Raw genomic sequence first — 260445 nt, 5'->3', positions numbered from 1 at the left:
AACCCCACCTGGCTACAATGTCCCTTCAGGTAGTTGTAGACAGCAATGAGGTCACCCCTGAGCCTCCTCTGCTCCAGGCTAAACACCCCCAGCTCCCTCAGCCTCTCCTCACAGGGCTGTGTTCCAGGCCCCTCACCAGCTTTGTCGCCCTTCTCTGGACACCTTCCAGCACCTCAACATCTTTCTTGAATTGAGGCGCCCAGAACTGGACACAGCACTCAAGGTGTGGCCTGACCAGTGCTGAGTACAGGGGCAGAATAACCTCCCTTGTCCTACTGGCCACACTGCTCCTGATCCATGCCAGGATGCCATTGGCTCTCTTGGCCACCTGGGCACACTGCTGGCTCATCTTCAGCACCCCCAGGTCCCTCTCTGCCTGGCAGCTCTCCAGCCACTCTGTCCCCAGTTAGTTCAGACAAGTGGTTGGATGAATGGAGGCTGTTCCCTACCATCAGCCTGTGGTATTCAAGTCAGGCAGGGCTGGAGGTCTAGAATACCAGGATGGAAGTGATCTCAAGGATCATCCAGTCCAACCTTTCAGGGTAAGAATATAGCTTAAATGAAGTACCCCAGCAGCCTGTCAAGCTGGGCCTTGAAACTGTCCAATGGAGAGGGATCCACCACCTGCCTTGGGAGTTTGTTCCAGTGTTTCATAGTCTGATTGGTGAAAAAAGAATTCTGGCACCCAGTCTGAATCTCTCCAGTAGCAACTTGTGCACTTTACCCCTTGTCTCTACCATGTGAGTCCTTGTAAAGAAGGACTCTTCCTCCTCATGACAGCTGCCATGTAGTTGTGTGTGGTTATGAGGTCTGCCCTAAGCCTTCTCCTCTCAAGGCTGAGCAAACCCAGTTCTCTCAGCCTGCCTTCACATGGCAGGTCTGCCAGTCCTCTGGTCATTCCTGTGACCCTTCTCTGGACCCCTCCAGCCTGTCTGCACCCTTCTTGTATAGCAGGGACTAAAACTGCACACAGTGCTCAAGGTGAGGCCTGACCAGCACTGACTAGAGTGGGAGAATGACATCTTTTTCCCTACTTGTGACACCCTTGTTAATGCAGCTCAGCATCCTGTTGGCTTGAAATCCCAAGCTGCAAAGGACAGCTGCCTGGATACATGTCATGAACCATGATTTGATGGCTATGGGTTAGGAATTCTAGTGACTGAGTTTTGGAGATGTGCTAGTTTGAAGCTAGCTAGAATGTTTTGGTGAGAAGAACCAGATTACAGGCTATGAAAGGGAAACAAGGGTGATGTCTGCTTCACTCATAGGCTTGCTGAGGTGTATAAGAGCAAGAATCCAAACATAGATAAGGGAGACACCCTCTGTCTGGGCTGTGAGCTGCATTTCTCTCTAACCACACCTGCCATCTCTCTGATTAATCCACCTGCTTCCTAACCCCCCTGGCCAACCCTCCATTCTTCCTTTGGGCACAAGGCAATGTCTGGGGTAAGGTAGAGAGGGGTGGGGAGAAGGTGGAAGGGCAGTTGGGAGCCCCTCCTGGGGACTCAGGTTTCTGGGAGGGCTGTTGTGTTTCTGTATTACCTTTTACCTTGTCTATTTCTGTCTATAACTGTATATATACTGTAAATATCTGCTTGTACATTGTGCTAGCTGTAAATATAAGCTTCATTCAATTTGAAGCTGAGTCTAGTCTGGGTGATTTCCAAAGTTGGGGGAGTAACACCCAAACCACCACAGGAAGGTACCTCAAAGCTCATTCTCCAGGAAAGACATGTGGGGTGCCCAGATCACAGAACTTACCAACCACTATGGCCTTGCAGTTTTTACCAGTCTTAGTGCCATGGTCTGGTTGATTGGCTAGGGCTGGGTGCTAGGTTGGACTGCATGATCTTCACTGAGAGAGTCATTCTTCACTGAGAGAGTCATTGGACACTGGAATGGGCTGCCCGGGGAGGTGGTGGAGTCGCTGTCCCTGGGGCTGTTCAAGGCAGGATTGGACGCGGCACTTGGTGCCATGGACTAGCCTTGAGCTCTGTGGTAAAGGGTTGGACTTGATGATCTGGGAGGTCTCTTCCAACCTTGGTGATACTGTGATACTGTGATCTTGGAGGTGTCTTCCAACCTGGTTGATTCTATGACATACCTGCAGTAAGTGGCTCTCCAAGCCATACTGTTGTGTTAAGCAGACTCCTGCTCTGCTTGAACCTGGCAGCTCCTCTGCAACTGCAGTCACAGTCACAGAATGGTTTGGGTCGGAAGGGACCTTAAAGCTCATCCAGTTACAGCCTCCCTGCCACAGAGCATCTCTGAGCGCTGCTAACCACAGGTTAAATAAGCCTGGACTGATATGTTTATTCTTTTATCAGCTTTATCAGCTCATAGTTGCTGCTTTTGTGCTCCATTTTATTGTGGTTTTCTTTTTCTCTAATTAAGCAAATTTTTTTCTTTATAGTGGGTGGTTCTGTTCTTTGCTTTGTTGTGGCTTTTCTTTTTCTTTAAATCAAGCTTTTTTTTTTTTTCCCCTTTCTAGTTAGTGGGTTTGTGCTTAGTTTTGTTGCTTGGGTTTGTATTGAGTGTATTTTTTTCTTTAAATCAAGCAACTTTTGTTTTTGTTGGCATTTTTGTGCCTCGTTTTGTTGTTTTGTTTGTTTGTTTGTTTTTTCCTTTAAATCAAGTAACTTTTTTTCTTTTTAATTGGCATTTTGTGCTTTGTTTTTTTTTTTTTCCTTTTAATCAAGCTACTTTTTTTCTTTTTAATTGGCATTTTTGTGCTTTGTTTTGTTGCTTTGGTTTGTTTTGTGTTTGGGGTTTTTTCCCTTTAAATCAAGCAACTTTTTTTTCCTTTTAATTAGTGTTTTTTGTGCTTTGTTTTGTTGATTTGGTTTGTTTTGTTTTGTTTTTCCCTTTAAATCAAGCAACTTTTTTTCTTTTTAATTGGTGTTTTTTGTGTTTTGTTTTGTTGTTTCATTTTTTTCTTTTCTTTAAATCAAGCAACTTTTTTTTCTTTTTAATTGGCATTTTTGTGCTTTGTTTTGTTGATTTGGTTTGTTTAGTATTTGGGGTTTTTTTCCCTTTTAATCAATCAACTTTTTTTCTTTTTAATTGTTGTTTTTTGTGCTTTGTTTTGTTGATTTGGTTTGTGTAGTATTTGGGGTTTTTTTTCCTTTTAATCAATCAACTTTTTTTCTTCTTAATTGGTGGGTTTTGTGCTTTGTTTTGTTGCTTTGTTTTGTTTTTCCCTTTAAATCAAGCAACTTTTTTCTTTTTAATTGGCATTTTTGTGCTTTGTTTTGTTGATTTGGTTTGGTTTGTGTTTGGTTTTTTTTTCCCTTTTAATCAAGCAACTTTTTTTTCTTTTTAATCGGTGTCTTAAGTGCTTTGTTTTGTTCTTTTGTTTTGTTTGTTTCTTTCCTTTAAATCAAGCAACTTTTTTTCTTTTTAATTGGAATTTTTGTGTTTTGTTTTGTTGCTTTGTTTTGTTGCTTTGTTTTGTTGCTTTGTTTTGTTGCTTTGTTTTGGTTTGTTTTTTTCCTTTCAATCAAGCAACTTTTTTTCTTTTTAATTGGCATTTTTGTGTTTTGTTTTGTTGCTTTGTTTTCTTTTAAATCAAGCAACTTTTTTTCTTTTTAATTGGTGGTTTTTGTGCTTTGTTTTGTTGCTTTGGTTTGTTTTGGTTTGTTTTTCCCTTTAAATCAAGCAACTTCTTTTCCTTTTTAATTGGTGTTTTCTGTGCTTTGTTTTGTATGTTTTGTTTTGTTTGTTTCTTTTCCTTATATCAAGTAACTTTTTTTCTTTTTAATTGGCATTTTTGTGCTTTGTTTTGTTTTCTTTGCTTTTCTTTAAATCAAGCAACTTTTTCTTTTTGTGCTTTGTTTCATTTGTTTTCCTTTATATCAAGCAACTTTTTTCTTTTTATTTGGTGATTTTGTGCTTTGTTTTCATGTTCTGTTTTATTCTGTTTTCCTTTAAATCAAGCAACTTCTTTTCTTTTTACTTGGTGATTTTGTGCTTTGCTTTGTTGTTCTGTTTTGTTTTTCTTGGAATCAGGCAATTTATTTTCTTTTTAGTTGGTGGTTTTGTACTCTGGGTTTTTTGGTTGTTTTTGTTGTTGTTCAGATTTGCTTGTTTGGGGTTCTTGTTGGTTGTTTTGGTGGTGGTGGTGGTGGTTGGTTGGTTAATCAAGCAAGCATTTTTTCTTCCCCTGTACTCAGCACTGGTCAGGTCACACCTTGAGTGCTGTGTCCAGTTCTGGGCTCCTCAATTCAAGAGAGATGTTGAGGTGCTGGAACATGTCCAGAGAAGGGCAACAAAGCTGGTGAGGGGCCTGGAACACAAACCCTATGAGGAGAGGCTGAGGGAGCTGGGGGTGTGTAGCCTGCAGAAGAGGAGGCTCAGGGCAGACCTCATTGCTGTCTGCAACTACCTGAAGGGAGGTTGTAGCCAGGTGGGGTTGGTCTCTTCTCCCAGACAACCTGCAACAGAACAAGTGGACACAGTCTCAAGTTGTGGTGGGGAAGATCTAGGCTGGATGTTAGGAGGAAGTTGTTGTCAGAGAGAGTGATTGGCATTGGAATGGGCTGCCCAGGGAAGTGGTGGATTTGCCATCCCTGGAGGTGTTGAAGCAAAGCCTGGATGAGGCACTTAGTGCCATGGTCTGGTTGACTGGCTAGGGCTGGGTGCTAGGTTGGAGTGGATGATCTTGGAGGTCTCTTCCAACCTGGTTGATTCTATGATTCTTTTGGACCTGGTAGAGAAGTCTCCCTGAAGTTTCCATAGGGAGCTTGCTTGATGCCCCTGGTGTCTGGTAGGCAGCACAGCAAGCAACACAGAGGCTCATGACTCTGTGCTGTGATCCTAACTCTAAGGAATGTGAAGTAGGTTTATAGCTGCAGCTATCACATCTGCTAAAGAACCTCAGTGAAGGGCCTTAAGCAAATCTTAATCCTGAAGGAGGTTTCCAGCTACACACGGCCTGTGTTCTACAGTAGAGCTCTCCTCTGTCTGTAGTACTCTATTCCTCAACAAAAAGCTGGACTTTCTGATGTTCTGCAAGGCCTGGTGCTAATATACAGCTGTCCTTGCCTTCCTCTCCACCCTGTTCCCATCCTTTCTCTATGCCTGAGCTCCTCTTCGATGCCTCCCACTCACTGCTTGTCTCCAACCCTATTGCTCTGTTTCCACCTGCTCCCTCTGGCTGCAGCTGGCAGTCTGCCCAGCTCGCTGTCTGCCTTCTCTCTCTGCTTGCCTTCATGCCTGGGTGTGTGTGGATACTTCTCTGCTCTGAAATCTTGAGTCCTGTGTTCAGCCCTGGGTGCCTCAGTTTAAGAAAGATGTTGAGGTGCTTGAATGTGTCCAGAGAAGGGCATCAAGGCTGGTGAGGGGGCTGGAGCACAGCCCTGTGAGGAGAGGCTGAGAGAGCTGAGGGTGTGCAGCCTGCAGAAGAGGAGGCTCAGGGCAGATCTCATTGCTGTCTACGGCTACCTGAAAGAAGGTTTTAGCCAGGTGGGGTTGGTCTCCTCTCTCAGGCACTCATGCACAGAACAAGAGGACACAGCCTCAAGCTGTGCTAGGCCAGGTTTAGGATGGAGACTAGGAAGTTCTTCATAGTAAGAGGGATTGGCATTGGGAAGGGCTGCCCAGAGAAAGGCTGAAGTCCCTGTTCCTGGAGATGTTTAAAAGGAGACTGGATGAGGCACCTGGTGCCATGGTGTAGTTGATTAGAAGGTATTAGGTGATAGGTCAGACTCAGTGATCTCAAAGGTCTTTTCCAACATGGTTAATCCTGTGATTCTGTGACATCCACTGAAAACACCCTTCTGAACAGAAAAGGACAGAGATAGAGCCTGCCAGCAGAAATGTTCCCCTCCCTGGTTCCATCTGTCGATACTCTCAAGTCAGCAAACTGACCAACAACTGCAGCTTTAGAGGTGAGGCTCCAAGTGCTGAGTGAGCACCTTAGAGGGTCAGCATAGCACCACTGTCCCATGCTGGGCAGGTCTAGGGTAAAGCCACAGAGAGAACCTGGCCCTTGCAATAGCATCGGCTTTATGGATTTGATCATTGTCTCCAAGGAGCTCTTGAATCTCACTTCTCTTTGGGGTTTGTGTTTAGCATGCCTAAACTGGGGGAGAAAATGAGGGAAAATCCCAGAGAGACAACTGCACAAAACTGAGACTAATGTAAATGCTTTGGGGTAAGACCCCAGCACAGAGAGACTTGTAACTCTGCACCAAAACACTTTTCAGAAAGCTGGTCTCTTGAAGGTAATTAAGAAGGCACAACTAAGGCACCATAATATCTCTGCTCTTTGCCAGAGGACAAAGCCTTCTGGCTTTTGCAGCTGGAGATGAAGGAAGAGTTGACTGGAGAGGAATGTATTCCAGTCTCTCTTTTTTGCACTGTAATATTTGGAGGAGAGGTGGAGATTTAACTCCAGGTGCTGGGCAGCTGGGTTAACCTGAGATTAAGCAACTCTCACTCTTCATCTGTCATTTCTCTCTTTCATAATGCAGCCAGTTTTAGTGGGTGGTGGGCAAAAAAAAAAAAAAAAGGTTTCTTAATGATGGCTACTCCAGATTACCTGAGACCAGGCACAGACACACAGAATCACAGAAACATTCAAGTTGGAAAAGCCCCTCAGGATCATCAAGTCCAAACACTATCCCTACTCTACAAGGTGCACCCTAAACTGTATCCCCAAGCACCACATCCCAATGACTTTTAAACACCTCCAGGGTTGGTGACTCCACCAACTCCCTGGGCAGCCCATTCCAATGTCTGGCCACTCTTGCTGGGAAAAAATGTTCCCTAATGTCCAATCTAAACCTACCCAGTGGCAGCTTGAGGCCACTCCCTCTTGTTCTATCACTATTGGAATGGGCTGCCCAGGGAGGTGGTGGAGTCATCATCCCTGGAGGTGTTGAAGAAAGCCTGGCTGAGGCACTTAGTGCCATGGTCTAGTTGACTGGCTAGGGCTGGGTGATAGGTTGGACTGGATGATCTTAGAGGTCTCTTCCAACCTGGTTGATTCTATGACTCTATTTACCTGTGAGAAGAGACCAGCACCAACCTCTCCACAACCTCCTTCCAGGTAGCTGTAGACATCAATGAAGTCAGCCCTCAGCCTCCTCTTCTTCAAACTCAGTCGCTCCTTCAGTCACTCTTCATCAGATTTATTCTCCAGGCCCTTCACAGCTTCCTTGCCCTCCACTGTACTCACTCCAGCACCCCCACATTTCTCTTGTATGGAGGTGCCCAAAACTGAACACAATACTCAAGGCCTCACTAGAGCCAAGTCCAAGGGGACAATAATCTGCCTGCTCCTGCTGGACATAGCATTTCTAGTCCCAGCCAGGAAGCCATTGACTCTCTTGGCCACCAGGGCACATTGCTTGCTCATGCTGAGTTGCTTATTGATTACAACCCCCAGGACCCTTTCTGCCAGGCAGATCTCCAGCCTTACTGCCCCAAGACTGTAGCCTTGCTTGGGGTTGTTGTGATCCAAGTGGATCTGGCATTGGGCCTTGTTGAAGCTCATCCCATTGACATTGGTCATGGATCCAATCTATCCAAGTCCCTCTGTAGAGCCTCCCTACCCTCCTGCAGATCAACACTGCCACCTGACTTGGTGCCATCTGCCAACTCATTGCTGACACACTCTGTGTCTTCAGCAAGGTCATTGATAAAGATGGTAAACAGAAGTGGTCCCAACAGTGAGCCCTGAGGAAGACCACTTGTGCCTGGCTGCCAGCTGGATTTAGTTCCACCACATTCTGGGCCCTTTTGTCCAGCAGTGCTTTATCCAGCAGAGCTGTGCTCATCCAAGCCATGAGCAGTTTGCCCATGAGAATTCTGTAGGGAACAGTGTTGAAGGCTTTTCCAAAGTCTAGGTGGACCTTCCCTCACCCAATACCCAGGTCTTCACAGTGCACAGTGATAGGAATGACCCAGGCCAAATTATGCCTGACAAACCTGGTGGCCTTCTATTAAAAGCTCACACCATTAACTGATGCAGGGCAAGCAGTTGATGTCTTTTACCTGAGCCTGAGCAAAGCCTTTGGCACTGTCCCACACAACGTCCTGGTCTCCAGACTGGTGAGACATGGGTTTGATGGATAAGCAACTGCATGGATAAAGAACTGGCATGATGGCCACGCCCAAAGGGTGGCTGTCAATGGGTCCATGCCCCAGTGGAGGACAGGGACAAGTGGAGTCCCTCAGAGATCAGCCCTGGGACTGTGTCAGTGGCACTGAGGCACGCTCAGCAACTTTGCTGATGACACCAAGCTGTGTGGTGAGTCTGACAGCTGGAGGGAAAGGATCCATCCAGAGGAACCTGGGCAGGCTGCAGAGGTGGGTCCAAGACAACCTCATGAAGTTCAACAAGACCAAGTGCAAGGTCCTGCAGCTGGGTCAAGGCAATCCCAAGCACCACTATAGGCTGGGCAATGACTGGCTTGAGAGCAGCCCTGAGGAGAGGGACCTGGGGGTGCCTGTGAACAGGAGACTCAATACGAGCCCTCAGTGTGATCTTCCAGCCCAGAGAGCAACCAGAGCCTGGGCTGCAGCAAGAGAAGTGTGGGCAACAGGGAAAGGGAGGTGATCCTCCCCCTCTGCTCCACACTGCTGAGACCCCACCTGGAGTACTGTGTCCAGTCCTGGAGCCACTGCTACAAGAGGGATATGGAGGTGCTGGAAGGTGTGCAGAGAAGGGCCACAAGGATGAGCAGAGTATGATCTGTGAGGAGAGACTGAGGGAGTTGGGGCTGTTCAGTCTGGAGAGAAGAAGGCTCCCAGGTGACCTTATTGTTGCCTTTCAGTATCTGAAGGGGGCTACAAGAAAGCTGGGGAGGGAGTTTTCAGGCTGTCAGGCAGTGATAGGACTGGGGGGAATGGAACAAAGCTAGAAATGGGTAGATTCAGACAGGATATCAGGAAAAAGTTCTTCTCCAAGAGGGTGGTGAGAGCCTGACAGGGGTTGCCCAGGGAGGTGGTGGAAGCCTCATCCCTGGAGGTGTTTAAGGCCAGGCTGGCTGTGGCTCTGGACAGCCTAATGCAGTGTGAGATGTCCCTGCCCATGGCAGGGGGGGGTTGGAAGTAGATGATCCTTATGGTCCCTTCCAACCCTGACTGATTCTGTGATTCTATGATTCTGTGACCCAAGCTAAAACCAAGCTGTGCAAAGGACTAGTCACCTCATTAAATCCCTGAACCTCTTTGTCCTTCAGTATTCCCCTTGGACTGCCTTTCTTAAGGTGCTTGGGTCCTAATAGATCATTGATTCTGGGGATTTTGAGGAACACTCTTGCCCACTTGGCAGCAGCCACCTGGGCTTTCCAGTGCCTTTGCAGCTGTGGCCCCGGCGCTGTGACTCATGAGGAGCCTGTGCCAGTGTCTTGCCAGAGAGCTCTTTCAGTTTCTCCCAGTGAGAAGTGGGGCAGCTTGTGACTCATTGTCGCTGTGGGGAAATGACAGGTTTGCAAAGCATGGCCCGGGGAGGTGTTTGCCTTGTGCTGTGCAGCTGAGATTGCCGGGCAGCTGCTGCCTCCGGCCGCCGCTCCCTTTCCCTTCTACTTTCACAGTTAGCATCACCACTTTCCTTTTGACAGCCAGAAGCAGGAGGCACTTTATAGTGCCCTCTGCTGCGAAGCACACGTGCAGGGGCAGAAGCAGAACCTGCTGGAATGAGAGAGCTCTCTCGGTGCCAATCTGCATGCTGGTGTTCCTTCGTTAAAAACACAGACTTTGAGTCCTTGCTGCACACAGCATCTCTGCAGGGTGCTACAGGAAGGTGAGTCTCTCTTCCTTTGACAGATCTGTGCCTGCTGCTGGTGAACGCTGTAGTGCTGGGAGCTGGGCTGGTGCTTGTGCTGCCTCCTAACTACATCAGGTCACTGCAGCAGCTGCACGGTTCTCCCTAGAGCAGGTCACCTGCAGCAGAGACTGAGTGTCCACCTCTCTAGGAGCAGTTACAAGAGCTGGAGCCTGACCTCTCACTGTGCTGCTCCTCTCTAAATCAATGTCTGGAGAAGAGAAGGCTGAGAGCAGATCTGATCGATGTGTACAAGTATCTGAGGGTGGGGGTCGACTGCCTAGGGCCAATCTCTTTGGTGGTCATCAGCAATAAGACAAAGAGCAACAGCTACAAATTGGAACAGAGAAGGTTTCAGCTCAACAGGAAAAACTTCTTTACAGTGAGGGTGACAGAGCCCTGGAGCAGGCTGCCCAGAGAGGCTGCAAAGTCTCCTTCTCTGGAGACTTTCAAGCCCTGCCTGGATGCATTCTTGTGTGAACCGCCCTGGGTGATGCTGCCTTGGCAGGGGGATTGGACTGGATGATCTCTGGAGGTCCCTTCCAAACTCTGAAGTTCTGTGATTCTACTGTTCTGCAAAGCTGTTCCTCCACTATGGCAGGCCTGGGAGTCTTCATTAGCTGAGTCCCTGGTGCTATTCCTGCCTAGACTTCCCCAGGTGCATCTTTGCTATTGGGACACATTGGCATTGGTTCTAGTCCTGATTAGACTTCACCAGATGCATAGGGGTCATCTTTGCTATCACAGGATCACAAATGTCAGGAGTTGGAAGGGATCCAAACAGACCATTGAGTCCAACCCCTCTGCCACAGCAGGACCATACAGTCTAGCTCAGGTCACACAGGAGCACATCCAGACAGGCCTTCAAAGTCTCCAGAGAAAGACACTCCACAACTTCTCTGGGCAGTCTGTGGCAGTACTCTGTGACCCTTACAGTCAAGAAGTTCCCCCTTGTGTTGAGCTGGAACCTCCTGTGCTGCAGCTTCCATCCATTGCTCCTTGTCCTATTCCAGGGAGCAAGTGAGCAGAGTCTGTCCCCTGCTCCTGACCTCCGTCCCTCAGATATATTAAATCCTCTCTCAATCTCCTCTTCTCTAGACTAAGCAGCCTCAGGTCCCTCAGCCTGTCCTCATCAGGCAGTGCTCCAGTCCCCTAATCATCCTTTTAGCCCTGTGTGGGGCTGTCTCCAGCAGGTCCCTGTCTCTCTTAAACTGGGGTGCCTTGGACACATTACCACTGCTGCTAGTCCTGCCTAGACTTGCCCAGGTGCATAAGGGCCATCTGATACCAGGACACACAGAGGTGTTTGTGACACTGCCTTGTGAAAGGGAGGAGTCTGGCTGCACTTCAGAGCTTTAAGGCTGTAAACTCAGGACAAGAGCAGGGAAAAGAAAGAAAGAAAGAAAGATGTGGGCACAGAGAAATTGATTTTCCTATTGCTCCTTAAGCAGTAAGTCAGGGCTCTCCCAAGGGGAAGTCAAACTGAGCACCCCAATGTAAGAATCTTGGGAGGGATGAGGCTGGAGCTGCCTGAACTGAACAGTTTTGCTAGGATGAGGAGAGCAGGCATCCTTCCCAGGCTGTTCCAGGCACTGCGCTCCTCATCGCCCGCAGCTAGCAATCCTGTCTGGTTTGCATCTCCTCCTGGAAGCACAACCCAACGGAATAAACCTGCTCAAATAACTAAATGCAGCCCTCCCCAGTGACAGCTCTGTGTGCAAGGTGCCTGCAGGGTGGATGAAAAAGGTGCACCCTGAGGCTCTACCCATCCAGGTTTGCAACAGAACAGAGTCCAGCCAAGCTGAGACACCTGGGCTCAGTCTTTACACAAAGGTCTGTGTGAAGCAGGCTCAGTATCCTCCACGTCTGATGCTGACTGTGATGCTGAACGCTGTTGGTGTGCTTCACAGCAAGGACATGTCTTTTGCAGGGGCTCTGAGTGGGTCTAACAGCCTGGACATGTGGGACATCCTGATCACCAAAGTGGAAGAACACGGACTTGATGGGTGGAGCACTACTGGGTAAGGATTTGGCTGGATGGTTGCATGCAGAGAGTGGTGACCAAAGGCACAATGTCCACCTGGAGACCAGTGCCAAGTGACTCCCTCAGGGGTCAGTGCTGGGGCCAGTACTGTTCAACATCTTTGACAGAGGACAGAGGAATTGAGTGAACCCTCAGGATGTGTGGCACAGTTGACTTGCTAGAGGGCAGGGATCCATCCAGAGGGAGCTGGACAGGCAGAGGTGGGCCAAGGCCAACCTCATGACATTCAACAAGGCCAAGTGTAAGGTCCTGCACCTGGGTCGACACAATCCCAAGCACAACTCCAGGCTGGGTAGCAAATAGCTGGAGAGCAGCCCTGAGGAGCAGGCCCTGGGGGCCTGGGCTGATGAAAAGCTCAACATGAGCCTGCAGTGTGAGTGCAGCCCAGACAGCAACTGTGTGCTGGGCTGCAGCAAGAGCAGTGTGGGCAGCAGGGCAAGGGAGGGGATTCTGCCCCTTGGCTCTCCTGAGACCCCACCTGGAGTCCTGTGCGCAGCTCTGGAGCCCTCAACACAAGAAGGGCATGGAACTGTTGGAGCCAGTCCAGAGGAGGCCACCAAGATGCTCAGAGGGCTGCAGCAGCTCTGCTGTGACAACAGGCTACGAGAGTTGGGGCTCTGCAGCCTGGAGAAGAGAAGGCTTTGAGGGGACCTTGTAGTGGCCTTCCAGGATCTGAAGGGGTCCTACAGGAGGGTTGAGGAGAGACTATTAATAAGGTAATGACAGGATGAGGAGGAGTGGGTTTAAACTGGCAGAGGGGAGATTGTAAGTGGATGTTAGGAAGAAGTTCCTTGCAGTGAAGGTGGTGAGGCACTGGCACAGGATGCCCAGGGAGGTTGTGGCTGCTTCCTGCCTGGAGGTGTTGAAGGCCAGGTTGTATGAAGCCTTGGGCAGCCTCTTCTAGTGGGAGGTGTCCCTGCCTATGGCAAGGAGTTGGAACTGGTTGATCCTTGATGTCCCTTCCAAGCTAAACCATTCTAAGATCCTCTGAGATCCGTGGAACTGTGCTGCCTCTCTCCTCTCCACGTTTGCCAGCAGCGGGAAGGGAGAGCACGAAGCCTGTGTCCCTGTGACTCGGTTATCTGTTTGAACACCCCCGGGTGTGGGAGGAGTAAGCAAATGTTCAAGGCACTGAAGTGAGAACCCGGGCAAACAGGAATGAGGTAGTGTCTGAGACCACAGAGCAAATATTTGCCTTCAATGCACTTTGGCAGACAACTGAAAGGCAGCCAGCAAAGGGTGGAGAAGTCCGGCGGAGACAAGGCACTGCTTGTTTGCTCATCCATGTAGAGGATATAAATGCAAACCCAGGCCCATTCAGGACTCTCAAGCAGCCATGAAAAGATGAAAAACAGGAGTGGGCCAGTCACAGCCAGTCTACACGTGCCTAAATGCCCTCTGAAAACAAGCGTGAGCGTAATCTTAGACGTGGCTCACCTGCTTCTGGTCTGCTTGCGTTAAGTCTCTGAGGAGCAGCTTTCTAGGCAGGGAAAGGGATCCCTGTTCCTCTTCCCCTGCGTCTGCCACAGGAGCTGCCCATCACTGAGCTCTGTCTAGGTAATTGAGTTGGGATGCAAAAGGGCTGGCACTAGTTCCACAACCCCGTCTTGAGACTCCAAACTTGCTGTTTGCTTGCTGCATTGTCAAACGAACTGCATTTGCCTCCTGCTTGTTCTGTGGTGTTGAGTGTTCCATGATCCACCCTACTGGGGATATTTCTGCAACATGGTAAGGTGCAAAGGCAAATGCCATCACCACCCTTGGGTAGGCAGAATTAGTCCTCCTTTGTGTTCAAGGGAGCAGAAGTTCTTCCCAGAGAGAGTGATTGGCATTGGAATGGCCTGCCCAGGGAGGTGGTGGAGGCACCGTCCCTGGAGGTGTTCAAGCAAAGCCTGGATGAGGCACTTAGTGCCATGGTCTGGTTGACTGGCTAGGGCTGGGTGCTAGGTTGGAGTGGATGATCTTGGAGGTCTCTTCCAACCTGGTTGATTCTATGATTCTATGATTTTTCTGAGCAAGAGCACAACTCAGGGGTTGTCTGGATCAGCAGCATCTGGGGTGTGGTGAGTGGGCTGCCATTCTTCTTTTGTACCTGGTTTTGCTCTTCACAAAACCTGCGTGTGTCCTCTTTCCTCAGTCAGGCTGGGCAGCACAGGAGAGGCTTCATCCTGATGCAAACAGCTGTCTTGACCCCAGAAGTGGGTGTCTTTGACATGACTGTGTCTATGTCCCCCTGGCATCACAGAATCACAGAACTGAATCACAGAACTTTATAGGTTGGAAGGGACCTCCAGAGATCATCCAGTCCAAGGCCCCTGACAAGGCAACATCCCCCAGGGTAGTTCACACAGGAATGCATCCAGGCAGGGTTTGGAAAGTCTCCAGAGAAGGAAACTTCACAACCTCTCTGGGCAGCCTGCTCCAGGGCTCTGTCACCTTCACTGTAAAGAAGTTTCTCCTCATGGTGAGCTCAAACCTTCTCTGTCCTAACTTGTAGCTGTTGCTCCTTGTCTTACTGCTGCTGACCAGCAAAAAGAGGTTGGCCCCAGGCACTTAACCCCATCCTTCAGAGAATTGTATGCATTGATCAGATCTCCTCTCAAGCCTTCTCTTCTCCAGACTAAACAGCCCCAGGGCTCTCAATCTCTCTTCATAGAGGAGATGCTCAAGTTCCTCAAGTCATCTTCATGGCTCTCTGCTGGACTCCATCCAGCAGGTCTATGTCTCTTCTGAGCTGGGGAGACCAAGCTCAGCACTCCAGGTGTGTTCTCACCAGGGCAGAGTAGAGCGGAAGAAGAACCTCCCTATGAACTCACTGGAGCAAGGTGTCCTGGATCTGGGCCAGGCAGGGAAGACATGGACATCCTCCTGTTTCAAGCTGCCCCTCTCCCAAAAGACTTCAGATGCTTTCTCCTCAGTTTTCCTTTCTCAGCCATCCTTTCACTGTGGCAGTCCTCATTATGTTAAGACACTGCTGTCATATTCAGGGGTGAAAAGCTGTTAATGCACTGCATGCATGCATGCATGAAGGGAAGCCCTCTGCTCCCCTGGAAATGAAGAGGGAATGGATGATACACTCCAGCACCTGAAAAGAAAGGTAAATGCTCACTCATGTCTTTCAGGGAAGGTTCACTCTTTGTCCCCAGACTTGATAATGCTTCCTTCCTGCAGTGACTGGGGAAGGCCATGGTGTGATGAGCCCCACATGACGTCCAGCCACCGTGGGCTGCCCTGACCCCTGTGTTGTTTACCCTTCTCTCTGCTTCTGGGCTGCGTGCAGACCATGGCAGCACGACGCCTGCACCCGGGGAGAAAGCCTGCCCTTCGCAATCGCTCACCTCACCACCCTCAGGGAGAAACTGGCAGGGGAAGGAACCGCAGGGAAGAGGGAAAATTTCTCAGCTGAGCAGTGCTCCTCACAGGCTAACGTAAGGAATTGTGGTCTGTGTTTCTTTGTGCTGCTTTGTTGTTCCAAACATGCTGCAAGCTGAAAATATGAACTCTGGGATACTTATGGTGCTAAGTTGGTGATGCTGTCTGGCCATTTGACACAGCTGCTGGCTAACAGCAGCAGACACTTCAGAAAAGAGTAAAGTGGGCTTTTTGGGGTTGTCTGGCCTGGAGAAGAGGAGGCTTAGGGACGACTCATTGCTCTCTACAACTACCTGAAAGGAGGTTATAGCCAGGTGGGAATGAGCTCTTCTGCCAGGCACCCAGGGACAGAACAAGAGGACATAACCTCAAGGTGTGCCAGGGCAGGTTCAGGCTGGAGGTTAGGAAGAAGTTCTTCACAGCAAGAGAGAGTTGAATTGGAATAGGCTGCCCTTGGAGACCTGAGGATCTCTTCCTTGGAAGTGTTTAAAAAAGAGGCTGTATGAGGCACTTAATGCCATGGGTTAGTGAATTAGAAGGTGTTAGGTGATAGGCTGAACTGGATGATCTCGAAGGTCTTTTCCAACATGATTAATTATGTGATTCAGTGCATCTACTGTTGCTTCTTGTCAGAGAAGGTAGGAGAGCCCTGCAGAGGGACCTGGACAGGCTGGATAGGTGGGCAGAGGCCAGTGGGATGAGACTGAACAAGACCAAGTGCAGGGTTCTGCACTTTGGCCACAACAACCCCAAGCAGCGCTATAGGCTGGGGACTGAGTGGCTGGAGAGCAGCCAGGAGGAAAGGGACCTGGGGGTACTGATAGATAGTAAGCTGAAGATGAGGCAGCAGTGTGCCCAGGTGGCCAAGAGAGCCAATGGCATCCTGGCCTGCATCAGGAACAGTGTGGCCAGCAGGACAAGGGAGGTTATTCTGCCCCTGTACTCAGCACTGGTCAGGCCACACCTTGAGTGCTGTGTCCAGTTCTGGGCTCCTCAATTCAAGAGAGATGTTGAGGTGCTGGAACATGTCCAGAGAAGGGCAACAAAGCTGGTGAGGGGCCTGGAGCACAAACCCTATGAGGAGAGGCTGAGGGAGCTGGGGGGTGTGCAGCCTGGAGAAGAGGAGGCTCAGGGGTGATCTTATTACTGTCTACAACTACCTGAAGGGACATTGTAGCCAGATGGGGGGTGGCCTCTTCTCCCAGGCAACCAGCAACAGAACAAGGGGACACAGTCTCAAGTTGTGCCAGGGTAGGTCTAGGCTGGATGTGAGGAGGAAGTTTTTGTCAGAGAGAGAGTGATTGGCATTGGAATGGGCTGCCCAGGGAGGTGGTGGAGGCACCGTGCCTGGAGGTGTTCAAGCAAAGCCTGGCTGAGGCACTTAGTGCCATGGTCTAGTTGACTGGATAGGGCTGGGTGCTAGGTTGGACTGGATGATCTTGGAGGTCTCTTCCAACCTGGTTGATTCTATGATTCTATGAGCAGAAAAAAAACCCCAACAAACCCAAACCAGTAAGGGTTGATATGCAAAGATCTCCATCCACATTCCTTCGAGTTATTTTCCTTTTTGGGGCAGCCTTCAGAGCTGGTTATGGCTATGCTGCTGCAAACCCTGGATGGCTCTTCAGCTCTCGGTGCTGTTGCCGGGGAATGGTGACTCTCCCCACAGCAGATGGAGCACTCATGTGACACTCTGTATGCTATGCATCATCTATTTACATCTTTTTCTTCTTCTTTTTTTTTTTTTTTTTTTTTTTTTTTTTTTTACATTAGCAGCAGATGGCTTGGCATGGTTTCCTTTACTTTCTTTCTTTCTTTTTTTTTTTTTTTTTTTTTTAATCAGGGAAAAAGGGGAAAAAAGTTACTTAAAACTTCACACCTTTTCTGGAGCCTGTGTTTTTAATCTTTAAGGACCAGCGCTGAGTCTCAAGCAAAAGGACCTCCCTCACCCTTCAGATGCCTTCTATGAAGAAGTGTTGTACTAAAGACTGTAGAATTAGACAGGGTTGGAAGGGGTCCCAAGCAGCACTACAGGCTGGGGACAGAGTGGCTGGAGAGCAGCCAGGAGGAAAGGGACCTGAGGGTGCTGGTAGATAGTAGCTGAAGGTGAGCCAGCAGTGTGCCCAGGTGGCCAAGAAAGCCAATGGCATCCTGGCCTGCATCAGGAACAGTGTGGCCAGTAGGACAAGGGAGGTTATTCTGCCCCTGTACTCAGCATTGGTCAGGCCACACCTTGAGTGCTGTGTCCAGTTCTGGGCTCCTCAATTCAAGAAAGATGTTGAGGTGCTGGAAGGTGTCCAGAGAAGGGCAACAAAGCTGGTGAGGTACCTGGAATACAAACCTATGAGGAGAGGCTGAGGGAGCTGCGGGTGTGTAGCCTGCAGAAGAGGAGGCTCAGGGGTGACCTCATTGCTGTCTGCAACTACCTGAAGGGAGGCTGTAGCCAGGTGGGGTTGGTCTCTTCTCCCAGGCAACCAGCAACAGAGCAAGGGGACACAGCCTCAAGTTGTGTTGGGGAAGGTCTAGGCTGGGTGTTAGGAGGAAGTTGTTGTCAGAGAGAGTGATTGGCATTGGAATGGGCTGCCCAGGGAGGTGGTGGAGTCGCCATCCCTGAAGGTGTTCAAGAGAAGCCTGGATGAGGCACTTAGTGCCATGGTCTAGTTGATTGTATAGGACTGGATGTGAGGTTGGACTGGATGATCTTGGAGGTCTCTTCCAACCTGGTTGGTTCTATGGTTCTATCTAGTTTCAACCCCCTACCATGGGCAGGAACACCTCACACTAGATCAGGCTGTCCAGAGCCTCATCCAGCCTGGCCTTAAACATGCAGGTAGAGAGAAGCAGGAGCTCTCCCAGTCACGCAAGGGGAAGAAGAGAAGGCAGTTTTGAATCAAGGAAGATGAAAGGGAGAAGAGATGGAGTTAAGGGCAGCAGTAGGAGGGCAAGAAGAGAAGCACCAATGCTGGCAACACCTACTTTCAAAAGCTGATTGTGTTCAAGCACTACAACAGCATAAGCATGCTCCAGAAACACAAACCTTAGCACAACACGAGTTCAGCAAGTGGTTTCTCCCTGTTCCTCTTTGTTCCTCCTTTGGCACATGGGCATTGCTATCAAATGTTTCTCAGGAACTATGAGGCTTGGTGGGAAGGAGGATTAATATGAATCAGGACTTTCCCCATGCTCATGTAAAGCTCAGAGCTGGACCTGTAGGCAAGCAGCCTGTTTGGTTTGACTTGGGAACGCTGATGTCATGAGAAGAAGCAAGGCTCTTGTGAAGGTCTGGGGAAGGGATACAGTACGAACTGAAGACTCCACAGGAACGAAGTCACTTTATCAGGCGACACTTGTCTGGAAAACAAAAGGTCTTTGGATGACCAGGGATGAAAAACAGCCCCAAATTTGCCAGACAAGTGCACAGTCCTTGTGCCGAACGTCAAGCCTGGTGCACTGGCACTGCGCAAGGCTGATGCCATCTGTTGGGAGGTGGCTGAGGCTTGGTAGGAGAGAGCTCTCAGGGGAAGACATGAGAAGGCTGCAGGGACACAGGAAGTTTAGTCTGCACACCTGCTGCCAAGGGTCGTATCAGAGGCAAAGGAGCCCTCCGTGGGGTAGCACATCTGTTCACAACCTCATTGATCACAGGATCACAGGATGTCAGGGGTTGGAAGGGACACAAAGGGATCATTAAGTCCAACCTCCCTGCCACAGCAGGACCATACAATCTAGCTCGGGTTACATAGGAACACATCCAGATAGGGCTGGAAAGTCTCCAGAGAAGGAGACTCCACAACCTCTCTGGACAGCCTGTGCCAGTGCTCTGTGACCCTTACAGGAAAGAAGTTCTTCATCATGTTGAGGTGGAACTTCCTGTGCTGTAGTTCATACCCATTGCCTCTTGTCCTAGCACAGAGCACAACTGAGGAGAGTTTGTCCCCTTCCTCTTGACCCCCAGCCCTCAGATATTTATGAGCACCAACCAGAACCTCTCTAAGTCTTGTCTTCACCAGACCACACAGCCCCAGGTCCCTCAGCCTCTCCTCACAGGCCACTGCTCCAGCCCCTTCAGCATCCTCACAGCCCTCCCTTGGACTCTCTCCAGCAGATCTCTTTGCCTCCTGAACTGAGGAGCCCAAACCTGAAGGCAATATTGCAGGTGAGGTCTCAGCAGGGCAGAATAGAGGGGAAGGAGAACCTCCCTGGATCTGCTGGCCACAATCCTTTGAATGTCCCCCAGGACCCCATTGGCTTTCTTAGCCACCAGAACACATTGCAGTGGAGAGCTTCTTGTCCACCAGCACTCCCAGGTCCCTCTCCACAGGGCTGCTCTCTGAACCTGTACTGGTGCAGTTTATTGTTCCTTCCCAGGCGCAGGACTCCACACTGATCCTTGTTGAACCTCATGAGGTTTCTCTTTGCTGTGGTACTGCCCAAGTATCTGATCTGCCAGTAGGAAAGGGTAGAGTACAGGATTAGGTGGAAGGTTTTTTTTGGTGGGTTTTTTTTTTTTTTTTGGTTGGTTGGTTTTGGGTTTTCTTTGTCTTGTTTTGGGGTTGTTGCCTTTTTTTTTGTGGTTTGGATGGTTGGTTTCTGTTTTTTGTTGTTTGGTTTTTTTTTGGGGGGGGGATGGGGTGGGGTTTTTTGTGTTGTTTTTGACTGCAGCAGTCCCTGTGAGACATCTTTTGGAGAATGGACAGGCAGGCAGTACCAAAGACCTGCAGGCAGAGCTCTGGACCCCTAACCGGCCAATGGATCACTCAGCGCAGCTTTTTGTGAGCAGGTCTTTCTTAGCTCGAGCAGGCACCTGTGCTGTCTTGAGCTGCCATTCCTCTGCTAGATTGTTTTGACCCAAGAACCTTTGCTGCAGTAAATCAGATGATGTGCCTACTGATTCCTGCTTGCTGTTTCTCAGCAAGCAAACATGGTATGGTGGGTGGATGCAAAGCGAGTTTACATTCGTACGCTAGTTTTTACTCCTCTGTAAATCCTACTCAGTAATGACTAATCCCCAAATTGATTCCCCTTTTCCATTTGGATTATTTCATTTTCACTAGGTTTTTTTTTTTTTTCTTTTTGTTTTGGTTTGGTGGGTTTTTGTGGTTTTTTTTTTTTTTTTTTTTTTTAGTACTTAACAAAGTTTAACCATTTAAAGTCTAACCCATCATGATTTTCTATGTGCTATAAGGACAAGAAGATGGCTCTAAGGCAGAAGTCTGATATGGCTTACATGGAGCAGCAAATCACAGAAACACTCAGGTTGGCAAAGTCCCTCAGGATCATCAGCTTCAACCTATAACCCATCTCAACAAAGCTGACCTCAAAGCAGCTCCCTAACTACCACCGTCCCTGGAGGTGTTCAAGCAAAGCCTGGATGAGGCACTTAGTGCCATGGTCTGGTTGACTGGATAGGGCTGGGTGCTAGGTTGGAGTGGATGTTCTTGGAGGTCTCTTCCAACCTGGTTGATTCTATGATTCTATGATTCCACCACATCCAAAGCACCCTTAAACACATCTAGAGTGGGTGACTCCACCACCTCCCTGGGCAGCTCGTTCCAGTGCCTGAGTTTATAATAAAATCCCAAGTTTATGATGGAAGCAAAGGAAATGGATGTCATAGGAGGATGTTACAGGACACAGCACCTCCAAGAGAGCAGAAATACTGGAGGAAAATGCACAGAAGGGGCAAACTGTAAAAGAAAGGATGGCAAAGTGCCACTGAGATGCCAAGATGAGGTGCACTACCCCAAGGAGAGCCCACTCCATCTTGGGCCTATCGTGAAACATCTCACAAGGGCAGGGTTATCTTGGACCATGCAGCCTCTGCTTGCCTGCCATCATCTTTACTAGGAACCATAGTAACCAGGAGTCACTCCCCTAGCTGAATCAAGGAGGACACAAGCAAGCTGATGCTATGTGTTGCTCTTGACTTTTTTTTTTCCCCCATGTAAAGAGTTATGCAACTAATTCATTCTTACTGGTCACTGTCTGCAGCAGCTCAAAGAAACAGAATCACAGAAACATGCAGGTTGGCAAAGCCCCTCAGGATCACCAAGTCCAACCTAGAAACCTACCTTACAGGATTCACCCTAAACCACATCCCTAAGCACCATGTCCAAACCACCCTTACACACTGACTCCACCACCTCCCTGGGCAGCTCATTCCAGTCCCTGACCACTGCCTCTGTGAAAAGCTTTTTCCTAACGTCCAATCTAAACTGACACAGTTGCAGCTTGAGGCCATTCCCCTCTGTTCTGACCTCCAATTACCTGTGAGAAGAGACCAGCAGCAGCCTATCCAGAATGTCCTTTCAGGTAGTTGTAGACAGCAATGAGATCTCCCCTCAGCCTCCTCTTCCTCAAACTAAGCCTCCTCAGCTCCCTCAGTTGCTCCTCATAAGAGTTATTCTCCAGGCCCTTCCCCAGCTTTATTGGCCTTCTCTGGACCTGCTCCAGCACCTCCACATCTCTTGTTCTGTGGTGCCCAAAGCTGAACACGATACTCAAGGTGTGGCCTCACCAAAGCCCAGACCCCGGGGGGGGGCCCTCAAAAAAAGCCAAAGATCTCTGCAGACACACCAAGGAGCACAGTGTGAGAAGTTTCACCTTCCCAGCAACCCTGCCAGCCTGCAGGGGTGCTGGGCTGGCTGCTGACTTCAGCTCATCCCCGGCCCCAGGGATCAGCTTGCCTCTCTGGAAGTGGAGAAGCTGCTCTGCAGCGCTCAGTGCGCAGCAGGGCAGGTTTTGCCTCTGTGCATCTCTCCTCCATCAGCTCGCCAACACTGAGACTCACCACCCAAGCTGCACCTACATCCTGGCTTTGCTTTTTTGGCTGCCTCACACTGCTCATGAGATCACGGTGGGCCTCTGTTATGATCTCATCTTGCCACCTATTGCAAGGCAGGCTGCCTTACTGGGGACTGTTCTTTTAGGCATTCCCTGGCAGGTAGGTGGTTTCCATGACTTCTTCTGGCCCTCACTCTCCTCTGAAGGGTGAAGATCTGCCTGCTTCCTTCTCCCATTCCTGGCAATGAAACATCATCAATCTCATGTTTTATGAGGAGATGCTCCAGCTCTTCCCTACACCCTTTTACCCCAGGTCTACTGTGGCACCTGCAGTGACTCCCGTGAGCCAGTCAGGCACTCAGTGGTGGCAGCAAGCCTACTGCAGAGCAGGAGGCAGGACAGGAAAAGATCTGCTGCATGGCTCCTTTCCTGCTGCTGGTCTCAAACCTAAAATTACTGCTATCAATTACCTGTTTCTTCTGATCAAGGTGAAATGAATCAACAGTGAAGATATGAATCCAGAGAAAGGGTTTGCTTAGCAGCCCAGAATGGGAAGTCCATGGGCTTTCCAGAGAAGCAGCCTTGCCAGCAGCACATTGCCATTCCTTGTGGTTTTAATCATGCTTTACACGTTTGGTTTTCCCCTAAGACTCTTGCAGTTGCAATATGATTACTGAGTTCTCTCTTCTTCTTTCCACATTGAGACAATCCTTGCTCGTGGGAGCTGTGAACAAGAAACATGAGAACAAGAACCCTGGGGGCCCCAAATACTTGTCTGTAAATAAAATGTAACAACACTGAGATTATTTTTTTTCAAAGCATTGCCTTGTTGTGCTTCAAGAAAAGACTTGCACCTGACAACCTCAGCAACAGAGAAAACCAGTCTCTCCAGACATGGCTGAAACTGCATACAATAGCTCCTTAGCACGTGGGCTCTCCTCCAGCCTCCCAGGGGCAAATAAAGCCCTGCCTAGCTGGAGTCTGCTTTAATGCTGTGCTGCTTCTTGTCTTTATTCAACACCAAAAGGCATCGCTGAGAGAAGTCAGAGGCATAAGCCAAAAAGCTGCTGGATGTCAGCTTCTTCATCCTGCCTGGGTAAAGGCAACAGACAAAGGGTGGGAAGTTGTGTAGGGAGAAGGCAGAACCATGGAATTGTACTGAATTCTTCTTCAGATTGCTACATGAGGAATGTACCCATTTAACCAGACACATTTCATAGAATCATAGAATCATAGAATCATAGAATCAACCAGGTTGGAAGAGACCTCCAAGAACATCCACTCCAACCTAGCACCCAGCCCTAGCCAGTCAACCAGACCATGGCACTAAGTGCCTCATCCAGGCTTTGCTTGAACACCCCCAGGGACAGTGCCTCCACCACCTCCCTGGGCAGCCCATTCCAATGCCAATCATTCTCTCTGTGAAGAACTTCTTCCTAACATCCAGCCTATACCTACCCCAGCACAACTTGAGACTGTGTTCCCTTGTTCTATTGCTGGTTACCTGGGAGAAGAGGCCACCCCCCACCTGGCTACAATGCCCCTTCAGGTAGTTGTAGACAGTAATAAGATCACCCCTGAGCCTCCTCTTCTCCAGGCTAAACACCTCCAGCTCTCTCAGCCTCTCCTCATAGGGTTTGTGCTCCAGGCCTCTCACCAGCTTTGTTGCTCTTTTCTGGACATGTTCCAGCACCTCAACATCTCTCTTGAATTGAGGGGCCCAGAACTGGACGCAGTACTCAAAGTGTGGCCTGACCAGTGCTGAGTACAGGGGCAGAATAACCTCCCTTGTCCTACTGGCCACACTGTTCCTGATGCAGGCCAGGATGCCATTGGCTCTCTTGGCCACCTGGGCACACTGCTGGCTCATCTTCAGCTACTCTCTACCAGCACCCCCAGGTCCCTTTCCTCCTGGCTGCTCTCCAGCCACTCTGTCCCCAGCCTGTAGTGCTGCTTGTGGTTGTTGTGGCCAAAGTGCAGAACCCTGCACTTGGCCTTGTTAAATCTCATCCCATTGGCCTCTGCCCACCCATCCAGCCTGTCCAGGTCCCTCTGCAGGGCTCTCCTACCTTCCAACAGATCAACACCTGCTCCTAGCTTGGTGTCATCTGCAAACTTATTGATTTCTACCATCCTTTCTGATGCATGACCTATGAGGTGCAACAGAGTGAAGGACTTGGCTGGAAGGGATGTGCAAAGGTAAGGTAAGAGTTGTGGCATCTCAGCAAGTGACTAATCAGAATCTTCTTGGTGTCTGTAGGCACCACAATAACAAAGTGGAATTTTCTTGGTGTCTGTATGCACCACAATAACAAAGTGGGAGGGGAATGAACAAAACTACAAAAATCTGCAAGGGAATGAGAAATTGGATGTGAGCAGCTTCGGGTTGGTTGGTTGGACACCGAAGACCCTAGGGATGAAAATATAAACCACAAAGGTGTCATAAAGCATCTCACTGAAGAAGGATATTATGATAGTTAATTGAATCAACCTGCATTCAGTTGAACACTGTGCCCCCCCGAGAGCCCTTAGAAACAAAAGGCAACAGAACAGCATCAGGCAACACCAACCTCTGGCAACCCAGACTTTGAAGGCAGCAATACAGAAGTGTGACATTGTGCGACAGAGAGTGAAAAATGGGTCCCACAAGATGATAGGAGGCCTCTCCCTGAAAAGGGTGATTCACTCATGACCTGTTCTAGTGGGAGGTGTCCCTGCCTATGGCAGGGGGTTGGAACTGGATGAGCTTTGAGGTCCCTTCAAGTTGTGCCAGGGAAAGTACAGGCTGGATGTTAGGAGGAAGTTCTTCACAGAGAGAGTGATTGGCATTGGAATGGGCTGCCCAGGGAGGTGGTGGAGTCACTGTCCCTGGAGTTGCTCAGGAAAAGCCTGGCTGAGGCACTTAGTGCCATGGTCTAGTTGATTGGACAGGGCTGTGTGCTAGGTTGGACTGGATGATCTTGGAGGTCTCTTCCATCCTGGTTGATTCTATGATTCTAAACCACTCTATGATTTTTGCATTGCCCTGTTAAAAAATGTGATGTGGATTATTTTCGAGTTCTGCTGCCTCCCCATGTTGGTAAGAGGATAAGTAACTTTCAGAATGAAAAGAGGAAGAGGGAAGAGGAGGAAAATGTGACTTGACTGTGAAGCACAACATATGTCAGCTTGAAGCTGAGCAGCTTTCCATGCACCATATCCTAGCCAAGCTATTAGTAACACCTGATACACCCATGGTTTCCCATGTTACCTGCCAGCAGTGAGCAATTGACTCAGTATCAATTATGTTCCTTTCTCTCCTCCTTTACTCCCACCAATTAAGCATCTGTTAATCATGATAAATAACCCTTTTCATTAAAAACACGGGACAAACAATCAGGCTTTGTAATAAAATGGGTTATCACAGAATGCTAGGGGATGGAAGGCACCTCTAGAGATCATTGGGTCCACACCCCTTCCCAAAGCAGGATCACACAGGGAACACGTCCCAGATTGGCTGTGAATGTCTCAAGAGGAGATTTCATAACCTCTCTAGGCAGACTGTTCCAGTGCTCCATCACTCTCACAGTAAGCATGCACCTCCTCACACTGAGGTGGAGCTTTCTGTGTTACAGCTTATATCCTTTATTCCTTGTCTTACTACCAGGTGCCACTGGAAAGAGGCTGTCCCCTTCCTCTTGACACCCACCCCTCAGATATTTACAGACATTGATCAGATTGCTTCTCAGCCCTCTCTTCTCCAGACCAAACAGTCCCAGTTCTCTCAGTCTTTCTTCAAATGAGAGATGCTCAAGTCTGTTGATCATCCTTGTAGTGCTTCACTAGACCCTCTCCAGTAGATTCCTGTCTTTCTTGAACTTGGGAGCCCAAAACTGGATACAGTATTCCAGGAGTGGTCTCACCAGGGCAGAGGTGAGTGGGATATAGAACTCCCCTAGATCTGCTGCACATACTTCTACTAACATGGCCCAGGATACCATTGGCCTTCTTGCCCACAAGGGCACAGTGCTGTCCCATAGATAACTTACTGTCCACTGGGACTCCAAGGTCTTTCTGGTTGGAGTTGCTCTGCAGCAATCTTACAACAATATTGTTGCAAACAATCATTAAAGTGTCCCAAGATAAAGTGAAGCCACATCATTCCCCCCAGAGATTTTAAGCACTGCTTTTTAGCAGGTGAGCTGATCAGCTATGCCAGATGACACAGGCAGGTAACATGCCAGAAAATCACAGTATCAACAAGGTTGGAAGAGACCTCACAGATCATCAAGTCCAACCCTTTACCACAGAGCTCAAGGCTAGACCATGGCACCAAGTGCCACGTCCAGTCCTGCCTTGAACAGCTCCAGGGATGGCGACTCCACCACCTCCCCGGGCAGCCCATTCCAGTGTCCAATGACTCTCTCAGGGAAGAACTTTCTCCTCACCTCAAGCCTAAATTTCCCCTGGCGCAGCCTGAGGCTGTGTCCTCTCGTTCTGGTGCTGGCCACCTGAGAGAGCAACCTCCTCCTGGCCACAACCTCCCTTCAGGTAGTTGTAGACAGCAATAAGGTCTCCCCTGACCCTCCTCTTCTCCAGGCTAACCAATCCCAGCTCCCTCAGCCTCTCCTCGTAGGGCTGTGCTCAAGACCTCTCACCAGCCTCGTCGCCCTTCTCTGGACACTGATCCCAAGTCTATTTAAAGTATTGGTCTGATTTAAACTTCCCAGAGACTCAAAATGTAGCTAACAGAACCAATACATTGATAGGATGCCTTCCCCTGTCGCCCCCTTTTAGAAAGAAATTAATTAAATGTAGAGAGGAAAAATGGGTAGAATCACAGAATCTACCAGGTTGGAAGAGACCTCCAAGATCATCCAGGCCAACCTAGACCATTGCACTAAGTGCCTCATCCAGGCTTTTCTTGAACACCTCCAGGGACAGCAACTCCACCACCTCCCTGGGCAGCCCATTCCAATGGGAAATCACTCTCTCTGTGAAGAACTTCCTCCTAACATCCAGCCTATACCCCCAAAGAGTAGGTCTTGCTTCAATTTGGAAGCTAAAAGAAATAAAAAACTTTAACAGTAAATAAAGGGTATTTGAAGTAGCTGAGTTACAAAGAGGTACAGGTAAGGAAAACAAGATAGAAAAAAATATATACAACCAGATTGATGGCAATGGATGGAGGTAGACACAGGAAGGGGTTGTGCACGGTGTGGTAGGGTGGCCACTGTTTCAAAGGGGGATTTCTCAGTGCCTACGCCTATTTGGTGGAGGTGAGAAATTAATTTGAGGCAATCTAAATTTTATATTAAAATATTATTTATTAAATTTAATATTTTGAACTCTCACCACCCCCAACTGCTGTATGTTAATATTCAGTTCAGTGCACAGTTCTGAAAACAATTTAGGACAAAATATGTACAGGGAATTTGTTATTTAACTTGCAGACATTCAAACTATAAAGAGAGAGAGGAGTTTTCCCTGCGGCTTAATGCTGCTGGGGAGCTTCATGCTATTTGCCCAGCAGAGTGGGCTGGAACTCTTTCTGCTCTGTGGCAGAGATATAAAGCTTTTTACTCACAACTCTTTATCAATTATTAATGACCCTCTGGGGCTGTGTCACAGCCTGTGCCCAGTGTCCAGACTTCAGGGTCTCTGCCTGTGGACTTGGATGCTGGAATCTTCCTGGCTTGAGGGAAGATAGGTGAATCTTCCCAGTCTCTGGGGAAATAGGTTTTCCTCTAACCTTTTCTCCTGGCGAGGGATAATCTCTGCCTGGATGCTTCTGTCTTCTTCTGGATGCTGTGTCCAGGGATATCAGCTTGGCAGGATTTCAGGAGCAGGGGAATATCCGTGCTGTCTCTGGCACGGTCTTTCATGGGTTTGGGCTGCGTGTGTGTCTGCTAGGAGTCTGAGCTCCGTAGGTAAAGGCAATGCAGGATCTGACCAGTCCTGATAGCAATATAGTGTGCAGATATGCACAGCTGCCTTAGGAGGCTGTAGGCTCCATATATATATATATATATAATGTGCAGGCTTAAATGAGCTCTGCAAGAAAGGTACACAGGCAGGTAAGCTGTGATTGAATCAAAGCATGAGGCTTGAGCCTCTGAGCACTGCAAGTGAGGGTCAGAGCTGTGTCTGATCCTTGCAGGTGAGTCAGAGCAGCAGGGCGCTGCAATAGGGTCCGAGCTGAGCTGCGGGTAGGGCCAGAGCACATGTCTAGCTGTGCACCCCTCTTTGTTGACTGAGGGCCGAGATTAATGGACCCTGTGGCCACTAGAATGACCAATCAGGCTGGCAGTTAGCCAAACCTTACCATAATAGGCAGAAGCTACTTGCATGGACTTTCCCAAATATGGGGATCACATGGATTTACCCCAGGGAGACAGGAGCTGGGTGTGTGTGGCTTTACACAGACCACCTCCAGGAGGGTTAACCCTTTACATGAAGGCCCAGACAAGTAGGTTGAAAGCACTGTCCTTTCTCATTCATCTGCTCCTTGCCTAGGCAGGACTAACTGTGCAGAAGCCAGTCCCAAAGAAGCTAGCCTCCAGGAGTCTCCCAGCGGGTTCCACCAATGTCCCAGGCAATATCCTCTCCTGATTCACTTCACCAAGTTGCTACTAATCTAAGTCTGGTTTGCTGCAATTCCAGCTCAATGTTGCTTTCTCTAGTCATACCTAATGCAGAAGATAGTAGCCCCCTTTAACATACTTAAAGGTTTATGTCCTCCTCAGCCTACTCTATAGGCAAAATATCATCATCTCCAACTGTTTCTCCTGGATGTATTTAGTTCCAGAGTGTTCATGGTTCTTGTTTCTTTTACCTACTATGGGCCAGAGAGTCAAGAAATTCATCTGTCCTCACACAGGGCCATACAATACTGGTAAGGGTAGATCACACAATTAGGAATTTTCTTTAACAGGGATCTACTTGTTCCCCTCCCAGATCACATAAACACTCAGGTTGGAAAAGCCCCTTGGGATCACCAAGTACAACCCAGAACCCTACTCTACAAGATTCACCTTAAGACATATCCAAACCACATCCAGGGCAAGTGACTCCACCACCTCCCTCATTCCAGTGCTTGACTGCTCTCTCTGTGAAAAAACTTTTCCCAGTGTCCAATGTAAACCTCCCCAGCCTCAGCTTGAGGCCATTCCCCCTTGGGCTGTGAGAAGAGACCAGCAGCAGCCTCTTCACAGTGTCCCATCAGGTAGCTGCAGACAGAAATGAGATCTCCCCTCAGTCTCCTCTACTACATGGTGTCATTTAGTCTTCAACAGAGCAACCTCAACACTTGCCATGGAAGTTGCAAAAGAAGCACCCATGGCAAGATCTGAGATTCCCCAGGCACAAATGAAATGTATCTGTGACAGATGCTGAAGTAGCAGGCACCTTACCTAAGGCAATGTGGTACAGAGCAGGGGCATGCAAAGACAGAGGGTGAATCCAAGTGGTAGTATGGGAAACTCAACTCTAACCCCCTGCTTGCCTCATTTTGCAAGTGTTTAGCTGAGATTTCCACAGCAAGTGCAGAGGCTCCAGACGTTAGATGTGTGGATGCATTGACCTTTAAACCTGATTTAATAGCTGCTTACCAAATACATAATTACACATTTTCCCATAAACACTGGAACTATGGATCAAAGCAAGCCACAAAAGCCATCTCTCAGTCCAGAAGACTTGACCCAACTTGGCCTTGGACTTCCCAGTTAAGACTTGTTGAACATTTGTTAGGAGAATGGCTCCTGTCTTCCTGATGCCTTGGGGCTTTTCATGGCTGGGATCAGTAAACTCAAAAGATTGCAGCACAGGTCTGTCACATCCAGTTCTTCACATCCCAACTTTTCTCCTTCCTATATACCTACAGATTTGCTGTTTAAGTTTCACTTAACTAACTGGACTCTCACCCAGCTGCTTTATGTTTTTGTTTGCCTGGAGGCCTGACATGCTCATAGTAAGTAAAAGGCATATGCTTAGTGCCCATGGACCAGATGGCTCAAGGGAAAAGATACCTTAACATACAAATATACTTTTGGGATCATAATATTGGAAATGTTGTAATCCTTATAAGGGCAATAATAAAGATGAAAATCACTGAAGTGATCTCTGTACATCTTGTCCACAGACACCAAGACAAAAACTGATCAAGACTGCAGAAGAGATACTGCCAACTCTAGCCCAGGGAAGGGATTCATGGGGAATAAACCTATTTCCCACCCAAACATTAATAAAAGAACAAACTCTCTTATTTCAATAGCAATTTATTAGCATTAAAAGTAACAACAAACATGTTCAAATCCTTTTGTCTTAAAAATGTAGTATAACACACAGGTCACTGCTACAGTTCTATGAAACCTATGGCAAAACTATATCCCCAAATCACACCATTCTGTCTCGTCCTCTCAAGACATCAATAGTGTGGGACACAAACAACACAGAAACAGATTGCTCTATACAGCACTTGTCATAAGGATGATAGTAGGCCTCAAGATGCTACAAGTTATTCTGTAAGAGCTATAAGGTATAACTTTAGTCTTCCTCCTTGTTAATATTGCTAGAACAATCGAATCCGTCACACAGTTTTTGGTGAAGAAGTACATTTTGCTTTAAGAACTGTGTTTTCTCTCCTGTATCTCCTCTTTGCTGCTGAAAATTTCCTTTCCCCAGCCCCCCCTTTCCTTTCTTAGTGACACAGCTGCCCCATTCTGAGAGATTAATCTGCAGCAACTCTCCACACATTATCAGGTATTTCCTTCACCTTCTGAAGCCAGTGCTCAACTCTTGAAAGCTGCTGCCAGAACAACACGGCAGCTCACCGTTCAGGAATAGTACATGCTCATTTACTGAATTTAAGCTTCTTGGAAGGTCTAGAGCTTAAGTTAAGCTCAAGACAAGTACCCAAAATAACTTAATTCACAGCTAGTTTAGATCTCTGTAAAGGAGCAGCAGCCAGATGCTACAGGACAGATGCATTTTCACGTCAGAGTTGTTCACAAAAAGGCCTAACAAAGTCATAATGCTACTCATCGGCGGTTCGCAGGATCAAAAATACCCCTCTCCATGAGCAAGTACACCTTGGTGAAAAGGAAGGATGGTCCTGACTCTGTTAAGCATTTAAGATGCTGGATTTAAGCATACAATGTTATCCAAAAGTAAGCAGATGCCTCTGACTGAAACCCTTCTGGCTAAGAGAAATGCAGTAGAAGAAAGAAAACAGAACACAGGCAGACTTTATATAGCCATTCAGATGTGGCTTTCACAAGAATTCAGGTACGCAACAAGGTCAGTTTTTTAGAAGCAGACCTCTCAAATGGGTATTTCTGCATGAATTTTATAGTAGCATCTGGAACTGGGGAACTCAATGAAAACAAACACTTCTGACTAAAACCACTTTTGATTTAGACAGTCATGTGGAGGAGCATAAATAGAACCACAGAATAAACATATGGAGGAGGTACTAGATCAACAGATTCTATGAACAGACTCCAGTTCTAAAACAGCAATTCACTCTTGTCTTTAAGCAGACCCACTGAACTCCAAGAAAATAAGTGGGGTCTAGGGTGTTAAATTTACTGAACTAAAAATCTTTTTGGAGCATGCTTCCAGCTGAATCAAGCCAAAACAAAAACTAATAAAACCTAACAACAACAGAAATTATAATTGACAAAAGAATGCTCACAGCAGAATTGCAAAATCATGTCTTAATTAACATCCTAAAGTACTGTTTTGCTTTGTAAATGTACCTAACAGTTTATGAATATGCCATGTTTATTCATAATGACTTTTAATTGAGGTAGCCACTAAACCATGACCATACTTCTGTGGTGCCAACACTAAGGGAAAAGTTCAACTAAGATACTCAAGACAGTTTCCCAAAACTAATAGTGTTTGCTTCCAAAAACATCATCTCTCCTCCTACCCTTGTTTCACTTCCTGTATCTCCTCTTGCTCATCCCTAACAAGGGGGAAATAATCTATTTCATTTATAAACTGCCTTTAGATTTTTCTAAAGCAAAATTTCAAATGGATGATCAGTGAATTTGCACCTAAATGAGAGTAATTTAAAACACTGACACTAAAGGACAGCCTCCAGTCCCAACCACTGACATGTCAGATGCCAGCTCTGTCAACTTCCTGCACATGCTTAGGGGCTAGAAGCTGTGGAAAGATGGGGAACTTAAGTTGTGAAGATGTCCCTTTCACTGTAAGCCTCATCCCATATATGTAAACACACGAAGAATCATCTAATTGCTGTCTTTCAAGTACTCAAAGTCAAAATAAAACAGCAATTATCGTTCCTCTAGCTTAAAAGTAAATAGACCTATAATATCCTTGACATTTGTAGTGGCATTAATTTCTTCACATGAAAATATTTTCATATTGCTTCTGTAGCTAGGATAGCCTATACTCAAATTCAACATCAAGAACAACAAAACCAACTGCTAAGTAGAATTAATACCCTGGCATTTTAGTAAACACTTCCACAGGTCTCTTTTTTTTTTTTTTTGGTGGTCCCTTATTACAGATGTTTTTCAAGGTAATGCAGAACCCTCATCTATCCAGATCCAAATCAACCAAACAAAGTGCAAACTGAAGATCTCAATATCTAGGTGTTTTTAATACTTGCTCTGCAGAATGTGCATTCCAGGTGAAGTTCTGTAGTGTAAACGTCCAGTTCTGGCTTCTTTTGCTCAGCCACTAATTAAATGTTAAGTGTTCTGTCCACTGGCTAAATGCTTTAATGCAATTAAAGGAATGCAAACTCTCACTTCAGACACCTTGCATGGACCTAAAGCAGCACAAAATCCTCATTTCACACATGCTTATCAAATAAGCCAGCCTGAAAAGAACAAACCCACGCTCCTATTTGAAAACAGAGCACTAACTGGTCTGGTGTGCCTAGTACCTGTTTCTCTATCCAAATCAGATTATCATGTGTGTATTCCCAATACAAAAATAAAACTGTACAAATTGCATGCCACTGTACACAGTGCAGTTAAAGCAATACTGAGGTGTTCTCCTTGTTTTTGTGAAGCAGACAGAACCCAGAAAACTGCAGGTTGATATTTGCAACGCAGTCCTTGGGGTTTCTTCTTTCACGAGAGACACACAAAGCTACTTCTCTTTTAAAAGCCTCTAGCCCACGACAGGGAGACATTAAATAATTAACTGCCCTATGAAGAACTTAGGAATTTCCTTATGCATGCCTGGATTATCCAATCAGACATTTCTTAGCAGAACTCCTTTATCATAAACCACACACCAAAAAAAAACAACCAACCAACCAAGCTGTTTTCTGGTTTGATTACATACAGTTCATCAGGTGGATTAAGGCCATTTATTACCTTATGAAACCAGCCTCACCCTTTTGAAGAGTATGTAATATACACATATTAAAAGATTCCAGTTAAACACTGCCACACACTAACTCTCCATATTGACAAAAGATGACCAGCTATGAAATTGGTTAACTACTGAAAAGCTGTACACAGGCACCTTGCTCTATCACACTGGTGTTGTAGTTCTCTGTTTAATACATTCCACAACTATCTCCCTTCCTTCCCGCGTTTGGGCAGTTTTCATCCAGTTCATCTGTTCAGCCTCTGCGTTACCACTTCTCGGTACATGATAGAGATGTATATCAACAGAAGAAAAATGACAAAGAAATCATCCAAGAACCCCAGAATTCCAAAGAGGGCTTCAGGAAGAAAATCTAGAGGTGAGGCCAGGTAGAGCAAGGCTCCAAGCAGGCAGAGGAATATTCTGATGCGGAACATCCAGAAGAGGCCCCCGACAGAAAACATCTCCCTGAAAGCATGACGTAATAAAGTGGGCAGATCCATAATTCTTTCCATGATCTATGGAGAAAGGAACCAAATGTTAGTATTTTGTTTTAGCAACAGATCACTTTGTAATCTGAATTTTCTGCTACTACTTTACAGCTTCAGAATCTGTTTGCTTGCAAGAATTAAACCAAAACAAAACACAGATTCACAGAATCACAGAATGCAGAAGGGACCTCAAAAGATCATCTGGTCCAGCCCCACTGCAGAGCAGGCTCACCTATACCAGATCACACAGGAACACACCCATATGGTTCTTGAATATCTCCAGAGAGGGAGATTCAAAGCCCCCCTGGGCAGCCTCTTCCAGGGCTCTGTCACCCTCACGTGGAAAAAAATCTTCCTCAGGTTCCCATGGACCCTCCTATACCTCAACTTCCACCCATTGCCCCTTGTTCTGTCACTGAGCATTTCCAAGCAGAGTGTGGCTCCAGGCTCCTGGCACTCACTCTGCACATATTGATAAACATGAATGACGTCACTCCTCAGTCCCCTTCTCTCCAAACTAAAAATCCCCAGCTCCCTCAGGCTCTCCTTATAAAGATGATGTTCAACTTTCTTCAACACTTTTGTGGCTCTGCACTGGACCCTCTCCAGTTTGTCCTTCTTGAATTGGGGGGGCTCAGAATCAGACACAATACTCCAGATGAGGCCTCAGCAGGGCAGAGTAGTGGGGCAGGAGAACCACCCTTGACCTACTAACCACAGCCTTTATAATACATTCCAGGATGGCATTGGTCCTCCTGGCCACAAGAGCACACTGCTGGCTCATGGTCATCCTCCCATCCACCAGGACTCCCAAGTCCTTCTCCCCTTCACTGCTCTCCATGAGGTCAGTCTCCAATCTATACTGATCCCTGGGGTTGTTCTTTCCCAGGTGCAAGACTCTACACCTGCCCCTGTTGAACTTCATTAAATTTCTCCCTGCCCAACTCTCAGCCTACGTCTCTCTGAATGGCAGTGTGACTCTCTGGTGTGGCAGCCACTCCACATAAACAAAACAACAACGAAAAAGCATGTCCAGACCTCCTGGATTTAGTTTTGCTAAAAGCAAAAAAAAAAAAAGGTTAAAAAAAGGGTAAAATTTAGAATATATACATTTTCAAGAAACAAACTGTGCTGTCCTACACAATGAAACATATGTTTAACTCTCTATAAAATATGCTGGCATCCACTGAGAAGGAAAAATAAGGACCATTAGAGTGAAAAAAATGCCTGAGAAGGTAAGAAACAGCAAACAGGCTAACCACAGATATTGCTCAAAATGGAAGACAGCTAGGAATTGTGAGGGGAAAAAAAGAACAACAGGTAAAGGAGAACAGGTTGCAGCTCTTCAGAAACACTACAGGCCTTCCCTGGGATATAACCAATGATTCACATAAATGTCTAAAGGATGGATCAAACTTTAAAGGATGCTAAAATTAATTGGTCCCTGGCTCACTCCTACTTTTCTACTGTGATTCTGTTATCTTAGCTGGGGACTGTTCAGTAGAAAGTAATCAGGTCTTATTTGTGAGGTGTATGAAGGGCTGAATTGGAAATTCTTTCTTATACTCATTTCTTCTCTATTGTGCACCATTTCTACACAGAACCATGACATTATGAGGACATGGCCAAGTGGATTGATGATGGTAGAGCAGTGGATGTGGTTTATCTTGATTTCAGTAAAGCATTTGACACTGTCTCCCACAGCATCCTGGCTAAACTGAGGCAGTGTGGTCTGGATGATCAGGTAGTGAGGTGGATGTGAATTGGTTGAGGGAAAGAAGTCATAGAGTTGTGGTCAATGGGATGGAGTCTAGCTGGAGGTCTGTAAGTAGTGGAGTCCCTCAGGGGTCAGGACTGGGACCAGTTCTGTTCAATATATTCATCAACAACCTGCATGAGGGCACAGAGTGCACTGTCAGCAAGTTTGCTGATGACACCAAACTGGGTGCAGTGGCTGCCACACCAGAAGGCTGTGCTGCCATTCAGTGAGACTTGGACAGGCTGGAGGGATAAACAGGGAGAAATTGAATGAAATATAACAAGGGCAAGTGTAGAGTCTGGCACCTGGGAAAGAACAACCCCAGGGATCAGTATAGATCAGTATAGACCTGTTGGAGAGCAGTGAAGGTGAAAAGCTCTTGGGGGTCCTGGTGGTTGGGAGGTTGTCCATGAGTCTCTGGTGGCCAGGAGGGCCAGTGCCATTCTGGAGTGTATTAGAAAGGGCTGTGGTTAATAGGTTGAGAGAGGTTCTCCTTCCCCTCTATTCTGCTCTGGTGAGGCTGCATCTGGAGTACTGTGTCCAGTTCTGGGCACCCAGCTCAAGAAGGACATAGAACTGCTTGAGTGGGCAAAGGTTCATCACCACATCATGCCACAGATGCAACCTGGTCTAAATGGATGGCTTTGATAACCCAGCGAGCACGAATGGGTAATCTTTATCAACCTGGTCTGGTGGAGGTGATCACCAACTGGCCGGAAGGCACAGACTGTTCCAAACCTCCAGAGGAGAAAATAACTCGTGCTGAGGAAGCTCCTCCCTATGGTGATCTCTCTGATCAGGAAAAGAACTATGCTTTGTTCACAGATGGTTCCTGTCGTCTTGTTGGGAACAAGCGAATATGGAAGTCAGCGGTTTGGAGTCCAACCAGGAGAGTTACCGAAACGAAAGATGGCGAAGGAGAATCCAGTCAGTTCGCTGAGGTAAAAGCTGTTCAACTTGCTCTTGATGTGGCTGAACGTGAGAATTGGCCTATCCTTTACCTCTACACCGACTCGTGGATGGTAGCCAATGCTCTATGGGGTTGGCTAAAGGACTGGAAGAAGAATGGTTGGCAGAGGAAAGGAAAGCCTATTTGGTGTGCTGATCTATGGCAGGACATTGATGCACGGCTGGAGAGAACTCCAGTGAAGGTGCGGCACGTAGATGCACACATGCCTAAGAGCAGAGCTACTGAGGAACATCAACATAACCAGAAGGCAGACCAAGCTGCTAAGATTGCTCAAGCTGATACCAACTCTGATCTTGACATTGACCTTGATTGGAAACACCGAGGTGAACTGTTCTTAGCTCGGTGGGCCCATGACTCATCTGGACATCAAGGCAGAGATGGAACATACCGATGGGCTCGTGATAGGTCAGTTGACTTGCCCATGGACGCTATCACCCAAGTCATCTATGACTGTGACATTTGTGCTGCTATTAAGCAGACTAAGCGAATCAAGCCCTTATGGTATGGTGAGAGATGGTCAAAGTACAAGTATGGTGAAGCCTGGCAGATTGACTACATCACTTTACCTCGATCTCGTTCTGACAAGCAGTATGTGCTGACGATGTTAGAGGCCAGCACTGGATGGCTGGAAACCTATCCAGTTCCACATGCTACTGCACATAACACCATTGTTGGTTTGGAGAGACAGATCATGTGGAGACATGGAACTCCAGAGAGAATCGAGTCAGACAATGGCACTCATTTCAAGAACAATCTAGTGACAAACTGGGCCAAAGAGCATGGTATTGAATGGATCTATCACATACCCTACTATGAACCAGCTTCAGGGAAGATTGAACGCTACAATGGTTTGCTGAAAACCACCCTAAAAGCCATGGGGGGTGGAACTCTGAAAAACTGGGACATTAATTTAGCACAAGCTACCTGGTTGGTAAATAGTAGAGGTTCAGTAAACAGAGCAGGACCTGCACAATAAGACTTGGCGCAAACAGTAGACGGTGATAAAGTTCCTGTTGTACATGAAAAGAATCTGTTAGGGAAAACTGTTTGGGTATTTTCTCCTTCGGGCGAAGGGAAACCTGTCCGAGGGGTGGTATCTGCTGAAGGTCCTGGTCACACCTACTGGGTAATGCAGGAGAATGGTGAAATCCAGTGTATTCCACAGAGAAATTTAACCTTAGCTGAGAGAGTTTAAATTCAGAGTGTATAATACAAGCTGTTAGGAGTTTTCTATTCTAGGTATTGTCAGCGTCCAACACTAGAAGAATCTATGAGAGAATCTACAGTACGTGAGCACGAACCCAACATCACCTGGGAGTCCCTGTTCTGAGCTTTTGAATCACCTACATCTGAGATAGCTGGATTGAAGTGTGAACTGAACTTGTAATATTCATTAGTGTAAATATTGGTTTAGATTAGATCGGATAATTCTCAGCAATACTCTGAGCGAAGTAGACAGGGGTGGATTGTGCTAATTTGAAGCAGGCTAGAAAGTTTTGGTGAGAGAAAGTAGATAATTGGCTATGAAAGGAAAACATGGTTGTGTCTCTTCTCTCACAGTCTCGCTGAGAACTGTGGGAACAAGAAGTAAACATTAGATAACATTCTCCATTTTGTTCTCTCATTCTGCTTTTGCCTTCAGACCGAGCCACATCTCCTTAACCTCACTGCCACTAACCTTGCTCCTTAACCTCCTGGCTGCACCTCTATTCTTTCTCAAGATTGGGGTAAGGTTGAGAGGGGCAGGGGGAGGTGCTGGGGTGGTTGAGAACCCCTCCCAGGGACTCAGGTTTCTGGGAGGGGAGTTGTGCTTCTGTATTGTTTATCCTTTGTATATTTCTGTATATAACTGTATATATTGTAAATATCTGCTTGTATATTGTGCTGCTGTAAATAAATAGCTTTCATTTATATTCCCAGAGTCTGTCTGAGTTAGCTGGGGCAATTTCTAAAGTGTGGGGGGGCGGGTTACAGCCAAACTACCACAAGTGCAAAGCCACAGAGATGAAGAAGGGAGTAGAACATCTCTGTTAGGTGGAGAGCCTGAGGGAGCTGGGGCTGTGCTGCTTGGAGAGGAGGAGGCTGAGAGGTGACCTCACCAATGTTTAATCAATATGCGCAGGATGAGTGCCAGAAGGATGGAGCCAGGCTCTGCTGAGTGGAAGCTGAGGCACAGGAAGTTCCATGGAAACATGAGGAGGATTTTTTTCCCTGTGATAGAACACTGGAACAAGCTGCGCAGGGAGGTTGTGGAGTCTTCCTCTCTGGAGATACTCAAGACTCTCCTGGACGTGTTCCTATGTGAGCTGGTATAGGTGATGCTGCTCTGGAGAGGGGTTGGACTAGATGAGCTTTGGAGGTCCCTCCCAACCCCTGACATTCTGTGATTCCATGATTAAAATGAGTTACTGCCAAGGCAAAAAATGTTATCTAAAAAGAAATCTTGCATGCAGTAAAGGCAACACACCAGGTATACATCAAAGACAATTTATCTAGTCTGATTAGGGCTTTAATGCTGACTTCTGGTGTGGTGTCAGACAGGTTCCTCAGGAGTAGACACAGAGCCCACAGGAAGATTTAAGGAAGACTGAAAAACATGTTCAATCTATCTGGTTCCAAAGCATAACTGTTTTTGTGGTTTAAAACACAGACACAGGACCATCTCATATTACTTTGTCTCTCTGGATTGTAATTTTTTCTTGATAATGTTTTGTTACTATATCCAAGGGCAATGAGCAGATGAAGAATGCAGGGAGGTACCAGTACACATATGAGTACTTTTCACCTTGTAAACAAGGAACAAGCACAAAGAAGACAGGCTCAGAAGACTGACTTTCTGAAGTTTGTGTAACTCCTACCACCTTTTTTACCTATTTATGAAAAAAAAAACCCAAAATCTGATTTTCTCCTCCCAGAAAGCAGAATACAGACTAGTATAAACTAGGAAGAAGAAGACAGCATATGACATGAAATACGATGAAGAAAGGCACAGATTGTTCTAATCAATGTAAAGATCATTTATAATCAAGTGAATATTATTCCTTGAAGGTCATGTATTTCACTGATTTGTAAAAATGCTCTCAAATTAATGAACCAGTTTAAAAAGAGCTTAACATATGAATAGGGAACTCAAGGCTCATTGGGACTTCTTAGCCATAAAGAAAATGTTAAATTTCTGCAAGTTACAAATGAATATTTTCAGTATTGTGGGTTTGCCCTAATTACACAAACACTGCACTAACCCCAAAAGTTATCAGTCACAGCATGGTGAGGATTGGCTGGAGAGCAGCCAGGAAGAAAGGGACCCGGTGGACGTGGTAGAGAGTAGCTGAAGATGAGACAACAGTGTGCCCAGGTGGCCAAGAGAGCCAATGGCATCCTGGCCTGGATCAGGAGCAGTGTGGGCAGCAGGACAAGGGAGGTTATTCTGCCCCTGTGCTCAGCACTGGTCAGGTCACCCCTTGAGTGCTGTGTCAAGTTCTGGGCTCCTCAATTCAAGAGAGATGTTGAGGTGCTCGAACGTGTCCAGAGAAGGGCAGCAAGGCTGGTGAGGGGCCTGGAACACAGCCCTGTGAGGAGAGGCTGAGGGAGCTGGGGGTGTGCAGAGCCTGGAGAAGAGGAGGCTCAGGGTGACCTCATTACTGTCTACAGCTCCCTGAAGGGAGTCTGTAGTCAGGTGGGGTTGGTCTCTTCTGCCAGGTAACCAGCAACAGAAAAAGGGGACACAGTCTCAAGTTGTGCCAGGGGAGGTCTAGGCTGGATGTGAGGAGGAAGTTGTTGCCAGAGAGAGTGATTGGCATTGGAATGGGCTGCCCAGGGAGGTGGTGGAGTCACTGTCCCTAGAGGTGTTGAAGCCAAGCCTGGCTGGGGCACTTAGTGCCATGGTCTAATTGATTGTCTAGGGCTGGGTACTAGGTTGGACTGAATGATCTTGGAGGTCTCTTCCACCATGCTTGATCCTATGATTCTATGATCCTATCCTATCCTATGAATTTCCTGAGGAAAACTTGCACAGTCCCTAAGAAACAGGAAAAGAAAATTGCCAAAGAGGGAGCCAAAGAGGGAGCCAAAGAGGGAGCCAAAGAGGGAGCCAAAGAGGGAGCCAAAGAGGGAGCCAAAGAGGGAGCCAAAGAGGGAGCCAAAGAGGGAGCCAAAGAGGGAGCCAAAGAGGGAGCCAAAGAGGGAGCCAAAGAGGGAGCCAAAGAGGGAGCCAAAGAGGGAGCCAAAGAGGGAGCCAAAGAGGGAGCCAAAGAGGGAGCCAAAGAGGGTAAAAACATGAATCCAAAACTTACAGATCTGGGCTGCCCTGAGAATCTCCGGTTGTAATCATTAACATCTTGAAGTACTTGGGTTGCATCCTGCTGATCTTCACCAAAGAGTGGCAGAAATAGTGTTACCTAGGCAGAGAAGGGAAATTTTGTCACACATGCAAATGTCTTTCAAATGCAGGCATTAACAATAGTCATCTTCTGTCACCTAAACAGAACAGACTTTGTTCTGCTTGACTATTTATTGGCAAAATGAAAGGAAATTACTAAAATGGACACACTTGCTATGTTTTAACAAATTTATTCCTTACAAATCTTTACTGAACATTGTTTTTTTTTTCCCCCAAGCACAAGAACCTTCCTTATAATAGAGGCTTACAGGAAGTTTTATCTAAGCACCCAAATGCTTTGTCTCAGCAGTGGGATAGATTATTTGCAGAATGAAGTGAATTTAATTAATTAATCCCGTTTTGTTTCTCAAACTGAAAATCAAGTTAAGCAACTGATAAGACTGCTCTTATTCATTCTGTAAAACAGCCTTGCACTTCAGCAAACTAGCAGCAAAACTCCTGTTTTTCCATATAGATGTTCATACCAAGACCAAGAATAATAATACAGAATAGCACATTAACAGAGAGAGATAGTAACCTTCAGCTTTTTCTTGTAAGCACAGAGAATTCTAAGGTGTTCTTGGGTTAACTTTCATGCACATATAGGAAAACACACAAAGTCTTACTCAGATATATCTTATGCTACATTTCTGTATAGGAGTTTATGAAAACTTAATATTTGTATTCAGAGGTAAGGTTCATGTATAAAATGCAGATGGAAACAGAGCACTTCATAGTCTTCAGAAGCTCTCCCTGTATCCCTATAACTGCCCACTAAACGTGTACCTGTGTAGCAGTCACATTTAGCAAATGACAGCACAAGCAGATCTACATTGAGCTCCTAGACTTTCCACAAACCCTTTGTACAACCCATGTCCTAAATCAGATCTTGCTTATCTTACTTCGCAGGGTGAGAAGGAAATGCATAGCCATACAAGCAGTATCTCCCAACTTACCTGTTAGTGAGAGGAAGTAGAATATCTATGTATCACAGTATCACCGAGGTTGAAAGACCTCATAGATTACCAAGTCCCACCCTTTACCACAGAGCTCAAGGCTAGACCATGGCACCAAGTGCCACGTCCAATCCTGCCTTGAACAGCTCCAGGGACGGCGACTCCACCACCTCCCCGGGCAGCCCATTCCAGCAGCCAGTGACTCTCTCAGTGAAGAACTTTCTCCTCACCTCAAGCCTAAATTTCCCCTGGCATAGCTTGAGGCTGTGTCCTCTCATTCTGGCGCTGGCCACCTGAGAGAAGAGAGCAACCTCCTCCTGGCCACAACCTCCCCTCAGGTAGTTGTAGATAGCAATAAGGTCTCCCCTGAGCCTCCTCTTTTCCAGGTTAAACAATCCCAGCTCCCTCAGCCTCTCCTTGCAGGGCTTGTGCTCAAGGCCTCTCACAAGCCTTGTAGAGAGGGACAAGTAAAAATCACTTATTTTTTCCTTTTCCATCTTCCTCATCTTTATTTTTCATTTGCATGTCATCACTAGATATACTCTAACTCTATGCATTCTTCTTCTGCTCATACTTACCTTTCCCTCCTCTGTGTTCTTAGAATCATTTGTTCTGCTGATACACACCATCAAAGCAGGATTTAATGTATGGGCAAGGACACAAAGAATATTATCTACTTGACTAGAAGCTACTAGTTCTGCTGTTTGTGCAACTAAAACAAAGCTGCACTTTTGTTAAAACACACACTGTTGATAGCCTGAGCTCTTAAGTGTTAATGAGTTACAGGGACATACTTCAAACTGACAACGTAAGTAAGTTGTGTAGGAAGTAATTCAATGCTCGCTCCACAAAACTCGAACTAATAACAGACACAAATTAAAGATAGGGTCAAGATAAGAAACTGACATGGCTAGGCTTTTTGGCAGAGAGAGTAGGGAGAGAGGGAGAGAGAGGGTACTTCTCAGAATAGTTACTGCCTTCTGGCAGCCTTTCATAACAACCACGTTCCGGTAAAGACATTATATAACATTCTGAACAGAAAGCATCAAAGAATCATAGTTAAGATCTTAAGATTTCCTGTTTTCATATACTCCTTTACAGAAAAATGGCTGAGTTATTCTGTTCACTTGAACTTTAGTTGCAGGAAAAACCTGCATTTTATTGAGTGATTTGTCAAAGCAAAAAGTTTAAAGAAACCATAGAATGGTTTAGGTTGGAAGGGACCTCAAAGACCATCCAGTTCCAACTCCCCATCATAGGCAGGGATACCTCCCACTCAAACAAGTCGCTCAAGGCCTCATCCAACATGTACTTGAATGCCTCCAGGGAGGAAGCAGCCACAACCTTCCTGGGCAACCTGTGCCAGTGTCTCACCACCCTCACTGGAAAGAACCCTTTCCTACTATCTAGTTTGAATCCCCCTTCTGCCACTTAAAACCCATTACCCCTCATCCTATCATTACAAGGCCTTGCAAACAATCCCTCCCCAGCCTTCTTGTAGCCCCCCTTCAGATACTGGAAGGCCACTATAAGGTCTCCTCAAAGCCTTCTCTTCTCCAGGCTGCAGAGACCCAACTCATATGGCCTGTCGTCATAGCAGAGGTGCTCCAGCCCTCTGATCATCTTTGTGGCCCTTCTCTGGACTTGCTCCAACAATTCCATGTCCTTCTTGTGTTGGGGGCTCCAGAACTGTACACAGTACTTCAGGTGGGGTCTGACGAGAGCAAAGTGGGGGAATCCCCTTCCTTGCCCTGCTGGCCACACTTAATGACCACCATCTATGTTTAACAATCTGTATTCTTCCAGCTTCTCAGGCTTCTTCTTCTGTCAGTCTCATTATCACAGCTCACATGCAAGGTCTTTTTTGGTATGCTGTACTAGGTAGCCAAATTATCAGGTCCATGATTACTTAAAAGATTACCGTTTGTCTGCAGATAGGACAACGGATGGCACCAAGCCATGAGCCATACCTCCAGTAGGCAATAATGCAGGACCCTGATGAAGATAAGTTAAAGATAATTAGCTTCAGAGTTGAGACACAAATGGCATGCAATAATATCTGAGACACCAAGGAGAACCACAGAAAACGGTTTAACCACATATAGCATTCACTGAAAACAGCAAGAACATAAGTGTTCAAAGCTGTTAATGAGAACAATTATGAACAGGTTCAATTATATCATGAAGGTGTTATTTCCTAAGAAGAGACAGAATTTCTTAATCACTAACTGAAGAAACAAAGTGTGCCTGTGGAGTCACAAGAAATGCAAAATGTATCCTAAAACTTGCCTTTATTATCAGTCAGTGTCAAGACATAAAGGAATAGAAAAGAATCTGAGCACGTCTGCTGTTCTCCAACCTTGTGCCTTCTTCATTTAAACAACAGACACACTATACACTTTTTAGGCCACAAAACTAGATGACTGCAGTGAAGGAATCTTACCAGGATCCCAAGGATTCCAAATTTACATATAAATATTACATCTCATAACATGTTATAAATAAATTTCAATAGCTGGGCCTCAAAAAAGAGGGCAACACTTTAAGCATAATGAACTTAGTCTTGAGTCTTCATAGAATCACAGAATCAACCAAGTTGGAAAAGACCTCCAAGATAATCCACTCCAACCTAGCACCCAGCCCTAGCCAATCAATTAGACCATGGCACTAAGTGCCTCATCCAGGCTTTGCTTGAACACCCCCAGGGACGGCGACTCCATCACCTCCCTGGGCATCCCATTCCAATGCCAATCACTCTCTGCCAACAACTTCCTCCTAACATCCAGCCAAGACCTCCCCCAGCACAACTTGAGACTGTGTCCCCTTGTTCTGTTGCTGGCTGCCTGGGAAAAGAGACCAACCTCACCTGGCTACAACCTCCCTTCAGGTAGTTGCAGACAGCAATGAGCTCTGCCCTGAGCCTCCTCCAGGACAAACAACCCCAGCTACCTCAGCCTCTACCCACAGGATTTGTGTTCCAGGTCCCTCACCAGATTTGTCACCCTTCTCTTGACACATTCCAGCACCTCAACATCTCTCTTGAATTGAGGGGCCCAGAACTGGACACAGCACTCAAGGTGTGGCCTGAGCAGTGCTGAGTACAGGGGCAGAATAACCTCCCTTGTCCTACTGGCCACACTGTTCCTGATCCAGCCCAGGATGCCATTGGCTCTCTTGGCCACCTGGGCACACTGCTGGCTCAGCTTCTACCAGTAACCCCAGGTCCTTCTCTGCCTGGCTGCTCTCCAGCCACTCAGTCCCCAGCCTGTAGCACTGCTTGGTGTTGCTGTGGCCAAAGTGCAGAACCCTGCACTTGGCCTTGTTAAACCTCATCTCACTGGCCTCTGCCCACCCATCCAGCCTGTCTAGGTCCCTCTGCAGGGCTCTCCTACCCTCCAACAGATCACCACCTGCTCCTAGCTTGGTGTCATCTGAAAATTCACTGATGCTGGACTCAATCCCCTGGTCCAGATCATCCATAAAGATGTTGAACAGGACTGGGCCCAGCACTGATCCTTGGGGCACAGCACTGGTGACAGCTGCCAACTGGATGTGGCACCATTCACCACCACTCTCTGGGCCCAGCCCTCCAGCCAGTTCTAGACCCATATCAGAGTGAATCTGTCCAAGCCAGGAGCTGCCAGCTTGGCCAGGAGCTTCTTGTGGCAGATGGTGTCAAAGGCTTTGCTGCAGTCCAGGTAGACTACATCCACAGCCTGCCCCACATTCACCAGGCAGGGAACCTGATCATAAAAGGAGATCAAGTTGGTCAGGCAGGACCTGTGCTTTCTAAACCCATGCTGGCTGAGCCTGATCCCTTGGCCATCCTGTAGGTGTTTTGTGATGGCACTCACGACCTGTTACATGACCGTGCCTGGCACTGAGGTCAGGCTGATAGGTCTGTAGTTTTCTGGTTCCTCCTTTTCAGGACTTCAAAGAAAACAAAACACAACACTCTTGAAACACAGACAACACAAAGCAGGGTTTTCTTTTCCTTTAAAAAAAAAAAACAAAAAACCCCCAACATAGTATATGTCCAAGTGTTTTTCAACCTTTTCAGTTTTTTTACTAACTGGAATTATGCTCTCTGTCACTGACATTTTGAAATTAACTTCAGTATCAATCCTTACAGAATAGAAGAAAATGCAGTTGGCTCTTAAAATGACTCTTCATGCACAAATCTATTTTCTCAACAAATCATATAAAAATGTTTCCATAAGACCAGCAGCTAAAAATCAAATAAAATTTTTCATTAGGGTGACTGTATTAGTGTCAAAAGTTTGTGTTTGCATTCTGATGTTATCTTATCAGCTTAAAGGTTTCCTTGCTTACCGCAGAAAAGATGTCCACAGTTTGTTTCTATAGGAAATGTAGCCTGTTGCAAACAGACTGGACAGGACATATCTGTATAGAAACGATGTCTATCACCAGCAGAAGCATCCTGCTGAAACAGAAGAAAAATGCCAAGTGTTTGATGGACTCTTTTAATATTTATGCTGAGTTTTTGAGGTTTTGTTTTGTTTGCTTTTTAATAGAACAAACCCAGTGTTCATTCGCTAGAAATCAAACACAAAACTATGGGAATTTGAAGAGAAATATTTAAATGCAAAAATCAAACATACTTAAAAGCATAAAAGGATCCATTAAGCAAGTTCTTCTTGTGAAAAGCCCATTGTTTACCCTTCAAGTGTTATGTATGTGCTACAATCCAGTCAAAGACTGCAAGGAAAGAACCTTCTTGGTCCTTCACATTGTTAGGTTAGGCAAACTGAAACATGAATAACAACTCACATCTAGACTGTTACTTCATTACCCTAAGCAGCTCTGTCCACAGCCAGGTAACTGAACTTTCCTGCTTACCAGTCTCAGTATTTAGTGTTCCCAGCCTCAAGCTTAGGCACCAGCTTGTGCATGTCACCAACACCAAATGGTTTCTTCTCCCTATTTCATCATATCTGTCCTATACCTACACAAGCACTGTAATTAAAGTATTATGAATGATTCTCCTCAAAACTCTCAAAAAGTATATTTTTTTTCACATTAGGGCTGGGATTTGGCATTTTCCAGCAACCTAGCCTAGACTCTCCCATCCTCTCCTTTACGTGTCAGAAATCACAGAACCACAGGATTGTTTGAGTTAGAAGTACCTTCAAAAGACCCAACTTAGTCCAACTTTTTTACCACAGACAGCAGCAGCTATCACTAGATCAGGATAAGTTGCTCAAACACCCATCTACCCTCAATGAAACACATCCACAATGTCTTCAGGCAACCCATTCCAGTGTCTCACTACCCTTTCCTATGTACTACATCTTCTTTCAGTTTAAAAATGTTGCCCCTTGCCCTGTTGCTAAAGGCAAGGCAGCCCTTTCAGTCTGTGTCTTGTTGCTGTACCATTGCTTTGCTATACAGTTTATCAGTGTAAACATCTGATCCCTGTCCTATGGCAGCAAGCTGTTCTCCAGATTTCCTCTCCTTTACCAGTAAGTTCCCAGGAACATCAGAGGAAGTACACAACAATCTAGCATACTCCACCTTGTGTAATAAGCCTGTTTGAAAAAACAACCTGTCGAACGATTTTAATTACCTAGCTTGGCCATAAAAAAACCCACAAATGAGCAAACTTATTCCATTACTTGACAAAATTCAAGGATGACCCTGTAAAATCAGCTTCCCTAACTTTAAAGATCAGTTTCTTTCAGAAACTTGGAGAAATCTACACTACCACAAACCAGAGAGTTGATTGATGCCAACACATAGCACAGTACCTGCTCAGTTTGAAGCTGCTGACGAAGAGCTCGCACTAGCTCTTGATTTTCAGGGTGTATGTTCTGATGTTCATTTCTGTGAAAGGAAATGAAAGCAATAAGAAAAAAAAGGAACACTATGACCTGAAAAATAACTGATTGGAGAAAAAAAAAAAAAACAATCAGCAAACCACAAAACCCAAAGACAACTCCTCCCCACCCCAAAAACAAAGCAACACCACCACCACCACCCCCCCACACACAAAAAAAAAACCAACCCAAAACAAAAGAAAGTTGATTGAAGGGAAAAAAAAAAAGAAATAATTCTTTCCCAAACTTCAAACTTGTTAAAAACTCATAAACTTGTGTTAAAAAAACCCAAACCCCATGACATGTAAAGATTGCACCATGTATCAAAATAGTTCCCACCAAACTACCATTCCCAGGATGACGGCTCCCTACTCCTTCAGTAAGCAATCTCACACGAAGGGAGGAACAGTAATTAGTGGACTGATGTATCACTGTGCCATTATGGCCATTGTTAATTTCCAAGGATCAAAATCTCCCTTCTGTTGAAAATATCTTGATCTTATAATCAAACTATATGATGGGATAGAAAAATTAGAGAAAAATACCTAAATCTGCAAGGTTCATAAAAGTGAGTTACACAAGTCACATGACAAGTAGGGAATCTCTGTCACAAAATGCTGGAGGGTCAAGCTCCCTTTAACTGGATAAACTGAATGTTGGGATGTGACAACTGCAATGGTTTGAATCAGAACAAAACAGCTCAAACCAGCAGGTTAACCTATTTTTATTTTCCCAACACAGAAGTGAGGGAAATACATAAAAATTCGAGGTTGAGACAAAAAAAAAGTAGAGAGATAAGAATAGAGTTTACTGATCAAAATCAGATAAACATAGTACAAAATGTATAATTACCTTAGCCTGTTTAAAGAAAAAGCGTGGTGCAAAGCAGAAGCAGAAGCAAGTGAGCCAAAAGCCCAACCCAGAAAATTACTCCTCCATCTCTCCTTGTCCTCTTGTTATCCCAGCAGAAAAGCCCAACACACCCAAAAAACACAGAACCTAGAAGCAGCAACCAGAACAGGAAGCCTCCCATGTTGCAATCTGAACTTCAAGCCCTCTAATACTTTGCTCCAGTCAGCACTTTAACTTTTTGAAGCTGGCATGACTGCAGCATGTCATGAATAGCAGCAGCAGGTCCAACCCAATCCATGACACAACCTACTCTCAAGTTTAAAAGATGGTGGGAAAAAGCTGGCTATATTTTTTCAGAATTTATAACTTAAAGTCATATTGATTTTGCTAAGGTGTCTTACAATGCCTGAACTAAACATCTTCAGCTTGATATATATGTCAATTACTGCTAATAAGCTTCCCCACCAAAAGCACAGAAACCTTCAGCTAGTGCCCTGATGTGATGCTTACTGAGTTCTCCCAAGTACAGCAGCCATGTATGTCAATAGTTTGTTTCATATTCTACTTCTGCTCCCTAAAATCTACTGCAATATACACTCTTTGCTGCCTGCTTTCTCTTTTTAATCAGTCCTTGCAAACTTATTTATTACTCTAAGCTTCCTCTCATGTGATCTTACCCTGGACTTGTTCTTATTCAACTTAAGAGATGTTGGATATAGAAGTGTGGGTCACAATGAGACTAGGGTAATGAACACAGTATAAGGAACACATAGATTACTGTGTTGCCTAAGGTAACTAGAAAAGAAAAGGAAAATATATGTCTCCTCCCTGAATTCCCCTACAGTGCTAACAAAAATTATGATACTTTTTCTATAATGTAGATTTTTTTACCATACTGTGCAGATTTTGTTGAAGACAATACAGGGACAGAGGAAAAATGCTGCTTAATACAGACACATTCAGAAGGTATCAGAAGGCATAGCAAAAGCTAAGAGAATGCTGGTAAGACTTCAGTAGTCAGTCATACACAAAAAGAAGTAAACAGGGTTCAAGAGTTCCAAAACATGGTAGCTTTGGGCCTGATTTTTTTTTTTCCTTTCAGAAAATAAATCATCAGAGCAGGTAAAGTGAGCCACAAAAACATTTTACTTAGCTCATTACACTGAAAAGGTAATTAGCAACTGGCCCTTTTCTCCTGTTTCCGTTCATACATTATTGATACCATCTCCCCAAACTCCAAATATGAGCAAACTCCTGCTGCTCTTGCCCACTGCTGACACTTGCTCCACTCCTTTTTCATGCTCCTAACTTACTTTTGTTTTTAATTTAAACTAAACACTTAAGATTCAAGTCACATATGCTAAAAATTCCAATATAAAGAGTAGAAAAGAAGAGACCTGAGGGAAAAGAAATACTTTTGAAAGTATCTGAAAACAAGAAGATAAAACGTACACCCTCAGATTCTTTTGTTACATCTTGGTCCTGAACTGCAGCACTGCCTTGCAGTCCAAATAAAACTTTTCCACATCTTGATTCTTTTGCAGCTTGCTCTCAGATACCTCCTACCCCTCTAATACATAAGTCATGGACAGATCATCCTCTGTAAATTACATAGTGACAAAGAGCCCCTAAAATGGAATTCTCATACTTGTTAAAACTATTCTGTGTTAGAAGTCTGTCAACACCCATTAAAAAAAACAAGCCAAACCAAAGCTCAGACTTATTTTCCCAAAACACACAGGCTAAGATATTTGTTAGGTTACAAGCAAAAAAACTCAAATGAAAAAAATAAGATTTGACTATTTGATCATTAAAGTTATTGCATTCTAAGGTTAATATGCTTTCCATAAAGCAAAATGTTAAGTCCACGGTGTTCCAGCAGGTTAATTTATAAACAAGTCAGTCCATTTATTCAGGTTTGGGATTTTTTTGAGTTTTTCTCTTCTGGAAGGAACATATATTGGAGGATATATATGTGGAGTCATTGACAAACCTGTACTTTGTAAACAAATGTGACACACCATCCATGCAGACTGTGAGTTCAGCCATTCCTCAGGTCAAAGGAATGATGAACATTATTCATTTTGATCATGTGAAGATAAGGAAGAGTTAGACTTCACTTCCAAGAAATGCATCATTTCATACCAACTGTGAATTACATTATGAAACTCTGACAAGTAATTATTTCAACAGTAAGTGTTCAAACAGTAAGTTCCTTAATGACACAAAATCACAGTTGTTGTATATATATATATATATATCAATGCAAAAAGTTGTTGATAAAGCTAGAACTTGACAAACGCAGGTAAGCTGATTAATTCCTGTCAACATATTCTCACCTTAAAAGGGTATATACCAGAGCAGCAATGAAAGTGAAACTGAGCACAACTGCCACCAGTACCTGGTCACTTATTCCTTCTATAACTGAATCATTATCTAGCTTCAAACTCTGAACTTCTGCTTGGTGATTGGCCATCACAGCTCTAAAATGTAAAAAGAAATATGTACACATACATATATATAAACATACATGCTCACATGTACATTTTAAATGTAGTTACAAATAATATGTATGCACTTCTATTGATACATGTGATAAAAATCCTGGAGCAACAGATCAGTTATTGCTGGGGTGGGGGAAATAGTAAAAGAAGAGAGAAAATATATGCTTTCAGCAAACACTGAGCTTGCTGCAGAGGACTGCAAAATGTTTGTCTTCTGTAGTAGCAAACAAGTCTGAAATGACAGCATTGTGATCTAAAGAATTTTTCTGGGGGGAAAAAAAGAAAAGAAAAAAATGCATCAGCTAGATACTTTACCTGGGAACCTTTACCAGATAACTTGCCTAGGAATAGAACAATGCTGAATTAGACATACTCCAAGGACAGTTCATTTAAAAGAAGTATGATTCTGCATTACCAAGAATTTTAGCTGTTACACAATGTATCTCTGCTGCTAGGTTGAGAGAACATTTTACAAAGTGAATTCTCACCACTTAAGTGAGGCTAGCTGTTTTTAGAGTGTTAAACACCCATTTAGATACCCAGGAACCACCCAATGCACTTGATATTTTGTTTGTCTTTTCTATGCATTATCACCTTGCTGAAAACATGGGAAACATTTGAACAAAAAAAAAAGAGTATTATCAAGCTTCCCTAGTTAGACACGTTCAGTTTATAGCAATTTCATATATGCAACAATCAGAACAACTTGCCAAGGTTAACATTAACCTATATAGCAGTAACACAGCTCAAGAGAAGCAAAAGTTTCCAACATGCTGCTAAATCCCTCCTGTTGGAATCAGGAAGTGGAAAGAACTACAGCTGCAAATATTATGAAACCAGGAGAGTGAAACAAATTCTGGCAAATGGCCAGGAGAGTCATACTGAAGCAGTGTCCACACACACTTGAAGTATTTTTCGTACTCTGCTGACACAGAATCTCAGCATCAGTTTCTGAGGCCAAAGAGGACTGGTACAACTTACTTCCTAGTCTAGTGTGTGTGTCTTAAGCTTGCAAGCATTCATCAGTGTTTCTACTTCACAGTTCATGCACCATTTATTAATTCAAACCTTGCTGGCTTGCAAACACCAGGCACTGCTTGGCTCTGAATTAACTTCGAAACTGAAATGGAATACAAGTCACTGGGATTTTAGTGGATACTTGCAATGACTACACTGGCAAGATTTTAATGTGAGCCTACTGCTAATATAAAATGCTCAGCTTTTCCATGAGATAGGTACCCACAGTCCCCTGATCTTTTCTTCTGTAGGTTGTGGAGCATTTTCCAAGCTCCTCGTATCTGCAGGAGCCATCCTTCATAGCAGCAATGCAAGAAAAGCTGATATATTCTAATAAGTAAAAAAGGTAAAGTGGTAAAATTAATTCAATGAGAGCAAAGTAAACTCATGGAGAATGAAGGGCAGGTTCCTTTACTTGCTGTTGCATTTCTAGGCTTCCACTGTGAAAACCAAAATGAAATAATGAAGAACATATGATGTTCCACAAACTAAATTATCCTAAGTGTCCCAGTCTGGACTGAGATTATTATTTCTGTAACTGTAGTCACAATTTTCACTAATTACAGCTTTCCACAAGCAATTGTGTCATAGCCTAGCTACCGAAATGTCAACTCATATTTGAAAAGAGTACTGTATCCAAAGGTGGAACATCACTGACTCACCAACAGCTATGCTTAAAGTAGGTCAATATTGACACAGATTTCATATATGCTAATGAATAAAAGAGCAGATATTTGTAGAAAGGTCTTACGTAGGAACAAGAGCCTACACAAGGAGTTACAGCATTTCTCTGTGTAGCTAGTCACACAATTCTACTGCTACAGTTAAAAGCTGTGATGGCAAGCTGTTGTTGAAGTTTTTTGAGCATCAGTTCCTTGGTGCTGAGGATCTTCACTGTTAGGTGTGTTGTGATGCCTCCTCAGTTCAACATTCCCAACCACAGACTTCTTTACATATTCAATCCTGAAGAACCTTCTCCTACAACAGATAATTCTGGGACACTCCTCTTCCATAATTGTGTCTCAGGCAGCATGCTTGTGTCTTCAATTCCCATGTTTTCTCTCCTTAAGTATGGTCTTAAGCCAACTAATTTTTACTGCACTGCATCGCTGAGTATAACACCAGAAGTAAATGACAAGGATTCCCTCACTGTCCTGCATTAACTCTGTTGTAATAGACTACTGTGATGGTAACTACATCCCATTAAGTATTACACACTTTTTCTCCAGAGATATAGCAGAGACATAGGTTCTTTAACTGCAACTTCGGCAGGCATTTCTGACACTGACACCTGAAGAGCTCCCTGTGTCACTGCATGCTTGGTGTACTCTGAAACCAATATGTGAATTGTCAGTGTCACACAAGTCAACTCAGTTTCCTAGAAAGCCCTCAAGATGTCCACTCTCTCTCTCTGCATGGTCACTTTTAATCCTTATCTGTCTACCATTAACAGCAATCACAATACATTCTTGTCTTAATTTCTGCTCATGCACTCCCCTTAAAATAGCAAGCTATGGTGCAAGCTAAGTTAGCAGCATAATGAGTAAGAAATACATAGACTCTCATGTTCTCTTCCTTCCAGCACATAATACCAGTTACTCTTATCTACTTCCCCCCAAGTATGACTGTCCCCACAACTATTTTCATGCAAGCTTAGCATTCAAAGGAAATTCCTGAAGCCTTTCTGGCTACATAAAATGGCATGCCCTCAGCACTTGGCCTTCACTTACACCTCAATACAGCCAAGATGTATAGAGTGGGAAGTGGAACCTCTGCCTCAGTCTCACTCCCAACCCAACTAAAATTACAAAATCCTACATAATATGGGCTACCAATGATCAAGGCTCATGCTGTTCAAGTCTTAGCTTACTTGCTGCTTCTGGACAGTCAACAAGTGCTAATTATATTCCCCTTATTACCTCTAGCACTTTTTCTGAATCACACTATTGCATAGGAGGACTGACATTAATGGTATAGACTAGGAACTACAAAGAGAAGAGTTTAACTTCTCTTGTGGTTTCAGGTCCAGCAGGCAGCTAACTCCATGCACTTGCTTATATAACTGATTCTGGAGGTTGCCGCTAAGCAGGACACTATCAGGAGTAGTCAGCATGGATTCATGAAGGGGTAACCATGTTAGACCAATGTCATTGCCTTCTATGATGGTGTGAACAGCTGGGTAGATGAGGATAAAGCAGTGGATGTTGTCCACCTTGACTCCAGCAAAGTTTTTGACACTGTCTTCCACAACAATCTCAAAGGTAAGTTCAGGAAATGAGAGTAAGATGAGTGGACAATGGAGAACTGTCTGAATTAAAGAACACAGAGGGTAATCATCAACAATGCAGAGTCTAGCTGGAGGCCTGTAGCTAATGGTGTTCCTCAGGGTTCAGTACAGTCTCTAGTCTTGCTCAGTATCTTTATCAGTGACCTGGACAACAGAACAGAGTGTATTCTCAGCAATTTTGCTGATGACACAAAATTCTGGGACACATTTAGGTGATACAGCGCCAAGAGTATGGTGGTTTGGATGCTCCAAGTTAACACTGTTAAAAGCTGAAAAAAAAGTGTCCTCTCCTGTCTCACCCATAGATTGGGTGAGATTATTAGCAAACAACAACACTGGATACAAATTTGGATTGTCAAGCATGGGAACACCCTGCCTAGGAATCTGGTTGAGTCATGATCTCTGGAGGTATTTAAAAGACATAGAGATGAGGTGGAACACAGTTGAGTGGTGAACTTGGTAGTGTTAGGTTTATGGTTGGTCTTAATGATCTTAAATGTCTTAGAATCGTAGAATGGTTTATGTTGGAAGGGACCTCAAAGATCATCTAGTTCCATTCCCCTGCCATGGGCAGGGACACATCCCACTAGAGTCTTTTACAACCTAAAACAATTCTATGAATACTAGCTCAATCTAGCAATTAGTGGTATGATCATATCCTAATTTGACAGTACCCAGCACAACAACATGATAATCCATATCAACTTCTCTGAGATGATAAAATTCTCCACAGTACATAAGGTACCTAGAGCATGTTAAGGATTCCCATAACACAACCATTAAGCAAACAGACCAACATTGCAAATATGTAGTATTTAACTAGTAAAGAAAATGTGTATGAGAAAGTTATCTTAACATGCTGTGATCGGAGTTTTTGCTGTCTCACTCTTTGTGCCCCACAATGCGTGCCAAAAAGCACTGTCATGGTTTCAGGACTAGCCAGCAGCCAAGCCCTGCGCAGTTACCCACACAACACACAAATGTGCCTTCAAGCCCCTATCTCCAATGGCACAGGAAGGGAAAATGAGAATAAAAGGCAAAATCCCATGGATTGAGATGAGACTTTTAACAGAAGAGGACAGAGATAAAAAAGATCGAGCAGAACAATACTACTAATGAAACAGTACATGAGGTGAGCGACACAAAACACAGTACTGACTGCAGTAGTCCAGCTCATGAGCCTGATCCTGCCTGACTGGAAGTGCTGTAGTCACCTGCTCAAAGAGCCTATTTGTCCCAGCCAGCCCTTCCCTTGTACAGCAGGCATGACATCAGTATGGTACTGAATACTTCATTAGATGGTTGAGCTATCAGTCTTGTCTGTGGTCCCTCCCAGCTCATTGTGAAGTGGGAAAAAAACCACCAACAACCCAAAACCTTAACCCTATCCCAGTCAAACCCTGGAAAACTTCAAGAGATCAAACTTTCTCAGATTAGTCAGTCTAGCCTCAGCAGAGACAGTAAAAATCTCCCCCTATTCTTATCTTTAGGCTAGCATGCAAAAAACCAACAGCTACAAGAACACTGCTCAGCTGCAGTATTTGAAATATTGTGACAGAAAGGAAGAGAAATTTTGGGTTCTCAGGTCCACACTGAGCATTTAAAAAAAAAAAAACATCTAGAACTGCAAGTTCACAGTTCTTGTTTCTTCAGGTGCAGCCAGAATGGCCAATAAACACATCTGCAGTGATCTGAATGCTGACAATCCCAAAGCAACAGCTAAGGAATCCTGCCTCTCACTGCAGATATTTAGCCGTGGTCCTTCCAGTTGCTACAATTTAATTCTTAAATGATGTAATGAAGACACTTTGGTCTTATAATCCTTGTCTGTGCTGGCTGCCTTTAATGTACATTAGAGAAGACTTCTAGAAACAGGCTTTATCATAGACATTTAATATCTCCTAAAAGAATAACTATTGATGTTACTTAATAGCAGCTTGATGGAGTTTGTTTAGAAGTCAATGTTTTTGTGTTGCATTTGTCTGGGTACACAATAACAACACTGTTTCATCAACCTTTTTGTTACATAATCTTTCTCAGATCAGTGTTCCACAACACAAGCTTTTCAGACACCAAGTAATTTAGAAGCTGTTTCTTCCCTCTGTAGATTTATGCTACTTATGCTTTCTTTCATAATTACAAAGGTGGTTTGATTTTATTCAGTGGTGTGCTTCTATTATTTTATACAATAAAGTAATTTCCTGTCTACACTATCTCTCTGAAAAAAAATACCAGATTAACAGAGTAAATTCAGGCAACAATTGAAAATAGATTAGATTTTGAGAATGGATTTTTGATTGTATTTAGGATTTTTTCCTCTTTAACACGGAGAGCTTATGGAAGTATAACCCCAATCTCTGTTCCACTTAGGATCTGAAAACTCAAGTCACATTTAAACAATACTCATATTAAAATTGGAATTCATACAACCAGGTTCTTAACGTTAAACGTATTAGTCACAAAGTATGAAAAGTCTGACAAATCCTGTAAACCAAATGTGCTTGCATTAGGATTCCTGATAGCTATGGGACATAAGCAACCTCAGGCTGAATTGTCTACAAAGCACTTGGAAGTAAAAAAGAGTGGAATTGCAGTTTGCAAAACTCACACTTTTGTTTGTAAAATCCACCACAGACAAACCATTTGAACACAAAATGATCTTATGAGAGTCATTGCTGATAGAAAGCAACACTAATTTACCTTCATTTCAAATAAGAATTTACAAGCTTTGGTTAAGTCTGAACTACGCAAGCAGGTTTATACAAAGGAAGGGAGAACCATAATGACCAATCCTGCAACTACAATGACTTCTATTCTTTGAAATTCACAAAGATCACACTGAAATGTGAGGGTATGAGACCATATGCTACTGTGGATGTTTCAGATTGGAAAATTATTATGAAGTTTTCCATATTTGACTTACAGCACAGCTAGGACAATATCCCATGTGATGATTAATAAAGAAAAACAATCTAGTGTTTGCTATAGCATATTAAATGCCTGTTGCTATCTATCCAAAGTCAGAATATCTCCATAGCTTTCAGAATGATTTGAACTTGTCCAAGTTTATTCAGAAAGTGCAATATAGTAAAGTATGCTCAAAACCACAGAGATTTTAGGATCCACTACAAAAGGAATACGCAGTCATAGTGAAAGAAAAAAAAAAAAAAAGAAGGAAAAGGCCTTCTTCACTTTTGAGAAGCAAATAATAGCATATATGGAATACTGCTCTGAGATGCAAGCAGTAACCAAGATGCAACATTTATTGACTTGGAGAACATGGCTCAACATCTGAATGATACATTGGATTAGAGTGTGTCCTTTCACAAATGGGTTGGGAGAGATCTTGATGAGAAAAACTGGGATGGTATTGTTGTGTTGTGGTGGTTTTCTTTTTTAAACTTCCTTTTTGTTTTGAATATTTCTTCTTGATGGCAATCACTGTCTGAGTTTGCAAAAGTGATAAAATTAAAGCTGGTGGTAGGCCAGGATGCAACAAAGAATCTGTAAGTCTTTTACCTGATGTCTTTTATTAGCAGAAGCATTATCCCCCTCCTTTAAAGTGGTGCTTAATTTGTAGAGATCACGTGTTTTCAAGGATAAGCTAATTGTTTTCCATCTAGGAAAATAGTATGAGTTGCCTTTGTTTTTAAGACTAAAAAGGCTTTAACTCCTCAAAATTTTCTTCCATTGTAAAAAGAGTGACAATGAAGGAGGTTTCATTTGTATCAACGGGCTTCTAACAAGACTGACCTCTTTAGGCAAAAGAAATCCATTTGTAAGAATTTTAGCACTCTAAAATGGAAGATATTTATTCTATAACCTATCCCCTGAATGTGTATTAGCTTATATTGAAAAATCTAAGGCATACTGTTTTTATTGAAGAGACAAATAAACATAAATTTCAAAATTAAGACAAATCCTTATATTTGAGGCAATGATTAAGACCTCTCTCAGGTTATTCAATTGAGACCTAATCATGTTATTCAATTATTATAACTTCAAGTAATTGAAGTTACTCAATTACTTCCTACTGCATGGCAGCATCAGATCATGGCCACTGTCTGTGGCTGAGAATGGAGTTGACTGAGCAAACTGGACCCTACAGTTATGTTTACTCTCCTTCATGAACAGCTCAAAGGAACACCTAGACTGCATTCAGAAAGCATTGACATCTGCAGACATTAGGCATGCATGACAAACAGTAAATGTATAAGAGCACTGAAGACTCCAGCAGGAGCTGACTGGCTAAATTCTGAATCAGTTAAATTCTGAGCTGATACATTTTAAGCAAGTAGTGCAGTGCACTTAAGTAAGACTTAAAAATGGTGTCATGGACATATGTGAGAATATAAAACAGAAATAAGGGAAATGATGTATGGTGCATTCGGGAAAAAAATAGTTTTAAGGAACAGGACTTACTAGCTTTTCGTTTTTGAGAGCATAGTCTTTTTTGAACACAGGTCACAGAACAATCTCTAGTATTCAGTACCTCCATACACTCTAGAAACAGGAAGAGACCACTCAAAGGGTATAAGGGAAGTAAAAAAAAAAGAAACCAACAACAAAACCAAAAACCCAGCAAATATAGCAACATATAAATTGACAAGACATACCTCGTGTGAGAAAGTTGCTAAAACTGAGTTGGTAATACCTTATTATGATTTCGTACACTCTGTTAACAGCTGCACTTAGCAGCAACTTTGAAGTAACAAATCAGATAGCAGGTAGAGGGAACCTATACCTAATCCTGGCTGCATGATACTCAGTTATCTCTTCACCACCAATCATCTTTACTTTCTAAACTAAGCTGATGGCATTTAAGTTCATGCATGATTTTTTGAAAAAGAGAAAGGAAAAAGCCTAAAGAGCTTTGCCAGAGGGCAAAGAGGACAGGGCAATTTCAGTAGGCAAATACATTTGTTCAATATACCTTAAGAACTGATTAGGTGAGGCACTTGCCTGGTAAATCAAGTATCTGCACGGTCTGAGGTCAGCAGTTTCTGAGGCACATTTTTCCCTAAAGAGAGGAGGGGAAAAAAATTTAGTAGATACTCCACTTCTGCTGATGAAATCATGTCTTGCAAGCTAAAAATGCTGCAGACACAAACCCCAGATGCAATTCTGCCAGGAGAAACAATGCCAAGTTAATACAGTACTCTACTGAAAAAAACGTTTCCAATAATTTTCCTCATGAGCCTGAAAACAGTTTGAGGGCCTGAAGCAAAGAAGACTAATTCAGTGGTCTGTACAGTGTCACTCTCTGGAGTACCTGTCTTGGTGACATGGTAACAAACAAAGCTTTCCACTGCTTTATAAGGCCAAGATATACTGGAAAAGGTATAGTGTTCTAAAAAACACGAAAAACCCTCTCAAAACACACTAAAAGGCAAAACTGAATTCCTAGTCAGAGGAGAATATGTGAAAGAGCTTCCCAATGTTTTCAGTTTGGATATTTAACTTGTCTGCTCATACAGGATGAGAAAGTAATAACAAAAATATAGACTGAAAAATAGTAATACTTCAGGTGAGAAAGAAAAGGCTTTAAATATCTTTTCGAAAAGTATCCAGGGATTCTTATCTCACATCTAAAATAGACAGCAAGACAAAATGCATTACTGCATATGTTTACATTAAAAAAATACAGTATGTAAGCTACGTGCCATGACAACAGCAAAGAGTGAGAAATAGGTTTGTAAAGGAAGACGTGGCAGAAAACCTAAAACAATTAAATACACCCGTAAAACCATTGTTTTTTCAAAGTGGCAAGCGTTCAGCTTGAAATGCACATTAGAACTCGGAAGGACAAGTTAAAGTTGTGCATCTTAGGCAGCTAATGCTTTTTAACTCATTCCTGAATGTGAAGGCGACCTTAAAAGAAGGGAAATCAAATAACTTTGAAACGAGAACTGCAGATGATACAATTAGAACAGTGAGAAGGAACTTTACCAGGAAAGCTTGAGAATTTTCATAACTTTTATAACACACTTCAATTGAAAACAAGTTGACATAAAGAGCATTCAGACTACTAACCTTTTTAATGGAAGCATTGTGAGGAAATAAGAACAAAGTAATTTTTACTAGGTCTTCAACCATCGGATGGTACAGGGATACTGTGTTTTCCACTCCATTTTGTCACATAGCAGGCCAGTCGTTAACCAACAGAGAACTCCACAGCTTATTGTTAAACCAAACATTCTAAGCCCAAAGTTCAGAGGGGCCAAAACTCAACTAACTACTGAGGATGAGTTTCTTGAACTCAGTTTCCTTTCAGCATGCTGGCAAGCTACTCTGAGGCAATAAGTATACAAAGCCACTCTGGTCACGAAACACACTCCTTCCCTTCGAGATTAAAAACTAATGTAATCAGCTGCAGCTAACGCTAAGTAGCTTCTATTTTCACGTTAATTAATTTTTACTACAGAAGAGTTTCGCCGAGAGAAAGCTAATCTCATTTCCTACTGCAGAAAGAGAGAACAATTTCCCAGATGCTGCTCCTTCCACAAACCAGGCCGTATTACTTACTAGCAATAAGAGCATGGGCGCAGCGTCCTCCCCACGCTCCGCCAGCCAGGGCCAGCCAGGGCTCAGGGAGCTGTTAAAGGTCTCTGCCAGCTCTGACAGCTCTTACCAGCCACCGACCTGCGCGGCGACAGCTGAGGGCACACACCGCTGGGGGAAGGATGCAGACCCCGCAGAGAGATGCGGACCCTCCGACACGCCTCGGGGGCCCGGCGGCGTACAGAGGCCTCCGTGGCCTGCAGAGGACCGGGCCGCGCCTCGCTTCACCCCAGTCCTTGCCCCCTTTTTGCTGCCACCTCTGAGCAGTGTGGTTCAACACCGCTGCGCAGACTTGGGCCAGGCCGCGCCGGAAAGAGACGCCACAGCCACCCGCAGAGTGGCTCAGGCCCCAGACAGTCAGCCCCGCTCCTGCCCACCTCGCCAACTGTCAAGGGGCGCCGTGAAGAGGGAGGTCGGCGCCCGCCTGGTAGGGGCCGGTTCGACTACAAGTTCCCACTAGGTAGGGGCTGGTTGGCATACAAGCTCCCGCCCCTTGCCCCTCTGTGCCACGGGGAGGGGCGCAGCCCCGCACTGGGTAATACCTCAGCTCCGGCGGCGCAGGACGCTCCCGGGCCGGCCGCAGCCCCGCCCCTGCCGGCGCGTCGCGGCGCCGCGCTGCGCCTTGTCCTCCCCGCCTCGTCCTCCCCGCCTCTGCGCGGCGGCCGCACGGCGCAGGCGGGCGGTGTCTGTCAGGTCGCTCTGACGCGTCGACGCCACGGCCCGGCCCGGCCCAAGACAGGGCGGGAGGGAGGGGGCGTCGGCGGTACCGACCCGGCCACGGCCTTTTAGCCTTTTTGGTTGCGTCCCACCATGTTCAACGTGGAAAGCCTGGAACGGGCGGAGCTCGGGGAGAGCCTCCTTACCTGGGTGAGTGCTGGGGCCGAGAACCCCTGCCCGGGCTTGGGCCGCTTGGCAGGGACACAGCTCCATGCGCGCCCGCCACGGCCCTGCTTCGGCTGTAAAGGGAGGAGGCCTCTCAAGCCTCCGTCCTCCCGGGCCCTGGCGTTCAGGCCGGCTTCAGCCTGGACAACCTCGGCGGGGCCCTGGTTGGACCTGCTCTGCCTCGTGTAGCCGCGGCGGGGCAGGCGGTCTGGAGCAGCCCGGAGCTGGTCTTCCGCCGCAGTAGTTCTGCCCCCACGACGGAAGAACAAAGGAAACGGCGCCCCGCGGCATCGCCGCCAGTGCGGTAGCCGGGGCCTGCGCTGCCGCGGCCGGATGGAGCCCGCCGATGTGCGCCTCCCGCCCGGCGTTCGGGCTCGCCGTTGCCCGTGGCTCTGATCCTTCCTTCGCGGCCAGCGCCCTTCCTGTCGTGCCTCTGCTGTGTCAGTGCCGCCTTTTTCTAACCTGCTGGCTCCATTCGGCTGGCCTTCTGGCCGTAAACTCTATTTTCGCCTCTTTCTTGGTATTCTTAAACAGTGCTTGAGCTTTGAGCTACAAAATTCGCCTGTGAAGTTGAAGATAACGCAGTATCGGCCTACGAATTACCTTTTCCTTTTATAATGTTTAAAGCTTGGTCTATAAACATCTTCAGTTTGTGCTATTATTCACAGAGAAGCCAAAACGTAGTGATGTTGATCCTGAGTTTGCAGCTACTCTGTACCTCGATCAGTGGCTGTAAAAGAGCCGTGAAACTTCTGTTTCTGTAACTGCTAATCTGCCGGTTGCCTGTTTGGAGTGACTGGGTTTGGTTTTGGGGCCATTGTTTAGATTATATTACACTCCATAAGCAAAATTGACAAGAAAACACCCTTGCTGTAAAACTCTGGAGTACTGTTGATTGCTGACTAGAGATAGATTTTTCACTTTTTATGATGTTTAGTCACTGTTAAGGTCAGAGATAGCTAAGCTGTGGTAGTGATGAGTAAGTTACTGAGGATTAACTCTCTCCACGAAAGTCAAAAGGGAATGAACAAGGGAAATTCAGTGATAGGTAGAAGTGAGCAGATGGTCTGGAAAGTACATGAAGTGGAGATTTTGGGAAGAGTTTAACACAGTGCTTCCTAAAGATCTGGAATATGTAAACTAGTTTCCGTCAGATTGCTGTCAGTCTTTGCATCTTTGTTGCCATTGGCAACAAATGGGCTTCCCATTCTTTCTTTTTCAGTTTTTGGGAATGAAAGTCCTCATATTGGTAGGATTCAGTGTGTGTGTATCCTGGTAAAGAAAGATTTGATTGAAAGACTTGATGCTAGGAGAAAGGAGAGGGTTTATTGGGGGGTGATGGAAGATGATCTCTTGCTATGTGCTGCTAGTGTCCACGTGTTTTCGTTTTGCATCTTTTAGGAGACTCTTTTGCGTGCTCTGGCAGTAAAGTGATTGTGCCTACGAGAGAAGGGTATTCTTGAAAGCTTACCTAACAAGTGGTCACAGTCCCAATGCATTCTAACTCCCCACATTTCCAAGTAAACAGCAGACCCTTTCATGTGAAACTACTGTGCTCAAAACATGTAAGCTGCTGCAGGATGAGAGAGATTTAGTCTTGTGTTGTACGGTATTGACCTGTTACAATTGATGGAAAGTGTTGATCTTCCCCATTATTTAGTCACAGGTTGGGCAGAATTGTTAATTTGAGAATATGTTGTTGACGGATAGCATTTGTGCCAAAGTCTGTGTCAAGTCTGAAGAGATTGCAAAACTAAAAGAGTTTCAACGTTCTGTTATTTGAGTATGCTGTTCAAAATTGAATTTGAGGTGTTACTATTTCAATAAAGTTGGTTTTAAAGCTTCCCGATGTTAAGGTGCTTATAAGGTAGAGAGGAAAGTCAAAAAATGTAGTCAGAAGTCAGTGGTTACTTCCCTGTTTCTTTGTACAGACAAGTATGTTAAAAGCTAGTGGCTTATGTGTGTTCAAAAGGATTGCTTTACCTGCTCCTGCACGTGTTCAAATGTGTTTGAAGCTGGCTCAGTCTTGATAGAAAATAAGATAAGAGCCATGGGTTCTTGTTTCTGAAGATGATGAGGCCCAGTGTGTCAATATAAAGTCTTATTTAATGATAGTGAAAATCTCCACTAATTTTCTTGCATGAAACAGATTTTGAAGTTGGTGATTGAGGCAGCTGGTTAGTGAAGAAGCATTTTGTTACCCTTGAAGATAGTGTTCTCTTTCTTAGAAAGTCTAGACCATAGGAAAAACAATTGCCTTGACACAAAAAGCTGCTGCAGAAATGTGGATGTGAAAATGGAAAGCTTAAGAGAAATCACAGAAAGTCTGGTGACTGCTCATCTGTAGGAATTATTACTCTGTCATGTGGTTGTGTTTGTGCAGTGGTTAGTATTTATAACCTTTCATCCTGAAACCCTACCTATCCAGTGTGGTCTTGTCCTCTCTGTAGGAATGGTTCATGCACACCCCTCTATATGTTTCTAACCTTCATACCCCTTCAGCTATTGAGCTAATCAAGAAACTAGCAGCATCTTATTTGCCAGCAGAAGTATTAGTAAATCCTTCTTAAATATTGTTAAAATTAGTCTGCAAACTTTTTAAATGAGTGTTTGGGGGTGGTTTCAGTTTATTCTGAGATACATAAAGCTTGCAAAAGAAGTAATGGATTTTTGTAGTCCTCAGTGAAACTGGCTGTATAAACAAGATGCTGGTAATACCTGGGTTTCTCTCAAGTCCCATAATGATTCTTGGGAAACCGTTCATTTGGGTGGGAGAGTACAGCTGCCTTAATTGCAGTTTATGCATACCTGAGATGGCCAGTCTTTTCTATTATACTGGAGGAGCTCTGTCTTCTTAAGAACTGGTTTAACCTCCCAGATGGCTTGCTTCAGATTCTTGTGGAAGTGCTTGAACTGGTTTGTCTGTGCTTTGAGTAGATAAGGCTTTCCACAAGTCTGAGAACCTGTTTGGCCTAAATTGAATGTTTACTCAGTGAATGTAGAATGAGATGAAACTGCTCCTCCCTCTGCCAGCTCACAATTTTAATGAGAGTACTCCTCCAGCCTTTTTGCCTTGTGTGACTGTGGTTCTTATTCTGGTATTTTTAAGATGAAGCAAACTGCTTAGCTGTGAACAGGTTTTGTTTTATTTAATGTTTCACCAGTGCCCCCATTTTTGGTATTACTGTAGCTTGGGGTGGAATTCTCTCTCTCTCTTCTTCTTTTTTCCCTCTTCAACAGCTTTGTCAAATGGCTTCCTTGATATTTTTTGTTCAGGATTTTAAATAACTGCAGGAGAGCTTTTGCTTCCTACCACTTCATCAGGTGACCATGATGTTATTTTGAGGCAGCCAGGGTAACAGCAACTCAAATGAAACTGAACGAAGGACTGCAGCTGAGGTACTGACACCTCGAAATTGATAATTGTACTTCAGAAGCGTTTGCAGCCTCCTGTAATTGCAGAACTATTACTCTACCAAAAATCTCCCAGAAGTCTCTTGTGAGACTATTCTGGGCACTGTGGTAGCAGTTACCCAAGCTGTACAGCAGCCAGAGCAGTTTAGAAAAATGTCTCTGTAGGACAAACCTAACAATGATACAAAAACTGTTTCATCATCTCTAATGCAGACTCGGTTTTCTGTTTAAAACTTATGACTGGTCCGCATATGGACACACAGGGCTTTTTGCATTTTCCTTGTTCCCCCCCTGCCCCCCACCTCCTTGGCATGTAGTTCTGACAGGAGTGCAGTTAGATAACATCTATATTTGAAGCCAGTGTGATAGCAGCAGGCTTTTTCTGTGTTATCTTAGACATTTTCTTCTTGAGAGTAGACCTGAGATGCAACATTGAAAGAATGTTTAACACCGGTGTGTAAGGAGCAGGATTCCTCAAACAAGTCACTGCAGTCTAGTTATAAGTAGCAGATTGCTGTGGAAATATCATGAACTTTGTTTTAGAATCATAGAATGGTTTAGATTGGAAGGGACCTCAGGGATCATCCATCCCCTGCAATATCATAATATTCATTATGATAATTTTTTACAGTTTTAAAACTTATATTTTAGCATATGCTTCCTCCACCAAGCTGTATATAGCCTGCTTTATTTCTCTACCAACTCTCAAGGCCAAATGCCGTTTCTGTGTTAGATATGCTAAACCCTGCATTGTAAGTGAGAATTTGTAAACATTGTTCAAGGCTCTTTTTTTGGCACTCTCCTTTTAAAAAACAATCTGGTCATTCGTGTGGTATCAGTCCTTTGACCTTTCTCTTTTTTTGACTGAAAAATCTTCTTAGCCAGTGTGTCTTCTGTCTGTTAGTCTATTTCCATCTGTAAGGACTTGCCTCTATTAGTTTGAAATACAGAGATCATGTGAGCAGGTGTTGAAACAGATTTTGATTCCCCAAGAGGGCTGCTTGTAAGTGCTTTGTTATACTGTTTTCAGAGAGCATCAAATCCACTGGAATTTGCTAAGAAAGCTGTGTTTTGTCCTACTGTCCATTTTTCTATGCTGTTCTTGATCCTTGTGTTCTGTTTCTTGTAGATGCCAAGGTGGTAGGAGACTGCAAACTCATTCTTATTCCAGTTCTTGATCACTGACTGCAGAGTTACAGGCTTTCATTTTCTTCTGATGATATCATCACATCAACATCTCCTGAAATCTGGTATTTTCATCGAGATGTTGATTGTGTTAGTGATGACAGCAAGTTCAGATAGTCCTGGTTTGGGTATGTTGCTGTTCAGATGGGGAAAAAAAAAACAGGTTTGCCAGCAGATGAGGAGCATGGGTCACAGTATTTGACAGACCACAGACCCTGTGTCTGCTGTGACAGATGAGTAGGTTGAGCAATCCTTTTATTTATTAGGTTTTTTTTTAATGACCTCCCATGAAGATGGCAAATAATTTGTTGCTCCACCCTTTTAGGGGAAATTGTGTAATAGACTGATATTCTGAGCATATCTTTCACCATGTTTGAAGGAGGTATGGTGTCCAGCACCATATTAAATTACAGATTTGTTGTTTTGGGTTTTACTGACCTATTGCTGAAGGGTCAAGCAGACCCAGATGAACCTCTCTTAAAGGTTCTATTGTAGAGCACTTGATTTAAGGTTGATAATATATGACTAATAATTAAAGATAATAAGATACGGTCTGTATGTATTCCTTCCCCTCCCTCCTTAAGTCAGAAACAGGAAGGAAGGCTGAATGCAGAATTTGGAGATGCAGACACTCCTCATGTGTGTGTTTTGACACAGTGTTAGATATTCCTTCTTTAGGGTATTTTCCTGAGTTCTACCTTCTTTCAGTGTACTCTTTTTGAAGAGATGCTTTAGACACATGGTGCATTTTAAATAGTTGCTAATTCACTGGAGAGAAAATCATGTAGATGTAATTTGGTATGTTCACAATTTCAGCTCCCAGTTCTGCCCTCTCTCTTTTTGGGAAGGAGGATTTTGGTGTGTTGTTTGGAGAAGAAACAGGTTTTGCTGTTTGTAACTATGAACTTTAAACAGTATATAGGAAATTATTTTCTGTTGCCTTTATGAGGAGAAAAGCCTGATTCTGTCTTATTTTTTAAATACTTCAGCAGTTATTTCAAAGAGATCAAGGCAAATTGTGAATTTGGCACAGTTATCTTTCTCATTGTCAGACTGTTCTGTGGCTTATCAATGGGAAGATAATATTCTGACATTCTGCTTTTCCTGGACCATCAAAAGGCAATGTTTTTGATTTCTGTAGAGCAATTGCAGATTTTCAAGTTGTGAAGCAGAAGAGGGGCTCAAGACTCCATGGCATTTGATGCTTTCTTCTTTCTTGACTGAGTTGAGGGCTCTTGTGTACTCTGACAGTTTAGAAAGACTTACCTAAGTTTCATTTGCCTCTAGCTTCAGCACCTATGTCCACAGTTGCTTAATCAATTTAATTTGCAAGACTTAATAATTAATTAAAAAAACAAACAGCCAAACACTGAGCTGATTGGCTGCACAGCAGCTAGCACAAAGTTAAGGCTAAGCTTGGCTGGAAGTGAGAATAGAGTTTAGTGGTGTCAGTCTTGCAGCTCTTGTTGCCAGCATCCTGGCAGGTCCTGGTATGCAAGAAAGGGAGCTGAATTGACTGGTAGTGGTTTTTTGCCCTGCAGAGTATCTGTATGTTGTTTTCTATCTGCCTTACTTTGCTGTACATGACTTGGTCATTCCTATGAGTTACTTATCACTCAGGTCAATAGACAGGAGACGTCACAGGAAGGAGGAGGGTTTTTGTGGAGGGAAGAGCTCTCTGAAGTTCAAGTGGGGTGAATCTAGCCAGCACTACACTCCTGCATGTGGCAGGCAAAAGCTGAATGAATACAAAGCTGGAGTTGTGTTCCAGTGGACTAGCTGGGGTCACAAAGGGATGGCAGCTTTTCAAATGGGGCACACAGGAAATGTTTCTGAAGTGGTGCATGTAGTGGAGCAAGTATTGCACAAAAAAGATGTATTGTAAGTCTGATCATAATGTGCTTCAGCCTTTAAATTCACAGGGCTCTATCATGCCATTTGGCTGCAAGCTTCTTTGCAAGCGTGCACTACACTGGACATGTAGTACTTTGTGCCTTCTATACAAGGCTTGTTAACTCTCCAGAACCAAATTTCTTGGGGTAGCTAGCTCTAAATACCAAAGCTAAACAATAAGTGAGTATTCATACCCATTTAAGCTATGTTTTGGGGTCATAGATCTGGGGATTGAATATTTGTATTTTATTCATTGCAGACCTGCAAAGTATTAAATGGGTTATGGCCCTTCTTATATTCCCAATGTATGTAAAATGAATCTTTGAGTGAATTTGTTTGTCATAGCAGAAAGGTATCTGTACTTCTACTTCAGAATTGGAATAAGCAGAAATGTTCAACTGTGACAATAGATTATGGTTGGTTTATCAATTCTAACACGTGTTTGGGAAAAAAATTAACAGGATGTGGTCACTCTGGCAAGTTACTGGTTTTATTTTGTGGCCAATGACAAAAGATGATAGCCTCTTTCTTAAGAAATCGTAGAATTTGCTTGGCCTCTGAAATTTTTTGTTCTGTGTACCTACACAGTCTCCCTGAAGTTCAGGAAAATGCTTGATGAAATAAAAATCCTGGAAATGGAGACAGTTTGAACTGCAAGATATGATAAATTTAGTGGTGTACATCTGTGTTACTAGTTCTGGAATTTCTTAGCCTGATGAAAACTTTCTGCTATCTTTCTGAATTCTGTCTTTTATCTGTTAGGTCCTTCTTATTATGATCCTGTGAAAGACCATATTTTTACACTGATCAGATAGTTTGTGCAGATGCTGCCTCAGCAGAACAATACTCTCAGGTTTGTCGTCTTTGCCTTTGGAAAAGTTCCCTATTCCACCTGTCAATAGACACAGTCCTTTTTATCTTCACTATAGGTGCAAGAAGGTGAAGTAATGGACTTTAAATAGTTACTCTTTGTCGTTTGCAAGGGGAAAGCTGTCATCTAGGTTCACATTCATTTTTTTCTTCTTTACAAATTTGGACTATTAGTATGTGAAGTTTTTTTGACCAACTGCTACCTAAGGAGTTAATGCACCATGCTTTGTCTTATGTTGACAAATAGAAGCTATGCCTTGCTGCCTGTCTTTTATCTTAGTATGGATCAGTTTCAGGCACATGTGCCTGAGCAATGCAATCTTCATTTATGGTAAAAATGATGTTGGTCTTTTGTCCACTGAGCACTGTATTGCTATTTGTATTTAACATCTACTTTTAGAGGACAGTTGTGTTATCCTTCTTTAGCAGAACTTCATTCATCCCTCTTCTATGGGTTGCATTATGTAAGTTTTTGTGAGTCAGACTGCCAAATCATAAAATGGTATGGGTTGGAAAGGACCTCCATATGTCATTTACTCCAACTCTTCTGCATTGAGAAAGGACATCTCCACCAGATCAATTTAGCCAGAGCCTTGTCAAGCCTGACCTTGAATATCTTCAGGGGCCCCTTCCGGTATGCCTTTAGGTTTCTCCAGAGCCTTCTCTTCTCTGGACTGAACAAGCTCATCTTCCTGAGCCTGTCCTCATAGGAGTGGTCAGCCTCCTGATCACTTCTATGGCACTCCACTGTACCCACTTCATCAGGTCTATGTCCTTCCTGTGTTGAGGGCTCCAGAGCTGGCTTCATCACTGCAGAGGAGGTCTCACCAGAGCAGAGGGACAGAATTACTTCTCTGAATCTGTTGGCCATGCTTCTTTTGATGTGTCCTAGAATATGATTGGTTGTCTTCTGTGCTGCAAGCACACGCTGTTGGCTCTTGTTCAGCTTCTCATCCACCAGAATGCCCAAATCCTTTCCTGCAGGGCCAGTTTCAATTTTTTCAATCCTCAGCCTGTGGCGATATCTAGGATTGTCCCCACCAAGGTTCAAGGCCTTACACTTTGTGTTATTGAACCTCAGGAGATTATTTTCAGCCCACCTGTCCAGCCTGTCCTCTGGATGGCATTCCATCCTTTAGATTTATCAACCATGCCACTCAGTTTAGCATCATCTGCAAATTTTCTGAAGACAGGAGATACCCTACACTTCCTGTGTTTAATGAGACATCACTTCAATGATGTTGTTTTGTCAGCTTTGTTAGTAAAAATGGGAATTTTTGTGATCAAATCAGCAGATTAACTGATGGTTCACCTCCTGTAAACCCTGCCATTTGTATTTTCTCCCGTGAGATTATGTTTTTGGTCTTAAAAGGCACTTTGTTTCTTGGAGTTAGTGTTTGATGGAGTGTAAATGTATGTATCCTGTAGATGTGGGTGTGTTGAGGTAATGTTTGGCAGTTTTATGCTTATAAACAGCTTGTATTTTGAGAAAAGAAGACAAAGCACCACTTAAATGGAACATGATTAAATGGATGAGAACTTTAAAAGAGCTATTGGTTTACAGTTGTGTGTTAGGCAGTCCTGTTATGTAAAATATTTTATCTTCACAAATACTGTGCAGTGCTCTTTTTCATCACCTGGCTGTTTCACCTTTCAGATGAAAATAGGGGTACATTCATTTTCTCCCCAGGAGTTGGTAGCTTAGTTTGTCTTCTGGATGTTTCTGAAATGGTTAAACCAAACACCATTCAGACTTGAGAATCTACTCATTGTGTCTTAATGTGTCATACTTGAACAGTTAGCAGCAATTTAGAGGCAGTGCCAAGATACTTCTGTAAGAACTGGTTTATGCTGTCGTGGCTCTTTCATTTCACAGTCCTTTAGTAAGTAAGCTTTAGTCAGGGTATCTCTAATACTTTCTGCACTGTTTCATCAAAGGAAAGTTTAATCATTGGAAAACTTAAGCTATGGATGAGATATTTTTAAACTGACATCTTTTGTGGCTTTGACCAGTTCACGTGTTTGGAGTTGAACACTGTATATATAAAATGAGAAGGAATTTAATAAAACCATTTAACTCCTTCCCCTGAAAAAAATCTTGACACTTTCCAACAAAGTAAGGATCTTGTCATTTTATGGTCTTTCCAATTGAGTGTCAGCATTAGTGCTAGATGGCAGAGTAACTCTGGAGATTCTAGTAAGGAAAGTCTGACAACTTAAAAATCAGTGAAAGCGTCTGGGAATTCATAGCCTGGAATGGAACTTTTTCTTGTTGGAGAGTTGGGATCTCCTTTGTTTCATGCATTCTGCTGCTGTCATGGAAAGCAAGAAAAAATAGCTTGTGATGTGATTATCCAAGCAGAAGATAGCAGGATCTCATAGGATAGGAGTCCAGTTCTTACTGTGACAGATCCAGCTTGATACAAGAATCTGGCATCTGAGGAAGAACAACTTAATCTATCACATAATTAGCCTAACACGCTGAAAAAACGGTCTGATTTCTTCCAGTCGTTGAAGCCAAGTGAAATTTGTTTTAGTGCAGATCTTGTAGGTCATGCTGGGTGAGGACAAAAGTATCCAACTGTGATGGTTTGGGTGTTACCCGCCTGCCCTCCCCACCCTTAGAAAATCACCCAGACTAGACTCGGCTGGCTGGAAATTAAAGAATGAAGCTTTATATTTACAACTTAGCACAATATGCAAGCACATATTTACAGTATATACAGAAATATACAAGTTAAAAAGTAATACAGAAACACAACACCCCTCCTAGGAGGAGCTCCAAATCACCCTTCCACCTTCTTTCCACCCCTTTACCTTATCCTAGAGTTTGCCTTATGTGCAAACATGCAAAGTGAGTTTGGAGGATTGGCCAGGGGGGTTAAAAAAGCAGAAGGATTAGTTACACAAAAAGCAGAGTAAGGAGAAAAGTACAGGCACCAGCTGCAACAGAGGGCCACACTGTGGCTATTATCTATGTTTATGTTCTTGGTTTTATACATCTCAGCAAGCCTATGAGTGAAGCAGACATCACCATTATTTCTTTTTCACTGCCTGTAATTTAATTGCTCTCACTAAAATATTTCAGCTAGTCTCAAACTAGCACACCAAGCCTCATTACTTATTCTCTGCCACTTTGCTTATTCCAAGTGTTCTTGCTGATGGATTCACTGGTGATTTGGATTCAACTCAGTATGGGTGGTACATTTTAGCTACTTTTCCCTATCTTAGCTGTGTGACCCCTTTCTTCTGTGATGATGCAGTTACTGTTAGGGCTCTATGTGGGGGAAATAATGAGTAATTCTAAGGCAAAGTACTCCGTTTGGAGAGTACTTTGGTAAATAACTAATTCAACACTGTTACCTTTAGTCGTGTTTCGCCCACAACGTGTCACACAGTATTTCATCTGCTAAGGACCTTTAATAAAGACTTCAGGTTATTAATTCAGAAGAATGCATAAAAGGTCTGTTATACGGCTGCACTAGCAATAGAAATCAAGCTATGTACGTTCTCATTGTGCATAGAGCAAATCTTTCATTAACTCCTGGTGTTGAGAAGGGAAAGGTGCTTGAGAGTTTTGGTATTTTTCTTTCTTTAGGTGCAAATGGGGTTGTTTTATGGTTCCTTATTTAAAATACTAATTTATTTTATTTGCTTTCCTTCAGCCTCGTGGGGTGCTAGATTCCCTAACACAACTTTTATGCTGGTCTTCAGCTACCATCTGTGAGAACTGAGAGTTTGTCTAGTTCTCTGACCTTTATATTAAGAATATTTTTCCTGAATTAAGCTTCTCCTTCCTATCCCTAGCTGCTAATAAATCTTTACTAGTCTTATATGTAATCTAGAACTGTAACCCAGATTTTCTAAAGTTTTTATTTCATACCTCAGTGCATTAATCCCTAAGTGGTAGCCTTCTTTCCATTGAAGTAGTCATCTGCTGCTCCTTATTTTTCAGGTTTGTGTAAAAATTGACAGCTCATGTTGAGGGTCATGTGAATCAGAGGTCTATATTAGTACTTTAGAAGATTCTTTAATATTGTTTTATCTCTCATTACATAATAGGTGACTGAAGATGTGAAAGCCTGCTAGAGCTAGCAATTGACCCAAGGGGCTGGTACAGTTATAGAACAGTTTCGGTTGGAAGGGGCCTTTAAAAATCATTTTAGTCCAACTGCCCTGCAGTGAGCAGGGACATACTCAACTGGATCAGGTTGCTCAAAGCTCCATCCAACCTGATTTTCTGTGTTTCCAGGGATGGAGCATCTATCATCTGTCACTCCAGTCTTTAGAAAGGGCAAGAAAGAGATTCCAGGGAATTCTCGACCAGTCAGCCTCCTCTCCATCCCTGGAAAAATGATGGAGTGGTTTAGGTTCACATGGAATCTCCTGTGCCTCAACTTCCACCCATTGCCCCTTGTCCTGTCATTGGGCATCACTGAGAAGAGGCTGGCTCCATCCTCCTGACACTCGCCCCTTACATATTTATAAACATTAATTGCAGCACAAGAGTTTCCAGGTCAACACAAGGAGGAACATCTTTCCTGTAAAGGTCCCAGAGCACTGGAACGAGCTCCCCAGGGAGGTGGTGGAGTCTTCTTCTCTGGAGACTTTCAAGGCCTGTGTTCCTTTGTGACCTGAGCTAGATTATATGGCTCTGCTGTGGAAGGGGCTTTGGACTTGCTCTCTTTGGGTCTCTTCCAACCTCTGACATCCTGTGATCCTGTGATCACTTCTTTAGGAATCCTGTGCTGATGTTTCATTACACTCATCGTATTAAAAAAAAAAAAAGAAAGTATTATTTTGTATATGTAAGCCTGGACCTATCCTCTTGGTGTTTAAAACTATTACTGCTTGTCTTAGCACAACACACCCTGCTAAAAGCCTGTCCTTGTCTTTCTGTCATTTATTGTTAGCCCACAATATTTTTTCCCCAGAGCCTTCCTTTCTCTAGGCTAACAACACCAACTTTTTCAGCCTGTGCTCTTAAGAGACCATGTTTCATCCCTCCTGATCATTTTTATTACCTTCCCTAAACCTGCTCCAGCAGATCTTTGTTGTGTTGAGGATTCCAGAGCTGAATGCAGTACTCCACAGCTGGCCCCACAGGAACAGAGAGGCAGAACCATTTCACTTAACCTGCTGTTCACTCTTTTGATGCAGCCCAGGATGCTATTGTCCTTCAGGGCTGCAAGCACAAATTGCTGGCTCATGTCCAGCTTTTTATCCACCAGTACCTCCAAATACTTTTCCGCTCTCAACCCCTTCATCCCCTAGTATGTATTGATATTGGCAATCACACTGACTCAGGTGCAGGACCCTGTACTTGGTTGGCCTCATTGAGCCTCATGAAGTTCACATGAGCCTACTTCTTGAACTTGTCCAGATGCCTCTAATGGGATTCTGTCTCTCAGATATGATGTCAAGACTCTGTGTAGTGGTACAAGAAATAATTTTAAAAAATAAACATCCTCCTAACATGAAATGGGAAATAATTTAGAGCTTTGAGGATCTAATAGTAAGGACAGCATTACAAACACTTAAGAAGTAAGAGCAGTTCAAGCAGGATGAGCTAGAAGTCTTCTAGGAGGAAATAACATGCAGGAAGGACAATGTTTTAACAGCTGTTACTGAGTAGCTATTTAGAGGCACACATGCAAAAATATTTACTACTTTGTCTCTACATCTGGACTCTGCTTCTGTATTTCCACATTCTTATGATTTCTCTCCCTTCTGGAAAATGAACTCTGCTCTTTTTTAGAGGAGTTTAGCACATTCTGGAGGTATGTGAGAGTGGTATAGGAATTTGGCATGAACTTGTTAAGCTGTAGGGTTTTTTTTGAAGAAAGCTTGTTACTTCCCTGTCTCTCAAGGATATGAAAAGGTATGTAGTTGCTTTCTTTGAAGAGCTGAATAAATGTTATGTAGCTTAAATTTCACACCTGAATTGAAATATGTTGTGTATCCATTTCCTATGCAAAGGTGTTTTTTAGAAAATCTAAATGTATACGAGGAAACAAATCATGTAATAAGTTTTAGCTTTTATTTTCCTTCTCATCTATGAAAGGTGTTAGTGCCTTCAGTGAAAATCTTGCATGTGTGACTGGGGGGGGAAAGAATACTTCAGATTGGTTACCTGAGTCTTGATAACAGCTTTCTTGTGTATGAAGTATTGGGAAAATGAGATGATAAAATTATTTGCAGCAGAGAGTATGCATCTTATTTTTGTGTCATGAAAACAGGGTTAACAGCCTTTCTTCTATCATAGTTGTGGTATTTTTCTACGTACGCTTATATTTAGTTATGGAGGTGTTTTCTGTATCAAAATATATTTTAAAATATCTGATCAGTTTGCAGTCTGTTTGAAGCCACTGCAAAGCTGGTAGTGCTTATTTGAAAAGAACATTTCACTTTGTCTGCTTCTTTGAAAATCAGAATAGTAGTAGTTTCTAAGAAGTCTTCTGAATTGGCTGTTGTGCCACAAAGTGACTTAAGTGTTCTTTATTTAAAGGTATAATATGAACATTAGAAACAAATTTTCGTGGTCTGTGCTTGAGAATTTTATCCTTGGAGCCTCTTGAACTTCAGGCATCATCCACAATGTCATCGCATCTCTTACTTTGCTAGAAAGTGTTTCATATGTAATGTATTGCTGCTGAGTTTGTGGGTTTGAATTCAGAGTTGTCTGTGTATTCCTCCCACAGTATTGCTGCAATTCAGAGACTGCATATAAATGTAATTTTCTCAAAAAATAGCAAATTGATGTACAAAATCCCACATAACAGGATGTAATGTGTGTGGGGTTGTTTTCTTTTCCACCTGCTTACCCTGATTTTCACCTGGTGTCTTGGCAACCTGTGATAGCTTCTTGATTCTTATGACAAGAAGTAAGGAGCTGTGTTTTCTGGTTACCTCAGACCAAGCCATCGGAAAATCTATTGAATCTAAAGTGTAGAATTGAAGTGCAGAAGTCACTTTTGTCTGTTTCATATATCACAATATTTTTTTTTTTTCTTGTAGTCTTGGAACATAGACATCATTCCTGACTTTGGTCACTGTTAAACTTGCTCAGCAAACATGCTATAAGACCTCATTTGTTTGATTCTTAATGTACAACATCGCTGAATTTTTCGTAGTTGAGTACTAGGGTTTTTCCTTCCAGAGAAAAAGAAGGGAACATTGACCTAGGTGCTTCATCTCCAAATTAATGTTAAATGGCATTTCTAGAGTGCTTACAGGATGTTCTAAAAGTATGACAAGAATCTGGATATTATCCCTTTGGGTTTTTTTCAGAGCCTCCTGCTCAGGAAAGGATCTGCAAAATTTTCAACTGTTATACGAATTGTCTTATTGTAAGATGCATATCTAGAGGGTATTTGTTGGAAAATGGCTTGGACCAGCATGTTTCAAATGCCACTAAATCATAAATGATTGTACATTACATTAATGAAAAAAAATTGATATATTTATGTAACCTGAAGCTTCAATGTGTCTTGTAAGCTTTCTAATTCTTGATGCATATGATTAGTGCTTTTCCTGTTTGGGCTTCCTCTAGGAGAAGGAAGGTAGAAACTGTTAGGCAGATATCCTCCAAATTACACACCATCAAAGTTATTTTCATAAAAGCTGTTTGCATCCCTGAAAAGTAATATTAATTTAAAATAGATGATCAAGTAACTTAGACCAGTTGAAAAGACTGGATGAAGTGGTAAGACTGTTTTCCGCAGGAAGGGAGAGAGAAAACAGGTTTGTCTGGCACATTCTCCCAGGCAACCAGCAATAGAACAAGGGGACACAGTCTCAAGTTGTGCTGGGGTAGGTATAGGCTGGATGTTAGGAGGAAGTTCTTCACAGAGAGTGATTTCCCATTGGAATGGGCTGCCCAGGGAGCTGGTGGAGGCACTGTCCCTTGAGGTCTTCAAGAAAAGACTGGATAAGGCACTCGGTGCCATGGTCTAGTTGACTGGCTAGGGCTGGGTGCTAGGTTGGAGTGGATGATCTTGGAGGTCTCTTCCAACCTGGTTGATTCTATGATTCTACAATTTGTACACTTACTGATATGGTACTTGGAGAGTTTCAGATATTCCATGTGCTGTATGCGTGAAAATGGAGTTGATTAATAGCAGCCATACAGAAGTTATGTGCATTGATGAGTGGAGTTTTTTGTTAATTGATTATTCTTAGTACTACATAATCTAAAATATTAGCCAGTGTCCTCAGAAAATTAACCTCAGCCTGGGCTCAGTGTGTTCAGTTTGCAGTTTGTGGAGGTGAATTTGTTGTAAATTGCAATTCTGTCTTCAGACAGCTCAGCCCTATAACCCTTGCCGTTCCCCTTCAGAACAGCAGCATTTTCAAATCTTGTCTTCTATCCAAGCAACATGATCAAGTCCATGTGGTGGTGTAAATCATAGGCTGGACTTGATGGATCTGAGAGGTCTGTTCCAGCCTCAATAATTCTGTGAGAAGATCGAAGGCTTGGCTTTACACAGAGCTCACTGTCTTGTCAGTTGTGTTAATAAAACACCTTGAAATATTTAGAACACTAGTAGTGCTTCTAGGATTTAGTAGCATTGTGCTCTCCCCTTCCATCTGATTGTAGGGAGTAGTTAAGTTTGGGGTATCTATATCCTGCTGCATTTGATTTTCTGGTTGTGGGGAGCCTGGAATAGTTTTGCATGGTCAGTGTTCTAAAGGTGTATGTACATTCATCGAGAAAGCGTACTCAAAGATATGCTCCAGAAGTACTTGGATAAAAGAACAGAAGGTCCAGTAGCTTCCCAAATTAGAATTTGCTATGGGAAAGTTGCCTTTTGGAGAATGTACTGCTGTTTTTGTAGCAACATTTTTAAGTGCATGAAACTCAAGATGCTAGGCCCTGCTAGTAGTTAAGTTCCTTGACTGCTAAATCTAAAGCTTCCTAATTCATGATGTGTACACCAAATGTGTGGCATGTAGGCTGTTTTTATTTTATATTTCGTAGGATTTTTAAACTTTTTTACTCTTGAGAACTCCTTGACATTGAAGTAAATAAGGATAACCTTTTCTTTTCTCTCACAGATCCAGACATTTAACGTTGAGGCACCATGCCAGACTGTCGAAGATTTAACGAGTGGGGTTGTGATGGCCCAGGTTCTTCAAAAAATGTAAGAAATTGGTTTTTTATTTAGGTCAGTCTTAGCTGGTGTATGTGGTGTTTCCCATGATGAGACAATATTTTAGCCTGGCACATGACTAATCCTTTTTTTCTCTCTAGCTTTCAGATAATGATCTTGAATGCAAAAAAACCCTTTGTTTTAGGCGTGTATTTATTCCAGTGTGAGTTTATTGTAAAGTAGTTCGGATTAAAACTAAACTTAACAAATATGATCTTTTGGAGCCATTGCAAGGTAAGGTATTAGTCCTGATGATTATTTGAATCTATAGGCAGTGTATCAGTAATGTTTGAAGTAGTTTGATAGAATGAAGCTTCTGTGTTGAATGTCACAGAACTGTCAGTGTAGTTTGCAAAGACATTATGTTCTTGAAAGTGAAGGGACAAGAGCTATTACACTGAATAATGTTTTTGTTCTTTTAGCTTTAAGATCAGATAGGATAAAATGCATTAGCTCAACACCTCTGTGTAATCTAGGATGTTCCTGGAAACTATAGATATGAATCTGACATGTGGCTGTGTGTAGAATTGCTTATTTTCATAGAAACAGAACTTTCTATTGTTCCTTAGGAACTTAAGCAGAATTTACCAAAGTCAGCAGTCCAAATTGAACATGCCAGTTTCTACAGATCTACTTAAAAAAAACCCAAAACCAAACAAAAGTATGCTGTGCTTCTTTTAACATGAAAACTGTCTTGAGGGGTAAACAAAGAATAAAGGTTTTTTTTCTATGTGATTTGTTGAAAACAAAGGCTGAACACATGCAGAACAGGTATGAACAGCTTTCTGGTAGAGGAGTTCTGATTTGCATAAAAGAATCATAGAATAGTTGAGGTTGAAAGACACCCTTGGAGTGTTGAATCCAACTCTCCTGCTCAAAGCACAGTCTTGTAGAGCAAGATGCCTCAGGATTGTGTTCCGTCAGATTTATGAGTAGATGGAAGGTTGGAGGCTCCACAGCTTGTCTGGGCCACCTATTCCGACATATATTTGTCCTCACAGTTTCAGAAGAGGAACAAACAAAAGAAAAAAACAAAACACCCAAACCAAACAGACCAAACCACAAAACTCCAGACCAACAAGCAAGAAGCTGGGGGCTTCTTGTCTTTGTTTCCAGTTGGAAGTACTTTCAGTTTGTGCTTACTGCCTCCTGTATGTTCGCTGAACACGACTGTGACTCACTGCTTGTAAATTCATAAAGGAAAAGGACCTGTCAGGTATTTTGATATGGGACTGGTAAGATACCACAGGGCTTTTTTTTCTTGAGGCTAAACAGACACACCTCACTCAGTTTCACCTTGTATGACATGATCCAGTCTCATTAATCATGTTAATTGTTCTTTGCTGAGCTTCCTCGTATGTCCAGGTCTCTCTCATTTTGAGGAACCTAGGACACAGAATGCAAGACACTGTCTCACGAAAACCAAGTAGCACCTCACCTAATCTGCAGCCAGTGCTCTTGCAGTGCAGCCCAGTATGTGGTGGCCTTCTTTAAAACAAGAACACATTGCTGGAATGTATTACTTTTGGTTTCTACCAAGCTGCTTCTTTGTAAAGCTACTTTCCAGCCATCTGGCCCCTGGCGTATACTGGTGGTGGGGTTTGCAATTAGCTTTGCTGAAGTCTGTAAGACGCCTGTCAGGGTGCTTCACAATGGCAGCACAACTACCAGGTATACCAGACACTCCTTCCATCTTTGTAATACCTCAAAATTTGGACTCTGTTCCATCATCTAGGTCACTATCAATGACATTCAATAGTATTGATCTCTCGGGTATGCTGCTAGAGGTGTGACTTCCAGCAGCACTTCAGGCTGCTGTTTGTAACCCCTTGAGCTTAGCCATTTTTCAACCTAGCTCACCTAGGCTTCATCAGTTTGCTCTTAATGATTTTTATCCTGATCAGGCAGCTGCTAGCAAGCACCTGTCACAGTGTCATATATATTGGTCTGCTTGGTCATCCTGACCTGTATCACAGAATGTTAGGAGTTGGACGGGACCTTAAAAGATCATTGAGTCCACCCCCCGCACCAGAGCAGGATCACCTAGAGTAGGTCACACAGGAATGCATTTAGGTGGGTTTTGAATGTTTCTAGAGAGGGAGACTCCACAACCCCTCTGGGCAGCCTATTCCAGTGTTTTGTCACCCTCCCAGTGAAAAAGTTTCTCATGTTTCCAGGGAACCTTCTCTGCTCCAGCTTGCACCCATTACCCCTTGTCCTATCGTTGGACATAGAATCATAGAATTGTCAGGGCTGGAAGGGACTTCAAGGATCATCCAACTTCTTTGCCATGGGCCGGAACACCTCACACTAGATCAGCTTGCTCAGAGCCACATCCAGCTTGGCCTTAAAAACTTCCAGAGTTGAGGCTTCCACCACCTCCTTTTACAACCTCTTCCAGTGTCTCACCACCCTCATGGCAAAGAACTTCTTCCTAACATCCAATCTGAATCTACCCACTTCTAGTTTTGCTCCATTCCCCCTGGTTCTATCACTACCCAACCTTCTAAAAGGTCACTCACCAGCTTTCCTGTAGTCTCATAGCCAACTCATTATCCATTCCAAAGCAGAGTTTGTTCATTCCTGCTGTTCTCTCATATAAAGAACATCTCGCTGTCACTGCCTTCCCAGCTTGTTTATCCTAACAATCCTCTCTTAATTTATGGCAGCAACTTTGTCATGTGAACCATTCAGCCACATCTTCATAATCTCAATGAGTCTGTGTAATCACATGCATTTCCTCTTGGTTGTTCTCCATGCTATAGGCATTAGTGCAGTCACTTAACATGTGCATGCAAGAGCTAAGAGTTTTTCCTGTAGTGTTTTTCTGTCTGTCTTTATGTGTGTATGCTTGGGGTGACCCCACTTCAGCCCTGTTTTTATTGATTATGAAGTATCTCTTGTTCACATTGCCCCACAACCTTTGCTTGCCAGCAGAGTCCACTACTTTGTCACTTGATACCTGGTTGTATTTTCCCTCCTCTACTGTTCCTTTTTTAAAAACAGTTCTTACCAAGTTAGCCATCCTGTGGGTGAAGATGCTTCTGCTCATGACAGTCCAAGCAGCCCTTGGTTATCAGAGAGTGTTCTGTGGTCATAGAAACCAAAATCTTGCTGCCAACACCAGTTCACGGATAGTTGTTGACCTTCAGGGTCTGTGGGCTTCTGAAGCTTTTTCCACTGATATGTATTAGGAGAACATTTGGGCCTTGACCATGTCTTCCAGAGCCACATAATTAAACATGGTAGTTTCCATGTCTCCCTAGCTGTGTGGCTAGTGCCTAGGTGGAAGAACAAAATGTGTAATAACCTGAGGGTTAGGCAAGCTTTGGCAGCCTTTCAACAATGCCATGAATTCAAACCACCAGCAAGCAGCAGCTCCTCCTAGATGATAAGTCAGTCAGAAGATGAGGGTACTTCATCCCTTGCTAATTGTTGCTGCTTCCCTTTTGTGCTTCTGTGTGGCTCAGGTTTGCTAAATGCAGATGATTCATTTGACAGAGCTTCTAGCCTTTTAATTGCTTTCACTGCACTCAAACTGTTCAATGTTTGCAAATCTTTAAATGGATCAGGAGCCTGCTGGAGCCTGCTGGAGTGGCATAGTTGGAGATCCTTGAGTGGAACAGAAAGAGCTGCCAGTTTACAGAAAGAAAAAAGGAGAAGGGAGGAAATCTCAGTGTAGTGAAATATTTTAACAGGACACTTTTAGTGAAAAATAAGATCTGAAAAGTATCATCCTAAAAGCTGAGATGGAGAACAATCTTTCTTTCCTACCTGAAACTTCAAGGAAGACATAAATGTTGAAGATTTCTTCTTTGACTTAATTCCTCATTCTGTGAAGAACATGAGACATTGCTTATATGACATATCTGATCTTATTTTTATATCAAACAAAACTGACTTCAAGTAATGTCAGCAGTTTTCTTGTTTCAGAGTAAATGAAGCAATCTTTCCACTCTTTTAATGTATATTACTAGTACACACGAGGTGGCACAACACCCACCTTTCCAGTAGTGATGGATTTTCTGATGCAGCATTTAAATTAACTCACCTGTAGGTTTTCTGAAATCTGAACACATCAGGTTCACAAGGCAGAAGATAAGAAATGTAATAGTGACATGTTTGACTGTGTCATGAACTTCTGTAGTTCTTCCATAGGATATAGGTTCTACTTTAGTGTTGGGTCAACAACTGATTCATATTCTTGAGTGACTAGTGACTAGTTCAAATGCTAATCAGAATTTGGATCTAAAACATAATGTAACTTGATGTAAGCAAAAGCAAACTTCAATGTCAGAGGCCCCTCAGTAACTTCACAGAGTATTTTACCCTGCTACTAGCTGCCATGACTTGAAATACTACCTTTGTCCATGACTCAATATTAGGAAAGGAAAACTTTTCCAAGATACTCTTTTCAGCTACTGAACTTCAAAAAGTGATACATAATACAAATGTTGTGTTTCTGTAGCGTGATATAAAAACATGTCCTGTAGCAGTTGCCATGCTGACACTGAATATGAGTATTCTTTGGTTTATCCAGTTGGTATGTAAAGACCAGCTAAATAACTTAAAGTTCTTTTTCTGTGCACTGGGTAGTAATTTGAACCTGACAGAATTAGGATTTGACAATCTTTTTTGGTAGTTGTGCGTCACATTTGCTAATTTGCGTACTTGTGTAATCACATAACCTTAGAAGTTGGTAGGCACCTCCAAAGATCATTGAGTCCAAGTTCCCTGCCAGTGCAGGATCATCTAGGGTAGTTCACACAGGAATGCATCCAGGCAGGTTTTGAAAGCCTCCAGAGAAGGAGATTTCACAACCTCCCAGGGCGGTCTGCTCCAGGGCTCTACCACCCTCACTATAAAGAAGCTTCTCCTCACATAAGGTGAAACTTCTTATTCTCCACTTTGTACCCATTGCTCCTTGTCTTATTGCTGCTGACCACTGAAAAGAGATTGGCCCCAGCCACTTGATACCTACCCCTCAGATTGTTCTCAATATTATTTGCACTCATAGTAGCAACCTGTTGTCAGTAAGATCCAAGTTACAACTCATGCAGCGGAATTTTGTTTAAGAAAATTGCATTAAGACACTGAGAAGGAAGAGATGCAGAGGAATTGCTGATGCCTTCAGAGAAGCTCTTACCTGGTGTGTGATATGAAATTGCAGAAATTTGTGCTGTGTTACCAATCCAGAAGTATTTTGCTTAGAGATTCAGATGTTAATATATCTGTCCTGAAGGGCAGGTAATCATAAAACCTTTTATCTTAGCATTTCAGGTTAGAGTGTCACTCAATTAAATTCTTCAATGTTAATAACTATACTGTCTCAGAGGAAGAAATTCAGCCAGTGTTTCAGCTAATCTTTGTATTATTCTGTAAGATTCAGTGTTTGTTTTTTGTTAGGTTGTGAGGGTTACTGGTCCTTCTGACTAGAATTAGTAGAAAATACAGTGAGGCAAGATTGCCTTTACACAATTAGTGTTCTGGAGTCCAGAAGTAAATAGAGAACTCAGATGTTTTCTTTTGTTTCCATAAGTGGACTGCCTAGAATCATGTAGCTTTATGCCTTTCAGAGCGAATAAAGTTCCATAGCTTGCTTCTCAGTTAGATCCTTTTTAAAATGTGTATCCCTGCTGGAAGTACTTTTGTTTTCTTTGTCCATTGATAACCCTGTAACAACATAATTCCCAGTTTTATACTGCAGTTTAAAATTGTCTTTTTGTCCCATTCTGGAGACTGTTTAGTACCAGGTGTCCCTCTGATTTAATTCTTTCTTTGTCTTCATACTGGCCTTGGTAAATGTAAGAGATGGTAGATATTCTCGTTTGTCATCTGTTCATTGTGCCCCTCTTCATGAATTAGTGATCTGTGATAGTATACATTGCAGCATGCTGTGTGTTTTGACACATGGAGGGCACAAAAGCCATGCTTTTGTATATTGCTGGGGGAGGGAGTTTTTTGTAAACAGACATTTCTTCAGGCAGCTTACTGTACCAATGTTAAAATGAGTAATAATCATGAGTTATACTACATGATCTGTGGGCTGATTTTCCTCAGAAGAATATTTTTGTCTCTTGGCATCTTAGATGTGAAGAGATGATTGCTTAAATAAAGGAAAATTTGCATACAAAATAAGATGGAAATGGTTTAAATGAGCAGTGCTGAAATAAACATCACATGAAGTGATACAGCATTAACATTAACAGCAGCCTAAGTACCTTGTGCTCTGAAGAAAAGTCCCAGTTACCTGTAGTGCTGTTCAGATACTAGAAGTCAGTGAAGCAATATACAAATAAACCTGCAAAGTTACCCACTGCAAGAGATTGTCCAAGTTTGGGAGCATACTCAGGAATTTACTGAATTCAAAAACCTGGCTCAAACAAGTCATCTCCTGGTAATGATGATGCTCCAGTCAGTTTTCTGATGCCCATTTTTAGTGCAATACTTCTTGAAAATGAGCTGGTAGAGTTCTTAAATACAGATGCTTAGTTCTCAACCACACATTTTCGTATTTGCTTAGATGATGATTTTTCATATGCTATAAGAAGTAACAGCATCTTTCCTAATAACATTACCTAAGAGAGTTAAAGAACTTCAAATACGATTGAATCATGATTCCCAAAGATTCAGCTGAGGAAACTTGATTCTAGCAAAGGCTGTGAATGACCTACTGTGTTGGAAGCCCCTTTTATAAAGAATTTATAGAATTTTGGATGAATTTATTTATTTTTTGTTGTTTCATATTCAATTTCTATTAGTTCAATATATACAGAAAACATTGCTGTGGCTATTAATTCTGAACCTTAGTTGGACTTTTGAGGACAACAATATTGTAACAGCACAATGGGATTCTGAGGTGATTTATGGTCATTGAAAGGATGATCATTCTAAATCTGATTGGTGTTGCAACCCCATCTGTTGCTTTTCTGCTTGTATTACTGGCAAAATGTTTTTGCAATATGCTACTAATTATTATGTGATTTTTGTTGAAATGTTGTAAAGAGAGTCGTTGCCACTATTTTGGTCACTGTTGCATGTTGGTGATTAAGAATGAATTGCTTATCAGCTGCTGGGCTCTTAGATATATCCTTGAGGTTTGTGTACTTGAAGAACAAATGAGCTCTGTGGGAAAGAGCCGCCACACTGAGTTTAGTTTTACTCCTCAGGGACGTTCATTGTTTATGTCTGTTACATTCCTTTATGTATGTGTGACATATATAAAGCCTAAGACTTCTGTCAAGACAGTGAAGGCCCATTGTTGATCCACGTGGTACTTTTATTACAGTAGTACCTGAGAAAAGTTGCATCATTTCTATTGAAGTAGTGACTTCCAGAGTGGAATGAGCTGGGGCTGACCCTGAAGTCTTGTCACTCTTTCCAGTACGCAGTATTAGCCACATAGTCAGTCCAAATATGTAATCCTGCTTATGGACATGAATAGCCATGATTCTTCCTAAAGTCATTATTTTCAGGAATTGATACCTTCATGGCAATGGAGCATTTGAGCAACTGAAGATGTTAGTGATCAGGTGCAATCCTTAAGGAAGTCCCATTGGTTTAGAATTCACTTTTGCTGGTGAAGGCATACCTGCCTACTCAGCTGCATAAACACCTAGTGGTTGTGAGTAAATTATAAGCAGGGCTTACTTGGCTGTTGGCAGCTTCCAGAAGACCCTCTGAAAGATGCTAGGATGATTTTTGTACCTTGGATAGAACCAAGCAGGGCTACGTGGGGCTTGATCTCTTGTTTTTTGTTTTTGTTGGTTTTGTTTTTTTCATTACTATCATATGGATCCATATGGATCCTGTTTCTGTTGAATAGCAGTTGAGCAAATTAAGGCTTTTTGCAGGGAGAGCTGTTTCATATGAAAGCTAAATACGAACTTTCTTCTTCTCTAGTAGGTCTTTATGAATTCAAATCAATTTCATTTCAGTCTTCTGAGGGCAGAGATCTCTTGAAAGATGTTAGAAAACATCTGTTTCAAAACTTAATTAAACTCTGGATAGTATGTTGGTTGTTGGGTGGGTTTTTTTTGTTTGTTTAATGGTTTAGGAGTCTGTCATATGTGTTAGAACTGCACTGTTTCTAAATGGGAGTAATTTGGAGTCATCAACTTAACTGGTAGTTAAAGCTGTTCTCTCAGCTATATGTTTGAGGATACCATGTCAGAGTAAAGGAAATATGCCACAATCTTCAATGGAGGCTGCAACAGGAGGTGTAAAAATAGCAGCTGGAAGGTGTCAGTTCAGAGCACTGTTGTTTGTTGCTGCATATTGTGTCACGGGCTGCTTGCAGACCTTGATGCATTGTGAGGAAGACATCATGGAAAAGATAGAGGAGATACTCTGCATCAGGTACAAAGTGTGGCTACAAAGTTTGTGCCCTGATGTAAGTACTGGTGTATTTGCTGGTTTACAGGATCACAGTATCATCAGGGTTGGAAGAGACCTCACAGATCATCAAGTCCAACCCTTTACCACAGAGCTCAAGGCTAGACCATGGCACTAAGTGCCACGTCCAATCTTGCCTTGAACAGCTCCAGGGACGGCGACTCCACCACCTCCCTGGGCAGCCCATTCCAGTGTCCAATGACTCTCTCAGTGAAGAACTTTCTCCTCACCTCCAGCCTAAATTTCCCCTGGCACAGCCTAAGGCTGTGTCCTCTCGTTCTGGTGCTGGCCACCTGAGAGAAGAGAGCAACCTCCTCCTGGCCACAACCACCCCTCAGGTAGTTGTAGACAGCAATAAGGTCACCCTTGAGCCTCCTCTTCTCCAGGCTAACCAATCCCAGTTCCCTCAGCCTCTCCTCGTAGGGCTTCTGCTCAAGACCTCTCCCCAGCCTCGTCGCCCTTCTCTGGACACGCTCAAGCATTTCGATGTCCCTCCTAAACTGGGGAGCCCAGAACTGAACACAGGACTCAAGGTGTGGTCTAACCAGTGCAGAGTACAGGGGCAGAATGATCTCCCTGCTCCTACTGACCACACCATTCTTGATGCAGGCCAGGATGCCACTGGCTCTCTTGGCCACCTGGGAATGTATGATACAAATGACGTTTGAATCTCCAGGCATGTTCATGGTTTTCCTGAGCTTCTGCTAAAAGATCTCAATCACAGCTTGTCCTTACAAAAAGATACAATGGTATTTTTTTGATACAACAGTAAATCTAATAGTGCTCAGTGGCAAATTCAACAATCCAGAAATTGGAATACTTCATGTGAAACTAAGCTGCCAACCACACTGACTCTTAAGAGTATTATTCTTACATAAAACAAGTATTTCTTTTTACCAACTAGAATAACTTTATATGCTGCATGAAATATGAGCCTTTTCTTACATTGTGTTGACCTACTCCTTTAAAAATAGTTGTCTGTAGTACATCCTGTCTTCTTATTTCTGATCATAGCATTTTCAAAATGATGCATGGTACAGGGAAAAAATGTCTGAAGTGAAGATGTTAGTCTATTAGATGATCTTGGAAGTTGGGGACAAGAGTCTCTTTGAAGTTGACTTGAAGAAAATAAGTTACAGGAGGTGCTTGTGAGAAAAGAGAGAGAGTGGAGTTTTTAGAAATAGGAATATACTCTTCAATCAGTAAATGTTCTGTTCTTTCCTCTTGATTGTCTCTTTGAAAGTGCAGAACATAGTAAAAAAATTAATAAAGGGTGCTCACAAAAAGATTTGTCTGAGGTTACTGTGAAAAGAGATTTGCAAAAACTGACAGTATTTTGGCAGATGAAATAATAGCGAAGTGTGTTCTCAGCAGTGAAAACTTAGTGATTACTTTTAAACTCTTCTCACTGTGATCCCCCAAAATAAGTCCTTTACCTGGAGTGCAAAGCCAATCAACAGAAAGAGCTGAGATACTTGTTTTATTTTGGTTCTGCAGAAATGACTTCTAGGCAAGTCCAGCACACCACACTTTGCAAATAACAAAGACATTATATATCATTGGTTATATAATTTTAGATTACATAAATCTTGGTCTGCATGCTCTAGCAATTGCCCAATTAGTTATAATGTTGCTTAATTCATTATACTAAGGTGGTCCTCCATTTATATGTAAATTCTGCTCCTTGAGGTGTCTTTAAAATTAAAATCAGCAAATGTTATGTAGGGGACACTGTGATGTTTTGGTCTCTGTTCAAATCTGCCGCTGGTTTGTGTAAAGAAGCCATAAAAGTGCATTGTCTACAAAGGCTGACAGCCTTTTACTGTCTTTACTGGTGTTATAATTACTATGTCTTGCTTCTAATTATTTGAACATCTGAGTCCATGCTGCCCTTTAGTCTTTAGGACTTAATGTTTTTGTCACCCTGGTTTCAGATCAGGTCTCAACCAGAAGTTTTAACTCTCTCCTTCTGACCTCAGCTGTATGAAAGATGACACGTATGTTGTTCAATCTCAAGGCTCTCATTCAAAAGCTGAATGGTTCTCTGCAGTATGTAGCAGTAGAGATCTGTAATACAAAAAACGTCCACAATTTTTGTAACACTTCCAAGTAATGCAAGCAAATGCTGAAAAATTGGAGGAAGACCTTAAGAGGTAGAAACCTTCAAAAGGCATTCCATGTACAGCAGCTTCCTCAAAAATATTTGCTACTCATGGCACACAAATCAAGCTGTTCTGTCAACAGTGTACAAGGCTTTAGAAGAGTGAGTAGTAACAGGATTCTGAACTTATGTTTATGGTCCATGATCGGATACAGAGGTAGACATTTAATCTCAGCCTGAGACAGGGACTTAATCACTAAGGTATCCTTACAGTTTCTGAAACCTATTTAAAATTAATATTTTACTTTGTTTTTGTTGTTTCAGAGATCCAGCTTACTTTGATGATAACTGGCTGAACAGGATCAAAACAGAAGTAGGAGATAATTGGCGACTAAAGGTACTTGACTTCAGTTTGCTTATCTGTGAATCTGTATTTCACTTCTTAATATAATTTTGTATCTAAATATTAGTGTATTTGCAGATTAAGACTTTGCTTTATGTTACAGCATATTGAGGTTTAGACTGTTTTAGTTGTACTTACTTGATTTAATTAAAAAAAATGCTTTTATAGTCTTGCACAGTTTAGCAAGAAATAACTGAACCCAAAATACCCCCAATGTTTTCAGTTTATAAATGTTTCAAAAATGTAAAAGGCAGATACTAAAATAGATGCTATACATCTATTACCACTCTGTCTTTCAGATGTTGAATGAAATCCCTTTTTTTCAATCCATAGTGTGAAAGTAGAAAAAAAAAAAAAAGCTCTGAAAAGCAGCTGCATAAAAAGATAGCAGAATTATAAACAATTTATTTAAATAAAAGTGGCACAGTGTTGTTTCCTTTTGCTTTGCCAGGTTCACATAATCACGGAGATTTAGGAGGCAGTAGGTCATGTTTTTTCCTCTGTCACTTGTACTTGGCACATTTTTTTATACCACAGCAGATATGCTGGTTTATTATATTACTTGGTATTCTAATACAATAGGATTTGCAGTGGTACAAGTGAGGAGCATTTTAGTTTATAAAACCTGAAGAACGTGGTTTTCCACGTAGGTGAGTGTAGTTTCTGACCAAATTTGTTCAGGGAATGATATATGTATGTTTCAAAATTCTCATTTCCAGTCTATGTCATGGAAACAGTAGTGTCAGTTTGTCTGTTAGTTCATATTTCCATCTTTTTCTGGCAACCAAAAACCTTCAGAACATCAAGGGAAGGGGCTGTAACTGTGACATGCTGTAGTACTTATATTAACATCATGGGCTGAATAGGAGGAATGCATGGATATGTTCCCCTGAGACAAGGATGGGGCATACTGCTGCAGTGCATTTTGATTTGGCCAGTAGATGTGTCAGCGTGGTGTCTGCTGCTTTGCCAGCTGTGTGCAAATCCAGGCCTCTCTAGGATGTTTTGTCTAACAGGGTTGCCAGTAAAAATGGGGGTACCTTTATGAGGTTACATTGACCAATTGGTAGATTTAAAGATATGATCCCTAAAAAGAAAAGTTAGTTTTGCTTCTTGTAAAGCAGGTAATTTAAATGAACTTTTCAAAGAAGCATATGGAATTGCAAGTCAACAGCAGAATATAAGGGTTTTGTTTTCTAAAATGTTTGTGCAGCTTTTCTCTAAGGAATATTGACATCTTGGCTATTACATTTGGAGAACAGAAATTGAGAAATGTTTGTTATAATAGCATTTCAACTGATTCAAAGCAGAGCAGCTCCTATGAAGCTAGAGGGAAAAAAATTGTCTCCCACCAGCTGGCAAATCCTAACGCTTAGCAGGGGTGAATAAAAAGAGAACAACAAAACCTGAGTAACTTCCTTATGTGATTGAAGTGTGAAAATGGTCAGGTCACATATCAGTGTGTTGATGATGTCATTCTTTCTTCTTTATTATATGTCCATGTAAATAAGAAGTAAGGTCTGGTTTTAATATATATATATATTTGTTAGAAGAGATATGTTCTCCAGGTTTTTGTATACATATTTTTAAATATGTTGCTTTCCCTATCATGAAGAATACTAAAAGACACAAACTGTGCATTTTAACTCTTATTTTGTAACTAGGAAAGTAATCCTGTACTTTGCCAACTGTCCTTTTGTATGTAAGTAAACACCATTAGTAATCACCTTGTTTACATGTCTATCATTCAATTCAGTATGTTTAGTGTGACTTGTAGGAACACTCAATCCAGGCACCTCTGTTCATTTGTCACTAGATTTCAAATGCAGGCAACATATTTCTGCATGACTCAGTGACATAGATTTCCCTTCATATTTTGAGAAGCACCATGAGAAATGATAATTGGATTATTTCACTACTTCACAATGCCTCTAATAGCATGTGATCACCACATGTACAAGCACTTGGTATTAAACAAGTAAAGGAGCCAGTGTAGTAGGGGAAATAAGTTTAAAACAAAACAAAAACTCCACAAAATAAACCAAATGTAAGTTGCAGGTAATTTTACTTTGTGGTGCAGTGGTTAGGAGTGCTTGATAAAGGTCAGTGTAGGCCTAATAGAGGTTCCTAACCACTGCTGAAATTTCGAGATACTCAGAGAATCATGCAGTTCTGAATTGGCTGCTGTCCTGTGTTGGTCATGAACAAGAATATATGACTCATCTTTCATTGTTTTGTTGTTGAACAGTTCACTTTCTGAATTGCAGGAATGCAATCTTATTAAATGTTGTTTTTTCTTCTTGTTCCTGTTTCAGTTTCAAACAAATATGTGAGTTCACAGGGATGTTGTGACATTCATGGTTTCAGAGCAGGTTTTCTGACGTGTGAGACTGAGCAGTGCACAGCAAAGGAAAACATCAAAACTTGCAAAGCAGGGAAAATTCAGCAAGCACTCTGCTTGTTACAGTTGACCACCAAATATTTTATCTATTTCATTTAGTAGAGAAATGCTGTTACTTCTTTAGGGGTGAAATTTCTGGGACATAGTCTACATCAGTGTGCATAGCAGTTTGTCTTCCCCTGGGCAACGAAGAAGTCTGCTTTTCACTGCCTTAACTGCAGTTGTATGTTGGGGCGGGGTTCAAAGGCATATTTCTTCCCTGATGCACAACTGAATACTTTAAAGCAGACAGAGTTTAAACTGTGTACACAGTAGTATTTTATGCTGAAGAGGATGATGGAGTAAAAAAATAATTCCCTTGCCAAAATTTTGCTGGAATGAAATTCCCTAATTGGGAAATACAACATTCAAGTCAAGTTGTACCAGAATACCAGTAACAGAATAGAAATGTGAACAGTTAATGACTTGGTGCACACATGCCAGTTTTAGGAATTGCAGAGTAAGTTGTTGACTGTCTGAAGGCTAGAATAAATTTGACAACTTCCATTTTTAACTTCTTTCCCCTCTTTTTCCTTTTTTTATGGGGTTATACCTAACTCGGAAAAGGAAGGAAATAGATTGTTCATTCTTCTAACTTTTTGGTTTGGACATTTTACTTTGGAATTCAGACTACAGCATTGAAGTACAATTTTATCAACGTTTATAGCAGCAAATTGTGTTTGTTTCATTACTGAACACACATTTAAAAAACAGGAGCCACTGGACTTTCTGTAACAAGCAGAGTTTGAACACCCTGTGTTTGAGACAATACTGCAAAATGGAATAATCAATGAAATTAGAACATGGACTACTTAGTCTTGTAATCTAAGTAAAGAAACCTATTTTTTTGGGGAATTAATTTAACTTCTTTGGTAGTAGTTGTATTTGCTCTGAATTATTCTACAGTACAAGCTGTTGACCAGTGGAATAATAGGCGCTAGTTGTCGGTGTACAATATCATTTTCTTGATACTTTCTTACGTTTTTACAAGGGAAGGGAGCATGAATTTATGAACAGCCTTTTAGATTTTTTTTTTCTGATAAGGGTTCAGCATTTCAGTCATGTGATGTAAGGATAAATTCAAAATTGGAAACTGACTGTCAAATTATCAGAGAGGACACAAAATTTGATAACCCAAGAGCCTTTTTTTGCCACCAATCACAAACGTAAGGGCATTTCTACTGCCCATTGAGCTTTCTTTTTTGTTGCTTATATAAATTCATAAGGAGAGAAATCTAGACAGGTTACCCTTACAGATCTTCAGTTTGAAACTAGTAAGTGTTCTTCAAATATAAATAGAGATTTCGTATGACAGGATTAAAAAACAAGGAAAAAATTTGTTAAACTTTTAAGTCGTATGATGTTGCCTGATCATGTTTCCTTCAGTAGCTTGGGGCATGTCATCTGTGATCCACTTCAGTCAGTTTATCAGGTTAATATTGCATAATTAGGGTCAGTCTCATACAAAACAGTATGTTCTAAATGTGTTGCACTACACTACAGCCAAGATGGAGCTGAGAGGGTGATATCATTTAGCGTAAGAAACCCCTTTATTAAGAGGGGTGATTCTGCCAGTCTGCTCTGGTGCGACCTCATCTGGAGTACCATGTCCAGCTCTTTTTTCAACAGAGGAAGAATGCAGACCTGCTGGAGCAAGTCTAGAGGAGGGCAGGAAAGAGGGTCAGAGGAACTCCAGCACCTCTCCTATGTAAACAGACTGGAAGAGTTGGGGTTGTTCAGCTTAAAGAATAGAAGGCTCCATGGTGACCTTATAGCAGCATATAGGGAACCTACAGGAAGGCTGAGGAGTCGTTTAGGAGGACTTGTAGCGATAGGACAGGGAAAAATGGTTTTAAATTAGAGCAAGGTAGATTTAGTTTAGACAGAAGGGAGGAATTTCTTCACAATGAGGGTAGTGAAATACTGGAACAGGTTGCCCTGAGCCACTTTCACATATTATCCAACAAAAGTATGGGTGCAGGCAGTAGATGTGGAAAGGGTAGCAAGGATAGTGTACATGTTTTGCATGGAAAAGGAAGAAGTCGTCTTGCTGATGCAAATAAATGAGTGGATGCTGGTTATGAGTAGATCTCCAAAGGAGAATATAGTGCTTTATAGTCATGGTCCATATTGGAAATCTTATCTACCCTGTGTTGTATATATCATTGTATGATGTAACAGTCTCTGCTAACTAGTTACACCTAGGTTTTGCACATGTGCTTAAAAAAAATAAAAAGAGAAAAAAATACATAAGCCATCATCACCTGCCATGATTTAGGATCTTGATGTAATTGGTTGTGTTCAGCAGTTTCTTGTACTGCTGTTCATTTTCTTTCATCTGTTTGACACCTTCCCTTTAAGAACTTGATGCTGTGACCTGAGAAATGTTACTGGATCTAATCAGTTGAATCTCAAAATAGAAAGCATGATGTTTTCCTGCCTGTGGCAGTAGAATCATCTAAGTATATGTAGACATGTTAAAAAATAAAATCTAACAAACACTGAAGATCCTTAAGTTTAAGGCAGTCTATAAAGGAGCTGCTTTAGTCTTAACAATTGTCTGATTGTTTGCCAACTACAAAGATGGTAGAGTTAACTCTTGAAAGCAAGTGATCCTACTAATGCTGAATGACAGGGGAATAAAATAGGACTTTTGTGGCAGACTTGCCTTTTTTTCCCCCCCCTCAGTTTGTCCTTTTCTTTTTCCAAGGATAATTACTTGTATGTTAGTTTGGATGATAGGTTTCGGTCAATATTGGTTTTATTTCAGCAGCTCAACTATAATCTGTATGAAAGTTACATGGAGGAAGATTACTTTTCTGTTTTTAAGGTGTTCTAGTTTAAACAACACTAAGAAAGAAAAGGGGAGGGATGTATTTTGTAGGCAAGAGCCTTTCACTTTGTTTCTCATGTTTTGGGATTATGTTCAAGGTTCCTCACAATACTTTCTTCGGTAATTTAACTGGACTTAAATTCTACAACATGGCCTTTGCGTTTCTGTAGCAGATTAAGGTAATTTACAATCTGGAAGATTTTAATGAATCAAGTTTTGAAATTATATTCTAATCAGTGCAATTTTTTTTTTTTTTTGTGATTTCTTGAAATTCTTAAATATGTTGTAAATTTTGGTTGTGATTCCACATAGCTTTTAAGAGTTGGTGGTGATTGTTTTTTTAGGCAGCTAACTAGAAGATAGTTCTTACAGGAATATCATGTGTCAGGTAACGTTGCAGAAATAGTATGGGTGTGGTAGTAGAAGGTGTAAACCTGAAAGTAAACTAATCACTATGCTGATATTGGTGGGGCAGCATATATTGTTACATACTTGCTATCGTGCAGCATCTCCAGTTCTCATTTTAGTTTGTCAGAGTATTTGATGTGTCACTTCTCAAGGCCAAGTGAGTGTTTTGTTTCTTTTATGACTCAAAGATCAGTAATTATGAAGATAATCAGAATGTTCTTAGGTCTTAATAAATGATTGGCTTTTGCCACTTGTTTTCAAAAGGGAATGGATTAATGGGAAGAAGGTAAATGGGTCATTGTCACTTTGGATTTTATGGCTAAATCTTTAATGTGTGTGTGCGCTGTTTCTTTCTCAATCTTTTGTTAGAAAAGGGACTGGATTTCACTTGCAGCATATTGAAACATGATGACTGTGGTGTAGAAGTCATCTCTGAATTTCAGTTTCATGTGTCCTGTTTTCTGTAGTGTTTCCATAGGTGTTTTGGAAAATAGACTGCTCCTTTCATTGAACAGAATCTCCTAGCTAGACAGTTGTGGAATATAGTTAATTGACATTATTATGGACTTCAAAGACAGTTGGAATTTGATAGTCTTTTTGTCTTCATTACTTATAATTCCACATTGTCTACTATGGCTGCTACTGTCAGCAACAGTGCTTTGGAGTCCTGGTTCACTGAGGTCTTGTCTTTGCCATACCTGTTTGTAGACTTCATAGAATTGGTTGGGGTGGAAAAGACCCGGCTATTACACCTAGCACTACCAAACCCACCACTGAAACATTAAGCACCAAGACAACAGGTCTCTCAAACACCTTCAGGGCTGGTGGCTGAACAGGTTATCTGGACAGCTTGTTCAAGGGTCTTACAACCTTTTCAGTGAAGAAATTTTTCCTAATGTCCAATCTAAGTCTCCTCAGGTGCAACTCAAGGACCTTTCCTCTTGTCTTGTCATTTGTTACATGGGAGAAGAGACCAAAATTTGCCTTGCTAAAACTTCAGGTAGTTGTAGAAAGCAAAAAGATCTTTTCTTGAGCCTTCTTTTTCTCCAGACTAAACAATCTCAGTCTCCTGAGCTGCTCCTTTTCACTGGAGACATTGCACTGCTACAATTATCTGAATTCCTTACTGAAACACTCATGTGTTAATTTGTGACAATTTTTAGCAGTTACTGTCAGCAAAGTATCTTTTCCAAGTATCACCATGGCACTCATAGAGCTTTTTAATTTTTAAAGAGTGGTTTTTTTTAAACACTCTTTTTATCTTGGTGACTTGATGTAAATATGTTTGCCAGAAAGGGGGGTACTGCTCAGTACTTGTAGAATTATAGGATCGGCAAGGTTGGAAGAGACCTCCAAAATCATTAATTTCAGCCAGTAAGAAGTATGGTATAGATTATACATCAGTCAAGTGTCTCTTCTGTTGGTTATGTGAGTGAATAGAAACTCTATAGCAGTGAATGGATCACTGACCAATGTGAATTTTGTCTGGAATGGGCTGCCCAGGGAGGTGTTCAAGAAAAGCCTGGATGAGGCACTTAGTGCCATGGTCTAGTTGACTGGATAGGGCTCGCAGATAGGTTGGACTGGATGATCTGGGAGGTCTCTTCCAACCTGGTTGATTCTAGGATTCTATGACAGACACTCAGTTGTAAAGGATTGGAGTAGTGGTTGGGGACAATAAAAAATGAAAAAGTTAAAAGGAATAATTAATGAGAAAGTTAATAAATTAGATAGGTTGGAAGTTAGGTATAGAACTGTGACTTTTCGTTTTGGAAGAAGAGCTCAGTTTGTAGAAAGCAGATCAACAGAATACTATAAGAGAATAAAGGGAGAAAATATTTCAAATTCTGAATACAAAAATAATCCTACATTAAACAAATGCTCAAAAAAAATGTACTTGAGAGTTTGATCTAAAGCCTATCCAAGACAATGTGATACTTTTAATAAATTTAAGTGAGTTGTGTTGATTTATGAAGATTTGTCTGGAAGCCTGATCATAAGGGACTGTTGCCTAGCTTTGATGAATCTAAAACTGCTTAAACAGGATGTCTTGTTAAGCAGATAGATGTAATTTTATGATTCTTTTGTGTGATTCTTCTGTGACTTATCTATGTTATGATCATTTCTCTAATTCATTGCCTGCATTTGTTGTAATGCCACCTTCTTGTCAAATAGGTAAGCAACTTGAAGAAAATTTTAAAAGGAATATTGGATTACAACCATGAGGTAAGAACACTTAAGAAGCTTTATCTTCATTCCTGTTTAGTGTTCTAGTTAACCTATTCAATGTGAATTGTATTCTACCGATTAAGTTGTGATTTTCAAAGTGTTTATTACAAAGAGTGTATATAGATTTTACTTAGTGTAGCTAAAAGCCTTTGAAAAGTGCATATGCTAATCTCATTCATCTTCAAAAATTCACAAACTTGCATTGCATTCAGGAGGTCTTTCCATACCTATTCAACATTGCTGTCTTTATCAGTTGTTGTATGGAAGAATGTGAAGGCAAAGTTATGTATATCTTGCATGCTTTCTTATGCACCAAGCTAGGAGCAGGTGTTGATCTGTTGGAAGGTAGGAGAGCCCTGCAGAGGGACCTGGACAGGCTGGATGGGTGGGCAGAGGCCAATGGGATGAGATTTAACAAGGCCAAGTGCAGGGTTCTGCACTTCGGCCACAATAACCCCAAGCAGCGCTATAGGCTGGGGACTGAGTGGCTGGAGAGCAGCCAGGAGGAAAGGGACCTGGGGGTACTGATAGATAGTAAGCTGAAGATGAGGCAGCAGTGTGCCCAGGTGGCCAAGAGAGCCAATGGCATCCTGGCCTGCATCAGGAACAGTGTGGCCAGTAGGACAAGGGAGGTTATTCTTCCCCTGTACTCAGCACTGGTCAGGCCACACCTTGAGTACTGTGTCCAGTTCTGGGCCCCTCAATTCAAGAAAGATGTTGAGGTACTGGAACATGTCCAGAGAAGGGCAACGAAGCTGGTGAGGGGCCTGGAACACAAATCCTATGAGGAGAGGTTGAGGGAACTGGGCCTGTTTAGCCTGGAGAAGAGGAGGCTCAGGGGTGATCTTATTACTGTCTACAACTACCTGAAGGGACATTGTAGCCAGGTGGGGGTTGGCCTCTTCTCCCAGGTAACCAGCAATAGAACAAGGGGACACAGTCTCAAGTTGTGCCAGGGTAGGTATAGGCTGGATGTTAGGAAGAAGTTTTTCACAGAGAGAGTGATTTCCCATTGGAATGGGCTGCCCAGGGAGGTGGTGGAGGCACCGTCCCTGGGGGTCTTCAAGAAAAGACTGGATGAGGCACTTAGTGCCATGGTCTAGTTGACTGGCTAGGGCTGGGTGCTAGGTTGGACTCGATGATCTTGGAGGTCTCTTCCAACCTGGTTGATTCTATGATTCTATGATCTTGGTCTGAAATTCTGTTTAAAGAGAAAAAATGCTCTTTTGCATCTCAAATATTTATTGCAGAGTCTATCCTTTATTTTCATATTTCTTTAATTTTTTTTTGGTAGAGTTAAAGTCGTATCTCATGTTTATTTCAAAGTTCTCTCTTCACACCTTCACTTTATTGTCTCCTTCATAGTGCATGCTGATATGCATCCTCCTTTCTTCCAGAAGGCTGCCTTTAACTTTCTTCAACAGCAATTATATATTATTAGAACCATGAAGCTGTTGTAGTAGTATTTGCTTGATTCTGAGGTTGCATTTGAAAGAAATTTTGGAATTGCAGGTCAGCATGTAAGCACATGTCATATTTTTATCATTCAAATAAATATTGTGATTTCACAGGATACTAGGGGTTGGATGGGACCTAAAGAGATCGTTGAGTCCAACCTCCCTGCCACAGCAGGACCATACAATCTAGCTCAGGTCGCACAGGAACGCATCCAGACAGGCCTTGAAAGTCTCCAGAGAAGGAGACTCCACAACCTCTTCGGGCAGCCTGTGCCAGTGCTTTGTGACCCTTGCAGTAAAGAAGTTCTTCCTCATGTTGAGATGAAACTTCCTGTGCTGCCGTTCATACCCGTTGCCCCTTGTCCTATCCCAGGGCACAACTAAGTAGAGTTTGTCCCCTCCCTCTTGACCCCCAGCCCTCATATATTTATAAGCATTGATCAGATCCCCTCTAAGGCTTCTCTTCACCACACTAAACAGCCTCAGGTCTCTTAGCTTCTCATCAGACAGTACTCCAGTCCCTTCATTGTCTTAATTTACTGCATTAGTGCAGTTTGTATGTTATGGTAATATTTCCCATTGTGCCTGATGCATTCATAGAGTTTTTATATTATCACTAGAGTGACCTAAAGGAAGGCTTTTTGAGCTTTAAAGAATTAATTTGGATCTTTAAATTACACAGAGATTTTTAGTAGTTCATAGTCTGTTGGTGCTCATTCTTCAAGAGAACTTTGAAAAAAAATTAATGCTACAAAATTAAAACTGCTATACAAAACAAGGACAAACTCAATCACAGCTCCACAAAAGCCAACTCTGGAAAACTTCTAAGTGGCTTGAGTTCTCTGTATTCTTCATATACATCTATTAAGTGGTTTTTTTATAAATACCTTTTACCTTATTTTCTGTTTTTCTTGAGCATTAACACACAAAAGGGCATGCAGCAAGCAACTGACTGATTCTCTCCTCATTGTTTCTTTATTGTACCCTGTTTGAAAGGTGACAATTTCTTTTTATCTGCAATTCATGTGTCAGAGACTTGTTTAATTCCGTATTTCATAATCATATTTTCAGCTTCCTGAGAGGTCTTTATGAGCACTTTAGCAGAATTGTTTAATTCCTTCTACTGACAATCATTGATGTAAATGCTTCTTCATTATAAATCAGATTACATTAATTAAGTCACATAGGGGGGATTTTGGGTTGGGGTTTTCTTTTATTGCTGCATGTGGGCTGTTTAATTGTGTATTGTACTACTACCTCATTCTCTTATCCTTTAATTTTCTAAGAGTGAAGCTGAGTGGTTGAGTTTCTTGCTGTCTTACTTGTCATCCATCAATGCTAGATATGGGTTGTATAAGTGAAGTATTTCAGTTTCTGGCTTTCTAATGACAAGAAACATGAGATTTGTGTATGATATATTACACTATGTAGAACCTTTTTAAGCAGTGCTCTAAAACCTTCTATTACATTATGGATGTGCTGTTGATCACAGTGGAATCCTGCCTATTTGAAAACAAAAAACTGATGCCAAGTTTGAAACTGTTTCTTATTAGTTGAGACAGGTTTGTCTTCCTCTATGTCCACCAGTACAATTTAATATTATGTGTTAGGCTATTAAGTGTGTTTTAAAGGTGGATTGAAAACTGTGTTGAAGTATGAGTGAATTCTTCTTGTTAATTCTGAATCATCTTTGTATGTTGAAATGTGTGTGTATTTATATGTGTAGTGATACAGACATGTGTGTACTGGGTCTTAATGCAGATTCTAGGGCAACAGATCAATGACTTCACCCTTCCTGACGTTAACCTGATTGGAGAGCATGCTGATGCTGCAGAGCTTGGAAGAATGCTTCAACTTATTTTGGGATGTGCTGTGAACTGTGAACAGAAGCAAGGTATTACCTTTTGAAAGCATGTTTGTTTTTCTACCAGGCAGTGAATGAAAATCCAGTTTGTTGTTGGGTTGCTGTATGAGACAAATGCTGTTGATTTATTTTTTTTCCAGTAATGACAATATTTTGTCCTGCAGATAAAACCTGCTCTTTTGTTACAAACTTCACTAGTTTTAGAGTCTCAGACTGTGGAACTGGTTTTGCTTCTAACATATGTATTTTCAGGTTTTGTCTGTTGCTCTGAAAAGGTGCTATGGAAAAGACAATTCTTGGCTCAACCTCTAACCATTTGTGAGGCAGTGCCATAGTTAAGAATAATTTAAAAAAAGTTATTCTTGCACAATTCTGTGTGATTCTTTGTTTCAGGAATGCATTCCAGTCAGTGTCTTAACTGCATGGCAGAGAGCCATCAGTATGACTGGGATTGGTCTGAAGATATGCCAAGTGTGCTCTGGGATGCTGTAGTTTCTGAGGCACGCAGCTGGCAAACAGGGAAAAGTAATGTTGGCAATCATGCCCTTCTGAGCAGCAGTGAAGCCTGAGGATAATACCTTAAAGGCATCCAAATATAACTTGAGGCAGCTATTTAGGCACATAAATCCCACTGCAGCAGCTACTGAAAGAAATTTCTGCCTTTCTTGGCTCCTCTGGCAACAACTGCAAAGGTGAAATAGACACCCATTCATTTTTCCTGCAGAGACCACAGAGGGTGCAGCGCACGACAGAAATGCTTGTTGAAGTGTCCCAAATCTCACACTTTTAACTTACCTTGGGTGCAGGGTATTTTACAGTTAAACTGCTTAATGGTTGCTCAACAAAACAGCTATGAACATTTATTTTTATCACTGAAAGCAGGAAGCAGAGGCAAATTTTTGTAAAACATCCATGCTGGTAAATGAAACTGCCTTCTGTATTTACAGTAAGTCATGTCAAATATCTGTCTCTCTGATTTAACTAATTTTGTTTTCCTTTCTGACAAAATGGCAATGAGACTTTCAGACCTTTTATCTTCATCTTTCATGGTGCATCTTAGCTTTTATAGCTGGTTTCTCCTTTTCAGTTTTCTCAGGTGTCTGAATCATCTTAATGTCTCCTGAAATTACATTTATTCTTCCCTTACTCAGGAGACAGTATGGCTGTCCTGTTAATTAAAACACAGGTAACCTTCTTCCACAAGTACATAGAAAACAGGAGTCCTAATGAAAGTTATTTGTTTTATGTAAAATCATCTTCCTTCCTTTTTTGTGACGCTTTGGCAGCCTCAGGTGCGAAATGTAACTTATTCCTTTTACTCTTCCAGACTAGACATTAAAAATGTACATTTGAAATACCTGAATGTTCCAATGTTAAGTTCTTTGAGTGAGATTTGGCATAGCCTAATTAATCACTTTAAAGTGACTAGCTTCTAGCATCTCCCTCTTGAGAAAACCATTAAAAAAAATACAGGTCACATGTAGAAGTGATCATGTCTGACTGGAAACCATATTGGGCAAGTCATAAACTCTTTGACTGGGTCTAGTGCCAGAATTTGTCCTTCTAACCACTGTGTCATCTCACAAGGCACCTGTTGTGTACCTCACATCTACACATAGGTGAAGAACGAGAAAGCAGAGGTGACTTATTTGTTATATAGCATGTAAAACCAGAAAGGACAAAAGATACAAAAATGTCCTGAGAATGTTGTATGAAAGCAAGTCAATATTGTGAAACTTATGGAAAAGGAGAGCCTACACATGGGTTGTATACTTGTGGAGCCAAAATTGTTTGGGAATAAAGTGGGGAAAGGATGATAAGGATTTCAGAAGTATGAGATGCCTGCCAGAAGGTAAAAAAGGTATGAGAATTATGTTTTCATTGTTGCAGAGTTCCAGTGAGCCTGGATTTACGTTTGAATAGAGTCCTGATAAAACCTTCAGCTTTGGGGGTGGGCCTTGACTGGTGATTCTGCATTTCATCCCATCTGCGGCACCTAATTGTTTTGTATGAAGGATGCAGCTTTTGACCTTGTGTTCTTTGTGGCTTGAGTTTCCAACGTTAACATTTCAGAGTGTTCTTATTTTCAGAGTACATCCAGACCATAATGATGATGGAAGAATCAGTTCAACATGTTGTCATGACAGCCATTCAGGAGGTATGCTGAAATGCCCACGGTGTGCACAAGTGTTTAGCCTTTCAGTATTTTACAAATACTTTTGAAAAGCATAATTGAAATTAAAGGGAACAAGGGATGTAGATTTTGACATTTTACATAGTTTATTTTTCCTTAGAAAAAAAGAAAAATCAGCAAAGCTTACTTCATGACAAAGAACTCTGGTTGAATGTCCCACTTTTCTTTAAATCTAGAAGATTGAAGCTTCTAGATATTTTTGATTCTGGGTTCCCTTTCCTTCACCTTTCCCACCCTGTGGCTCCTTAAGTGCACTAGATTCCTTTTATGCAAGTAGCCAATATTGTAGAATTTCTTCACAATTTGTACCTTTGAAATTGCAAAACTCTGAGTTCTTAATTTCATATTTTTGCTGGATAAGTTCACATAAATAGAAATGGATAGCAGAGTATTCTTTTGTCAGCTGCAGTGTTATGAATAAGCAAATGAGGATATTTGTGCAGTGTGTTTTTACAAGTTTGCTGCAGTGTGTTTTGTGGAAGTGTTGCTTAGCAGTAAATTTAAAAACACAGTGAAAATTAAGTTACAGTTGTTAGTCAACAGTATAATCATGAATCCCCCATGTGACTTCATAGGAGCCCAAAGTGGCTGTAAGTGAAGTGCCAGTCAATCTTCACAGTTGGAGGTTTACTACAGGGCAGGCCACTAAGATAGCATGAAATTGCTGGTAATCCCTTTCTTCTGAACATGAACAAGAGCTCTAGAGCATTTTCATTTTACTGTGATTCCTGAATAAAGAGGTGTCAGCCCACAGGGATCCCATCCCCTGTTGTCACTTCAACCAGAGATGTATATGTGTAGTCATGTGGACTGCTATTTGTAACACTGCAGAGGGAACTTCTGAAATAATTCAAGGAATTTTTATGCTAAATAACCTTCCAGTCAGTTCCACCAAGCACTAGTTTTAACTAATACAGTATTTTGGTGGATTTTTCTGATACCCTCTTTTATTAAATCCAACTTTCAGCATCACTGGTTATTCATAGAAATGGGGAAACAAGAGGCTGGAGAGTAGCCCACATCAATGTTTATAAATATGTAAAGGGTGAGTGCCAGGAGGATGGAGCCAGGCTCTTCTCTGTGATGCCTCATGACAGGACAAGGGGCAGTGGGTAGAAGCTGAGGGATAGGAAGTTTAATTTAAACATGAGGAGGACTTTTTTTCACTGTGAGAGTGACAGGACACTGGAACAGGCTGCCCAGGTGGCTTGTGAAGTCTCCCTCTCTAGAGATATTCAAAACCTGCCTGGATGTATTCCTGTGTAATATGGTCTAGCTGATCCTGCTCTGCAGGGGCATTGGACTGGTTGAGCTTTTGAGGTCTCTTCCAGCCCCTGACATTCTGTGATTCTATGAAAGAAAAACTGGGGAGTTTGGTTTGGTGGAAGGTTGAATATGAGTCAGTAGTGTGCCTTGGCAACCAAACGGGCCAAACATGTTGCAGGATGTATTAAGCACAGCATAGCCATTTAAGGGTGGTTATCCTGCTCTGCAATGTGCTAGTATAGCTCCACCTTGAGCTCTGAGTTCAGGTTTGGATGTCCTGATATAAGAGAGACATCAAACTGTTATGTTAGCGTGTGTCCAGAGGAGGGTGACCAAAATGATGAAAGGTCTTGAGGCAAGACTTTGGAGGAAGCAGTTGAGGCCACTTTGTTCAGCTTGGAGAAGGCTGAGGGGTGACATTGTTGTAGTCTACAACTTTCTTGAGAGAATTGGTGGAAGAGCAGGTGCTCATGTCTCTCCGGTGACCAGTGATAGGGTATGAGGAAATGCTATGAATCTGTATCCAGGGAAGTTCAAACTGGACATTAGGAAAAGGTTCTTCATGGGGAGAGTGGTCCATCCCAAGAGAGGTGGTCACAGCACCAAGCCTGTTAGAATTCAAGGAACTTCTGGATGATGCCCTTAGTCATGTAGTTTAGTTTTCCATAGTCGTGTGAGGAGCAGGGAGTTGGATCTGATGATTTGTATGGGTCCCATCCAGCTTGAGTTACTCTAATTCTAACAATAGTTTAGATCCAGAGAGTGTTTTAGAGCTTCACTTGCAATCTATGTCTTTTGAGGGATGAAACTTCAGTGGATTTCAGGAGGTTTTTCTATTTCTTGGACTCGGAGCAGCTCTCAAAACCAAAGTGACTTGGATTAAGTAACATGTAAGAGATTGCAAAATAAAGCTCCTAAGAGAGTAGCTGCATGTGCATGTTTGAGAAGTTTGTGTGCATTTCATATGCCTTTCTTCAAAATTATGTATGTAAAAGGTGCCTCTAAGCTCTACTGATGCATTATGTAATAATTTTTTGTTAGCAGTGCACATATAAATGTTTTCTGTGCTTCTCATAAGTCATCTTACTCCTCAAAATATTTCATGAGGCACAATAGATCAGGCCACTGCTTTTTTGTTTCTGGGTTCTGCATGAAGAAGATCGAAGAAGATCATATTTAAATTAAGAGCATTTCATGTTTCAACTTTTGTTTGATGATTTCATATTTTTTTAATAACTTCTTACTCCTCAGCATTATTTTATTAAATTGTTTAATTTTTAAAAATGTAATAGTAAAATATGCTCCATAAAGATGTTAGAAATTGAACAATACCTTTTTTTTGTTACTTCTATAGTGCAGTTGTATTTATCTAGGTTGCCACTGCCTAGATCCTTAGATTCTGATCTGTGTGTATGCATTTTTAAGTGCAAGCTCTGGATAAGAAAGATATTTTTGATACTGCTATCAAAAATATTATAAAGTTGCATATACATTATGTATTGTATTACATATTATGTAATATATATGAGTATATTGTGTTGTTACTGTAGTATTAGTTACAATTAATATATATAAAGCATATACATTTAAAAAAAAATGTAGAGGCCAAAATTCTTCCTCACAGAAATTATTTTGGCTTTGTGTATTTCTCTGTCTTTTCCTTTCCTTGACATCCTTTGGAAATTCTGCTTTCATTTCCCCAAATCTTTTGTTTGAGCAACCAAGTTCATGACAGTAGTAGCTGGGGTGATTGTTTGCTTTTACTTTTAGGAGCATCTTTAAATTTGGTCACTTGAAAGGTGTCTGTACAGGTCAAGCTGAGAGTTAGAACAGGCTATAGACAGCAAAGTGCTAGAGGTAGAGTTGAAACTTCCCTGGGATGCATAGCAGAAGGTATTTCCTAGTTGGATTAATAGCAACTCTGTTACTTCAATAAGGTAGAAACTGTTTGACATAGTGGTTTGTTTGGGTTTTTTTTTTTAATCCCCTATCTCTATTTTGTCCTGACTCTCTTGAAGGTTCATCTTGTCTGAATTAAAAGTGGGGATTCTCTGTCTGGGAACTGATAAAAAGTTTCATCTTGTCTGAATTAAAAGTGGGGATTCTATATCTGGGAACTGATAAAAAGTTTCATCTTGTCTGAATTAAAAGTGGGGATTCTATGTCTGGGAAATGATAAAATGGTTCATCATGTCTGAATTAAAAGTGGGGATTCTATGTCTGGGAAATGATAAAAAGGTTCATCATGTCTGAATTAAAAGTGGGGATTCTATGTCTGGGAAATGATAAAAAAAAGTATTTCCTTGTGTCTGTAAGCAGTACTAAAGGAAGAGGAAAGTCTATCTGCATTAGAAGATCCATACTGTATCATACAGAGCCTTGACTCTTAAAAACTGAAAGCACAAAAATACATTTAAAAAAAAAAGATAACTAAAAAATGACCTTCTGAATACAGAAGCTGGATTTTGACATTGTTTCATGGGCACTTAAGTGTGTACAATATTAGCAACTGTAGAACTATTTTCAGACAAAGCAGATGTTTGAACTTTTAACATCATCAATCAACTGCTGCAGCTGCAAGTCATGTAGGGGAACAAAAAAGCATTCAAAATTCACATTATTCATGCATGGAGATTTCGAGATGGTTTTCTCCCTTCCCTAATCTTCGTGTCCATGACAACCCAACTTAATCACATTTCACAAGCAAAGCAGTTAGAAAAGCAAAGGTTTTAATGATATTCCCGGATCTGTAAGTCTTTTGTAAGACATCATACCAAAGCTGGGAGCACGAAAATATATGGATTTGTAGGATTAACAGGGAATCACAACCACCTCTCATAAAAGCAGGAAAATTTCTACAAAAATTTTCATGTTGTTCAGATTTGGTACCATTTAAAACCCAAAATGAGCTCTTCACCACAGAATGAAATCTTTTTTATTTTTAGTGATGGTTTTGATTATTTGAAAAAATACTTCTTCCACCTCAAGTATTCATTCTGTGTGCAGAAGAAACCAGAAAAATGGCAAAGAAGTAAATGCTAATTGCTTGCCTTTTCACTGTAGGCAGCTTGTGAGTAAACTTGCCTTAGGCCTCTAGGGAAGGACAATTGCTTGATTTTTTTGGAGGCAATTATTTTGTTGCTTTGGGGGTTTTAGGCTTTGTCTGTTTGGTGCTTTGTTTTGTTTTTCTGAAAACCATTTCCAGTGCTGCAGAATTTCAAAGGTGGGCAAAATTTATGCTGATCTGTAGCCAGCTCCTGAAAGAAGGGACAGCTGCCAGTGTACTCGGGTCTCAATACTCTGACAAGAAAAGCTTTGTGAGATTGGCTGCCAAGAAAGAGGATGGCTCTGAGGAGTTTGAGTGCTCTTAGGAAAGTTCTGTTTCTAGGCCAAGGACAATCAGGACAACCAGAGGTAGAGGATGGTGTCCAAGATCCCAGTGATCCCCTCAAAGAGATCAGGGATGCTAGAAATGAATATGCAAGGCAATCAGGAGAGGCAATCCTAAGCTGGCTGATGACATGCCTTCCTATTGGTGCAAATGCTCTACAGGTAGTTTGCCAAGCAGCTAGGGTCACTCACAAAGGAGAGTGGAGTGGACAAATACCTGGCAAGTCCTCTTGCTAAAGTTAGCTTGTGGACACTCCTCTTGTTAGCTGTGGCTATGAGATATCCTTCCCAAGATGATTTGCCATAGGCAGCTAAGAAGTGTAACGCAGCTGAGCAGGGAATTAAGCTTCTGAAGGAGTTTGCTGTGAAGGAAGTGCTCTATGGAGATCATGGCACCCATGAGCCTGATGACATTCCTCTTGGAACAGGTCTCACAAAGAGGCTTATTAAGCTTGCTCCTTCATCTTATACTAACATCTTGGCTAGCAGATTTCTGTCAAGGAGTGGTAATGAAAGACCTCTCACTGTTGGTGATTTCACTGACCAGCTCAGGCAGATAGAGGACAGCTTGTCACATTCTGCCATAGTCTCTGCTATAAAAACTATGACTACACTTTATCTCATTCTGGCAAGCAGTATGTGCTAAAGGTGGTAGAGGCAAGCACTGGAGGGCTGGAAAAACCTATCCAGTTCCACATGCTACTGCATCTAACACCAATCTTGGCTTGGAAAGACAAATCATGTGGAGACATGGAACTCTAGAGATAATCAAGGCAGACAATGGCACTCATTTCAAGAACAATCTTGTGACAAACTGGGCCATAGAGCACAGCATTGAGTGGATCTACCACATACCCTACTATGCACCAGCTTCAGGGAAGATTGAGCACTACAATGGTTTGCTGAAAACCACCCTCAAAGCCATGGGGGGTGGAACTCTGAAAAACTGGGACAAACATTTAGGACAAGCTACCTGGTTGGTAAATAGTAGGGGTTCAGTAAACAGAGCAGGACCTGCACAAACAGACTTGGTCCAGACAGTAGACCAGGTGATAAACAGGTGATAAAGTTCCTGTTGTACGTGAAAAGAATCTGTTAGGGAAAACTGTTTGGGTGTTTTCTCCACTGGGTGAAGGGAAACCTGTCTGAGGAATGGTTTCTGCTGAAGGTCCTGGTCATACCTACTGGGTAATGCAGGAGAATGGTGAAATCCAGTGTATTCCCCTGAAAAATTTTACTTTAGCTGAGAGAGTTTAAATTCAGAGCGTATAATACAAGCTGTTAGGAGTTGTCTGTTCTAAGTACTGTCAGTATCCAGTAATACAGAATCTACGAGAATCTATAGTCCGTGAGCACAAGCCCAGCATCACCTGGGAGTCATTGTTGTCATCTCATCTGTGAGGAGACAAACTGCTGTTTTCTGAGCTTTTGAATCACTTACATCCAAGATAGCCAGAACAAAGTGTAAACTGAACTCATGATATTCATTATTGTAAACATTGGTTTAGATTAGTTCTCAGCAGAACACTGAGCGATAAAGAGGGGTTTATTGTGCTGGTTTGAGAATAAATTGAATATATTACTGAGAGAAATTAAAGCCTTAGGTCTGTAAAGAAAGAAGAAAACCAACATGTGCCCTGTATCACCCATTCTGCTGAGAAATGCAACTAGTCAAAATAGAGATAAGACAGACACTTCACACACAGTGCTCAGCTCTTCATTTTGGGCTGTGCCTTCTTTCTGACAGTCTTCTCTGTGGCTGTCTCTGCCTTAACTGTCTGATCCACCTAACCCTTTTTCCTCTAACCTCTTTGTTGTCATCTTGACATCTGACCTCAAATCTCCAGATTTATCACAGGAGATATGCGTGGGTTGATCTGATTATTTCTGAAGGGAGGGAAAGAGGGCAGGGAAGGGGGTTTGCTTCAGGAGCTTCCTAGGGACTCTGATTGCTTCTGGAGGGGTATTGTGTTTCTGTTTTACTTTTAACTTGTATATAATATACATTTGTATATATATGCTTGTATTTGTGTTAAGCTGTAAATATAGCTGCATTCCTTAACTTTCAGCCAGCTGAGTCTAGTCTGGGTGATTTTCTTAAGTGTGGGGAGATGGGTAACTCCCAAACTTCCACATTAAGTAAAGGAGACACATAGCAGAAATCAGTAAGGAAATATGCTTTAAAAATTAGTGACTTACTAGTACAATCTGATTGGTAGTAGTGCAGAAAGAGGTAATGTGCCACTGAGCAGGTAACTGATGAAATGAGCACTTTGAAGCTCTAAACTTCAGTAGTGGCAGAGGATGCTGATTGAGGAGTGAAGAATGGAGTAAACTTGGCAAGCCTGTTACTTCTATTTTTTTTTAGGTGGCTGGGGGGTGTAGTGTGTATTTTGAATTGCCACAGCTTTCAGAAAAACTTCTCTTGACTTTCTTTGGAAGTGTTACTGAAGAAAGCTGTTTGGATACTTGAGTGGGCTTTTACTCTTTTGGCTGTGCTGTTTATGGTAAAGGTTTTCTCCCTGGTAACAGCAAGAACCTGGATAAAGGCCATAGAATCATAGAATGGTTTAAGTTGGAAGGGACCTCAAAGATCATCCAGTTCCAACCCCTTGACATAGGCAGGGACATCTCCCACTAGAACAGGTCACTCAAGACCTCATCCAGCCTGGCCTTGGACACCTCCTTGGAGGGAGCGGCCACAACTTCCCTGGGCAACCTCTGCCAGTGTCTCACCACTCTCACTGTAAAGAACCCTTTCCTAACATCCAGTTTAAATCTCCCCTCTGCCAGTTTAAACCCATTACTCTTTGTCCTGTCATTACAAGACCTTGTCAATAGTCTCTCTCCTGTAGCCCACTTCAGATCCTGGAAGGCCACTCCAAGGTCCCCTCAAAGCCTTCTCTTCTCCAGGCTGCAGAGCCCCAACTCTCATAGCCTGTCCTCATAGCAGAGCTGCTGCATCCCTCTGAGCATCTTTATGGCCTCCTCTGGACTTGCTCTAACAGCTCGATGCCCTCCTTGTGTTAGGGGCTCCAGAACCTGGAGGTGGTGTCTGACAAGAGCAGAGTAAAGGGGCAGAATCCTCTCCCTTGCCCTGCTGGCCACACTGTTCTTGCTGCAGCCTAGCACACGGTTGCTCTTTGGACTGCACTCATGCTGCAGGCTCATGTTGAGCTTTTCATCTGCCCAGATCACCAGGTACTTTTCCTTAGCGCTGCTCTCAGCCATTTGCCACCCAGTCTGTATGCAGAAGCAGAGAATAGTGAAGACATTTGCTTTTATATATATATATACATACCTCTCTGGTGTGTGGGCAGATGTGTAGGGAAAAGATGGAAGCATTTTAATTCTCCCTTGTCATCCCACTTCTTGGTTTCAGTTTATTAATGATCGATGATCAGAAGTTGAATTCCTTCTGCATAATCTGGCAAACTCATTCCTGTTCCTTATCTGGTTATGCTACTTGACACAACACAGTCACTTAGATTTCTTCTTCAGCATTCCACCATATCATAAAGCCGAAATACTGCATCTTGTTGCATTGAGTCAGACATTTGCATATGTGTTTGTGCTTCTTGCCCTCAGTGCATCACACACACTTCCCATGACATTCTTGATGCACTCCATAGAGTTAAGTTCACAATCTCTCTGTAACATTCTCACTACACCCCACAATGTGTATTCGTCACCTCATTCTTCTCCAGCCAATGTACTTGTTTCTTGACATTTCCAAAGGATTCTTAAGGATAGGAATTTCTGGGAGAGATGGCAAACCCCACTGAATTATAAGAGGATTATATTACTGCCTTCTGTATGCCTTTACAGTGATCCACAGAAAGCAGTAACACCGCAGTGGCCTCTAGTGGGTTGTGTGGCCCATGTGTTACTCTTACAGCAAGTCTTGTGCAGGCCTGTTAAGCTGGATTTCTGAAGAGAAAGTTGTGCTGTGGCCATGAAGAGTAATGTCTGGCAGGGAGACTAGAGTACAGCCTTGCAGGCCACATGCACCCTGAAACCTGGCAGTTGGAAAGAATTGGCTTAATGAGTGGAGCTTACTTAGCATCCAAACTTGGTGCGTAGTGTTGTGGGCTATAGAGTAGGGAGAATAAGATTTCAGTATTTGGTTAATAGCATTATCTGTATTAGTCATCTGTACAAAACATTTAAACAGTAGTGAAATGGATAATTGAAATGCATATGAACATCACAGAGCTGAGAGGGATTGGAAGTTCTTGTTTTGTATGCAAAATGATGATGAGCTTGGAAAACATGGCCCTAAATTAAATGCAAGTTGTGATGCCACTGTATAAGAAAGTGTAGGAGACACAGAGAATCATAGAATCGGTCAGGGTTGGAAGGCACCACAAGGATCATCTAGTTCCAAGCCCCCTGCCATGGGCAGAGACACCTCACACTAGATCAAGTTGCCTACTTGCAACTTCGTTTTTCAGGGTACGGCTCTGCAGCTAGGGACTTTGTAATTGCTGTTACAGAAAATCTGGGCTTCATGGAATGTTTCGTGTCAGAGTAGTTTGTCATTGTAAAGATGCAGACTAAATGGAGGGAGTTCAGCAGTTAGTAACAAACACTGTCAAAGTCTGAGGAGAGCATGTGGTGCACAGCTAAATGCCAATTAAGGAGATGGGAAAAGGAAACAAAACATAAATGTATAAATAGTTGAATGATGTTAATGTCAAACAGATTTTTTTTTTCTCTTGTACACGATGGTGTAAACAGAAAGGATGGAAAACAGAAATAAAAGCTCTGCTCTGTGTATCAGAGGAACTTTGTTGATGATAGATAACGCAAAAGCATTGATTTCTGCAAGGAATAAAGCCCTGTCTCTGAGGAGAGTAACCAGACTGGATAGGGGGCATTAGAAAAGAAGTCTTGGCCTGATTTTTGTTAGGTTAAGGCCTTTTTGGTGATAAATTCCATGAATCATGTCATATAGAGAACTCAAAAGATTTTGTGTTTTGAAAGGATGACAGAAACCATCAATGTGGTTCTGAAACGCTGCCTTTTTCAGTTAGTTACAACATTCTTCAGTGCTAGTTGCATGTTCCTTCTTGTGTCTTGCAGCTTTCAGTAATAGTTTTACTTCCCTGTATTTCCTGGAGGTTGGTGGGAGGAGGTCTTTGGGCCACAGATTTTTACACTTGATCTAAATTATAACTACCCTTGTAGTTGATCAGCCTACTACTGAAAGAAAATTCACTTTCCTAACAGCTTTTTCCCTTCTAGTAAAATCATTATTATCTTTTGGTAACATCAGTTAATTTGGAGGCCTTGCTTCTTTGGAGGGGGAAAAGTGAAAGGAAAAAAGGACTTTAAGTAATATTTTCTAGAGTAAAACCACTACCAGCCATTCCTGCAATAAAAAAAAAAAAGTTGCTATGCAAGGAATTGTAATCACACACACACAGAATCAGCCAGGACGGAAAAGACCTCTAGGGTCATCGAGTCCGACCTCTCACCTAACCCTTCTAATTAACTAAACCATGGCATTAAGTGCCTCATGCAGTAATACTTGTTTCAAGAATACTCTCTATAGACTTTATATTTGTAAGTTGCAGACCACTCATCTTTGTTTTGCACAGTTAGCATAGATGTGGCCCCAACCTCAGTGAAGTTGGTGTGAACTTCAAGGTGATCAGAAAATGAGAACCAACGGCAGAGAGAAATTAAAGGAAGGTCTTGCATGGTGTTGATAGCTGCCGTGATTCCAGTGTCACATCAGTGAATTGCTAAGCAGACTGTACTGTAGGTTTTTATCATAGATAAAGAATGTGCATTTTCAGGGGGGAAAAAATATATATATCTTCCATATATTATGCTTTAAATATTATAAGTTCTGAAGGTTTCTTTCTGTAAGTGTTTCTGTACATTTCCTATATAAAAATGAAGTTAAAAACTTTTGGAATGAAGTCAGGTCGGAGCTCCTAAACTTTAAAATCAGCCTGGTATTTCTTTGAAGCTTGGGCTTTGAGTTTGAAAATAAATCCTTGCTTTTTCTAACACAGTGTAATCTAATTGCAGTTGATGAGTAAAGAGTCTCCGGTCTCTGTTGGAAATGATGCTTACGTTGACCTTGATCGGCAGGTATCTAAGACTAGATGTTTCTTTATCTTCAATCACAGCACACCAATGGCCTGTCACTTTTGTTTATTTAAAGAAGTCTGTCTTGTTTTCTCTTAACTGTGGAATGGTTGTATGGGAAATTAAATGTTAAAGTAAATTTCAGTGTTTTAAGTGCTTTTATAAATAGAGTTAGCCCATTTTGTATATATAAAGGAGATAGACTCGGTTTGGTAAAACAGGTTCAGCTGTGTGGCATAGTACAGCCAAACTTTGGACTGCTGTGGGTCTTTGAGTGTTCAGAAAGGATAACAAAACCTGCAGTATTTGATCAAATCTTTTTTATTCCAATTCCTACTTCCAAACTCAGTTGAAAAAACAACCAAACAAAAAACCCCAAAACCCTAAGCTCTGGCTTAAAAATCCTTACAGCAGTCCTGGGTTCTGTTACAATACATAAGCAAAGTTTTCAAAAAGAATCCTTCCTTGTATGATATGTTTAAAGAAAATGCAAACCCCAGGATTTTTTTCACTGGGTTACCCTCATGCTAGCACTGCCCTCTTCCCTTTTTTTGTTCCCCTAATTGAGAAGTACAGTACAGTGGTGCTCCCTTTCTTCCTCCATCATTCTTTCTCTGCAGAAGTATGTAAATTTTGGCAAGTGGAATTAATTTTTGTATGTCAACAGACTCTTGAGAGATAAGCTTAAAAAAGATTAAGTTACAGGGATGGTGCTTGAGAAAGCCCATCTAAAATTCATCCTATAGAATAATAAGTATCTATATCTCTGTGCATGTAAAATGCATGCCTCTGTTTGAACAGGCCAGTTTTCTTGTAGCTGTGTTTTTTATGTTAACTTCATTCATATTCAAACCTGCAAGGTACATGTTTTAGAACTTCAGGTCTTTAAAGGGAAGTATCTGAATATTTCCCACTGCTTACAAGGTTCAGTGCCCTTTTTCAGAAGGGTCAGCTTCTCACTCCCTATTGTCAGTTGTATTCCTGTCGTGCAGTAGGAGTAACTTCCAGTGACTAGAGATATTTTTCCCTAATTGTCCATTCCCTGTATTCCACCTTCTGGTCCTTTCTGTATTTGAAAAGCAGATTGAAAACCGAAATTATGCACTGTTTACACCTGTAAAGAAAAGTGGTATTGACAATTCTTTCAGAATGCAGAGTTGATGAGTTCTTCAGAAATTCTCAATTCATAGACTGTGTTTTTGTAAGACCACATATTACTTTTAGGTATGTTTATATTTTACTGTCACACAAACTGAAAAAAAAAAACCAAAAACCAAAAATGATCTCCACTTCTTTGTAAGAGTGGAATTGCCTTAGTTTTCAGAAATTTAATGTAGTACCTAAATGTAAAAGTAGTATTAGTGATGTGGTGCAGAATATTTCTAGACATTTCTGAGTGATGAAACTTGTTATTTATCACAGCTGAAGAAAACTACAGAAGAATTAAATGAAGCACTAGCAACAAAAGAAGAAATTGCCCAAAGATGTCATGAGTTAGATATGCAGGTAGGTTTGCTGTGTTTTACTCATTAATTTTGAAGTGAGAAAGACATGTGTTCAGTATTAGGCAGATAAAACCAGGAAATCTAGTGTGGAAAAACTTAAGTTTTTAAAAGGCAGGGGGGAATGGCACAGTAGTGATTTTACTTCAGTTGTGCTAAGCAGCTGAGTTGCCAGTGTTAAAGTTCCTACTAAAAAGTTTTTTTTTCATTCAGTCAGGAAGAGGCAGAGCTCTGTGGTTTCAACTGTGGTGTTAGAGAACTAGTAAGAAATTAGGCTGTCATGGCTGTTTCAGTTAAGTGTTAAATCCCAGCCAGAACTTGCTGTAGTGTATCTGCTGGGTATAGGTTTAGACTAGGTCTTACTTTAAATCTAATGTGCCTCGTCTGGAAGCAGGAGCCCCAGAAGATACTGCCCTTGAAGCTCTGCTTTGGAGTATAGTTAAGGCATTTGTCAAGCAGTTCAGTAACTGTTGGAGTTAATGAAAGTGATGTCTGGTTGATTTTCGTGTATTTGATAACTTAAACTCTTATGGAAGCATTTCCTTCTGTTGAGATGTTCACATTCTTTCTCTTCCCCTCATCCTTCTATAATATTAAATAGTACATGAACCTGTACTTAAGCTGTTGGACTTGCAGTACTTTGAGTCCTTGCATTACTCCTTATTTTCACAACACTGGTGGAAAGTGAGTCGTCTTTGGGACTGTGGTCCTGTTTCAGATCTGCTTTCAATTGGCCACTGAATAAAATAAAATTTTTATATATATATATATATATATATATATATATATATAAATATATAAAGAGAGAGGGGGGAAGGGCACAATCATCCTTTGGATAACCAGTTTGGGATATTCTGTGTGATTGATAGGCACTGTATCTTTTGGAAATCAGGTTTTAATAGCTTTACCGTGGAGGGCTTGTTTGAACTGTTTCTTGGCCAGGTATGCAGACTTTATTATAATGAAGTTACCTTCTACAGTAACTCAAACTTGTTCTTTAGCTGGTTGTGCAAAATACAGGTAAAAATAGTTGCATTTTATATATGGTACATCTGCCCTCAATGCTTTGATGTATTGATTACATCACATAGCAACCGAATACTTATTAGTGTTACAATATGTAACCGGTGAATGTACTTGTGAAATGTGGTTATTGAAGCCTGTATGTTTCAGTTTCTGGGTTGTGTTGGTACTTTAGTATGCAGACAAAAATAAAAAATACTCTTCATTGCTGGATAGGTCTGTTATTCCAGTTCATGTTTTTATCACAACAGGTTGCAGCCCTCCAGGAGGAGAAGAGCAGCTTGCTTGCTGAGAACCAGATTTTGATGGAACGTTTAAATCAGTCTGATTCTATTGAAGATCCCAACAGCCCAGCAGGTCGTAGGCACTTGCAGCTGCAGACACAACTAGAACAACTCCAGGAGGAAACATTCAGGTCGCAAAACTATGCTTGATTAAATAATTTTGCAGCTGGTAACAGAAATCACTTACATGCTTCTGGTTCTGCTGTCAATTGTGAGTGGGTGGTATAACCACAGTAGTAAAGTTTTTAGTGATGTATGTGTTATGATATACTGATTGGTGAGACACTGGCACAGGTTGCCCAGGGAGGTTGTGGCTGCTCCCTGTCTGGAGGTGTTGAAGGCCAGTTTGGATGAGGCCCTGAGCGACCTGTTCTAGTGGGAGATGTCCCTGTTTACGGTGGAGGATTGGAAATGGATGAGTTTTGAGGTCCCTTCCAACCTGAACCATTCTATGATTCTTTGCAAGTTCCAGTGTGGGGAAAAAAAAGGGCATATTAATTTCTTAGTACCAAACTGTTATGTATGTGTCACTCTCTACTCTGTGTAACTCTGTGACATTGTGTGCAGTGGTTCCACCCATGATTTAGCAAATTGGTGAAAGTCAAAAGTAGCCTGCTGTTCTTATATCTAAATCATTCTGATTGTATTATTCAGGTGTAGGAATTCCTAGCTTGAAGTTTGCTGTGGGCAGCACTACAGATGGTATTATTGTAGAGCAAAGTGTGTCCTTCTCAGATTTTGAAAACTGGAAGTTTGTGATTATACTCACGTGAGCTCTGCCCTTCACTTACATTTCCTCAACACTTGGAATTACAGCTCATCTTTAAATATCCTGGTCAGTTTGACTGTTGCTTTCCTGCCCATAGAAAAGTCTGGGTTGAAAAGGACCATAAAGATCATATAGTTTCAAGCTCCTTGCTGTGGGCATGGACACCTTCCACTAGAGCAGGTTGCTCAAGAGCTTGTCCAACCTGGCCTTAAACACTTCCTTGGAGAGGACATCCACAGCTTCCTTGGGTAACCTGTTTCAGTGTCTCACCACTCTCCCTGTAAAGAACTTCTTGTTAATATTTGGCAGAAATCTACTCTCTTCCAGTTTAAAGCCATTTCCCCTTGTCCTATCACTACAAGCCCCTGCAAAAAATCCCTTACAGGCTTTTTTGTATGCCCCCTTCAGGTACTAGGAGCCTCCTGGTAGGTCTCCCTAGAGCCTTCTCTTCTCCAGCCCTAACTGTCTCAGTGTGTGCCTGTAAGGAAGGTGTTTTAGCCCTCTGCTCATCTTTTTGCCTTCCTGTGGGCCCTCTTGAACAGTTCAATGTCCTTCTTGTGTAGGAGGCACCACAGCTGGGTGCAGTTCTCCAGGTGGAATCTCACAAAAGCAGGGCAGAGGGGGAGAATCATCTCCCTTATCTTGCTGGTCACACTTTTTTTCATGCAGTCCAGGAAATAGTTAATTTTCTGGGCTGCAAGTGCACATTAATCATCTTGTCTTGAATTTTTCATCTGTGAGGCACTGGGAGAGGCAGTGAAGAACATGGGATCATAGTTGCCCTTTTCACTGATCTTCCTGGTTGAAGGGAAGGGAATTAAAAACGCTGATAGAATTGAGAAAGTCAATAAATGATTGAGGAATTGGTGTCCTGCACAGGGCTTTGGCTGTCTAAACTGTGGAACTTACTCTGAGAAATCTGTTCTTCTGGGGGATAAATCTGATCCTCTGGAGGCTGACAAGATATATCTTTCAGAGAAGGTGAAGAACGTCTTTGTCAACAAGCTTTCCAGTCTAGTGAGGAGGGCCTTTGATATAGGCTCACTGGAGGAAAGGATCCTCAATCCATTGCACATCAAGGCCAGTGGCAAATAGGCTGCAGGCTGAGAAGAAAGCCCCTGAAGTGCAGGATAAGGGAGATTCGATCAGGAAGTCAGCTTCTGTGGAGGCCAAACTTAAATGCCGTTGTTTAAGCCTGTTATGCTGCACTTGCCCTATCATTTGTGACTGAAGTAGCATTTCTTTGCACTGCCAGTTTTTCTTCTCTCTCTGCCCTCTTCTGGTTGCTGTTTTCTAATTCTTGTGTCAGCTGCCATGTAACTTCCTTTTTTTGTCTTTTATGCCGTTTCCCCACTTCCTCTTGCTAAGCCTCTTTCCTGTGTGTGGACACACTCTCTCCTTTCAGTTTCTTGAAAAATGTTCAGTGCTTCTCTTTCACAGCAGCAGGAGCTGTCTGCTGTCAATTTGTGTGTGTTCCTTCTGAAGCTATACCTGATGTGTGCAGCTTAACTGATGTCCAGTGTGATATACTAATTTTTCTCCCAGTCCTGCCTCTCTTTCTCCTTTGACCAAATCTCTGCTGTATATGGTTTAGAAGATCTACCAGTTCTCTTGTATTCATTCTTTTCTGGATTCTTGAATATTCTAGAATACTCTGTCCTTTCTTCCCCCTCCCCCATACCTGCTTTTCTGGATTTTTTTTTTTTTTTTTTTTTTAATTTCAAATCAAAATCACAGTAGGACTTCATGCTCCAGGTTGTGTCACCTGACATTCATTTAAAAATGCTTTGACATAAATTCTCTTAGTTATCACAGTATCACCAAGGTTGGAAGAGACCTCACAGATCATCAAGTCCAACACTTTACCACAGAGCTCAAGGCCAGACCATGGCACCAAGTGCCACGTCCAATCTTGCCTTGAACAGCTCCAGGGACGGCGACTCCACCACCTCCCCGGGCAGCCCATTCCAGTGTCCAATGACTCTCTCAGTGAAGAACTTTCTCCTCACTTCGAGCCTAAATTTCCCCTGGTGTAGCTTGAGGCTGTGTCCTCTTGTTCTGGTGCTGGCCACCTGAGAGAAGAGAGCAACCTCCTCCTGGCCACAACCACCCCTCAGGCAGTTATAGACAGCAATAAGTTCACCCCTGAGCCTCCTCTTCTCCAGGCTAAACAATCCCAGCTCCCTCAGCCTCTCCTCGTTATTCACTTGAGTCACCACCATTTTAATGCAGCTTTTCCTGTTTGTGCTGTGTGAAAGTTGTTTGCTTCAGAAACCTTGGTATGAGTTCTTTACATGCTAGGTGGATAACTACATGTGTACATTGGTTCTGTAGAGATCCTTGGCAGGTACAGGTTCTTTGTAAGTAAATAAAACAGTATTTAAAATATCCGACAATCAGGTCAGTATCACAGAGTCACAGCCAGGTTGGAAAAGACCCCCAGGATTGCCAAGTCCAACTGTTATCCCTACTCTGCAGAGTTCACCTTGAAACCATATCCTCGAGCAACCACATCAAATATATTCAGGGCTGGTGACTCAGCCACCTTGCTGGGCAGCACATTCCAGTGCCTGACCACTCTTGCCATGAAAAAAAGATCCCTAATGTCCAGTCTAAACCTACCCAATCACAGCTTGAGGCCATACCCTCTTGTTCTGTCACTGTTTGCCTGTGAGAAGAGACCAGCAGCAGCCTCTCCACAGCCTCCTTTCAGGTAGCTGTAAACAGCAATGAGATGTCTCCTCAGCCTTCTCTTCTTCAAACTAACCATCCCCAGCTCCCTCAGTCACTCTTCATCATATTTATTCTCCAGGCCTTTCACAGCTTCCTTGCCCTCCTCTGTGCTGGCTCCAGCACCTCCACAACCTTATTGTAATGAGGTGCCCAAAACTGAATGTGATACTCAAGGTGTGACCTCACCAGAAGCAAGGCCAAAGGGACAATCTCCTCCTGACTTCTGCTGGACACAGCATTTCTAATCCAAGCCAGGATGCCATTGGGTTTCTTGGCCACCTGGGCACACTATTTGCTCATATTCAGTTGTTTGTCTGTTACAACCCCCAGGTCCCTTTCTACCTGCAGCTTTCTAGCCACATTGCCCCAGGCCTGTAGCTTTTCTTGTGGTTGTTGTGACCCAAGTGCAGGACCTGGCATTTGGCCTTGTTGAAGCTCATGCCATTGATGTTGGCCCAGTGATCAAAAGAGGAGGCTCAGGGATGACCTCATTGCTGTCTACAACTACCTGAAGGAACATTGTAGCCAGGTGGGGGGTGGCCTCTTGTCCCAGGCAACTAGCAACAGAACAAGAGGACACAGTCTCAAGTTGTGCTGGGGTAGGTATAGACTGGATGTTAGGAGGAAGTTGTTGCCAGAGAGAGTGATTGGCATTGGAATGGGCTGCCCAGGGAGGTGGTGGAGACACATTCCCTTGAGATCTTCAAGAAAAGACTGGATGAGGCACTTAGTGCCATGGTCTAGTTGACTGGATTGGGCTGGGTGCTAGGTTGGCCTGGATGATCTTGGAGGTCTCTTGCAACCTGGTTGATTCTATGATATCTATATTGTTGAAGGTGTATAGAAGTTGAACAGATGAGAAGTCTTTGAATAAAGATGTCTCAAGATGAAGAAGGGTAGAAATTTCTTCAATAGCTTCCTTTCTAAAAAATTACTGTACTGAAAGTGTACATTACCTGGTGACCTTCCAAACAAAAAAACAAACAGACTGGTATCAGATTGGGAGAATCAAAAAAGTCAAGAGCATGTTTGGATAAACACAATGAGCTACCATTCACCATGCCAAAAGGCTGTTTCATGGGTTTTTTTCTTCTCTAGGAGGAGGAGGAAGGCTCAAGAAAAGAGTAATTTTCTGCTTTATTTGATTTCTACAGATTGGAAGCTGCCAAAGATGACTACCGAATACGCTGTGAAGAACTAGAAAAGGAAATTGCTGAATTGAGACAACAAACAGAAGAACTTACTACATTGGCAGAGGAGGCTCAGTCTTTGAAGGATGAGATAGATGTACTCAGGTGAACTCTGTTCTGTTAATATTTTTAACTAGTAATTTCTAATTTATATGATTCATGTACGTGATCTTCGTTAGCTTTTACTTACGTGTTTTTTAAGATCAAATATTAACATTTTCTCAATGCAAAGGTTCTTTTAGATCCTCCAGTGAAGTAAGCAGATCACTATAAAATTCTTAGGTAAATGCATTATTTAGTATGCAGCTAATCAATAACTACTAGTAAACTTAGCAATCGTAAAGCATCCTGTAGTCATGACAAGTCATTCGTGGACCTGCTGATCATTGTTTACTTTCATCTTGACTTGGGGATCTGTTCTTATTAGGGAGCTGGACTCTTTTCTTTGGCAGCTGCATTATTGTACTCAGCACTGGTCAGGCCACACCTTGAGTACTGTGTCCAGTTCTGGGCCCCTCAATTCAAGAGAGATGTTGAGGTGCTGAAACATGTCCAGAGAAGGGTGACAAAGCTGGTGAGGGGCCTGGAACACAAACCCTATGAGGAGAGGTTGAGGGAGCTGGGGTTGTTTAGCCTGGAGAAGAGGAGGCTCAGGGCAGACCTCATTGCTGTCTACAACTACCTGAAGGGAGGTTGTAGCCAGGTGGGGGTTGGCCTTTTCTCCCAGGCAACCAGCAATAGAACAAGGGGACACAGTCTCAAGTTTTGCTGGGGAAAGTATAGGCTGGATGTTAGGAGGAAGTTGTTGGCAGAGAGAGTGATTTCCCATTGGAATGGGCTGCCCAGGGAGGTGGTGGAGGCACCGTCCCTGGAGGTCTTCAAGAGAAGACTGGATGAGGCACTTAGTGCCATGGTCTAGTTGACTGGCTAGGGCTGGGTGCTAGGTTGGAGTGGATGATCTTGGAGGTCTCTTCCAACCTGGTCGATTCTGTGATTCTATGATTGCTCCAACTTTTGATGGTACTTTTGTTTAATCATATAATATTAATATGAACAACTTTAGCTACAGCTTTATTTGCATTTTTGGCACCTAAAGTTGTCATGATTTGATGATGCTAGGGGTTAATAAGGGTGGGGCAGCTTTTTTCATTATGGAACATAGTCCTACAGTTGTAACATCCTGCTGCCATGCATTACTCAGAACAATTTTCCACTGCCCTCTTTCATCACTCTTTCTAGCAAAGCTTATTTTAGTATTACCTTTTCTAATTTGCTAGCAGCTTTACTCAAAAGCTGCCTCTCTTTGCCTCCTCTGTTGTTATATATGGAATAAGCCCATCAGGTTGCACAGTTATGTGGACTATTTGTGTGGGCAGCCTGGCTTCAAAAAGAGGCTCTGCACTTCATTAGAGACTAAGGAGATTTAGCTTGCCTCTGCATTCCACAAATCTGACCATCAATTCAGTGGAGGATTCTCCAGATTTCTTAGGAGATTGAGTGTGTAAATCAGTTGGTTCTAAAATGAAACTAGGGACAGTAATAGTAGAGGAGATGTGGGTGGGGTCAAGGAAAATTGCTATGTTGGTGGTGGATTTAAAAAAAATCTTTAAATGCTATGAATTACCCTGTTGGGGGTTGGGTTGGTTGGCTTGGTGAAGGGCTGCTTTGCTTGGGTGGGGTGAGTTGGTTGGTTTAGTTTTTGGTTAGTTGGGTGGGATATTTTTTTTTTGTTTGGTTTGGGGTTTTTTGTTTTGTTTTTTTGAATGAATCAGGCCCCAAAGCTGTTGCAGTGCTTATATTTCACCAAATATATGCTGCCCAATATGATTTTATTCCTGGCTGTCAGTAAAAGAAATAGAAAGGCAGGAAATTTTACTCTTCACCCATGTGAAATACAGAACTGAGGACTGATTTAGAGTTGGAAGGAAATGAGTGGGAGTTAAGGTGCTTTAGCTATTTTTTTTAATTTGGAAGCAGATAAGAAGGCTGTATTAGGAAGAGTGGTAGCATCTTACAGTTAACCTTCAGCAGCTCTTTGGTTTGAGTAATAGTTATGGAGGAAAGCAGACAATTTGAAAGTGAAAAAATAAGTAACAGGGGGGTTTATGATAGATTTCTTGTTCTTGCCAGGATGTCTCAGGATGTCTTCTGCATTAATGCAAAATGCTGAGAAAGCATTAAGGCCTTTCATTTTGTTAGTTTTCAGAGTGCAATATTGATACAAGTCTGTCCCTGCAGGCATTCTTCTGATAAAGTAGCCAAGTTAGAAAGTCAGGTAGAGTCATACAAAAAGAAATTGGAAGACCTGGGTGATTTGCGACGGCAAGTGAAGCTCTTAGAAGAGAAGAATACAATGTACATGCAGAATACTGTGAGTCTGGAAGAAGAGCTGAGGAAGGCCAATGCTGCACGCAGTCAGCTGGAAACATACAAGAGACAGGTGAGAACAGACATACATCATCAATTCAACACTTTCTCTTTGGAAGGTTTCAAAAAGAAATTGTGACCCAACAGCACTGTGTGTTTAGAAGACCTCCATGTTTTGTAGGTGCTACCTTTGTCACCTTTTCTTGCAGTTCTAATCATTATTTCAAGTTTGCATTAGTTTGTCAATATCCAGTATTTCTTACTTTCAAAACAGTCGACAGATGCTAAGATTTTTTTTTTTCTCAAATTATTCATGATTCATATTCAGTAATGGGGCTTGAATTAGAGCCTCCTCTTTCAGAAAAAAATACCCACTGGCAGCAATGAGGAATGCGCCACAACTGAGGTAAGTAATTTCTGTGATTAAATAACCTCTTTTTTTAAGGTTTGTCTGATATATTTAAATTTGTCCAGTTATGGAGAGAGATGGGCATGTATCAATCCCTTTGTTAATATTCACCCAGCAGAGTACAAAATGTTTCACCAGCGCTTTCTGTGGAGTGAAAGGCATCTGTTTCTCTTGCTAAACAAAGTGCCATGTGATCCTGTTTCTACAAAAGTGGAAGATGTGCTTAATCTTCTCTTTTCTATTGCACTACATTGACCTAACATCATTTCTTCAGGGGACTCCTGTTACAGGGCCAGAGAGAGTGTAGTTCACTAAGGTAATAGTGCCTGCTGTGTATTTCTTCCTGCTCATAAGTTCAAACGGTCATGGCACAGGGAATCCTATATGTCGTTTTAGGCAAAATAAAAGTGTGGAAACAGTCTCTAGTAACATTGCAGGCACAGGAGCAAGGTGTGTCCCTAAGACTTCACAGCTGTTTGCATTCACCTGGCCATCTTACAAGCCTGGAGAGGGTCATGGAGTCTCCTTCTCTGGAGACTTTGAAAACCTGCCTAGGCATGTTGTTGTGCAAGGTGGTTTAGGCAAACCTTGCATCACAGAGAGGTTGGACTAACTGATCTCCAGAGCTCCCTTCTGACCCCTAACTTTCTGTGTTGTCTTAGTTATTAAGACAACTAGTTTTTGCCTCTCTGGGCTAATTGTAAATACTGTCCAAACAATTGAACCAGCAGAAAAAAGAACTTGGACAAAAATAGTGCTGAAAGAACAGAAAACAATGGCCTTTCACATATGAGTAGTTTCGTGCTCACTGGCAACAAGTATTTCACTCCATTGAAAAGCTGAGCATGCAGTATAGTTGTGTTGCCTTGACATCTGCATCTGATCATTCTTACTTCATCAGCAGCAAGGATTATGGAAGGACCAGTCCTATCGTTTGTGCTGCAAAAGCACCCCTTTTCTTCATCATTCCTTGTGTTCCAAGGGGAGCATTTCATGTGTGAGGAGCTTTTGAATTGTATAGAACTGTTCTGCTGGCTGAGACTGGAAGAAACTTCACGTGTCTTATGGGAGTTTCTTCACCTAACCACAGTGTCTGAAAATGAGCACACAATGTGTTTGTTTGCCTTCAGTGGCAAAAGGCTGGGTGCCTTTTGAGACCTGTCTGTAAATCATGAGCTGTCACAAAATCAATTTCTGGGAATCCTAAGCTGTGCTATATGAATTAAGATGGGCGTAAGGATCCTGATGTTTGTCACTGCTGAGCACTAGTGTGTCCCTCTAGTGATTTGTGTCTTGTCTGGTGTGTGAAGGATCCAATCCCACTTGTGATGATGCAAGGTAGCAGTTCTGTGCTGTGCAGGTGAAAGTGCTTGGTTCAAACTCTTACAGTAACCTGCAAGGAAATTGCATCTTCAACCTACACAGCAGTTTCAGTGAAATGAGGTTACTGGTGGTGTCTTGTCCTGGGAAATGTAGTAACATTTATATATTCAAGAGTTTTTGTTCACTGTTCTGAAATCGAGCACAAACATTTTCCAAGAAACTTTCTGTTGCAGCCTGAAGAATTGAAATGTGAAGATTCCAGGATTATTTTTGTAATTTTAATTCAGCCCCTTTGTGCATGTGCATTCTGAGATATATATATTTTTAAGTTGTCTTGCTTTTCTTTGCTGCGAGATTCCTGCTTTGCACATTCCACATGTCAGATGAAGCTCAGTAAATGTGATGGCATTTTGTTTTGGGTTTGTTTTTTTTTTTTTCTAATATTCTGCATTACCATGTTGTAATATCTTGTAATACACTCCCAAGTCCTCATTCAAAACAAACCATTACCTTTGCATGAGTGATTCCAATTATTAATGCATTTGTTTTCATTTGAGGTGAAAATATACCTATTTTGCAAGTGGGGGCACAGTCACAAATCAAGGCCTGCTTTGTGTTGTTTTTTTTTCTTTAATTTTCTTTTTTTAAATACCTGCAGTTATTCTGATAGCCTCAATTATCAATGTCACGTGTGAGAAATGAAATATGTTCATATGTATTTCATTTTTAATCTTAAAATTTCAGAAATGGCAGGCTTAAGGGGTTTTTACAGCCATTAATTTAAGAACAGCAGCAAAGTCCCTTCTCTCTTAAGGCTTAAGACCATGCAGATTTGTAGGCCTGGGAGTTCTTTTGCTATAGCTACAGACACTGAAAATATTAAGCAATTAGAAGCACTAGGCAACCTTAATCTAGGCATGGCTACTGCTTTGCATCAGAGTTTAAATTGATCACTTGCTCTCTAACCTAACAACCATAATAAAGCTTTCTTACGGATTGCTTCAGAAGAAGTTGTATGTCTTTAGCTGAGTTCAGCTGTTGTATTTTCAGGTTAGCCTTTATTTGGTTTACTTGCTTCCATGCTTTCTGCATGAGCTTTAGTGATGTTCTGGGAAAGAGACTTTGCTAGTAAAGGTCAAGAGTTTTGAAACGCCAGGACTTCACCAATTGTTTCTGCTCAGCTTTTAGGTTTCTACTCATTTAACATTAAAAGTTCTGTATTGATATGTAGTTGAAAATCATACGTGTGACTTTGTTAGCAATGTTTCCTTCTGAAGGAAACTACTTTTGGGCTTTTGGCTCAATCTTTGTATTACCACATTAAAAACGATTAGGAAAAATCTCAGCTTAGAAATGTTACCTGACTGCATAAACATTTGTTGTGGAATTCTGAGTCATGCTTGTGAAACAGAGTTAACAAAAGGTGTAGATAATATGCCTTGAGAAGGTGTTTTTTTGTTGTTGTTTGTTTTTCCTAGGCCTCTCAGACTACAGGACGATTTTTCTTCTTTTCCTAAAGCTCTTAGATCCATAGAACTGTATAGTTGGGTTTTTTTTCTGTCAATCATGGTTGGTCTTAGATTCTTGTTTTTAGATACTAAAAATATGTAACAGTTTTTGTTTCTTTTCCTTGTACTAAGACCTAATATTGGAATACTGTTGCTTCTGCCGAAACACAGAATAACTGATGAAAGCAGGTTTTAGTTTGTCTTATAGGTAACTATTTCACTTGTTTACAACATGGCTTGTGGTGCATGGTAATTGGCTACTTTGTCTTGTGTATTTTGGTTTAATATTAATATTTGTAGACAAATTATTGATTCTTGTCCTCACAGGCAGTTGAACTACAAAACAGGTTATCTGAAGAATCCAAGAAAGCTGATAAATTAGATTATGAATGCAAACGACTGAAAGAAAAAGTAGACAGCCTCCAAAAAGAAAAAGATGTAAGTGCCAAGGTGTTATTTTTTTGGTAGTAGCGATAGCAACTTTCTGTCCTTGATAACACAGAGATACGGTAAATCACAGCTAGCCATTTACAGCAAGCTTTTTAAACCAGGAAGTCTATTTTCACCTAAGATTTTTCTCATACTTGAATATAAGATTCTTTGGGATCATGGATAAGCATCCATAGTAATTATAATATGTTCTGAAAAAACCTTTGAAAATAGGATTTCTGCAGTGTCATCTTAGAGCTGTAGTCCTGTTGCATTTTTCTTCCAAAACTGTTCTTTGAGGTATGGTCAGCATGCTTCTTTCTGTGGAATCAGGACTACTGTAGCAAAAGGCTTAGAAGTCACTTAGAGGGATATGTTCATTGAGATAAATCTCACCTTTTATTACAGCTTCTTGCTGATCTATCTTGTACTGCCAACGTGGAATAGACAGGATGGATACCAGTCTGTTCTTTCTCCGTTATGTGCTGCTAGTGATTCTGTGGTTAATTGCTCTGTCCTCTCCTGCCAAGACTTGGTCCTTCAGACTTCTTTTGCACACTCCTGTTTCTCACTAGGTTATTTTGGCTTGTTTCTTAGGCATGTATATGCAGGTGCCTCAAAATATATCAAAGCAAGGACAGCACTTTTGAGCTAGCATTTTCTTAGCCTTCTTTTAAGTATAAATCCATCTATCCATCAGCCAAGATATCTATAGGCTTTCCCCTCAATAGTCATGTTCCTGACCAGTTGTTTCCAACACTTCCAGTCTCTGCACTGGAATGGTGCTTGAACTGAAAGTTTTCAGTTGTTTTCCATACACAGGTCATTGATTTCCATATTCTGTTACATTTCCAGACTATTGTGCACGCTTATCCTTGATATCACCTCCATCTGCCTTGCCATTCAGGTTCAGATGCCCATAGTAACTGTATTTGTGCTGTGCTTTGGCTTTCATTCCTGCTTTTTATTCAAAGCTTGGTTTGGTGGTTTTGGGCGTTTTGGTTTGGGTTGTTTGGTTTTTATTTTGTTTTGTTTAGTTCTATTATGTTTGACAATGGTAAGGTTGTGTCTGCGGCTTGCCCATTCCTTGGTAGACCATTTTATCTTGCACAAAGGATCTGAATTGCAGGCCATTGTCACACAGTTTTCTGGTTCAGCCCTTGGCAAATAGCGTTTTTGGGGGACAGATGTTTTCCAACACAATCTTTCAAACGGATATGTACCTAATGGAAGCAGATTACAGCTGAAGTATCCCAACCTTAAATCAGAGGTTCGCTAACTTACCTACTGTTTCTGTTCCTCATTGTCACATATATATCAGTAAAGTTGTCCACCACAGATCACAAGCTGTATAGTGGTGCCTTGCCAGTTCTAGTTTGGAAACTGTTAATGACATCGAAGCATGGTAGTGGTTTTTGATATATTTAGCTATGTAGCTGAGGATTTTATCTCTGGTGTGTTTTATGACAAGTGTTTAGATAAGTTGATGAGTTCACTTTGCAATGTACAAGTGAAGCACTAGGTCATTTTCTCTATTAATTAAAATAATCTGTCTTTTGGTTAATCAACCTGTTGTTTTCAGACCAGTGGTAGCAGAATGCAGAATCTTTGTTTTCAGCAGCTGAGTTTGATTCTCTTCTGTTTGACACCGCTTTTTTTGTAGTATTTATGTTAAAAATGATTTATCACCTGTAGGTTTTTTTGGAACTCCTTTCAGTGCACTTCACTGAGATTTTTCTGACAATCTCATTCTGACTCTTGCGCCATATTTCACCTTGCAGGATTCAGAAATGTAGCTGAAGCCTCTTGTCATACCTCACCAAAATGTTCTTTGCCAAAGTGATTCCAAGTCTTATGTCCATTTGGGCTGAAATATAAAGTATATGTGAATCAAACTGTTACCAAGATGAAATGCAAGGAGCTGTCAACTGACACAACTCCACACCTAGAAAGAACTAAGGTCTGTGCTGGACCTTTTAGCAACTCTGGACATGTCTGATTTTGGAGTAAACCTACAACTTGTGTCATTACATAGTTGCCATTTTCTCCCTTTTTTTCCTTTTTTTTTTTTTTTTTAAATCTTGGCAACTTTGTGGACAAAAATTCAATGCTAAGTGGAGATGCTCATTTTTTGCCAAAAGGTGGCTTGTGACAAATTGGGAGAGTATTTGCCTGATGCTACTGGAGAGCCCATCATCTAGTCCAGGGTATCACAGCCCTCCTCTTCAGATGTCTTTGGACTGAACCTCAAACAACAATTTTTTTTTCCATGACTTGGATGCTGGTGAATGGCAAAGCCAGTTGACATACAGGAGGAAGGAAATACAGAAATGCTCTCTCATTTTCACTGTTGAGAGACAAACAGAATGAAGTTAATACAGTTTGATTGTTATGTTGACTGTGCACTCATTTGCTTTTTACTCCTGAATCCTGTTTTCTTGGTTTCTTAATTCCCTCCCCTTTCATTTGGCAGTGACCTCAGTGAGGAGGGAAAAGGAAGATGCCTCAGTGACCCTAGTGGGTGCTGTTTACTATCTTGTACCAGAACTTTGTGTCACTTAGATCTTAATTTTCTAAGCTTATACCCTGTTATTTGTACCGTAATGAGTGTAATACAGAGCATCAGTTCGTCTGAAAAAATACACAGTTCGTGTGGAATATATAATATTTATGTTTATTCTGTTACAAAATAGACTGAGATGCCTTAATTTGAAGTAATCTCTAGATCTGAGCTAAATTATTTGTGGAGTGTTGAAAGCTGTACCTTTGGGCATAGGATATGTAGTGGTGCCAAGTCTGATGCTCATTCTCTTTCCAATTATCCAGAGATTAAGAACAGAAAGGGACTCTTTGAAAGAAACTATTGAAGAGCTTAGATGTGTACAAGCTCAGGAGGGTCAGCTCACCACCACAGGTAAAGGACAAGTATGAAAATTATATGCATTTTTTCTAAGGTCTACGGGATTTCTCTGGAGGGTATTGAATGATCACAGAGAATATATAAGCTTCTCCAAGATCAGCAGTCAAAAGCTGCTTCAGCTATGCATAACTTTGTAAATATAAAATATAACAATTCAGACAACATTGAAATAATAAGTTTTAGTCTCCTCTCCAGTCTGGTGTTTTTACAATGTGTTTCTGTCTTCTGTGTAGCTACATAATAACTTTCTTAAGACAGACACTGAATTTTGTTGGGGGTGTGTGTGTGTGTGTACGGTGTTACATGTGTTGCAGTTTTACGTCTGCCTATAGTGTTGCAGTTTTGTAGTTCGTGGACAAGCTAACGAGCAGAAAATATGACACAAAATTACTTTTGTCAAAGTGGACACAAATAGAAATGACCCTCCAGGTAAAATTGTGGTTGTCTGTCTGCCTGTCTTGCTGTGGCCCACCTTTTGTGCCATTTTTCATTGTCTAGCATTATTCTAAAACTGTTAAAGTTCTAGCAGAATATTTACAATTTGAAAGAATGTTGCTCCTCTACCTGCTAATTTTTTTGACTTTTCCTAATCTAGGATTGATGCCTCTGGGAAGACAAGAGCCTTCAGACAGCTTAGCAGCAGAAATTGTTACACCTGAAATAAAGTAAGATAATGTGTGCTATGTTTTAGCAACCATTACAACGTACTTACAGATAATTACTTAGTTTCCAGTGTTAGAAAGTTTCTAAAATTTCACAGGGGTAGTGATCCTCTGCCTCTACTCTGCACTGGTGGGACCTCACCTGGAGTATTGTGTTCAGTTCTGGAGCCTCTATTACAAGAGGAATATGGATGTGCTGGAACATGTCCAGAGAAGGGCCACAAGGATGATCAGAGGGCTGGAGCTGCTCTGCTATGGGGAGAGACTGAGGGAGTTGAGGCTGCTCAGTCTGGAGAGGAGAAGGATCCCAGGTGGCCAAGAAGGCCAGTAGTATCCTGGCTTGTATCAGGAACAGTATGGCCAGCAGGACCAGGAAAGTCTCCTTTGGCCTGTACTCAGCACTGGTCAGGCCGCACCTTGAGTCCTGTGTCCAGTTATGGACCCCTCAGTTTAAGAAAGATATTGAGGTGCTTGAGCATATCTGAAGAAGGGCACCGAGGCTGGTAAGGGGACTGGAACACAGTCCTGTGAGGAGAGGCTGAGGGAGCTGGTAGTGTTCAGCCTGGAGAAGAGGAGGCTCAGGGCAGACCTTATTACTCTCCACAACTATCTGAAAGGAGGCTGTAGTCAGGCAGAGGTTGGTCTCTTCTGCCAGAACAAGAGAACACAGCCTCAAGCTGTGCCAGGGCAGGTTCAGGCTGGACATTAAGAAGAAATTATTCACAGCAAGAGTGGTAGATGTTGGGATGAGCTGCCCGGGTAAGTGGTGGAGTCCTCATGCCTGGAAGTGTTTAAAAGGAGACAGAATGAGGCACTTGGTGCCATGGTTTAGTTGATTAGCAGGTGTTAGGTGGACTCGATGATGTCAAAGGTCTTTTCTAACCTGGTTAATTCTGTGAGGTGATCTTATTGTGGCCTTTCAATATCTTAAGATGGCCCACAAGAAAGTGGGGGAGGGACTTTTTAGGATGTCAGGTAATGATAGGACTAGGAGAAATGGAACAAAGATATAAATGGGTAGATTCAGACTGGATGTAAGGAAGAAGTTCTTTAGCATGCAGGTGGTGAGGACCTGGAAAGGATGCCCAGGGAGGTGGTGGAAGCCTCATTGTTGGTGGTGTTTAAGGCCAGGCTGGATGAGGCTCTGGACAGCCTGATGTAGTGTGAGGGGTCCCTGTCCATGTCAGGGGGGTTGGAACTGGATGATTCTTGTGGCTCCTTCCAACCACACTGGATTCTGTGCTGATTCTGTGCTTAAGACTAAATTCAGGTCATCTTTCTTGAATTTGTATTGTGCTCAAAAAAATAAGGGAAAGCAAGAAAATCCCTCTTGATCTTCACATTGTGCCTCTTCCATCAGAGTTCAGGTAACTGCAGCTTATGTGTGCATTAAGAGACAAAAATATTTGTAATGACAGTGAAAAGTTGTACAAGGGGAAAGAATGGCTAAAATTGTGGAGACAAAAGTAGACTAGAAATTCCATTTTGTGTCATGGCAAATGTGTACAGTATGTTGTGAGAAAGAATAGCAGTGGCAATGCTTGAAAGCCTCTGTGTCTTAAAACTCTGTCTCCTCTTGAGCAGTCCCAACTCTCACAGCCTTTCCCCATAAGGGAAGTGCTCCAGTCCTCTGGTCACCTTCATGGCCTTTCTCTGGACCCACTCCAGCAGTGTTGATGCCCTTCTTATGCAAAGGGCACCAGAACTGGTTGCAGTACTCCAGATGGGTTTTCACAATAGCAGAGTAGAGTAGAATCGTCTCCCACGTCCTTCTGGTCACACTTCTTTTAATGCAGCCCGGGATACAGTTGGCCTTCTGGGTTGCAAGTGCACGTGGCCAGTTTGCGTGGGGCTTTTCATCAGCTGACTTCCCTAAATCCTTCTTTTCAAAACTGCTCTCAAGCCACTCCTCTGTGATGGTTTGGGTGTTCCCCCCCCACACACTTTAGAAATCACCCAGACTAGACTCAGCCAGCTTTGGAAATATGAACGAAGCTTCTATTTACAGCTTAGCACAATGTACAAGCAGATAATTACAGTATATATACAGTTATATGCAGAAATAGACAAGGTAAAAAGTAATACAGAAACACAACTCCTCTCCCAGAAACCTGAGTCCCCAGGAGGAGCTCTCAACCTAACCCCAGTCCCAAGGAAGAATGGAGATTCAGCCAGGGGTTTAGGAAGCAAAGTGAATTAGACCAAAATGGAGGGTGAGGTTAGAGAGATGTATCTCAGCCAGAAGCCCAAGTAAAAATGATTCTCCAATGTATTTATTTCTGGTTCTTATACATCTCAGCAAGCCTGTGAGTGAAGTAGACATCACCACTGTTTTCTTTCCACAGCTTGTAATCTAGTTCCTCTCACCAAAACATTCTAGCCTGCTTCGAACTAGCACATCCTCAAACAGCCTATGTTTGTGCTTGGGATTGCACCAACGCAGGTGGAGGACCTTGCACTTGGCCCATCTCTCGAGTCTGTCTGGGTCCCTCTGGATGGCATCCCTTGCCTCCAGCATGTCAATTGGACCCTAGAGCTTGGTGTCATCAGCAGGCTTGCTGAGGATGCACTCAGACCACTGTCCATATGACTGACCAAGATGTTATACAGCATTGATTCCGATACTGACCCTTGGGGGATACCACTTGTCACTGGTCTCCATTTGGACATTGAGCTATTGGCCTGTATCTCTCCAAGCATGACCTTCTAGCTAAATCCTTATCCAGTGAGTGCTCTACCCCACAATTCTATGCTTTACCAATTTGGTGACCAGGATGTCTTGCAGGACAGTGTCAAATGCTTTACAAAGGTTCAGATAGATGACATCAGTTGCTCTTTCCTTATCCACTGATACTACAGTTCCATCATAGAATGCTACCAAATTCATCAGGTGTGACTTGCCTTTGGTGAAGCCAAGCTGGTTATCACTCATCTCCTCTTCCCTGTGCCTTAGCATGCTTTTGACAGGTGAAGAGGTGAGACTGACTGGCCTGTAGTTCCCAGGATCTTCCTTTATTTCCTTTTTTTTGTTAACTTCACCAGATTGTCAGGACTTTTCAAATATGATGGTTTGACAGCTTCATCTGCTAGATCACTCAGGACCCATGGGTGGAACTCATCAGGTCTCATGGACTTGTGCACCTTCAGGTTCTTTAGATGGTCTCTAACATGATCTTTCCTAATAGTGGCTGGATCTTCCTTTTTCCCCACCCTACCTTTTTTTTCTGGAGCTTAGGCAGTGTGTGTAGAGCCCTTGCCAGTGAGGACTGAAGCAAGTAGATGTTGAGCACCTCAGCCTTCTCCGTATCCCATGTGACCAGATCTCTGTTTTTTTCCTTCTGAAGAGGTCCCAAATCTTCCCTAGGCTTATTTTTGTCCCTGATGTACCAGAATAAATTCTTCTTGTTCCCCTCTATGTCCCTAACCAAATTCAATTCTGTCTTCATTTTTGATTACCTAACCTGATCCCTGGCTCCTTGGACAGCTTCCCTGTGGTCCTATGTGGCTTGTTCCTGCTTTCATTCCTTACAGGCTCTTCTTTTGCCCAAGTAAGTCCAGGAACATCTTGTTCACCCATGCCTGCCTCTTGGTACACTTGCCTGGCATGGGTCTTGGACTGCACTGCTCCTGGGCTTCGAGGAGATGGTCCTTGAATACTGACCAGCTTTCTTGAACTCCTTTTCCCCATCTTCCCCTTTTAAGCCAGCAAAGAGCACACCTGTCTAAGCCATGAGCTTCTCCAGCAGAATGCTGCGGAGGACAGTGTTAATTGCTTTGCTGAAGTCCAGGTATACAGCATCCATAGACTTTCCTTCATCCTCTGGCTGGATCATTTGATCATAGGAGATCAGGTTGGGCAAACAGGAGCTGCCTTTCATGAACTCATGGTGGATAGGCATGCTCCCCAGATTGCCTTTTACTGTATAAGCATATCTAAGATGTACTGCTCCATAATCTTTGCCAGTACTGAGGTGATGTTGATGGGCCTGTACTTCCCCAAATCCTCCTGCTGGCCTTTCTTCATAGACAGTGTCACACTGGCAAGCCTCCAGTTTTCTGGGACCTTGCTTCTTAATAGAGTGCTGATTAGTGATGGAGAGTAGCTCCTTAGCTACCTCCATCGCTGCTCTTGGATGGATCTCATCTGGCCCCATAGAACTGTGGATGTCCAGGTGGCATAGCAGATTTTGACCTTCAGGAATTTTTTTTTTTCACCAGAAGGGTTGCCAAGCACCCAAATAGGCTGCCCAGGCAAGTGGTTGAGTCACCATTCTTGGAGATATTTAGAAGATGTGTAGACATGCTTGGGAATATGGTGTAATGGTGGAATGGATAGTGTTGGGTTAATGATCTTCATGATCTTTGGGGTGTTTTCCAACCTAAGTGATTCTTGATTGTGTGAAAACAGACCAGCAAGGCAGTAGTGCCTTGTCCAAGTTCTTGCAGTAGTTCAGTGGCAACTGAGTTTGCAACATTCCTCAACATGCAGCACCAAATTTGACGTTCTCCACGCGCTACCTATGAATCTCTCCAGATGTAGTCTGAGATTCAATAGAGACACTCAGGCAGCTTTCTCATCTTGAATTTTCTGTGATTGCAGACTCTTTAAGCTTATATTTGAGAGTTTGAAGATGTGATCATTTCAGTGGTTTCCTTTAAATAAGCAAAGATGATCTTTCTGTCATATTTACACCTCCTGTCATGTTTTTTTTCCCCTTTGTAGAAATTGGCTTAATTTTTTCTACGCAATTGTATTTTGTGTGTTTAGGGAGAAACTCATTCGCCTTCAGCATGAGAACAAGATGTTAAAGTTGAACCAAGAAGGTTCTGACAATGAGAAGATTGCCTTGTTGCAGAGCCTTCTTGATGATGCAAACTTACGGAAGAATGAATTGGAGACAGAAAACAGGTAAGAGCTTCCGTCTTTGTTCCATAGAATCATAGAATTGCTTGGTTGGAAAAGACCTTCAACCATCAATCTAAGCCCACCATGGCCACTCAAACCACATCCCAAAGTGCCATCTCCACACATTGCTTGAGCACCTCCCAGGGTGGTGATTCCACCACCTCCCTGGGAAGCGTCCCCACAGTGGTCTGTGTAATTATGTAGAGCCTTTGTGAATTGAATGAAGCTTTTATTCTTACAGCCATGGGTTTCTGTTGAGTGTTTATATATGACTCCATGTGCATTTTATGTGATAAAATGCCTGCAGAGTTGTTTTGGGCTTAAAAGTTGTCAATGTGGAGATTTTTTTTTTGTCATATTTGATGTGATTAGGGGAAAACAAACAAACAAAAGAAAACAAAAAATCCACCCAAACTTAGAATATCTTTGTGACTGTGGTAATGGTTTCATAAAGCCCTCTCAGTACCATCACACAGCAGGAAATTCTTCAAACAGGCAGAGCACTGCAGTGCAGGTTAATACCTTGAGAATGGCTCTGCCCCGTTACCCTGTCACTAAGGAACTATTTGGCCTCAAGAGCAGTGCAGTGATGATGCCTTTATCTCTTAGCAACCAGCCCTTCTTCACTGGGACCTCTAAAGCCAAGCTCTGTGAGCTGCTGCTTCAAAGTGTGGCTTTTTTTATGCAGGTGTGATAGACTTAGCTTTGAACCCTTTCTGAGAATGCCATGTACTTTTAAGTGTCCAGTACTGGCCTCCTCACAACAAGGAAGATGTGAATTTACTGGAGCAAATCCAGTGAAAAGCTGTAAGTATGTGGTTACAGGACTGCAGCATCCTTCATACAAGGAGAGTCTGAGGGGTAGAGACTATGTAGCCTGAAAAGGAAAGGCTCAGAGTGGATCTTAGTAATGTTGATAAATATCTGATGGAAAGGATCTGAAGTAGGTGATGGAAGATTCTCCCTTAGTCGTGGAGAACTGTGGGTTAGTGATCACTTAGATAATCTGGACACCCACAAATACATGGGCCCAGATGTCCCCATGAGTGCTGAAAAAGTTGGCTAAGGTTATTGCTAAGTGCAACCTCAGAAAGTCTGCAGATGACACCAAGGGTTGGGGAGGGACTATCGACAAGGTCTTGTAATGACAGGATGAGGAATAATGGGTTTAAATTGGCAGAGGGGAGATTGAAACTAGATATTAGGAAAGGGTTCTTTGCAGTGAGGGTGGTGAGACACTGGCACAGGTTGCCCAGGGAGGTTGTGGTTGCTCCCTGCCTGGAGGTGTTCAAGGCCAGGCTGGATGAGGCCTTGATCAACCTATTCTAGTGGGAGGTGTCCCTGCCTGTGTCAGGGTGTTGGAACTGGATGACCCTTCAGGTCCCTTCCAACCTAAACCATTCTATGACTACAGGCTTTCATCTTTGGAACTGCTGTGTGTTTTAACTGCTGTTGTAAATGTTCTGTGTATAAAAGACATTGCATTGCTTGTGCTTCAGATGGCTGAAAGCACTCGACACAGAAAGAATCTCAAAAGTTTCCTCTTGCAGTTGTTTGGACTTTTTTCTGAAAACCAAACTATTGTCTCTTTTCCTAGATTGGTAAATCAGAGACTTCTAGAAGTGCAGTCCCAGGTTGAAGAACTACAAAAATCTTTGCAGGATCAAGGTTCAAAAGCTGAAGATGTAAGTAGAAATGTACATCAGACTTGTATTCAAGTAGTTACCATTTTTGGAACTTGAAACTTATTGCCAAAAATACATGAGAATTATACAGATTGAGGTTTCTGGTAGTTTTTCATGTTTACTCACTTATGATCTTATCACTACATTATGCTGCTGTAAATAGGATGTAAGATATTTGCCTAGGAAAGACAACCTTCCTATGCAGAAAAAGTGTAAGAAATTATTTGATTAATTGTGTCTGTTCCAATAGTAAACTTGGCATGAAATTTATTTGTTTGGAATGGAGAGTTTTTCAGGAAGATAAGGAAATAATAATTCTTTGTGGCTTAATAGAGTAATTTTACTTTATCTGTTTACTCTTTCTAGTTTAGTTTTCTGAAAGAGAGTAAGGTGTTTCCCAGCAGTGGAATCTGTGTAAGCATGGGCATAAGTATATCTTGTAGTGGAAGGAGCCAGGCAAGTTGAGTGGGTGGAGTGGAATCAAATAATTAGTTCCTCAGAATAGTGCAGCATTTTCTGTTTCTTTGTTCAGAGTAAGAGTGTAAGAATACACATAGTGACAGTTAGTGTGGAAAACAACTTTCAGTCTTCCACTCAAAAATTGTTTGCTGTCTCTTGTATATTTGAGTCAAGAAGCTCTAGACCTTACTTGAAAGCAGTGATTTGCTGGACTGTTATGCACACTGTATGCTCACAATTGTGTTGCTGATTGGCAACAAATTGTCATGTGTTGCTTTCTGTTCCTGTGGTTTGAACTAATTTATATAAAGCAGTGAACTTACTAGCTGTGTATTTTTATTTAAGTTTAGAAACACAGAATCACTCAGGTTGGAAATGGCTGTTGAGACCACCAAGTTCACCACTATGCCATACCACTAAACAACCTTTAAACACATCCAGGGATGGCAACTCAGCTACAACCCTGGGCAGCCTGTTGCAGTGCTGTGAATATTTTTTTCATATTGTGTAGCCTAAACCTGTGCTGGTGCAGCTTGAGGCTATTCACTCTTGTTCTGTCACTGTTTGAAGAGACCAGCATCTGGCTCCCTGTATTACCCTTTCAGGTAGTTGTAGACTTTTAAGAGCTGCAGGGTTTAATTTAGCTTAAAAGTTTCTGTTTTCATAAGAAACTATATGAAAACAAAACATCTAGTCAAGTTTGCATCAGGTTATTTTCCTAAGTAAGTTAGAATGCTTTTTTCAATGCATTTAAAAATAGGTCCATGCTGTTAAGTGATTTTGAGATTCTCTTTTGTGTTGGTTATTAGCCAAAACCAGGTTTTCAGGCTGAATAAGAATATGAAGAAGTTATTAGCAGTTAGTGAGTGTTGCAAATGAGCCCTATCTAATTGAATTCAGCTTTATTTGCTACAGTTTTAACTGTGCCCCATTTTGAGGTTCTAGTTGAGACAGTAATTTAGAAACTATCTGCTGGACAGGTTACTGCTTATAGAGGTATCATCAACACTAACCTATCTGCTGGACAGGTTACTGCTTATAGAGGCATCATCAACACTAACCTATCTGCTGGACAGGTTACTGCCTAGAGAGGTATCATTGACACTAACCTGTCTGCTGGACTGGTTACTGCCTGTGGAGGTATCATCTGAGATGACTCTTTTAACAACAAAACATCACTATAACAACACAGCAGTACAGCCTGCTCTGTGTACCAGGCAACCCTTACCAAAGCAGAGCTGGCAAAGTTGCTGCATTCTTGGCTCCTATGTAGGTCTGGCCATGCCAGTGGTGATTTGAAGGCCTGTTTTGCTGAGTTTGGTGTGAAGGATTTCATTTACTCTTAAGCAAAAAAAGTGCAGAGGTAGAAGTACTGTGGCTGCAAGAACCTTTGGGCACCTCATCCAGTCTCCCACACAAAGCAAAACAAATCTTGGGGTTAAATCCAACTGCTCAAGTACATGCAAATTGTGCTAGCACCACCTCAGTTATCATTAAGATAGCCTTATAAACAGAGAGAATCTTCATAAACATGAGAAAAAAGGAGATAGAGAGGCATGGCATACCGTATATTGAAGCATAATTTTCAGCCTGTTTTCTCTGTTTTTCACTGCTTTTCTGAAACTATGCACTGAAATCTTTGGTTTTGTATACTGTAAGTATGCTCACCCCAGAAAACTGAAGATCCTATTGCTATTTGTTCAAAAAATGCATGGTGAGGGTTAGAAGTTTTGTTTGTTTGTTTGTTTTCAGTGTCAAAGTAGTGAAACATAGTAGAAGTTACCATCACCCAGGGAAATGTACAGGCTGCTTTCTAGGGCCCATGTGGGGAAGCACTTTGATTTTTGTATTGGAAGTGCAAGTGGAGGGGAGATGTTACAAAGCTGTCAGTAACCTGTGATGGGCATTGACATGTCCTTTTGGGCTGCATGATTAGTCCTTCTGAGCTGTTGCCTTTCCAGGGAAAGGCCTCCTTACCCCAGGTTTCCATACTACAGGAGCAACTCAGACATGCTTGGTGTAGTCACAACTGCAGGTTTGAGTTTTTATCCTGCAGAGTACAGTGATTCTGTGTAGAGGCTGCTCAACAGCAGCGGTTCTACAACCCTGTAGAACTTTGGCATCATCCTTAGTATGCTTTATTATCATTCATTTATCATTCTTTTTCTCCCTTTCTCAGCCCTGTTCCCTTCCCATATAAACAACCTGCCTTTACTTCTGCCCCACTGAACCTAGTCTTGCTATATCCATGCCTCATTTGGTGTTTCTCATACTGTTACATATGTAATCATGGTATCTTTTCTGTTGGAAAAATCCCTCTAAGGTCCTTGAGCTCAATCACTGCTCTAACTCTGCTAAGAGTGGTGCTAAATCATGTCCTTTAGCACTACCTCCCTGCATCTTTTAAACACCTCTAGGGATGGTCATTCAAACACCACCCTGTGAAGCTCATTAGAGTGTTTCATAACTGTTTGGGTGAAGAAGATGCGTTTAATACCCAATCTAAACTTCCCCTGGAGAATTTCCTCTCACACTATTATCCACCCCACAACAACCTCCTTTCAGGTAATTGCAGAATGCAATGAGGTGCTCATCTAGGACTCCTTTTGTCCATACTAAACAATCCCAGTTTCCTCAGCCACTCTTCATAATATTTGTTCTCTAGACTATTCACCAGCTTCGGTGCTTTTCTCTGAACTGTTCACCAGGACCTCAGTGAATCCCCTCCAGATAATTGATAAAGATATAAAAAAATAGAGATGTAATAAGATAGATGTAACAGATTAAATGTTATGGGGAACACCACTTGTGGCCAGCTGTCAGCTGCGTTTAACTCCATTCACCACCGCTCTGTGGGCTCAGCCATCCTGTCAGTTTTTAATCCTGCAAAATGCACACCTGTCCAAGCCATGAGCAGCCAGTTTTCTTCTGTGTCAGAGGCTTTAGTAAAGTCCAGATAAGCAACAGCCACAACCTTTCTTCATCTGCTAAGTGGGTTACCTCACTAAGTGGGTCATAGAAGGAAATTGGCAGGACTTGCCCTTCATGAACCCATGCTGTCTGGGCCTGCTCACCTGATTGCCTGGTGTGTGCTGCATAATGTCACACAAGCTTATCTGCTTGATGACCTTCCTTGGCACCAAGGTCAGACTGACAGGTCTCTAGTTACCCAGGACTTCCCTGGTTATGTCGGGCTGCTGGTGAATGATGGCAAGTGGCTTGGTGAGTGCTTCCACCTCCCTCAGTACCCTTGGGTGTATGTTATCCAGCTCCATAGACTTGTGTATGTCTTAAGTGGGGCAACAGGTTGCTAGCCATCTCCTCTTGGATTATCAGGGCTTCATTTTGCTCCCCATCACTGTCTTCTAGCTCAGGGAGTTGGATATCAGGCAAAACTTGGTCCCACTACTGAAGACTGAGGCAAAGAAGGTATTAATTACATCAGCCATTTCCTCATCTCTAACTACTACCCTCTGTCTTGCATAGAATAACAGACAAAGATTCTCCTTTTGTTGCTAATATGTTTGTAGAAATATTTCTTCTTGTCTTTAACAGTTGGAGCCAGATGGACTTCGGCCCTTCAAATTTTTTCCCTCCTCAGCCTCACAACAGCTTTATAGTCCTCCTGAGTGGCCTGGGCCTTCTTCCAAAGCCCATAAACTGTCCTTTTGTCTCCGAGTTGTTGCAGCAAAACCTCTCTGTTCAGCCAGGCTGATACTCTTCTCTGCTGACTTGTCTTTTGGCGCATGGGGGACAGCCTGTTCCCATGCCTTTTAAGACTTCTCTCTTGAACAGTGTCCATCCTTCCTGCAGTCCCTGGCCCTTCAGATCTGCTTCCAAAGAGACTCTGTTGACCAGTCTCCATAATGGACCAAAGTCTGCCCCTAGAATTCCAAGGTGGCCATTCTGCTGACCCCCTCTATTCCTCCTCTGACAGCTGAGAACACTATTATTTCATGATTGCTGTACCTAGGATGGCCCCAAATCATTACACCACCCACATGCCCTTCTCTGTTTGTGAATGGCAGGTCCAGCAGGGTGCCTTCCTGTAACAGGTTTACCTGCCTATTTTCCGCTGACACAGAAGTGAGGGCAAGGAACACTTAAAAGAAACCAACAAAGCCCTTTGGGTTGAGATAAAAAGTTTTTATTGAGCAAATGAGATAATGCACAATGACCTTAGCTTAGCCTGCTTGGAGAGCAAGTGCAGCAAAATGCAGAGAGCAGCAGCAGAAAGCAGAAAACCAAGGAACTAACCAAATCCCACTTGTCCCTCTGCTGTCCCTGTGGCAAAGAGGCAACACTCGAAAGCCAGAACCTAAAATCAACAGCTCGAACACAAAGCCTCCTGTGTTGCAATCTGGACTTCAATCCCCACGATACTTTGCTCCAGCCAGCACTTTCAGTTTGAGGCTGCCATGAAGAAGGATGGTTTTGAGTCACAGCAGCAGTTTTTTCAGTTCATCCCATGATATTTCCCTGCTGCTGTTTCAGGAGGTTACCCTCCACGCTCAAGGAACCTCCAGGACTGCTCCCTGTCTGCTGTGTTATTTTTCCAGCAGACATCATAGAAGTTGAAATCCTCCACAAGACTGAGGGCCAGCAATTATGAGACTTCTCCCAGGTGCCTCAAGAATATTTTATTGATTTCTTCATCCTGGTTGACTGCTCTATCACAGACTTCCATCAGGCCAGCTGCCTTGTTGGCCTAACCCTTAATTCGTCCCTGTAAATACGCAGCGTCCTGCAAATCCACCCATGGAAACACCAGGCACAGAGCCAGGCATTGATCTGCTGGCTCTTCTTGTTTATTCCCTCATTACTCTCTGCAGCTGAAGAGATAGAACAGCACACTGCTTGTGCACCTGAGCCCTTAGCCATTCATCCCAGAGCCCTAAAGTCATTGCCCTTGGACTTGTTGCTACTTCCATCACTGCTTACCTGAAAGATTAATAGTGGATAGTAGCCTCAGGGCTACACTAGGGAAGGAAGCTTTCTCCTTACATCACTAACCCAGGCCCCAGGAAGGCAGTAGACTTCCCTAAGTGGATCTGGTCTGCACATCAGGCCTTCCACTCTCTTCAGCAGTGAGTCACCTGTGACAGTGACTCATATTTTATGCTTTTCTGAAGAGTTTTTGATGCAAGGTATAGACCGACTAAACCCTTGGTAACACCTTTGTCATCGTCATTTCCTCTTGCAGAGCATCCAATCTGTTTTGCAAGGGCAGCTGGGACAGTGAGGTAGTTACTGGGGCGGGGGGGGCATGTCCTCAGTGCCTGTTGCACTTGTTGCCGTTGCCTGCTGTCTTCTGAGTCACCACGTTTAGTCAAGGAGAGCACAGAGAGTTCTCCCTATCGTGAACTCTCTCTCTGTTGAGCTCATTTCAGAGAGCCTCTCTCCTCACATTCCTTGATGCTCCTCAACATACTTATCGCCTCTCAGAGCTCTGTCATCAAGTGGAGGAACCTCTTCACCCAGGCACACTTTCCACAGGCTGACATTGTCATGGGGGATAGCCTGCAGCCCAGTACCTGGGTGGCAGCATGTTCCCACCAGAGGTACATCTGTAAAACTGTGTCAGCGCTGGTGGGCACAGATGTCCATGGTCAAGCTTGTCAAGCTTCAGCACCTTTCCTCTGTACCCTTCTGCTGCACCCAACCCTGCCATGCCCTGCCTGATATCCCATGCCCTGTTTGTATGCTCAGTTGATCTGGCTGCTGCACTCTCTGAGGACTTATTTTAAAGGTGTAGGTGTGATCACTGTTGCCCTGGCAATGCAAGGCCAATCTTGGCCTCATTTGCACTTACTGACACAGTTAAGTTCTCCTGACTTGGTATTTCCCTGAAAGGTCCCCAGAAACTATGTGTTTGGCTACCTGTGAAAGAGTCACCACTTTGCTCAATTGGTGAATCATAGAATCATAGAATCAACCAGGTTGGAAGAGACCTCCAAGATCATCCAGTCCAACCTAGCACCCAGCCCTAACCAATCAACTAGACCATGGCACTAAGTGCCTCATCCAGTCTTTTCTTGAAGACCCCCAGGGACAGTGCCTCCACCAGCTCCCTGGGCAGCCCATTCCAATGGGAAATCACTGTCTCTGTGAAGAACTTCTTCCTAACATCCAGCCTATACCTACCCTGGCACAACTTGAGACTGTGTCCCCTTGTTCTATTGCTGGTTGCCTGGGAGAAGAGGCCACCCCCCACCTGGCTACAGTGTCCCTTCAGATAGTTGTAGACAGTAATAAGATCACTCCTGAACCTCCTCTTCTCCAGGCTAAACAACCCCAGCTCCCTCAACCTCTCCTCATAGGATTTGTGTTCCAGGCCCCTCACCAGCTTTGTTGCCCTTCTCTGGACATGTTCCAGCAGCTCAACATCTTTCTTGAATTGAGGGGCCCAGAACTGGACACACTACTCAAGGTGTGGCCTGACCAGTGCTGAGTACAGGGGAAGAATAACCTCCCTTGTCCTACTGGCCACACTGTTCCTGATGCAGGCCAGGATGCTGGCACAGGTTTTTCCAGGGAGGTGGTAGATGTCCCTTTCCTGGAAACACTCTTGAGTCAGGTTGGACAGAACTCTGAGCACTCTGATGTAGTTGAAGATGTCCCTGATCATTGCAGGGGGCATTGGACTAGATGACCTCACATCCCAAGTTATTGTATAATTACTCTCGGCTTTTTTGACGTCTGACCATCTCTCATGGTGTTGGTTGTAACTTCTGTTATCTTCTTACTTAATCTCATCAAGCAATTTTCCCAAGTCATGTGCCATGCCGGGTTAGGACAACCAGAGCCTGTCAAAAGGTGCAGAATGAAACCAAACCTTGTCCTTGAAAATGAGACAGACATCTTCCTTTGGCTTGTTTAAGCACGGAAGAAATTTCCAGTAGGAAAACCTACTTTTGTATGTTTCTTTTTATGTAAAAGGAAGATAGCAGTTAAATATTGGGTGAGATGCCTCTTTTCTAAAACCATACCATTGTAAATACTCTTTTTTTTTTTCCCTGGTGTCTTGTAAGTGGAATTTCTTAGCAGTGGGACAAAAAAACTGAAACAATGAATGTGCATTTGCTGATTTTTACAGTTCAATTATAGAAATGTTCTCAACAGATAAAACACTTGAATGAGGTTGAATATGAAGCTAGCTCAAAGGTAGATAATTTTTTTAATTGATTTTTTTTTAAGAACAGATTGGTCTTCCTATGAGAGAACAACAAATAGGTTATTATTTGTTAGGAACAGACAGTTTGGACATGTGGCTTTGAAACTGACTGAGACTTCTGGGAACACAAAAAAAAGCTTACCCTCTTTTAGAGTAATTTTCCTGAATTTATCTGCCTTGCTGTAAGGTCATCTTCATGTAGCTAAAACCACACATTTATTCTTTTTCTAATCTTCTGTCTTGGGTAAATTCCGGGTAAACTCCAGTCTTGCTTCTTTTAATTGTGTGTGCTGTTTACTGTCTTTAGTTTCATGCCTGGGAGAACACACATCTGTCAAGATGAGAGAGGGGTTTCTCCCACCACAGTGCTGGTACTATGCAAATAATGTATGTGGAATCAGTGCTGACAAGTAGTTGTGCCTGTTCCAAGCTAAATGCAAGTATAATGCAGTGACCATGAAAACAAAAGCTGAGATCAGTTTTTGTTTTCTTACCTTGGGAAAATGGGCCTTGCTGCCAACTCTTCCCTTTCTTGTCCAAATCAACCAATTGCTGCCCAAGTGATCAGGCATAAGTGATAGTACCAGTTCAAATGCCCTGTGGCCAAGAAAGATGTGTACAAACATTTACTGTTACAGGAAAAAAGCAGTGTTGGTGCAGTTGTTCAGGGGGCTAGAAGATTAAAAAGCCAGATGGTCGAAACATGCAGATCCTGAGCTGCTACAACCTTTTATGTGCTCCCTCATTTTCTTACAATAAGAGAATCCAGCTTTGAAATAATGAGAAATCATAACCCAGAAATGTGACCAAAGTCAATATTTTAAAGCATTTACATTCTAACAAAGCTAAAAGGTTTTTTTTGGGTGCACAGAGTAATTGCCTCTGTTGACTGGGTGTCTGCACCTTTGTTGAAAGAGTACTGAAGAAAAAGCAATGAAGTAATTTCATTGGTGATTTATTCCTATATCATAGAATCATAGAAAATCAGCTAGACTGGAAGAGACCTCCAAGATCATCCAGTCCAACCTAGCAACCAGCCCTAGCCAGTCAATTAGACCATGGCACTAAGTGCCTCATCCAGTCTTTTCTTGAAGACCCCCAGGGACAGTGCCTCCACCAGCTCCCTGGGCAGCCCATTCCAATGGGAAATCACTCTCTCTGTGATTTTGATGGCATTCTGAGCCATCAGCTACACACTAGGGCCTCCAGTATAATTGCTACTGCATGAATACAAACCAAAAAGGCAGTTCCTGGTTTAAATATTCTGCATTTGTCTTGTGTTCAGTCAGTGTGGCAGAAGCACATGTTACCTCTTGAGTCTGGTTGTAGCCCAACAGACTGCCTATTTTCCTCTTGTTTTGTGACTTCTGTGATTTTTTGCTTTAAAATAACTTTCAAAAAAACTCTGGATTGAACACAGTGTCTTACCAATGTGTTTCTTTACTGCTTTTTATCATTTTGGTTCTAAGTGGTATGTTTTAGAAGATGTTGCAGGATGAAACTGCTGATGAAAACAGAATAGAAAGAAAAGAAATGCACATGCGTGGAAAAACTGCATAGCTTTAACTTTTTGTGTTCATGACTTTCTAAATAGTTTCTTCTGTTGGCTGCTGTTTTGCTTTATACTAATGTCATCTCTGTTTCTTGGCATGGGCTTCTGCTCAAGGCTATTGTGAGTATGGCTTTCTATTTACTTAACAATACTTTTTCAGTTTATAGACATACATTTGGGTTTTTTTTGTTGGTTTTGTTTGGGTTTTGTTTTGTTTTCTTGTTTTGTTTTTTTTTTTTTTCTTTGAAAGACACTCATTGTGAAGTGACTTTAAAACTTACTTTGAAGATTTTATTCAAAGAGCTTTATCTAAATGTAATCTAACCAGAAAGTGGAATACTGTAAGTTGTATGATAATTTTTACATGTTTGTAGTCAGTAAAGGTTCCAGGAAAGGGGAAAGTTTTTCAGTACTTCAGCCAGAAACACTTTACTCCCTGTATTTCTGTGAGGACAGGAATTTACTTCAATTAATTTGCTTCATATCTTCATGCAAATTGCATTGCACCATTTGTTAGGGCAGGTCTTCTAGCAGATGTTGCTGCACTTTCCAATTTCAGGTAAATTTATTAAGTCTTAATTGCAAAAGTGCTGAAGATAATTCAAATCCTGATGCAGAGTTTTGTTATTTATGGATCTTGCTTTTATTGCCTTGGTTCCTGGGAAAATAGTTGTAGAGTTATACAGTGCTCTAATTTCAGGAAATCACTCAGCTGGGGAGAGGGGGATTGCTACTGCAGAGGATGGCTTTACAGCTTTGATCTAAAACTGAGTCAAATTGAAAGTTGGGTTTTGGTTAGAATGTCAGAATTATGTATTTAAAATATTTTAAAAATTCTATTAAAGCTCCACAGCATATTAAAACAAACCATTTAACTTTCTGTTTTAGTCAGTTCTTCTGAAAAAGAAACTTGAAGAACATCTGTAAGTATTTTGCTTGCATGTTTTGTTTTCCATTTCAGTTATGTGTTTTCCATCTAGTAAAGGAGGGCAAACAGTCATTAGTCATGCCTCAGGAAAATACACGATGGAGAAAAGTTAGGTAACCCAAGAACGTTTGCAGAACTACTATTCAGATGCTATTTTCATCTCACAGAAAACCTTTGTGGAAGTAATGAGAGCAGTGAAGGAAATGTCATTTTGTGGTGGTTAGAAAATTTCCTTTTGTGTTGTGTAAACCTTTTACTCAGGAGGAGGAGTAAATGAAAGCACGTTAGGTAGTGTGTGTTATGACATCAGAGGTAATATTTTGCGAAGTGTTATAATGATATATTCTGCTTCTTGCCTAAAATGCACCAGTCTTTAAGTCTAACCATTCTTTCTCAGTGTAATCTCCATTAACAACATTCATTTCAGGCATGCATTGTACAACCAGATGTAAGTTCTGAATGAAGTTTATGATGACTGAGAATGAAGCTGTTTGTTGTTACAGCGCTCCATATAGCTTATCTAACCAATGTTTCCACAGGAAATTGTCATTAATCCTCATACCTCACAGTGAAAAAAAAACCACAATTGTACACTTACCAATATATTTCTATCTGAGGAGTGGTATTTTTTATAACTTTTAATTCAAGCACAATAATAATGTTACAAAAAAACCAATATATGCTTTTATTGTTTGCTACAGTGAGAAGCTCCACGAAGCTAATAATGAGCTACAGAAGAAACGAGCTATTATTGAGGATTTGGAACCAAGATGCAATAACAGCTGTGAGTTACCTGTGCAGTCCCATTTGTTTCCTTTGAAAAGCATTTAATTATTTTCTTTCTCAAGTGTTTCACTTGCAAGGTCTTTAATTGTGACACCTATAGGAGGTCCAAGATAAACAACATGCACGTTTTAAATGGCAGCTGTATGTATGTTGTTAATTTCCCCAGAAGCTGTGGTGGTCAAATAGATTCTTCTGACCCTCAAAATGTAGGAGATCACCTTTTAGAGACCACCACAGTAAGAAATGACACTGGCTGTAGAAAGAGAGAGTCACTCAAAACTGGTCATTGAAGCTCAGCTTTCAGAACTATCGTGCATCCTAAGACTCTAATTTAGAAGATGAGGAGATCGTTTCTGCCATCACCCAAGGCTTTGTATTTGTTTGGTTGAGTTTTTTCCTCCCAATATATTTTTTTCAGTTTGTTTTCAGAAATGTGTGGTGATTTGAGAAAAATTCAGAAAAACACTCATCAGAGAGAATGTAGGATACACGTCATATTGCTCAGGTGGTATCCAAAACTCAGCATCCAGTTGTTCTCTAGCACATTAATGTTACTTTTTTCCTGAAGAGTTTAAGAAGGCAGGTGAGGTGTTTTCAAGCCCACATAATATAGAATAAGGCAAAAAAAAATTACAGCTGATGTATATTTTTTTCTGCTTTGTGACAAAGCAGTCATTCATAATGAGATCAGGGAAGGTAGAAATACCAGTTCAGTATTCACTGTATGCATTCTGTATCTAAACTTAATTTCATTTCTATTGAGCTAAAACTACACAATGTGTTATAATTTAGGGAATGCCAGAGCGCTTGGAAATGAGGTACAGGGACTTAATGATTCCCCAATAAATAATCCTGTCATGCTTGAGTGTGAGAATAATGCCAGTCTTCTGACACACTAGCATCTTAACATTAGGAAGAGAGTCAGTGGCATCCTGGCCTGCATCAGGAACAGTGTGGCCAGTAGGACAAGGGAGGTTATTCTTCCCCTGTACTCAGCACTGGTCAGGTCACACCTTGAGTGCTGTGTCCAGTTCTGGCCTCCTCAATTCAAGAGATGTTGAGGTGCTGGAACATGTCCAGAGAAGGGTGACAAAGCTGGTGAGGGGCCTGGAGCACAAACCCTATGAGGAGAGGCTGAGGGAGCTGGGGGTGTTTAGCCTGGAGAAGAGAAGGCTCAGGGCAGACCTCATTGCTGTCTACAACTACCTGAAGGGACATTGTAGCCAGGTAGGGAGTGGCCTCTTCTCCCAGGCAACCAGCAATAGAACAAGGGGACACAGTCTCAAATTGTGCCGGGGGAAGTACAGGCTGGATGTTAGGAGGAAGTTGTTGTCAGAGAGAATGATTGGCATTGGAATGGGCTGTCCAGGGAGGTGGTGGAGGCACCGTCCCTAGAGTTGTTCAGGAGAAGCCTGGATGAGGCACTTAGTGCCATGGTCTAGTTGACTGGCTAGGGCTGGGTGCTAGGTTGGACTGGATGATCTTGGAGTTCTCTTCCAACCTGGTTGATTCTATGATTCTAGGACATACTGAGCCTTAGGCAATTTGCTGAAATTACAAGATGCTTTTTGAAAAATAAAGATCTGAACCTTTGTCTTGTTAAAATAAAAACAGTTATACCTTCTTTTTTTTTCCATGCTTAGGTAGAGCATGTAATTATTTTATTTATTTTTTCCTTCAGATTTTTTTATCTATCTTGGCTGTGGCCAAATAACATATTTTAAAAACAATGAATTCTTGCATTCTTGGAGACCATCTACCATTGGTTCTCTTACTGATCAATGAAAATATTACTTGATCCTGTTACCAGCTTAATGTTTTCTGACTGCTTAGAAAGAAGACTGCAGTAAAACGTGACAGAATGTTTCGAAATGAGTCTTCAAATGAATGATCTGAGTGATGAACAGGACGTAGGTTTAGGTTAGACTAAGGGAAAAGTGCTTTACAATGGATGGGTGGGCAGAGGCCAATGGGATGAGATTTAACAAGGCCAGGTGCAGGGTTCTACACTTTGTCTGCAACAACCCCAAGCAGTGCTACAGGCTAGGGACTGAGTGGCTGGAGAGCAGCCAGGAAGAAAGGGACCTTGGGGTACTGGTAGATAGTAGCTGAAGATGAGCCAGCAGTGTGCTCAGGTGGGCAGGAGAGCTAATGGCATCCTGGCCTGTATCAGGAACAGTGTGGCCAGTAGGACAAGGGAGGTTATTCTTCCCCTGTACTCAGCACTCGTCAGGCCACACCTTGAGTCCTGTTTCAAATTCTGGGCCCCTCAATTCAAGAGAGATGTTGAGGTGCTGGAACATGTCCAGAGAAGGGCAACAAAGCTGGTGAGGGGCCTGGAACACAAACCCTATGAGGAGAGGCTGAGGGAGCTGGGGTTGTTTAGCCTGGAGAAGAGGAGGCTCAGGGGTAACCTCATTGCTGTCTACAACTACCTGAAGGGACATTGTAGCCAGGTGGGGGGTGGCCTCTTCTCCCAAGCAACCAGCAATAGAACAAGGGGACACAGTCTCAAGTTGTACTGGGGGAAGCATAGGCTGGATGTTAGGAGGAAATTGTTGTCAGAGAGAATGATTGGCATTGGAATGGGCTGCCCAGGGAGGTGGTGGAGGCACCATCCCTAGAGGTGTTGAAGCAAAGCCTGGATGAGGCATTTAGTGTCATGGTCTAGTTGACTGGCTAGGGTTGGGTGCTAGGTTGGACAGGATGATCTTGGAGGTCTCTTCCAACCTGGTTGATTCTATGATTCTATGACAGTGTTAAAATACAGGAACAGGTTGCCAGGAATGTGGTTGAGGCCCTGTCCCTGGAGACATTCAAGGTCAGGCTTGAAGTGGCCCTGGGCATCCTGCTGTAGGATAAAGTGTCCCTGCTCACTTCAGAGAAGTTGGACAGGATGGCTTTTTGAAGTCCTTTCCAACCCAATGTAATCTGTGAATCACATAGAAACATAGAATCCATCGGTCTGAGAAGCAGACCCCGGCTGTATATGCTGTTTGATTCAGGGTGCTGTATTTTATTCATTTGTTTGTTTATTTAAGATTTGATGAAATATATAAGTAATAGTGGATTGATGTATTCTTATATCAATACAGGGAAAGGCTGTGCAATTAAGTTGTCCTATGGTGTTGCTGCCTAAGAAAATCATAGAATCAACCAGGTTGGAAGAGACCTCCAAGATCATCCAGGCCAACTTAGCACCCAGCCCCTATCCAGTCAACTAGACCGTGGAGGAAGTTAAATTGAGCATATATATTTCACAAGTCTAGTAAACTACTACAGTTCAGTGATTTTAAGTGCCTGTTAAGAATTTTTCCTCTTGGTGCCATGGTCTAGTTGACTGGGTAGGGCTGGGGGATAGGTTGGACTGGATGATCTTGGAGGTCTCTTCCACCTGGTTGATTCTGTGATTCTATGATCTTCTAAATGTATTCAGTAATAGGATATTTTTATTATGCCTTTCCTCTTTACTTTTTTTTTTCATAATTAAAAAACAACAAACAACAAAATTTGTGTATAACACAGACATCTCATGAGATTTTATAGGAGTACACATTTTTAATGTGTTTTTGAAATGTTCAGAGGGTAAACCTTGATATGTGCTACATCATGTTCCTCAAGTTATCTTTTCTTAAATGAGTAAATTCTAGCTGTGCCTTAAGTATCTATTGAATAATTACATGGTTTTCCAATGTGTGTGTTTCTTGACATAAAGCACTCAAAATTGAAGAATTGCAAGAAGCTTTAAGGAAAAAGGAGGAAGAAATGAAGCAAATGGAAGAGCGATACAAAAAGTACCTGGAAAAGGCCAAAAGTGTAAGTATAGCTCTTCCACCTTAGAGATGCCTCTCTGACAGGCTGCTCTGCAGGAATGAACATAAAGGAGGCACCTGTATGCACGTTAGAAACTGAAAGAGAAGGAAGCCAGATGAATTCTTTTTGTCCTCTTATTGTTGCAGTACCCAATACTGATTAGTTCTGCAGAAGATACTACCCTGTTTTAACTTAAACCTTTCTGAGACCTCTGTACAAACATAAGCTCACTGCTACAGACATTTGAGGGCTACCTAGACAAAGTTTCTTAAGCACACTTTCATGTTGGCTGATGACAAGGAGAGGATGTTAAACCTGTTGCAATGTTATGATAACCTATTTCTTTGTGCAAATTCTTCTGGACTTCTGTTTCTGAGTGACAGATGTATGGATCAGCTAAAGCAGCATCCATAACCAAAACAGCTGTGTGGTGTTTTGGAATTAGAGAGTTACCCATCTAAACCAGCTCAAGGGAGAGAAACTGTTGGTATTTGTGCTGAGACTTTTGGGGACTTAGTGCACAGCTGTCATGTACAGTTCTACTTCTTTTTGCAAGCTAATGTGTACAAAGCCAAAGATGCCAGAGCCATCTTTACAAATTTGAGTTTTATTTTGCTTTGTTTATCTTTTCATCCTAGTTTATCTTCATGTTCTGGATTAGCTAACTAGTTTTGGCATGGACTCTTTTAGTGATGCTTTTTCCAAATGAAATAATCCTTTTAACTGAACCACTTTTGAGAGCTGTGAAATGGTTGTGGTGATGTTCAGCATTCTCTTTGCTTTTACCATTTAATATATGCTTGTTGCATGTGGTTAATATTTAAGGATGATATTGAGGATGTGTGTACACTGTCACCTTTGAAGTGGCAGTGTTGTAGTCTCAGTTATCATCCTGTTTCTTTTTACTTTACCTTGATATTTTTTCTGACTTAAAAGCATACCAGTGTCTTCATTTGTCTGATCATGATGCCATCAATATCTTTGCTATGCATCATTAAATGGGAATCTGTAAATAGATTCTTGATTTGGGAAAATTTTATGCTGTGCTTCTGTGTAGTTTCCTCATAGATTCTTGATTTGGGAAAATTTTATGCTGCACTTCTGTGTAGTTTCCTCATAGATTGTTGATTTGGGAAAATGTTATGCTGTACTTCTGTGTAGTTTCCTCAGTGATTTCTTTCTTTTTTTTTCTTTTGTCTTGTGCTTCTGTCTCAGATCATTACAGGGAAAGACATAATCACAGTTTCCCTTTTCAGTAATACTTGCTTATTTATGTGTACTGTGCTACTACAGGCTGTTTTACACAACAGCAGCATTAATTACATTAGTTGGATTAGATTTTTACGATCTTAACTTTCAATATTTAAATGTTTTTGAGAAGACAAATTCAATCTCCCTCTATTGAAACATTATGGATAGGATACAATTGAAGTCTGATATGTATTTTCTTAGATGAGTAATATGCTTGCCAAAGGGGCAGTGGCTTCAAACTGGAGAAGAAAATATTTAGATTAGACGTTAGGAACAAGTTCTTTACCACAAGGGTAGGGGAACACTGGAACAGGTTGCCCAGGAAGGTAGTTGAGGCCTCTGTCCCTATGGTTTTGTTAAGGGACACCCAGAATCCCTCAAACTACCACAGTTCTGTAAAAGAGAACAGTCACACAGTTCAACTGTTGTGACATGCCATGGCTGCTGCTGAGGGGCACAGCTTCTGTCATGCTGGCTATTGAGAACGTGTTACAGGAGTCAACTTCTTAAAACTGTATGTCCCTTTGTTTCACGTTTTTGGTGTGTCACTTCTTACCATTGACATGTTTGAAGTAAGTTTTTGGTTTCTTAACCTGACATAAAAGATTGTGTAATTTTACAATCCCTTTTTCTTCAATTAGATTTCTTTTTGCATGATTTAACTAGAAACAAACTGATTTTTTCTCTTGCAGGTCATCCGCACCTTGGATCCTAAGCAGAACCAAGGTGCAGCTCCTGAGATTCAGGCTCTGAAAAATCAGTTGCAGGAGCGGGACAGAATGTTTCATTCATTGGAGGTAATATTCCTCATGCTTCCTGGCATATGCATGTTTTCTCATTATTTTTTAGGTACAGAGCAGTGCTGAGACTAAGACTAACACTTTTCTTGCACTTTAGTTTTCAGTGTCCTTTTTCATGTTTGCTTTATAGAAAGAATATGAAAAAACAAAATGTCAAAGAGAAATGGAGGAGAAATTTATTGTTAGCGCCTGGTACAATATGGTAAGGATCTTCCAAACTTCTTATGGGGAGAAACAAAAGAAGGAAACTTTTACTTGTTTCTGGGTTGTTTAGAGCAACATTCGTGTGTTTACATGTTTTGTTTGTTTGAAAGGCTTTTTCCAGCACACAGAGAAACAAATGCTTTATGCTTTTTAATAGTTCTAAGTTAATCACTGTAGAAGTTTCTATGATAACCATGGGGTAAATAAGAAAGAACATTTGTTATTTTCCAGTTCTAAAACCAGAAATAGCACTTTGCACAGGGAGGAATATTTACTCTGTAATTCCAGCCCTTCAGTTATGCTGGCAATGCAGTTTGCTTTCTGCAGTTCTCTACTGTCCAAACGTCTAGTTGTTTCTAGTGAGGGGGGACACATGAAAAGCCATGCAGATTACTTGCTGCAGTAACTGCTCTGAGAAATTACCCCTACATGAGAGCAAATTTAGCCCCTATGCAAAAGGTGAGCACAGGGGTAAGACCCTCACTTAAATTACCCAAACCATAAGGAAGTGCTCTGTGCATCCATACAGCTTTTGCTGGGCCTGTGCACCAGGAGATTATTCACAGAATCACAGAATGTCAGGGGCTGGAAGCGACCTAAAAAGCTCATCCAGTCCAAACCCCCTGCAGAGCAGGATCACCTAGACGAGATCACACAGGAATACATCCAGGCAGGGATTGAATATCTCCAGAGAGGGAGATTCCACAACATCCCTGGGCAGCCTGTTCCAGTCTTCTGTCACCCTCACAGGTGAAAAATTCCTCCTCATGTTTAAATGAAACTTCCTGTGCCTCAATCATGTCCTGTCACAGGGCATCACAGAGAAGAGCCTGACTCCAGCCTCTTGGCACTCATCCTTTACATATTGATGAGGTCATCTCTCAGTCTCCTCATCTCCAAGCAGCACAGCCCTATCTCTCTGAGTCTCTCCTCATAAGAGAGATGCTCCATTCCCTTAATCATCTTTGTTGACTATTTTCTAGACATCTTTGTCCAAACATGACTGCTTTGAAACTTCTCTTCAGAGAGAATCCCTGACCTTTATAATGTTTCATTCTGCTTCACTGCAGAGTTCAAATCCCTCTTCTGTATTTTCTTGGAAGAGTTTCCTTCTTGCCATTCTACAGTCTTGTTATATTTGCAAATAATTAGCCAGAAATTATACTTAAGCAGAGTGTTTGAATCCTTTAAATACTAAAGGCATTTTGTTGGTGACTGTGTCCTTAAGCAATTTTATGCCATTAGTCTCACTGACAAGCAGAAGACCAGACTGAGCTAAGAGCTGTGGTTCAGTAGGCTGTCATGAACACTAAGATGAGCACTGATGGCTTTATCTGGGCTCTGCTTTTATACACAACTGTGCAAACTGTCACTACTGCCCTCAATTTCTCCTTGTATTTACTCTTGGTGAAAACAGGCTTTCTCCCAAAGTGTACTCCTGCCACATATGTGTTATTTTCACAGAGGGTGATAAACACTTCAGTTACTTTCAGAAGAAAACTAATATTGTCACTCAACACAGTGAAGTGGGCCAGCTTGGGAGGAGGAAGCACATTTGAAAAGGTGTATCCAATTACCATGTGTTTGTCTGGAGAAGGTTATGTTCAGATCTGGTGTGCTGGGGCACCTGCTTCTCTGCAGTTCCTCCAAAACCAGGCAGTGACTGGAGGGGAAAGGAAAAAATAAAATAAAACAACAAAAAAAAACCCCACACACAACAAGAAACCAAAACAACAACAACAACCCACATGCAGAAAATTAGCAATGAATATGTTAGCTTTATCTTTGGGTTCATGATGCTTTATATTTGAAAGTCAGAAGAGCTTAATCAGTGTTGGTGGAGACAGTATTAAGACAATGTAAAAAGTGAAGTTCTTCAGTGTTAATGTATCCACTGAAAAGTTTCTCTTTGTCCATAGGGGATGACTCTGCATAAAAAAGCAGCAGAAGACAGACTGGCTAGTACAGGCTCAGGACAGTCCTTCCTGGCTAGGCAAAGGCAAGCCACGAGCACAAGAAGATCTTACCCTGGTCATGTCCAGCCAGCAACAGCAAGGTAGAGAAGCCTTGCCCTTAGAAAGAAAACTACCCTGTGATCCAGGCCACTTCTATTGCAAATGACAAGATTGGTGGAAAATCGACCAGCATCCTTACTCTTCCTTCTTTAACTGCTCTTACTTTATGGTTCAGGAAAGGAATTTGTTATGCTTTTACATTCTATAATGCCCTTTAGTTGATGCAATTTGAAGCCCATCTCTCTCTCATTCTCTCTCTGATTTTTTTTTCTTTTATGTGCCAAAGTTTGGAAAACGTCTAAAGGAGTCCTGTGTAAACACAATCTTAGTTGTATGAAGTCTTTTCTCTTATGAAAAGCCTCTTATGGGCAGTGTAATCAAGTCAGTTTCTTGTCACAGGTGATCTGTTTGTGCCTATAAGGGTCGTTAGGCTTTGTGAGACTGTCTGTGTTCAAAGGGAATTGGGCTTTTTATTTCATGTTCCCGTTGCTTCCAAAAAGTGCTGAAAACCCATTACAGAAATGCACGATTAGTAGTATTGTGAAATACATCTGCTACTAAAAAAAACATACTAATGGCAAAAAATAACATTGGGAGGGTTTGTCTCCCACATGCAAAGCTGGCTTTTATTCTCGGTGTTGAATAGAGAAGCAGGATTGGCTTTGGCTTGGGGGTTTGTTAGGTTGTTTTGGGTTTGTTTTGTTTCGTTTCTTTTTTGTTTGTTCTGTGGGTTATTTTGGGGGTTTTGTTTTGTTTAGGATTTTTTGTTTGTTGTTGGTTTTGTTGTATTTTGGTTTTATTTTTTTCTTTATGTACTGGTGTTACCTCTTGCTGGCAGAGTGGAATGTTTTCCACGTGGTTTGTTCCACTCTTCTTGGTCAAATATATGCTTGGCATATATTATAAAGAGACTGATAAATCTTTGGAATGCCCTAATGTGCTACTACATCATCCATTTAAAAAAAAAGTTACATTTACTTTAAAATTTTATAGCTATAGAGGAGCAGTACATAATGGATCAAGACCCCAGTCAATAGTGTTGGTGTTAATGTGTTCCAGCTGTCATTTCCTACTAAAAGACTTGCTTTTAATGTACTGATTCAGGGTTTAATTGTATCACTTGCCTTACTAATGGTACCAGTGCCTTCAGGTGAGTTTATTGCAGACTCTTTTTGGAAGCCAACTGTGATTTGTTGTACTGCTTTCTCAGTACCTAGCTGGTTAATTGTACATCACCCATTGTGGCACCTTCACGTCGATCAGTGGGGTTGATGTTGGTCCCTACTTCTAATTTAGGTTCTGTTTCTTCAAAATCCTGCTTTCCCCTGGCTAATTCTATGCTCTTCCTATTGCTTCTCTCAAATAACTGATGGACACAAAGGACCTGAGCATTGGTTGGAAGTTTTGTATGTTTGGGTATATGCATCTAATGGTGATTCAGTTTTCAACATTTTTCATTTTAGAGACTGTTTGGACCCTAATGCCCACACAGTCTGGTTTATAAATTTGCTATCTTATCTTACTTTAATGGCCTCTCAAAAGAAGACATTTTTGTACAAATCTTCTTAGAGAAAAGGCATAGTAGCATTTATTAATTATCTTTTGCTTTCTGCTCCTGGACAGTCTTTCCTTTCTCCTTTAGATAAGACAGTTAAGTGTTTTCTCTACTTAATTCACAACTCAGAGTGGAGTAAGCAAAGGGTAGTTTAAATAAGCATACATACAGTGTAAAGCATAAGGAACAGGTGAATAACACTTCTAGGTGCTGTTCTGTCCTCAAGTACATCATCTGTTTTAAACTGGGTTTAAAAACACATGTCTGAATTTTTGTATTATTTCTCTGGTGTTTTTTTTTTTCCTCTCACTAATATGCAAACAGATACTCAGCAGTCTCTTAACTGCCTATAGGTTTGGGGTTTTTTATTCCTCACAAAATCACATTTTCTAAAAATTATGTTTATTCATTGTGAGGCACACCTGGACCATGCTTGCAAATTTAGCTGAGACAATGAAAGCATCTTCTTGTGTGCAGAAAGGTAATGTAAAAGAGGTTTAGGACAATTTCTGTAGCTCCCTTGTGGTCATTTGAAGAACTCTTTACCACATGTCCTGTGTGAACAGGAGCAAATAAGAACACTTCTCTGAAGGAATTTGATGTTCTTGTTCGAGGTTATGGCATTTTACATCACTTAGCTATTCTTAGGTTCTTTGTCTAAGACTCGTTTTCTCTTTCAGTCTGGCTTGCTCTGTCACCAAACTGCCAAAGCCTGTTTCTGAAAGCAAGGAATGCTGAGACTCTAAAGCAAAGCTTTACTTCTTAATTTTGTCTAGTAATCTAATTTCATGTTGCTATTCACTAAGTGCAAGCCTGCAATAATGTGAACACAGTCTGCACACTTTCTAGTCCTTGCTTTTATTACTTTGACATTGATTTTACCATTTTGCATGCAAACTTTTGATGGCAGATGATTAGGAGAGGGACAAAGAATGAATGGAAGGAAGCCCTTGATTTTAGCTTCTATTTTCCTATTACTCATGTCTTTCTTTCCCTTCTTGGTGATTGCTGGCTTTTATCTTCCACCTTGTTGTTCTGATTAGCCTTCATTTTTTCCCTCAAGGTAAAGCAGTTGAGTGCTTTCTGTAGTTCACCTCAAAAATATATAGCAACATTACAGAATAAGAAAGAGCAAAACAAGAATAACACTGAATTGCTGCTTTGCTATTGCACATAGTGACTGTTAGGCAGAGTTCACAAATTAGCAGAAGTTCCAGTGTTTCCTAGAATTTGTTTTGAAATATAAAAAATACAAAATATTCTCTATTGCTGTCCAGTTCCAGTAAGTTACTTGTTCAGTCATCTCATGATAATGACCAGGAATTTAATTCTTTGTTCTTCAGCATTTTGCTTCTACTATTTCCTGTATGTTTCAGTTCTTACTCTTTGGATATGGATGAATGTAGGTGGTAAACATCATTAAGTCTTCTCTTTCACAAAGCTGATTCTTTATTGAAAGGATTTGGCTTTGCTATTTTCTTTGCTTGTTATTAGCTTTGGAAGTAGTTTGGTATTATGAAAAGAAAGGCAGCTCAGAGTATGACTTAATAAGAGCATAGATGACCTGCCAGCGAGTGTTGCCTGTTTGTCTTCAGCAATAAAAAAACCCTGTAAATCAGAATCCTCTCAGTACATGATGGACTTCTGAGAAGCTTTTAGGAACACTTTTTCTGGGGCAACAAAGACTACTTACATCAAAACTGATATGCTAATTTAAAAACCCCACAGACTCAGGTTAAAGAGACGAGGTTCTCCTGGGCAGCGATGAAACAGCTGAGGAGCTCACAAGAGTTTCATTCCTGGGCCCTGTGCTGAGCATCTGCCCAGAATAATATTTCTGAGAGATTCTAACTGATGCCTGTAAAAGATAACAGCTAAACAAATTAGTATTGTCATTATTCAGAGACAAAGCTTAGTTTATGGTCATAAAGGATGTGTGCATTGCAGCTCCTATGCTCCCATAGAGAGTTATGACATTAGCATATCTGATGAGACATTACAGAAAAGATTATTCAAGTTCTTTGTTTTCTTGATAGCAGTATGTAACCACTTGGATCTTAAGGTGTGCTTTCCAAGTGCTGTGAAAACTGAAGGAAGCTACTTTAGTGGTTGTGTGTGTTCAACCTACAGGGCAGCAAAGGAAGATGAGCTGTGAGAGCATGCAACTTCCGTACTGCAAAGTGAATTAAATATATGATGGCTGCAAAATGCTTTCAGCTATCTCTTGGAGATAAGCAAATGGTAATCTTGGCCTGTTTTAATGGTACTTGCAAGAGCACTAATGCTGCTGCAAGTTTTCTGTGGCTTTCTATGCATACAAGGAGCAGTGAGAGTTATATACTCACACTCTATGAAATAACTAACAGTGAATATTCCTGTTGCTGCTTTGTGATGATCTTACACTGCAAGCTGTATGTGCAAGCTGTCAAGAAAACTTAAGAGGATATGACAGTTTTAAAGTCCTCTCAGTGTTTTAACATCTGCATATAGCTTTTGTTTTTCTTCAGTATATGGGAGTATCCATTTAGCAGCTTCTGGGGTGATTTTTAAAAGCAGGATTACCTGTCTGGATGTGTTGACATTTTCTCTAGATTTGGCAACTGGAAAATACTTGAGTTGCACCACTTCTTTTCCTTCTAGTTAGTGATTTGGAGGAAGACTGTCCAGCATGTGTCTCACTTTGCTTTTTGTTACAAGTCAGAACTGTACCTGAATTTTACAGAGATTTTCTTTTTTATTTAGCTCTTGCCCAGCATTCTGACTTTTTGCAAGGACTGATGAGGGAGGAATTTTTTTTTTGCACTTGAAGTCAGCTCTGCATTACTGACTTCTTAGGGCTTTTTTTCCATATGTGTTTTAGGTAGAATGTGGACTGTGTTTTGCCACAGTATTGTACTGATAAACTCTAGCGTGTCCAAACAAATACATTGTGCAAATAAACAAGTAAAAGAGGTACTCTGTCAGGAAATACTTTCAAGTGCTGTTTTTTTCCTGTAAGCCTCATACTTAAGAGGTGTGTCACCTAGACAGTAGTTCAATAGCTGGGCTATGACCGAAATGTGATCTCAGGACAGCAGGGACTGACAAGGGAGCCTCTTCAGAAGACCTTCCTTAGAACAGCTCTATTAGCTGGCACAGGCGTCATGGCACATTTAGCATTCTCTTAAGATGAAGAGGTGAATAGATAAAGCAACCTAAACGTGATGATCAGGTAAGCATGAAATTAAATGAGTGAAGTTTTGAATATTACAAGCTGGACACAGCCCAGGTGCATGTGCCCTCCCAGACCCGAGCAGTCCAGCTCCGTTCTGTGTTGACAAGAGCACTGTGTTTTGACTTGGTCTTTTGCATCAGGAGAAGGAAGTGAGATCCTGCTTTATCTCATAAGTTAGCGTAGGAGCAAGTGATAAATCTCACTTGCACTCGGAACACCTCCACAAGCCAAATCATATTACTGGCCAGTGGCAGGTGTCAGATGCTAGGCAGGATTGTAGCCATACTTCCAGTTTGTCACTTCCAAGGAATTGGGGAAATATCCTGTTGTAACTGACGTCATCTAATGTGATCTTCCCTCTGAAAGCCCAGAAAAGGAGCAGAAGGTTATTTCATCAGATGGAAGGTGGAGGGTACAGGATGCAAGCAACTATTGAGTTAAAAAAATCTGAAGAGCAGTATGTCTTTCACCAGATGTCTTTTTGGTGTTAATTTGAAAACAGTGAAACAACCTGAGCTCCTGGAGATTGGTGGTTTTTTCCTGGGAGGGGAGATGTGTGGTATTGATTTTGAGTTGCACTTGACTAAGTATTAGAGGCTTTGTGCAAGTGAGCAAGACAAAAGCTGTCATTGTCAGCTACAGCAGCCTCATTCTTCCATCTGGTATAGTGAACCCCTGGAGATTTGGGCTGCTGCTAGCTTTGTTCTGCTGTATTTGCAAATGTTGAGGACTTAACTAGCTTTGTCCTGTGTTTTTTCCTTGACTTCACTGGTGTGGAATCATTGAACTATTGATTCACCAAGTGGATTTTTTGGGGTTTGTTTTGTTGGTTTGTTTGGGTTTTTTTTTTAATTGGGGTAGGAGGGTGTTCATTGAATTAGGTAATGAATTATGTTGATGATTGAGGAACTCTGGAGAACTTGACAAATCACAGTCTCATGGGACCTTGACCTGCTGCTTCTCAGGCAGATTGTTCTGTAGTCAGTAGATCAGCAGGAGCTCATGGTTACTGCTGTAATTGAAGTCCTCATCTATGGCCCAGATTCCAGCCTTTTCTTCTAGGCTTTGCCAAGGTAGTACAAGACTTTCATGAATTAGATCTCTTCAGTAGTTTGCACTGCTGGCAAATCTTGAATTTCCTCTCCTGCTGTTCATTTGCTCTGCTGTGTGAATGAAGCAATGTGGAGAGCTGCCTTTCCTTCAGGCTGCTTTGCTCTGCATGTCATTTATAGAGTGAGAGTGAGTTCCATTTGTCAAGATAAAAATTTCTTACTGCTGTCTTGTTGATTCAGGTATCAGAGACTGATCCATACAGCATGAAAAGCATTGCTAATAGAGGGGAAATCCATGGCAGTTGGGAAGCCTTTCTTGTCTGATGGTGACTTTATTCATTGCTTCACAATAGTGAAGGCCTTTGCTTACCAAAGGTGAAGTTAGAGTATCAGTTTTCAGAAACAGCAACATGGTTCTTGTAGTAGTTGCAGAAGTGGTCATGTATTGGCAGTTTGAAGAGCTGTTGGCTGCTGTATCATGACACAGATCTACAGCACTGCAAAAGCAAGTTGTTTTTTTCCACAGGCATAGGATAGTTTATTCTGCACTTGGAACTTGAATCTCTAATAGTTATCCTTGTGTTGAAGAGAAAATCAACCTAAAAGGCCAATTCTTAACATGTTACCATGCTTCTGCTGTTAGCATGGTTGTGCCGATAAGCAGAATATGAAGAGAAGGTCCCAAATGGTATCATATTTATGGAGTTACAAAATTATATCTAGCAAGATCATCAGGCTTTTGAGTTAGATTTTAATATAACACTTGTTATGTAATTTAAGATTGTGCAAATCAGAGCTTATAGACTGCAGTCACCAAATACATTTGGAGGAGAGAATATCTACTCCATGAAGATGCCAGTGGTTTTGAGAGGGATTTTTAAGGCCTTTATATAGTATTATCAGTAAAATCTTGGAGTAGCTAGGGGCATGACATTAGAAAATCTACAGATGATGTGATGATAGTCTGCTTTCTGTTCTCTGATTGCATGAGTCACAGAAATGCAAAGTGATGTTGATACGGCTCTGAGAAGCTCTGTGCTGGAAGGCTCCTTTAAAAAAATCTAAAGGAAATTCCATGGAGATGCAGAAAGAACAACAAAATGTAGCAGTTAGAGGCCTGTAAGTTATTAAGTTGGGAACTCTGCAGGAAGAGAAGTCTGGAGGCACTTAGTTCAAGGCAGAAGCTTAGCAGAACTTCCAACTTGAGACCACATTGTTCTGATAGCTTTGGTGATCACATCACGAAGTACTGCTTACAGACAGCGGATGGCTGGCTGCATGAAACACATCTGGTGCATCTGAGGAGCAAACCTGCTGGACAGGGACTCAGCAAGAACATGTGCCTGAGGTTGGATGGTTTTGGTTTGGCTTTATTTTAATCAGATTTGACATGTGTGAGCACCGTTCTGAATTTCAAGTTCTTGTGTTGGTAGGTACCTCCAGAGCTGTCTGGGCTAATAGAAGAGGCTGATGCCTTTTCCCTGGCTTTGTTGTCCTGGTTTGTCCCCCTCAGTTCTGTATGTTGGGGGGGGGAAACGAAACAAACAACCCAGAAGAGGACAGTAAGGAGTTAAGGATGACTTTAAGGGACATAGCCGCTTGTAATGAAGTGGAGCCTGTAAGATTAGGCACTGAATATTGAAGGGAGATGCCTCACTAGAAACAGTCCCCCAGGCTGGCAGTGAGCCCTCACTTAGAGATGGAGTATTTTGGGCTGGAGAGGGAAGGAAGAGAAAGTCACTCCTTTATAGATGTGTCGTCTGCTGCCTAAACTGTCTCTTTGTGAAGATGCTGCAGAAGAAATCTGGAGTTCTGCTGAGTGAATTTACCTTCTACATCTTTCATCTCCTGTTGTTTTGTTGCTGCCTCAACAGATAGCCTTAAAAATATGCTGATTAATTTTGAGGAGTTTTCAAAGATAAATAAATGGGCTCTTTTTTTTTTTTTTTTTTTAAGGTTTAAAATTTCTGTTCAGTGATTTTTTGTTGTTATTTTTTGGGGGGGGGGGGAGGGTTGGTTTGGTTTGGTTTTTTTTACATTAAGGTTAGAATTTTTAGTCAGAAAATAGCACCTTCAGATGAATTTGTTGCATCCTGGAAAGGGAATACACCGTCCTGAGTTTACAATACCTCTCAGTAGTGCTGTTGACGTAGAGGGGCCTACAATGTCATTTGTGTTTATGTGCAACAGGATGCTTGAAGTGCTACTAAATAATGTGTACTAAGTAACAGGCAGGTGATACTAGAGAAGGAAGCTGTGCTCATTTATGCACAATAGAATAGATACAAGATTATGTAGCTTCAATGTCTTATAGACTAACTAGAGTAACCTTTCTATTAGCAATCCTGAACGCTGTAACCTTATGGGTCCAGGCAGTGCCATGCAGGCTTGGCAGACAATGGTTGCTCAAAATACACTCTTGGGGTCTGCTTTAAATGTGCTGAATCTATGTGATTGGGTTTAGGTTTTTTATTTTGCAATCTGTATTCCATTCACTTTATGTCTCTGTGCTTCTGATTGGATTTCAACCGTAGTTCCTGGGATGGAGAGTGACAGGATGAAAAAAAAAGGGGGATATATGCAAGCTGCAGGACTGGAGCATTAAAGCAGATTCTTTGCAATAAGTCCTCAAGCTTTTTCCATATCTACTTAATTTGGATTTTCCTGTCAAAGGAACTGTTCTTGGAATCAGTTTTCCTTATCTACTTAGCTTGGATTTTACTGCCAAAGGAACTGTTCTTAGAATCGTTTTTGACCAGTGCAATACTTAAGAAAAGGAAGTGGAGAGAGAATCAGTTTGCATCCTGTGGTGTCATTCTGGTGAAGCTGTTTTGCTCTTTGTGACATCACAGTGAGTGCAAAGTGAAGAGGAGAAGCAGCAGTTTCTGCCATGCCATGGCATGTGGGGATATTTGTGTTACTTCACCGTAGCTGTCTTAGTAAAGCTCTCAGTCTGTCCAAGTGTACTGGCCAAGAAAAAGGCTGCCTCAGCGAAGATGGAGGAATATAGCAACCTCTCTGGTTCTCCTCTTCACTTAGATACACTTCCACAGCATTGTGATGTGCTTTTGGGGCTGCTCAGAGATCCCTACTCAGCTCACTGGTAATTAATCAAGAACAACATGTATAATTTTCTTGCAATTCAAACCTCTCTTTGCATGCAACGAGTAAGACTTGTAGTGTGGCAGTGATGCTGTTGTTAGCCTCATGGACAGAAAGCTTTGATGAAACATAAAATGCTGAAAGCCTTTGGTGGTGCTCAGAGCTCAACCTCAGACATGGTCATCGTGACCCTGATTGTCTTTTCATTGTATAACCACAGGCACCTTTCACCTTGCTTTGGCTTTTTAGCTGTTGTACTCAGACAGCAGCCTTAGATGTTTTCATTGCTGTGTGAGCTTAGTTGCATATCTGCTAGTTGAGAAGGGTGCCCTGAAGGTCTCCACTCAGAAGGGCTTAAATCTGTCTGAATTATGTGTAATTTTAAATACTGCCTAAGTCTGGCTTTGTTGCTCTTACCAGCATGTAACCTACCTGTTCATTTGAAGAGTTCCTCGGGCAAAAAAAAAAGTGTTTTCTCCATGAGTTTGCACAGCTCCAAGCAGAGAGAGCCTTTACTTAACTGCTCTGAAAAAAAAAAGTACCTATTTTGTTCTTTTTCTCTGGTTGGGTTTTGGTTTTGGTTTTGTTTCTTTTCTTTTTTTTTTTAACAGCAATATGTTATGTGCTTTTTAACTTTCTTCTTTATTCTTTTATTTGCAGTGATGTGGTTGCATGACCTGCAGCATTATTGTAACAGGGACTGTTCAGTGCATGACTTGCTTTTCTGTCCAGACTGCATAACCAAAACTTAACCAGTTCTACACTTAAGACTCATGGCCATCTGATTTCAAAGGGGATCTACTTGCAGAGAAGCCTACCATCCTGGGGGAGTGGCTTTCCCATTTCCCACTTCCATTTACTCTTTCTCTTCACAAAAAAGAGCCTCCTATGAGGCTGGAGGAGAGAAAAATCCAGCTCTCAGAACTCGACAGGAGGCGTTGTGCAAGCTGACAGGGCAGTGTCAGCTCTCTCCATTTTACTTCTGCCTATCCACTCCTCTTAATTCCGATTAACAGTATTAACACACAGACTTCCTGCAACGTTTTCATACACCGAACTGTAAAAACCTAGCGTTGGTGAGTTCCTAACAAAACACACACCTTGGGCTTGCTGTTAAACACCTTCTGCTGCACCTGCACCCCTAAAGGATCCACCTGGAGTCTTTAAATACTTTAAAGCAAAGGAGGTGTTTTACCAGGAGGAGTGACTAACGAATTGCTGCCTGGCCACCCCAGGCAAGCTGCCAGGCCGTTTTGTCCACAGACGCTGCCTGCTTCTTTGCTCTGTATATACACACAGTAGATCGTGGCTGTCGTTATTTTTTTTGTCTCTACATCTTAGCTGTGTTGTCAGTTTCCTTCAGAAACTTTTCTTTTTTGCTTTTCAATCTGTGTACAACTGTTAAAACAATCTGAGGAAAGAACTTGAGTGGAGATCAGTATGGAAGCCGTCTACACTTTCAGTATTACACAGACTGTCCTTGCCAGTTACTAATTTGGGTCATTTATCTTTTATACCTGTACTGTTTTATTATCTTTACTTTTTTTTCCCCCCTTCCTTATCACAGTCTTAGCTATTTAACTTCCAATTGCACTAGCTTGGCTGTTTCTTTGTATTGCAAAGTTTAGCTATATAAGATCTGCCACACGTAGACAGTGTAACTTCAAAATGCTGTGTACTGCCTATATTAATTTAAGTGTTACTTATTTAATATTCTTAAATATCTGCATATTTATACTGCTGTATCTTTGTTTTGTATTGGACATCCAGTACTGGCAAGACTCAGAAGATGAGGGAATGCTGTAGTGTTGTAAGTTAAGAGGTTTATTGTGTCAGAGTCGGCATGTAAACAAGAGGGAAGGAGGAGGCTTTTCAGCCGTAGGGCTTGCTGGAACATCTGAAGAGTGGTTTGGTTACAGTCCAGTGCTAGACAAACCCCATTCTTGCTCACTTGCATCTTAATCCTGCAGAAATATAAACACTTGTGCACCCTGCTTACTCCAAGAATGGTTTTTTGCTTTTCTGGGACAGTATCATAACCACTGGCCCTGTTTTCCATATGACCACCCCAATGCTGGAGAAATGTGTCTGCTGGTCTCCACAGTCGCTTCTCGCCACAAGCCATGGTGCGTGCCTTGTCCGGACAAGTGGGGCTCTGTGCAGAGCTTCCACCTTGTGCACAGAAACTCCAAATGTGTTCAGTCCTCAGGGATCTGGATTTGTTGGTGGCATTGTGCCTAGTGACTTGGAGAAAAGACAGGCCACATCCCCACCTCTGTGTCCACATGGCAGCCTGTGCCACTCAGCAAAGGGAAGGGCAGGCAGCAGCGGGCTCCAAGCAGACCGTACAGGAGAGGGAAGGAAAAGCATTGCAAACCTGGTGAGATGTTCTGGCATGTTCCCTTCTGGGTGCCATGCCAGATGCGGGGAGCCTGTGGCTGTCAGGTGCTCTGGCTGATAGCAGTCTGGAAAGACACCTGGAGGGGGATATAGCTTTCGTGGTCCACCAGGACCTGAGACAGTGAAGTCTGATGTGACCTGCGGGGAGGATCTGGGGTGTGGTGATGCCGAGTCAGGTATTCCTGCAGCAGCACTTCCATCGGACTGAGTCCAGGCGAGAGCTAACATTTTTGTGTCTTTCCAGACCCTAGCCATCGATCCCTTCCCTTGTCATGTGTCCAGGCGAGGGTCAGTAGAGAAACCTGTTTCTGTTGTGTGCTAAAAGCACGAATCATTTCGTATTTGCAAGTGCCACTCCAGTGGGGATTGAACCCTGCCCCAAGTCAGGCTGGGTGTGGGATCCCTGAACTGGGGGCTCCGTGCAAGGCAGGAGGGGATGACTGTTTCTGTGCACCTGCCTGCACAAGTGTCCCAAGGTGAGGCTGAGCAGTGCCTCGTTCCTCCCAGTGGTCTGTGCAGATTAGAGACTGAGCATCAGTTGCTCTTGAGCTGGAAGGTGTTTGTATGTGAGTGTATTTAGCTAGACAGAAACTGGGTTCACTAATGCAAGAGAGATGTCTGGTGGGTGCCAGTAACTTTCAGCGAGTGAGCTGGCTCCTTCCATTAGATTAGCCTAGCACCTCTGCCATGAAGTGATTGTGAGTCCAGAAGTGATCTCCAGCATGTCTCTGGTGTACTAACTTCATTTGTGCTGCATAGAGAAACTTTTACTTTAGTAGCAGCTTGTTTGACAGTCCTGAATTGTGTCAACAAAATTATCCAAGTAACTGTTTGTGAATTTGCCAGTGATATATTTTCTGTAAAAGAATGGACTCTTAGAGTGTCAAAATGTTAATTTCCCATTTCAGTTCACCTACAATTTGTGTGACTGCCAAGAGTGGTAGCAGTATTAATATACATATCTGTATATAGACATACACACACCAGAAAACCAAAAAATACTCAGTGATGAACATTTGAATTGAAATGTTTAATATTTCCTCCCCCCCAAATCAAACACACTAAAGCTCCAAGGTGACAGAAGAGTGTACAGTTGTTAAACAAGTTGTAAATAAATGCTTATATAAAAGGTAGATGTCTGCCTTCCCTTTATTTGGTACTGGGTTATATATTAAGGCCACTTCTCTGCATGTTGAAGTTAACTGGTTTGAGCCTGTTCTGCTCAATGCTGTGATGGCTGCAGGCAGCTGGGGATTAACAGGACCCTCAGTAGAGTGGAGATAGGATGGGTAAGGGCAGAGGGTGTGTAAGGGCAAGGGTGGGCAATGGGTGAGGGACTGGGCAAGGGCAGGGGATGGGGAAGGGCAGGGGTCTTGCCTTTAAATGCACTTAGAACTGCTGACTGTGGAAGAGATGAGGGAAAACTGACTTCATACACAGCAGCAGCTGCACAGAATCATAGACTCAACCAGGTTGGAAGAGACCTCCAAGATCATCCAGTCCAACCTATCCCAAGCCCTGTCCAATCAACTAGACCATGGCACTAAGTGCCACATCCAGGCTTTGCTTGAACACCTCCAGGGACAGCAGCTCCACCACCTCCCTGGGCAGCCCATTCCAATGCCAATCACTCTCTCTGGCAAGAACTTCCTCCTAACATCCAGCCTAGACCTCCCCCCCAGCACAACTTGAGACTGTGTCCCCTTGTTCTATTGCTGGTTGCCTGGGACAAGAGGCCACCCCCCACCTGGCTACAATGTCCCTTCAGGTAGTTGTAAACAGGGCCTGCTTTGGTGTTCTGAGGCACACATCTTGGAAATGCCTCCTTCCTGAGGCTCTGCAGAGCAGAGTGGAGGGCAGGTAGGCACCTGCAGGGGTACATCAGAAACAACAAACCTGACTTTTGCTAGAAAGCATTTTCTCCCTGCCTGCCACAGCAGGAATTGCCTCTCAAAGGGCCAAGTGGTCCAAAGTTTAGCTGCCAGAGGTAGCTAAGGGTGTGGGCAAAAAATTTGTCCTCACTTTCTGCATTGATAACTGCTTTGCTATCCAGACTGGGAGGAGGAGGTAGATGCTCCTAGTGCTGATAGAGAAGGCAACAGTGGATGTTAAGCTCATGCGTGCCATGCCTGGTGCTGGAGCTGAGAAGGATGCATGAGTCATTGAATCATAGAATCATAGAATTAACCAAGCCATGAGCTGCCAGCTTGGCCAGGAACTTGCTGTGGCAGACAGTGTCAAAGGCTTTGCTGAAGTCCAGGCAGACTACATCCACAGCCTGCCCCACATTCACCAGGCAGGGAACCTGATCATAAAAGCAGATCAGGTTGGTGAGACCTGAAGACCCTATTGCTCTCTTCCAAGGCTGCTTTGCAGAAGGAGCAGGAGAGCAAAGTAGGAGCGAAGAAACCTTAATACCCTGCTGGCAGCTCAGCCTGGGCTTGGTGGTGCCAGGGGCTGTACTACTGCTGTGGCAGGAATGGGAAGAGTGCTGGGGGCTGGGGTGAGGGAGGGCAGGCGAGCCCCATGAGTGGTGGCCAGTACTCCCCTGAGGCACAGGTGCTGTAAGGGGAAGGCAGGGAGGTGCTAAACCTTCAGCAGCAGCAATTTGTTTTGGTCATGCCAAAACAAATCTGTCCTATGCCAGTTGCTGATCTTCACCTTGGTCATGACTTTGGCATCTCCTGTTTATGATCATCACTTCTGCTGTAGTGCCCCCACTGCAAACCTCTCTCTTTTGCTGTACCACCCCAACCCTGCAGTGCTCCTGCCTCTCCCATCCTCCTGTCCTTCACATCAACTCCTACAAGGCCATGGTTACTTCCCTACACCACTTACTCCCTTCCATTCACCCCATGGTGTGGGGTGAACTGTGGCCAACTTGCTGCTGTCTCAACAAGGAGTGGAGTCAGAACTGCAGCTTCTCTTCCACCAGCACATCTACACCCTTGCCAGCTGCAGGAGCCTTGACTTTACCATTGTATGCTGTGTTTATCCTGGTGTCATACCAGATGGGCTTGCAGGAGCTAACTGCCACTGCTGTCTTAAAAGGATAAGTAGAAGCACAAGCTAGGAACTGCAGTTTCCCCTCAAAGCTCCCCTTAGAATCAACCAGGTTGGAAGAGACCTCCAAGGTCATCCAGTCCAACCTAGCACCCAGCCCTAGCCAGTCAACTAGACCATGGCACTAAGTGCCTCATCCAGGCTTTTCTTCAGCACCTCCAGGGATGGTGACTCCACCACCTCCCTGGGCAGCCCATTCCAATGCCAATCACTCTGTCAAGAACTAACATCCAGCCTATGCTTGCCCCGGCAGAAGTTGAGACTGAGTCCCCTTGTTCTGTTGCTGGTTTCCTGGCAGAAGAGACCAACCCCCACTTTGGTGTTTTGCTTTTTGATCAACAAGAACCTCAAGCAGTGTCCCATTCCCACAAGCATCTACAAGTGCATTTTGGTGCACATGAGCCTGTCTCAAGATCCTCTACAAGACAGAGACTGTATCCACTGCACTCTGCAAGGAGGCTGGCAGCAACCTAGCTGAAAGGACTGCAGAGCCACAGGGTAGGCAGTGTCACCTGGCACAGGACGCAGCACAGCAGAGAGGTTTCCATCCCTTGTGGACTTAATTCTTTTCTCCTTAGGAGCTGAAAGAATAAAATGGCCTCAAAACAGCAAGGTGTCCAATTTATTTGGCAAAGCAGAGAGATCCATGAAGCAAAAAAGGCAGTTATGTCAAAGAGGGAAGATGATGATGTGATGTACTTGGGGGAGGTGTCACATATCCAAGGTATCCATTGCATCCGTGTTTCAGGTCTTCTGAGAGCCCTGGAGGGCAGCAAAGCATCTCTGGGACTTTCCAGCTGGTAACACAGAATTGTCTTTACTCCTTCCCAAGAGGCAAGTGTCTCTCAGAACTGCAGACTGCGTAGGCATCACCATAGGTTGGCTTCTGGGCCATCTACACTGTTCATAAGCTACCTGGCAGCACCACTCCACAAAAAAATCTTGCAAACCATTCATTGGACAAGGGCAGAGAAATGGAGGGCGGGGGGGGGGGAACAACACAGAAACACCAAAAAACCCAAACCACAGCAGCACCACCTAAAAACACAACCAGCCCCTGTGCCCTCAACATCCCAGGGACCTGGTAAAGTCAGTCACAACTTGGCAGTGGATGGAAGCTAAGTGATAATTTGTGTTTTATCACCCCCACCTCACAGAAGTGACAGTGCCCCAAAGTGGGGAAGAACTAAGCACTCACACTGTATAGGCAGTAGACAGTGCAGCTCCAAGTCAGTTTACCAGGGACAGGCTGGTGGGACTTGCCTCCCAACACCTTCAAAATAAGCTTCCCTTCCACTAACGCCCCTCTGCCTGCCCCCCTCCTCCCGCTGAGAGGCTTTCTGGCACTGCTCACTAGCTGCAGGCTGCTGTCAGACCAAAAGCTGGCAGGTGTTGCTGCCGGCAGCACAGCGAGATTCTGCGTGCCAGCTCACCACAGCAGTGCTACACCTGGCACGCACCTTGCCAGCACCCACAGACGCAACCCAGCAATGCACCTCCACTGCAAAGAGCCTGCACTCAGCGCCGCAGCTCCTGGCTGGGCTCCCCCGAGCTGCATTAAGAATGTAGCAGCACACACCAGTGTCTGACAGAGGTCTCCTGGCACGCCAAGCACTTTGCAAGTGCCAGATTCTAAGGGCTCCCTTTTCTGAACTCGTGGCGTTTGTGGTGGTGGTTCCAGGGTTTCGTTGGGGGGTTTCTTCTGCCTTCTCACAGGAGGAATGCAGTAACCCTCCAAAGGGTTCTCTGGTAAGGTTCATGAAGGCTACTTCCATTGTAGGCCAAAGTCTCCTCCTGACAAAGCTGACTGCAAAGAAAAACACACCTTGCAAGAGCAACCAGCGGGCTACTAAACACCCTCCTAGGAGACATTTGCTGTTATTTCTAAACCTGGGGAGGGGGGGAAGAAACAAACAAACAAACAATCTAAACCCCACATACTACTGAAAATTTGTTCAGAGTTAATGTGATGCTCCAGAACCTCTAAATCCAAGCCATGCTAGATTGATTCTCTGAGCAGAATGGGTAATGCTGGTTTGCATCCTCTTCCAAACAAGCAGAGTGGGGAGATCCTACCATGCCAGTGTCCTCTGCAGACCATTGCTCCCTGTGCTAGGACAAGGAGCAATGGATGTAATCTGCAGCACAGGAGGTTCCAGCTCAACACAAAAGGGAACCTCTTCAATGTAAGGGTCACAGAGCACTGGCACAGGCTGCCCAGAGAGGTTGTGGAGTTTCTTTCTCTGGAGACTTTCAAGGCCTGTCCCCGTCTGGCTGCGTTCCTGTGTGACCTGAGCTAGTGTATGGGTCCTGCTCTGGCAGGGGAGTTGGACTCAACAATCTCTGAAGGTCCCTTCCAACCCCTAACATCTTGTGACCAGCTCTACACCAGTTCTGAAGCGCAACTCACTGAGAAGAGGCTGTTTTCAATCCACCTTGCTCCACAGAAACTTGCATCCACCTACCTGTAAGAGGGTGTAGGATTACACCAGCTGCCATAGCACCCGGTTTTAAAATGGGTTTACTACACGGACTGGTGCTGTCTACAGCTGGAATTAACAACAACTGCAGAAGCTCCTTGGGAGGCATGAAGCTGCCTGGATAGTACATGAAAAACCAAAAGAAGATCAACAGAGCAACAGTCTTGAAAATGCTTTATTGAACCGTGTGTCTTATTGTAATGTGCAGAAGATGTGTTTGTAAAGACTACAGCTTGAAAAAATTCTCTGAAAATCCCCAACAATCAATTTAAAAAAAAAGAAAAAAAAAAGGAAAAAAGGAAAAAAAGAGAAGTCCCTACTGGGAGTAACTCTCAGGGTAAAGCAGAGGCCTCATGTCAAGTTTCCCTTGAAACATTTCCTGTTGCAGAGAGTGGAGGAAAACGAAGCTACTACTGCTCTGTGCATGGAAAGAACTGGGATCTGATGTTTAGTCCTTGAAGAAAAAAACAACCAGCAAAGGGAAGTGGAACTTCAGTCTGTTGGGCTGCTTCTTTTGCTGCTGTTACTTGGGACTGGCATACAGGTCAGCTCTGCTGAGGACACCTCCTGCTGCTCACACCTCCTGCTGCTCAAGCCTGGAAATTTACTCTAACACACTAGCGGTTGCTGCAAGGATGGAAGGAGAAAGAGAGAAGGGGGTGGGGTGAAAAACATCTGGACAGACACTGTTATGATATCACCCTAGTTTTAAATTTCATCAGAAGCTGTGTGCACTTTTGTTTTTATAACCTAGCTTTTACATAAGAAGGAAAAAAAAGGGGAATAAAAAAAAAAGAGAGAGAAAGAAAATCAAACCCAAACATACTCCTCCTGTCCTTGTCTTGGGGCTGTTACAGACTTCTATGCACAGGCACACCACACTCTTCCTTCCTGAGGTGGCCTGATTCGACCAAAAGGCTTTGTTTTCACTTTAATTTTCCCCTGTACCAGCAAAAATAGCCGTAAGGAACAATAAATTAAAAAGGTGCTAATGTTAGCATCGAACACTCAACTGACAAGCCTGGGACTGCACATCCTCAGGCTCCTCCTGGTAATAACAAAAGGCATTCTGCAGACTATGAAGTCAACACAACTCAAAGCCACGACTTGAGGTGGTGAAAGGCCTTTTTTGAACCTAAAGACAAGAATGATCCAAGATAACTTGGTGATTATACGAATGGTCTGTAGCTGAGTTAAAACAGGTTCAGTTAACCTGGTGAGTATATGAATGGTCTGAAGCTGAGTTAAAACAGGTTCAGTTAACTTGGTGATTAAATGAATGGTCTGAAGCTGAGTAAAACCAGGTTCAGTTAACTTGGTGATTATAAGAATGGTCTGAAGCTGAGTTAAAACAAGTTCAGTTAACTTGGTGATTATACAAATGGTCTGTAGCTGAGTTAAAACAGGTTCAAACGACTAAAAATTAACAACCACCAAAAGTAAAAAAGGAAAAATAACTAAGCAAGTGAACAGCCTTGGACTTTAGGGCGCACAAAAGCCCCTTCTGGTAGCTTCCAGCAGTGGCCTTACTCCTGCAGATGCATAAAAACGAAGCTGAGCTCCACGCTGAGGCCAGGGCTGAGCGGGGCCACGTTATGGTCAGGTACAGCAAAACGCCACAGTGCCCTTGCTGACCACATCCCCTGCAAGGACAGCACAAAAGACGTCATCCTGCCACCATTATTACTGAAGAAGCTACTTTCTGGCCACAGGGATTGCTCCTCCTCAGCACTACACCTTTCTCTGGTGTAACCTCTGAGTACAATGGGAAAGTTTGGGGGGGGGGGGGGGGTGGTTTTGGTGGGTTTTCTTTTTTTTTTGGTGATTTTTACTAACTCTTTGCACTTGGATTTCATTTTTTTAAAGGACAAGGTCACTAAAAAAAAATTCATGCACGCTGCAAAAAACGTCATGCAGTAGTTTAAGGTAAACCATCCAAGCAGTTTTTATTCATTAATATTCATAAATACACACAGCAGCTTCATTAGAGATTTCTTTTTTCTCTTTTTTTTGTGTTTTTTTTTTTTTCCTTTCTTTTTCTTTTTTTTTGCGATTTTTTTTTTTTTTTTTTTTTCTTGTATTTTTTTTTTTTCCTCTTCAGTTTGAATGTGGAGTATTAGGAGAGCCTTTTGCATGTCAAGGTACAGGACACAGAGCTTTTTTGTTTTGTTTGGTTGCTTTGTTTTCTTTTCTTGTGTTGGTTTTTTTTTTGTCTTTTTGTTTTGTTTGGTTTTTTTTTTGCTCTGCACTGCAACCTACATTTACCTGCTAAAAGTAAAAATTAGTTAAGTGGAAATGATTATCATATATATCTCTTTTTTTTTTTTTGTTGGTTTTCTTTTTTTTTTTTTTTTTCTCCTCTCTTTCTTTTTGAATGTACACAATGTAACAAGAGTGACAGACCTGAAATTACAATCACCAAAACAAACCCAAGATAGTTGTTGTCCACTTTTCATTGGCAAATACAGCACAGAGGACATTGTCTGCAAGGTGGGATGTCATCAAAGAGGAGGTGGAGGAGGCTCATTTCCTTTATTACTCTCTTTTAAATTTAGGTTTTCTAAAGCAACATCTAGAGGCATAATATCTACACAGCCCATAGCACCAAAATCTGCAATCTCCCCCCGCTCATCCTCATCGGAGGAGGAACTTTCTTCCCGCATCAAGGTGGACAGTAGAAGCTCCTGAACAAAGAGGCTGCAGTCTGCCCGTTCGCTCTCCATCGACTGACGCTCCGCTTCCGACATCTTCGGCTCGTTCAACCTGCACAGCAGCAAAGCAAGAGAGAACACAGGCAGTTGGTGGAAGTCCATTTCACTGCTGTCACGGCTGATGGGTGCCAAAGGGCCCTCAAAATCATAGAATCAACCAGGTTGGAAAAGACCTCCAAGATCATCCACCAGCCCAACCTATCGCCCAGCCCAGCCCAATCACATAGACCATGGCACTAAGTGCCTCATCAGGTCTCCTTTTAAACACCTCCACAGATGGTGCCTCCACCACCTCCCTGGGCAGCCCATTCCAATGCCAATCACTCTCTCTGTGAAGAGCTTCCTCCTAACATCCAGCCCACATCCCCCCCCAGCACAACTTGAGGCTGTGTCCTCTTGTTCTGCCCCTGGTCACCTGGCAGAAGAGACCAACCCCACCTGGCTACAACCTCTCTTCACATAGTTGTAGATGGCAATGAAGTCTGCCCTGAGCCTCCTCTTCTCCAAGCTAAACACCCCCAGCTGCCTCAGCCTCTCCTTCAAGGCTGTGCTCACCAGCTTCATTGCCTGCAGGATAGTCCTGCTCACCCTGTGACAGGTACAGCTCTGGCACCCTCTGACACCTTGGCCCAGCAGCCCTCTATTGCTGCTCCACATTGTGGGCACCCAGGACAGGCTGCTGAACCAGCCAAAGGGCGGCTCCACATTGTGGGCACCCAGGGGACAGGCTGCTGAGCCAACCAAAGGGCTGCTCCACAGCATGGGTACCCAGGACAGGCTGCTGAGCCAACCAAAGGGCTGCTCCACAGCATGGGCACCCAGGATGGCCTGCTGAGCCAGCCAAAGGGCTGCTCTACAGCATGGGCACCCAGGACAGGCTGCTGAGCCAGCCAAAGGGCGGCTCCACATTGTGGGCACCCAGGGGACAGGCTGCTGAGCCAACCAAAGGGCTGCTCTACAGCACTGGCACCCAGGGGACAGGCTGCTAAACCAGCCAAAGGGCTGCTCCACAGCATGGGCACCCAGGACAGGCTGCTGAACCAGCCAAAGGGCTGCTCCACAGCATGGGCACCCAGGACTGGCTGCTGAGCCAACCAAAGGGCTGCTCCACAGCATGGGCACACAGGACGGCCTGCTGAGCCAGCCAGAGGGCTGCTCCACAGCATGGGCACCCAGGACAGGCTGCTGAACCAGCCAAAGGGCTGCTCTACAGCATTGGCACGCAAGGGACAGGCTGCTGAACCAGCCAAAGGGCTGCTCCACAGCATTGGCACCCATGGGACAGGCTGCTGAGCCAGCCAAAGGGCTGCTCCACACTGCCAGGGGAGCAGTTGTGAGTGAATGAGTTAGGTGCTGGCCTTGCACTTCACATCACTCATCTTAGAGACAGTTTCTTTACTGTTGTAATTCCTTCTGTTCCTTCATTCTCTGTATTGTTTTGCTACATTCTCCATATCTCAACCTGTAGGATTTTGTACTTTTCTCCCAAATTCTCTTTCCCATTCTGCTAGGGGGAGGGAGGCAGTGTGAGTGGCTTGGCTGCAGATGGGCTTAAAACCACAACAGACACAGAACACCTTCCTAGAGATTCCTGAAGCATGATGGAGCCACTAGTGCTGGTTTGAGGCTAATTGGAATATTTTAATGAGAGAAATTAGATCATCAGCTGTGAAAAGAAAATTGGCTTCCTGACTGGCAAGGAAATTGCTTGCTCAGACTGTTAAAGTCACAGCCTGTGACACTTGCAGCTACTTTAAGTTTCTGAACTAATGAGTTTCTGATTGGAAGATGTCACTCACTGCATTGCACTTGATAAAAATAATACTGGCTCCAACACAGGTCTGCTGGCACAGCAGCTGTTAAAATGCCCAAACTCTTGCACAATACCAACAGAAAAACAAGACTATGTATAGGAAAAGGGTGGCAGGGGAGGGGGTGTAAAGATGTTTTTATTTCGGGTCCACAGTCAACTTTTAGGAAGAACCTGAATGACACAGGGGGTGAACTCCTCTGTAAAACAATCCTGGGACCCAAGTACAATTCCTAAGGTAAAGGATGCCATTAACAGAATGCTTACTTGCTTTGCTATCCTGTCACAAAAACAAGTACTCTATAAAATAATTAACACATATAAATAAATTCCCATCCAACCTTCAGCTTTTACAAGACTGATTTCATGGAATACTACCTTGCAATTCCCTCACTATTACAGCTCAAATTTATATGCACTTCTGCTGGAAGTGGTAGGGAAAAAAACCCAACAGGCATAATTAGTCGAGAAACATTTCCTTTGTTCCTCTTGAAGTCAAGATGCAGCAACTAACGTTTGCCCATTGTGTAGGAGCAAAAGGCATTAGGTTTGAAGAGATGTTACAAACACCAACACAAGCACAATGTGCTGGCTACAAACTTGATAAAGGATCTGGCAGAAGTCCCCTGACTGGAGTCCTGAGTAAGCTTTATCAGCCAAAATTCAAAACCAGCCTCCCATTTCAAAGTTTTTAAACCCACATACTCCAGGCTAAACCTTTAGACACGTTCCTAGATGCATCCCAGCACATTTGCCCCTCCTTTCTGCAAACACTATTCCACCACTAGATTATTTCTGCCACCAGGTCCTGGAGTTGGCTTTCCAAAACCATAAGGCAGCTACAAAATGTTGCTCCTGGATACCAAATAACTGGTTTTACTTTCAAGCTAGAAGTGTGAAGGAAGCAAGTTTTGGATATTACAAGTTTTTGTGACCACTGCTGATGTCTACCATGAATGTGTTCTATCATTGTGGGGTTGGACTAGCTGCTAGAGCAGCTTTGCTATGAGGACAGGCTATGAGAGTTGGGGCTTTTCAGCCTGGAGAAAAGAAGGCTTCAAGGAGACTTTGGAGTGGCCTTCCAGTATCTGAAGGGGGCCTACAGGAGAGCGGGGAAGGACTATTTAGAAGGTCTTGTAAAGACAGGATGAGGAGTAATGGGTTGAGACTGGCAGAGCAGAGATTTCAACTGGATGTTAGGAAGCTCTTTTCAGTGAGAGTGGTGAGACACTGGCACAGGTTGCCCAGGGAGACTGTGGATCCACAACCTCCCTGGAGGTGCTCAAGGCCAGACTGGATGAGGCATTGAGCAACCTGTTCTAGTGGGAGATGGCCCTGCCTATGGCAAGAGGTTGGAAGTAGATGATCTTTGAGGTCTCTTCCAGCCTATGGCAAGAGGTTGGAAGTAGATGACCTTTGAGGTTTCTTTCAGCCTATGGCAAGAGGTTGGAAGTAGATGACCTTTGAGGTTTCTTTCAGCCTATGGCAAGAGGTTGGAAGTAGACGACCTTTGAGGTTTCTTTCAGCCTATGGCAAGAGGTTGGAAGTAGATGATCTTTGAGGTCTCTTCCAACCCAAACCATTCTACGATTTTATGATCTTTTGAGGTCCTTTCCAGCCTCTGACTTTCTGTGATTAATTAGCCTGTTAACTCTGAGATGTATTTAATCAGACACTTGCTTACTAGGGCATCTGCCCAACCCAAAACCCTTTGGCTCCACTGAACTTCATGTCTCTTATTCAAGACTAAGGCAAACCAGAAACAGTGAAAGGTAAAAAGCACAGAACAAGTTACCTTGTAAGAAGAAACTGGGAATTCTGGACAGTCTGCTGACTGTTTTCTGGGTTGGATGTGTTGGTTGTTGTTGTAGATTGTGTCATAGTGGTGTTGACATTGATGGTGTTAGTGCGCCTAGTTGCATTGCGAGCAGTCTCCAGTTGTTGCCGTGCTGCCTGTGCATGTTGTCGCTCCAACTGCAGTTGCATCTGCAGCTGCTGTAACTGAGAAGCAGAAGGGCCAGAGGAGTTCAACTGTCCTCCTGCAGAACGCCTCACGCCTGATAGCTGAGATAAAAGCTCTGCCAAAGAAAAGGAAAGGTCTGTGATGAAAAACTTTAAGCCTGCACAACACAACACAACGAACACACCCTGAGCTCCAGCACACCTGCTCCTTGTTTTCACTGCATGGAAGAGCAATGCTGACCAGCCCATGAACCTCTTGGAAGAAAGCTCTAGCATTCACTGTCTCACAGGACAAGGATAACTGGGTCATTCACCCAGAGGTATTCCAAATAAGCCACAGTTTAATTCCTCCAAAATAACAGAAGAGCCAATGCATAAGACCTTGTAATGACAGGACCGAGGCAATGGGTTTTAACTGGGAGAGGGGAGATTCAAACTAGATGTTAGGAAACATGAGTTCTTTACAGTGAGGATGGTAAGACACTGGCACAAGTTGCCCAGGGAGGCTGTGGCTGCTCTGTTCCTGGAGGTGTTGAAGGCCAGGTTGGATGAGGCCTTGAGTGACCTGTTCTAGTGGGAGGTGTCCCTTGCCTATGGCGGGAGATTGGAAATGGATGATCTTTGAGGTCCCTCCCAACCTAAACCATTCTATGATAAGGAATGCCTGGCAAAAAATCATGTCCCTTGAAACATCAAGTCAAAACAGCAATGGACTAAAGAACGACTTCAATCTGGCTTTGGTTGGTGACTTTTGCCTCTCAGGGTAACACAGGTTTCCCTTTCCCAGTATCTCAGAGGGAAAGCTGTGCTGCAGCAAAGAGGAATATCATACTGTTGCTTCAACCATTTTTACTAAGTGAGCATTGCCTCTCATTAAAAAAAAAATGCATTTTTACTGTGGGAATTTCTATTTCTGCAGAAGGACAGAGAAGGCTTAGAAAGAAATAAAAAAGGGTCTGTAAGTCTTCCAACTCAGAGGGCTGGAATACTTAGAGTATGCTTCATCCATATTTTTTCACAATAAAAACCACTGCTCAGTGCAGAATTTCTGCTGCACTCTGTGCAGAATCACAGAATTAACCAGGTTGGAACCTCTAACAACTTCTAATTCACTAACCCATGGCACTAAGTGCCTCATCAAGTCTCCTTTCAAACATCTCCAGGCATGGGGACTCCATCACCTCCCCAGGCAGTCCATTCCAATGCCAGACACTCTTGCTGTGAGGAACTTCTTCCTAACCTCCAGCCTAAACCTGCCCTAGCGCAGCTTAAGGCTGTGTCCCCTTGTTCTGTCCCTAGGTGGTGGCAGAAGAGACCAACCCCACCTGGCTACAACCTCCTTTCAGGTAGTTGTAGAGAGCAATGAGGTCTTCTCTGAGCCTCCTCTTCTCCGAGCTGCACACCCCCAGCTCCCTCAGCCTCTCCTCACAGGGCTGCGCTCCAGCCCCATCACCAGCCTGGATGCCCTTCTCTGCACAAGCTCAAGCACCTCAACATCTTTCTTAAATTGAAGAGCCCAGAACTGGACACAGAAGGTAATTCTTACATCAGCTTATTCTTGTAGTTGATGCAGAGCTAAAAAAAAAAAAGAGGCCAGCATCACTCCTACAGAATTACTCTACAGGTCATGACAATTCCCACTAACAACATTAAACCCTTCTAACCAGGGCTTCCTCTGAGCAAGCAAAGTAAAACGCTGTGTGAGGAACTCAGGATGGTCAAATAATTGTTACCAGCACTGACAGCAATACCAAGATTTTCATTCCACCGTAACTACTGGAAAATGCCACAGAAGGGAATAATATGTAACAGATGCTATAATAATTTATTTTAAACAGAAAATTTCTAGTGGTCTTTCCTATTTATTTCTCCAGTAGAATGGAAGATAGGGAGCTTGCAGATGGGATTTAGATGTATTCGTTCCCACTGTAAATTAAAGGTTAAGAAGCAGTACTTGGAAGCAGATGTGAGCTTGGGACAGTCTTGTTATTGAAAAAGACATCCAGCTCAGGGCAAGAGTGATCTCTAAATGCAAAAAACACAGCTTCCATCAGGGAGGAAAAGATTCAAATGAACATAAACTTTACCCTACATTAAATGCTGCTAGGTGAGGTCCTATGAAACTGAAAAACCTCAGCAGCCACTCCACATTCAGCTGAGCTGAGCTAGCTGCCCTTCTAAGAGAAAGGCAAGGTCTTGCACTAGAGGCTTCACAAACATCCTCCCTCCTTGAACAAACTCCAGTTCTTTTCAGATCTTCCTGTAACCTCACACTCTGTTTTCTTCTCTCAATGAAATACTTCCTCCTGGCTAATTTTGATGAGTTAAATCAGGTCACAGAAGGTCAGTGAGCACTGGAGCCAGGAGAAGGCAGGAAAGGGGACTGTAATTAAGGAAGGCAAAGGAGCCAGAGCTCCCCTTCCAGGAGCAATGACTGGTTAATCAGGCTGATTGACTACCTCCCTCTGAAGAAGTCACAACATGGCAGTAGGAAGCTCCAGTGTGTGCTTTCCTGGCATCTGAAGCAAGGATGGATTATGGTACAAATTCATGTTTCCTTCACATGCTGGCATAGTCAAAGGCCCCTGCATAAACCCACTTCTGATTTCTCCTTAGGTAAAGGCTATTTGCATTCAGATTGGCCTGCATGGTTCATTTTTAATTTCCTGTTAAAGAAATAAATGCTATTTTCACAAAGCTAAACACAAGGGGGAAAAAAAGTTATTCCTGGGAATCCTAAAGACATGCCTTTGTTATTTTCTGGTGTCAAAAATGGCACACCTTTCCCCAGTTCACTTTGTTTTTCCCCCCACTAAACTGGACCAAACCACACAGCAAATACTTGCAATAGCACACATATGTAAGGATTTAGAAGTACACCTTAAATCCATGATATTAGCAAATCTGGCATGTGAACAGCAGCCTGAACGCAAACTGCACATTTTACATGTCCACTAATGCTCAATTCAGCTAATTTACTCTTCTGAGATAGGAGTCTCCTCTGTGAGCACCTGCATCCATGTGGCAAATTACAGTGAGATCACTTACTGCAGGTGATGAAAGCTGGACATACTTAGTTGCAAAAATACCCCAAATCAATCTACAACCTGTGCACAGATTAAGTTTAGGAATAAGCTTCACACCATTTAGAACTAAAAGCACAAGATACAAGCAGCTGTACTCAGCACTGGTTAGGCCACACCTTGAATCCTGTGTCCAGTTCTGGGGCCCTCAATTTAAGAAAGATGCTGAGGTGCTTGATGAAAGCTGGACAGTGGCAAATTACAATGAAATGAGCTACTGTAGGTGATGGAAGCTGGACACAATTAGTTATAAAATGAAATCTATGATCTGTGCACAAATTAATCATAGAATCAACCAGGTTGGAAGAGACCTCCAAGATCATCCACTCCAACCTAGCACCCAGCCCTATCCAATCAACTAGACCTTGGCACTAAGTGCCTCATCCAGGCTTTTCTTGAAGACCCCCAGGGACGGTGCCTCCACCACCTCCCTGGGCAGCCCTTTCCAATTCCAATCACTCTCTCTGTGAAGAACTTCTTCCTAACATCCAGCCTATACCTACCCTGGCACAACTTGAGACTGTGTCCCCTTGTTCTGTTGCTGCTTGTCTGGGAGAAGAGGCCACCCCCCACCTGGCTACAATGCCCCTTCAGGTAGTTGTAGACAGTAATAAGATCACCCCTGAGCCTCCTCTACTCCAGGCTAAACAGGCCCAGCTTCCTCAGCCTCTCCTCATAGGATTTGTGCTCCAGGCCCCTCACCAGCCTTGTTGCCCTTCTCTGGACATGTTCCAGCACCTCAACATCTCTCTTGAATTGAGGGGCCCAGAACTGGACACAGGACTCAAGGTGTGGCCTGACCAGTGCTGAGTACAGGGGGAGAATAACCTCCCTTGTCCTACTGGCCACACTGTTCCTGATGCAGGCCAGGATGCCATTGGCTCTCTTGGCCACCTGGGCACACTGCTGCCTCATCTTCAGCTACTATCTATCAGTACCCCCAGGTCCCTTTCCTCCTGGCTGCTCTCCAGCCACTCAGTCCCCAGCCTGTAGTGCTGCTTGTGGTTGTTGTGGCCAAAGTGCAGAACCCTGCACTTGGCCTTGTTAAATCTCATCCCGTTGGCCTCTGCCCACCCATCCAGCCTGTCCAGGTCCCTCTGCAGGGCTCTCCTACCCTCCAACAGATCCACACCTGCTCCTAGCTTGGTGTCATCTGCAAACTTACTGATGCTGGACTCAATCCCCTCGTCCAGGTCATCAGTAAAGATATTGAACAGGAATAAGCTTCACACCATTTAGAACTAAAAGCACAAGATACAAGCAGTTGCACTCAGCACTGGTTGGGCAACACCTTGAGTCCTGTGTCCAGTTTTGTGGCCCTCTATTTAAGAAAGATGTTGAGTGCTTGAATGTGTCCAGAGAAGGGCACCAAAACTGGTGAGGGCACAGCCCTGTGAGGAGAGGCTGAGGGAGGTGGAGGTGTGCAGCCTGGAGAAGGAGGTGGCTCAGGGCAGACCTCATTGCTCTCTACAGCTACCTGGGGGGATGCTGTAGCCAGGTGGGGTTGGTCTCTTCTCCCAGGCAAGCAGGGACAGAGCAAGAAGACACAGCCTCAAGCTGTGCCAGGGCAGGTTGAGGATGGATACTAGGAAGAAATTCTTCACAGCAAGAGCGTTTGGCATTAGAATGGGCTGCCTGGGGAGCTGGTGGAGTCTCCATCCCTGGTAGTGTTTTTTAAAAGGAGGCTGGATGAAGCACTTAGTGCCATGGTTTAATTAGAAGGTGATAGGTTGAACTCCATCTCAAGGGTCTCTTCCAGCCTGATTGATTCTGTGATTTTGTGTGATCCTGTTTCAGCATCATCATGCACAAGCCCCTGCAACAACCGAGTGAAGCATGCTGCTCAGCTGCAAGAGCTGCACTTGCACCGTGGGCTTTGTGTGCAAAGACAGAATCACACAGCAGACAGCAAGGCAATTACTGTCTTCAATTTCACTCTGCTCGAGGTAAAATCTGTGGTTACAGCACTTACCAGCTATAGGATCCATGGCTTCTCTATTGCTTGGAGAATATGAACTCTGAGAAGATGAAAGCCCACCAGGGGAACTGGTAGTAAAGTGCATGTTTGATCTACGCGCACGGGGGCCTCCCAAGCCCCGGCCCGGGTGGAACATCCTACGTACATGCCGAACACCACTGGATTCATCGTGACCTGGAGGTTAAGGAAGAAAGAACTGCGTGGCACTGAGTAACAAAGGATGGGTGAAAGGCTCAGGTGAACACTGCTCTGGAATGATTCAGCTTCTGAAACAAAGCTAAGGTACACCATAGCCATGAGGCCAGTCAGACTTACTGATGGGAACTCTAAGGTACGCAATGCTGCCTACATTGAACACAGTGTGCTGGTTTGAGGCTAACTGGAATATTTTAATGAGAGAAATTAGATCACTGTTTGAAAAGAAAACGTTGATATAGTCTGTATTACTAACTGGTTTGCTGAGAGAGATAAAAAAAAGCCAAAACATCAACAGTTTGCCCCACTCTGGTCTGTGATGCTGCTTCCTTCCACTTCTCCTTCAGTCTGCTCTACTATCTCTCCTCTAATCTTGGCTGACACATAGCAACCTTAAACTTTGCTGGTTGTTTTGCCTGTCTGTCTGGGAAAGTAGAGGGAGAAAGAGAAGATAGCTTTGAGCCCCTTTTGGGCAGTTTTCTCTGTCCAGCAGGGAGGAGTTTGGATGTCTGTACGATTTCTAATTTGTATGCAATTGTAAATACCTGTAAGTACATTGTGCATATATGCTTGTACATTTAACTTTGCTCTAAGTACATCTTCATCTTCATTCCAAGCCATCTGAGCTGGTCTGGTAAATTCCAACAGTGGGGTGGGGACAGTTCTTAATCCACCACAGAAGCAAAGCAAGGTACACATACATGGCCATCATGCCAGTCACCCTTACTGATAGGAATCCAAGGTACTCAGTGCTGCCTACATTAAACGCTCTGTAATTCTCCAGCTTTCTAGGGTGTCTAAGAAACACCAGGATTAATCTCCAAGAGATTTTTAGACCAAATTTTCTACTTGGTCATCTGAAAATGCTGACAAACACCTGCTCAGAGACACAGGGATTTTATTCTCCCTTCCCAATTGAAAGTGATTTAAAAAAGCTTATTGCCATAGTAATTACTGTATCCCCACTGACTTCTGTACTTCATGCTTTTACCCAAAAGATTTCATCAGTCCTTAAGAAATTTTAAGTTTCTGGAGTATCCAAGCATCATTTCTGCAGCCTTTTGTTTCACCTTTCCTCTCTTAGCCAAAGAATCAGAGAATGGCAGGGGTTGGAAGGGGCTGCTGAAGATCATTTAGCCCAACCTCTCCGCCAACACAGGTACTCACAGAATTGTCAGGGCTAGAAGGGACTACAAGGATCATCTAGTTCCAACTTCCCTGTGCTAGTTTGAGGCTAACTTTTACTGAGAGAAATTAAAGCCTTAGCTGTGAAAAGAAAGAAAAACAGTATGTTCCCTCTATCACCATTCTTCTGCTGAGAAACACAACTAGTCAAAGAAGAAAGGTAAGACTGGCAGTTCACACACACAGAGCTCAGCTCTCTCACTTTGGGCTGTGCCTTCTTTCTGGTGGTCTGGTCTCCGGCTGATTGTGCCTTTAACTCTCTAATCCACCTAACCTCTTCTTCCTCTAATCTCCTTGTTGTCTTTTTTTTGACATGTCCCCTCAGATCTCCAGATTTATCACAGGTAGAGGCCAGCACTAGATGGCTGGAAACCTATCCAGTTCCACATGCAACTGCACGTAACACCATTCTTGGCTTGGAAAGGCAAATCATGGAACTCCAGAGAGAATCAAGTCAGACAATGGCACTCATTTCAAGAACAATCTTGTGACAAACTGGGCCAAAGAGCACAGCATTGAGTGGATCTACCACATACCCTACTCTGCACCAGCTTCAGGGAAGACTGAGCGCTACAATGGTTTGCTGAAAACCACCCTCAAAGCCATGGGGGGTGGAACTCTGAAAAACTGGGACAAACATTTAGCACAAGCTACCTGGTTGGTAAATAGTAGGGGTTCAGTAAACAGAGCAGGACCTGCACAATCAGACTTGGTCCAGACAGTAGACGGTGATAAAGTTCCTGTTGTACGTGAAAAGAATCTGTTAGGGAAAACTGTTTGGGTATTTTCTCCTCTGGGTGAAGGGAAACCTGTCCGAGGGGTGGTGTCTGCTTAAGGTCCTGGTCACACCTACTGGGTAATGCAGGAGAACGGTGAAATCCAGTGTATTCCACAGAGAAATCTAACCTTAGCTGAGAGAGTTTAATTCAGAGTGTGTAATACAAGCTGTTAGGAGTTGTCTGTTCTAGGTACCATCGGTCTCCAATAGGACACAATCTATGAGAGAATCTACAGTACGTGAGCACGAACCCAGTGTCACCTGGGAGTTCCTGTTCTTGTCTAATCTGTGAGGAGACAAACTGCTTCCTGTTTTCTGAGCTTTTGAGTCACCTACACCTGAGGTAGCTGGAATGAAGTGTGAACTGAACTTGTAATATTCATTAGTGTAAATATTGGTTTAGATTAGACAGACAGTTCTCAGCAAAACACCGAGCGATACAGAGGGATGGATTGTGCTGGTTTGAGGCCAATTTTTACTAAGAGAAATTAAAGCCTTAGCTGTGAAAAGAAAGAAGAAAAACATCATGTGCCCTGTATCACCCACTCTTCTGCTGAGAAACACAACTAGTCAAAATATACGTAAGACTGGCAGTTCACACACACAGAGAGCTCAGCTCTCACTTCGGGCTGTGCCTTCTTTCTGGTGGTCTGGTCTCCAGCTGATTCTACCTTTAACTCTCTAATTCACCTAATCCCTATTTCCTCTAGCCTCCTTGTTGTCTTTTTCTGACATCTCTCCTCAGATCTCCAGATTTTCACGAGATATACATGGGTTTATCTGGTTATTTTTGAAGGGAGGGAAATAGGGAGAGGGGTTTGGGTCAGCAGCCCTCCTGGGGGCTTTGATTGTTTCTGGGAGGGGTATTGTGTTTCTGTATTACTTTTAAATTGTATATAAATGCTTGTATGTTGTGCTAAGCTGTAAATAGAACTTCATCCCTTAATTTCCAGCTCATCTGACTCTAGTCTGGGTGATTTTCTTGAGTGTGTGTTGGGTGGGTTAACTCCCAAACTATCACACCCCCTACCACGGGCAGGCACACCTCACACTAGATCAGGTTGTCCAGAGCCACATCCAGGGACAGGGCTTCCACCATCTCCCTGGGCAACCTGTACTCTACTCCTAGATCAGGTTGCACAATAATGCATCAAGGCAGGCTTTGAAAGTCTTCAGAGAAGACTCCACAACCAGCTTCTGTGATGGTTTGCTGATCCAAAAGGGTGAATGTTTCCCCTGCTCAAAGGGGAAATTTCAGCCATTTCCTTAACTAATTCCAGTTATGACAATGCATTTTCCCTCTTTCCACCACTTCTCCATGTCTGATGCTTACATTTCAAATCATACCTTTTACATCATTTCTCACGTAAGGGACTGACCAAATTACCTTAAGATTATTTTTCTCAGGAAGATTTTAGCCACTCATTAGTCCAGGTTGTTGAGAGAAGGCTTCCTTTTATTTAAAAAATCACTATGATGTAGTTCATTGGTGCAAAACTTAGTGTAGGCTTGTGTGTTTGGTTTTACTGTTACTAAGCTTTTAGCTGAGCTCCTCCTGCCTCCCATTTTCTTTATCTATTATGTCAAAGTAGGATCCTATGGAGTCCTGGTGGACAAGAAGAAGTTCTCCACGGGACTGCAATGTACCTTTGTGGCGAAGGCGGCCAGTGGGATCCTGGTGTGCATTAAGAGCCATGTGGGCAGCAGATGCAGATACTTTGCCCTGCTAAGACCTCGCCTGCAATACTGCATCTAGTTCTGAGTTCCCCAGCTCAGGAGGGACAGGGATCTACTAGAAAGAGTCCAACAGAGGGCTACAAAGATGCTGGAGGGGCTGGAGCACTGCTCTGTGAGGAAAGGCTGAGGGACCTGGGGCTGTTTGGTCTGGTGAAGAAAAGCCCTAGAGAAAATCTACTCAATGTTTATAAATATCTGAGGGTTGGGGGTCAGGAGGGAGAGGACAAACTCTTCTCTTTTGTGCCCTTGGACAAGACAAGGAGCAACAGGTATGAACTACAACACAGGAAGTTCCACCTCAACGTGAGGAAGAACTTCTTTATTACAAGGGTCACAGAGCACTGGCACAGGCTGCCCACAGAGAGGTTCTGGAGTTTCCTTCTCTGGAGACTTTTAAGGCCTGTCCAGATGCGTTCCTGTGTGATCCTATGATCCCATGACCTGAGCTAGATTGTATGGTGCTGCTGTGGCAGGGGGGTTAGATTCCAGCTCTTTGGGTCCCTTCCAACCCCTAACAACCTATGATTCTGTGAACTCTAAGCTTCAGTCACAGTGCAGAACCTCAGGATGTCATGGAGGCCAAGAACTTAAGACTGAAAAGAGTAACAACTTCTCATGGCCGGAAAGAACTTCTGACTATTACAAAAAGACTTTACAGATCATTTGCCAAACTTACTGGCTACACAGCAAAACACTTAGTATCTGTGGCGTAAAAGGACAGCTTCCCCTGGCACAGAACACACACTGCCTAGCATCTCTCCAAGTATTCTAAACCTGGCTGCTGCCAGAAACAAATTCTGCATTAGATGGGCTAGGCAAGTTTTTCCTCACCAGATTTGGTACCAAAGGCCAGTGCCTGAGGGGCTGTTCAAGCAAATGACTGTGGGATAACTAACTGCAGCTGTTAAAGGATTTTGAGACAAACATGATCCTTCAAATGCTAGGTGAGCCTGTATCTAAGCCTTTCCAGCTACACAAGAGTAAGAAAAGCCTTTATAAACCTTAAGTTGTGACAAATAAACTGACAGGTAATTTGTGATGCAAACCCTTATTTGATAAATCTGCAAGTGTTTTCCTGCCCAAGTAAGAAACTGTGCTTTAAAGGCTGCAGGAATAAAGGATATACCTTGCAATGGCAGCACAGGATTTACAAGGACATATGCAGCTTTCTGGGACAACTTAAGGAACAAAAACACACAAGTCAATACCAAAACAAATAACACATGTCCAGACAATAGCTGGAAGATGAACTACAGCAGATCCTACAACTATAGCTTACCTCAAACTGTGACAGAAATCTTCACTGTAGGAAAAGTTAAGCAAAGAGCCTTCTCTACCTCCTTTTTTTTGCTCCACAGCACAACTCCAGGGTTGCTCCATATAGCTCCAAGTTCCTAAAATACTTGGGTTGGAAGGGACCTTTAAATGTTATCTAGTCCCAATTTCCCTGCAGTAAGCAGGGACATCTTTAACCAGATCAGGTTGCTCAGAGTCCTGTCCCATCTGATCTTGAACGTTTCCAAGGATGTGGCATCTACCACCTCCGTGGGCAACCTGAGCCAGTGTTTCACCACCCTCAATGTGAAAAATGTCTTACTCACGTGTAGCCTAAATCTGCCTTGTTTCTTGTTTGAAACCATTAACTAAAACCAGTACACCCCTTGCCCCATCACAGCAAGCCTTGCAAAAAAAGACTGTCCTCATCTTTCTTACACTCTTCCTTTAAGTACTGAAAGGGCACTGTGAAGACTCCCTGCAGTCTCCACTTCTCCATGCTGAAGAACCCCAATTCTCCTGCCTTTTTTCACAGGAGAGCTGTTCCAGACCTCTGATCATTCCGTGGCCTTTCTCCAGACCTTATCCAGAACTGGATGCACTACTTCAGGAAAGGTCTCACCAGAGTGCTGCAGAGGCAAAGTACCACTTCCCTCAACTTGCTGACCACATTTTGTTTTTTATGCAGCCTGGACCCAAGAGACTGCACTTCTCACTGATCTCCAACAGCAGTATATTGAGCTGTTGACCACTAACCTCTGGACATGACCATCCAGCCAATTCCTTATCCACTGGACAGTTTACATCTTTCAAATGCAGAGAAAAAAGATCAGCACTCTGCTCCTCCAAACTGCTGGGATCTTTGCTCCTGTCCACGTGGAAATACAAAATCAAGACACCTGCTTCTGTTTAACTTTGTAGTGTTCTTTGTGTTATTAGTCACTTCATGGTGCAAATAAACACTGAAAATTATAGTGTAGTACTAATTCAAATGTGCACTTAGCTTGTCCTGGTGCGAAACAATAGAACTAGCAAACTTAAATGCAATCAAACACAGAAATGAACTTATCTCTCAAATGCTCTCTTCTTTTTGTTAATGAGCTCTATTGCAAGGGCTTGCACCTAAATCCTTTTTGCACTCCAGTTGCTTATGTATTCCCTTATTTTTTCCTGTTTATAAACCTTTAAACAAAACCCCCACTATCAAAGTAATAATGCAGCCATTTCGTCTGTTTAAATGAGACAGAAGAACAGTTCAGAGAGCTTACTTACTGTAGGGCAGATATATAGCCTCATTATCACTAAAAAAAAAGTAAATTAAAATAAATTTTATCAGTTAATCCCGGGGCAGGGGAGGAGGAAGAAAATTATTTCTGGAACAAGGATAAAATCCCAATAGTTCCAGCTTTCAGCCATTGAGCATAGATAAATATGCACAACCTCCTGCTGAAGTAACTGAAAGACAACATCCTGTTTCTCAGGAGATCTGAAAGCTTTCCAAGTTACATTACAAAAGGTCAGTTACACTATGAAATTATGCTATTAAAACATGGTGCTAAAAGCAGTTAAGCAAGTTTTTAAATCGTTCAAAGTCAGACAAGCTCAAATCATCCTCAATCATTCTCTTGTAAATACCGCACACTACTGAGCCTGTATACGTGAGAAGCAGTGTCAAAGATTAGTACTAATGAGGGATAAAACCATAAGTGCAAGCAAAACAAACTGTGTCAAGGTTCTTCAAGTGCTTTTGCTGTTAGAGCAGAAAGCAGTATCCAAGTATACCTATACTTTTTCAAACTGCCAAACAAACCTTTTTCTTTGGACACACAGATCTTTATCCACTTAAGCCTGAAGAAAATCAGAAGCATATATGGGTCATACTATAAAAGTCAATACAAGTTATCATGACTGCCTGATAATCTTTGTTTCAACCTGAAAAGGATATTAAATCTCTAGGAGCTCTGTGTTCCAGTGTAAGATGAGCTGCAAAGTCATCTGTGACGTGATTCGGATCCCCTCCAGGTAATGCTGCACATATTGGACAAATCTGAAATTGCAAAGTGAGAAGAAGATCCAACTTTATAAACTACACAGAAAATAGAACTCCCATCATTGAGTCAGTGACTAGACATTGATTTTTATGCATTAACATCACACTCCACATGTTCAGTAACATCTGGAAGGCAGAGTATTCAAAACACCCCTGAAAACATACTCAAGTGTAGACACTGAGTCTGGACATATTTCACTTGATGATTTTCAGACTACTAAGAAAATCAGAGCTAGAGTTTTCAAATTCAACTTGCAATGCCTTGAAAACTGGTCTTGGTAACCTAATTTGGCTACAGGCAACCAGAGTCTGATAAAAAAAATTACTATTTACCTGCTTGAGACTCAGCACAGGATTCTGAATGAACCCACATGTAAATACTTGCTAAAGTTTCAAACTGAGACCATTGACTCCAACCTGGTTGACTCTGTGATTCTACTACAGGACTGTCAGAGAAGGGCTGAATTCCACATCCTTTCACAACAGTATTTCTGGATGAAGGCAGTGACCACACATCTTTGGCTGGTTTGTTTTTCAAACCAAAACAGACTAATCAAGCAGGCAAATAGTAACATTACAGTTGCCCCAGCTAGGATTCGCCTTTTTAATAACTCTGCAGAACAGCTTGAAAAACATTTTCTATTTCTCTTTACAGCAGTCCTACAGACTGACTTTGAAGTTTCACAGATGGCAGACAAGATTTACAGATGGCAGGAAAAAAGAAAAAAACCATTCCACAAAATCCATCCCCCCCAAATTAACAGCACTTCAACAGCTATCTTCAACTGCTATCTATGAATTTCTCTGTTCCATCCAAAATTTACTTCATGGAGCATTTTTTATTTGCAAAGCAGCCCAGGCACTCAGTGCTTTTCATCTATGTACTCGAGTTGTTGACAAGACTGCAGGCACTAAGAACACCTACATAATAGCATACACATTTGTCTTACTCACAGGGAGATGAAGACACAGAAGTATGTTTACTGTAAAATCTCAGTGGCTTTTCATAGCAATTGCTATGCTCTGAAAGCCACTGTGATATTAAGTCAGACCTAAACAGAAAATCAAGCACCTTAAAATCTTTGCTACAATGTCTTCCTCTTTGTTTTCAATGATAAACATTTGTCTTTCACACAACTCCTCTTCCCAGATTCCTGATTGCTGGATATGCCATACCAACAGACACTTCTGGGCAAAGACAATTTACCACAGCATTAACATAATGAGTACTCAACTATGTCAACTTATCAGGCAGCTATCCTGCCAGGACATAGGAACAGATATATAGTGGACAGGGGAGTTCACAGATCTTAGAACCACTTAAGCTGCTTAGTCTTCAGGAGTGTTTCGTGCGATACCAAGAGACAGCAAATCCAAAGCAGTATTTTTTCATTGAGGGTACTCTGAGGAAGCAGAATTCCAGCATGAGAAGAACATGCTTTGAAAGCAGTAACAGAAATGTCTTCTGCTAACAGGACAAAAGCATTACAAACTGCCTATACATGAAGAGAGAGAGTTCTCAGGAAAAACGATGTGCTGGGCTGCAGCAAGAGCAGTGTGGCCAGCAGGGCAAGGGAGAGGATTCTGCTCCTTTACTCTGCTCTCCTGAGACCCTCACCTAGAGTACTGTGTGCAGCTGTGGAGACCCCAACACAAGAAAGACATTGAACTGTTGGAGTGAGTCCAGGGGAGGGTCATGAAGATGATCAGAGGGCTGGAGCACCTCTGCGATGACGACAGGCTACAAGAACTAGGGCTCTTCAGCCTGGAGAAGAGAAGGCTTCCAGGAGACCTTGGAGTGGCCTTCCAGAATCTGAAGAGGACCTACAGGAAGGCTGGGGAAGGACTACTTAGAAGGTCTTGTAATGACAGGATGAGGAGTAATGGGTTTAGACTGGCAGAGAGGAGACAAACTGGATGTTAAGAAGAAGTTCTTTACAGTGAGGGTGGTGAGACACTGGCACAGGTTGCCCAGGGAAGTTGTGGATGCTCCCTGGAGGTGTTCAAGGCCAAGCTGGATGAGGTCTTCAGCAACCTGTTCTAGTGGGAGGTGTCCTTGCCTATGAGTAGGGGGTTGGGACTGGATGATCCTTGAGGTCCTTTCCAACCTAAACCATTCTACGATCAGCTACAAGAAGAACAATGGGGAGGAGGCAATTTAAGCATCCTAAATATGAATGAAACTTCCAACTGGAAAAAGTTACTAAAGGATTATTGAACAGAAATTCAGTCAAGCATAAGATCTGGCAAAATCAGAACAAAGACTGCAGCATCACTGATTAAGCACGGCACAGCTCAAAATCATTGTTAACATAACAAGCAGAAATAGATGCTGCAGATGAAAGGAAAGCATTGCCTGGTGCTTTTCCTGGTGCTATTACAACTTTTATTTTAAAACAGTAGTGAAATAATATCACTGTTACCCTGAATGATGTCTAAAAGACGTCTGGAAAGTCTTAAGTCAACCACATTCACCTACCAGTTTCTGAAGAGTGCTTACAGAATGACTGCCTCCCTATCTAAAGGTAATTTGGTAACCTCAAAGAGAGACACGGTAGTCTTCAAGACTAAGGCAATCTGAGACAGCCTGAACAGCTCCTGTTTATTTCATTTATCACAGTATCACAGTATCATCAGGGTTGGAAGAGGCCTCACAGATCATCAAGTCCAACCCTTTACCACAGAGCTCAAGGCCAGACCATGGCACCAAGTGCCACATCCAATCCTGCCTTGAACAGCCCCAGGGACGGCGACTCCACCACCTCCCCAGGCAGCCCATTCCAGTGTCCAATGACTCTCTCAGTGAAGAACTTTCTCCTCACCTCAAGCCTAAATTTCCCCTGGCGCAGCCTGAGGCTGTGTCCTCTCGTTCTGGTGCTGGCCACCTGAGAGAAGAGAGCAACCTCCCCCTGGCCACAACCACCCCTCAGGTAGTTGTAGACAGCAATAAGGTCACCCCTGAGCCTCCTCTTCTCCAGGCTAACCAATCCCAGCTCCCTCAGCCTCTCCTCGTAGGGCTGTGCTCAAGGCCTCTCACCAGCCTCGTTGCCCTTCTCTGGACACGCTCAAGCATCTCAATGTCCCTCCTAAACTGGGGGGCCCAGAACTGAACACAGTACTCAAGGTGTGGTCTAACCAGTGCAGAGTACAGGGGCAGAATGACCTCCCTGCTCCTGCTGACCACACCATTCCTGATGCAGGCCAGGATGCCACTGGCTCTCTTGGCCACCTGGGCACACTGCTGGCTCATGTTCAGGTGGGTATCAATCAGTACCCCTAGATCCCTCTCTGTCTGGCTGCTCTCCAGCCACTCTGACCCCAGCCTGTATCTCTCCATGGGGTTGTTGTAGCCAAAGTGCAGCACCCTGCACTTGGAGCTATTGAATGCCATCCCATTGGACTCTGCCCATCTGTCCAGGCGGTCAAGGTCCCGCTGCAGAGCCCTTCTGCCCTCCAACCCAGCCACATCTGCCCCCAGCTTAGTGTCATCTGCAAACTTGCTGATGACTGACTGCATGCCCTCATCCAGATCATCTATGAAGATGTTAAAGAGGATGGGGCCCAGCAGAGATCCCTGAGGGACACCACTAGTGACAGCTGCCAGCTGGATGTGGCACCATTCACCACCGCTCTCTGGGTCCGGCCCTCCAGCCAGTTCCTAACCCCGCACAGAGTCTTTCTTGCTGCCAAGGAACATTGTCCTCAATTTCATCAGCAATATAGCAACCTGGAGAGCAGCTCTGTGGAGAGGAACCTGACAGCGATGATGGATAACAAGTTATCTAAGGGTCTGCAATTTAGCCTTGTGGCCAAGAAGGCCAATGGGATCCTGGGCTGTATTAAAAAGAGCATGTCCAGCAGACGCAGGGAGGTTCTCCTCCCCTCCTCTATTCTGCTCTGCTGAGACCTCATCTTGAGTACTGCCTTCAGTTTTGGGCTCCCTGGTTTAAGAGGGACAGAGATCTGCTGAACAAGGTCCAGCAGAAGGCTATGAGGATGATTAGGGGACTGGAGCACTGCCTGATGAGGAGAGGCTGAGGGACCTGGGGCTGTTTAGGCTGGAGAAGAGAAGACTGAGAGGGGATTTAATAAATATTTATAAATATCTGAGGTCTAGGGGTCAGGAGGGGGGAACAGGCTCTGCTCACTTGCTCCCTGGGATAGGACAAGGAGCAATGGATGGAAGCTGCAGCACAAGAGGTTCCAGCTCAACATAAGGGGGAACTTCTTGACTGTAAGGGTCACAGAGTACTGGAAGAGGCTCCCCAGAGAGGCTGTGGAGCCTCCTTCTCTGGAGCCTTTGAAGGCCTGTCTGGATGTGTTCCTGTGTGACCTGAGCCAGGCTTCTCTGGCAGGGTGGTTGGACTCAATCTCTTTGGGTCCTTTCCAACCCCTGACATCCTGTGATCTGTGATCCTGTGAACCTAATTCCTACTGTTCACATAAAAGGAACCTAGCTAGTGCCTTGGTAAGAAAGTTGCTACAGAAAATTTGTCATCTTTGATTTGAAATGAAATTCAAAGATGACAGTTGGTGAAGATGCCTAAGAACTTTGAATCTACACCACCAGTAGATTTCTAATTGAATGCTGCATTTTATTTGCAACAGCCAAGTGACCTGAAACACAATCAACAGTAACAATCATCATAATGACAAATAGATTCCTCTGCAGTTGCAGAGGAAAAAGTGCTGATGATTACTGAGTTTGCAGCACTCACTAAAACCACTTCATTTGTTCTTCTTTGTGTGGAACCTTAGAGGTCCTGGTCTTCATGGGGGACTTCAACTACCCTGCTACCTCCTGAAGGGACAACACTGCATGACAGCAATCCAAGAAGTTTCTAGTGTGCTACCTTTTCCAAGTGACCAATGAGCCAGTGAGGACAGGTGCTCTGCTGAGCTGCATACTCACCAACAAGTAGGGGCTCATTTGGGATGTGAAGGTCAAAGGCTGCCCTGACATTGACATGGTGAAGTTCTGGATCCTGAGGGCATGGAGGAAGACAAAGAACAAGCTCACAGCCCTAAAATTCAGAAGAGCTGTTTGGCCTTTTCAAATATGTGCTTGGAGATGCTAAGGCCCTGGAGTGTAAAGAAGCCCCAGGAAAGCTTTTTAATATTCAAGGATTATCACAAGTGCAAGAATGCTCCATTTCAATTAATATAACCTCATGTATCAGTACAAGCTGGGGGCTGACCTGGTGGAAAGCAGCTCTGTGGAAGAAGACCTGGTGAACAAAAGGATGGCCATAAATCAGAAATGTGCTCTTGTGGCCAAAGGTATCCTGGGATGCACCAAGAATTGTGTGGCCAGCAGATCAAGGCTGGTTCTTCTCCCTCTCTGCTCTGGTGAGGCTTTATCTGGAGTACTGTTTCCAATTCTGGACTTCCTAGGTTAAGGTCAGGAATTGCTTGTGAGGGTACACAAGAGGGCTACAAAGACAACTAGAGAACTAGAATAACTTTCATACGAGGAAAGGCTGAGAGACTTGGGGCTTTTTAGCCTAGAGAGGAGAAGGCTGAGGGAAGATTTTAATCAGTGCTTACAAACAATGAAAGTATGGGCATGAGGAGCATGGGGTCAGTCATTTTTCAACTCAGTGCTCAGTGGCAGGACAAGAGGTAAAGAACACAAATTCAAATAAATAAAGTTCCATCTAAGAAGTTCTTTCTCTTGAGGGTGGTGGTGTACTGTAACAGGCTGCCCAGAGGGCTGGAGGAATATCCCCCTCTGGATTCATTCAAAGCCTGCCTGGGTTCCAACCTGTGCAACCTGCTCTTGGTGAAACTGCTCTGGTGGAGGAGCTTGACTAGATGATCTCCAGAGGTCTCTTCCGACCCTTAACACACTGTGACTCTGTGTAATCTGAAATTAGGCAAAAAAAACCAGGAAGCCTGTATGGATGAACAAGATTCTCCTGAGCAACTGCAAACACAGAAATGAAGCACAGAAAGGTTACTCTCCCAAGGTAACCCTGGAGGAATATAGAAACATTGTCTGAGTATCCCAGGACAAAATACAGAAAGCCAAACTCCAAACAGAACTGCATCCTGCAAATGTCAGAGGCAAATAAAAGGCCTTCTAGAAGTACCAAGGCAACAAAAAGAGGAGGAAAAAAAGGAAACGTGTGAGTCCATTAGTCAGAAGACAGGGGGCCTTGTTACACAGAACACACAAGGTTGAAGTCATTACCAGCAAGATCAGCCTTTGGGAATTCTAGGCCCCAGAGTTCAGGGGAGAAGTCTGGTGTAAGGAAGACACTGCCCTGGTAGAAGATTAGAAAATACTTCAGTGAACTAGACATTAAGTCCATGGGCTAAAATGGGATGAACCCATATGTGCTAAGAAAGCTGGCAGAAGTGATAGTGAGGCTGCTCTTGATCACCTTTGATCAATCAACGTGAATGGGAGAGGTGCCTCAGGAATGAAGCAAAGCAAATGTCACTCCTGTCAAAGAAGGGTGGGGAAGATCTGGGAAACTACCAACTGGTCAGCTCAGCTCAATCCCTAGGATGGTGATGGAGCAGCTAATCCCTGACACTATTTCCAGGCATGTTAAAGACAAGGAAATCACCAACAGTAGCCTATATGACTTCACCAAAAGGACGTCATGCTTGACCAACTTCATAAACATCTACTAGGCTTCTGTGATGAAGACTAGAGAGCAGTGTGTGTTGTCTACCAAGAGTTCAGGAAGCCTCCCACAGGACCCTCACAGCAGCTGTTGATGCAGAGGCTACATAAGCACACAGTGACATGGGGTGACAACTGGCACAATGGGTAGGCTCAGAGGGTGGTAAGTGGGAAGCTTGCTGATTTGTTGATGTAGTCTACTTGGACTTCAGCAAGGCCTTTGACACTGTCTGCCATAGCAAACTCCTGGCCAAGCTGGCAGCCCATGGCTTAGGACAGGGGCACTCTGCGCTGCATTAAGAACTGGCTGGATGGCAGGGCCCAGAGTGGTGGTGAATGGTGCCACATCCAGTTGGCAGCTGTCACTAGTGGTGTGCCCCAGGGAGCAGTGCTGGGCCCAGTCCTGTTCAATATCTTTATTGATGATACAGATGAGTGGATTGATTCCAGCATCAGTAAGTTTGCAGATGACACCAAGCAGGGAGCATGTGTGGATCTGCTGAAGGGTAGGGCTCTGCAGAGGGACCCGGAAAGGTTGGATAGATGGGCACAGTCCAATGTCAGGAATTTTAACAAGGCTAAGTGCCAAGTTCTGCACTTTGGCCCCAGCAACCTTATGTAGCAGTACAGGTTGAAGACAGTGTGGCTGGAGAGCAGCCAGGCAGACAGAGACCTGGAGTCACAGGCTGGCAGCTGAACTTAAGCCAGCAGTGTATCCCAGGTGGCCAAGAAGGCACATGGCATCCTGGCCTGCATCAGGAAGATTGTGGCCAGTAGGACAAGGTAGGTTATTCTGTCCCTGTACTCAGCACTGGTCAAGCCACACCTTGAGTCCAGTGTCCAGTTCTGGGCTCAAGTCAAGAGAGATGTTGAGGTGCCAGAATGTGCCAAGAGAAGGGCACCAAGGCTGGTGAGGGAGCTAGAGCACAGCCCTGTGAGGAGAGGCTGAGGGAGCTGGGGGGGTGCAGCCTAGACAAGAGGCAACTCAGGGCAGACCTCATTGCTGTCTACAGCTACCTGAAAGGAGACTGTAGCCAGGTGGGGCTGGTCTCTGCACCCAGGCAACCACAGAATCAGTCAGTGTTGGAAGGGACCACAAGGATCATTAGTTCAAATCCCCCTGCCACAGGCAGGTACACACTACCCTAGATCAGGCTGGCCAGACTCTCATCCAGCCTGGCCATAAACACTTCCAGGGATAGAGCAGAACAAGAGGACACAGCCTCAAGCTGTGTTTAGGCTGGAGGTTAGGAAGAAGTTCTTAACAGCAAGAGTGATTGGCATTGGAATGGGCTGCTTGGAGTGGAGTCCCCATCCCTGGAATTAAGAGAAGGCTGGATGGGGCACTTAGTGCCATGGTTTAGTGAACTAGAAGGGTTAGGTGATAGCATGGACTCAGTGATTTTAGAGGTCTTTTCCAATCTGGTTAATTCTGTGATTCTATGACAAAACTGGAAGGAAAGGCTGATGTGCAAGAGCACCACACTGCCACTCAGAAGGAACACTAAAGAAAAGACAGGGAAAAAACTAAACAGCTGGAGAAATGGGTCAACAGAAACCTTGTGAAGTTCAACAGGGTAAAGCGCAAAGTCCTGCACCCTGAGAGAAGCAATCCCAGACACCAGCACACACTAGAGGTCACTCACCTGGAAAATATCTTTGCAGAGAAGGACTTGCCACAATGTGACCCTGCATCAAAGAAAGCTAATAATGTCATGAGCTGCATTGTGAAGAACATTGCCAGCAGGTCAAGGGTGGTGATCCTTCCCCTCTCCTCAGCACTGGTGAGGCCACGCTTCCAGTGCTGTGCCCATTTGTATTCTCTGCACACATGAAAAATGTGCAGATACTGGAGAAGTCCAGCAAAGTGCAACAAAGATTATTACAGGACTGGAGCAACTCTTCCACAAGAAATAGGCTTAGCAAGCTGGGACTGTTCAGCCTGAAAAAGGGAAGGTTCAGGGGAGGATCTTGAAAGAAAGGTGAAAGGAAGACACAGCCAGGATGTACCAGTGATACCCAGTAAGACAACCAGAGGCTGTGGACAAAAATTCAAACACAGGAGGTTCCTCATGAACATCATAAACTCTTTCCTCACTGTGAAGGCAACTGAGTACTGGCACAGACAATCCAGAGAGACTGTGGACCCTCTATATTCAGAGATAACCCCATCTAGACATAGCTCTGAGTAACCAAGCTGTAGGTGGCTTTGCTTGAGCTGGAGGATGGACAACATGATCATCAGCAGTCCCTGCCAATCTCAGTCAGTGATTCTTGCCTGCTAGTACCTAACACTGGCATATACACAGTCATGGGTTTGGCCAGCTGAATCTGCTGCTGAATCTTCAAGATCATGCCGCTGTCATGCCAGCTTCAAAATGACAGTGCTGGTTGGAGCAAAGTATCATGGGGCTTGAGGTTCAGATTGTAACATGAGAGGCTTCCTGGTTTTGGTTGTTGCTTCCAATTTGTTTTTCAAGTGTTGGCCTTTTCTACTGGGCTATCTGTGGGCCAGCATTTTATCAGCTGCTTCTGCTGCAGCTTTTGCTTTGCTTTTCTGCAACACAAGCTTAGGTAGCTGCAAATTGTACCATCTCATTAAACTCCTTATTTCAACCCAGGGGTTTTGTTTTTAGGTACTGTTTTCCCTCCCATCTGTGGTAGGTGCAGCCTGTGGCACTGGGCTGGGTGAATCCAGCACTCAAAGCCAAATATTTTGAGGGAAAAGAAACAACAAATTGTAGAATGTGAACTTTCTGCACCACCCTGAACACAAAAATGGCAAAATCTAACGGACAACATTTTTTTTGTAAAATAGGGAGCGACAACTGCAAATTAAAAGTTATTCCATTCATAGAACCATAGAATCAACCAGGTTGGAAGAGACCTCCAAGATCATCCACTCCAACCTATCACCCAGCCCTAGCCAGTCAACTAGACCATGGCACTGAGTGCCTCATCCAGGCTTTTCTTGAAGACCCCCAGGGACGGTGCCTCCACCACCTCCCTGGGCAGCCCATTCCAATGGGAAATCACTCTCTCTGTGAAGAACTTCTTCCTAACATCCAGCCTATACCTACTCTGGCACAACTTGAGACTGTGTCCCCTTGTTCTATTGCTGGTTACCTGGGAGAAGAGGCCACCCCCCACCTGGCTACAATGCCCCTTCAGGTAGTTGTAGACAGTAATAAGATCACCCCTGAGCCTCCTCTTCTCCAGGCTAAACAACCCCAGCTCCCTCAACCTCTCCTCAGAGGATTTGTGTTCCAGGCCCCTCACCAGCTTCGTTGCCCTTCTCTGGACATGTTCCAGCACCTCAACATCTCTCTTGAATTGAGGGGCCCAGAACTGGACACAGCACTCAAGGTGTGACCTGACCAGTGCTGAGTACAGGGGAAGAATAACCTCCCTTGTCCTACTAGCCACACTGTTCCTGATACAGGCCAGGATGCCATTGGCTCTCTTGGCCACCTGGGCACACTGCTGCCTCATCTTCAGCTTACTATCTATCAGTACCCCCAGGTCCCTTTCCTCCTGGCTGCTCTCCAGCCACTCAGTCCCCAGCCTATAGCGCTGCTTGGGGTTATTGTGGCCGAAGTGCAGAACCCTGCACTTGGCCTTGTTCAATCTCATCCCATTGGCCTCTGCCCACCCATCCAGCCTGGCCAGGTCCCTCTGCAGGGCTCTCCTACCTTCCAACAGATCAACACCTGCTCCTAGCTTGGTGTCATCTGCAAACTTACTGATGCTGGACTCAATGCCCTCGTCCAGATCATCAATAAAGATATTGAACAGGACTGGGCCCAGCACTGATCCTTGGCCGCCAACTGGATATGGCACCATTCACCACCACTCTCTGAGCTCTGCCATCCAGCCAGTTCTTGATCCAGCACAGAGTGAATCTGTCCAAACCATGAGCTGCCAGCTTGGCCAGGAGCTTCTTGTGGCAGACAGTGTCAAAGGCTTTGCTGAAGTCCAAGTAGACTACATCCACAGCCTTCCCCACATTCACCAGGTGGGTAACCTGATCATAAAAGGAGATCAGGTTGGTGAGGCAGGACCTGCCCTTCCTAAACCCATGCTGGCTGGGCCTGATCCCTTGGCCATCCTGTAGGTGCTTTGTGATGGCACCCAAGATGACCTGTTCCATGACCTTGCCTGGCACTGAGGTCAGGCTCACAGGTCTGTAGTTTTCTGGCTCCTCCTTACGACCCTTCTTGTGTATGGGAATCACATTGGCCATCCTCCAGTCTTCAGGGACCTCTCCAGTGAGCCAGGACTGCTGATAAATGATGGAGAGTGGCTTGGCCAGCTCAGCTGCCAGCTCTCTCAGCACCCTAGGGTGGATCCCATCCGGTCCCATGGACTTGTGAGGATCCAAGTGATTTAGCAGATCCCTTACTGCTTCCTCATGGATTAGAGGGGGACTGTACTGGTCCCTGACTCCATCCACCACTTCAGGAGTCCAGCTGTCCTGGAGACAACCTGTCCCACTAGTGAAGATTGAGGCAAAGAAGGTGTTAAGCACCTCTGCCTTTTCCTCATCCTTTGTCACTATGTTCCCATCTCTATCTAGTAAGGACTGGAGGTTGTCCTTGGCCCTTCTCTTGCCATTCATATACTTAAAGAAACACTTTTTATTTTCCTTGGCAGCCGTGGCCAGCCTGAGCTCCAAGTGGGCTTTTGCCTCTCTAATTTTTCCTCTACAAGACCTAGCAACCTCCTTGAACTTCTCCTGGGACACCTCCCCTCTTTTCCAAAGGTGATACACTCTCTTTTTAATCTTTAATTCCTTCAGCAGCTCCCTGCCCATCCAGCCTGGCTGCCTCCCTCGTCGGCTCATCTTCCGGCTCAGTGGCACTGCCTGCTCCTGTGCCTTCAGGAGTTCTTTCCTGAAGCAGGTCCAACCTTCCTGGACCCCTTTGTTTCTAAGGGCTATTTCCCAAGGAACTTTCTGAGTTAGTTCCTTAAATAGGCTGAAGTCTGCCCTTCGGAAGTCCAGCGTGGAGGTTCTGTTGATCCCCTCCTGGTTTCTCCATGGATTGAAAACTCTATAATTTCATGGTCACTGGACCCCAGGCAGCCTCCAACCACCACATCCCCTACCAGCCCCTCTCTATTTGTGAGCAGCAGGTCAAGCAGGGCTGCCCCCCTGGTAGGCTCACGTAACAGCTGGGATAGGAAGTTGTCTTCCACACATTGCAGAAACCTTCTAGACTGCTTCTTCTCTGCAGTGTTTAAGTCCCAGCAGATGTCTGGCAGGTTAAAGTCACCCACCAGAACAAGGGCAGGTGATCTTGAGGCAGCCTCCAGTTGCTTAAAGAGTAATAAATCAACCTCTTCTTCCTGGTTGGGTGGTCTGTAACAGACTCCAACCAGGATATCAGCCTTGTTGGCCTTCGCCTTAAGTCTCACTCATAATGACTCAACATGAACATCTTTGATTTCTACCTCCACGACATCCAGAGCATCCCTAATATACAGAGCCACTCCCCCGCCCTTTCTCCCTTGCCTGTCTCTCCTGAAGAGTCTGTAGCCATTGATTACAGCACTCCAATCATGTGAGCTATCCCACCACGTTTCAGTGATGGCGACAATATCAGTTTTCCTCCAGCACCCGTATTCAAACTGAACTAACTGCTTGAAAGTTTAAGACCACAAATACTCAGAATTCACAGTTTTCCTCTTTAGTATGTAGCCTTTCACTACCTACACTAAAACATTAGTCCTAGAGTGGTTTTGTGTGCATGCACAAAACATTTACCACAAAAGTTAAATTCAAAACTTAGCACAATTATATTCCAGGACTAGATCCTTCATCATTGCTTGGAGCAAAGATACAACTATGTTGCAGACTGACTCAGAGAAAGGAAAAAAATCATATATAATAGCTAGAACTTTATGCAGGAGTCAGTGCAAGAGCAGGTTATCCAGAATCACAGATTTAGTCTTTATGTACCGAGTGCTACAAGTCACAGCTGCAAACAAGGATGTGCCAAATCAAAACACCTAGAATCTTAACATTCCATGTCAGGAACATATCACTGACATCAAGTGGTGTAAATCAGAATTGCAACACTAAGCCGCCAAAGAAGTCATGCTAAACGTGGCTGATGCTAATGTTTTTCCTATCAAAGAAACGACAGAAACTGCAGTATGTCAGGAAGTTAAATCATGATCCCAAAGCACAGATCACAATCCTACAGTTTAGACACTTCATACCTTTAAGAAATATCAGAACACCTTTTGGTCTCAGAAAAGTGGACAAGCTGCCTCTCATATCACTTCTTTGTACAAGATACTCAGTAGGTTTGGACAGAAAAAAAAGGTGTCTTTTGTCCCACAGGATTCCATGTAAGTTAAGAAAAGTAGAATATCAAAAGAAAACAAGAGCCACCAGACTTTAGAAGTAGTTTCTTCGTAATGTATTAAGTGATGAGTAACCTATTTTCAAGCACTCCGATTTTTCTAGGAGTCAGTTAATCTGATGTGCTAACCTACTTTCTCTTACTTCTACAAACAATTGGGGAAGCGGGTGATAACCCCTCAGACAAACAAATTTCAACAGAAATATTTCAACAAAGCCTATTTTTAACCTTGTCAACTGTCTTCGTGCTTAGAGAGGGAAGAAAAAGCCCCTGTTTTAACAGCACCATCCTAAAAAAAATGGCAGCTTCCATTGCATAAATATTATCAGGTTCACTACAAAAGCTGTTTGAGAAATACACTGTCTATGTGTCTTTGTCTCTAGCAGTTACAAAAGACTGGCCCAGCTACAAGTTATGAGCAGGATAATTACAAAATGTCAAAAGCACTCAACAAACACAAGAACATTCTAAACTTTGTCTTAGAAGGTAACAAACTCCTACACGTGCCAGCCTTTACACCAGGACACACAGCAAATGTGAAATAGTAAGCAAGCTCATTCTACTACAATACCCCTCAAAGACAGAGTTTTGACATCACCCTGAAATGTAATTGTACCCTTTTAAAAGCCCTTAAATGAAGGAATCCTTCAAAGAAGAACAGGAGAATACAAAATTTTCCAGAAGAGAGATTCTTCTTATATATTTCCACCTCAAGTGGAAGCCAATTCTGAAGCTTCTTACCACTTCTGTTGATGTTTCTGCATGCTCAGAAGTAACATGTTCTTGAAGAGATGTTTCCGTATAACCCATTTTCCCACAATAAGGACAAGTGAAAGACTGTGGCTGCTCTACAGAGAAAGCTTCTCCACCATAGTACAAATCTGTAACAGAAAGTGTTTAAACAGAGGTTACTTCATAGCAGTAGCATCACTTTGTTTTGTTTGTGTAAACCTATTTCCAAATGTACTTCAATATAAACACTGCTGAATTAGCTTTGTGTTTAATACAAATAGCTATGTTAATCTTCTGTAAAGGCCATGTTCAAGGAGTGTTCAACTACTGATGAAAAAAAAACATAGAATAGAATCAGCCAGGTTGGAAGACACCTCCAAGATCATGTAGTCTATTACATTTAATTTTCATTAGCAAACAACACAGTTTTCTAACACTGAGTAGGAGCAAAGACTCTCATGACGCTGTGGTTACTGCCAAACCTTCACTTTTCCTGCACCCTTCTTATCAGGGTCACCTATGACATTTTTCAAGCAAAAGGTGAGTTTGCACAACCTGAACTCTGGAAGTGTGCTAGTTTGAAGCTAGCTAAAATGTTTAGGTAAGAAGGATGAGATCACAGGCTGTGGAAGTAAAACAATGGTGATGTCTACTTCACTCATAGGCTTGCTGAGATGAGTAAGAACAAGAATCCAAACATAGATAAGAGAGTTGTTCTTTGTCCAGGCTGTGGGCTGCATTTTCTCTCTTACCCTCAGTCTCTCTGATTAATCCATCTGCTTCCTAACACCCCTGGCCAAACCTCCATTCGTCCTTGGGGCACAAGACAATGTCTGCGGTAAGGTAGGGGAGCGGGAGAAGGTGGAAGGGCAGCTGGGAGGCTCTTCTGGGGACTCAGGTTTCTGGGAGTGGAGTTGTGCTTCTGTATCACCTTTTACCTTGTATATTTCTGTATGTAACTGTATGTACTGTAAATATCTGCTTGTATATTGTGCCAAGCTGTAAATATAAAGCTTCATTCATATTTCCAGAGCCAGCTGAGTCTAGTCTGAGTGATTTCCCAAGTGTGCGGGGGGTGGGGAACACCCAATCCACCACAGGAAGGTACCTCAAAATTTCATTTTAAAACTTGTGTGTCCTCAGTGATACTCTATGCCAATATTTATGTCACAGCTGAACCACTGATTCACACTAAGTAGCTTTTGAAATGTTTCAAATACACAGAAGACTGGGAGTGAAAAAGAAATACAATTATCTGTTACAAGCTGGCTGCAGATTTTAGGTAAGCTGAACGTAAGCACTTCTGCACTGATGAAGAGCAGTTGCTAACACTGAAGGTCCCCAACCTCAAGATGAAATCTCAAACTATGCAAGGAAAGAATGCAAGATTTGTACAAACAAGTAATTTCTGCATCTAGTATCAAAAAAGAAGGAAAAAAATCCCTTAACATTTTCAGGTGATTCTTCCAGCTGGGCAAAGGCCACAGGTTCACAACCAACCTGAGGAGAATGGTAACCATCTATGCATGCAGGTAAAACTATTTTTTTCCTAAGATATATTGCTAACTCAATGCAGATATCAAGAATTTCCACACTATTCTGTCACAAAGGGGAAACTGTCAAATCCTGTATTCTGGTCCTTGCTTTGAGAACATGAAACAAGCCACCAAAAAAGTCAAATTTTCTTCACAGTATTTTGATTACACTCTTGCAAATTCTACTCATCCCTCCTTCTACATCTTTCTGTTAATACACAGTAAACATATGCACATGCCAAATAAACACACCTTTGTCTGGAAAAAAAACCTAAAAACTAAAAATGCACCTGTCAGAAGTTGAATCAGCCATTAGTAAATCCACAAGGGATGCACTGGGCCACAAGGGCATGCTGCTGTCTCCTGGTCAGCCTGCAATCCACAACTCCAAGCTGGTGAGGGGCCTGGAGCACAAATCCTATGAGGAGAGGTTGAGGGAGCTGGGCCTGTTTAGCCTGGAGAAGAGGAGGCTCAGGAGTGATCTTATTACTGTCTACAACTACCTGAAAGGGCATTGTAGCCAGGTGGGGGGTGGCCTCTTCTCCCAGGTAACCAGCAACAGAACAAGGGGACACAGTCTCAAGTTGTGCCAGGGTAGGTATAGGCTGGATGTTAGGAAGAAGTTCTTCACAGAGAGAGTGATTTCCCATTGGAATGGGCTGCCCAGGGAGGTGGTGGAGGCACCGTCCCTGGGGGTCTTCAAGAAAAGCCTGGATGAGGCACTTAGTGCCATGGTCTGGTTGATTGGATAGGGCAGGGTGATAGGTTGGACTGGATGATCTTGGAGGTCTCTTCCAACCTGGCTGATTCTATGATCCTTTTCCCAAAGCTTCTTTCCAGCAGATCAGCTCCCAGCTTGTACTGATATATGAGGTTGTTCTTCCTAGATTCAGTACTCAACACTTGCCCTTCTTGAACTTCATTAGATTCCTCCCCACCCAGCTCTCCAGGTCACACTTAACAGCAGCATGGCCTTCTGGTTTCTTCTCAGTTGCTACTCACAGTTTTGTATCATCAATAAACCTACTGAGTGGCTGTGCATTTTGTTAAGATCACTAATGAGTATGCTGAACTGGACTGGATCCAGAACTGGTCCCCACCACCACCCACAGACCTCCACCTAGACACTGTCCCACTGATACAACCCTCTGAGAGCTCTGTTGTTCAGGCAGTTCTCAATCTCTCTGTCCAACCATCCAATACACACTTCTTAAGTTTGGCTATGAGGTTGCTGTGTGTTAGTGTTAAAAGCCTTGCTCTTGATCTCTTACTTGACTTGCTACTCTTTAAGAGCTTGGAGGAAATGTTACTTGAATATTAACCAACTCTTGCCCAGGAGAGCCAATGGCAACCTAGCCTGGATCAGGAAGAGTGTGGCCAGCAGGACAAGGGAGGTTATTCTTCCCCTGTACTCAGTATTGGTCAGGCCACACCTTGAGTGCTGTGTCCAGTTCTGGGCCACTCAATTCAAGAGAGATGTTGAGGTGCTGGAACGTGCCCAGAGAAGGGCAACAAAGCTGGTGAGAGGCCTGGAGCACAGCCCTGTGAGGAGAGGCTGAGTGAGCTGGAGATGTTTAGCCTGGAGAAGAGGAGGCTCAGGGCAGACCTTACTGCCCTCTACAGCTACATGAAGGGAGGTTGTAGCCAGGTGGGATTGGTCTCTTCTCCCAGGCAACCAGCAACAGAACAAGGGGACACAGTCTCAAGTTGTGCCAGGGGAGGTATAGGCTGGATATTAGGAAGTTTTTTGCAGAGAGAGTGATTGGCATTGGAATGGGCTGCCAAGGGAGGTAGAGTTGCCATCCCTGGTGGTGTTCCAAAAAAGACTGGATGAGGCACTTAGTGCCATGGACTAGTTGACTGGACAGGGCTGGGTGCTAGGTTGGACTGGATGATCATGGAGGTCTCTTCCAACCTGGTTGATTCTATGATTCTTCTAGCACCCTATCTTGTAAGATTTAGTGATTTCTCCATTTTTTGTGGGGGTAACATGCAACCCAGATCCTTAAAATCATAAAGCATCCTAACAGTTTAGGATTCTTTTTCAGAAGAATAGAAATTTGCTTTGACCTTCTCCACTGTCCTGAAAAACTGTCTTCAACAGAAAGCACAAAATCACAATGGCTCCTCAGTAAGGAAACTCCTGTGATCCCCTCAGAAATAAATTCACTGGATTTGCGTTATAAAAGCCAGTTGTCATGTGAGACTCTGTTTTATTTTAGGACTTGTTCCTGTTACAGCTGCACATCACACTGTATGTGTGTGTGTTAGTGTTCTTCCTAGTGTTTCTTGCGGGGACTGAAGAAAATAGCACTGTCGTTGTTCTAGATACCATCTTGCTTCATCATTAATACTAGGTCATACACTGAGAGACAAGTTTGCCAACCTGATGGTGCAAGAGTGAACAGATGTAGCCAGAAATCACATGGGTTTGTTTACAGTGTTTTCATACAGGTTCCTGTACTAGTCCAAGTATCAATGAAGTGGGAAGAATAAATCAAAAAACATGAAGGTGACAACTGAATCTTCACTGCACCTGAAAAAGTCCATCTTCTTGCAGTATTGCAGTCTGCAATAATTTTCATGGAGGTAAACAATGTTAACTCTCCCTGTGCTGAATCAAGCCCAGGCACACAGGATTATCCATGTGATCAATTGTTTACCACAAACCAGACTCTGATCACAGTTTTAGGCACAAAGTAGCTAAGCACACTCCACAATTTCTGCACATAGCACTGGCCAGAACAGTGATGAGAGATGGAGGTAACACAGAGTCCTTTTAATCAGCTGCAGACAGACCTTCAGCAAACAACTCACTGATCCATGCACATACTTAGAAAATAAGAAACATGACACTAGCTTCCTCTTAAGTGCCTGCATCAGTGGATAAAGAATGGCTTGATGGCTGCACTCAAAGAGTGGCTGTCAATGGGTCCATGTCCAGGTGGAGGCCAAGGACAAGTGGAGTCTCTCAAGGATCAGTAATGGGACTACTCTTGTTCAACATCTTCATTGGTGACATGGACAGTGGTACTAAGGCACTCTCAGCAAGTCTGCTAACACCAAGCCGTGTGATACAGCTGACAAGCTGGAGGGAAGGGATCCATCCAGAGGGACCTGGACAGGCGGGTTCAAGTCAACCTCATGAGGTTCAACAAGACCAAGTTCAGTGTCCTGCATCTGGGTTGAGGCAATGTCAGGCACTTATACAGACTGACTTGAGAGCAGCCTTGAAGAAAATAACTTGGGGGTGCTGGTGGATAAGAAGCTCAACATGAGCCAGCAGTGTGCACTTGCAGCCCAGAGAACAACCAGAGCCTGGGCTGCAGCAAGGGAAGTGTGGCCAGCAGGGCAAGGGAGGGGATTCTGCTCCTCTACTCCACTCTGGTGAGACCTGACCTACAGAACTGTGTCCAGTTCTGTAACCCCTATTACATGAAAGATCTGAACATACTAGAACACATCCAGAGAAGGGCCACAGGGATGATCAGAGGGCTGGAGCTCCTCTCCTATGGAGACAGACAGAGTTGGAGCTGTAGAGTCTGGAAAGAAGGCTCTGAGGTGACTTTATTGTGGCCTTCCAGTATCTCAAGAAAGCTGGTGAGGAACTTTTTAGGAGGTTGAGTAGCGACAGGACTAGGGGGAACAGTGCAAAGCTAGAAGTGGGTAGATTCAAACTGGATGTTAGGAAGAAGTTCTTCACCGTTAGGATTGTGAGACCCTGAAACATGTTGCCCAGGGAGCTGATGGAAGCTCCGTTCCTGGAGGTTTTTGAGGCCAGGCTGGGTGTGGCCTGATCTAGTGTGAAGGCAGAGTGGTTGAAGCTAGTTGATCTTTGAGGTCTCTTGCAGCCCTGACAATTCTATGATCAGTTTTGCTATGGAAGGATTCCTAACTCCACTTCCTTCTCCTTAGTGAAAAACTCACCTCTTACTCTCCTAACCATCAGCAAAAACTTTAAGTTTACTTCTATTAAAAACAGTTTTCATATTGTTGAATTAAACACTATTAGAGCCAAAAGTAAAAGATAACTTACAGTTCACACATTTACCTATATTACCAGCATTCTCTTCTGTGTTTCTAATGAAGTTTTGCTTACTTAAGGAAAGTCATCACAAAATGGCTTGAGTTGGAAAGCACCTTAAAAATCCTCTAGTTCCAAAACACAGCCATAGGCAGACACATGTTCAACTAGACCATCTTCCCCAAAGTCTCACCCAGCCTGGTCTTAAATGCTTCCAGGGATATAAGGCATCCACAGCTTCTCTGGACAACCTGTTCCAGTGTCTCACTACTCTCACAGTAAACAACTTCTTCCTAATGTCCAATGTAAACACACCATGCTTTATTAAAAAATACAACAAACCACTGCCCTTTGTCCTATCAGCAGAGACCTCTAAGTGGCCCCTCTCCTGCTATCCTGTAGGCCACCTTCAGGTACTGTAAGGCCACTGTAAGGTCTCCCTGGAGCTTTATCTTCTCCTACTTGTGGGACAAATGCTCTGAAATTAACCAAATGAAACTTCTAGAGCTTGTTTTTTTATTCTGATTTAAAGAAAACACAGCTGCATAATAACCAAGCAATGCAGAAGTTGCCCTTGGAATCTTACTCCTTTTGTTGAAGTACTGCCTCAATACTTCACTGAGAACCTTCTTCCAATTTGCAATCTGCATTCCTCACACAGACTTAAGAAGCACAAAGCAACCTGTCTACCCCTACAAGGCACACAAATAAAATGTATTAAACCAAGAGATACATTTATTGAGGACTTCCAAAACGGAAATATCCAAGTTGCAAGAAACAAAATATGCTTCTTAGACATTCTTTAGTTCTGAAGACAGGCATTTTTAAAAGAGAGCAGTATTTAGAACAAGTGTCCTCACTGCAGTACACTGAAAGCTTTGACATTCAGTGCTGGCATAAGGCTTCAGCCTTCCTACCTCTACTGGCATTTAACATTTACAGCACAGGATTCCTTTCAGTTTATGTGAAACACCCAAGAATACCTGTTGCTAAGAGGTTTGAATTCTAACAATAAAGGAGCAGAATTCTGAATTAATACACTGTAACACAAAAAGAACGAAACCTGAGAAGATATGCAAGCTAAAATAGCTACATGAATTTTTGATAATACACAAATTATTTCCTTTCAAACTCTAGAGTCCCAGAGCCTGCATTTTTTTAAATCATGCCCAGGCAGTATTGGGCAAAAGATGGCCTAAGAATTAAAATAAAAGAAATTTTCATTGAAAGGTCATTTTGAAAAACACATCTGCATGCTTCTATACAAAGCTATACTCTAATCTTTAAAGCAATAAAACAGATTCTACTTCTGTTTTAATCAAAAAGGTAGGAGAAATTTACAGCTTGGTAACATTTAAATAATTCAAAATATAAATACAGACAGAATTGCTAAAAAAGTAACATGACATCCCCCTGGGCTTAAAAGTGAAACTCATCTCCAGCAACAAGTTTGTCACAGAAGGAACTCATGAGTTACATCCTATCACATACAGTGCAACAGAAACAAGCATCAGAGAAGGTAATTTATTATTTCAAATATTGACATGGATTTGCAGAATTAGTAGATCTTCAAAGCAGTTCCAAGAAGACTACAGGGTAGTCCCTCCCACTCTTCGTTTATACTCACTACACCTGCTGTACCTACAGACCTACCTACCAGCAAAAAACACTTCTGCAAAACCTCACCAAGATTTTGTGACACATGGCACTGAGGCACCTAAGCAAAGCATATTGGCAGAGGATGTTGCCTCATCTTCTAAACATGAAGTTAATTAGCAGCAGCCATTGTTCTAAAACATATTTATTATTCTAATAACCTGCATTCACTGAATCACAGAAACATACAGGTCAGAAAAGACCCTCAGGATCACCAAGTACAACCTAGAACCCTACTCTACAAGATCTACCTTAATCCATATCCCTAAGGACCACATCCAAATGACTCTTAAACACATCTACAGTGGGTGACTCCACCACCTGGGCAGCTCATTCCAGTCCCTGACCACTCTCTCCATGAAAAATGTTTTCGTCATGTCCAATGGCTTGAGGCCATTCCCCCTTGTAGTGTCTCCAATTACTTGTGAGACAAGACCAGCAGCAGCCTCACCACAGTGTCCCTTCAGGTAGTTGTAGACAGCAATGAGGTCTCCCCTCAGCCTCCTCTTCCTCCAACTAACCACTTCCAGTTCCCCCAGTCCCTCCTCATAAGATTTATTCTATATCTCCTCCCCAGCTTCCTTGCCCTCCTCTGGACCCACTCCAGCTCCTCCATATCTGTCCTGTAATGCAGTGCCCAAAACTGAACACAATACTTGAGGTGTGGCCTTAGCAAAGCCAAGTCCAAGGGGACAATCACCTCCCTACTCCTGCTAGCCGCAGCATTTTTAACACAAGCAAGAATGCCATTGGCCTGGGCACACTGTTGGCTCATATTCATCTGCCTGTCTATTCCACCCCCCAGCCAGGCAGCTCTTCAGCCACACTGCCCCAAGCCAAAGTATCAGACCAAAAGGAAGAGTAAGATACATATATATATATATATACACACACAGAGACACATGCCAGTTAAAAAAACCAATATTTTCTTGCAGCTAAATCAATGGAATCTTGCCTGTTTTTCAGAGGACGAGAACTTGCTCTTATTTTCTGGGTGCTGATAGGGAAAGCATTCTTTGTAAGCAGAAACATGAAAACTCACGTTATGATTGCAGACAGGAGTTACATCAAAGCTTGAAAGGACCACTTACCAAAATCTACTCTGGTTAGTATGCACTGCATCGGGTGATCAGTCGTATGCCTCGTCGTCGTTGCGCCACTTTCATAACAAGTTGCACACAGATCGTAATCGTAGCAAATTAAACACTTGTATCGGCGACCCCGAAAATTGCCTTTTAAACATGCATCACAGCTGACACCTGCAAACAAACAAAACTGCTTTGAAACAACAATAAATGCACTTTTCTTTTCTTTAAATGTAGATTTGTTGTGATTGCCCCTTAGCACCTAGGAGGAGCCAGCAGTCTCTGACATGTGCGGCTGACAAATCTCGATATTTAAGTGTATGTCTTGAGACAATGCTCCTTAAAGAATTCAATATTCTAATTTTGGAAGAGCAAACTCAAGCACCTGAGATATATACCGAGTTATAAAATCCCTTTGGATGTACATTTCTACGTGCACATTTACAGCAGTATTGACTGGGTATTTTTGACTCTTCAGTTAGGAATCTCAGGTCAAGCCATTCTCAGAAAGATAAATGGTATAATGGTTGATCAAGACAAAAAAAAACATAAACAAAAAACAAACACACCACAAACAAGCAAACCAACCACTGACAAAAATCCACTGCTTTTTCAGCTTTCACTCTGCAGGACTTTATATTCTGAAGAATGTCATAACCATCCCTAACATTCCATGTGAGGTAGAAGCTATGATTTTCTATTTTACACAACAGAAAACAGTGAAGCTGTTTACTGAAGTAAGGCTTACATTAGCTCTGTTCACCTTCTTTTTCTCATGTTCAAACTTAGCATTGTAAAGTTAGCCACACTGTACATGTCAGAGAAAGGCTTTACAGCCTTTATAGGTTTTCTTTGTTCTCTGTGGTCTCTGTTCTCTTTTGGTTACTTAAGTGCAGGAGAAGCATCATCATCTTGCAGTCTGTCTGCAACAAATTAAGGGCCTCCACAAAAGCAGTCAATATAGACAATTAAGGCAGGAGATTTTGATTAACACTCTCTTTCAGGATCAGCTAAGGCAAGTTCTTCATATTTGGTACAAGCACAGCCATCCTTAGAGAAAAAAAAAACAACCACCAGAAAAAAATAGTCAGCTCCCTATTTTAATCCTAACTTCCACAGGACTGCTACTAATTGCAAAATCAAATTCTGTGTCTTTCTGTTGTGCTACTCAGCACTGTATGATCTGAGCAGAAGCTTCATCACACATAATACAAGAAAGTAACAATAAGTAATTTGTTTAAAATCTCTGCTACTTGTTCACACTATTGCATCATTACATTCAGAAGAACAGTGAGCAAAATGATTTTGCCATTTCTCCCTTTAGTTTCTTTATCTACAGGGGCACTTTGAGGCATTATCTAATTGTTTCTAACATGTAAGCACTGTGCTTATATGAATACTTTAGTTTCCTCTTAGTATCTCCTCTGAAAGCACCACTTTATGAAACAGTGTCTTAGAACAAAACACAAGAAGAATCATAGTTAATAGCATCAAATAACTACATTTTAAGGATGGTTTTGTTATAATCTCCAAAGTTTTACTTATATTTTTTTATGTCTCACCAGCCATGATTTCTCTGACATTGCATCCATGAACTCAGAAGGTTCTATAATAATCTCTGACAATTTGGACACCAAGAACAACCTAACTTCTGAGAATACCTGCTTGTTAACTTTGCAGAATCATAGAATCAACCAGGTTGGAAGAGACCTCCAAGATCATCCAGTCCAACCTATCACCCAGCCCTACCCAATCAACTAGAACAAATTTTACTGCTTCAGACGGTTTATTAGCTTGTGCACCACAGAGATCTATGAATTTTTACCTATATATCACCCACACCTCTCCAATAATCTTAGCTATAAAGGTCTTAATCATTGACAGTACTACAGGTCTTTTACTTGCCTACTAAATTTTCTAGTGAACAGCTGATCAAGAAGTTAACACACTGAAGTAAGCTATCTAGTTTAACATAGAGTCTCTGAGAGACATGGTCCTTCAGATCAAGTATTAAGTCATGGTTTTCCAACAAATCCTCTTCTCTTCCTTTCCTCCCTTTTTTAAGACCAGAGCAGTTAATTTAATGCAGATGTAAGAGTCTTTGCAACAAACTCCTGTCACATGTCTTCTCAAACATCTAGGTCATTCCTACTGGAGAGAGACAGGTTCCTAAGTTTCACACAATTACAGAATGTTAGGGGTTGAAAGGGATATCCAAAGCTCATCCAGTCCAACACCCCTGCCAGAGCAGGATCACCTAGACCAGATCCCACAGGAACACATCCAATCAGGGTTTGAGTATCTCCAGAGAAAGAGACTCCACAACCCCCCATGGCAGCCCCTGTTCCAGAATTCTTTCACCCTCACATGATAAAAAAATCCTCCTCTTGTTTCCATAGAACTTCCTATGCCTCAGCTTCCACCTGTCCTGTCACTGGGCATCACCCAGCAGACCCTGGCTCAGCCTCTTGGGACTCATCCTTTACATATTTATAATCATTAAGGTCACCTCTCAGGCTCCTCTTTTGCAAGCTAAAGAGCACCATCTCCCTTAGTCTCCCCTCTTACCAGAGATGTTCCATCTCCCTCATCTTTGTGGCTCTGTGTTGGGCTCTCTCAAGCAGGTATACACCGTTTTTGAACTGAGGGGCCTAGAATTAGACACAGTACTCCAGATGCAGCCTCACTAGTGTAGAGTAGAGGAGGAGAACCTCTCTCGACCTACTAACCACAGCCCTTCTAATTCACCCCAGAACGGCACTGGTCCTCCTGGCCACAAGAGGACACTGCAGGCTCATGGTCAACCTCCCATCCACTAGGACCCCCAGGTCCTTTTCCCCTTCACTGCTCTCCAACAGGTCAGTCCCCAACCTATACTGATCCCTGGGGTTGTTCTTTCCCAGGTGCAAGACTCTACACTTGCCCTTGTTGAGTTTCATTCAATTTCTCCCTGCCCAACTCTCAGCCTAAGGCTTGCTGAAAGGCAGCACAGCCCTCCGGTGTGGTTGTCTTCCTGTAATTATTTCTCCACGTCATCCCACACTGCAAACTCAAAAAACTTTGTAGCATGAACTCTGGAGACATTCAGCCACACACAAACCACAACAGTGTTGTTTGTATTTAAAACTTAAGAACACTTCCAGTAGAAACATACTGAAAGGTTTTCACCCAGCAGATGAATTCTGCTTCTTATGGTCAATTAAGAAGTCTACAGTCTAATTGGAACGGAAAAAACTAACATCAGCATAAAACATTACTATGGCTGGTGAAGTCATACCAAGACAGTAACAGTTAAAGACAGCATGCTTACTCCAACTCCCAAGGAAAACAGTTTGCTACAATTACCACATCCTTCCCTATGAGAAACAGGCTAACAGCAGGGGATGTCTATGCTAATTTTATATCCCTTTGTGCAACAGAGAATGAAAACCTTAAAAGAGAAAATTACAATTAAAAATCCTCAGTTTGGATGCTGAACCCATGCCTAAGTCTCCAAACCTTCCTCTGAGCAGAATCTCTTTGCTAAGAGTTACACCACTTATTTCTCTCTTTTCTCAACAGTCTTACAACTTTATTCCTGCTCTTCTTAGCTGCCAAATCCTCACCCATATATCCAGTCTGGGATCTGGAAACTGAAACACCCAGGCAAATTATCTCCTCGGATCCTACCATTTCTCCTATAGTAATCAAGCCCTGCACAAACATAAGCATTTAAAAGTAACATATTCCAGACAGCACAACTTTCACCACATGCCTATCCAACATTTTCTTGCATTTCTCTCTCACTTGCAAATACAGGACATATGTTACAGATGGAAGAATGTAAGATTGAACTGGAAGCACCCATATTAATCTTCAGGTTTTGAGAAGAAATAATAGTCTGAAGAAGTTCACTTCAAAGCAGGGAACAAAAGTAAGCAACCAACAAACAGAAAAACCTGATTGGTGTGACACAACTGGCTATGCAGGATACAGTTCTGACTTGCATTAAGTACTGCTTTTAGGAGAATCCTTGGATGAAACTCTACTAACCTTGAACTGATTGCTATTCAGTGGCAATGGCTGGTTCACCTTTTGCAAAGCAATGGCTTTACAAAGATCAGAGTAAGAGACACCCATTTCAGTTACAGATTACATTTGCATCAGAGATGTTAGAACTGGCTTTCTCAAATTCTCTTCTGTTATTGCCATACAAGTATTCACATATGTCTAATTAGAACCTTGCTGTTCAGGCAGAATTTTGTCCTTACTGCAACGCTGCTCCACTAGAGGGTAGCATTGTGCTAAAAAAGCCTAAGGAGTTCGGTTTCACTTCATCTTTAATTACCGAACTTCAGGTTCTGAAAGTTTCTTCCAACAGCACTGCAGCCTCTCCAGTTTCACATGTACAATGAAAAGAATCAGTAGATATTAACTGTCTCATTAATAAAAATATTTTATTCCCTCAATACAGAGGTCTTACTACTTCTGTATCAAGTCATCTGCTGGAGAGCAGCCCTGTGGAGAGGGACCTGGAGGTCCTGGTGGATAACAAGTTAACCATGGCACAGCAATGTGCCCTTGTGGCCAAGATGGCCAATGGCATCCTGGGGTGTATTAGGAGGAGTGAGTCCAGCAGATCAAGGGAGGTTCTCCTCCCCCTCTACTCTGCCCTGGTGAGACCCCATCTTGAATACTGTGCTCAGTTTTGGGCTGCTCAGTTCAAGAGGGACAATGATCTGCTGGAGAGGGTCCAGCAGAGGGCTACAAAGATGATTAGGGAACAAGAGAGCATGGCTGATGAGGAAAGGCTGAGGGACCTGGAGCTGTTTAGTCTGGAGAAAAGATGACGACTTGAAGGGGATTTGACGAATGTTTATAAGTATCTGAAGACTGGCTGGGGGTGTGTGGGGGCAAGCTCTACTCACTTGCTCCCTGGGATAGGACAAGGAGCAATGGGTATAAGTCGCAGCAAAAGAGGTTCTGCCTCAACACAAGGGGGAACTTCTTTACTGTAAGGGTCACAAAGCACTGGCACAGGCTGCCCAGAGAGGTTGTGGAGTCTCCTTCTCTGGAGACTTTCAAGGCCTGTCTGCATATGTTCCTCTGTGGTCTGTGTTAGATAGTATTGTCCTGCTCTGGCAGGGCGGTTGGACTCCTTGGGGCCCTTCCAACCCCTAATATCCTGTGATCCTACCTCTTCACTTAATGGAGAGGTTGGCCACTATCAGGGAAGATACTATCCCAGAATCATTTTACATGTAGGAAACATTATGGTGATGAGTTCTGGGCAGGGGAGGGGATTTTTCTGTTTGGTGACTGTTTCATTTCATTGAATTGTTTTTGTTTATGGCTTTAGCAGAGGGAGGGGTGTTTGGGTTGTTTCATTGTTTTGTTTTAAAGAAAAAAGAAAACCCAAAACTACACAAAACAAAACCCCAAGAAACCCAAAACAGTCTCCTCCCCATAATCTTCCATACTTCAATTCTAATAGTCAAGGCAGAATTTACTCTTACAGAGTAAACAGAGCACATTTTTGCTAGGAATGAACTAAAATAAAAGCAAGTTCTCCTAGGTTTAACAGGGAGACTAGACAAAGCATGTAATTTGTTCTCACAACAGAAAGAACAATTTTGGACAGACTTGTGGTTCAAATGAGACCTATGACAGGATTAACTTACTTGATTTTACAGTTCCAATCAAAGCTAAGGTATAACATCAACTGAAGTGTCCTAAGTGTCCCAAATCCATTACTACTACCTTTGAGACACACCAATCTGTATGACAGATAGCTTCCCCTCCCTCCCCGCCCCGAATTGGCCTCCTTAGGTACTATGGGCAACTAAAATAACAATATTAAGTGCCCAATAATCCAGCCCAGGTCAGCAGGGTTGGCGGTTTGCTTTTTCTTACGAAGTCAAAGATAAGCTATATCTGACACTGGAATCTAACTCCTGCCTCAAACAAGGTGAGTTGCTAAACTTCATTGATAATTTGTATGTATCATTTAAGGTTTTAGAAATTTCAGAGAATATGCTATTCAAAAGTGACTAGAAAACATTTCAAGCATACGAAACCTGCATCTGCAATACTGAAACAGTAAATACAGTAGTATTTAGCTCCTGAGATCAGCATTTACTTCTTATCCCTTAGGAGGAAAACACCTTTGTTTTAACAACACTTTGAAGAGAGCGAGTTCATGGTTATTTCCACCATTTAATAGTCCTGTAAGCAACCAAATGTCCAAAATGTCCACTTCAGTTGCTCAGACTAAGGATCACTGCATTGAAGTCCAGCACTAGCCTGATGATGACCTCTTCAGAATGAAAACAGCAGTTACTTTGAAGTATCTCTTCCTGCATTACCAGAGTCACTAAAGTGGTTCATCCTTCTCAAAGACTGACAGACTACCTAAGAATATGCAATTTCAGGAGGACAAGACAAACTTTAATGATTCTGCCTTCCAAACACCTTCAACTTAAGCATGAAATGGAAACTTTAGAAAATTGTGATGCCTCTTCAACACAACAGGGGTTAGAAACTTCCCTCCTACTGTCTGAAATTTACCAGACTGGCCCGGAAGTACGATGAAGCTGTGTTTACAGTATGGCAAAATTTACAAGCACTGGAATGGGCTGCCCGGGGAGGTGGTGGAGTCACCGTCCCTGGGGCCGTTCAAGGCAAGGTTGGACGTGGCACTTGGTGCCATGGTCTAGCCTTGAGCTCTGTGGTAAAGGGTTGGACTTGATGATCTGTGAGGTCTCTTCCAACCTTGGTGATACTGTGATACACAATATATTTACAGATATTTACAATCACATACAAGTTAGAAATCATACAGAAATCTGAACTCCCTCCTGGACAAACGAAACTGCCCAGAAGGGCTCAAAGCTACCCTCTCTTTCTCCCACTCTATCTCCTGTCCCAAACAGGCAAACAAAAAGCAGCAAAACTTTTGTTATTTGTTAGTGGAGAGATTAGAGCAGAGTGAATAGGGAAACGTAACACGATAGAGCAAGGGAAAATTATTTACACTTTAGCTTTTTATCTCTCTCAGCAAGCCAGTGAATGATTCGTTCATCATAATTTTCTTTTCACTACCCATGATGGAACTTCTCTCCCAGCACACAATGGCACAAAAGGTTGCAACTTCTGTATTGTTTTTTATATTCTGTCTTTTGTAAGAAACTACTTTTAATCTGTATCTGATCCACCTCCTCGCAAGATGGAAGAGTTCAGTGAGTTGGTTTTGGGTTTTGTCGGGGTTTTTGTTTGGTTGGTGGTTTAGTTCTGGGGGTGTTTTTTAAATGAGCAGGGGTGTTTGGATTGGTTTTGGTTTGAGTTTTTTTTTGTTTGGTGGTTATTTTTTGTTTTGTTGAATTTGCTTGACACCGACTATCTTATCTATAGTAAACAAATGACATGGCAATCCTAGGTTCAGTTGTATCTGACTGAAGGTAAGGAAATACATGTCATTTGCTAACATCAAAAGAGACAAAAGTTTCTTACTTAATAGCCTCATCTTTTAATGCAGATTACTGCCCAGTTTAAGGGCCATTTCTAAAAACTCAAAGCTTCTGCTGTTTCTGTGAAAATATAAACCACAGATTCAGACAAACCATAAAACTTGGTTCATTTTGGGGTGGGCTTTTTAATTTTTTTCCTTGTATTTACTACAGTAGATTCTGAAAACAAACACCAAGAAGACCTGCAACAATGAACATACCCCATCACCCTTTCAGCCACAAGTACTGAACAAAAAATTCACACACCACACCTCTGAAGTAACTACAAATGTTCCACCCTCTCACACATCTGCTGTTCAACAGAGATGAGCACACAACATTTGCCTACACAGAGTGGAAGCAGCAGCAACTATATAAGCACACTTGCTAAAAAAAAAAAAAAGGGGGGGGGGGGTCTAGTAGGGTTACAGTTGCAGTCAGAGATGATGTTGACTTAGAAACATAGAATCAACTAGGTTAGAAGGGACCTCCAAGATCATCCAGTCCAACCTAGCACCCAGCCCTAGCCAGTCAACCAGACCATGGCACTAAGTGCCTCATACAGGCTTTTCTTCAACACCTCCAGGGACAGTGACTCCACCACCTCCCTGGGCAGCCCATTCCAATGCCAGTCACTCTCTCTGCCAACAACTTCCTCCTAACATTCAGCCTAGACCTCCCCTAGCACAACTTGAGAACTGTGTCCCCTTGTTCTGTTGCTGATTGGCTGAGAGAAGAGTCCAACCCCACCTGGCTACAGCCTCCCTTCAGGTAGTTGTAGACAGCAATGAGGTCTGCCCTGAGCCTCCTCTTCTCCAGGCTGCACACCCCCAGCTCCCTCAGCCTCTCCTCACAGGGCTGTGCTCTAGGCCTCTCACCAGTTTTGTTGCCATTCTCTGGACACAATCCAGCACCTCAACATCTCTCTTAAATTGAGGAGCCCAGAACTGGACACAGCATTCAAGGTGTGGCCTGACCAGTGCTGAGTACAGGGGAAGAATAACCTCCCTTGTCCTACTGGCCACACTGTTCCTGATCCAGTCCGGGATGCCATTGGCTCTCTTGGCTTTCCTGGGCACACTGATAGCTCGTGTTCAGTTACTATCTACCAGTGCCCCCAGGTCCCTTTCTTCTTGGCTGCTCTCCAGACACTCTGTCCCCAGCCTGTAGTCTGAGGTTGCTGTGGCCAAAGTGCAGAACCCTGCTCTGAGCCTTGTTAAATCTCATCCCACTGGCCTCTGGCCATCCATCCAGCCTGTCTAGGTCCCTCTGCAGGGCTCTCATACCCTCCAAGAGATCAACACCTGCTCCTGGCTTGGTGTCATCTGCAAACTTACTGATGCTGGATTCAATCTTCTGGTGCAGATCATTAATAAAGATATTGAACAGGACTTGGCACTCGTAAGAAAAATGGTGGGAAGTGCAGGAATCAGGCCCATGTTAAACCAGAAAGGTCAAAAGGCTTTTGTTTTTCTTAATCATACTCCTTCCTCTCAGGACCAGAAATAGGCTCCTGAATCCTGTCATCTCCCCATCAACAAGAAGTTTTATGAAGGGTACTTGCACTATGTTTGGTGCTTCTCTAGTGCTGATCCAAAAACGAATTGAAGAGTACAGCTGGCCCAGAGAGTTCCAGCCTTGGTCCTGACACATTAGCATCAGCCTGCCAGCTACCAAAAGGCTTTTTCCTCTTTTTGATTTCACATCCCAAGTTGTGGGAGTTATACACAAAACTATTTTAGTCATCAAGGACATCTGGAACAAGCAATTAGCAGGCACTGCAAAACACTATGAAAGAATTAGGCAGGAGAGAGAAAAATGAAATGGTATTTCTCTCTGGAATCTGCAATTCTTTCATCATGCCTTTCAAATTCAATGTAACAAGAAGAACCTTGCACAGCTTTGCTGTCTCTATCTCCATTTCACTTTGGTGGAAGTTTAAGTCTCTCTATTTCATCATCAGAGCATCCTGCATACAGAAGCAGCCAGTGAGGAGTGTCCCAGACACTGGTCAGTTCACAAAACTTATTATATTAAGGCCTGTGTGTAAGGGATGAAAGGATGCCAGTTAGCTTCAGCCTGCTCCCTGCTAACATAGATTTCTAAACTCTCTAAGTTGGCCCACCCTTTTTTATTTGATTACACAAATTATTTTAATAATCACAGAACAGCTTGAATTGGAAGGGACCTTGAAGATCATCTAATTCCAATCTCCCTGCCAATGGGTAGGGACATCTCCCACTAGACCAGGTTGCTCAGGGTCTCATGCAACCTAGCCTTGAACACCTCCCAGGAAATAACAGATGTAAACTACAGCACAGGAAGTTCTACTTCAACATGAGGAAGAACTTCTTTACTGTAAGGGCCACAGAGCACTGGAACAGGCTCCCCAGAGAGGTTGTGGAGTCTCCTTCTCTGGAGATCAAAGTCTGGATGTGGTCCTGTGTGACCTGAGCTAGATTCTATGGTTCTGCTCTAGGAAGGGACTTAGAGTCAATTTGTGGAGGTCCCTTCCAACCCCTATCATCCTGTGACCGTGTTTCAGGTACTGGAAGGCTGCCACAAGGTCTCCCCAGAGCCTTCTTTTCTCCAGGCTGAACAGTTCCAACTCTCACAGCAGGTTCCCATAGAGGAGGTACATCAGGCCCTTCTCCAACTCTCTGCAACAGATCCTTCCTATGCTGGGGACCAGAACTGGACACAGTCCTCCAGACAGGGTTGCACAAGAGCAGAGTAGAGAGTGAGAATCACATACCTTGTCCTGCTGGTCACTTTTGATGCAGCCCAGGACATGGCTGGTCTTCTGGGCTACAAGCACACACTGCTGCCTCATGTTGAGATTTTCATCAATCGACACCCCCAAATCCTCGTCTCAAGCCACTCACTCTCCAGCCTCTCTTTTTACTTAGGGTTGCCCACACACAGGTGTAAGACTTTGCACTTGGCCTTGCTGAACTTTCTTAGTGTCCCAGGTTGAGAACTATAGGGTTAATAATCCTCTGGGGACTAGAAAATTGTTATTCAATCCCATGATTCTGCTATCTCTTTATAAACTCATGGCAAGGCCAGCTCATTCTCATTCCCCTCCAGCCCTGAGTCCAGCAGGAGCCACTTTACTGTGACAAATACAGTAGGCCTGTTTTGGGGCCTCCAGAGGCTTGTGTTTTAGGCCTCTTGGATGGCAGAGGCATTATGGGGGGAGGACTGAAGGACTAGGGATTACAGATCTAGTTTTGGTCTGGAAAAAAAATTCAAGGGAGTTTGCCATAGATGCTGTATCTGCTTTGTAATTTCTTCTCTGTACCACTCTCTCTCTCCAAATATAATTGTGGGTCTTTTTCCTCCAGTTCATTTGAAAGCTTCATTTCCACCAGCTCTGTTTAAAAACCACGACAATAAGGCTGGCTTGGGCTCACCTCTCAAGCTTGGCCACGTGCCTCTGGATGGCATCCCTTCCCTCTAGTGTGTAAGCTGGACCAATGTAATACTAAGTCAGCCAAAGAATAAAGGCAGCTACTACACTCTTTCATATTTCCCTCAAAAACTACCAAAATTCACTGAATACTGACAAAATTGCCTAAGCATCTCTTCTCCTGGTTCAACTTTGAGAAGGCAGCCACAATATCTAAGCATAACAAGTAGGGCTGGGTTTACTCTTTCAAAGAGCACTGAATCATAGCATGTCTTAGGTTGGAAGGGACCTCACAAGGCTATCCAGTCCAACCCCCTGCAGTAAAAGCAAGGACATTCCCAACTAGGCTACTAAAGCCTCATCAAGCCTGACCTTGAATGCTTCCAGGACAAGGCCTCCACCACCTCCCTGGGCAACCCAATGTTTCATCATTCATATAGTAAAGAACTTCTTAATGTCCAATCTAAATGTATCCTGCTATAGTCTAAAACCATTGCCCCTTGTACTACTGCTACATGTCTTTGTAAATAGTCTCTCCCCAGCTTTCTCATAGGTCCCCTAGAAGGCTATTAAAAGGCCACCCTGGTGTCTTCTCTTCTCCAGGCCAAACAGATCAAAATCCCTCAACTTGCTCTCATAAGAGAGACGCTCCAGCCCTCTGACCATTTTTGTTGCTCATCCTTCTTGTATTGAGGACTCCAGAGCTGAACACAGTACTCCACCACATGAGGTCTCACCAGAGCAAAGGGACAGAATCGCCTTTCTCAGTCTGCTGGACATGCTACTTTTGATGCAGCCCAGGATGCAACTGGCCTTCCGGGCTCCAGCTACACACTTCAGGGTCATGTTTCATCCACCAGCACCCCGGGTCCTTTTCTGCAGGGTTGCTCTCTATTACTTCATCTCTCAGCCTGTATTGATAACAAGGATTGCCCCAACCTAAGTGCAGGACAACACACCTGGCCTTGTTGATCATAAGATTCACCTGCAGTCGCCTCTCCAGGTCCTACTGGATGACAACCTATCCCCTCTGGCATATAAACTGCAGCCTCACCTTGGTGCAATTTGAAGAGTAGCGGAGGGTGGACTTAATCCCACTGTGTACACCCTTGATGAAAATATTAAACAGCAATGTTCTCAATATGGACCCTCAAGAGACTCCACTTGTCAGCTATCTCCACCTGGACATTGAGCACTACCCTCTAGATGTGACCATCCAGCCAATTCCTTATCAATCAAACAGTCCACCCACTGAATCCTTATCTCTTCACCTTAGAGAGAAGGATGCTGTGGGGGACTGTGTCAAAGGCCTTGCAGAAGTCCAGATTATATCCACTGCTGTGCCCTTGTTCGTTGATGTAGTCACTCCATCATAGACAGCTACTAGGTTGCTAAAGCACAACTTGCTCTCTCTTGGTGAAGCCACACTGGCAGCCTCAAATCACATCCTTGTCCTCCACGTACTCTAGTAGAGCTTCTACGAGCATCTGTTTCACAATCTTCCCAGGCACAGAGGTGATGCTGACACAGCAGTAGTTCCCAGGGTCATCCTTTCTATAATTTTTAAAAATGGGTTCACTGTTTCCCTTTTTTCACTCACCAGGGACTTAATCTGACTGCCACGACTGCTCTATGGGAAGTGTCCTGACAGCTCTGTTCTACTCCCTTGAACATCTATGGGCCATCGCCCGAGAAGTCCTATTGACTAACTCCCTGAAGAGCTGCAATTTGCTTTCCTTAAATTCAGCATCCTGACTGTGCTCCTTGTCTGACTTGTATCCCTTAGGGATGTGAATTCCACCAGTGCATGAACTCTGCAGTCCCAACTGCTGCCAATCTTGACATCCCTGATGAGCTTGCTTTCATTGGTGACCAATGGATGCAGCCCCTCAGGTAGGGCTATTTCCTGTCTCAAGAAGTTATCATCAGCATACTCCAGGAGACTCCTCCATAGCCTAAAGCTGTGCTACTTTTCCAGCAGATGCTGGCATCGTGGAAGTCTCCCAGCAGGATGACAGTCTGCGAGTACAACATCTCCTGTAGCTGGAGTAAGGAGACTTCATCAGGAAGCTCCCCTTGATCAGGCAGCCACAAGTAGACACCAACCACAGGTTCCCCCCTTCTTGCTGTGGTCTCTGATTCCTACCCACAAGCTTTGAACTTGCACTTGACTACTCTTTGGAAACATCTCTTTACACTATCCATTTCTTAATGTGGAGAGCAACACCTCCTCCCTTCACCTCCTGACACTTCTGAACAGCTTGTATTCATTGACAGCCACAGAGTCACAGGATCCCTTTACCAAGTTTCAGTGGGCACTATATCTTAGTTTTCCAGCAGCACAGTAGCTTCCCACTCCTCCTCCCATTTGTTGTTCTGCATGGATGCACAGGCACTTCAGGTGGGCTGTCAGCCATGTCACCCTCTTAGAGAAACACCAATTATTTTCCTCAAGGGAGATAACGTCTCCCTTTTAGATCCTACTAACTCAGGAGCCCCTGGCTCATCTCTGTAAAAATAACTGTGCTGCAGTTCACTTTCACATCAAAATATTAACAAAATACTTGCAGGTCTTCAACAACTTATAAAAAAAAATAATCTAAGTAGTCTTACTGTAAGATTTAGTGCTCTCACAGGCAGGTTTTATGTACCTTGTATTTACCAACCATACTGCTCAGTAGATGTCTGATAGGATGGGGTAATGACAGGACACAGGCAAATGGTTTTAAACTGGAACAGAATAGATTTAGGTTAGACACGAGGAAGAAGTTATTTTACAATAAGAGTGGTAAAATATTGGAACAGGTTGCCCAGGGATGTGGTTGAGGCCCCATCCATAGGGACATTCAAGATTAAATTTTATATGCCCTGGGCAGCCTGCTCTCGTAGGAAGTATATCTGCTTACTGCAGGGAAGTTGGACAAGAAGACCTTTGAGGGTCCCTTCCAACCCAATGCAATTTATGAATCTCTGAATATCATCTCATGACACCAATGACACCTAAACAGTACGTCCAAGAACAACTTTGTCACCAATGCATGCACAAACATCAAGTGAACATTCACATTTTTAACAACATGTTCCAGAAATGCTGATGGTTTCACTACAACCTTAGTCAAAACTGACTGAAAGATCTACACCAAGCTAGGAGCAGGTGTCCATCTGTTGGAGGGTAGGAGAGCCCCGCAGAGGGACTTTGACAGGTTGGGTGGGCAGAAGACAATGGGATGAGATTTAACAAGTCTAAGTGCAGGGTTCTACACTTTGGTCACAACAACCCCAAGCAGTGCTACAGCCTGGGCACAGAGTGGCAGCCAGGAAGAAAGAGACCTGGGGTTGCTGGTATATAGTAACTGAACATGAGCTAGCAGTGTGCCCAGGAAAGCCAAAGGCATCCTGGCCTGGATCAGGAACAGTGAGGCAAGTAGGACAGGGAGCTTATTCTGCCCCTGTACTCAGCACTGGTCAGGCCACACCTTGAGTGCTGCATCCAGTTCAGGGCTCCTCAATTCAAGAGAAATGTTGAGATACTGGAATGTGTACAGAGAAGGGCAACAAAACTGGTGAGAGGCCTAGAGCACAGCCCTGTGAGGAGAGGCTGAGGGAGCTGGGGGTGTGCAGCCTGCAGAAGAGGAGGCTCAGGGCAGACCTCACTGCTGTCTACAACTACCTGAAGGGACATTGTAGCCAGGTGGGGTTGGCCTCTTCTGCCAGACAACCATCAACAGAACAAGGGGACACAGTCTCAAGTTGTGCTGGGGAAGGTACAAGCTGGATATTGGGAAGAAGTTCTTCAGAAAGTGATTGGCATTGGAATGGGCAGCCAGGGAGATGGTGGAGTCACCAACCCTGGAGGTGTTGAAAAAAAGCCTGTATGAGGCACTTAGTGCCATGGTCTAGTTGACTGGCTAGAGCTGGGTGCTAAGTTGGACTGGATGATCTTGGAGGTCTCTTCCAACTTGGTTGATTCTATATACTGTTGTCTTACAGCTCCAGGAGGACTACGTAACAGCCAACTAGTAAACCTTGTGCATGCAAGTTTCTTACAAGTATCAACTTCTACAAAGTAAAAAAAATAAAAATCAATATGTATTTATTCATAACTTTGCAACATTTTTTTTTTTGAGAGTTCTTTTGCCCAGGTACCCAATCACTGAAAAAGTAGATGCTATAAAAACACTTCTGTAAGATAAGGTTTAAATAGCACACATTTATTCTGTCCCAAAAGAGGACAAAATCGGGATTGTATCAGCCCACACAAAACCTCAGTGAGTTCTTATCAATATTAAATACATATTCTCTGTGTAAAGAGCAATCAATCACTTTATAAACATCTTACATACAAACTTGCATATTCTCTCTGTAAATATGATGTTGGGATATGACTCTCATAAATCAGAAAACTGCTCTAAAGGCAGTTTGGACTGCCATCTAGGTATTATTTCACCAAGAATCACTACACAGCCTATGACACACACAAAAAAAAAAACCTGTTTCCTGACAAGCTAGGCAGAATAACTTCCCATCCTCCGCAGAGAAGAAACTTGTCTACAGTTAAGAAAAAAAGACATAAAAAATGATACACATCCCTGGCCAAAATACAGCAAGTGTGAGTGAAAGGAGGACTTGAACAAGTTCATTAGGACTCCTTCAAGTAAGATGAAAAAATAGCTGCAGGAGATCAATCCTCAAGCTGCATTATTTTTAATCTAAAGAATAAAGAAATCACATCCCTTTAAGGAATTTTGTTTAGCAAATACAAAAGTGGAATCCACCTTCTCCAGTGGAGGAGTATGTCTTTCTTCTGGTTTTCTGAGTTTTGCAAGCTATTGCAAACACCACAAAACAGAATTAAACCACTCTCCAAATATGTAAGAGGGGGAAAGGGGCAGCTTTTAAATTAGACAGGGATCATCTAAAATGTGTTTTCTAGCCTTCATAACCTGATCTGACTCTTCACTAACTGTTCCTTAAATTCAGACAGAAACTAGGTTACAGTTTTCACCCCCAGTCTTACAGGAAAAAAAAAAAAGTATTTTCACTCCACATATCACAGATTCCTGTATTTTCAGCAAAGAATTTCAAGTATCTTCTATGAACAAAGTATTACATTTAACATAACATTTAGAAAGCAGCAGAACTGCTAATCTGTCATGGGAACCGGTTCACAGCAAAAGGTTTTGCCGGAGACATTTGAGAAAGAAGAACCAAAACTGGTGTACAATGGAAGGATTTTTGATGACGCAAACTTGGATTTCTAATGTAATACCTGATGCTGTCTCACAGCTCAGCATTCTATTAATATAATTTGATCATCAAAACTACCACAACACGAAAGCCTGATAAAGTCAGCACATTAAAATTCAAACAACTGCAACACATTTATCAGAGCGCAGAAGGTCTGTATTGTGGCAGCAAAGGGAACTGGCACCAGACATGATCTTATTTAACAACTCTGTTAATCTGGAAACGGCAAACAGCATGTGAATTCTATTAACTGAAAAGCACTTGAACTGAGGAAGCTGTAAACAGTACCAAGGCAAGAAAATAACAGTGGCAGCACTGGGCTGAACTCCGTATCTAATGGAATCTATAGCAAAGTTTCTCATTTATAGGATGAGAACAGGTTCCCTAGTTTCTTCCAGACTAGAGACAACAGAAACAGCTCAGGCAAACACCAACTGAAAAAGAACCGAGAACAACACACACAAATGAGTTTTACAGGTGTAAGAAACAATAAGAAAATACAGAAAGTCCTAAAAAGAAATTGAACAGAAGAGCTGGTACTTCTCTGCTGAGCCCTGCAAGAAGAGATAGTCTTCTCACAACATAAATCTTTGTATATTTTGGTTTAGTATGTTAAGAAGATTGACAAAAAACTTTTCTTAACACCGTAAGAGTTCAAGGAACTTGGAAAAATAATTGAGTTTCTCTGAATACATGATAGAATGGTAACATAAATCTGCTTTATAAAACGGCAATAGGAGGTTAAAAACCTACAGCATATTCATTTAAGTAGCCACTGGTAGAACATTGCTACTTTTTCAGGCATTTTTTTGCAGTGAACATAGACTACTTTGGCAGTCAGTTTTGCTCCCACTCTGTTACAGAGAACAGCTTCTCAAGCAGTTAACATGTCTGCAGAAACAACAATTGCTTGTAACATGAAATCCACACCAGAAGTGCTGTGGGAACCACAGTACCTTAAAGCAAAATAAGAAATTCCAGGCTAACTTCTGTCAGGTTTTGAGCTTGGTTCATTCCTCTCTCTCATTCCTCTTGACTCTTCATGGCACATACCTCTTTGCTAATTGCTCATACATTCCCTGGATTAGCAACCTAGCCATACCATATACCTACCCTTCTCTTTCCTCTTTTCATTATGAAGAGTTTTATACAGTTTTCTTAATCATACTTTCTTTTTATGTCTCCTCTTATACCAGATATGCATAAAGAACCAAAGATCATTAGAACAGTGCCTTCTCAACATTTCTTTGGAAGTCTAATCCATCCTTTATACAGATATTTAAATTACTTTTCAGAATAATTTGTAGTGACTTGAACTACTTGAGAACAGCAAGTCAGATCATTTTCCTAAATAGCTTTCAATCTACCACTAAAGCCTAAAAGGCATCACAGATTTACAGATCAGTTCATGATTCTTCGGTATTCAGTCGTCTTATTGTAATTAGCTCAATCTCTTAAACAAGACTTTTCTAAGAAAAACTGCTTTAAAAAATATTTATGTTCAAACCAATCCTTCTCTGAACGAGACAGAATGATAACAAACTTATTTTTAAAATGGCAATAAGAGGTTAAAAACCTACAGTATATTAATGAAGAAAAAATGCAAGAAAAACACTAGCAATTTTACTTTTAATTCAACACAGGAAAAAGAAAAGCATCACTTAAGTATAAAAAAAAAGAGAATGTTACAATATAAACATTTCACTGAAAGAAAAACAGTAGATAATGAAGCTGGAGAAGATGGAGACAAAGGTATTCTATGCCTCAGTTTCTTGTTTCTGAGACATTCCTCAGAGTCCCTGTAACTTCTCTAGAGCTGGTGGATTAACTGGGAAAAAAAATACAGTACTAACCTTTACAACTGCTACACACTGCCAAGGTTTCTGAGTACTTAGCATTATGACTGCATTCTCAGTGTCATTCTACACATTACAGACATTTAACACAATGTGGTATTGAGTAAGTTAATGAAGTGTCTGTTTTCCTCAAAAGCATTAATTTGTGAATAAGGACACTAGAGGAAAGGAAAAATAGGTCTGGAAGCTCAGCACAAAGTTTAATGCAAGCAATACAAACAGTATTCATCAGTTGCTAGTATGAAATGTTTGCTCTGAAAAGAAAAACCATCACAGCATCACTTAAAGCTAGAATCTGGAATCCAGCATCTCAATCAATTATCATCCCATTTCTGTCATTCTTGGACAGAAATTTCTGTCATTTTATTCTCAACAATCTGCTCTTAACTTTCCAATCACTTTCCTTCAACTCTTAATTGAATTTTGAGGTACAATGAAAATTACACCTTCCAGTAACTGGCCCAAATACTTAAGGGCTGAATAATATTGTAACAGACTACAAAACAATCCCAAAAACTACTAGAATCCTTTTTTTTTCATGTGACATCATGAGTTGATCTTGAGAAACACTGCACCCTGCAGATCCTCTAGTTCAAAATAAACCTAAGCAACACCAGAGTAACACAATATCAGCAGTAATCTCTTCTGCTACAAATTTGAGTAATAACAGCCAATTATTCTACAGAAATCTTCAATTATAAAGCCACTGCTGTATAGCAAAATCTCAAGCTGTTTACTCAGATCCTCACAAAAGCCTTCCAGAGTAAGGAACATTTGGTACACTGTCAGATCCTGCCTGGCAATTCTTAAGCCAAAACAACCAAAAGATACTTGCAGATCATAGCATCCATTGTTTTTTAATTCAGGAGGGTAAATAAGTTTATTCACCTTTGCAGTTTTCCAAAATTGAAGATAATCAAGGGAGAAGAGAGCAGGAAAACGTATCTGACCTCCTCCAGAGTAAAGACACTCTGCAGAGTTTCTACTGTCTTCTTAAATCTGTAAGGTATCTAATTCATATAATTAACAAACAAGTCTAAACAAACAAACAAAAACATCAACAAAAAATTGGTCATGGTTTACAGCACAAGTAACCAATTTGCATCTGTACATTTAGAGATCAAACTATACTCAAAGTTTCATCTTATCAGAAGAGTACAAACAACAGCAGGGGACAGGTACAATATGAAGGTTACGTAAGCTATTTTACACACATGTAGATTGAAAAGAGTTTACTCATGTCACACAAAGCTCTACATTCTCTGCAGCTTACTCCTGCAAATCTTAGGTATCTTTCTTCAAGGGCATCCTGTACTCTCCTTTCCAATCTTGTTTTCCACAGCTAGGTTCAGGGCAGAGAGTTGGCTCTACCCATGTGAAAAATAATACTAACAGTAATTCAGCTGCTGAAGTTAGTGGCCTTATTTAGTTTTGCAAACTGAAGTGATAGTCCAAAGGAACTTTAGAAAGTGCAGTGACAGAACTATGTCTGCCCAGTTATGACCTATGTTTACTACTGTTACTCTTGGTGAAGCTGCTCTCAGACCAAATTTCATCAGTGCATCACAAGGTGCTTCTCACTACAGAAACTTTACACTTGCTGAGAAACACACATCTCGGCCAGCATGCTGATACACACATAATACCTGTACACCAAGCACCACTTGTATTATGCACATCATTACTGCCTATATTTAAAGCACATATACATAAAGCATAATTCAAATATTTGCACTGTTGAAGTGAAAGTGAAGGTATCCAAAGCAAAGACAAGCCTTTGTTCCCAAACCAGAGATTTCTTCAGACCTTATTCCAAAGATAGAACATACTGACAATCACACAAGTCCTTACATGACTATATCATAATGCATGTGATCTTGAAAATCTGTGATTTATTCCTGCTAGAGCTAGGATATTTGAGATAGGTATCCACAGATTACCACCTGTTTAACAGCTTGCAACACTGCTCTTCAACCAGCCACCTCCAGGATGCCTCCCCACTCAGCCTTCAAATAATTCCAATGCTGTTATAGGCACACACCCAAGTGTTTACTTCCAGAACACGACATCAAATTCCAGTCATACTATCAAGCAACTACTACAGGTCTCTAGAGGTGCAAAATCTGTCCAGATATTGTCTTAGAACTACAATCACAATATGAATATTGATATTCTCTAACAGCTTCATCCCATCTGTTAGCATGGGATTATGCTAACATTCATTAGCATGAATTCATGCTAATTTCTATACTAACTTTAACATAAGGACTTCATCCTTTCCATTTTTTAGGGTAAATACAGTCTAAGAACTAATCAACAGCAATTAACCTTCAGGCAGAATACTGGCTGCTTCAGTATCAGTAAGCTAACAGAAGTCAGACCTTAAATACTACTTATACTAGTAATCAGCTGTTACTGAGAAGTTTTGTAAACAATGACTCCTTTCAACAACTAATTAAGAGAATGTCCTAATGGGCTACAAAGTAAAATTTTCACTACTCAAGCCACTACCACTCACCTAAAAAAAAATCATCTCTGTAACAGGTCAGAGAAATGCTGCCTAAAAACATTGCTTTTGAAAGAGGCTTACAGATGCAGGTATTAACTTCTACTGCACTTGAACCCAACATGGGTCTACAGCTTCCCCATGTGGTTTTGAAAATCTCACACTAGCGTACTCCCAGGAGGTAAAGGAGGAGAGGGAGAGCATAGCAAAAGGAAGAACAATGACAAAGAAATAAGAGGGTGAAAAAACATCAATAAAGAAGGAAACCAAAGAAGATAATTTATCCTACCAGAGACAGCACCTCTTGTCAGTCAAGACAAGAAACATTGCCTCCCAAAAAGAATCTGGCACCAGGAAGTGGCAGAAGTGATGGGGGAAGACCAAGTCTGACCTGAGATAAGAAAAAAAAAAGGGAGTTACGATTTTTTTTCTCTTGTGGGGGGAAAAAGGTGTTACTTCATCTTACTTTTGCAGTTTTAAAAGACTGTGATTGTTTTTTAAATGTCTGTCTTTGGTTGGATTTTCTTAGTCATTACAGTGACGACACAGAAATCAAACGTGGAACAGGATCAACACAGTTTAGTGTTTTTAATCAAAATACTAGGTGAATAGTGAAACTAAAAATAAAATTAAAATGCTACAGGGAAGGTGTATGAATTGATAAGCTGCAAACAGTATATGTCAATGAAGTGTCCCAATTCATCAAAAAATGTAGTTTTATCTTCCACTATTTACAAAACTCACTGCCGTGGCGTTCAAGACCACTAGTTCCTGTCTTCAGGAGATCTTCAAGTGCCTCTTAAGAAGACAAAAATTTCTACCTGTTACCTATGTGCAAATGGAATAAACTGTGGTCTCCAGTGCCCAGGTTCTTTATCAAACGAGTTTTACCCAGGTCTCCAACTAACAATGTAATTCACTACAGGGTGACAAATGAGTAAGAGGAGTAATTATTTTATAAAGGCAAATCATAGCCTGAGCGTTAAAAAAAATTACATATGTTAACATGCACAATCAGAAAAAATAAATCTATTCTCCCTCTAGAATTCATTCAAAAGAAATTCTCAGAACAAATCTAGGAGTGAAGGATTGTTTCCAAATGTCAGAGGCTCCAATGACCTCTACCCATACTTATAAATGAATTCCAACCTACAAGCAGTGACCTCAAGTGACAGAAATCAAGACCTCACCTGTACACACTACTGAAATACAATACTGAGACCTACAAAGAGAAGTTATGTGAGTGATACCAATCAGATAGTAATAACTGAGGACATTTCTATGATGACACCACACCACCTTCACTTGGTACAAACCTCGCTTACCAACTTAACGTCATTTTTTTAACGTGTTCAATTTACACATATATTCCAAAACAGTGAAACTAATGAGCTTGTCCCTGATCCACACTGAATTCACAATGGTCTTACTTCACTGCATCAAAATGAATTGTAATAATGCCACACAGAGCAGAAGTGCAAATAACTGAAATGATCATATGGACCAAAAAATGACAAACCAGATGTTCAAGTGAGGTTTCAGGTAAAGGTCTACACCAAATGGGACATTAGATTTGAGATACTCAACAGCCACATTTGAATCTGGAACAGTGAAGACACCTGAAGTACCAAGATAAACCCCAGAGAATTGTTCAATCTGGATACCAAGCAGCCTCAAGAATATCCAGTGAAGAATTCTCCACAATCTCATTACATACTGTATGAAAAAGCACTTACTTTTCAATTACTCTTGAATTAATGAAATATCTTCCTTTATATTTGGAAAGAAGGGAAGATTACAAACTAACACGGATGATGCCTCTCTGTCAGATTCCTTCTCCACATCACCCTGAAGTAAACACCTTCTCGATTTTCATCCAAGCAGTAACTCTCCCTCACATGTTAGTGGCATGAGTCACCAACAGCACTCTTTTTGAACTCTCTGAACTCAGCAGGTCCAAGCTGCTCACAATGTCTCATAATGTAGCTTCTGTACAAATGAGAGATACTGATGCTCATAATTAAGTTTATACAGCTCTTCTCCATTATGATACCATTTTTGGAACCTACAGCTACCAAAATCCACTCTTCTTCCCTAAATCCTATAGAGGGAGAAAATGCATTGTACATCAAGAATTTGGCACAAGCAATTCCAAGGACAAAACCCATGAAAAACACATAATTTCCTGTATTAAAATACAATGTTTCTTACCATCAACCCATTGTCAGAATCCACAAGAAATGCAATCTAATACAACCACACACAATTATATTACTTTCCAGAAAAGTACCACCTCACTCAGTGCACCAAGGCATATGGCTTTCAGTAAACAAACAGAAAAGCCTCTGTTTTATTGCCACTGAACATTTACTACACACTCTGGAAAAAAAATAGACTGACTGATGATTTTGTCACTGCTTTTTTCCTACAAGCATTTCTCTACAGCATTTCATTGCAGCACAAGTATCAATGAATTAACTTGACCACCACTTATACTCAGTATTTTCCTTCTTTTGAAAAGAAAGAAATCAAACCACATAGAGATTGAAAATACAAGTCCACTGAACCACACTGCTCAATCTAAGATGCCAAAGGATAGATTTTTTCAGATCTGTGGTTTTCTGGAGTGTTTTGTTTTGTTTTTCCCCAAAGGTGATTGGTCCCTTATTCCAGCAGCTTTCATAAATGCTCAGACTTAAAAATTCCCAAACAGATCTTCAGAACAAAGAGCCAGCTAACAGTCACCTGTGAATTCTTAATGAAGTGATTTGCCTAGTAGTTCATGTGAATTCTGCACCACAGCCAATGCAACTTTAGAATTGTAGAATTCATTTAGGCTGGAAAAGACCAACCACAAAGATAACACTGACAAGTCTGTCGCTAAACTGTGTCCCTAAGTGTCACATCTACATATCTTTTAAATCTCTCTAGTGGTAGTGACTCAACTGTTTCCCTGAATTCCCATACTTTCCAACCATCTCTGTGGAGAATTTTTTCCTAATATCCAATCTAAATCTCCTCATGCACATCTTGAGACTGTTCCTTCTTGTCCTGTAGTATGTCACTTGGGAGAAGACACTGACACCTTACAGCAACCTCCTTTCACACAGCTGTGGAGAGGAATAAGGTCTGCCCTTCAGTCACCTTTTCTCCAGGCTAAACAACCCCAGTTCCCTCATCCACTCCTCCTAAGACTTGTTCTACAGACCTTTTAGCAGCTTCATTAACCTTCTTTGAGCATCCTCTAGCACCTCTTGTAGTAAGGGGCCCAAAACTGAACACAGTATTTGACATGATGCCTCTCATGTGCTGGAGAACAGTGGGACAATCACTTCCCTAGTCCTGCTGGCCAGACTATTTTTGCTTTAAATCAAGATGCCCTTCGTCTCCCTGGCTACCCAGGCATGCTACTGGCTCATATTTAGCCAGCTGTTGACCAACACCCCCAGGGGCCTTTTCTGCCAGGCAGACTTCCAGACACTCTTCCCCCTGTAGCACTGCATAGGATTGCTGAGACCCAAGTGTGCACCCAGCAGTTGGCCTTGCTGATCCATCAATGCAGCCTATATCAATCACTCCATAGAGTCTCTTCCCAACCTCCAGCAGGTCAACACTCATTTTCAATTTAGTGTCACCTGTAAAATTACTGAGAGTGCACCAATTTCACTCAAAGATCACTGACAAAGAGAGCTGTCCTCCATACTGAATCCTGGGGAACACAATTTGTGACCAGTTAATCTCATTCGCCACCACCCGTGGGGGCCAGCCACCCAGTAATTTTTTTTTTTACCCAGCCACAAGCAGCCATCTTCTCCAGGAGAATGATGTGGGAAACAATTTTCCACTGCTGATACCGCAAACACCTTTTCTTTCTTCAATTACTCTACCTGCCCATTTGCTGTACACTCCCAAACAGAACAGTAGTCTAATGTACAAAAAAACACCCTTAGGTGTGGTATGGAGCAGATAACACACAGCTGTGTAATTACACAATGCAGATACATGAGGAAAGTTGAATTAGTACTATCTGTGTAACCACATTCTGGCACATCCCAGCTACCCAGCACTGTTCTTCAAATCTACTGTTCTGTCCAGAAGCTTCCTGAACATAATAACAGTTTTTGTACTAATAACTATTCCATTTTTGTATTACTTAACAGTAAGTAAAAACAACAGAGACAACTATGAACAGTGGCACCCCTATCTCTCTTCCTCAAATGTTATCAGTAATGTAAACATGCAATGGTATTTGAAAAGCTTTCTTCTTTTGATTTAATGTGTACAAATTTTATTTGCCCAGTACTGCTCAAGTAGTTTGCATGGTGCTCTCAAAGTCTGCTGAACCCTCCTACTCACCACCACGGAAATATGAGTTATTTCACCACTGCATTCTCTCTTGACTCCTATCCAGTAATGTTAGAAGTATCATAGTTTTGTTCCTTTTTTTTTGCTTAAGATAGAATCACAGAATCAACCAGGATGGAAGAGACCTTCAAGATCATCCAGTCCAACCTAGCACCCTAGCCCTATCCAATCAACTAGTGCCATGGTCTAAGGGCCTCAACCAGTCATACTGGCCATCACCTTTCAACACTGATCAATTACATCTAAGACTCTCCTCCTGTCTTCCAAAGACTAGTCCATCCATGGCACTACTTATCACAAAACTTGAGGGAAACAGGGTCCCTGAAGACCATAAAGTATTTTTGAGAACCTGTCCCTGAAGACCATCAAGTATTTTTGAGAACCGTATTCACAGATTACACAGGGACTGTAGCATACTGGTTTATGCAACATTTCCTAAAGCATCAGAGTGAGAAGCCTTTTTTCAAATTAAAGCCTGCCTTCCTCAAAACCAGTAAGCATCCTGCCAGTTAAAGTATCACTGACGAGTCCAGCTCTTATTAACCTGTTACTTGATTTCAGCAAGAAACTGAACGATCGTTTAATGACAAAAGCAAACTACTGTGTTCCAATATTTCTAATCACACTTGCAGCTGTTTACATTTGACATTGTTGTGCCTTAAGACATAGCTCTTGCTAGTTAAGTGATTACAGTAACTCATTTTCAGCTACTACACTGGATGTGCAATTATGTGCTCCGATATGCTACCACAGACTAAAATAACACTATGAAATACTTGACATATACAACCAGAAAATGTTTTGTCAAATACTATTGCAAATTCCAAAAACCTCACTGGTTTGCTACACATACAACTTAATCTACACTTACTTTCTACAAAACACATCTAAGTTGACACAACATAGGAAAAACTTTGCGATTACTCTGTCTCATGGCACAGAAAAATGCTGTGTTTGGAGAAAACCTAAGCAAAACATTAAAACTCAGAAGGCAGCAGGTGACAGTCTCACAGAAGCACATTTCATTACTAAATGTAATACTTCACCAACACAGTATCTTGAGTACTTTTTATGAAAGATATTCAGCCTTGTTACCTGAGTTAATAGCTTCACACACAAAACTAAATTCTGCATTTAGTGGCAATTCTATAACTCATACTACATAAAACGTTAAAGAGTTACACATGTCATTGTTCCCATTTTCCCATCTGTTCACTGTATAGCTAGAAGGCTGGAACTAACGTTACTCTTACACTAGCTGTTTTCAAGTGATTTGTAGGTATTCAAGTGTAACTCAAAGATTTATTCAACTTCAAAGCTCTGTACACTTCTTTTAAAGACATACTTATTTACCCACCTATTTCAAATAATCACTGGCTTTAAAGATCTCTACACAAAACATTTACACATACAAAAGAGAAGCACTGAGACTTCATCTCCATTGAATACAAGTTGCTTGAATCCAGCAGAGAACATCTGGAAAGTCTACACAGTCCTGTCAGTCACTGCCCTCCCTTCCTAGTTTTGTTACCATCATTCACCCACAACTTCACCTCATGTAGGACTAGGACTTAATGCAAAGTTTTATTGATTCAGAAGAGACACTGACACATGGGCACCACCAAAGCCAACCACCACCTGCATTGCTGCCAGCTCTTTGATGCTTAAATATATACTTTCTCATTTTCACTAAGGGACTGGGACTTGGGTGTTGAGTGTGGGAGACCAAATAGTGCAGGCAGTATGGCACTGGGAGGACTCTGGACCTGCCAAGTGCAGCTTGAAGCCAGCAATCTATTTTCATCCAAAAAAAAAGCTGCAAAAAAGTGGTCTTCTGATGTTACCCCTGGGAATTGTGATTCTCTATTTTCCAGGTATCCTGGATTGTGCGCCCTGCTGTACAAGAGAGTCACTGCCAGATGCATGTCCATAGAAAGAAGATCTGGAAATGCAAAGCACCCTCTGGTACACTTTCTAGAGTATAAGAAGAAAAAAAAAAATTACCTACCTCTTCTTTGTAGGCTGCCAAATATTACAGCATCATATAGTTCTCAACAGAGGGGCTAACCCAGAAAAATACAACATGTAGCTCCTATAGAAGGAACAACACAAAATCCAAGACCAGCAGATGACCCCATGTTGCATTCTAGAAAACTAAAGGCAAGGAATGGCTAGCTTCTTAATGCTAAATCACAGAACAAAAATGGGTTTGAAAAATGAGAAGCCATTAACAATAGTGAGAGACTGGTAAACACTAACAGCTATTCCTTACAGCATTACCAATAAAGTCTCAGAAACAATGAATGAACATTTCAAGCAAAAGCAATTCAGGATTTTGAAATTACAACTTTGCTAGCACCTCCTCTTCCAGAAGCATCCCTTCCCACCATAAAATAACATCCAAATACTGTCGAAAGTAATCGACTGATCTTATCTGCAATTCTGATGATGGACTGTTTTAAAGGAAATGCATAGAAAAGATAACAACTTGTTAAACATTATTAAATCTTGCTTTCTCCTTATACCAACTTTTCCAACACAGTCCTTCCAAAACTAGTCACCCTAGATCAAAAACTGTCAGCTGTGAATGACAAGGTGAAGGACTGAAACAAGTTACTCTTTTTTCCATGTGTTGTCTCCAAGGATTTACAGACTGCTCACAGAATTAAGTCTCCAATCCACCACAAAGTTGAAAAACCATGCCTCCCACACAGAGTTACTGTAACATTGTAACTAAAGCTGACTAAACCAAAACATCGTTAAGTGTGAAGCAAAGGGAGAAACTGATAAGAGAACGAGTAGATGTTTTTTTATTAAAACACATCACAAGGATACGGTGAAAGATTCCATTTTCCCCATTTCAGTATTCTCACAGTTTCACTCACACGTGTATGTGCACACACACCTCAGGAGTCCACATCCACTATACAAAATTATCAAAACTCACACACAGAGATCAGGAAAGAGGTATATTTTTCCCTTAAGGAAAAAAGAAAACCTATCTGCTTCAGAAGTAGACTATTAAGCCTAGTTTTATCAACAGTCACTCCTAAAAACACCAACACATATCCAAGCAAGGGAATGTAAATCTCTCTGTTTACAAGTACAATCTAAGACACCATTCAAAACAATTGCGATACAGCCTCCATTAGAAACACATTTAGAATTGGTTTTAAGTAGATTTCCTTCTATCTTAAAAATTATGCTCCAGGGCTGAAACACCATTTTAGCAAACATCACCACCTTTAGTAACAGTTCATGCACTTGCCACTGAAAACCACTAAAGAAGAAAAACACTAAACAGAGTATCACCCCTGCAGTTTTCAGCTGCTCAAGATAAACAACCTTGTGTCCCGTTCCTGTACTTTTAAGAGTATTGTGGAAACGTGCATCACATCAGACTTGCACACTGCAAAATCCCACATCACCACCAGCAACAACTTCATGATCAGTGTTTGTTACGCTTGCTACCACTACAAAACACACCTTTAATCATAATGAAATTCAACACCTTCAACACCTCGGGGAAAAAAGGTGGGGAGAGTGGGGGAAGAGGGAGAGAGACAAAGAATTCGGTACCCCTACTCCAACTTGTAACTTGAAAAAGCAAACAAGCTCGTGGATTCAAGGAAGCCAGTCCTTTGATACAGAAATACATACACTTGCACAAACTCTAAGAATGCAAAACATAGTGAAGGCACACCAAAAATTCACCATACACACGATTTGTCCAGTACCAAGCTATAAACTAGAAGCCTGCATTATTAACCATAAATACACAATTCTATAATGTTTGTCGTATTTTAAGATTAAATCAGTGAAATATGAAATTAGGCAAGTCGGAGGAGATGGTGTCAGGTGCTGAATTAAGTTTCTAACATGGCAGAAAGTTATCTCTCAGGTGACAAACCTCGGGTTTATAATAGAATATTTTATTACTAGTCAGATCAAGCACCTTACCCGCTGATAAGAAAGCATAAAAACCCTCAAGCCACTCTCTCCCCCATTTTCACACTCACACTTTCCTCCTATAGAAATTCCTCTATTCGCTTCCAGCACTCACTTCATCCTGCTCCTCTTGAGCAATTCCAAACTACTCACTGAACTCGGGGCGGGACCACCGCAAACACACGGAACACTTTTCCCTGACGGCCCCGCTTAACGCCTCACGACATGCTACTACACCAGCACCCGTTTCCTCTGCCACAGAGCAAAACCCAGGCAGCTCCCCGGGCCTTCAGCGTACAAGCTACCCCTCGGCAGAGCCACGCAGGCTGACCCATACATCTCTATCCCCACGCGTCGCGCCAGACCCCCGCCCTCTTCCCGCCCGTGACTCCACGGGACTAAGCGAGGCCCCACACCCACCTCGGGGTGCTCGGTGCCCTCATGGCGCGGAACCCCGCCGCACCATCCGCCCCGGGGCGACGTGCGTGCCCGGCCTGACCCGCCGCGGCAGCCGACACGTCGGCAGGCCGTCCCGCGCCGCCGCCCACCCCGGCAGGGCCCGGCGGGGCTCCCCGCACGCACGCCCCGGCCCCCCTTCCCTCCGCCCGTTCTTCAGGCGAAGGAGCGGGAAGAGAGAGGCGGCCAGCCCTTGCCACCTACTTCCCCGCGCCCGCCGGCGGGTCGCTCCCAGGACTGCGCGCCGGCAGGCCTCGGTTCCGTGCCTCGGAGGGACAGTCTGGGAGGCGGCCAGGCCCACAGCAGGCCGTGCGGACAGACGGGCCGTAACGGCCGCGGCCGACTCCCCTCCCATGACACTGCAGAGCGGGGCCCGGCCGCCGCCCTCCGCCGCCGCGGCCTCCTTCCGCCGCCGGCTCCGCGGGCCCCCTCCCAGCGGCGGCGACGCCATGATGATCCGCCCGAGAGGGCGCCGCGCCAGGCCCCAGCGCCGGCCCGGGCCCGGCCGCGCCTCCGCCGCCACGGCCTGGCGCCCCGCGCCGCTCACCTTCATGTCGGGACATCCTAGTCCAGAGGCGGTGGCCCAGGCCCGTCTCGGGGCTCCCGCGGGCTCCTCGGGCGCCGCTGCGGCCTGGCCCCCTGCCGCCGCCGCCGCTGCGCGCACAGAGCCCTGGTGAGAAAGAAGCAGGGTCAGGAGCACGGCTGAGAAGGGGGGCAAAAATATACGAGAAGGCAAGCGGCCGGCCTCCCTCCCCCTCCTCTCTTGCTCGCCCTGCGGGGGGCGGATCCGACGGCAGCGGCTTCCCGGGCGCCGTGACACGGTGACTCTGGGTCCGGCCGGCTGCTGGCGCCGCCTCCCGCTCTGCTCCGCCCGCTGCCGCAGCGACGGCGGCTGCGAGGCCGCTCGCCGCGCTGGAGTGCTCCTGGCTCCCTTCCTCTTCCTCCTCCCCCTACCGCCCCGGCCTCATCCAGAGGAAGAGGAAATACCCCACCGGGGCGGCGGCCCTCCCGCGCGGGCTGCTGGCCCAGCGTTCTGAGGGCGGCGACGTTCGGCTGCGCCGGCGGAGCGTCCGGGGAAGGTTGACGGCTGCCAGAGGCGGCGAAGCGGACTCCGAGAGTGAAGACTTGGCCGAAATGACGGAGCCCACCACCGGCGCCAAGCTGACCCGCGGGAGGCGCGCGTTAATCAGCATTTTATGCAAGAGGAGTGTGAAGCGCGGCAGGGGTCAGCGCGCATGCCCTGAGCGCAGGTTTCCTCAGTCTCTGGGCGCTTGATTCGTCCCGCCAGCCTTGGGAACGGTTTGCTGCCAGCTCCAGAACAGACGCAAGGGGTTCTTCTTTTTCTTAGTGATTTGGTTTTTTCTCCCCCCTTCGCTCTTTGCCAGGCCTACAAGAGTACTCCTGCCGGAGGTGTCCTCCAGTCAGGCTCCGGCTCGGTAAGGAGAAGAACCGACGTGCTGTCTGTCATCGCGCTCCACACAAGTGTTTCGGTTTCTCCACACCAGGAGAACTTTTAATCCCTTCGTAATTGCTTCCTGCTCAGCCATGAAAGCAGAGTAGTCTTGAGATGAAGAAAAAAACTGCGGCACGGCTGTGTTCTTTCGTGGAGTACTTACGTCAAGTGTCCTGATTCTGTGCTGCCTTTCTTCACAGTATCACAGTGTCACAGTGTCACAGTATCATCAGGGTTGGAAGAGACCTCACAGATCATCAAGTCCAACCCTTTACCACAGAGCTCAAAGCTAGACCATGGCACCAAGTGCCGCGTCCAACCTTGCCTTGAACAGCTCCAGGGACGGCGACTCCACCACCTCCCCGGGCAGCCCATTCCAGTGTCCAATGACTCTCTCAGTGAAGAACTTTCTCCTCACCTCCAGCCTAAATTTCCCCTGGCATAGCTTGAGGCTGTGTCCTCTCATTCTGGTGCTGGCCACCTGAGAGAAGAGAGCAACCTCCTCCTGGCCACAACCACCCCTCAAGTAGTTGTAGACAGCAATAAGGTCTCCCCTGAGCCTCCTCTTCTCCAGGCTAACCAATCCCAGCTCCCTCAGCCTCTCCTCATAAGGCTGTGCTCAAGGCCTCTCACCAGCCTCGTTGCCCTTCTCTGGACACGCTCAAGCATCTCAACGTCCCTTTCTTGCTATGACTCTCAGGCCTTTCCCCAGTTCCCATCTCTAACAGAGTCACAGGACATCAGACGTTACAGGGGACCTCCAGAGATCGTCAAATCCAACCCTTCTGCCAAACCAGCGTCATGCAGGGTAGTCTGCACAGGAATGCATCCAGGCAGGCTTGGAAAGTTCTCCAGAGGAGACTCCGTGACCTCCTTGGGCAGCTGTGATGGTTTGAGTGTTACCCGCCCCCCCCCACAGATTTGATTCATCTGGCTCTGGAAATTGAATGAAGCATTATGTTTACAACTTATCACAATATACAAGCAGATATTTACAGTATATACAGTTATAGACAGAAATAGACCCTGCGGCGGGCCAGAAACCTGAGTCCCCAGGAGGGGCTCTCAACTGCCCTTCCACCTTCTCCCACCCCAGGTTAGGTTAGAGAGAGATGCAGCCCACAGCCTGGTCAGAGAGCATCTCCCTTATCTATGTTTGGATTCTTGTTCTTATACATCTCAGCAAGCCTATGAGTGAAGTAGACATCACCACTGTTTTTCTTTCAGAGCTTGCAATCTAGTTCTTCTCACCAAAACATTGGACTCTCTCCAGCAGATCCCTGTTGCCCCTCAACTGGGGAGCCCAACACTGAAGGTAATACTGCAGGACTGCAGGTGAGGTCTCAGCAAGGCAGAGTAGAGAGGGGAAGAGAACCTCCCTGGATCTGCTCCCCACACTCTTCTTAATGCACCTGAGGACCCCATTGGCCCCCTTGATCACAAGGGCACATTGCAGTCCCATGGAGAGATTCCTGCCCACCAACACTCCCAGGTCCCTCTCCACTGGGCTGCTCTCCAGCAGATCACCTCCCAGCCTGTACTGCTGCAGTTTATTGTTCTTTCCCAGGTGCAGGACTCTGCACTTGTCTTTGTTGAACCTCATTTGGTTCCTCTGTGCCCAACTCTGTCTGTCCAGGTCTCACTGGATGGCAGCACAGCCTCCAGATGTCTCAGCCAAGCCTCTCAGTTTGGTGTCATCAGCAAACTTGCTGAGCAGACACTGTCCCTTCATCAGTGTCACTGATGATGATTTACTTATTTGTGGGTTACTGGGAGCCCAGAGAAACAATGATTTTACTTGTTTTGAGCACTATACCTACCAGACTTTATCCATTTGAGGAAATAATCTCTACTTCACTTAGATTGATCTGGCAATTACCAAGGTTGGGCACACTACTACACTCATCACTAGGTCCTTGTTGGTTTGATAGTTCAGCTTCACACCTGAAGGTAAGAACTGCTGTCACTACAGTAGTACAAGATTTACATAAATCAGTTCCATTGTCTGGTTGTCCTAAGAGAAATATGTGGCTCTGCATAGATGCTTAACTGTTACATTTGTACAGTGGTACACATCAAGGTCTTACATTAGGCTTTTTTTTGGTCTTTTCTAACTGCTGCATTGATACCTCCTCTTGCTCAGCAGTTACGTGGTGGGATACACAGAATCACAGAATTAATCAGGTTGGGAAAGACCTCTGAGATCATCGAGTCCAACCTAATACCTTCTAATTCAATAAACCATGGCACTAAGTACCTCATCCAGTCTCATTTCGAACACCTTCAGAGACTGGGACTCCACCAGCTCCCCAGGCAGCCCATTCCAATGCCAATCACTCTTGCTGTGAAGAACTTCTTCCTAACCTCCAGCCTAAACCTGCCCTGGCACAGCTTGAGGCTGTGTCCTCTTGTTCTGTCCCTGCTTGCCTGGCAGAAGAGACCAACCCCACTTGCCTACAACCTTCTTTCAGGTAGCTGTAGAAAGCAATGAGGTCTGCCCTGAGCCTCCTCTTCTCCAGGCTGCACATCCCCAGCTCCCTCAGCCTCTTCTCACAGGGCTGTGCTCCAGCCCCCTCACCACCTTGCTGTTTTTCTCTGGGCATGTCCAAGCACCTCAACATCTTTCTTAAATTGAGGAGCCCAGCACTGGACACAGGACTCAAGGTGTGGCCTAACCAGTGCTGAGTACAAGGCAAAGGGACTTCCTGGTCCTGCTGGCCACACTAAGTTCCTGAGGCAGGCAAAGGACTTCCCTGGTCCTGCTAGCCACACTAAGTTCCTGATGCAGGCCAGGATGCCATCAGCCTTCTTGGCCACCTGGACACACTGCTGGCTCATGTTGAGTTGGCTGTCGACTTCCTGCTTTCTAAATTATAAGGAAATGCCTGAAAGAACTTTTTGTACTTCTTCTCTTTTGACATGTGTGCCAGGGACACCTGTTCTATGTGATAATGTACCAGAAAACACAAAGGCTCTGGGGATCTTGTGACTGGATGCTAGAAATTGCCGGTGGAGCGCTTGGGTAAAATGACTCTTTGTTCATCAATATGATTAGATGGTCATAGTCCATTTATTTCCAGTGTTACAGAGACTTATATGCTTTCTTGCAAGAGGCGTGCACAGCTAAGATTGGTTACATATAGAGGGTACAGGGTTACATGTGAGGCATGGATAGGGTGACATACAATAACATTCTACAGGGTCAGCCCCCAGGCTGGCCAACCCAGCCCCCTTGGGCTGGCTAACTCTGCCCACTGCAGCTCTGTGTGGGGTGCTCACTGTTTACAGTTTGGTTTCCTGAGCCAGAGATAGGCCCAAGGACACTTCCCAGCACGGGTTGCTCATGTTGATCATTTCGTGTCCTCTGCTAGCAAGAATCTCTCTAACAAGAAACGGTGTATTTGTATAAACACTTACTGTGAAGTGAATCCTTCCATGTTTCCCAAACCTACTGATGGTGCCTTGTAATTCAGCTTAGAGTGTCCAAAGTGCTGAGGAACAGCACAAGCAAACCTGGAGTCATCAGGAACATCAGGTGGCTTTGTCTAATAGGGCACATTTAGAGCTTTTGCATGCAGGCATCCTACTGCAAGAGAGGGGGGCTTGGATTTTTAATGAAGGTGTCCTTCCTGTGGGAATGTTATTTGGCCTTGGAGCTAAAATGAACCAAGTATGCTGTAAAATGCTTATAATCATAGAATGGTTTAGATTGGAAGGGACCTCAAAGATCATCCAGTTCCAGCCCCCTGCCATAGGCAGGGACTCCTCCCACTAAAAAAGGTCGCTGAAGGCATCATACAACCTGGCCTTGAACACCTCCTGCGAGGTTGTGAATCACTGAATCACAGAACATGACTGTTGATCGTTGATCATTGATCACATTCTGTGATTCTGTGATCCACAGCTTCCCTGGGCAGCCTGTGCCAGTGTCTCACCACCCTCACTGCAAAGAACTTCCTCCTAACATCCAGTTTAAATCTCCCCTCTGCCACTTTAAACCCATTACTCTTCATCCTATCATTACAAGACCTTGTCAATAATACCTCACCAGCCTTCCTGTAGGGTCTCTTCTGATACTGGAAAGCCACACTTCAAAGTCTCCTTGAAGCCTTCTCTTCTCCAGGCTGCAGAGCCCCAACTCTCTCAGCCTGTCCTCATAGCAGAGCTGCTGCAGCCCTCTGAGCATCTTGGTGGCCTCCTCTGGACTCGCTCCAACAGCTCCATGTCCTTCTTGTGTTGGGGGCTCCAGAACTGCACAGAGTACTCCAGGTGGGGTCTCAGGAGAGCAGACTAAAGAGGAAGAATCACAATTTAAACTTATATTAGAACTTCTTCTGAATGCTGGACACTGCTAGAATATGCAATGCAAGTGCCACACTGCTCTGCCTGTGTTTTACTGACAATGAGCATCTGAGAAGCTGTTCCAGTTTTCTGACATGCAGCCCAGATGTAAATGCCATGTCTGCCATCTTTCCTGAGTAGTGGCACTCCCATTATTCACCTGCACATGCCTTGAGACTGCTGCTTTCTCCTTAGGCCATCTGTGACATATTTTGCACATTCACAAAATGTTTTTGGAAGCCAGATAGGTGCCATGAAAAGGTCAACCTGATAGTTGCTGTCAAGCACATGCACAGAATTCTAATACTGCTGCTCTTTTCCCTCTATCAGTGCATATATCAACTTCAGCAAAACCAGGAACTGTCTCATTAATCTCCTCACCATTCCAGACCGCTTCCTCTTGGAATCAGCATTCAGAGGTTATCCCAGATCTGTCCTTCACCACTGAGAGCTTTCATCCTCATGAGCAGTCAGTTTTTGATGTTGATGTACCACAGAATCATCGAATCAGTCAGGTTGGAAGATACCTCCGAGATCATCCAGTCCAACCTAGCACCCAGCCCCATTCAGTCAACTAGACCATGGCACTAAGTGCCTCATCCAGGCTTCTCTTGAACACATCCAGAGACTGTGACTCCACCACCTCCCTGGGCAGCCCATTCCAATGCCAGTCACTCTCTCTGTGAAGAACTTCTTCCTAACATCCAGCCTAGACCTCCCTGGCACAACTTGAGGCTGTGTTCCCTTGTTCTGTTGCTGGTTGCCTGGGAGAAGAGGCCAACCCCACCTGGCTACAACTTCCCTTCATGTAGTTGTAGACAGCAATGAGGTTACCCCTGAGCCTCCTCTTCACCAGGCTAAACAATCCCAGCTCCCTCAGCCTCTCCTCATAGGGTTTGTGTTCCAGGCCTCTCACCAGCTTTGTTGCCCTTCTCTGGACACGTTCTGGTATCTCAACATCTCTCTTGAATTGAGGGGCCCAGAGCTGGACACAGCACTCAAGGTGTGGCCTGACCAGTGCTGAGTACAGGGGAAGAATAACCTCCCTTGTCCTGCTGGCCACACTGTTCCTGATGCAGGCCAGGATGCCATTGGCTCTCCTGGCCACCTGGGCACACTGCTGGCTCATGTTCAGCTACTATCTACCAGCACCCCTAGATCTCTTTTTGCCTGGCTGCTCTCCAGCCACTCTGTCCCCAGCCTGTAGCACTGCTTGAGGTTGTTGTGTAGTGCTTGTGTTGGCTCAGCTACTTCTTTCTCTCCTACTTTTCTGGACAAACCCTTATGGAAAATTTGAGCCAAACCATAAAACTGAAAACTGATCACATCAGTCCATCCTCTTGCAAAAGTATTCCAAGATGATCAAATATCAGCTCCAGTAGACACACTGTTCTGAGGAGACCTCAGGTCAAAATGTGCTAGGAAATAAAAATCAGGTTTAAATTTTTCTCCAAATTACAGCTTGGCTCCCTGTTAGAATTTATCATTTATGGAAATTATCTTTACTGTTTATTCTGAGGTTTCTGCTGGACCAACTGATACTCCTCTGCTTAATAACTGCAGCTGTGGCTGGGTTTATTCCATTCTGAGTGAAAGAATCGGAAACACAGTGTCAGAATCATGGCTCCAGTGATGCATCTTGTTTACTTACAAGGCTTGTTCCTGGAAGCAGGAGGAAGCAAGTAGAACTATATTTGCTTATTAACATAAACACTCATGCAGATACATTTAGTGCAGGTGTTTCTCAGGGCCATGCTACAACACTGTGGTCTACCTTAACCTTAGCAAGGCTTTTGACACTGTCTCCTAGGACACCCTAGTGAGCAAGCTCAGGAAACATGGGATGGAAGAGCAGACAGTGAGGTGGGTTAGGAACTGCTTACACACTAGAGTGCAAAGAGTGGTGATAAATGGTGCCAGGTTCAGCTAGAGAGCTATAACTAGTGGAGTCCCCCAAGGATAAGTGCTGGGTCTGGTCCTGCTCAATATTTCATCAATGACATTGATGACAGAACAGACAGACAAAGAGACAGAGTCTGCTAAGCAAGTTTGCTGATGACACCAAACTAGGAGGCTTGGCTGAGACAGCTGAAGGCTGTGTGGCCATCCAGTGAGACTTGGACAGACAGAGTTGGGCACACAGGAACTTAATGAGGTTCAACAAGATCAAGTGCAGAGTCCTGCATCTAGGGAGGAATAATAGACTGCAGCAGTACAGTTTGGGAGATGATCTGCTGGAGAGCAGCCCAGTGGAGAGGGACCTGGGAGTGCTGCTGGGTAACATCCATGGCACAGCAATGTGCCCTTGTGGCCAAGAAGGCAAATGGGATCCTGGACTGCATTAAGAGGAGTGTGACCAGCAGATCCAGGGAGGTTCTCCTCTGCCTCTACTCTGCCCTGGTGAGACCCCACCTGGAATACTGCCTTCAATGTTGGGCTCCCCAGTTTAAGAGGGACAGAGATCAGCTGGAGAGAGTCCAGCAGAGGGCTGCAAGGATGATTAAGGGACTGGACCACTGCCTGATGAGGAGAGGCTGAGGGACCTGGGTCTGTTTAGCCTGGAGAAGGCTGAGAAGGAATCTGTTTATAAATAACTGAGGGCTGGGGGTTGGGGTGGGGGGGGGATGACACACAGGCTCTGCTCACTTGCTCCCTGGGATAGGTCAAGGAGCAATGGATGGAAGCTGCAGCACAGGAGGTTCCAGCTCAACACAAGGGGGAACTTCGTTCCTTTAAGGGCCACAGAGCACTGGCACAGGCTGCCCAGAGAGGCTGTGAAGTTTCCTCTATGGAGACTTTCAAGGCTGATCTGGATGTGTTGCTGTGTGACCTGAGCTAGATTGTATGGTCCTGCTGTGGCAGGGGATTTGGACTTGCTGATCACTTTGAGTCCCTTCCAACCCTTAACATCCTGTGATCCTGTGAACACTGGTTCAGGCTGTGAGCTAGGTTTTTATCACCCTCTGTGTTTTTCTGCCTTTGTCTTCTCTACTGCCCATAGCCTCCTTCAAACCAATACCCACGCTTAGGCAGGTTCACTGTTAATTTAAATCTCTGTGTGACCCTCTTTGGCCTCTGAGTGTTGGTCTGTGACTGTTCTTACAGTGGATACTGCTGTATCACACAGGAGAGAAGGGGCTCTTTCCAAAGCACAATGGTTAATCTTTTGATCTATACTTTGAGTGCTGAGTCCAGTTCTGGGCTTCTCTATTCAAGAGAGATGTTGAGATACTGGAATATGTCCAGAGACGGTGATGAAGCTGGTGAGGGGCCTGGAACACAGCCCTGTGAGGAGAGGCTGAGGAATGCTGGGGGTGTGCAGCCTGCAGAAGAGGAGGCTCAGGGCAGAGCACATTGCTGTCTACAACTACCTGAAGGGACATTGTAGCCAGGTGGGGGGTGGCCTCTTCTGCCAGGGAATCAGCAACAGAACAAGGGCATAAAGTCTCAAGTTGTGCCAGGGGAGGTCTAGGTTGGATGTTAGGAGGAAGTTCTTCACAGAGAGACTGACTGGCATTGGAACGGGCTGCCTAGGAAGGTGGTGGCATCTCCATCCCTGGAGGTGTTCAAGAGAAGCCTGGATGAGGCACTTAGTGCCATGGTCTAGTTGTTTGGCTAGGGCTGGGTGCTAGGTTGGACTGGATGATCTTGGAGGTCTCTTCTAACCTGGTTGATTCTATGACATTTTGAACAAAATTCAAGCCAACACTGCTTTATGCTTAGACCTCTCAACTCATCTGCTGGGATTCTGTGACAGGTAAGTTGGTATTGATGAAGGGAAAAGTATAAAATCAAAGAATATTGATGAAGGGCCCTTTAAGTTTCAGAAATACAGAGCCCCACAGACATAATGTGTAACCTTAAATGTCAAAGCTTGTATCTCTTGACAAAGAGGAAGATGCTGGCCCAGAGATAAAAAGAAACTGGGACCTTGAACATGATGAAGCAATTCATTGTCATTGATGATCTAGATGAGTGGATTGAGTCCAGCATCAGTAAGTTTACAGATAACACCAAGTTGGGAGCAAGTGTGGATCTGCTGGAGGACAGGAGAGCTCTGCAGAGAGACCTCGACAGGCTGGACAGATGGGCAGTCCAGTGCCAGGAGTTTTAACAAGTCCAGGTGCCAGATTCTGCACTTTGGTCACAACAATCCCAGGCTGGGGAGAGAGTGGCTGGAGAGCAGCCAAGAAAAAAGAGACCTAGGGGTTCTGGTTGTCACTGAACATGAGCCAGCAGTGTGCCCAGATGGCCAAGAGAAGGAATGGCATCCTGGCCTGGATCAGGAACAGTGTGGCCAGTAGGACAAGGGAGGTTATTCTTCCCCTGTACTCAGCACTGGTCAGGCCACACCTTGAGTACTGTGTCCAGTTCTGGGCTCCACAATTCAAGAGAGATGTTGAGGTGCTGGAACATGTCCAGAGAAGGGTGACAAAGCTGGTGAGGGGCCTGGAACACAAACCCTATGAGGAGAGGCTGAGGGAGGTGGGGTTGTTTAGCCTGGAGAAGAGGAGGCTCAGAGGTGACCTCATTGCTGTCTACAGCTACATGAAGGGAGGCTGGAGACCCGTGGGGGTTGGCCTCTTCTTTCAGGCAACCAGCAACAGAACAAGGGGACACAGTCTCAAGTTGTGCTGGGGAAAGTATAGGCTGGATGTTAGGAGGAAGTTGTTGGCAGAGAGAGTGATTGGCATTGGAATGGGCTGTCCAGGGAGGTGGTGGAGTCTCCATCCCTGGAGGTGTTGAAGAAAAGACTGGATGAGGCACTTAGTGCCATGGTCTAGTTGTCTGGATAGGGCTGGGTGCTAGGTTGGACTGGATGATCTTGGAGGTCTCTTCCAACCCAGTTGATTCTATGATTCTATGAATATGTCTGCTTTTATAAGGTATATAATGGCCTGTGCCAGCATAGGGTGTGCTGGGGAGATCCCCCCATAGCTTGCACCATAATAAACACACCTGCTTCATAACTTTCTGCAGGTTGTGGGGTTCCTTTATGCAGGTCACTGTGATGAGATGCTACAATGCAGTCGTATTCCAATCTTCTCCAGTGGTGGGGGCAAGTCACAGAGGCCCTTCACAGTGAGGTCCTTTTCCATGAGGACCCTTGCCCTCCAGAAGTCCCTACAAAACCTCATCAGGTCTGGCGCTACCTGAGATGAGCACAGCATGGAAAAGCATTGCCCTGCACTGTATCTTCCAGGCACAGAGCTGAGAAATGGAAAGGAGAAGTTTGGTTTGGAGAGGTTCAGTTCATAGAAGTTCAGAGAGAAGAGTTTAGGAGAGGAGAAGTTTGTAAAGGTTCAGTTCAGAGAACTTTGGTTTGGAGAAGAAAGGTTCAGAGATATTCGGAGAGGTGAGGTTTGGTGAGAAGATGTTTTGCTTGGAGATGTTCGGTTCAGAGACATTTGGTTTGGAGAGGTTTGGTTCAGAGAGGTTAGGTGTGGAGAGGTTAGGTTTGGAGTGAGAAGTTTGGAGAGGAGAGGTTCAAAGACGTTTGGAGTGGAGAAGTTTGGAGAGGAGAGGTTTAAAGAGGTTTGGGTAGGAGAGGTTTGGAGAGGAGAGGTTCAGAGAGGAATGGTTTGGAGAGGTTTGGATAGGAGAGGTTCAGAGAGGAGAGGTTCAAAGAGGTTTGGATAGGAGAGCTTCAGAGAGGAGAGGTTCAGAGAAGAGAGGTTCAAAGAGGTTTGGATAAGAAAGGTTCAGAGAGGAGAGGTTCAGAGAAGAGAGGTCCAAAAAGTTTTGGATAAGAGAGGTTCAGAGAAGAGAGGTTCAAAGAGGTTTGGATAGGAGAGGTTCGGAGAGGAGAGGTTTGGAGAGGTTTGCATAGGAGAGGTTCGGAGAGGAGAGGTTCAGAGAGGTTTGGTTTGGAGGTTGTAAATAGATGTAAGTATATTGTGTATATATCCTTGTAAAATTAGTTCTGCTGTAAATAGCTTACTTCCAAGCTGTCTGAGCTGATCTGGTAAATTTCAACAGTTCTTTAGCCCATCACAGTGATAAAGCCCAGGAGGTGAGGGTTATGCCTTGACTGTGGTTGCTGAGTAACAATCCTGCAGGTTATGTCTCATCTTTTCCTTCCTCCTCTCTCCTCATAAATGTAAACCTGAGTAGCTCAGACCAGCACAAAGACTCCAATGTATTATCAATTAAAATGAGAAACATGAATGTCAACACAGACTAACCTACAGGGAAAACACTATTCTTAGTGTAAATACACAGAAGTGCTGGCTGTGCTGGGTGGCTCTGCCTGGTTTAGTAGTGTCCACCTCTCCTGAAATCACTTCTGAACCTGCAACAGCATGCTTGGCATCCTCAGTTAGGCCCGAGTGCTTACATGGCTTTCAGGAAGCAGAAGCAGGTCCTCTTGTTTCAGATTCATAGACTGGTTTAAGTTGGACAGGACCTCCCATGGGTAGGGACATCTTCCACTAGACCAGGTTGCTCAAAGCCTCATCTAACCTGGCCTTGAACAGCTCCAGGGAGAGGACATTGATGACCTCTCTGGGCAACCTGTTCCAGTGTCTCACCACCCTCATTGTAAAAAATTTGTAATATCCATCCTAAATCTGCTGTCCTCAAGCTTAAACCTGTTGCCTTTTGTCCTGTTAATACAAGCACTTGTAAAAAGTCCCTTCCAAGCTCTTTTGTAGGCCCTCTTCAGGTACTGGAATGCTGCTATAAGGTCTCTCCAGAGCCTCCTCTTCTCCTGGCTGAACAGCCTTGACTCTTTCAACCTGTCTGCAGAGGTGAGGTGCTCCAGCCCTCTGGTCATTTGGACCTGCTCCGGTAGGTCCATGTTCTTCAACCTGTATTTATAGAAGCAACCAGCAATGCCTAGCACTTCATTACAGAGAGACCAGAGAAACTTACTGTAACAAGACTAGATTTAGGTGACCTGCAGGATTTGGAGGTGCTGGTGGGTTAAAACCTGAATCTGAGTCAACAAAGTGAGTTTGCAACCCAGAAGCCTTGAGGTGCATCACAAAAAAAAAGAAAAGAGCATGGCCAGCAGATCAAGGGGAGCGACTTCTCTTTGTTGAGACCTCAAGCTGGAGTACTGTGATAGAATAGAATAGAATAGAATAGAATAGAATAGAATAGAATAGAATAGAATAGAATAGAATAGAACAGAACAGAACAGAACAGAATAGAATAGAATAGAATAGAATAGAATAGAATAGAATAGAATAGAATAGAATAGAATAGAATCAAACAGGTTGGAAGAGAGCTCCAAGATCATTCAGTCCAACCTAGCACCCAGCCCTATCCAGTCAACTAGACCATGGCACTAAGTGCCTCAGCCAATCTTCTCTTGAAGACCCCCAGGGATGGTGCCTCCACCACCTCCCTGGGCAGCCCATTCCAATGCCAATCACTCTCCCTGGCAAGAACTTCCTCCTAACATCCAGCCTGTACTTCCCCTGGCACAACTTGAGACTTTATGCCCTTGTTCTGTTGCTGATTGCCTGGGAGAAGAGGCCTCCCTTCAGGTAGTTGTAGACAGCAATGAGGTCACTCCTGACTCTCCTCTTCTCCAGGCTAAACAACCCCAGCTCCCTCAGCCTCTCTTCATAGGCTTTGTGTTCCAGGCCCTCCACCAGCCTTGTTGCCCTTCTCTGGACACGTTCCAGCACCTCAGTGGTCATATCTCCCCATTTAAGAAGGACATGGGCCTCTTTGAGTGGGCCTAGATAAGGGCCAAAATGATGATCAAGGGCCTGGAACACGTTTGCTGTGGGTGACAGGCTGAGAGAGTTGAGGTTGTTCAGCCTGGAGAAGAGTAGGCTCCACAGAGACTTCATAGTGGTCTTCTGATGCTTAAGTGGAGCCTATAGGAAAGGTGAGGAAGGAACTCTTCCTCAGGGAGTGTAACAATAGGATGACAGATAAAGATTTTAAACTGAAAAAGTGGGTTTAGATTAGATATTAGGAATAAATTCTTTACTGTAAGAGGGGTGAGACACTAGAAGAGGTTCCCCTGAGAAGCTGTGGATATCCTCTCCATGGAAGAATTCAAGGTCAGATTGGATGGGACTTTGAGGAACATGGTCTAGTGGATGGTTCCCCTGCCCATGCCAGGGGGGTGTAACTAGGTGATCTTCAAGGTCTGCAGTGGGTTGGGAACTTCCTCCCCTAGTTGAAATTTACCAGACCAGCTCAGACAGGTTGGAAGAAAGATAAAGCTCTATTTACAGCAGAGCTAAATTTACAAGCATAGATACACAATACATTTACAGTTACATACAATTTAGAAATAACACAGAGATCCAAACTTGCCCCTGCACAAAGAAAGCCCTTAAGAGGCCAAACACAACCCTCTCTCTCAGGCAGAAAACAACCAGCAAAGCTCACCTGTTACCTGTTAGCCAAAGCTAGAAGAGATTAGAGAGAGAAGCAAAGAGATCCATCACCCAGAAGCAAAGAGAGAAGAATTGTTCAGACTTTGTCTTTTTATCCCTTTTAGCAAAGCAATGAATGATACAGACCTTATCATTACTATTCTTTAAGAACCAATGATCTGATTTCTGTCATTCATCCTTAAACCACTACAAGGTCACTTCCAACCCAAACCATTCTATGATTCTGTGATGCTTTAGCTGCCCTCTCCCCTCCCCCTCCTCTTTCCCCTCCCCCCAACATATTTGTGCTTGAGCCCTTTGTCGTGCTATGAATTTATTTACCAAGCATAAAATCACAGTACCTTATAGGTTGGAAGAGACCTCCAGAGATCATCCAGTCCAATCCCCCCTGCCAAGGCAGCATCACCCAGGGCAGTTCGCACAGGAATGCATCCAGATGGGTTTGGAAAGTCTCCAGAGGAGGAAAGTCCACAACCTCTCTGGGCAGCCTGCTCCAAGGCTCTGTCACCCTTAGTTTAAAGAAATTCTTCCTCATGTTGAGCTGAAACCTTCTCTGTTCCAGTTTGCAGCTGTTGCTCCTTGTCTTATTGCTGCTGACCACCAAAAAGAGATTGGCCCCAGGCACTTGACCCCCACCCCTCAGATATTTGTACCCTTACTATTCCACGCTGAATTGTCAGCTTGTGACACTGATGTTACTGCGCTGGTAAATCGTCCCAGTTACACCTCAGCGACCCGACACACAGCCCACGTCAGTCAGCTCCGGGCGAGTCTCACACTGCCATCTACTGATTGAGGTCCCCTCTCCCTGCTCCGCAGCATCAGCCAGAGGAGGCAGCGAAGATCTTGACCGCACAAGGCTGAGATAATCGGCAGGTTTCTATTCCACGGCTTCAGCTCTTCATCCCTGCCACTGAGGGAACGGAGCAGAACGCCGTCTGTGCTCCTAACCCATCAATCAATTCACCCAGAACGCTGAATTCCTTTTTAATTACCCTGGTGCCCTTCTTACCGACCTCGTCACCGCCGGCCCGGACAACCAGCAGGGGGCTGAACAACGCTCAGGCAGGAGACATCCCTGTGGGATGGGTCCAGACTGTGTACAGGGTTCCTCTGTTCCTCTCAGAAGGGAGTCACCTATTACTTCATCCCAGAGAAGAGAAGGCTTCGGGGAGACCTTATAGTAGCCTTCCAGTATCTGAAGGGGGCCTACAGGAGGGCTAGGGAAGGACTATTCACAAGGTCTTGCAATGACAGCGTGAGGAGTAGTGGGTTTAAATTGGCAGAAGGGAGATTGAAACTGGGTGTTAGGAAGAAGGGCTTTCCAGTAAGGGTGGTGAGACACTGGCACAGGTTGCCCAGGGAGGGATTCTGGATCACAGAATCACAGAATCACAGAATGTGATCCAATATTCTGTGATTCACAACCTCCCTGGAGGTGTTCAGTGCCAGGTTGGATGAGGTTTTGAGCGACCTGTTCTAGTGGGAGGCGTTCCTGCCTATGGCAGGGGGATGGAACTGGATGAGCTTTGAGGTCCCTTCCAACCTAAACCACTCTATGATTCTACTTTGTGTTTTAATACTAGAGGTAGTGATCTCTCTGACACACAAAGCTGTAACTGAGAGAGTCCACAGGCAAATTATTTTCTTCAGTGTCACCTGCCTGACCCTCTGAATCCATGGCCTCATGGAAACACCTGAAGAGGTGTTGGGATTTTGTCATGGAGGGCCTGTAGGCCCAAATATAGGCTTATTTATGCCTTGCCCTGCCTGGACATGTTTTCTGCCAGGACCCCTGGCTGTAAACAGGTTGTGTAAGCCCCCACACACCCAGCTTGTGTCTCCCTGGGGTAAGCCCATGTGATCCCCATATTTGGGAAAGTCCAGGCAAGTGGCATTTGCCTATTATGGTAAGGTTTGGCTGACTGCCAACCTGATTGGTCATTCTAGTGGCCAAGGGGCCATTAGCCTCAGCCCACAGTCAATAAATATGGGTGCACAGGTAAAAAAAGTGCTCAGACCCCCACGTTCGAACTCCATTGCATAGCTCCAATGCTGAGAGGCTCAGACCCTCATGCTCTGACCCACTTACAGCACAGACTCTCCCTGCCTGTGTATCTTAGTTGCAGAGCTCATTTAAGCCTGCCTCTCTCTCTATATATATGTGGAGCCTATAGTCTCCTAAGCCAGCTGTGCACATCTGCACGCCACTGAGTTATCAGGACCAGATCCTGTATTGCCTGCCTTTACCTGCAGAGCTCAGACTCCCAGCAGCTGAGCACATCCTGCATGCCCACTGCCTATCATTGCCTGGTAAGTGCCACTGCTGCTGAGACAACCAGGAAGCAGACTCTGGATTGTCTGCACAAGAGCGGCCTGCTAGCTGTGTGAGAACCGTGCTAGAGACTGCATGATATCCTCCTTCTGCACCTGAGATCCTGCCTATGTATCCCTGGACAGAGCATCCAGGAGAAGCCAGCAGCACCAAGGCAGAGATTGCATCCATCACCAGGAGAACAAGGTCAGAGACCATCATTTCCCCACAAGCCAGGAAGATTTATCCTTTCCCCTCAAGCCGGGAGGATTCCAGCCTCAAAGTCCATGGGCAGAGATCCCCTGAAGTTTGGACACTGGCACAGGCTGTGACATAGCCCCGGAGGGTGATTGATAATTAATAAGAATTGTGAGTAAAAGCTTAATGCCTCTGTAATGTAAGTTGCCTCTGCCATAGAGCAGAATCAGTTTCATCCCACTCTGCTGGGCAAATAGCATATAGACCCCAAATGGCATTAAGCCATGGGGAAAACTCCTCTCTCTGTTTACAGTTTCAATGTTTGCTGGTTAATTAATAAGTCACTGTAGATATTTTATCCTAGAATGTTTTCATAACCATGTAAGAATCCTTTAATATTAATATACAGTGGGTGGGGGTGGAGAGAGTTCAGAATATTGAGTTTAATAAATATATATTTTTATATAACATTATCTCGCCCCAATTAATTTCTCCCCTCTGCCCCAATTGGTGTACGGGCAGAGTACCTCTCTGCAACAGGTTTGCATGATTTATTTTACCATGAGACAAAGTATTTTTGTTAAGAGTACATATTTTTGTACTGGACACATGGAGGTGTTCAAGAAAAGACTGGATGGGGCACTTAGTGCCATGGTCTAGTTGACTGGCTAGGGCTGGGTGCTAGGTTGGACTGGATGATCTTGGAGGTCTCTTCCAACCTGGTTGATTCTGTGACTCTATTTGATTATTCC

General features: G+C 43.3%; 3 protein-coding genes across 16 annotated transcripts; 1 reads left to right on the top strand and 2 right to left on the bottom strand.

Moving 5' to 3' along the window:
* Positions 1-30210: 30210 nt before the first annotated feature.
* On the bottom strand, positions 30211-61985 carry RNF170 (ring finger protein 170). 10 transcript variants are annotated; one of them, XM_064140646.1, is made up of 9 exons: positions 61460-61547; positions 59290-59376; positions 51368-51393; positions 50888-51031; positions 47628-47703; positions 46192-46303; positions 43781-43854; positions 40818-40922; positions 30211-33823 (listed from the first exon to the last, which is right to left on the bottom strand). In XM_064140646.1, exons 4-9 carry the CDS (start codon positions 51022-51024, stop codon positions 33554-33556), a joined length of 774 nt encoding a protein of 257 aa, XP_063996716.1. In that variant the 5' UTR covers positions 51025-51031; positions 51368-51393; positions 59290-59376; positions 61460-61547; the 3' UTR covers positions 30211-33553. The 10 variants fall into 10 exon arrangements, with proteins under 10 accessions (XP_063996716.1, XP_063996713.1, XP_063996721.1 ...); XM_064140643.1 differs by lacking the exons at positions 51368-51393; positions 61460-61547 and adding an exon at positions 61781-61985 and having other exon boundaries at positions 59319-59376; XM_064140651.1 differs by lacking the exons at positions 51368-51393; positions 61460-61547 and adding an exon at positions 61781-61857.
* HOOK3 (hook microtubule tethering protein 3) lies at positions 61561-168542 on the top strand. Of its 4 annotated transcripts, XM_064140637.1 has the most exons (24): positions 61561-61784; positions 78219-78304; positions 89133-89205; positions 97068-97118; positions 100340-100472; positions 102533-102600; positions 113335-113397; positions 114817-114900; positions 116171-116334; positions 120860-121000; positions 123134-123335; positions 126830-126940; positions 129758-129845; positions 130447-130516; positions 135282-135422; positions 137017-137104; positions 146332-146409; positions 147178-147212; positions 147919-148001; positions 151719-151819; positions 153760-153864; positions 153998-154069; positions 155991-156127; positions 165670-168542. In XM_064140637.1, exons 1-24 carry the CDS (start codon positions 61728-61730, stop codon positions 165683-165685), a joined length of 2247 nt encoding a protein of 748 aa, XP_063996707.1. In that variant the 5' UTR covers positions 61561-61727; the 3' UTR covers positions 165686-168542. The 4 variants fall into 4 exon arrangements, with proteins under 4 accessions (XP_063996707.1, XP_063996710.1, XP_063996708.1 ...); XM_064140640.1 differs by lacking the exon at positions 126830-126940; XM_064140638.1 differs by lacking the exon at positions 146332-146409.
* Positions 168543-173109: 4567 nt separating this feature from the next.
* Positions 173110-244210, bottom strand: LOC135193208 (E3 ubiquitin-protein ligase KCMF1). Of its 2 annotated transcripts, none has more exons than XM_064176754.1 (8): positions 244012-244210; positions 243572-243694; positions 213757-213924; positions 205460-205599; positions 191612-191713; positions 184491-184665; positions 179269-179551; positions 173110-175715 (listed from the first exon to the last, which is right to left on the bottom strand). In XM_064176754.1, the coding sequence occupies exons 2-8, from the start codon at positions 243585-243587 to the stop codon at positions 175454-175456; spliced, it is 1146 nt and encodes a 381-aa protein (XP_064032824.1). In that variant the 5' UTR covers positions 243588-243694; positions 244012-244210; the 3' UTR covers positions 173110-175453. The 2 variants fall into 2 exon arrangements, with proteins under 2 accessions (XP_064032824.1, XP_064032823.1); XM_064176753.1 differs by having other exon boundaries at positions 244017-244197.
* Between the last annotated feature and the right edge of the window lie 16235 nt (positions 244211-260445).

The sequence above is a fragment of the Pogoniulus pusillus genome, chromosome Z, assembly GCF_015220805.1.
Source record: "Pogoniulus pusillus isolate bPogPus1 chromosome Z, bPogPus1.pri, whole genome shotgun sequence".
Lineage (NCBI taxonomy): Eukaryota > Metazoa > Chordata > Aves > Piciformes > Lybiidae > Pogoniulus > Pogoniulus pusillus.
The sequence above is the reverse complement of the archived record's forward strand: the minus strand, read 5'-3'. Positions and strand labels throughout refer to the sequence as shown.

Coding starts and splice junctions, on each gene's coding strand:
- LOC135193208 (XM_064176754.1), bottom strand. Junction 191,714..205,459: donor CAGAAACATCAACAGAAGTG/GTAAGAAGCTTC, acceptor TTGCAATTTCAG/ATTTGTCCAATATGTGCAGC. Junction 175,716..179,268: donor TCCCAGTTTCTTCTTACAAG/GTAACTTGTTCT, acceptor GCTGCTGTGCAG/GTTGAACGAGCCGAAGATGT.
- RNF170 (XM_064140643.1), bottom strand. CDS start 51,024: ATGGCCAATCACCAAGCAGAAGTTCAGAGTTTGAAGCTAGATAATGAT. Junction 46,304..47,627: donor AGCAGCTTCAAACTGAGCAG/GTACTGTGCTAT, acceptor CTTCTGTTTCAG/CAGGATGCTTCTGCTGGTGA. Junction 40,923..43,780: donor GTCCTATCTGCAGACAAACG/GTAATCTTTTAA, acceptor TTCTCTGCCTAG/GTAACACTATTTCTGCCACT.
- HOOK3 (XM_064140637.1), top strand. CDS start 61,728: ATGTTCAACGTGGAAAGCCTGGAACGGGCGGAGCTCGGGGAGAGCCTC. Junction 116,335..120,859: donor CTCCAGGAGGAAACATTCAG/GTCGCAAAACTA, acceptor TGATTTCTACAG/ATTGGAAGCTGCCAAAGATG. Junction 135,423..137,016: donor GAATTGGAGACAGAAAACAG/GTAAGAGCTTCC, acceptor CTCTTTTCCTAG/ATTGGTAAATCAGAGACTTC.